Source organism: Canis aureus, chromosome 24, assembly GCF_053574225.1.
Source record: "Canis aureus isolate CA01 chromosome 24, VMU_Caureus_v.1.0, whole genome shotgun sequence".
In the NCBI taxonomy this organism is placed as follows: Eukaryota; Metazoa; Chordata; class Mammalia; order Carnivora; family Canidae; genus Canis; species Canis aureus.
In genome coordinates, this window is record NC_135634.1 from 38,013,131 (window position 1) to 38,266,838 (window position 253,708).

Consider the following 253,708-nt stretch of genomic DNA (forward strand, 5'->3'; position numbering starts at 1 on the left):
TGTGAAAAGATCACGCCAAGGGAATAAGGACCGAGAAAATAATGTATCCCTATAAACATCTCAAACAGTAAAGTTTGAACACTATAAGTCAAATTTTAAGTCTGCCTTGTAGATAATCTAAGATGTTTACTGAGAAATTAGTCCTTACTGTGTGCTAGGTACTGAGGTTTGCTCCCTCACTTGTAATGCTATTATTTTTATGACAATCTTGTGAGATAAATCAGGTGAATAATGAATATTTTATAGATGACAGAGGTAAGGTTCAGAAAGTGACTTGATGAGGGCCACAGAGTTGGTGGCCAAGCTAGGATTTCAACTCACCTTATCCACCAAAAGACCTTTCCTTTCCCCTAAATCTGTGATCTGCAGTCTTACTCTGGTACACAGTAGTCAGTAAGTCACTGTGAGCAATCAATGTCCCCAAGTATTCTCCTAAATGTTTGCTTCCTCTTGGAAGTGTCACCTGGTAGAGATGGTCTTCAGTTAGATCTACTTTCAGCTCTTTGCTGCTGCCTCACCCATTTCCCAGGGTTCAAGTGTCCCAAGGGTTTGGGAGCCCAGAGTGGTGGCTCAGTACACCCACATCCTCACTCCTTAAACAGATGTGTCCCTAGGCGCCAGAGTTCTGAACCCTGCTGTATTTGCATTTCTCATTTTTCTCTGTCAGTCTTAGAAGCAGGAAGTGGGGAAATCACTGACCTTCGACATACAAAGTCTAAAATGCCTATTAATAAGATGATCATGCCATTTTGTATCATCATCACAACTGGAAATGTAGTAATGGAGCATGTGGCCCAGTTTCTCTGTTGGAGTCCAGTTTTCTGTGTCTTTCCTGTGGGCTCCCCCATCCGAGTGGTAAAAGGCTGTCTTTTCCTGAGATGTTTAGAAATCAGATATGGAATTTTAAAACTGAAAGAGATCATCTTATATAATTCACTCAGGAGACCCAATGGAAGTCACCCAAATAGGGAAGTTTGGGTTAAAAATAGAACTAGGTTTCTTGTCTCTTTATTCAGTGCTTTTAAATAACAGTATGAAGGGCTTTTTTTTTTTTTTTTTTTTTTTAAGAAATGTTAAATTTCTATGTAGAAAGCAAAGTAAGATTTTCTAAATGATGGGTTCAAATACTTATCTCTTTTGTGAAGTTCCCAAAGCTAGGCCAAACTTTGAATTCATAATAATTTATTGTACTGGCACAAATAAAAAGGTTTCCAGAAAGATAATCTCTTTTATTTTCTCCCTAATTTCTATTAAGCTCTTAATATGTGCCGGGCACTGAGTACTTAAAATATGTTATCACATTTAATCATGTAAATTTTTATCAAGTCAGTTTTGACCACATGTTAAACATGTGGTTAATAACATGTTAAACATGTTATTGGAAAATAATAGTGTTGGCTGGAGCTTATGAACCAATGCTGAACCAAGCATTTTACACATTATCTAATTTAACCCAAACTTCTCTGAGCTCTAGACTCAAATCACCATCTCTTACCTCAGTATCTCCTCTTGAGGGTTTCAATAGCATCTCAAGTTTAACAAGTCCTAAAGCAAGCACATACTCACATCCCCTTCCCTGCCCCACCATTTAAGACCAGCATTTGCTCCTCACTTCAGTGAATAGCATATTGTATACTTCCTAGACCTAGGAGTTACCCTTGCCTCCCTCTCCTTGGCCTCCCATTTCTAACCCATTATCAATTTCTGTGGATTTTACCTCCTAAGCTTCTCTCAAATCTATTCATATTTGTCCATGTCTATCAGGCTACCCTATTCCAATACCATAATTTCTCACTTAGATTTTATCAAAAAATTCTTAATTTGCGTACCCTTAGCTGCCCTCACCCTTCTTAAATCTGCTTTACAAATTGCATACAGTGTAATCTTTTTAATAAGACAAATCTACACATGTTCTGTTTCTTAAAACATGTTAACAGCTTCCCATTGCTCTTAGGATAAATATAAACACCTTAGTATGGTTAACAGGGTAATGCATCTGGCTGCTGCCTCTCTCTCCTTATTTCTTCCACATTTTTCTCCCACTTCAACTATATTGTTCTTCTTTTAGTCTTGTTGAATATAATGTTCCCTCCAGCCACAGGACTTTGCACATAGTTCCATTTGCCTGAATTGCTTCTTTTCCTTATCTAGTTAAATCCCTCATCCTTCATATCTTGGCCTTCTCTAACTCTTCAGATTAATTAAAATCCCTCCCATTCTATCTTCCAGCACCATGGACCTCTCATTTATAAGATTTATCATAAGTGTATTTCTTATTTATTTGTGTAATTTGTATCTTTCTTCTTTACTAGACAAGAAGCTCCACTAAGGCAGGTGTATCAACATTTGCTGAAAATGGAATATCTAGTGCCAAGTATAGATTTTACCCTATAGATGACATTCATTTTTTAGGCATTATCTGATACATAATGAAATCAATAAATAGATTTTCCCAGCATGATAGAAATTTTATTGTGTCATTACTGCTATTTCAGCTCATCCTATACTATCTGCAGAGAGTCTTTTACATATAATGGAATCACAAACTCAAATACTCATAGGATTAGGCAAGTACTAATGGGTAGTCATCATCTAAAAGGAGCAGCGATGAGAAACATAGGCTCTGAGATTTCTCAAGAGAAACTGTATGTGCAGTTTTTTTAAATGTTTCTTATAGATGGAAAATGTACTGAGACAATTGGACAGAAAGATGAGGAGTGGGAAAGTTTGTTAAATGCTACTAGGTAGATGTAGTGATTGAATTGTGCGCCCAAAAAATTTACATCCACCTAGAACCTCAGAGTGTGACTTTATTTAGAAATAGGGTATATTTTTCAGTTATAATTAGTTAAGGATTGAGATAAGATCATATTGAATAAAGTAGACCTTAAATCCAATCATTGGTGTCCTCATGAGAAGAGAAGAGACAAAGAAACTCAGCGAAAGAGTCTATGTGAAGACTGAGGCAGAGATTAGACAGATGCCTCCACCAGCCAAAGAAAGCCAAGAATTGCCAGTAATTACTAGAAGCTGGAGATAAGCATGGAATAGATTCTCTTTCAGAGTCCCTGGTAGGAACCAACCCCACTAACATCTTGATTTTAGACTCATGAACCGTAGCAAATAAATTTCTGTTGTTTTTTACAGCATGAAGCTTCCTCGGAAAGTTAAAAATAGAACTACACTATAACCCAACAATTGTACTATGAGGTATCTACCCAAAGGGTGCAAAAATACTATTCAAAGAGGGGGTACATTGACCTTGATGTTTATAGCAGCATTTTCAACAATAGCCAAATTATGGAAAGAGCACAAATGTCCATTGACTGATGAATGGATAAAGAAGGTGTGGTACACACACACATACATACACACGATGGAATATTACTCAGCCATCAAAAAGAGTGGAATCTTGCCATTTGCAAGGATGCAGTTGGAGCTAAAATGTATTTTGCTAAGCGAAATAAGTCATCAGAGAAAGACAAATACCATGTAAATTCATTCATATGTGGTATTTAAGAAACAAAACATATAAATATATGGGGAAAAATACAAGCAAACCAGGAAACAGACTCTTAGCTATAGAGAACAATCTGAGAGTTGCTGAAGGGGAGGTGGGCAGTGGGATGGGTCAAATGGGTTATGGGTTAAGCAGGATACTGGCTGTGATGAATACCAGGTGCTGTATATAAATGATGAATCACTAGATCCTACATCAGAAACTGTTATGCTGTATGTTAACTAACTGGAATTTAAATAAATCTTGAAGAAAAAAAAAGAGTAGTGTTATTTCTATGAATGAAGATGTTTACCAGAAGGTGCTTCCTTTAAAATATTCTGTGATGGCACATGTATGAAAAAAAAATTTCCAAGAATGCTCATTGTATTTTTTTTTTTTTTTAGAGAGTTCAGTGTAATTTTATCCAATGTGTTAACCACACTGTGGTTCACAGGTCACAATATATACAATCATATTAATAAAAGCCTTCTAAAAGTGATAGAAAAAAGAAATTATGTTGTTTTAAGTCACTCAGTTTATGGCAGCCACAGGAAAATAAGCAAGGAAAGAAAAAAAAATCAGGACTGATAGCTAGGTGAATAAGATTTGGGCACATAATGGTCATTAGAGGCCTTAGCAAGGGGCATTTCAGAGGAGAGGTTTGAGAAGTGAAACAGAAGTGAAAAAATTCAGATCCTGTGTCTATGCCTGCCTCAAATCACCCACCCCCTCTACCAATCTATGCTGTGAACAGAAGCTTCCAGGGCAGACAGATGGCCTGGGGCACTTGCCTGCCTACAGTCTGCCTGCAGGTCTATCTGAATTACACAGAAAGAAGGGACTTCCAGTTCTTGGCTACCTCTTGGGGAACACATGAGACTGGCTGGGCACAGGACCAAGAGAGAGTTTGGCTCTGCTCAGGGCCAATAACATGATGAGTGAGAGAGGTGGAGGCGCCTGGGAGGAGGAGAACAGAGCCAGGTAGGAGCAGAGAGCAGCCGGGGAAACCCATACAACTGCAGAGGTCAGTCCTAGCACATGTAGTCAGAGAGTCCTGGCCTGGCCTTGTTCAGGCAGAGGTTAAATCAGGCATTGCTTACAAAAGCACATTAAGAGGTCAGTCCAGTCAGTGGGGAAGCTGACAAGGAATTCCAAGCAGTAGGTGATAAGAGAGTCATCATATGAAAGTACCTTGTTATTCTAAGAATTATGTTTACTCTCAGCCAATAGCTGGAGAAATGTGGACCAGGATGCAGTGCCCTGATAGAGGAGCATGGCAGAGAAGGGTCTGGATCTAAGGTGAGCCCCTGAGCCCTTCATTGCATGATACTGAACACTTTTAGCCTGGCTCTGAGCAGCTCATCTCCAGCTGCCTCTCTCAACTGTGCTTACTGTATCACTTAACATTCTCTTATGTTTTCATTTCTTTATTTAATTTGTCTATTGTTTACATAATTGTTTATACAGAATACACAGTTTTTCTTTCTCAATCTAGTACCTACGAACTCAGGTAAAAATGCAGTAAATCATTAATAATTAATTTCAATAGAATTGGCCATTATAGAGAACTCAAACTCAATTTGAGTTTGGTCAGAAATGGCCATTTCCCATATCCCTAGAAAGCAGGATTTGAAAGGAATTATCCTTATGGTTGCTTTTCCCTTGTCTATGTGTAAACAACGATGATATCGCTGCACATTTTCCTAAGCAATAAACTACATAATTCTCATGTCCTAGTTTCTTCAACATAAGCCCAGTTTCTACTGTTTAAAACATAAATTAAAAACAATAAAATTATACTTCAATAAAAATTTTTATTTTCAACGTTCTCATTGTTCCCTTGAATACAGGTAGTGCTTTTATGTGGACTTTGGTTCAGAAATGGGGCAGCCACTGGGTATAATTTGGCAAATGGTAAAATGACTCTAATTAGGAAAATCCTCAACAGAATGATTTGTTCATTCATTCATTCATCTGTTCATTCCTTCCAACAGAAAGCATTCTTTAAGCCTTCTGTGTGCCCTGCACTGTTTTAGGTACTATCCGGGAACAGAGAAGCTCTTGCCTTCTGGGAGCACAGACAGTGAACACATAGAATATTATACACCGCACAGTGCCAAGAAAAAGTTGCAAGATATAGAATTAAGTCAAGTAAGGTATTCAGTGGAGGCTTCTTTGAAAAGATGGGACCCAATTGAGTAGAAACCAGGATGAGGTACTAGAACAAGCCAGGGATACATACTGGAGAAGAGGAGTCCAGCTGGGGTGGGGGCCAAATGTGAAAGCCTTGGAGCTGCTTAGCTTGCTTGAGAGAATAGCAAGCAAGCTGGAGAATGGGGTCACAGGAAAAAAAGTTGTAGGAGATAAAAATTGAAGAGGAATCTAGAGGCCAAATTACAAAGGCAAGAATAAGGGCTTCACATTTTATTTTACATGAGAAGGAGGCCTATGCCAATGCAGTTTCTCAGCTGACTAGTGATATGATTTTGATTTGACTTGGATCTTAAAAGAATAATCTTGGCTGCATTTTAGAGAATACATAGTTAGGGGATGTAGGGGAAGAAAAACTTTTACATCTACCCTTCTAGATTCTCTAGTTGTTCTAACAATTAAAATGATATAAGACAGAATAACAAGAGAAAAATAAAATTATGTACATGTAGGGGATCCCCATAAAGATAGAAGACTCAAAAGGCAGCTAACAATTGAGTCTTCTATACCATCCTGAGCCAAGGAAAGGAGTAGGGAGCTGGGGCTACAGAGGAGGAAGTCAATTCATAGGAAGCTGAGAGGAGGAAATGTTCCACAAACAAAGGTTGCCTTGCCCTGTAGATTAGTTGTTTTTTAAAAAAATTATCTCTGGTAATAGCTTTCTTCCCGGTAATATGTAAATTTCTTCCTTTCCAGTGTAAATTTCCTTTATAATTCCAGGTTTTCCCACGTATGGGGAGATCTGTATTTCTTTTAGGCAGTTAAAAAGGTGGTAAAGAGCTTTTCCTGAGTCCGATGGGTTTAGATTTTCTTTAGTTCTAAATAAGCCTCCTGCCAAAGTGGCATATTTAGGGAGGGTGGAGGGGAAGATTGTTTTGAACTCCTTCAGGAGCAAGAATGAAAGTAGAGAGACCAGTAAAGAGCTTTTGCTCTTGTCTAGGGGGGAGATGATGATATCTGGGACCAAGGAGGTAGCAGTAGAGATGGTGAGATTTGGTCATATTTGTGATATAATTAAAAGGCAGTTATAGTGAGTTGAATGGAATCTCCCTCCTCCTCCCACAAAAGAAAAAAACAATCCCCCCCCCAAAAAAAAAAAAAGAAAAAGAAAAAAGAAAAAAACAATCCATGTCAAATCCCTGGAACCTGTATTACCTTGTTTAGAAAACTTATTGCAGATGTAATTAATTTTTTTAAGATTTATTTATTTATTTATTTATTTATTTATTTATTTGAGAGAGAGAGAGAGAGAGCAGACATAAGCAGATGGAGGGGCAGAAGGAGAGTTAGAGAATCCTCACACAGCCCTGCTGAGCACAGAGCCCAACTCAGGGCTTGATCCCAGGATTCTGAGATCAATGACCCGAGCCAAAATCAAGAGTGGGACACTTGGTTGACTGAGCCACCCAGGAGCCTTGCAGATGTAATTAATTTAAGGATTTTGAAATAAGGAGATCATCCTAGATTATCTGGGTGGGTCCTAAATCCAATGACAAATGTCCCTGTAAGAGATATATAGAAACTTGGCACACAATAAAGGCTCTTCCTCACACTTCCCCATCCCCACTGCCTTCTGACTGACCCTGTGCTTATTCATATGACCCTCCAATGTGTGGTGGGCCCCTCCCCTTAAGAACTGTGGGTACAACGAACTGTCTCTTCAATGGCTATCGTTTCCTGATCTGTCGGCCTTGTCACACCTAAATAATAATAAAACCTGTATTTAAAACAATTGATGCAGTGAGCAGGGAGGTTTGGCCTCAAACTGCAATGACATAGCACTAGACTGTTCTTGGCTTGCTAACTGGTTTCACTAGATGGCAGCGGCAGCCTGAGAAGGTATCCCTGCCTGCTGGTGTGCATTTGTGTTGTGGCTGAAAATATTTGCTGCATTCAAGTTAGGATGAGGGTTAGGGTTATATTAATATTTATATACTAAAATTTATGTATAATAAATGATATATAATAATTACATATACCAAAGCTTACTAATTTGAATAAAGGTGCTGATCAACTTTTTGTGTCTATAGCATAGTCTCTAAATAATTCTTGCATTTGCTAAAATGCACTCAAATGACACAGTTTCATAGACTTAATGCTGAGGCTCAAATTATAGTTATATCTGGGGATACTGCTAAGTTTGAACACTGTACGCCCTATAATTTTAAGAAAGTAACTAAGAATAGAATAGAGGAAAAGTAAGTATGACTCATTTTAATGATAACCTTGCCTAAATTTCTCATAGTCGTAGTAGCTATTGCTCTAAAATGTCCCATATTGGGCATGGACATTCTCAACACCATGAGTAATAAATTAAAATGAATCAAGTCTTTGGCACTTACAATTTGGCCTTGATAAAATGGAACTCCATGGACTCCCAGTTAAAACGGCCCAAATTAAGTTAAAATAGGGCCTTCAAGTATTAAAACATATAAAATCTCATTAATAAAGGGACAATTATCCCCATTGCCTCTCCAGTCAAAAGCCCAATTTTTCTGATTCTTAGCTGTGGAAAAAATAAATGGTGCTTCATGGTAGATTATTGAAACCCTAATGCAGGGGTCCCCATGCCCAATGCCCACTATTAAAATCACTGGCTTTGTCTAATCCACAACTGGTACCCATCTTACTAATATAGATCTGGCTAATATGCTCTGTTCAGTGCCCATTTCAGCAGATGGGTAGCCACAGTTTGTCTTCAGCTTCAAAAGCACACAATACATTTCAAGGCTACCCCTGAGGTACCTCAACTACTTTGCCATGGCACACCATCTTTGCAGACAAGATCTAACTGTACCCACCTCTCTCCAGAAGCACACGAATGTTGCTGCATTGACATTGTCCTCCAAGGAGATTCCTTTGACAGACTAATTAAGAACATAGATGTCCAACATTTTTCAGTCTTTTTTGGTTTCTGGTGGCAACATATTCCTCATTTACAAATTTTACTTAATCTTACTAGTGCTGCCACAAATCAGCCCACCTTAAGTTGGGCTCACTCCAACAAAAGACTTAAAAACTGTCCCAGTTGAAATCAACAGGCACTCCCATTAGTGCCTCAGTGACTCTTTCACTATAAAGACTTTGACAAACTTTTCCCACTTAAATCTTTGGATCACCTCTGATGTCCATGAATTGCCCAAGGACTTCTGATGCCAGAAACTGCCCTCCTCAGCCTCGTGCTATATACCATTAAAGACAAATAGCAACAAGCAAACAAAAAACAAAATGACTGGTTATTTACTGGATTTTGTGGGAACTAGAGGCTGTTAAAGATGCTAAACCTCTGTGATTTCCATTTCTAGTTGCCCATTTTTCTTTGAGTCATGGAAACAGTTTCCACAAGTTCAGGATGTCTATCAAGATCTCTGATATACATAATGGAGGCAAACCTGAGGTCTCTGGCATATTCCATCTATAGGACGGGATGGTCTCCTTTGACTTCAACCTTTTACCAGATTCCATAGTGCTAGAGGTGGTCACCCTTACCCTAGATCCCTTGGCTACTTGGGATTTACTAAGTAAACAGCAATGAGAATTGATAGAATATACCAATTGCACTGCCAACCATCAAAATAATGGAGTTCAGTGAAATGCTGCTACTCTCCATTCCTTGGCCAGGATGTCCCCAATAAGTAATAAGATCCAAAGATCAACACAATTAGCCAAACTTTATTCAGTCATTTTAGCATTGGGTATCCCTAAAAAGATCTCCACCTTGCCCCAGGCTTCAATCTCTTTTAATTGAAGATTCCTTGAATGACTTGCATTGAGTGCCAACTTAAAAAATTTTGTCCCCCAGATGCCTGGGTGGCTCAGTGGTTGAGCATCTGCCTTTGGCTCAGGCCATGATCCCCGGGTCCTGGGATCAAGTCCCCTAATGGGTTCCCCACAGGAAGCCTTCTTCTCCCTCTGCCTGTTTCTGCCTCTCTCTGTATCTCTCATGAATGAGTAAATAAAATCTTTTTAAAAAAATTTTCTCCTCATCTTTCCCTATATGTAAAGGAGGATATGTGTCACATCTGTGTATATAAAGACTCAATATATATGAGATCCTTTGTCTTCCTCTTTCTTTATACATGTTTGATCTTGCTTCTGTTCCATAAAGGCTAAAGACCAGTTGGAGAATGCCTAATATTAACCAAGGACTCATTGACCATAGATTGCCCCATGACCCAGGTACCTACTCATCTATGTGGAATCCATTTGATCATAAACTTCTGCCTTATAAAATCAAGGGAAAACAAAAACTGTCAAGTGCAGCTCAACACCCTTCTGTTGACTGTTGGTTTCATTACTATTGATCTGGTGGCTTTCATTGATTTGCAATCTAGAGGCCCAAATCTTCCAAGTAAGCCATTATTTTGACCAGACATGGCAAATACTGAGACTCGTGTGCTTTCTAGTTGTGTAAGACAAGCCCTATAACTCAAAGAATGTCACTGATGAAACCAACGACTGAGAAAAAGGGCCCACACACATATTGGCTAAATTGGAAAACAAAAACCTACCTAATGCTGGAGCTCCAACCTCAGCCACGGATATTTTCATTGCCAGGAAATCTGGTAGCCTATTAACAACATACTGCTCCTCCTAGTTCTAACAAAGATAGTAAACAATTCACACTGAAGGCCTTTCAAAAGCAAACTAGCCAATCCAGAGCCTACACTCATAACCACCTTTCCTATCCGGCTCTCACAATCTGAGCCACAATCTACAATGCTGAAATTATTCAAACCAGTGAATCTAAAGCCTGTTCATCTTTCTTTGTTTGCTCCTTCCCATGGAAACCACAATAAAAGCACTTGCTCTCATTTCCCCCCACTCCCTGTGTTTCTTGACCAACCCTGATACTTCCCTTGTGACCTTGTATAGCCTAACGTGGGCCCCTTTTTCTTGGGATCTGTGAGTTTAACAGATGATCTTTTCAATGACGCTGACCTGTTGGCCTTGCTGTACCTAAATAATAAAACCTGTATTTAAAATTACCTAAGACCTAACACCTAGTCACTCTACCTTTCAGACTCATCAAAGGGAGAGAGCCCCATGGCTATCTCTGCAAGATGGTAATGACGAAATTTGGAAGTTTTGGGGTTTGTGAGCTAATGGCTAAGAAAGAATTCTTGAGACATTTTTGGTGCAAAAACATGATTTTATTATAGCACAGAGACAGGACCTGTGGCCAGAAAGAACTGCACTGGGATTGTGAGGAGGAACTGATTATATTTTTTTAATTAGTGGGGGTTACGGATAGTGTAAGTCTCTAAGGAATTTGGAAGCGATGTTCTCAGGACCTTGAGGGGCTAGCTGTTATCACTATAAGGTTACTTTCAGTCTTTAATAAAACATAAACATTAAGGTGGAGCCTGATTTTTCTTCTACTGCTAATATCCCTTTATTTATTCCCTTGAGATACCTGATAGCAACATGAAGAAACTACCCTCACATGGGGAAATCATCTCTTAGAGACTTAAAATTATTTTTCTCATTACTATTAGAAGGTGACAATATGTCCATGTGTATTTTATTCACCCACTCTTGCCTATAGTCTGATGAGATAAGGAACTTTGTTTGTGGTTAAGGCAAAATAAGTTAGGTAAAGTATGGGTGGGAAAGTGGGTTGACTACTACATGCCTACCACAACCTGCTGACTATTACCATTACCATTACCAAGAGCTAATGACAGAGGCTAACTACACCATTAAGGATGTAGATCTAAAAGAGCAAAGTGCTGGTGGGAACTAGTTATTACCTTGGTCAGATTATTCTTGCCCTTGAGATTGGGCTGTACTCTTTGAAAGTGACTCGTTTATTATTTTTTAATTGTTTTATCTCTAATTATCTTATTATGGAACTCAAAGCTGAACTCTCAAAACTAGATTAATGCTAGGCCATTGGGATTTTAGTGTGGATTGTACCACACAATTCAGCACTGAATTATTTCTACCTTATACTAGTCACCATGGATCCCTCTATACTATAGTTAACTTCTCATCATTTTTGTTTCAAGCATCTTATGGATAGAGACTTCTATTTCTCCTTCACAGTATGAGTAAATACTAGGTGCTCACCAGATGCATAGATTACATATGTAGTCTTATATTTTATCAACTTACATAAATAGAATCAGTTATAATATCTGATGCATCTTTGGGTTCAAATCATATAGAATAATGTCAACAAGTCAAGGGTTTTCCAATTGAGTTAAGAAATTAAGTTCAAGTGCCAAAATTGTGGGCTTTGGCACATATTGTTGAAATAAAAAACACACAAACAGCCATCCATTGCTCTTTTCACACATTTGTAGCTTTATGAAATTTATCAGTGTGTTAGGGCTGAGTTCCAAGTTCTGAATGTCCTGTGGAAGAGTTGTCATAGGAAACATTTCTCAATTTATAACAGCTGCAAACTCTGTTAGTCAATTAAACTGGGAGACCAGCTACAGATGACCCAAAAGCAATCCATTAACTTTGAGATAAGTGTTTCCCAGGTTTTCTGATCTTTTTTGCTCATCTGTTTATCTAACACCTCTATCAGCTGGTCTCCCTAGGTTCAAGCTGCTCCAAGTGTGATATACAGACCAGTAGCCTTGACTTCCTCCAGGAGGCTGTTGGAAATGTAGGATACCATATTTCCTAAGCCCTAGATCTACAGAGTCAGGATCTGCATTTTAATAAGATCCCAAGATGAAATAGATGTACATCTAGTTTTCAAAGCACTGTTTTAAGATAACTAAAATAAAAAACCCATTTTCATCTTGCATAGTTTTTGCTGTTGAGGATTTTTGTTGTTGTTGTTCCATTTTTTGGAAAAGGTAGAATGGAGGTGGGTGATGGTGGGGAGAATGATGGAACTTCTAGTCATTTGAGTTGTCTCTTAGCTAAGTCAATAGTAGTTTCTGGTGTGCAGTTTGCTGTACAATAATTGAGATAAATAAAAAGGATTGAACCTGTATTTCAACCAATACTAATGATGTGAAACAAGCAAATGTAAAGTCGAGATGACCAAGGATCCCAATATTCAATAAATTAAAAAGTCTTTTGCCATAGTAAATCATAGAAGATCCTCTCCTTTTCTTTTAAGTCAGCAAACATTTACCGAGAATGTGTTAACTTCTAGGTCTATAAGAATGAATAAAATGTCTGCCAGTCTTGAAAGCTTCATGATCTAATTGAAATTCGAATAATTTTGATACAAATTGTGTATCAGCTATTTCAAAAATAGGAAGAACTTATTAATTCTTCTCCGGAAGGTCTCACATAGATGCTGACTTAGGACTATGTAGAATGTATCTCCCAGTTGGAGAGATGATTACAGGGGCGGCATGTGAGGCCCTATAAGATGGTTTCACTCATGAAGCCAGAGAACACCCCACTGTGGTAGCATTCTTCTTGCTAGAAGCAGTCAGGTAATAAAGGAGAAGGAAAGAAATAGGCTTGAGATAAATTGATGGTTTTTCTTGCTAGTGTGTAATGAGCACAACTCTGAGACTCAGAGTCCTCATTATTAATGAGGACTTCAGAACAGGATAAAACTGTTCAAACCAATTCCATCTGATTTGATAACAGACTATGGGTGTATAAGATGCTATCATTGGAGGAGGTTGAGGGGACGGTACATAATGACATTCTATACTATTTTTGAAATTTTTGGTGAGAAACTATTTCAAAATGAAAAATATGTGTAACAGAATCCCATAATATTTCACTGCTTTAGAGAACAAAAAGACTTTGCTTTGGGATGCCTGGGTGGCTCAGTGGTTGAGCATCTGCCTTTGGCTTGGGTCATGATCCCGGGATCCTGGGATCAAGTCTGGCATTGCGTTCCTCACAGAGAGCCTGCTTCTCCCTCTGCCTTTATATATCTCTGCCTCTCTCAATATGTCTCTCATGAATAAATAAATAAATAATCTTTTTAAAAAATTAAAAAATAAAAAGACTTTGCTTTCTAAGTCTTAATTTCCTTTATTTTCTATAAAATGGTTATAGTATTATAAAGCATAATAGTTATAGTGATATACTATATATACCATGATTATAATATACATATACATAAGACCATAGTCTAGTATATATTTGCTGGTTTTTTTGATCACTGGTTATACATTCCCCTATCCTTAAGAAATCACTCATTTGTGTTTAGTCCTAATTGAACTATTAGTTAATATTCTCTGCTTTCTCTTAAAGGGCATGAGGCAAGAGGGAGATATGACTCAAATTAGATCAATCTAACAACATCAGCTATCTATTCCTAAATTTAACAATTAAACAACAATATTTTGATATTTCTCACAATTCTGGATAGGCAATTTTTCTGCTGGTTTCACCTGAGTTCACTTATGTGGTTGAATTTAGCTGGTGAATTGGAAAAGAATTGGGCTTATTGGACAGTTTGGCTCAAGTGATGTAAAAAAAAAAAATGATGAGAAAGGGCTAACGTTAATTCATTTCTTCAGGGAAATTCCAACAGACCAGTATATTAATTAGTTCCTGTTCATCCAAATCCTACTTACTCTTCCCTGCCCTTTCCAAATCTGTTTCTTCAGCTATTCCTTGAATTCTGTGACCATCCTTTACTCATGTCATTATTATAAATTCTCCTTGGGCTTGACTTGGGTAGAGTTGGCTTCCGTTGTCTACATTTAAAAAACCTGATATGAAAAGCTCCTTCACAGAGCTGCTGTGAGGATCAAATGAGATAATGTAAATGAGGCACTTAGCAGGGTCTAGTCCCATAAGAACTCTCAATACATTTAGTTATTATTATTACAATGACTTGAACTTTGAAGGGGTAACTAGAGAGAAATGTAAAGAAAAATGGCATTAAATAGATTTTTGCTCTGTCTCCTAGGGACACTAGAAGCTTTAGAACTGAGGCTGAATCTGACTCCATTTGCTAGGTATCTTTTTATGACTTTTATGACCCTCAACAGACACAGGTAGTCTCAGTCCAGCCACAGTAGATTTTATATTTATTTTGATGTGATTCCATAATGAATATACTCTCTACAAATGTAGAACCAGTTCCTGCCCAGAAACTTCCACCTCCTGTAGCACAGTTCCTCCAGAGTATTAAAAAAGATTCTAAAGTAAATAGCAGGAATATAGGACACAGGGTCATATTGACGATAATGTTTCTGACAAAGTCCCATGCTCTTCTTGTTTGCCTTCCAACAATTTTACACTTTCTGGTGGATTCACTTGTTGGAAGTCACAGTTCTCAAAGACCTGACATACACTCCGTGCACATGGGAATTTTGTTTATGATAGAGATGGCATCTCAAAATCAGTGGGGAAAAGTACTACTTGATAAATGACAATTAGGGGACCATTTGGGGACAAAAGAATTAGATCTATACTCCGAACATAACTACTTAACTTAACATAAATTCCACATAAATCCAGTATTAAAATGTAAGAAACAAATTTATTAAAGACCTAGAGCAAAATATGGAAGATTTGTTATGTCTTTTGAGTGGAAAAGCTCTTACTATGACTCAAAATCAATAGCGATAAAAGGCTGATAAAGTGACAACATAAAAGTTTAGTGAGGGGGATCCCTGGGTGGTGCAGCGGTTTGGCGCCTGCCTTTGGCCCAGGGCGCGATCCTGGAGACCCGGGATCGAGTCCCACGTCGGGCTCCCGGTGCATGGAGCCTGCTTCTCCCTCTGCCTGTGTCTCTGCCTCTCTCTCTCTCTCTCTGTGTGACTATCATAAATAAATAAAAAATTTATAAAAAAAAAGTTTAGTGAGTTGTATATGATAAAACACATACATACATGCACATGCCATAGACAAATCCAAAAGACAGTGTCAAATTGAGAAGAAATACTTTTCAAATTATATCACAGATATAAAGTGACTCTCCCTAAAAAAAAAAAAAAGAAAGAAAGAATAGAAAAGCCTAATGAAAGAATGCAATTGAGAAAATGAAACAATTAAACAATTGAGAAAAAAGAAAATAATAAATGATTCCTATATATAGTCCATTTAGGAACAAACTTGTTGGCAAAAGCTTCAAGATTTTTTTTGGCAAGAATGTGGTGGGGAAATGGATTTCTGCTGGGAGAATAAGCTAGTGCAATCCTTATAAAGGCCAGTTTGTCAATAAATGTTAAAATTATAAGTGCTTAAACTTCTCCACCCAGAAATTACACTTTTAGAAATTTGTTCTATAAATATATTCACATATACATGAAATAATTTGTAATAGCAAAGATTAAAAACAAATTGAATTTCCATCAGTAGGAAACTTAAATTGTGGTACCTTCATACAATATAACTCATTTAGTGGTTAAAGAGAAAAAGGAAATGAGAAAGCTTTTTATGTACTGAAACAGAGGTTTCTCTCAGATTTAAGAAAAAAGCGAAGTAAAGGACAATGAGTATAGTGTGTCACCATTTGTGGTTAAAAAGGGGGTGGGCAGAGGGGAACATATTTGGAAATGTATAAATATCTTTGCCAGCATATGCATCCAAAAGTTGTGGGAGCTTACACACATACACCCACACACCAACTAATATAGTAACAGGAAGAGCGTGGGAATTAGGAGTGGGGAAGGAAGATCTTTCACTCTTATACTTTCTTATGGTTTTTTGCTTTGTTGGTTTTTTGGGGGTTTGTTTTTTGTTTTTACTTTTTGAACTACTTAAATATATTGCTTCGGCAAAAACAGTAATAATTAAAACAATAGCAGAGAAATAAGAAAAATAAAATAAAAGTCCTCTCTTTTAAGAAAAACTCACAAATTCAAGGCCCTCCATGTGCTGAAATTCTAATGAGAATAACTATATGACTACCATTTTTAGAGCCTATACATTTATAAAGTATTTCCCTCTACTCCTTGATCTCCTTAGACTGTTTTATTTCTTCTTTAATTCTTAGAACAATTTACAAAGTTGGTTTTGTTGTCCCCACTTAGTAGTAGTAGATGAGAAAATTGAGTCTCTAAAGTTTACAAATCCCCAAAACTGCTATCTGCTATGCACTAACACAAAGATTGGAACATAAATCTGGACCTCCTTGCTTCAGGTCGACTTCATTCTATCATGTCATGCTGCCTTGAGGCACTTGGCCTTGGCTCTTCTTGCTTGAGTGGTTACACTCTACATTGTAGAATGCAGCCCACCCTCATTCTCTTGAGTGATGATACATATTCATATGCTGATCCTGTTCAAATCAAAGCTCCTGATATGCCTGGGTTGCTCAGTGGTTGGGGGGTCTGCCTTCAGCCCAGGCCATGGTCCCGGAATCCTGGAATCAAGTCCCACATTGGGCTCCCCTCGTGGAGCCTGCTTCTCCCTCTGCCTGTGTCTCTGCCTCTCTCTCACTCTCTGTGTCTCTCATGAATAAATAAATAAAAATCTTAAAAAAAGAAAAACAAAAACAAATCAAGTCTCCTAAAGTCTCCTTCCTGCACAGGAACATAGACTATCATGTGACATGATAAACACCTGATCAAAAGAACCAAACGCCTAGCAAAGATCAGCTATATTATTTAATTAATTGAGCCAACTGTGGCACATTTGGACAGCTTCCTAATTCTTGACAAGGAGCAAAGTCATAACATGAAAGATGGATGGGGTGGAATAGATAAGAAAAGGGGGATAGAAAAGGTAGTGAGAAACCCAGTCACTGAGGGGAGAATCCTAGAAGACTCACAAACCATTGGTTCTAGTAGGAATTTAGAGATAGCACAACAATTCCTTATTTTACAGATTACAATAGGAAACTTTCATAAGCCTATGTACTAGGTACTATTTTAAGTGCTTCACATTAATGATTCACTTGATTCAAATATCAACTTAATGAAGTAGATACTATTACGCCTCCCTTTTCACATGTAGATAAACTAGGCAAAGAGAGTTAAGAAAGTTAAGAAAGTCACCTTAGTGCTAAGTGGTAGAGCAGACTATTGGAATCCAGACAGGCTGTCCTCGAATCCATGTTCTTAACCTTTATACTTTGAGGTAACATGATTTGTCCAACTCAACTAGTGAACCAAATGGGCTAGAGCTCAGGTTTTCTGCATTGAAGTCCAGAGAGCATCCAGTGTAGACACACCAGCACTGATTAAAGACGGTAACTATGATGAAGTTACAAAGATATATCAGAAAGAGAGGGAGAGGTAGAGAGAGAGGGAAGGATGGAGACAGGGAGAGAGAGAGAGAGAGAAGGAAAAAGGAAAACAGAAGGAAGGACGGGCAGGCCATTTTCCTTGTCTTCAGAGTGTATGTCCAGGTGCCTACTGGCTTCCTTCTGTTCATCTACAGACAAAAAGCTCTGATGGTCTGCTGTGGGGTGCCTTAAACAGTTCTCAGAAGAGTGATATCATTTTGTCATTGGGTCAAAATTTTACCAGGGGACGATATCACCTTTCTAGCTACATCCTTTTTCTGGCTCTGGTCCTCTCTCTCATTAATTAAGAGGAAGTTTATCTGGTTAACAAAACTATGCTTCTTAGTTTTTAGAAGAATAACTATTTGCAAGTACAATTTGTTGAACTTTCTACATACATTATCTCATTTGACCATTATTAAACCCACTTTAGAGATGAAAAATTGAAGTTTCAGGTAGGTTAAGTAACTGGCTCAGTCATGTAGCCAGTATGTAGAAAGACTAAGATTTATATCCAAGACTGATTCTTTCTTACTCTGTTCAGGCTGATAGAATAAAACTGAGAGATTTATAAATAGACTGCATATCTTATTAAAATAAAATAGAAATATATTTCTCAGTCTGGAAGCTGAGAGGTCAGAGAACAAGGCTCTAGCAGATTGGTTGGTGTCTTCTGAGAGCACACTTTCTGGTTTGTAGATATCCTGGTTTCTCAGTTCCTCACATGGCAGAAAGAGATGGGGGAGTGTCTCTAGGGTTTCTTTTATAAGGACACCAACCCAATTCGTGATGGATCTACTCATAACTTAATCACCTTCCCAAGGCCCCTCCCCCAAATATCACCACATTGGACATGGACATTAACATTTAACATATGAATTTTGGAAGGATGCACTCAGTCCAAAGCAGATTCTAAAGACTTCTGTTTAATATGTTGATACTATTGCTTCCCCACAGTATATTATAAAACCTATAGATGCTTTCATATGGTGTGAACATTTAAATCCTAATGTTGTATCCACCTATATAAGAAAATAAGCTATAAATATGTATTTTCAGGTTGGCAAAAGGGTGGTGTTTCTTTCCAGCTCTTCTTCTATCCCCATCCGGCCAGAAACTGACTTTGACAAGGTCACAGTGAGGTGATTCTGTCCTTGTGTACAAAACTGATCCAGTAGCAAGCTATTTAAGAATAATTTAGCACCATGTTCTAGGCCAGAAGAAAATAATTCAAAATTAGAACATAATCCCCAAAGGGAAATAGGTTTCTTGTTTGTAGAACTTCATATATGCTTCATAGTTCTATAGCACAGCAGATTTTTCTAAGGTACTGAGCTCTGACAATGTGTTTTTTTTTTTAATTTTTATTTATTTATGATAGTCACAGAAAGAGAGAGAGAGAGAGAGAGAGAGAGAGAGAGAGAGAGGCAGAGACATAGGCAGAGGGAGAAGCAGGCTCCATGCACCGGGAGCCCAACGTGGGATTCGATCCCTGGTCTCCAGGATCGCGCCCTGGGCCAAAGGCAGGCGCCAAACCGCTGCGCCACCCAGGGATCCCTGACAATGTGTTTTATAAGAAAAACCTAGAGCATGAGAGAGAAATCAATGGACATCATTTTTTGCTACCTGTTTTCTCTCCCTCATAAGGCTCTTACTGCTCATCTTATTTAACTCAAGGCTTCTCTGTAGAATATCTCATTTTATTAGTCAGCAAATGGGGTAAATTACTGGTTTACATTTCCTAATGCTCCTTCTTGGGCAAAAACCAAGGGGGATAAATTAAAATTTTAGTAAAATGTCCTGTAATGTCAAAAGGAGCCAGAGCTATACATAGAGCTAGGTATACAGCTAGCAAAGTGCATCTACACACATTATTTTGGATAGAGCCACTTCAACTGAAGTGCAAAAGGCATCCTGTTAAGAGAGAGAATTTGTGTTTTTTAATGGTTTTTCCCTTTCCATGTATCTCCCTAACAGTTTTCTAGGCTTTACTCTAAAAACAAATAAAAATCCCTGCCTTCAATAAGCTTATATCCTGTTGGAGGAAGACAGAATTTACACACAATAGCAAGTAAATTAAATTGCTATTGGAGAGTGATACATTTTGGGGAAAAAATTAAAATGTGCTAGAAGGTAGGCAATTTAAAATAGAGTGCCATCAGGGAAAACTCCACTGAGATGTTGGCATTTGAACAAACCCTAAAGGAGTTTGAGGGAGAAAGGCAAACTGATATCTTGGAGGAGAGCCTTCCAAGCAGAGGAAAGACTAACTGGTTAGGCTTTGGAGTGGCATGGGAGCACACAGTACTGAAAGGACTGGAGTGGCTAAAGCAGAGAGAAGGAAGTCAGGGTGGAAGGAGGTAAGGTGAGGTGTTAGGGGACAGGCAATGTGTGGGGCTGTGTAGACCATCAAAGCATCCTGCTTACACCAACTATAGTTTCATTTGTAATCCCTATCATTAGCAAAGCATTTAGTGCTTGTTTATGTTCTTGATCAAATTTAAACCTACTTTGGCGGGGTAGAAAAGTGTAGCAGATACCATTGAACTAGAGATGAAGAACCAGACTCAGACGATATTGAATAATTTATCAACTTCTCAGAAAGTTGTTTGATCTGGATATGACCCTATGTCTCCTCATTTCTAGATCTTTTCTCTTTCCACAACATCTTGACTTTATCTCAGGATATCTATGCTTTTAAAATGGGGAGCGATAAAAAATAAACAAACAAACAAATAAATAAATAAATAAAATGGGGAGCAAATAAAAATGCAAAACTCTGGGTCATTTATTTAAAAGATTTAATTATTTAGAAAGAGAGAGAGAATGAAAGACAGAGTGTGGGGAGGAAGAGGCACCAAGGGAGAGGGAGAGAAAAACTTAAGCAGATTCTGCTGAGCACAGAGTCAACTCGGAGCTGGTCAACATATGACCCTGAAATCACAACCTGAGCCAAAACCAAGAGTCAGCCACTTAACTAACTGCATCATCCGGGTGCCCCAACTCTAGGCCATTTTTAGATTTGATGCAGTCTCTCACCCATGTGCCATGGTCCATTTTACTATCCACAGCTACAAGAGAGTGTAGGTTACACAAAGCCCAGCCCTACTGGACACCATACATATTAGACTACAGCATGAATGGTGCTCCCTGGAGTTGAACCAAGGGCTGGCCCTGCCATCAACTATCAGCTTTCCTTATCTTGATGTTATCTCTTATTTCTAGCTCCACATTTGCACTCAGAACTCAATAGCAGAATTCCATCTTCCCAGTTTTGACTTCTAATATCCCCTAGATAAAACATGGTTTGCACTGGAATTTTGGCAAATAGTTGGCCCAAACCCAGCCCAGCATTGAACCTCATCTGGAATGACTTGCCTGGAAGGCAAATTAGCCATTACTATTCCTTCCTCACTCCTTCCTATTCCTCACTCCAATGCCCAACAAGACATGGGGTAGTTCCTTTCTACATCTATTCATCCAGCTCATAATCTTAAACAGTTAGGATTTATCTTCAATTCTTGTGTTTATTGCAAACCTCCCCAAGCCCTGGGGTGTGAGTTTTTTTCCTTATGCTGTCTTTGCAGGGTCTTTGACAGTCGTTTCCACAGATCGCTAAGCCTGAGCCAATTTGATGAATGGAGTTCAGAAATGGACATTCGTTAAACAAACAGATCTCCTAAGTTAATAAACTTTGTTTATAAGCTAAGTAAATTTCCTCTTATGAAATCTCTCACGGTATCAAGTTGTGCTGGGGAAGAAAGCAGCTGTTTTCTCAAGGGTCTTTGGGTCCCTAGTCACTGCTCCAATTTACAGAGGGGTGCCCATAGCCATGTACTTTCCCATGCCCCATCTCCTGACTTCTGGGTTTATAAGTGATGTGAGAATCCTTGAAGCAACAGAACTGAGACCTCTGGCAACAGATTGCTCCTATGTCTTAGTCACCATGAGAGCTGTTTTCTGACACAGCATCCTATTTCTCCACTGAGGATGCCTTGTTCTTTCTCAATTAAACCTCTTTTTCCTTCCTTTAACCCTCCAATCCTAGATCCCCTTTGATCATACTGTTTTCTTAACCTCAAGCCAAAAGGCCTCCACTGGAGAAAACAGAGGCATCTTTTATCTCTTAACAAATGAAATAAAGATAAAAGAATTGCATGCAATACCCTTATACCACAGCACAAGTACAAGTCATCAGAGGAAACTCCCACAATAAGGCAGTCCAAATGCTGTCCATGCATGCTTTCAGTTCTCTGATTTATCCTGAGGTACAGTTTTCCAGTTTTTCCAGTGAATTAAGTATGAGTGAAATATCTTTATTTTAATTCATAAGTGTTGTTTTCTTACTTTGAGATGAGCTTCAAATCGAGATTTGAAAATACTCCAAAAGAAAACACAAAGCAGATCAAGCTGACTCTTATGATATTGACACAAGAAAGAATTTCTGAAATGGTGGGAAACAGCTACTTTCCTCCTTCAGGGATGGAAATGTGTAAAATGTAAATTATTCAGAATAAGGCCCTGGGCTGAAGCTTTTATTTTATTGCTAAAAGATTATTAAGAGCTACAAGTGGCTCTTGTATTGTTAGGATATGAAATAGTATTAAGTACCATCTTAGAATATTAGCAATTAAGAATACTAAATATTAATAATATTATTACTATTAAGTATTAATGTATATATTTGTATGTTTACATATATATATTATATCTATCTACCATCAATCTGCCATCTATCTATACGCTGATGATTGGGAGGAAGAAGGTTGTGGAGGGAAGTTTATTTTTACACAAGGAATGTCACAGTATTTCACAATGAAATAAGTGTTTCCAGCTCCAAACGCAACTTGCAAAATAATCCTTTTTAACAATTCCCAGGACCCTGAAGAACCAAAGCCAACTGGTATTCTGAGCAGGAGTAGGCAAATTCTCTGTGTTAGTTTCCCAAGGTTGCCATAACAAACAATCACAAACAACAGGAATTTATTCTCTCAGATTTTTGGAGGCCAGAAGTCTGAAATCCTGCATGGACATATTTCTTCCATGGATGCAGGGGAGAATCTTCTTTGGCTTCCTCCAGCTTCTGGTGGCTACAAACATCCCTAGGCTTCTGGCCCCATCACTCCAATACTGCCTCTATTTTCACATCACTGTCTCCTCCGTGTACCTATTCTCTGTATGTCTCATAAAGACACTGTCATTGGATGTAAAACCCACCTAGATAATTCAGAATGATCTCAAGATTTTTAACTTAAACTTTGCAAAAGGTAAAGATTTTTTTAAAGATTTTAGTTTACATAAATTCTCGATTTAATTAACATACAGTATATTATTAGTTTCAGAGGTAGTTTAGTGATTCATCAGTTGCATATAACACCCAGTGCTCATTACATCAAGTGCCCTCCTTAATGACCATCATCCAGTTACCCCATCCCCCTACCCACCTCCCCACTCCAGCAACCCTCAGTTTGTTTCCTATAGTTAAGAGTCTCTTATGATTTGTCTCCCTTTCTGTTTCTCTTATTTTTTCCTTCTCTTCCCCTAGTTGACCACTTTTGTTTCTTAAATTCCATGTATGAGTGAAATCACATGATATTTGTCATTCTCTGACTGACTTATTTCACTTAGCATAATGCCCTCTAGGTCCATTCATGTCATTGCAAATGGCAAAATTTCATTCTTTCTGATAGCTGAATAATATTCCATTGTAAATAAATACCACATCTTCTTTATCCATCTGTCAATGGACTTCTGCGCTCTTTCCATAGTTTAACAATTGTGAACACTGATGACATAAACATTGGGGTGCATGTGCCCCTTCAAATCACTATGTTTGTATCCTTTGAATAAACACCTAACAGTGCAATTGCTGGGTCATAGGGTAGCTCTATTTTTAACTTTTTGAGGAACCTCTATACTGTTCTCTAGAGTGTACCAGCTTTCATTCCCACCAAGAGTGTAAGAAAGTTCCCCCTTCTCCACTTCCTTGCCAACATCTCTTGTTTCTGGAGTTGTTAATTTTAGCCTTTCTGGCTGGTGTGAGGTGAGATCTCATTGTGGTTTTGATTTGCATTTCCCTGATGCTGAGTGATGTTGAGCATCTTTTCATGTGTCTGAAAACTTGGATATCTTCTTAGGTGATATGTCTGTTCATGCCTTATGCCCATTTTTTGACTGGATTGTCTTTTGGGTATTGAGTTTGATCAGTTCTTTATAGATTTTGGATACTAGCCCTTTGTGTGATATCTCAATTGCAAATATCTCCTCTCATTCTGTAGGATGTCTTTTAGTTTTGTTGACTGTTTCCTTTGCTGTGCAAACACTTTTTATCTAGATGAGTTCCCATTGGTTAATTTTTGGTTTGTTTCCCTTGCCTTTGAAGACATGTCTAGTAAGGTCAAGGAGGTTGCTGCCTATGTTCTCCTCCAGGATTTTGATGGATTCTTGTCTCACATTTAGGTTTTTCATTCATTTTTAGTATATTTTATATGGTGTAAAAAAGTGGTCCAGTTTCATTCTTCTGCATGTGACTGACAAAAGATACCTTTCCAGTGCTCGCTTCGGCAGCACATATACTAAAATTGGAACGATACAGAGAAGATTAGCATGGCCCCTGCGCAAGGATGACACGCAAATTCGTGAAGCGTTCCATATTTTAAAAAAAAAAAAAAAAAAGATACCTTTCCACATTCATAGGCTCCAATGATTGATATAGACAAGATATCTTGTGTGCATGTGTGTATATGTGTGTGTGTGTGTGTGTGTGTGTGTGTAGAGGGCACTATTCAGCCCTCTATACTCTCTTTTCACACATTCTTATCATTTTTTTTACCTGGGCATTTAAGTAGTCCCCTGGCTTTAGAGTAAAATATAAAAACAAACAAACAAGCAAACAAAAACCCGCAACCTCTCTTAGTTTTAGTCCCAAAGACTTTATTTCCCAGGTCCCAGATAAATTCCATGATGGACTGAAGGATCCATCCCTGAGATTATATCTTATCACTCTCCCCATTCACCTTCTCTAGTACTCCTTCACACCTCTTCCACCCAAACTCTCATGGAGTTAGCTAAGAAATCAACTCTGGTGTTCCTCCAGTGTTGGCCTTATGCCTAGACATAACAGTTTTCCCAGAATGAACACAGTTGAAGCAAAGCCAGGACCTCCTCTTCAGCCCCTCCCATCCCTGACCATAGATGCATCCCTAAATCAAAATGTAGGTGACTGTTTCTGTCTAAAATTAAGCTACATCAAGAGGCTTTGACAAAATTGGTACTCAATAAATATTAATTGAAGAAATGAATGAACTATAAACTTTTACTTTTATAATCAAAAATTTTATAACCTCTCCTTACTAAACTACAGCCTACTGAAATTATCAGGCACATGAAATATTTGTGAATTTAATTGAACTAAATATGAAAACAAAAATGGAATAAACCTATTGTTGTGGTTAATTTTATGTGTCAACTTGGCCAGGCCTTGGTGTTCAGACATTTGGTTAAATATTATTCTGGATATTTCTGTAGGGTGTTTTTGGATGAGATTTGCAGTTAATAGACGTACTTTGAGTAAAGCAGATTGCTCTCTGTATTATGAGTGAATCTCTGAAGGCAGGAAGAAAACAAAAGGCTGACCTCCCCCCAAGCAAAGGGGAATTCTGGGAGCAGACTGCATTAAGATTCCATTTGCGGTATCTGTTCTTACTGGTTTGCCAGTAGACTGCCTTTTTACAAAAACTGCAGCTTTTTTGAGACTCTGGCCTGCTGATCTCAACCAGATTTTGGACTTGACAAGGCTCACAAATGCATGAGAGAGTTCCTTAAAATAAATCACACACACCCACCCCCTCAACCTACCCCCACACATCCTATTGGTTCTGTTTCTCTGAAGAACTCTGATTATTGCACTCATGCTGTACCAAAGGCCAAACACAAAGCCAATGGCAAAAACACTGATTTTTTTTTCAATTTAGATAAATTTGATATGGCTTTTCTTACTATTGAGTTAAAAGGTTTAGTAATACTAAGTGTTGGTGAAGATGTGGAGAAAAAGGAACCCTCATGTACTGTTGGTAGGAATGCAAACTGGTACAGCCATTGTGGAAAACAGTATGGTGGTTCCTCAAAAAATTAAAAACAGAACTACCCCATGATTCAGTAATCATGCTACTTGGTATTTATACCAATAATACAAAAACTCTAATTCAAAGGGATACATGCACTCTGATGTTTATAGCAGCCTTATTTATAATGACCAAACTATGGAAGCTGCCCAAGTATCCATTGACAGATGAATGGATAAAGAAGATATGATACATATGTGATGGAATATTATTCAGTCATAAAAAAGAATGAAATCCTTCATTTGGAATGGCATGGACAGAGAAATAAAGTATGTTAAGTGAAATAAGTCAGTTAGAGAAAGACTAATACCATATGATTTTACTTCCATGTAGAATTTAAGAAACAAAACAAATGAGCAAGGGAAAAAAGAGACAGAGATAGGCAAGCCAAGAAACACACTCTTAACTATTGAAACAATTTGATGGTTACCAGAGGGGAGGTGGCTGGGGGAATGGGTTAAATAGGTGATGGAAATTAAGAAGTATTCTTGTCATGATGAGCACTGGATGATGTGAGGAATTGTTTTTTTTTTTTTTTTTTTATGTGAGGAATTGTTGAATCACTATATTGTACATCTGAAATTAATATGACACTGTATGTTAACTTTACTGGAGTTAAATAAATAAAATAAATTTAATTTTTTTAAAGGACAAGATGCTAATAGGCTAGGGGGAAAAGTCTTAGTATTCTTAAAAGTCATGTTGTGAAGTTTATTTTTTCTCACAATCTCAAACAACAAACTCAGTTCATTTAACTGGATACTTTAGAGTTTGTTGATATGGAAGCTTCTGCCTGTCTGTGGTTGGCATCATTATGCAGTTTTATAAGCAGGAATAGAAGATCACACTTAGCTTTGCTCTCAATCTTGAAGGAGCACATAGCATCACCAGAAACGTGTGAAATGCATATTCTCAGATGCAACCAAGACCTACTGAATCAGAAACTGTCAAAGAGTGTCTTTTAACAAGCTCCCAGGTGGTTTTTTTTTAAAGATTTTATTTATTTATTCATGAGAGACAGAGAGAGAGAGGCAGAGACACAGGCAGAGGGAGAAGCAGGCTTCCTGCAGGGAGCCGGATGTGGGACTTGATCCCAGGACTCCAGGATCATGCCCTGGGCCAAAGGCAGGTGCTTAATCGCTAAGCCACCTGGGGATCCCCTCCCCAGGTGATTTTGATGGAAGCTAAAGTTTGAGAACCAATTTCCCACAATGAAGGTCAAAGTCCAGAGACTCCTAACTCTGGGAAATGACAAGGGGTAGTGGAAAGGGAGGTGGGTGGGGGGATGGGGTGACTGGGTGATGAGCTCTGAGGGAGGCACTTGACAGGGATGAGCACTGGGTGTTATGTTATACGTTGGCAAATCAAACTCCAATTAAAAAATATACAAAGAAGAAGAAGAAAGAAGAAGAAGAAGAAGAAGAAGAAGAAGAAGAAGAAGAAGAAGAAGAAGAAGGAGAAGGAGAAGGAGAAGGAGAAGGAGAAGGAGAAGGAGAAGGAAGAAGGAAGAAGGAAGAAGGAAGAAGGAAGAAGAAGAAGAAGAAGAAGAAGAAGAAGAAGAAGAAGAAGAAGGTCAAAGTCCTCCCCCAGTCACCTCTTTTGACTAGTAGGGCCCTGAATAGAATCCTTTTAGATTAGCTATTTTAAAAAATAATTTTATACAGCCAGAATTGCATATAGGTTTAGAAAACAGTTCCAACTTGACTTTTCTTGCACCTAAGAAGTTAGCAGATGTGGCAAAAACAAATATTTACTCAGTACTTAACCCTTACCCTTCATTTTATTAGGTTCAATTCCTCTTCAATCCTTTTTCTCTGCCTACACTCATGCTTTACCCTGTCACCTAAATTATCTTACCCTCTAATTCATTGATTAATCATTCAAGGCCCAACTGAGGTCTATCTTTCTCATGATGTCCTTTCAGTTACACTACTCTTGCTCTTTATCAAATATCTGATTTAATTATTGCATTTTCTCATATGTAACTCATTTCTAAGTGTAACTGAGTTATAATTGAGTTAGCATTGAATTGCATTCATATTTAGCTTTTCCCTACTCCCTGGGCCCTACAAAGTATTGAAAATCTCTGAAGGGAAGGTATACAACTTTAGGTAGTTGTACATGCCTAACTTGGTCAGCTCAGGCTGCTAAAATTAGACACTACAAAGTGGATGTCTTATCAACAACAGAAATTTATTTCTCCCTGGTTCTTTTAGGTCTGGTTTATAAAGCATGCAACTAATATCTAGTTTACTCTGCTTTAACTGCTATATTTCAGAATCAACCCTATTTATCCAGACTATAGGACCACGTCTCTAAATTATAATCAAAGGAATTTTCAAAATTTGTACCATCTCTTCATGGCTGGACTCACTAGAATTTGGAGAGGTTAGAACTATTGAAATCCAAGTTACCCAGACCTTGAAGTGTCCAAGGTCACCTGGCCCAGAATAGTTGGTATTTTTAGAAACTGGTATGGAGTTTCTATTGAGAAATGTGAGTGTGATAAAATTACTTCCAACAGTATTTCTTGGCTGAACTGAATAATCTTGAAGCTTGTTTTGTGTTGTGATGACTAGGTGAACAAGTGTGGGATACACAAAGAGTATGGGATCTAATGCACTCAGAGGTATTTTTTTCCATAAGTTTCTAAATGAAGCTGACCTCAACTACCAAAAGAGTGCACACTCTTTCTTAGGAGCTTTTTAGAATGCCTTTGGTAACTTGACGGTTGCAGCTTCAATGGTACAGAATTCTCAATTTAGGATCTCAGGAGGACTCTTTCTTAATGGACATAGTATAATGGTAGCAGAGGTGGCCATGTCGCTAGTGAGGAGGAAAGGAAGTCTTGCTGTTGCCAGAGCTAAAGAAAGGACTTAGAGATATGAGGCCATAAGAATCTAGCAAGCCATATTTAGATGTTCTTAAGTGAATATTCCACAAGTTCTCAAGGAAAATATCAGAAAACTTTAATGAGAATTTTGGTCAGTTTGTCGGAGTTATTTTTGTTGTTGCTCTTCTTCTCCATGTTAGACCATCTTTCAGAAAATCCAAACTTCCATTAATAATCATATCAATGACTATCACTTATTGAGGACCTATCGTAGTCTAGACCTGTGATTTCTAAAACAGTAGCAGCATGGAATTATTTACATTTAAATTAAATAAAATGAAAAATTCAATTCCTCAGGCAGACTAGCCGCATTGAAAATCCTCAGTAGCTACATCTGACTAAGAGCTACTATATAAGACAGGGAAGAATAGGGAATTTCTATTATTGTAGAAATTTCTATTAGATTGTGGTACAGGCACTCTCTAATGTCTTATGAGCATTATTCCTAATTCTCACACATCTCTATAGTGAATATTATTACCGCATTTTTGCTGCTAAGAAAATCAAACCTCAGAAGGGCTCGTGGTTTGTCCAAGTTCATGTACAAACTGGCACAGGTAGGTCACAATTTTAATTTGGTCTGGTTCCTAGCCTCTTTTTTCTCTCTTTGCCCCATGTTTCTTGACTATAACTTCTTATTGTGGAAACTTCTTTTTTTTTATTGTGGAAACTTCTTTTCAAAAAGTGTCTCAAAAGGACATTCACCAAAGAGTAGAATCATTACTGAACCACTGAGAATTTAAGTAGACAATATGATAAACTACCAAAGTGAAAGGTACTTTAAGTTGCTAAAAAAATGGCATAGGAGCTTAGGTGTGGTTATGTGTAAATTACTGTATCACATTTAGGCATAAATACTGTAAACCAGACTTGGAAGCTGTTAAGCTGTATCCAATAGTTAGTTCATCACTCAAGAAATGGTTATAGATATCCTTGAAGAAATGATTACAAAGCTCTCCTAAAGTCAAGAAGCATCAATCTTCTATTGGATACCATGTATAAGCAGTGAAAAATAAGCAGAAAATATGACTCTATCTTGTGGAAATTTATGTTTTGGCTAAAGTAGGAAAACTGTGTGTATAATTTTACAATGTACCTCAAGGAAGTCTTAATATAACTGTATAGGAAGATTTCAGACACGGGGAACTAAATTTACTAAAGAAATAGATAACCTCTAGGTAAAGGAGGAAAAAACGTGAGTTTTTGCCAAGGGGATAATAAAGATAAGATTATGACTAGAGTAACTGGTCATTGTGTTTCTCAAACACAGGAGCAGGTTTTGGTGTGTGGGGGTGGGGGGTGGGGGGGTGGGTGTTTAATTTCCTACAGCACATTGCATATTACTGGCATACAATTATTGCTCATGAGTTATTTCTTGAAATGAACCAAATGTAAGAATTTTCTGACTCCACAAATACTAATGAAATCATCAGAATAATAGAATAGGTAATACAATGTGAAATTTTGGTCAATTTTTGGATTACAGCAGCTTTGCTCTTCTCTGATATATACACTCTCTTCTACAACACATTTTTCTTTGATACTGCATTCATTTTATGTGGCTAACAGTTATTATGGTTTACCCTCACAAACTCTGTAAGAAGACAAGTTCATATCTCTCAGATTTGCAGACCCTTCAAAGTCAGCAGAGCTCAGTTCCAAGAGAACATGTGTGCCCCACCTCAGATGCCTATAAGATGGTCTGAGTACAAACTGTGAGTCCTTGAAGCTTGGGTGCCTGCCCTGGAAAGCAAGCTGGACAGAGATGACACCAGCTGACCTCAAACATGAGAGAACAATGTGTTAATGACACAGGGAACAGGAATTAAGTCAGATGGTAGTGGATGTAATGGAATCACTCTGTCTTGCCAACATTTTTCTACCTCTAGGCAAGCAATCGTCTTCAAAGCTACTTCTTATCAAGGTTACAGTGATAGGCAGATCCTGACTTACCTCTTCATGCAATGTATACTATTCTTTATATTAATAGAATATTATCAGCTCAGGTTTCAGGTTCTGTGATTCACAGGAGAAAAAACAATGGCACATGTTGGGTAGTTGTTAACTTCCCAAATGTACAAATCCCAGAGCTGAGAGTTCCTGCTCTGGGTGGGCAGGAAAGTTTCACTAAGCTTTTTTTTTTTTTTCAAAAAGGCCTGCCTTGAGTCATGAAAAAACTAACTACATTTCTCCAAGCCAGGGAATAAGGCTTGTGCCTAAATATTGGTCAAGGAGTGATTTAATGGTTCCTTCTATTTAGGTTAGACAGAACATAGATTTAAAAAGAGGAACAGTAGTAGCACAGAGAATGTTATAGGGATGGGAAAGAAGGAAATCACTCCTTAACAACTCTTAGTCTCTGTTAGTTTTTACAATTCTTCATAGAGCACTTTTGTGCCAGGTAAGTGCATTTAGAAAGCTGTCTAGTCATTTTGGGAATGGTACTTCAACTCATTAATTTAACAAATATTGAACCTTTATTCAATAGTGTTTGGTTATGACAGCCTCTGTGATCACATAGGAGGGCACCTGAACTAAAATGGGGGTGGGACATAGAGAAGGTCCCTTCCCCAAGGGAAATATTTCTGAGATATGAACATTCACAATGGTAGTAATTATAACAAAAAACCTAGGGAAAAATTGTTCTATATCATGGGTGTAGTATATGTAAAGGTCTATATGTGAATAAGAGCATGAATATTCAAGGAAAAGAGGTTCATGGTGACTAAAGAATAAAACATAAAGTGGAAGCGGTATGGATGATGATGGAGGGAGAAAGGGCCAGATCAAGTTCTGCAAACCTAGCAGCTCACATACATGAGCATTGGTATGAATCCAACACTTTGTTTTACATGTTGGATTGTATTTACTACTCACAATAGCCCTAGGAAGTAATTACAATTATTTCCCCTGATTTTAAAGATAAATAAAGAGGGGCTTAGTGAATTTATATGATTGATCTGTGATCATTGCTCCGTAGTTAGTGAGAGCATCAGAATTTGAACCCAGGCAGTCTGTCATAGAAATATTTTCAGTATTAAGTGACATAATTAAGTCAGAGTTCTAGAATTGTTGACCAAAACCAGATGTTAACCACACCTACTGACCCACAGTGCTTCATAATTTATTAAAAGGACTGCTAACTAATATTAGAATTTAATCATCACGTTTTCTTTTGGTAATTAATCACCATATATTTATAGAGTTTCCACTATATGCTAACATTGTTGTAGGAACTATAAATAAGTCAGTGAACAAAATATACAAAACTTTTGATTCCACAAAATCTACATTTCTAATGAGGAGTGTTAGGCAGTTAAAAATTAACAAAAATATAATAAATAGAATTGTTTCTTTCGGTAAACAGAACTCTAATTTAATATAGCTAAATATGCAAATATTTTCTTATATGATCCTTTTTTATATTTGTCATTTAAAATGTTTTTCTACCTTAAAATTTAAGAGATATCCAGGTGTATTTTCTACTATATTTTCTCCCCAACATTTTACTTTAAAAATTTCAAATCTACAGAAATATTTTAAGAACACTACAAAGAACATCAATATACTCTTCACCTAGATTCAGATAGATTCATGAATTGTTAATATTTTATCATACATAAAAATTACCACTACCACTTCCATACAACACTGGGTGCTCATCACAGGTGCACTTCTTAAACTCTGTCACCTATTTAATCCATCCCCTCCCCCCAGCTCCCCTTTGGTAACCATCAGTTTGTTTTATATAGTTAAAAGTCTGTTTCTTGGTTTGCCTCTCTTTTGTTCCCTTATGATCATTCTTTGTGTTTCTTAAATTCTACATGAGTGAACTCATATGGTATTTGTTTTTCTCTGACTGACTTATTTTGCTTAGCATAATACTCTCTAGCTCCATCCGTATCTTTGCAAGTGGCAAGATTTCATTCTTCTTTTTTTTTTTTTGTTTTTTTTTTTATTTCATTCTTCTTAACAGCTAAATAATATTCCACTGTATATGTATAGTATTCTTCTTTATCCATTCATCAGTTGATGGACATTTGGGCTCTTTCCATAATTTGACTATTGTAGATAATGCTGCTATAAACATCAAGGTGTGGGTATTCCTTTGAATTAATATTCTATATTCTTTGGGTAAATAACCAGCAGTGCAACTGCTGGATTGCAGGGTATTTTTTTAATTTTTTGAGGAAACTCCATATTGTTTTCCAGAGTGGCTGCACCAGTTTGCATTCCTACCAACAGTATAAGAGTGTTCCCCTGTCTCCACATCCTTGCCAACACCTGTTGTTTCTTGTGTTATTAATTTTAGCCTAAAATAAAACGTTTTTTTTAATTCAGTAGTTAATTAAATTGCTATTTGTTGTCAATTTGTGTTACTATTGTTTCTTGTACGTGGGTTCACTTTTTTTCTTGCTGATATTTTGTAGATCTTTTAGTAAGGATCCATTGCTGATAAATTTTCTTGTTTGTCATATTTACTGAGCTCAAAATCCTGTTGACAATTACATTACTTCAAAATATTACCCCATTGTCATCTATTGTAGCTGGTGAGAAGTATTTTATATGTCCGATTCTTCTGGGTGACATGCCCTTTGTTTCTAGCACATTGTTAAATTTTGCTTCAATTTCTTTCATTTCTCTAATTTTCCAATTCAAAAATTCTCTCTTTAGCAGTCCATTCAAGATTTATATCTTCATTTACTTTTGGCAAATTCTCAATGATTTCTCCAAATATGGTCTTTTAACTTAATTTCTTTTAGTCTGTTTTTCCAGAACTTTTAATAGACAAACATTGGGCCCTCTCTATTTATCCAGTATGTTTTATACCTGCTATTTGCTTGTTTATATCTTTGTGAATTTTGCACAGAATTTAGCATATAATTCTGTTTAGATTTATTTCATATCTTTAACCTTTCAATTTACAAATTCTCTTTTCAACAATCCACTCAAGATTTAAAATAGGCAAACGTAGGGAGTGTTTAAGTTCTAGAGCTCTGCTTCGAATCTGTCCAGGTTCAATTCCACTTCTACCATTCATTAGCTAATTCAGCTGAAACAAACTACTAGCTTCTCTGGAGTTCATTTTCCTTATCTGTAAAATGTAGATAATAGTATTTACTTTGTAGTAATTATGAATATTAGGAAAGCCAGTATCTGTAAAGTATTTAAAAGAGTTATTAGCACACATGGTAAGCCTCAATAAACACTAACTTTTATTGATACTGTTCTATTAATATCTAAATTTATTTCAAAAAATTTAGAGAACATGGGAAGAGTAGGAGGACCTAAGCTCACCCCATCTCACATTAACAACTAGGTATCAGTCATATCCAAGTCAATAAACCAGAGAGTGATCAGAAGACTGACAGAAAACACTCCACAATTAAATACAGAGAAGAAGCTGCATCTGAAATATTAGGAAGGTCAGAAAGAAGGTTGCCTGTAAGACAGAAGGAGCTGTGCACACAGAAAAACAGGTCTCAGGTAGCTCACATGGGGAAGACTAATCCCAAGGAAGTATGACTTTGAAAACCAGGGGGGCTGGGGATCCCAGGGTGGCTTAGCGATTTAGCTCAGGGCATAATCCTGGAGTCCTGGGATCGAATCCCACATCAGGCTCCTTGCATGGAGCCTGCTTCTCCCTCTGCCTGTGTCTCTGCCTGTCTCTCTCTCTCTGTGTGTATCTCATGAGTAAATAAAATCTTTAAAAAAATAAAAAGAAAACCAGAGGTTGTATAACCAGTGAGACTTGGAGCCTGAAGCTTTAAAAGTCTGACTCAACACTGGTCTAGAAGGGACGGTGAGTGATAGCAGGATTGTTATTCTTAAAGAGACAGTAGCCTCCACAGAGAGACAACATAAAAATGGCAGTTTTTACAATGCTGGAGGCAAATGGGAAACATCTATTCATACTGATTTCAGAGTATGCTCAGAGACTTCTCCAAAAATAGGGGAGCTCACAGGTACCATTTTCCATCCCTGCTCCCCAACATACACACAGGGCCATCTGCAGGAGGCAGGACTGCACAGTTGGGCATTTGCTACCTAATCTGTTAGCAGCATGCCACACCCACAAGTTTTCCTGAGGATTCACTCCACTCCAAGCCTGCTAGCCCCAGCTCTGGGCTCAGAGCAAATTTTAGTAAAGCTGTGCACACATCATGCCCAGCCACCAGGTGCACAGCTGCTTCCATGTGCCATACCCAGCCATGACATGCTGCACCCAGCTGTCACACTGCACTTGGCCTCTATGCAGAGCTCAGTGACCATTTTTCCCACGCAGGGCCCAACCGTTGCTGCACTTAGTTTTGTACCCCTGTGCACAGTCCAGAGCACTGTAGTGCTGCATAGGACTAGTGGCCTAGCATAATTTTTTAAAGATTTGATTTGATTTGACTTGATTTGATTTGATTTGATTTTAGAGAGCACAAGGAGGGGTAGCAGTAGAGGGAGAGAGGTAGGCTTTCCACTGAGCAAGGAGCCCATGTGGGGCTCAATCACAGGACTCTGGGATCATGATCTGAGTCAAAGGCAGATGTTCAATCAACTGAGCCACCCGGGTACCCTGGCCCAGCATAAATTTTGCTAACACCATTGCCTCACTCCTGAGTTACCCAGTGGGCACACCTCCTCAGAGCTGGCCTCCCTGGGGTCCACTAACAACACAAACACAGGTCACAACAGGCAACGAGTCAGTGTAGATGATCACGCTGAAAGAAAAAGTGACTCAGACACAAAAGCAGTGCATAAAAAATACATATAGGATAGTTTCCTGAAGTGCTAGGATCTGGTAACAGGGTTCACTACAGGCAGTACACTCCGGGAACTCCTCTTCATAAAGTCAATACTTTTAAAAGACAAAGACATATCTAATTTTCTTAACATATAGAAACAGACAGAGAGAGGAAGATAAAATGAGGAGACAAAAAAATTTATCCCAAATGAAGGAACAGGACAATGCCACATCTAGATATCTTAATAAAACAGATTAACATGCCTGATAGCAAATTTAAAGCAATAATAATGATACTCACTGGACTTGAGAAAAGAGTGGATAATATGAGTGAGATCCTTAATACAGAGATAAGAAATGGCAACAGAGATAAAATAGCTCAATAAACAAAATGAGAAACACACTTGATGGAAAAAAACAATAGAATGGAAAAATCACAGAAATGAATTAGTGACCTAGAAGATGGAGTAATGGAAAGTAATCAAGCCAAACAAAGACAGGAAAAAAATTACACAAAATGGCAATATATTTGGGAACCCAGTGACCCCAGTCAAAGGTAATAACATTAGTATTATAAGAGTCCCAGAAGAAAAAGAGAAAGAAAAAGGAGTAGAAAGTCTATTTGAAGATATAATAGCTGAAAACTTCCTTAATCTGGGGAAGGAAACACATGTCTAGATCCAGGAGGCACAGAAAACCCTCCACAAAATTGACAAAAGCAGATCCACACAAAGACAAATGGTAATTAAAGTGGCAAAATACAGTGGTAAAGAAAAAATCTTAAAAGCAGCATGACAAAAGAAGACAGTTACATACACATCCCTCAATAATTTGAAAGTATAATGAACTAATCACTCCAACTAAACCACATAGGGTGACTGGGTTAAAAAAAAAAAAAAGAACTATCTATATGCTCTTTATAAGACACATATTTTAGACCTAAAGACACCTACATATTGAAAGTGAGGGGATGAAGAAATATCAGAGAAATGGATGTCTTAAAAAAAAAAAGCAAAGTAGTAATACTTATATCAGACAAAATAGACTTTTTAAAAAAATTTTATTCATTTATTCATGAGATACAGAGAAAGAGAGAGATACAGAGAAAGAGAGAGAGACAGAGACAGAGACAGAGACACAGGCAGAAGGAGAAGCCGGCTCCATGCAGGGAGCCTGATGTGGGACTCGACCCCGGGCCCCCAGGATCACACCCCCGGCTGAAGGTGGCACTAAATCACTGGGCCACCGGGGCTGCCCCAAAATAGACTTTAAAACAAAGACTCTTATAAGGGATAAAGAAGAACACTATATAATAATAAAGGGGACAATCCAGCAAGAAGATACAACAATTGTAAATATTTATGCACACAACATGGGAGCACTCAAATATATAAATAAGTTAATAGCGAACATAAAGGAACGAATACAATATTAGTAGGGGACTTTAATACCCCACTTAACATCAGTAGATAGATCATCTAAACCAAATATTAACAAGGAAACAATGGGTTTGAAAGACACACTGAAATAGATGGATTTAACAAATATACTCAGAACATTCTATTCTAAAACAGCAGAATACACATTCTTTTCCTGTGACTTGGGACATCTCCAAAACAGATCACACATTAGACCACAAAACAGTCTCAACAAATTCAAAATGATTGAAGTCATACCTTGCATCTTTTCTGACCACAAAGCTATGAAATCAGAGGTCAACCAAAAGAAAAAATCTGGAAAGACCACAAATACACGGAGGTTAAATAACATGCCACTAAGCAATGTTATGGATCAAACAGAAATTTTAAAAAATAGAAAATTAAATGGAAACTAGTGAAAAAGAAAACACAATGGTCCCAAATCTTTGGGATGCTTCAAAAGCAGTTTTAAGAGGGAAGTATATAGCAATACAAGCCTACCTCAAAAAGCAAGAAAAATCTCAAACAACCTAACCTTATACCTAAAGGAGATAGAAAAAGAACAACAAACAAAACCTGAAATCAGCAGAAAGAAATAAAGTTTAGGGCAGAAATAAATGATATAGAAACTAAAAAACAAAACAAACCCACAAAAACTAATAAAACACATCAATGAAACCAGAGGCTGTTTCTTTGAAAAAATCTATAAAATTGACAAACTCTAGCCAGACTTATCAAGAAAAAAAGAGAAAGGACGCAAAGAAATAAAATGACAAATGAGAGAAGAGAAATAACAAGCAATGCCACAGAAATACAAACAATTATGAGAGACTATTATTAAGAACTATATACCAACAAATTGGACAGCGTCAAAGAAATGGATAAATTCCTAGAAATATAACCTAACAAAACTAAAGCAGGAAGAAATATAAAATTTGCAGAGACTGATAACCAATAAAGAGATTGAATCAGTTATCAAAAAACTCCCCAAAAAAAGAAGTCCAGGACCAAATGGCTTCACAGACGAATTCTACTAAATATTTAAAGAAGAGTTAATTCCTACTCTTCTCAAAAGATTCCAAAAACTAGAAAAGGAAAACTTCCAAATTCAGTATATGAGGCCAGCATTACCCTGATACTAAAGCCAGATAAAGATATCACAAGAAAAGAGAACTACAGGCCAATATCCTTGATGAACGTACATGCAAAAAATCTTCAACATAATACTAGCAAAATGAATTTAACAATAAATTTTTAAGAAACCATTGACCACAATCAAGTGGGATTTATTCCTGGTTTGCAAGAGTGGTTCAATATTCACAAATCAATCAATGTGATACATCACATTAATAAAAGAAATGATAAGAACCATATGATCTTTTCAATAGATGGAAAGAAAGCATTTGACAAAATACAACCTTTCATAATAATAATAAAAAAATAACTCAACAAAGTTGGTTTAGAGAGAACATAACTCAACATAAGAAAGGCTATAGATGAAAAACCCACAGTGAACATTATACTCAATGGGGGAAAACTGAGATTTTCCTCTAAGGTCAGGACAAAACAAGGATGTCCATTCTCACATTTCTATTTAAACTATTTAACGTAGTATTGGGAGTTCTATCTATTGGGAGTTCTATCTATATTTATTGGAGAAGAAAACAGATAAAATTCATCCAAATGGATAAGGAAGAAATACAACTTTCACTATTTGAAAATGACATGATATATCTAGAAAATCCAAAAGACGCCACCAAAGCATTGCTAGAACTGATAAATGAATTAGGTAAAGTTGCAACATACAAAATTGATGTGTAGAAATCTGTTGCATTTCTATACACTAATAATAAAACAGCAGAAAGAGAAATTAAGAAAATTCCATTTACAATTGCACCAAAAAATAATAAGATACCTAGGAATAAACTGAACCAAAGAGGAGAAAAAAGTGTACTCTAGAAACTATAAAACACTAATGAAAGAAACTGAAGAGGAAGAGGACACAAAGAAATGGAAAGACATTCCATGCTTAGGGGTTGGAAAAACAAATATTATTAAAATGTCTATACTAACCAAAGCAAACCACACATTTAATGCATTCTCTCAAAATACCAGCAGAATTTTTGACAGAACTAGAACAAACAATCCTAAAATTTGCATGGAACCACAAAATAACCCTGATAGGTTAAAAAAATAATAAATTGAAAAAGAAAAGCAAAGCTGGAGGCATCACAATTCCAGAGTGAATTCAAGTTATACTACAAAACCATAGTAATCAAAATAGTATGGTACTGGCACAAAAATAGACAAATAGGTCATTGGAACAGATTAGAAAACTCAAAAATGAGCCCATAACTAGATGGTCAATTAAGCTTCAACAACACAGGAAAGATTATCCAATGGGGAAATGACAGTCTTTTCAGAAGATGGTGTTGAGAACTCTGGACAGAAACATACAAAAGAATGAAACTGGAGCACTTTCCCACACCATACACAGAAATAAACTCAAAATGAAAGAAACTTCTAAATGTGAGACAGAAAGCCATCAAAATCCTAGAAGAGAAGAGAAGCAGTAACCTCTTTGACATCATCCATAGCAACTTTTTTCTAGATATATCTCCTGAGGCAAGGGAAACAGAAGCAAAAATAAACTAATGGGATTATATCAAAATAAAAAGCAAGAGAGGATATAATCCACCAAACAAACTAAAAGGCAACCCACTGAATCAGAGAAGATATCTGCAAAAGACATATTCAATAAATGATTAGTATTTTTAAATAAATAAATAAATAAATAAATAAATAAATAAATAAATAAATATATGGTTAGTATTGAAAACGTATAAAGAAATTATAAAACTCAACACCCAAAACCAGATAATCCAATTACTAAATGGACAGAGGATATAAACAGACATTTCTCCAAAAAAGACATCTAGATGGCTAACAAACACATGAACAGATGTTCATCATCACTTACCATCATGGAAATACAAATCAAAACTACAATGAGATATCACTTCACACCAGTCAGCATGGCTTAAATTAACAATATAGGAAACAACAGGTATTGGTGAGGATGTGAAGAAAGGGGATCCCTCTTACACTGTTGGTGGGAATGCAAACTGGCACAACCACTCTGGAAAACAATATGGAGTTTTCTCAATGTGTTAAAAACAGAACAAGCCTACAATCCATCAGTTGCTCTACTGAGTATTCACCCAAAGAATACAAAACACTAATTCAAAGGGATGCATTCACCCCTATGTTTATAGCAGCATTACTTACAGTAGCCAAGCTGTGGCAGCAGCCCTAGTATCCATCAATTGATGAGTAAATAAACTGTGGCATGTTCATGCAATGGAATACTATTCAGCCATAAAAATGGATGAAATCATTTGCAATGACATGGATGGATCTAGAGAGTATTATGCTAATCAAAGAAAGGCAAATACCATATGATTTTACTCCTATGTGTAATTTAAGAAACAAAACAAATGAGCAAATGGGGGGGGGGGGTAGGAAGGGAGAGAAAAATCAAGTAACAGAATCTTAATTTTAGAGAAAAAACTAATGGTTACTAGAGGGGAAAGGGTCCGGTAAAATGGATTAAATAGGAAATAGGGATTAAGGAGTGCGCTTATCCTGATGAATAGTGGGGTGATGTATGGAAGTGTGGCATCACTATATTGTATACCTGAAACTAATATAATACTGTATGTTAACTAACTCCATTAAAATAAAAAAAATTTAAAACTAAAATGGGAAACATTTATTGAAAAAAATTATTTTAATTGTTTTTGTTAAAAAAAAAAAAAAAATTGTTTTTGTTTTTATTTAAATTCCAGTAGTTAACATACAATGTAAAATCAGTTTCAGGCATACTGTTTAGTGATTCAACACTTCCATATAAAACCCAGTGTTCATCACAAGTGCATTCCTTAATCCCATCACCTATTTCACCAATCACTCTACCCACCTCCCATCTGGTAATCATCAACTTGTTCTGTATAGGTTAAGTCTGTTTCTTAGTTTGCTTCTCTCTCTCTTTTTGCCCTATGATTGTTTTATTTCTTAAATTCCACATTTGTTTTTATATCATTCTTTCTTTAGTTGCTGCCTTTAAACATAACTTTATTTTTAATGCCAATTGCATCTTCATTTATCTCCTTGAACATCATAAACATACTTACTTTTAAGTATTTTCCACATTGCTCTACCAATAATTTCATCTGGAGAGATTTTTTTTTTCTGATTTTGAGTCTTGTTGTCTATTTTATTAAATGTCATGGTTTTTGGGATGTTGAGAAACAGGCTTATTTTGAGTAGGAGATTTTTTTTTTCTTCTCTCTTTTGCTCCAGGTAAACTTGGGCTCACCTGTTTCTTTCTAACAAGTTTGTGGTTGTGCCCATCTAGCCTTCTATATCTCTAAGTAAGAAAATCTTTTCATGATAACTTGGAGCTCATTCGTGCCCTGAACTGAGACTGGGAATATCAAAGTGCTGTCACAGAACCGATCCCTAGTTGGTAACTTTGAATTAAATAAAAGCAATCTATCATATTCTATGAAATCCAGGATGTTACTGACTGGAGGCTATAATTTTATGGCATTCTATGTACCAATTAAAGAAAAGAAAATTGCCAATTAAATCTTGCTATACTGCTTTGTTATCACATATAATTGTTATTTTATACTTATCAAAAAATTTGGCTTCGATGTCAATATCCATCATATATTACTCTATACATGTATAAAAGTCAATGGCAGTGTAGAGGTTCTTCAAGAAGGTAAAAATAGAACTACCCTATGACCCAGTAATTGCACTACTGGGTATTTACCCCAAAGATATTGATGTAGTGAAATGCCGGGACACCTGCATCCCAATGTTCATAGAAGCAATGTCAACAATAGCCAAAAATGTGGAAGGAGCCATGATGTCTTTCAATAGATTAATAGATAAAAAAGATGTGAATATATATAAACATATATAAATATTGGAATATTACTCAGCCATCAGAGAGGATGAATACCCACCATTTGCTTCAACATGGGTAGAACTGAAGGGTATTATGCTGAGTGGAATAAGTCAATCAGAGAAGGACAATCATATGGTTTCACTCATATGTGGAATATAAGAAATAGTGAGAGGAATTAAAAGGGAAAGAAGGGGAACTGAGTGGGAAAAATTAGAGAGGGAGCAACCATGAGAGACTCCTAACTCTGGGAAACAAACAATGGGTTGTGGAAGGGAAGGTTGGGGGGGATGGGGTAACTGGGTGATGGGCACTAAGGAAGGCATTTGATGGGATGAGCACTGGGTGTTATCTATATGTTGGCAAATTGAATTTATATTTTTAAATTAACTTAAAAAAACACCAATGGCTAACATGTTCCTAGAATGTGTCTTTCAATTCAGAAACTGATATTCCATATTTTTTCACATCTTTTTGGTCCCTGTGCCAATTAAAGCATGGGTGATACAGCATTTCTTAACATATCTTCATGAAGCTCTTTGTACCTCTGACCCTCATTCTAGTTTTGATACTTATGATTAGTCAGGGACAACTTGCCTCACAAATGCCTGCTGTCCAAAAGAAATTCTGGAATGCTTTCAGCTTTTAGAGATATTGCAATGTGGAAATGCATTGCATAAAAATGGTTTTTAAAAACTGATAATTACCAGGTTGCCTGTGTGGCTCAGTTGGTTAAGCATCTGCCTTCAGCTCAGGTCCTGGGATCAAGCCCTGAATCAGGCTTCCTGCTCAGCAAGCACAGGGGCTCCAGCTTGTCCCTCTCCCTCTGCCTGCCCACCCCCATCCCAGCTTGTGCTCTTTCTCTTTCAAATAAATAAAATCTTTAAAAAATTTTTAAATGTGGTAATTACCAATTTGCCCTTCTATCCAGTATAAGATATTTGATAGAATCTGAGACATTTTAATTGAGAATGAAAGGGGAAGCATGCTAGAATTTCCACTACCTGCTTAAAGGAGAGTCTGTAATGCTTAAAAGCATTCAATATAAAATTTTTTGTTTTAAATAAAAAATAAAAAGACCAAAAAACAAAAATAAGCAAACAAAAACATCTACTATTTCTTAGAGATATAACCTTGGTCCAGCTAATAAAGCTCTCTGTACCTCAGTACTCTTCTAAGGTTATAACTTAATTATATAAATTAATGTGTAAAGCACCTAGAACAGTGCATGTTCATAATTATCCACTTTCCCATTCCTATACTTGTCTAACTGCCCAAATCAAAGTTCTGTTTTGTTTCTAACTTCCTTTTACTGGCAGAGAGGATCCTCACCACAGCCTTTGACTTCTAGCTACAAGTTTGGCTGAGAACAGTGCCCTTTCTCCTCTCACCCCAACCCTTTCTGCTCATACAGGGATTCTTTTCAGTCATCTTCTCCTGGCAAGATCTCATTTCTGGCCACAGTACCTTTTCCAGACAGAGAGCCTGTCCCTTGAGTCCTGTTAACTCCTCAACTTCTAGTTCATAGAAATGTTTGCCTGGTTTTTGAGTTCAGCTGGTTTTCTCTTTTTATATTTTACCACTGTTAAAAGATAAACTGAGACACATTAAATTTTTTACAATTTTATTCTTAAAAAATCAACTCCAATCAGGCAGCAACAAACCATAAGTGATTAGGAGCACTCCACTCACAGAAGCTAGAGGAAAGAGTTCTGTAGAGAAATTATGAAAGCAAAACCAGAAAATTATCTGATTAGCTTATGGAGTTGCATTATTTGAAAAAGACTAGTTGGTTATTTCTAACTGGTTGTCCTTAGATTTTGATTTCTTAACCTTGAGGCATTTATAGCTTAGGTTTGAGTTTCCTTACCTAGGCAGCTAAGGTGTTAGGGCTACCACCTAAGAGCCTAATGGCCTTGTTTAATTTAACATCAATAATTGCTGTATCTTTTGATCAGAAGGGGCAATTGAAGCATGAATTCTTTGTGTCACCTTGGCTGGAGTTTTTAATCATGTTTTTACATATCTGTATCCTTATTTAGGGTTCAGGACTTATTCACCTTGGTATTAGTCCAACACCTGACACAGTGCCTACTGCATGGTAGCACTAAACAAAAATGATTAAATGACTAAAATAAACTTTTTTTTTTATTTCAAAACTTATCTTAGTGTCATTTTATAATGTTTTATTTTACTTAGTTTCATTTGGGACTCTGATTTTCTATTTTTATTTTTTATTAATGAGACTTAAGAGTCATGAATTTTTGTTTGCTTTATTTATTTTTTATTGGAGTTCAATTTGCCAACATATAGCATCACACCCAGTGCTCATCCCACCAAGTGCCCCCCTTAGTGCCCATCACCCAGTCATCCCAACCCCCTCCCACCTCCCTTTCCACTACCCCTTGTTCGTTTCCCAGAGTTAGGTGTCTCTCATTTTTGTCACCCTCATTGATATTTTCACTCATTGCCTCTCCTTTCCCTTTTATTCCCTTTCACTAATTTTTATATTACCCAAATGAATGAGACCATATAATGTTTGTCCTTCTCCAATTGACTTACTTCACTCAGCACAATACCCTCCAGTTCTATCCATGTCGAAGCAAATGGTGGGTATTTGTCATTTCTAATGGCTGAGTAATATTCCATTATATACATAGACCACATCTTCTTTATCCATTCATCTTTTGATGGACACTGAGGCTCCTTCCACAGTTTGGCTATTGTGGCCATTGCTGCTATAAACATCGGGGTGCAGGTGTCCCGGCATTTCACTGCATCTGTATCTTTGGGATAAATCCCCAGCAGTGCAATTGCTGGGTCGTAGGGCAGATCTATTTTTAACTCTTTGAGGAACCTCCACATAGTTTTCCAGAATGGCTGTACCAGTTCACATTCCCACCAACAGTGCAAGAGGGTTCCCCTTTCTCCACATCCTCTCCAATATTTGTTGTTTCCTGTCATGTTAATTTTCACCAATCTCACTGGTGTGAGGTGGTATCTCATGTGGTTTTGATTTGTACTTCTCTGATGGCCAGTGATGCAGAGCATTTTCTCATGTGCTTGTTGACCATGTCTATGTCTTCCTCTGTGAGATTTCTGTTCATGTCTTTTTGCCCATTTCATGATTGGATTGTTTGTTTCTTTGCTGTTGATTTTGATAAGTTCTTTATAGACCTTGGATACTAGCCCTTAATCTGATAGGTCATTTGCAAATATCTTCTCCCATTCTGTAGGTTGTCTTTTAGTTTTGTTGACTGTTTCTTTTGCTGTGTTTACACAAAGATAAACTCAAAATAGATGAAATATCTAAATGTGAAACAAGAATCCATCAGAATCCTAGAGGAGAACACAGGCAACACCCTTTTTTAACTTGGCCACAGCAACTTCTTGCAAGGTACATCCATAAAGGTAAGGGAAACAAAAGCAAAAATGAATTATTGGGACTTAAGATAAAAAAACTTCTGTTTTTTAATTTTAAAGATTTATTTATTTATTTGATAGAGAGAGCAAGGAGAGGAGCGGAGAGAGAGAGAGTCTTAAGCAGACTCCAAGCTCAGCAGAGTCCAATGTGGGGCTCCATATCCCAACTCCAAGATCATTACCTGAGCTGAAATCAATAGTCGGATGCTTAACCAACTGTGCCACCAAGATGCCCCTCGTTTGCTTTATTTTAAGCAAGTTTTTTAAAATAGTTTTAAACCTATAGAAAAGTTGCTAGGGCAGTATAAAAAACTCTAGCTTTCCACTTAAAATTTCTATTTACTACATTATCTCCATCCACATCCTCCTCTCCCTTCTCTATGTCTATGTCCATGTGTACATACACACACACACACACACACACACACACACATATATAGAAGTGATGCCCTATTACCCCTAATTACTAGAGGGTATAACTCCTAAAAACAAATTGGTTGATATAATTGGCTGCTCCCAAATTAAGAGCAAAAATATTTATAATTGTTACATCTTCTTTTTGTGTAGCCCATTTAGGTATGACATAGTGTCCCTCTTCATCCCTTACTATAGTCTTTGGTTTAAAATCTAATTGGTTGGGCAGCCCTGCTGGCTCAGTGGTTTAGCGCTGCCTTCGGCCCAGGGCATGATCCTGGAAACCTGGGATCAAGTCCCACCTCAGGCTCCCTGCATGGAGCCTGCTTATCCCTCTGCCTGTGCCTCTGCCTCTCTCTCTCTCTCATGAGTAAATAAATTTTTTTAAAAAAAGATGAAGAAATAAAATCTAATTTGTCTAATATGAGGTTGCCACTCCAGCTTTCTTTTGGGGTCCATTGACATGATAAGTGGCTTTCCAGCCCTTCACATTCAGTCTGGTGGTGCCTTTAGCTCTATAATGAGTCCTTTGTAGAAAGTGTATGTATGGGTCTTGCTTTTTTATCCAATCTGATACTCTTGTGTTTTCTCATTGGAGCATTTAGTCTATTTACATTCAGAGTAACTATTGAAAGACATGAATTTAGTGCCTCTTTATTTCCTCTACAGTCACTGTAGATTGTCTGTTTCTTTCTTGTCTATGTTACTTTTGGGCTCTCCTTTTACTTACAGGATTCCCTCTTAATGTTTCTTGCAGGACAAGAAACTTGGTGGTCATATATTCTTTTAGTTTCTGTCTGTCCTGGAAGCTCTTTATCTCTACTTCTATTCTGAATGACAGCCTTGCTGGATAAAGTATTCTTGGCTGTATATTTTTCTCATTTAATACCCTAAATATATCATGCCAGCGCTTTCTGGCATGCCAGGTCTCGGTGGATAGGTTTAATGCCAGTCTTGTATTCCTACTCCTGTATGTAAGGAATCTCTTGTCTTGAGCTGCTTTCAGGATTTTCTCTTTGAAATTTGCAGGTGTTGATCTATGTTTAGTTGATTTTGGAAGGGGTCCTCTCTGTCTCTTGGACAGAATGCCTGTTTCCTTCCCCAGATTAGGGAAGTTCTCAGCTATGATTTGCTCAAATATACTTTCTGGTCTCTTTCTCTTTTTTGCCCTCAGCCACCCCCATAATTTTGATATTGCATTGTTTTATGGCATCACTGATTTCTCAAAGCCTCTCTTCATGGTCCATTAGTTTTTTTCCCTCTCTTTTCCTCAGCTTCCTTCCTTTCCATCAATTTGTCTTCAATGTCACTTATTCTCTCTTCTGCCTCTTTTACCCTACCTGTAGAGCATCTAATTTAGACTCCACCTCAGATCATTTTTAATTTTGGCCTGATTAGATTTCATTTCTGCAATGTGAAATTCTCTAATGTCTTTTATGTTTCTTCAAGCCCAGCTAGTAACTTTATAATTGTTATCCTGAATTCCATCTCCAACATTTTACTTACATTCATTTCTATTAAATCTATGGCTGAGAGTATTATCTCTGATTCTTTCTTTTCTTATAAATTCCTCCTTCTAGTCATTTTGCCCCAAGAAGAATGAAAAGGTGAGAACTATCAAAAATATCAACCATGACCCAAGAGAAATACACACTAGATGAATCTGAAGAGTTCAAAAACCAGAAAAGAAAAAGGCAGAGAAAAAGAGAAACAAAACCAAAATACCAAAGAAAAAAGAAAAAAAAAAGTGGGGAGAAAGGTGAGGGAGAGTGAATATAATTTCACAGAGTGGACAAAACAGTGACTCACTTGCTCTGAGGGCATTTTGGCTTGTGTGTTAGAAGACACTAAATTCCGAAATTATAAAGAAAGCAAAACTTACATATTACAAAAATAAAATTGATTACAGTGAATGGAAGCCAAAAATGACGAATATATCTATAAAATGTACATGTAAAAACTGAAAGTTAAAAAAGACTTAAAAACAAAGAGTTGATAAAATAAGAAACTAGTTGAAATGAAAATAAAGAAAAAAATTGGAAAAATTTAAGCTGAAAGATTAATGAGTCATAAGAAAAAAACTTGAGTTCTATATACTATTTTCACCTAGTACTGGAGTTTTGAAGTCTTGTTTGGCCCATAAACGTGCAGTTCATCTGTTCTTGCAGCTAGTCTTCTGGGAGAGAGGCCTGCTGTGCTGATTCTCCAGTGTCTGCTTGGGAGGAGTTGAACTGCCTCTTGTCAGGGGCCCAGGCTTAGTGTAAACTGGTTGCTCCGTGTGGCTTTTGTTCCAGGAAGGCTTTCCGTGCATATTTAGAGGGTGAAAATAAAAATGGCCAGCCCCATCTCCAGCCCTGGAGGTGAAAGATTGAAAGATCGTGGTGTGTGCCAAAATCTTCAGTCTTCTGTGGCATGCACCCACTCAGATCCTCCAGGGGGAAGGTGGAGGGAAACCGATTTGTGCACTTTTCAGGGCCCTGCATGGGAGAGTGTTCACCCTATGGGATCCTGTGCTCACCTGCTCTATCCTCCCAGATGAAGCATAGGGTCACCCCGTTTCTGTCCTTACAGGGCCCTGGCACAGAGGATATTCAGCTGGTCATTTGCACACCTGCCCCACCTCCCTTCAGGGAAGGCAGAGGGGTTGCCGAGTTCCAGCCCTTTTCAGGGACCCTACACAGAGAGTAGTCCCCCATCAGGTCTCCGTTCAGGGTTTAGGCTAAATGCAGCTGAGAACCCCCTCCTGGGCTAGCTGGTATCAGCCAGTTTCTCCACTCCCATGCTTCAGAACTCTGAAGTTCAGGAACACAAGTTCTTTCTGTGACTCCAGGGATCTTGAGACCCCACTGTCCTACCTGGCAGTCTACCCTGCTTCAACACTGAGCACCTTTCAGGGAGGGAAGTCTTTCACTGGAGTAGATTTCTAAAGGTCTCGAATTTGCTCTCCAGGGCTGTATCACTTTCCAGTAGGCACCTTACACTGGCTCCCTCCCCCTGCTGTTTATCTTCAGATATATCCCCCCTGTTTCTCTTCTCCACACTCCTACTTTGCAAAAAGTGGCCACTTTTCTATTTGTAGAATTCCAGCCATTCTTTTCTTATATCTCAGGTTGAATTCATGGATGCTCAGGATGATTTGATAGTTATCTAGCTAAATTTAGCAGACCAGATGAAATGAGGTCCCCTAGCCACAGGAATCTTGAGTGGCAAGCTCTCTGATAACCATCGATTTATTCTCTGTTGCTTGGTGTGCCTCTCTTTTTTTCCCTGTGACTGAAATCTCCATTTGTAAGGGTGTATTCCTCTCTCTATCTGGAAGAGAAGGAATGCTCTAAATCACAATGAGCTCTTATCAATGAAGAAGAACTTAATTAAATCTACATGACAGCTTACCAGTGGTTTACTGTGCTTTTCCTGATTCCCTCCCATAATGGCACTCCTTCCTTTCCTGACCCCAATATCTTTTGTTTTTAGCTGAAGATGGTATTTAAGATATTGTCTCAAGCCATCTGTGAGTGTTACTCAGTTTTCTTGGGTATCTCCCATGTATACAGAGGTTTACATTTTATTAAACATCAGTTTGTTTTTCTACTGTTAATCTGTCTTTTATTATAGAGTCTCAGTTAAGAATCTAGAAAGGTAGAGAGGAAATTAATTTCACTCCTCTCCACATCAACCTAAGCATCCATTGATGATTCCTGCATATATAAACTATCACTGTTATGGTTGACAAAAAATTATTCTCTATTTCCATTGATGAAATTCAGAGTAGGCCACCCCAAAATATGCCGCTTTGGCATATTGATCATTTTGAATCAAAATTACTTAAGCAGCAGTTGATATAAAGATATTTGACCCTCTTTTGTCCACCTGAAAAGAGGAAGTAAATCTTCCATGTAAAAGATACACTCCCTAGAGAGGGACATTCTTATCACAAGAGATAGAGAACTTAGGGCTGCAAAGGCTATATGAACTAACCTTGTTATTTCTTTACCAATTTATTACACAGGCTCAAATTTCTTTGTGAGTTTATTGTCCTTTTGTCCAAAATATCCTGCTTTGGTCATCCTTTGAATCTCATATTTTGATAAGCTCCCAGATTTTTGAGATTTACATTTGTTTTTTCTCCTGTTAATTTGTCTTGTGTCAAGTTATTAGACTAGAACCTAAAAGGGAAGAAAGGAAAAATTCCTTCCCTATGGGTTTTGTTGCCCCATATGAGGTCCTCCACTGACTGGACATTGCCCACTTCATGGCTACTGCAGATGAGAGATCCTGGGACCTCTGACAATTGCTGGCATGAGGTAGAAATTCTTACTACAAAAGCCTCTTGGATCTCTGCCTGCAAAGTCTGGTGGAAGCAAGAGTGGTGAAAGTCCTTTTCTTTGTCTAACTTTAGAATAGCAGGAAAAATACTTGTGTGAATTAGTTCCTTGCATATAGTGACTTTGATAAAGATTTGTTATAAGTAGTCTTCATTTCTTCTGATCCCATTCCTCCCTGAGATAGTCACTGTTTTCTTTTGTCCGTCTTTACTGTCTTTACTTTTTTTTTTTTTTAAGATTTTAGTTAATTTGAGAGAGAGAGAGACCAAGGAAGTGAGAGAGCATTGGGCGAAGGAGGGACAGAGAGAGAGGGAGAAGCAGACTACCCACTGAGCAGGGACCCCAACACAGGGCTTGCTCCCAGGATCCTAGAATCATAAACTGAGCCTAAGGCAGATACTTAACCACCCAAGCATTCCTCTTTGTCTGTCTTTTGTGTAGTTTTTCAGAAAGACGAAACTAGAGTTGATGAGAAAGAGAGAGAGAAAAATAAAACCTCTCTAATGGACTGATATATAAGAGAAGCCATTTTGGATTTCTTTCTAAGTTAGCATGACTGTACATAAACTTTGTTTACAGCAAAAGTGTGACTTATGGCCCACCAGGCATACATTGTACATCAGTTTTGTAAATGAGTAGCCTAAAGAAAAAATATCCTGTCCTTCAGATATCAATCAATGCTTCTACCCCCTGCATTTTTTGCCATTAAAACCCTTGATTCCTGACTACATGCTAATTTATAATTTTTGAGCTTTTACAAGATGTAAAAACAAAAAATATATATATAACCCTGTAAAAACTGTTTATTCTCTAGAAAATGTTCTAAAAGAGTATGTTTCCTGGGAAGCTCTCCTAATTTGGGCTCAAATAAAACTCTTTTTTAACTTTTAGAGATTTCTAAAAGGTTTATTCATTTTGTGTCAACAGAGTAGTACTGGGGCATAGTTCCTATAAGCCTGGTGAGCTAGCCTCACACATTAGTGAGCTCACAGTTCTCACTGCACCAATGTCTGTTTAGTGAAGCTTTGCTGTGTGTCCCCTATGTAAAAAATCAGGAACCGTTTTCCTTTTATCTTATTCTGTGTTGAGTGTTTGGTTTTGTGACCAGAATCTCTGGTCCCTGTCATCCAGATGGTGCACATAATGGTGTGAATCTGGTGGCCAGTTGAATACACTGGGATTCTGAGATACAAAGCCATAAATAGTATCTTCTTTATCCAGTCATGCCAGCTCTCAGAGGAATTTGTCATAAGAGGTCCCAGTCTGTTAGGGACCTTTGTCATCTCAACCTTTGTTATCTTGATTCTACTGGAAAAGTCTCACTCCAGTAGTGCCTGCCCAGTGTCACAGATTAGTGGGTCTGTGACTGGAGATGTCACATAATCCTGTGAGAAACCAGAGACACTGTTTTTACTACACTATTTTTACTATGACAATAAAGATCTTTGCTTTCTTGAGATAACTCTGAGAGTAAACTTTTGAGTCATGGATGCTGTATCTTCTACACTTACTTCAGGAATGCCTCTCACATTCATGATAAAGATTTATTCTAAACCTCAGAAGTTACCTCCAAGTCTTTCCGTAAAAACACACAAGGAATATCATGGCTAGCCTTAGAGATTCCTTTAACAAGATGGGGAGAAAAAAGAAACTGAATTTTAGAACAAAACTTAAAAACCACATCCAATGTAAATTTCTTCTTTCTACCCTCTCGTACATCTCATTATTCCCAACTCTCTGTCTCTGACTGTCCAGATTTTTTGGATGTTTGAGCCCCTGGTCTAAATTCCCCTTCCCAAAAACAAATTTCCTTATCTTCCTAAATTTCTCCAACATTCTCAGAAAATCCCTAAACACATACTTACTGTTTTATCATCTCCTTTCTTTTTTTTAAAGATTTCATTTATTTATTCATGAGATACAGAGAGAGAGAGAGAGAGAGGCAGAGACATAGGCAGAGGGAGAAGCAGACTCCCTGCAAGGAGCCTGATGTGCAACTCAATTTCGGACCCTGGGATCATGCCCTGAGCCAAAAGCAGACATTCAACCACTAAACCACCCAGGCATCCCTCTCATCTCCTTTCTTATGAGATTTACAGAAAACACTGTGGCATGGTCTCACCTCCACATCCAGAGTATACAGTTTATTTACATAAATGCTAAATGTCAGGAATGAATGTAGCAGAAACACCCGAGACAGATGGTGATGAGGTTTGTTTTATTGTGCCTTGCAGCTCTTCCTTCTTTCCAGAGATCTGTAATCAGGTCCTGCCAGTTTGGGGCCTTTCTATGCAATGTCCATTGTGTGTGTATCTTCACAGTAAAGAATTCATGTCCCTTTTACAACAACAGATCTTTTAAATTACAAAACCCTTTTACTTCTACTTTCAGATCCTACCACATTTAAAGGGAAATTAGAAAGATTAGTGACCATTCACAACTTCACTCATGGAGACTGCTAAGGAGTATTTTTCCCCTTCCATGATTATACTATAGTTAAACATGACAGATGGCCCCCTGGAGAAAACCACTCCTAACAAGGAAAAAACAGTCAGCCCGAAACTCTCCCAGGCCCTCCTAAAAGTGACTAGGAAATATCTCAGCTAGCGGATGATATTCAAAGCTTGATAGGTATAATTTTAGAGCCTTTCCACCCTAAAATGAATTAGTCTAAGGTTGAATTGTGTACTCAGAAAGAGGAGCATCTGAAGGTCTTTGTTGAATGGCTTATGCAAAGTTTTCAAAGGCATACTACATTAAACCCAGAAGCTCCAGAGCACAGGAATTTTTTTTTTTTTTTGTAAAGAAAGGAACCTTTTAATTTCCACTTTAGTAGGAAATTGCCTCTCTGGTATAAAGAGGCAACTATAAAATAATGTAGTTGGATGAGCTAGCAAGCCTATAAGTGTCATCATAGAAGCAGCTACTCAGTTATTTGAGAATAGCTTGAAGGAATATGGGGGTGGGAGGGGGCAGTTAAAATGAACAATTGTTGCTCTGCAACTTAAATCTTTAGAGAGATAAATGTATGACTCTAAAAGCAATTCAGAGCCCTTCCTATTTTCCTCTAGACATGTGCCGACATTGTGAAAGGAAAAAAAAAACCAAAAAAGGCCATTGGAAAAATAATTGTCCTGCACTGAAGAGAAAGGACCACTTTAAAAATAATCCCCAGGCCTCAGCTCCCCCAGAGAGTCAACTTTTTCCTCTCCTGTGAGGCAATTCACCATTGACTGATGAACTCAGCTGATCCTCACATCCCAGAGTTCAGCATTAATTTTTTTTTAAATGATCAAAAACTGGATTTTAAAATTGACACTGGTGGGAATTTGCCATCTGCTGAGAGGATTTATCTCTACCTATCACCTCTGACTGAGGCTGCCAGAGTCTCAGGGCAACCTATTTCATTACTCATAGCTCAGGCCGCCCCAATACCTTTAGGCTTTCTTAACAACACCATGCCTGTCTAATTTCCAACTTCTCACCACCAAAACTTTTTAGTAGAGATCTGTTATGTAAATTTAATGCCACTATGGATTGTAATGAGAAATGCATTTTTATTTCTCTACCTTCTCTACCTTTTCTAAATTTCCTATTTTTCTTGTTAGCAAGCCCTCTTGTTCAACTCCAACAGGTAAAGCCAGAAATAGATAAGATTGCTTAACTCACATTCTAACTGAAAACTATTGTATTAACTTCTTAACACACTTTCTTGTTTCATTGATGAAAGTGTACTGCAATAAATGGAACATCTCAGGGCCAGATCAGAAAAGCCCTGATAGCAATGGAATGCTTACAAGGTCACACCTTAATGGCCCCTTCTCTGTCCTTGATCATGAGCTGAACACATACTAACCCCTATTCATGATAACTCACTCTCTGCCTGCTCTCTTGTATGTACTCCCTTAAATTATCCTCAAATAACTTTGTCCATCTTGTAGGCAGAGAGGTGAGTTTTTAAGGTTGAACCTACCATCTTGCCTGGCTGCCAGCATCCAAAATAAATTTTTCCTTTACTCTTTTCCAAAGACTCTTTTGAGTTATTGGCTTCTCTTGCAATGAGCTTATCCAAGTTTGTTTGGCAACAGTGTTGTGAATGAAGCCAGGGGTTGTGCTCTCAATTTGCCCAATGCTCCTGGACAAATAAGCCCCCACCAGGGCTTATCTGTTCATTTCCTGAGTTAGCAGCTGTGATAAATGGGTCAGTAACATCCTTACTGTAAATTCATCTGGATTTAAATTCCTCTGAAGAGGATGAGTCTTTAAAAGATGTCTCAATTAGACTTTAACACCCCATTTACATCAATGGATAGGTCATTCAAACATAGAATCAACAAGGAAACAGTGGCTTTGAGTGACATATTGGACCAGATGGATGTAACAGATATATTCAGAACATTCCATCCTAAAATAGTATAATAAGTATTTTTTTTCAAGATCACATGGAAGATTATCCAGAACATATAACATATTAGGCCACAAAATAAGTCTCAATGAATTCAAAATAATTGAAGATATACCATGCAAATTTTCTAATCACAACACAATGAACCTAAAAATTGACCACAAGAGAAAATTTGGAAAAACCACAAATACATAGAGGATTAAAAAAACATGCTATTAACAATAAATGGGTTAACCAAAAAATCAAAGAAGAAATTTAAAAAAGACATAGAAACAAATGATACTGAAAACCCAGCAGTCCAAATCTTTGGGATATAGCAAAAGCCATTCTAAGAGGAAAGATTGTAGCAATTCAGGTCTACCTCAAGAAGCAAGAAATATCTCAAAATATCAAATAAATTATTTGACATTACACCTAAAGGAGCTAAAAGAAGAAGGAGGGGGAGAAGAAGGAGAAGAAGGAGAATAGGAAGAAGAAGAAGAAGAAGAAGAAGAAGAAGAAGAAGAAGAAGAAGAAGAAGCAATAACAACAACAAACAAATCTTAAAACCAGTAGAAGGAAGGAAATAATAAAGATTAGAGCAAAAATAAACAAAATAGAAAATAAAAATAACAACAAAAAAAAACAAAAAAAAATTAGAATAGATCAATTAAATCAGGAACTGTTTCTTTCTTTGAAAAGATGAAAAAATTGACAAACTTAGTGAGACTCATAATAAAGAGAGGGAGAGAGGGGACTCAAATAGAATCAGAACTGAGAGGGGAGAAATAAATATCAACACCACAGAAATACAAGGGATTATAAGACAATGTTATAGAAAACTATATGTCAACAAATTCGACAACCTAGAAGAAATGGATAAATTCTTAGAAACATATAACTTACTAAAACTGAAGCAGAAAAAAATAGAAAATTTGCACAGACTGATTACCAGCAAAAAAAATTGAATCAATAATCAAAAGACTCCCAACAAACAAAAGTCTAGGACCAGATGGCTTCACAGGTGAATTCTATTAAGCATTTAAATAAGAGGTAAATAGTTCTTCTCAAACTATTCCAAAAAATAAAAGAGGAAGGAAAGCTTTCAAATTCATTCTATGAGGCTGACATTATCATGATATGAAAACCAGATCAAGTCACTACAAAAAAGAAAGCTATAAGCCAATATCTCTAAAGGATACAGATGGAAACATCCTCATAAAAATGTTAACAAACTGAATCCAACAACACATTAAAAAAATCATTCACCATAATCAAGTGGAATTTATTCCTGGGTTGCAAGGGTGGTTAAATATTCACAAATCAATCATTATGATATATCACATCAAAAAGAGAAATGATAAAAAGCATATGATCATTTCAATGGATGTAGTAAAATCATTTGACAAAGTACAACATTCATTTGTGGTAAAAATCCTCAACAAAGTAGGTTTAGAGGGAGCATACTTCAACATAGTAAAGGCCATGTGAAAAACCCACAGCAAACATCATAATAAGTGGGGAAGAACCAAGTGATTTCCCCCTAAAATCAGGAACAACAGAAGAATGCCCACTCTCACCACTCTTACTCAACAAAGTAGAGTCTTAGCCACAGCAATCAGACAACAAAAAGAAATAAAAGGCTTTCACTGAAGTGTCTCAGTGTCATAGTTATGCATTCAACTCTTGGTTTCAGTTCAGGTCGTGATCTCAGGGTCATGAGATTAAGCCGGCATCAGGCTCCATGCTCAGTGCAGAGTCTGCTTGACACTCTCTCTGTCCCTTCCCCACTGCACACACACACTCTCTCTAAAATAATAAATAGATTTTTAAAAAATAAATAAACTCTTCCAAATCAGTAATGAAGAAGCAAATGTTTCACTATTTGTGGTTGACATGATACTATATAGAGAGTCCCTGAAAGACTCCACCAAAAAACTACTAAAACTAATAAATGAATTAGTAAAGTTGCATGATACAAAATATCAGAAATCCACTGCATTTCTATACACTGATAATGAAGAAGTAGAAAGAGAAATTAAAATAACTATCCCATTTACAGTTGCACCAAAAATAATAAAATACCTAGGAATAAACTAAACCAAAGATCTAAAAGACCTCTATTCTGAAAACTATTTTCAAGATTAAACTTTGGTGAAAGAAATTGAAGATGACACTAAAAAAAGAAAAGAAAAAAAAAAAGGAAAGATTCTATGCTCATGTATTGGAAAAACAAATATTGTTAAAAAAAAAAAACAACCTACACAGATTTAATGTAGGCCTTATCAAAATGCCAACAGCATTTTCCACAGAAGTAGAAGAATCCTAAAATGTGTATAGAACCACAAAGACCCCAAAAAAGCCAAAAAATCTCGGAAAAGAGCAAAACTGGAGGTATGACAGTCCCAGATTTCAAGTTACACTACAAAGCTGTAGTAATCAGAATAGTATGTACTGACATAAAAATAGACACATGGATCAATAGAACAGAGAGCCCAGAAATAAACCCACAATTAAATGGTCAATGAATGAATCTTTAACCAAGGAGGCAAGAATATGCAATGGGAGAAAGAAAGACAGTCTCTTCAAAAAATGGTATTGATGGACCACCTTTTTACCCCATACACAAAAATAAACTCAAAATGTCCAGTCAAGAAATGGGCAGAAGTCATTTCTCCAAAGAAGACATCCAAATGGCCAATAGACACATGAAAAAATGCTCAACATGACTCACCATCAGGGAAATACAAATCAAAACCACAATGAGATACCACCTCATACCTGTCAGAATGGCTAAAATTAACAACTCAGAAAACAACAGATGTTGGTGAAGATAAAGGGAAAGGGGAACCTTTTTACATTGCTGGTGGAAATGCAAACTGGTACAGTCACTCTGGTAAACATATGGAGATTCTTCAAAAACTTAAAATATGACTCAGCAATTGCTATACTAGTATTTATCCAAACAATACAACATAGTGATTCGAAGGGTCACCTGCACCCCAATGCTTATAGCAACACTGTCCACAATATCCAAAATATGAGAGAGCATAGATGTCCATCAACAGATGAATGGTAAAGAAATGATATATAGATTATAGATATAGATATAGATACAGATATAATGGAATATTATTCAGCCATCAAAAACAATGAAATTTAAAAAATAAAATAAATTTTAAAAAAAATTAAAAAAAAACAATGAAATCTTACCACTTGTAATGATGTGGACAGTGCTAGATTAAAATATGCTAAGTAAAATAAGTCAGTTGGAGAAAGATAAATATCGTATCATTTCACCCATATGTAGAGTTTAAGAAACAGATGAACATATGGGAAAGGAGAAAATAGAAGGAAACAAACCATAAGAGACCCTTAAAATGTGGTGTATATATTCAATGGAATATTTTTCTGCCATAAAAATGAGTGAAATCTTGTCATTAGCAACAACATGGAGGGATCTAGAGGGCATAATGCTAAGTGAAACAAGTCAGTCAGAGAAGACAAATAACTTATGATTTAATTATGTGGAATTTAAGAAACAAAACAAAGAAAGAAAAAAAAGAGAGAGAGACAGAGCTGCAAACTCTTAAATATAGAGAACAGACTAATGGTTACCAGAGGGGAGGATCTGTAGAGGATGGATGAAATATGCGAAAGGGATTAAGAGTACATTTATCATGATAGCACTGAGTAATATAGAATTGTTTAATATTGTGCACCAGAAAATAATATTACACTGTATGTTAATTATACTGGGATTAAAGTTTAAAAAACATAATTTTTTCCAAAAATTTTTTAAATGTCCCAATTAGTCTTTGGGCCACCTATGCAAATGAAGTTAGATTGTTACCAAGTGCAGGGCCTGTGTGCATGCATTACTTGGAAAAATAAATAAATAAACCATTTCCATCAGTAATTGAAAGCCTCTTTCAAGAGATGAATAATAAGGAACTGAATTTATATAATAAACTGTCTTTTGCAGCAGGTGTATTTGTCTTTACTTTCTCACCCTCTAGTATGCTAATCTTGCCAGTGAAGAAAGAAGGCAAATTGACTCAGAAATTAGTTTGTGCAAGAACTAAGAGCCATAAACTTGTAATTGCTTGCTACTCCTAGTCCCTAATCTAGCTAGTATTCTTCAATTCTTGCTGATGTAGCCTGGTTTACAGTAATTTATCTCTGTTCAACTTTCTTTTGAATCCTGTTGCATTTTTTGTTTGTTTGGTTTTGTTTTGTTTTTATTTAAATTCAATTAAACAACATCATTAGTTTCAGATGTAGTTTTCAATAATTCACCAGTTGCATATATTGTTCAGTGCTCATCACATCACATGCCCTCCTTAATGGCCCTACATCCTGACTTGCAAGTTCTTTTCCCATTTATATTTAGAGGGAGTCAGTTAACATGGATTTGCATATCTCAGGCATTTTGTGAGTCCTTTAATAATTTCTCAAGTCCTTAAAGCTCACTGGGTAGCCTTTTACCCTGTACAAACTAAGCAGGGTACGACTCCTTTATTCTCCTAAAGGCACTAGCTAAAGGGAACCATAAGGCCTCTTGCCTTAAACTTCAATGGGTACAAATAATGGTTACCTAATTAGAACATGAGATATCTCAGGGCATTCCAAAGCTCACCTCAAAATGCTTTGAGTCAATTTTGTCCATCCCCTCAAAAGGAATAAGCAATTACATACATCTCTAGAGGCAGCTGGCTACTGCTGCCAATGAATTTCTAATTTTGCTATTCTTGCTAAACCTCTATATTCTCCTTCCAGATGCCAGATGGGTGATAACTAACAAACTGAAAGACAATTGGTTCTGCCCTGACATGCACACAATTTCTGAACAAATTAGTTTCCGGTGCGCCAATTGTAAATACACCGAGTTTCTAGAAGAAATCAGTATACCCCAGCAAATCCTCCTAGGCTCACAGTTCCCTTTGCTGTACTTCAGATGGATTGTATAAACTTGCCTCCAGCTTTGGCTAGTCTTACTGGTTATTGTCTACATGTTTAGTGGATGGACCTGATGACAGTTGCATTTACATTTAGAGGGAGACAGTCAACATGGACTCACGTATCTCAGGGATATTTTAAATCTCTGATGCTGCAATAGTAGTAAAGAAATTAATATCCTGACAGTAGTAGTAAAGAGATTAGTAACAGACTAATTGGCAGCATTTTGTTATTTCTTTATGGATTGAGTCAGAGCAGGGAACTCATTTTAGAGCAGAAATAAACCACTCGTTTACAAAGACTCCAGAGTACTCCCTAAAATTTTGTATCCTGTACAATTCTCTATCATCAGGAAAAATAGAACCTAAAAATTTAGACATAAAAAGGGCTTTAGTAAAGATCTGTCAAGAAATTTGGGGCTAAATGGCCAGAAGCATTGCTCTTGACCCTTATAAAGATCCAGATTATTCCAATTAGAAGCCATCAATTGACTACTTTTGGAATAGTGTTTGGACGCTCAATGCCTCATGGAATCTCTAAACTTTCCATTTCTAGGTTAACTGAACATTGTGGGAACTTAAGTGAGCAATTTGATGCTATGACTAGCTGTATATAAAGACTAACAGGGGGCAGCCTGGATGACTCAGTGGTTTAGCACCGCCTTCAGCCCAGGGCGTGGCCCTGGAGACTGGGGATCGAGTCTGGGATGGGCTCCCAGCATGGAGCCTGCTTCTCCCTCTGCCTGTCTCTACCTCTCTCTCTCTGTGTGTGTCTTTCGTGAATGAATAAATAAAATCTTCTTTAAAAAAAAATATAGAATGCTCTGGTGTATTTAAAAAAAAAAAAACTAACTAGTATACTTGAAGTATATTGCCAACAGGTCAAAAAAGGCATGACCTCCATTGACTGACAACCTTTGCCCTCCCTTTCAACCAGAAGACCAGATACACATCAAGGTCTTAGAACAATACATGCTTTATCACCTCTCTGGGAAAAACTTTATGAGGTATGCTAACCACCATCAAAATAAAAGAAAAATCCTGAATTCATGGAAGTCATGCCAATTAATTAGATAATCTGAATTAATGATTCAGACCTGGAAGACAGTCCCTGCAAATGATTTCCAGAGTCAGTTCTCAGGTTATTGAAGCAGAAGACATTACAAAGTGGACAACTTTTCCCAAGATCAAGAAACTTTGCTTTTACCCATTTCCCATCCTTTATAAGACTCCTTACCACACACACACACACACACACACACACACACCACAGTTTATTAATGAATACTTTTTTCCTTCCATATTTATTATTTATTAGAAGATTGACTGGATATTGTTTCAATGTGCCCTGCTCCCCCTCTGAGTTTTACATAATGATTCTCTCAATCTGTGTCTTGCTCTTAGTTGAAAAAGCCTTACTTTTTCAACAAGTCAAGTACAAACCAAACACCCCTTTATGTCATTTTGACAAACCCTGGTGAATCCAACCATTGATTATGCCAACATTTGGATAATGCAGAAGAACCTGAAATTTTCCTGCCAGTGTGAATACCTGGTGGACTAAGTATCAAAGACGAATGAATGGCCAGGAATGGTATCCACAGCTAGAAAAGCATCACTTTGTTTTTTCTTCTGGTGAGTTATTTGAGCTGGGAAAACCTCTGTAGAAGCTCAAGGGCTGCCCTTTAACCAGACAAAAACGATAGGCAAAAATATTTCCTTTTGTATTGAAAACAGACATGCCCCTGGACCTTTCCTGGGTAACATACCAGCACAATATTTCAATTAAATCCTGTAGTTTGATTTCATAGACATTTCCAAACCTGTCAGGGATATTAAAATTGACTGTAGCACTACCTCCTATGATACAGATATCTGCCAAATCATAAAATGTCTTAGATGGTTCACAGGCCATCCTTGTATGAGTTTCACTTGGGGTATCACAGCTGCTTCCCTGATTAGACTGCCCAAATTATATGTGGATAGACCAAAATTCTGGACTAACTTGGCCAGGTGACAAAACCAAACTTTATAGCTGCCAAAACCAGACTGCAGGTCCCCTATATCAGGCATTTTGCAATGTGTTCAGCTCCCACAAACTGACAGAGGTATATGGTAAGTAGAGATGTATCAATGCTAACATTTCTTGTGGCAAAGGTCATGGAATGTCTCAGACCTGGAAAATTACTAATTCTGCTCTGACTTTATCTTCAAATCACAGTGATCTTCTTATCTTATGTGACAACAAGGTATATAATGTGTTCCATCTAAATGATCAAGATGATGTGGACTCCAACACCCGGCTCCTCTGTAACCAGATATTCCACTTTAAATGTCAGTCAAATTACAAACTTAGACTCCTTTTTTTTTCATAAAGCCATGCCATGTAATCATATTAGATGAGAAATTATGGAAAATCTGTTTGTGTATTCCTACTACTTTTCAATATCGAGGACCTTATTCCCAAGCTTTGAGACTTATGAATTCTTAAGAATTGAAACTTAGGGAAAGGCATTCTTAAATCTTTCTATGGTGATAGAACAAGAGTCCAACACCACTCTGTGGACTTTTGAGCTATTCCAGTCAGAGGGTAACAACTAAACCTCTGTTGTCCTCCAAAATCATGCTCTAGATACACTGACTACCCAACAAGGGGTAGTGAAAAATAATGTTTGCATATAAATCAAACAGGAAAAGTAGTGTCTAACTTATATTTGTTAAAAGAGTAGATTAACACTTTCCATTAGGTAAATGCAGCACAACCATTTTACTGGACTAATCTATTCCCAATATTGGGAGCTAGTTTATAATGAGTTGTGGGGAAATGTGCTTCAATTTTTTTTGTTTGTTCATTCTTCTTCTAATCAATGCTCTTCTCTTCCTTTGCAGATCTTTTACCAGTCACTAAACTGATTCTGCTCTCCATAGCCATCAGCTCAACTTTCGATCTGATGGATTTAGTGAAGGCCACCCTAAAATATGCCTCTGTAGCATTTGATCTTTTTGAATTAAAGTTACTTAAGAAGGAGCTGGTGCAAGAAAATTCTGCCCCTATGTTGTCCCCCTGAAAGCGAGAAATAAATCTCCCACGTGAAAGGTACCTTCCCTGTACCAGAAAGTAGAGAGACATCCTTATCACCAGAGATTTAGGACTGACACAAATCTTATTATGTCTTCACCAATTTACCCTGACTCAAACCTCCTTGTTTTGTCAATTCCCCACAAATGTATTTGTTCTTTGTCTACAAAGTATAAAAGCTGTTTACTTTGGTCACTTCTTTGAGTTTTATATTTTTATGAGCTCTGTACACAGGAAATTAAAATTTGTTTTTTCTCTTCTTAATCTGTCTTGTGTCAGTTTAATGATTAGACCAAGGAACCAAGAAGGGAAGAAAGGGAAAGTTTTCTTTTCCTATACCATCATTGTTTGTACATTTATTAAATGACAATCTAATCTAAGAAAAAGCCTTTATGTCTCCTCCATTTATTTAAGTACAGACTCATGATTTCTGTTTTATTCATTGGTTTGTAATATGACACTCAGTCATTATCTTGATACTCAAATTGTCTGAGATTTTGCTAGTAAGAGTTCTGTGTCTTTGTCCTTCTGGCATGTCTCCATCATTCTTTGAGCATTTCCTTGCTTTCTGATATAAGAAGATGTTTCAGACTCATCTTGGAATTTTCTTACTATAGCCTTAGAATCAGCCATATTTTAAGGATTCCTGGTTCCTTTTAGTGGAGGTTGGTATTTAGAAACCAAGATCTGAGTGGTGTGTGCTTTGCTTACTGCTATTAGTATGTCATTGCTTATTGGCCATATCAGCAAGAAGAAAAAAAGTAGGAAATATATTCATGTATATACATATACATGCATACAACATATTTATAATTTATATACATCTAAACTCTATAGCTATACCTACACATACAACTATTTCCACACTGATGTGTATGTATGTGTATGTGAGCATTGTACAAGCACTTTGGCCACTCCTCTGCTCATCATTTTATGTGTCCCTCCCCCCCTTACTATTCTAATTCTTCAGACACCAGGTAATCCCTCTACATCACACTTCCTTCCACTCACCACACCATTTCCTAGGACAGGAACATTCCCATACCTGGAGGGAAAAGAAAGACAAAGAAAGATGGAAAAGAGAGGAAGACAGGAAGGGAAGAAAGAGTTGATCTTTATTGTTGTTGTTCTGTTTTCTTGTCTACTTCTGTTGAAAGATATTGGAGAATCCCCGACTCCAGTTTTCCACAGAAAGTATAAAGTAGACAATAATCTCAAGATCCCATTTTTGTGAGAAGCCAATCTGTTTAAACAAGGAGCCTCACCCAGCAGCAGCTCTGAGTCTCCCACTCATTTGGGTGGCAGCACACTTCCTTCTTTGGTCTGCATCTCTCCCTTGCCTGAAGTTGTCTGAGTTCCAGTAGTAGGAAGGATGAGTAATGGCACTGAGAGAAATTGTTTCCATTTCGCTAGGAAAAAAAAAAAAAAAAAAGAATGATCTCTGTATTCACGGGAAGGAACAGAACTAAAAATATCACTGGCCTTTACAGAGCTGCTGCTGAGTGACATTCAGGATAGAAAGGGTAAAATGAGGCCCCAGAAGGCTGATGGTGGTTGGCAGAAGCTCTGCTAAAAGCCAACTCACACCTCAGTTTTCTATTCAGCTACTTGGACACTCTGGTTCTTAAACAATGGCTTCAGGAGAGCTTTCCACTATGGTAAATTAGTAGACTAGGACCAAAATCTATTGGTTTAGTTACAAGATCTTGAGTTTAGGGCATTTTCCCGGTCAGTCACAAGCTCTCTAGTCACATGTTCAATTTCTACACCCTGGTGGGCTGACATGATGAGGCTTCCAGGTCCCCTGCTGGGTCTCATAAAGGTTAAACCCCAAGTCAGTGGAGGCTCTAGAAATGTTCCCATACATGCCAGGGAAATGACAGCAGGGGCAGGGGTTAATGCAGAGGCCATCCTAGATCCAGCAAGAATCAGTTACAGAAATTCACAAAGCACTTTTCTGTTTTTGGTTTCTTCATTTGAAAAACAGAGATAACAACATTTGACTCCAGACTTTTGTGACCGTCACAGGATGTATTCGTTGCAAACATATTTTCAACAAATATCAGATACTATCATGAAGGCTCCAGTTTATTTAAACCTAATTGAATTGTATTTATGTGGTGCTTTTCAAACAAGAAAGAGCTTTCAACTTCTTACCAAATTTTTTTTTTTTTAATTTTTATTTATTTATGATAGGCACACAGTGAGAGAGAGAGAGGCAGAGACACAGGCAGAGGGAGAAGCAGGCTCCATGCACCGGGAGCCTGACGTGGGACTCGATCCTGGGTCTCCAGGATCACGCCCTGGGCCAAAGGCAGGCGCTAAACCGCTGCGCCACCCAGGGATCCCGACTTCTTACCAAATTTATCCTAATCAACAACTGCCTGATGCTTCAGAGAATAGTCTGAGAATGAAGGAAATTAGAAGCCTACCCTTGTTTAGAAACATCAATGCTCTTGGTTTGTATTATTAGCCTTGTCTTTTGGTATCCCACTAGCATGAGTGATTTTTCCAGCATATATTCTTTCTCTTTTTCCATTCAATTCTCTGTTCAGTGTTCCATTATTACAGAGGCCTTCCTTGATCATCCTATATAAAATGCCTCCACCTCTGACTCATAGTATTTTCCTATCATCTCCCCTGCTTAAATTTCCTTTTATAGTATATCTCACCACCTGAAAAAAAATGCCTATTTGTTTATTTGATTATCATGTTTGCTTTAACTAAAATTTGAACTCCCTACCAATAAGGACATTTTCCAGTTTTATTCACTGTTTCCTCCCCAGTACTCAGAGCAAGTTGGTACATGGTAGGTACCTAGTAAATATCTCCTGAATAATTATTTGAGTTCTTATTTTTATACCTTTACTTTTCAAAGCTTTCCAGAGCTTTACTTTTCAAAGAACTTTCATACACATTAATAATAACACCATGGGGTGGGAATGATAGCTATTTATATCCTCATTTTAGAGTAAAGACCAAAACACAGGGTCAGTTACTGGCCCAATATCACACACCCACTTAATAAGAAGATCCAGATCTCCAAAGCTCTTATTACATGACATCATTTGCTAGGTTACATACAAAAATGTCCTGAAGGATTATTTACCTATTAAAATACCCAAACCTGGGCAGCCCAGGTGGCTTAGCGGTTTAGCACCCCCAAGGCCTGATCCTGGAGACCCGGGATCGAGTCCCAAATCGGGCTCCCTGCGTGGAGCCTGCTTCTCCCTCTGCCTGTGTCTCTGCCTCTCTCTCTCTCTCTCTGGGTCTCTCAAAAATAAATAAAATCTTTAAAAAATAATAAAATAAAACTCAAACCTCAAAATCATTTGGCAAATAAAGTAAAGAGTTTTTGCTCTCAGAGAAGTTGTAGCTTAAACTCTTGACTAATGAATATAGTTTGCAATCAAAAAGAAATCAATTTGCCAAATAAACTTTATATTCTTAAATATTCTTTCTTCCTTTAAAGATTTTATTTATTCATTCATGAGAGACACAGAGAGAGAGAGAGGCAGAGACACAGGCAGAGGGAGAAGCAGGCTCCATGCAGGGAGCTCGACACGGGACTCGATCCCAGGTCTAGGATCATGCCCTAGGCTGAAGGTAGCAATAAATCACTGAGCCACCTGGGCTGCCCAAATATTCTTGATGATAGGGACCACAACAGAAAGTGAGGGACCACTACAAGAGAAAAAAAATGCTTCGATTCTTATATTCAGTTTTTAAGTCATTTACTTATTATCATTATTACCATCAACACTTATTTTTCCCATTTCCTACTCAATTTATGAATTTAAGGATGAACTAAAATATTCAAATAATTTCACAAACTCTTATACATACAAAAATGATGATAGTGCTAAAATATAACTTAGCTGGAAAGCAGGAACAGTGAGCAAAGTTCAACAATTTGTATTTTAGTGTATATCCATCATATAAATATGATGGATAAAAGTCAAAACTAAATAATTGAAGAGATATTTATATGTGATATTAGCCATTTTTTAAAGCAAAAAAAATGATAAATACAAAATTTTATACAGTTATGTCCAGGAAACAGAGAAGGGGATGGGATTAGGAAGAAACACACAGGTAAATCCAATGTTACCAGTAATTGTAGATCTTATTTTGGGTAGTACATTTTGGCTCATACATTTTTTTTCTAAATATATTTCATAATGTACACTGATGGTTTTTTAATTTTTATTTATGTATTTATTTATTTGAGAGAGAAAGAGAGTACAAGCAGGGAGGTGGGCCAGAGAGAGAGGGAGAAGGAGACTCCCCACTGAGCAGGGTGCCTGATGTGGGACTAGATTCCGGGACCCCGAGATCAAGACCTGAGCCAAAGGCAAGCGTTTATCTGACTGAGCCATGTAGGTGCCCCAGTATTGTTTATTTATGTTTTATATATAGGTAACACATATCATACATACAGTTTGATTTAGTGGTCACACAAATCAACCTTACTCTGTAATAGAATTATGAATCCCAACCCTGTTGTAGTCCTCTGTTATTGTAACATACACTCATGTATCCTGACTGGTATGGTGTGTGTGTGTGTGTGTGTGTGTGTGTGTGTGCATACCAACCATTACATAATCGAAAAATTTGAGTACTTGGAAGAATTAGGAAATAATGTACAAAAACATGTTATGAAAACTTTTATCTTATGAAAGATAAGGACCATCTGCAGTCCCCACAGTTAAATCAGTATAAGCAATGAACAAGACAAAAAGCCCTAGAAGCAGTGCAATCTGAAAACAGTAGGTTTGAATATATTCCATCTGTTCAAATTATCAGAAAGCTAAGAAGTCCCACATAAAAATATTCTGTTTTAGTCCAAAGCAGACACAGAATAATTTAATACTCTTTGAAGGTAATAAAGAGTAAAATGACACTACCACAAATGGAGTGATTTATTTAGATGAGAAAATTGAGAAATCTCTCTATAATGTAAAGAAAGGTTACCAGGATGAAACTCTGAAGGAGACATAGACAAGAAGCAAGATCCTACCTCAGAAATATGCATGATCTTTAGAGAAAAATCAAGACTCGAGGAACAAAAGCAAGGATGAAAGACTTACCTGCATAAACCTTTCCTAAATTAGAAATATCTGATTGCATGCATATCTGAATGAATATGCAGACTGAAAGTGTCACATTTCAAACAAAAATCACTAAAAGACATCCCTATATCTATTCTTGATTAGACTTTCAAATTATAAAGAGAAAACTTTAAGAACTCAGGAAGATTAAAAAGGGCAGCTACTTCTTTTCTTTTAATTTAAATTCAAGTTAGTTAACATACGGTGTATTATTAGTTTCAGACGTAAAGTTTAGTGATTCATCAGTTGCGTGTAATACCCAGTGCTAATTACATTGAGTGCCCTGATTAATGTCCTTCACTCAACTACCCCATCCTCCCATCCACTTCCCCTCTAGCAGTCCTTAGTTTGTTTCTTATAGTTAAAAGTATCTTATAGTTTGCCTCCCTCTCTTTTCATCCTATTTTGTTTTTCCTTCCTTTCCCCTATATTCATCTGTTTAGTTTCTTAAATTCTACATGAGTGAAATCATATGATATTTGTCTTTCTCTGACTGACTTATTTTGCTAATAATAACATCCACGTCATTGCAAATGGCAAGATTTCATTCTTTTGATGGCTGAGTAATATTTCATTTTTTATATATGTACACATATATATTTACACATTTTATACATACATAGTATATACATAAATATGTATATAGTATATATATAATGAAATATTCATATATATATACATACACACACACACACACATATATATATTCTAGTCTTTATTCATTCATCTGTCAATGGACATCTGAGCTCTTTCCATATTTTGGCTATTGTGGACATTACTGCTATAAATATTGGGGGGCATGTGCCCCTTTGAATCACTCTTTTTGCGTCCTTTGGGTAAATACCTCATAGTGCAGTTGCTGAATCATATGGTAGCTCTACTTTTAACCTTTTGAGGAACACCATACTGTTTTCCAGAGTGGCTATACCAGTTTACACCCACAGTGTAAAGGGTTCCCCTTTATCAGCATCCTTGCCAACATCTGTTGTTTCCTGACTTGTTAATTTTAGCCATTCTGACAGGTATGAGGTGGTATGTCATTGAGGTTTTGAACTGTACGTCCTTGATGGTGAATGATGTTGAAAACTGGACAGCAATATACAGAAGAATGAAACTGGACCACTTTCTTACACCATACACAAAAATAAATTCAAAATGGGTGAAAGACCTAAATGTGAGACAGGAATCCATCAAAATCCTAGAGAAAAATATAGGCAGCAACCTCTTTGAAGAGATGCTAGCTAGATGCGTCTCCAGAGACAAGGGAAACAAAAGCAAAAATGAACTATTGGGACTTCATCAGGATAAAAAGCTTTTTGCACATCAAAGAAAACAATCAACAAAGCTAAAAGGCAACCTACCAAATGGGAGAAGGTATTTGCAAATGACATATCAAATAAAAGGCTAGTATCCAAAAGCTACTTCTATCAAGGACTAAAAAGTTTAACAGCAACTGATAGTGAAACAACACTCATTAGGCTATTATGTGAAAAAGACCACTGGCTAGTTAGGTTGGGCCTGTGGGTATAAGCAACAAAAATAAATCTGCACTGTACTAGGACGTAGAAAGCATTTTTCAGATGCCATATATGCCTGGCCAGCTTGACCCCTTACGGCCCACAACAATTTACATCACCCCATCTGGAGTCACAAATATTGTGCTTCTGAATTAAACCATCCCTGGGGAATACATCTGAATTCCTAACCTATATATAAATTTTTGAAATATAAAAATAACAAGATTTTTTAGCCACTGTTTTAGGATAGTTTGTTATACAATAGATAACTGGAACACCTACAAAGTGATTGAGCCATTCAATGACCTGCTGAGGCGCTTCTTATGACTTAAACATCATAAAGCCCATCTCTTTCAATTCTATCATCCTACTTATTCCACTGTACTATTTATACTATTTCCTAAATCTTCACATCGATTTCAATCAATCAGCACCCAGTCTGAAAATTACAACAACTTCCCTCATGGCTTGGTTGGGTCTTACTTTTGTTTGTTAGTTAATTTATTTCCTTTTTGTCTGGACTAAAAGTTTCACAGAAATTAAATGACAAGCTGATTGGATTCTGCATCCCTTTCCTTGCCAGGCTCTAAGACCACGGCATGAAAGTCTGCTAATGAAAAGAAGATTTGTGCCTCTGATGGTGTGTAAAATCCCCTAAATCCACAGGTCGGGGCAGTACTTCCCTGAGGTAGATAGCATTTGCCTCAACCTTGACCCATTACTGTCATGAGACCAGGTAGCTGGAGGACTGCTCTGCTCTAAAGACACTAGAGCTATCATGCTTAGGGACTTGAAACTTGTTAAGATTTGAGACCTAAAGAACATATTACTGACTTCAATATATGCTGACAAAGGACAAAATCCAAACTGTTTAATTAAATGCCCACAAATACATGTTAACTTCATTAAACACTGAATTTAATACTTATAAAAAATTTCATTACATTTCAAGTTAGATTTTTTTAACTTTACAAGAATTCCTGAGAATGTACCATGAATGCCAAAACATTAGTCATTCATAAAGTAAATTACAAAAAAAAAAAATCAAATGTAAAAATACAAACATACTTAAAAGTTTTAAAAATCATATTAATGTGTATTAAGGGTACATTGCAATATTTTCATGATGAAAGCAGGACTCCCACAAATAGGAATTTGAAATATCTACTTGGTCCTAACTTGGTCTTGGGAAACTGGCCAGCTTGCTTTAAAAACAACCCAAGCACATTTTATACATGTTGTCATTCCCCTTTCTGTTTGCTCAATAATATTTGGTTCTACTCTATTCTTTCACTGAATCTCTTACAGAATTAGAACCTAAATGGTCCTGAGTGGCTCATCCTAATTCTTACTTTCAGATCAGGTTGTTATCTCATGGATCATGGGATCGAACCCCAGATAGGGATCCCTGCTGAGCTGGGAGTCTACTTGAGATTCTTTCACTTGCCCCTTCCCCCCACTAGCTTACTCTCTCATTCTCTCTCAAAATAAGTAAATAAATAAAGCTTAAAAAAATGGTCCTATAGAGATTCAATTCTATCTTTAGGTGATTAGTGTGTTGTTGCCAGCTTTAGAAATAAGTCACAGACAAATGAAATGCTTTGACTAAAGTTTCATGGCTAGTAAATAGGCCAAGACTGGAATCCATGTTTCCTGACTTTAAACATTTTTTATTCCCCTTATTTCTCCTTTCAAAGCACCTTATAACATTCAATTTATTCACATGCTGAAAAGCATTATTGGGGCAGGAAAGGTATACCATGCAAATGTCTCATTCTGCTGGGACATGATTCTACACCAGCTGACCAAAGAATCACTCTTAGAACTGTGATTTGAGAAAAATGGAGAATAAAAAACCCTACATAACAAAGGAAGAAAAGAGTTTGAGTGAAGAAGCACAAAGTTCAATAAAATCCCAAACCAAAACTGCTCTGCGTTGTCTTGAGCCAGTCCTCCTGCTAACATACATCCTAGATGGGGTTCAGGCTGAAGAAGTTGGAGTCTACAAGGCAGAGTAGTTTCTGAGAGGCAGGAAACAAGAGGGACAGAATGTTAGAGACAGACGTGATTGTCTTTGTTTTTTCTCCCTTCAAATCAAACCCAATTCCCAGAAAAACAAAATCTACTCTTGGCCACTTACACAATCCAAATACGTAAATAATCTCTCCAAGGAGTATTTGCATTTTAGCTGTCTTGTTTTTCTGTAAGAAATAGAACTAAATTTTGGCTAACTTTTATTAATCATGTGAGACTTCACGTTGTGCCTTTCTGTTTACTTATACTCCCCTGCTTTCACGTTGAGATTTGGCCTTAATTTTTCTTACCATTAAATTCTTTATTGTAAAAATATTTATATTTAAAAGCATATCTGGACATTTTTGTTGCTAGAGTATAATTTATTAAGTTGAGGAATAACTATGTCCCCTGCAACTGTTTACTTTCCCCTAAGGTGATTTCACCTCTTAAATCACATCATACAATCCTAGCCTATTCCACTGACAGAAGTCTTCATCATCCCCAAAGAGGCTGCAGAAGTCCCTGACCCACTGGACCTCTTTTTTTTTTTAATTCTAAGCAAAGGATAAAACACCCAGGTGGTCTATGTGCCTAGAAACTTAGAGAAAAGCAAGCCAAGAAGCAGAATAAGTAACCCTTTAAAGAATGCAAAAGTAAATGAAAGATCTTCTTTTCAATATTTTCTTAGGAAAAACTGAAATAATCCTAAATATCAAGAAATTAATTTACTTTGCCTTCATGTTAATTCTTTGATGGTTCTTCCAGCTTTTCCTTCATTACTTCCCCTCCTTTTGACAGTGTTCCCTTAGCTTCTCCACCCATCTAGGACTTCTGGCTCCATCTCTCAGACATTCCTATAGGATATCCTCTCTAGTCCACTGGAAGAGCATCCAGAGAGGCTTCCCAATCCTACTCTGTGATGCTCTGCGTTGACTGTGCTTTCCCTCTGGAGGTCATCATGACTGGATCAGAAGGGTGAGTCTTTCCCAGTCAGGAGAGCAGGCCTGACAATCCTGTTGCTCCACAGTAAGTAAGACTCCATCATATGTTCCAGTGCCCTGCAGTAACCGCATCCAGCTCTCTTGTGTCAGGGAATCAATTGTTGTGTATTTATTGAAGATGATACCCAGAGAGGTTAACAAAGAGACCATTAAGCAACTCCACCAGAGGAGCATGATCTACTGACCTGGTTTAGGAGCTTAGGAGCTGGGTTATTTTTTATAATTCCATCCCTTCTACCCTATTTCCTCCTTGCTGCAGGCTCAGCAGAAATAAAACACAGCTGGTTATCATTATTTTCTCCACGACTACTGTCCACAAAATTGAAAACAACTATTTCAGACTTTTCCTTCCTCAGATAAAATAGTGCCAAATCTATAAATATTTCCTCCATGTTCCATTTCCCACTCAAATAATTTTCAGTGTGAACATCTCATTTGGGTATTTGATTTAAAATCAGTGTATTTTTTCAGAGACAGATATTCAAATTAGATAATGTTAAATTATTTCATTTATTTTTAATAATTTATGCACATGTGCAAAAATTTAAAAGGTGCATGAGGGGATAGAGTGCAAAGGCAGTCTCTCTCCTACCTCTGTCCCTCAACAACTCAGCTCCTTGACCCAGGAGCAGTTACTGTTACTAGTTTCTGAGGGTCCTAGTAGAAATGGTCAATGCATTACATAACTTATATGATTCTGTATACTCCCTCCACACAAGTTGCAACAAACACATTGTTCCACAGTTATTTCACTTAGTATATTTTTAGTCTTCCCAAATCAGTACATGTGAAGCTACATCTTTGAAATGACAACATTTAGCAATATAATGATACAGCATAATTTATTTGACTTTTCCCTATATTAAATTCATTTTCAATATTTTGTTATTTCAAACAACAATGTAATTAGTATCTGTGTATATTTACCACTTAAAACCTGTAAGAATTTATATGTAAGATAAAAACTTAAAAGTATTGCTGGGTTAAAGCATATATCAATTTTTAATTCTGAAAGATACAGTGGATTGCTCCATTTCCCTTGAAGGCAGTTATTAACAGTATACCCTCCCGCCTGCAGTGTAAGAGTCGGTCCCCCTGCCCTCTCATTGGTACCATTTTTTATGAAATGTTTTCTTCTTTTTTTAAATCACTTCCTTGTAATTTTACTTTGCATTTCTATTATTATGAACTCAGTCTGAATATTTTTCATAAATTTTAAAACCATATTTCTTAACACGTGGCTGTCTGGTCATATCTTTGCCCACTTTTATGATAATTTACTAGACTTTTCAGTATTGACTTGTGGTGCAAATGAAATTAACTCTGTGATTTGTGTTTGCTTTTCTCCTATGGTTTTTTTTTTTATTTCATTTTATTTATTTATGATAGTCACACAGAGAGAGAGAGAGGCAGAGACACAGGCTGAGGGAGAAGCAGGCTCCATGCACCGGGAGTCCGACGTGGGATTCGATTCCTGGTCTCCAGGATCGCACCCTGGGCCAAAGGCAGGCGCCAAACCGCTGCGCCACCCAGAGATCCCTCCTATGTTTATATTTTTAAACCATATGAAATTTATTTTGATGTGACATATGAGAAGTAGTGATCCATTTATTCTCCTAGAAGGCTACTCAGTTGTTCCAATACCTTTGGTTAAAGAATCCAATTCTTTTTCGATGATGTAAAATGTTAATTTATAATATGTGTATATATACATATTAAATATATACACATATGCACTAAAATTCTGTGTATTGAGACTATTTTTCCCTGATTGATCTTTCTTTTCATGCACCAGACAACACTATTTTAATGACTTGCAGTTTTCTAATATATCTTAATATCTGGCACAGTTTGTCCTTAGACATTGTTTTTATTATTGTTCAGAATATGTCGTCTTATTCTTACCTCTTTATTTTCCATGTGATTTTTAGAAATGTGAATAATTGTTTGTTATTAAAAAGTTATATTGCAAATTGAACACCAATTAAAAAATAAATTTAAAAAAATAAAAATAAAAATAAAAAGTTATATTGGTATATTTATCAGTTTCAAATTTAAATCTATTGATAATGTAAGGTTAAAATATATTTTTATAATTCTTAATTCAACAATTAAATCAACAATTCTAATCAAGGTCATGGTATGTCATTTCATTTGTTTATCTTTTTTTGTGTTCAAAATAACAATTTTGCAATCTATTCTTATTCCTTTTTAAACTACTCCTACATATTCAATCTTTTTGGTTGCTGGTAAATAGTGGTTTCTTTCCTTTTCTATCCCAACTTTGTATATATGAAAGCTATATACATTTTGCATATTAATTTCACCCCCCAGCCACCATATTGAATTTTGTATCAAGTATAATAAAATTTCAATTGGTTATATTTGAGTTTTTAGATACATAATCTTATCATCTTTGTGTAATCACAATTTTCTCTTCCTTTCTAGTGTTTATATAATTTTTTTTGAATAAAATTGTTTTTCAATAAGGTTCTCAAATTTATTTATATGGAGTAATCTCTTGTAATTATTTATGATAACTTAATTTTCCTTTAGATCATCAATGGCTATCTCCCTAACATCCTTTCTTATCTTCAGAATTTATGGGTTTTCCTTTTTTATATGATTAAGTTAGCCAATCATATACTCATTTAATTTCATTTAATCTTTATAAAGACCTAACTTTTGAATTAATTTATTAGTTCTGTTAAATTTTTTCTGTTATCCTACTTGTTTTTTGTTTTTATTTCTATGTTTTCCTTGCTTCTATGTCCCTTAGGCTTACTTTGTTACTATTTTTCTAATCTCTTGAATAAATGTTTCATTTATTTTCATTTTTTCTTATTTATTAGGTGCCTAGAAGCATGAGCATTGTTTTGGCTGAAATCTGAAAGTACTGATATGTTAATGTTTCACATGACGAGAAGACGTATTCCCTATTTGTAGGAGAATGGAATATCACTCAGCTATCAGAAAAGATGAATATTTACCATTTCCATTAACATGGATGGAACTGGAGGTTATTATGCTGAGTGAAATAAATCAATCAAAGAAAGACAATTATTATATGGTTTCATTCATATGCAGAATATAAGAAACTGCACAGAGGATCATAGGGTAAGGGAGGGAAAACTGAATGGGAAGTCATTAGAGAGGGAGAAAAACTATGAAAGACTCTTAACTATAGGAAACACACTGAGGGTTCCTGGAGGGGAGGTGAGTATGGGTATAGGGTAACTGGGTGAGGAGCATTAAGGAAGGCACGTGATGTGATGAGCACTGGGTATTATATGCAACTGATAAATTATTGAACACTAGATCTGAAACAAATGATGTGCTATATATTGGCTAATTGAATTTAAATAAAATAAAAATAAGTAAATAAACAAATAAATAAATAGAATTAGAAAAGTAAATGATCAAAAACAGACTCCTGAAAACATTAGCACATAGTAAGTACCTGATAATTTTATTTTCAATACGTGCATTTCACCTACATGACTTGCTTGGCCAATTTAGAGTATAACCAGCCACGTTTCTTATATTTTTTTTCAACTATCTTGTGTTCTCATGAGCCTTTATTAGCAGCAAGTCTAATACCTACCCCAGAAGACTCCTCCAACATCTAAATTTGAGTATAAATTTTAATCAGCTTCCTCCCAGGAGACTCTTGGACCCCACTAGTACCAGTGTCTAACCAGCTGCCCAAGCCAAAAACAAAAATCTAGAGTCATTCTTAATTTCACTTTGTTCTTTATGCCCCACCACACATCCAATCCTGTAGCAAGGTCTATTAACTTTATCTCTAAATGTATCATAAATGTGTTCATTTACTTTTCCCCCTAGCCACCACTACCAAAAAATACTATCAGCTCTTGACTGGATAATTGCAACGGCTTACAAAGTTCCCACTTTTACTCTTGTTATATAAAATTCATTTTCATGTAACAGTCAAAATTATATTTTTAAAAGGTAAATCAGATCATGTTATTCTTCTGTTTAAATATCTAAATGCTTTCCACTGTATTTTGAATAAAATCTAACATTCTTACCATTTGCTACAAACCCTCATGATCATCCCTCTGTCCACTTCTTTCTCAGTCTCCTCTAGTACCACTAGACTGTAACTCTACTCCACTCTCCAGCTCCACACATTTGGAAAGCATCAATCTTGTTCCCTTATTAGGATGTTTGCATTAGCTGCTTCCACACCCTACCTAGAGGGTTCTTCCCCTTGCTTTGTCCATGGCTAGCTTTATCCTGTTATTTAGGTCTTAGTTTACAGGTCACCTCCTCACAGGACCTTCTTTGACCACCTGAGTTAGAATAGCACCATGTGTCCCATTCCATCATAGTGCCCAACACTTCCTACTATCCATAGCCAAAGACAAAAGATAGTAGGTAATGAAGGAGATAATTTTATTCAGCCTCTTATAATAGAAAGAACATTCATTAATGAGAAGTGTCTCAAAAGATAAGAAGGGAGCCTAGAGTTTTATAGGGGTAGGTAAACAAGAAAGTCCATGGCAAGACTTAGTGTGAGTAATGAAGAAGGAGGGAGGGAAATTTCTAAGAACAAGGTGGATCTTTGTGGCTGGCTGTTTCTCACAACACAGAAAAATTTGTCAACGTTGCTGCTTTCTGTAAGTACAGAGCTTAAAGTTCAACATTCTCTCTCTCTCTCCTCACTCCCTTTTTATTTATTTATCTGTTTAATAACAAACTTATAGATATTTGAAATAAAACTTCTTAAAGTTGCAGATTAGATGCTCAAAGGTCACTTTTTCTGGCTTAAAATCAAATTTTCAAATGCTGTATTGGGTATCTTATTATTTACATTGAATTAAGGCTTACCTGCATATTACAAATATTTGGATTAGTATGCCATCTTGAAATTTTTCTGTGATAGATACAGAGATTAATCTAAATCTGAATTTTGAAGGAAATAGTGGAAACACAAACCTAAAAGACTAATCTTCAAAGGACTCAAAATATGATAGAAACTCAGATTTCCAAGACAATACCCTGGGTAACTACATGAAATCACAGAATATTAGAACTGTTGGAGACCTCAAAAAGTCCAAACCCATAATTTTACAAATGAGGAAACTGAATCCCAGAGGAAATTATTTGTCCAAAGGCATATGGGATAGAGAGGAGTCTGGAACCAAGTCTCCTAATTTCTAGTTCAGTGTTCTTTCAATACATTATTTCTCCATGCATTTAAACACAGAAACAAAAGTCAAGAACATTGTTTTATAGGTTGTTTTCTCTTAAATAAAAATTAAATCAAATTGTAGTCATTTCAAGCTAAAAAAATAGGTAAATTCTGTCTTATTCTTCTTATCTTCAAAACTGATATGGACCTATGCCAGGTTATTGAAATAAAGTTTATTTAAAGTTTGAAGTTTCATTACTAATTTATAGACTCTGCCCATTGCAAATCTTTCCTTGGACAAATCATTCTGAGAGCCCATGCCCCTGATTAAGTCTTTGCCCTGGTGACACCTTTATTATAAGAGGCAAGAGTTCTGCTTTTGAAAGATGCTGAGGGTCTTAGATTAATGAATAAATAGGAATGCTTTTTTAATTAGCATCAGTTCATTTTTGGAAAATTGATCCAAAGAAGTTATAGGTATGGGACTAAGAAATAGATCTCTTAAAAAAGTACTTAATTGGTTTAAGAGACTTCCCAGAGATGTTATTTAAAATGCTAAAAAATATTTTCTTTTTATACTTACATGAGATACTTTAACCGATGCCATACCTTTTCATTGGCAGAAAAAAAAATCTTAAAACGAGGAGAGTTCAAATTAATGAGCTTTTAGAATCCTTGCAATTTTCATCTACATTATACCTTGCATTTTTAAGGAAGCAAAATTTAATATACCAAGTACTAGATGTGTTGTCAACATTTAATAAATATCAAAGAGAATAAGATTACTTCTCACTAATAGAATAATTTGGATTATAACCTCTTATAGGATTGCTTTCTTCCCAAATGAACTCATTAAAGTTCAAAATTCTTTAGGAGAGCTCATTTTTGAAACTGTAAAGAAGACAAGAAATTCAAATTTTAGTTTATACTCTTTTTATACTTAAAAACACTAGATCGGGGGAAATATCTCTTTTTAAAAAACATGACCTAAACAATTAGTATCTTTTGAGTATTGACTATAAAGTATTGTCTTAGGCTGGGCAGTGAGAGACATTGAGGCAGGTATGACTGAAACAGGGTTCCAAACTTTAAGAAGCTTGCAATCCACTTGAAGAGATAAGACATATGAAGAAACATCCTTAATGCAATATAATTGTGATGTGTCAAAAGACAGGCAAAAATACAAGGACACAACATTTCAGAAATAAGCAATAGGGATGCAGCAGCAAGCAAAACAAAATCCCTTTCTTCAAGATTTCATTCTATTGGGTAAGTCACATTGTATACAAATAAATAAGCTATACCCATGTCTATATTCATACTTATCTATATGTATAAATAATATTAGATACAGACTAAGGTGAAGAAGAGGGATACTTTTTTAGATAGGATGTTCTGAGAAGGCCTCTTCTGACACTGTGCTATTTGAGACTTGATAGAAAGAAAATGAGCCAAGAGGAATATCTGGGGAGAACATTCTAGGAACATGGGGAAAAAATTTCTTGAATATTTCAGTGTGGCTAAAGCTCAGTGTTGGGGAAGGTAGTCCTGAGAAGATTAGTTAAGAAATGTGGCTAGAAAGGTAACTGGACCAGAGAATCACTTCCCAATGCTAAGGGCTTTGAAGTTCTTGAAAGGACAGTGACTTTCACTCTGAATAAGATGGGAACCACTATAGAGCTTTGACTCAATCAGTGGCATAATCTGACTTGGGTTCCAAAAGGATTACTCTGATTGCTATGGGGACAAGTAGAGAGGAAGGAGGACCATTAGGGGGGATGTTATTAGTTTCCTAGGACTATATAACAAATTACTAGGCAAAAACACTAGGTGGTTTAAAACAGAGAAATATGTTCTCTCACAGTTTTGGAAGCTAGAAGGTGACCATAGAATAGACTCCTTCTGGAGGCTCTAAGGAACAATCTATTTCTTCCCTTTCTTTAGCTTCTAGTGGTAGCCAGCAATCCTTGGTGTTCCTTGAATTGCAGACATATCATTCTAATCTCTGTCACCCTTTTCATATGGGCTTCCTTTCTATGTCTATGTCCATTTCTACTTTTTTTTTTCTCTTATAAGAGTATTTGTCATTGGATTTAAGGCCCACTCCAAGCCAAGAAAATTTCAAGGTCCTTAACTGAATTACACTGACAAAGACCCTTCCTCCAAATAAGATCACATGCTGAGATTCTGGGTAGACATGTATTTTGGAGGAGTCACTATTCAACCCAATGAAGGGAGTGTGAATGATTCAGACCAAGGGCATTAGAGTGATGTGGGGAAAAGTCAGATTCTAAGATTCTTGAAGGCAAAGAGTGGGGTGTATCTATTTTGTTTACTTTGTGTCCTCAGGCAATAGAACAATGCCTGGCACATATGAGGTGCTCCATAATTGTTGAAATGATCTGCATTATACCCTCTGCTCATCAGAAAGTAAGGACACCAAAAATAGTCCAGGGTCAGGAAACCCCCTTGCTTCACTGAGGTATTCCAGCCTAGCTCAGGTCCTTCCCCATGAAGCCCTCAGTGACTTTTCCTATTCCTTCTTTAACCTCTTTAACCCTGTCACTTCTCAAGTGAGTGCTTGTGGTGTCAGGTTCCCTGCAGGAGCCTTTTATCTCTTGTATTTTTATTAGTTATCAACCCTGCAGAGGGTTCAAAGAACATTTCCTACCTTTGCATTCAGCAAAACAAAAACTGTTAGCATCCTGTGGCTATAACCCCTCCACACATGGATTGAATAACTGTTGATTGCTTATCTGAACAATCCAGAACAACCTAAGAAATTAGAGATCTTTGAGCTTTCAAATTGCCCCTGTAGATAGATGAGGAGGGAGGTTTTGTCTACAGCTCATAGATACCTGGGTCTAATAATATGATTGTATTCATTATCTCTGCTGAAAGTCTTGTCTTTCTCATTTGTGACCTCTCTGAATTGAGGGAGAAGCCCATTCTACTCCTTAATTCCCATGTTTCTAGTCAGTATCATCATTCCTAGAGGTCCCTGTTAGGACAATGGTTCTCAGACTTGACTACACATAATTACTTGGGGGAATTTTTTTTAATAAATTTATTTTTTATTGGTGTTCAGTTTACCAACATACAGAATAACACCCAGTGCTCATCCCGTCAAGTGCCCCCCTCAGTGCCTGTCACCCATTCACCCCCTGCCCTCCTCCCCTTCCACCACCCCTAGTTCGTTTCCCAGAGTTAGGAGTCTTTATGTTCTGTCTCCCTTTCTGATATTTCCCACACATTTCTTCTCCCTTCCCTTATATTCCCTTTCACTATTATTTATATTACTTGGGGGAATTTTTAAAAATAGAAATGCCTGTGTCCCATCCTTAGAGATTTTTATTTAGTTCGTGGGGGTGTGGCTGGACACACATTTGTCAAATCTCCCCAATTAATTATAATATATACAGTGCAGTTTGAGAACTATTGTCTTGGATTCCTAGGTGGCTCAGTAGGTTGAGTGTCTGCCTTTGGCTCAGGTCATGATCCTTGGGTCCTGAAGCCTGTCATCAGACTCCCTACTCAGTGGGGAGTCTGCTTCTCCCTCTGCCCCCCTCCCATCCTGTTCATGCTCTCTCTCTCACTCACTTTCTGTCTCTCAAAAAAATAATAATAATAAAATATTTTAAAGAGAGAGAACCATTGTCTTTGTGGAATGTGTAGAACAGGCTTCAGTTGATACCAATTAATTATTTTGGAAGGGCCTATTGCCTGACTCTTTGTACTTTTTGTATGAAGAAAACAGCAAGCTAGAAATAATTCTACAGGGAACTCCCCAATGCCAAACCCACACATTGCTTTAGAGCCAGCTGTAGTCACATGCAAATCACAGCCAGGAATTATGAGAAAGAATTTGCCCAAAAGTGACCTTCCTCTAGCCAGCTCCCCCCCACACCCACTTGGAATTTTACTGTTCAAACACTCTTCTTCATTGCCAGTCTACAATAAGTGACTTGATCAGTTTCTAAGAGAGATAGCCAATGCAAGTCGCATCATAATATTTTTCACTTCATAAACATTGAAAGGCTAAGGCAGTCATTTTTAATTAATGTTTGTTTCTTAGGCCAAGGAATAGCTGGCTCCTCTGACTGTGATTGTTTCTATTTTTCCACACGTACATTCTATTCCTCACATAAATGCAGTGGCTTCCAGTAGGACACTAGGGACTTTGTTGTTTTAGCACATTTGACTTTGTCAGAAAGAGAAAAAGAGGGAGGAGAAGGTTTGATCTGAACCTACCTAAGGTATACTGAGAACCAGAAGCAGTGTGTGGAGGCTAACATAGTGATTTCATGGTTTCAAGTTTCCCAGGGACTATAAAACTATGTTAGCTGCTGCTTTCTAGTAATAATTCTAATTAGATACAGTTACACACAGATTAACTAACAAAAGTATACTTTAGTACTTTGTAAATTGTTTTGGAAATTTTTAATTATTCCAGAAATCATCTAGCATTGATTCCCAGTCTCTGTCTCCCCCACACCCTGTGACTCCCAGCAGCTCTGGTAGATGTGTGAAAGCTTTACAAGTCTCAGATTAGGACAGAGTATGATTTTTTAAGTTTTTAAAGAATTACTTTAGGAAATGTCCATGTTCCTCACCAACTCTAAAGGATCTGCGATGCAGGAAAGGATAGAAATTTCTCACAAGAATTCACATATGCTTCAGGAAAAAGTATAAATCCCTTTGTAGCTGAACATGAATTTGCTCCTTAGTTAGTTACAGATAGAGACCACACCAGGTGGAGTTGTCACACAAAGGAAACTTTATTTGCAGCAAATAAGGAGATGGCAGGAAATAATTTCCAAAGCCATGACTCCTACAGCAGGGGTGAGTGGGCTCCTTTTATTTAGAGCCAGGATGAATATTCAAAAACTGGAGCATTGTCATGATATGTAGAGGTGGACCTAGAGTCATGCTTGTGTCTTAAGGAAACATGCTTATGTGCACATTGTATGTAATGTTATGAGATGTGTGCTCTTCCTTGGGTGGATTTTAACATTATATCAAGGTAGAGGCAATTGTCAGACACTCCATGGTCTATAGGTGTAGATGTGGGTCCAGCTCAAACTAGTTTAGGCCATTGGAGCCTTTCCTGTTGTTTGCCTCTAAAAGACAAAGTTAACATTCCTGTGAAGGAGGATCAATGGGAGTCTTGCTGGTGACAGTTTTAACCCCATTACTCTTAAGAGATTTGGTTTCAATCCTGCAAAAACAACTCAAGAACAGGTGTTAAATTAATCTTTGCTCTCGAAACCGTACTGAAGTTTTACCATTGATTTATTGTCACGGATATGGTTAAGCTATTATTTCCTGCCCTGGTAGAGACTGTTTTTGTATTCCCTTTGTTCTGTTAAAAATCCTTAACTCCTGAGGATGTTGCATTTGTTTGTTCTAACACCTGCTGGAAGTTCTATAAGAAAAGTGCTCAAGCAAAACAGCAGGTGAGGAAGGCCTAAATCATGGGAAATAGCTGGGCGCCTAAAAAGACTTCTCTTGTGTCATGAAAGCTCTTATCTTTCTTTTTCTGGGGACTCCTCTTTCTGCTTGCACATTTATTTTCTGTTGTTGCTTATTTGTTCTGAAGCTATCATTTTACCAATGACTGAAGAAACACAAATGTTATTTTTCCAGTTAGTAGCAATCTAATCTATGTAAATTTTTTTATTCTCTCTCTCTGTGTGTCGGTAATTCTCTTCTGCAAAGCTTCTTCTCACCCCTTCCCAGTATGAGTACTCATCCTCATGGAATTGGGGTGGGGCCCTGGATTGTATGCTGGCTTTTCCTGATGGCTGCCACTGACCTTTGTGGGGACTCCTCCAAAGTTGGTATAAAAATTATTATAAACTAAAAACATCTGACTTAAATTAGTTGAAGAAAGAAATCTTATTTGAATGTCACTTTTCAGACTAAAGCAGAGTCTCCAGAAAATATAGCTGCCATCAATGCCCCTCTAAAGGAGTTACCTGTGAATTCAGCTGCCCTAATGACGAACTATTTTCATGAGCATTAAAAGGCTCGACTGAACCTTCCACATCTTCCCATTGTAACCCTAAAGTACCCCTCCCCTTTGCAAATTTGGTCTATAAACCTTTTATCTTTGGCTATAGAAAGAGTTACTCATTACTGAGCACTGTGACTGCTACCTTTTTTTTTAAAGATATTTATGTATGTTTGTAATGTATGTATGTAAGAAAGGGAGAACACAGAGAGTAAGGGGGAGAAGCAGATTCCCTGCTGAGCAGAAAGTCCAACGCAGAGTTCAATCTGAGGACACTGAGATCATGACCTGATTTTTCTGCTGCTTTATTATTAGTGTGTAGAAATGCAACAGGTTTCTGTACATTGAATTTGTACTATGTGACTTTACTGAATCATGTTTCAGTTTTTTGGTGGAGTCTTTCGGATTTTCTATATAGAGTAGTATGTCAACTGGAAAGAGTGAAAGTTTTACTTCCTCCGTGCCTGTATGGATGCTTTGTATTTCTTTTTGCTGTCTGAGTCCTGAGGCTAGGATGTTCAGCACTATTTTAAATAATAGTGGCAACAGTGGACATCCTTGTATTGTTCCTGACCATAAAGGAAAAGATCTCAGTTGTTCCGCATTGAAGATGAAATTAGATGTGGGGTTTTTTTGTACACGGCTTCTTTATATTCAGGTAAATTCCCTCTATTCCAACTTCTTTGACGGTTTTTTTTTTTTATTTTTTTTTTTTTTTATTTTTAAAGATTTTATTTATTTATTCATGATAGTCACACAGAGAGAGAGAGAGAGGCAGAGACATAGGCAGAGGGAGAAGCAGGCTCCATGCAGGGAGCCCGATGTGGGATTCGATCCCGGGTCTCCAGGATCGCGCCCTGGGCCAAAGGCAGGCGCCAAACCGCTGCGCCACCCAGGGATCCCTCTTTGACGGTTTTTACCATGAATGAATGTTGTACTCTGTCAAATGCTTTTTCTGTATCTAGGGAGAGGAACTTATGGTTCTTATCTTTTTATTAATGTGATGTATCACATTGATTGATTAGCAAATATTGAACCAAATTTGCAGCCGAGCAATAAATTCCACTTCATGGTGATGATTCTTTTAATGTACTGTTGGATTTGATTTGCTTTTGGGTTTGTTGAGAATTTTTGCATCCATGTTCAGCAGGGATATTGGCCAGTAATTCCCTTTTTTAGTAGTGTCTTTGTCTGGCTTGGGGATCAGGGTAATGCTGGACTCATAGAATGAATCTGGAGGTTTTTCTTCCATTTATATTTTTTGGAACAGTTTGAGAAGAATAGGTATTAACTTTTCTTTGAATGTTTGGTAGAATTCCTCTGTGAAGCCCTCTGGTCCTAGACTTCTGTTTGTTGGAAGATTTTTGATTATTGATTCAATCTCTTTGCTGGTTATGGGTCTCTTTAAATTTTTTTTAATTTTTTAAAGATTTATTTATTTATTTATTTATTTATTTATTTATTTATTTATTTATTTATGAGAGACAGAGATTGAGACAGAGAGAAAGAGGCAGAGACACAGGCAGAGAGAGAAGCAGGCTCCATACAGGGAGCCTGACGTGGGACTTGATCCTGGCGGGTCTCCAGGATCACACCCTGGACTGAAGTCGGCGCTAAACCGCTAAGCCACCCGGGCTGCCCTTTCTTTTAAAGATTTTATTTATTTATTCATGAGAGACACAAAGAGAGAGAGAGAGAGAGAGAATCTCCTCAAATTTTCTATTTCTTCCTATTTCACTTTTGGTAGTGTATATGTTTCTAGGAATTTGTCCATTTCTTCCAGATTGCTAGTTTGTTAGTATATATTTTTTCATAATATTCTCTTATAATTGTTTATATTTCTGTGGTGTTGGTTATTTTTTCTCTCATTTTTAAATTTTATTTATTTGAATCCTTTCTCTTTTCTCTTTGATAACTCTGTCTAGGGGTTATTAATTTTATTTATTTTTTCAAAGAACCAGGGCCATTGGTTCACTGATCTGTTCTATTGTGGGGTTTTTTGGTTTTTTGATTGTTTTTAGTTTCTGTATCACTTATTTCGGCTCCCATCATTATTACTTCTTCCCTTCTGCTGGCTGTAAGCTTTGTTTATTGTTCTTTTTCTAGCTCCTTTACGTGTAAGGTTAGGTTGTGTATTTGAGATTTTACTTGCTTCTTGAGGTAGGCCTATATGGCTATATACTTTCCTCATAGGACCACTTTTCCTACATCCCAAAGTTTTGGATCTTTGTTTTCATGTATTTTTTTTTTATTTGTTCTTTGATTTCCTTGCTGAGCCATTCATTCTTAGAAGCATGTATTCAACTTCCATGTATTTGTGGTCTTTCCAAATTTTTTCTTGTGGTTGACTTCTAATTTCATTTGTTTGTGTGTGTGGTCAGGAAAGAAGCATGATATCATCTCAGTGTTCTTATATTTGTTGATGCCTGATTTGTGACCTAATACATGATCTATTCTGGAGAATGTCCCATGTGCATTTGAAAAGAATGTGTATTCTGCTGTTTTAGAATAGAATGTTCTGAATATATCTATTAAGTCCATCTGTTCCAGGGCGTCATTCACAGCCATTGTTTCCTTATTTATTTTCTGTTCAGATGATCTGCCCATTGATGTAAGTGGGGTCATTAAATTCTCCTACCACTATTTTATTATTACCAATTAGATCCTTTATGTGTATTACTATTTTTAAAAAATATCTGGGTGCTCCCATACTGGGTGCATAAATATTTACAGTTGTTAGATCTCCTTAATGGATTGTGTCCTTTATTATGATATTACATCCTTTTTATCTATTCTTATAGACTTCATTTTAAGTTTTAGTTTGTGGGATGCCTGGGTGGCTCAGCGGTTGAGCATCTGGCTTTGGCTCAGGGCATGATCCTGGAGTCCTGGGATCAAGTCCCACATCGGGCTCCCTGCATGGAGCCTGCTTCCCCCTCTACCTATGTCTCTGCCTCTCTGTGTGTGTCTCTCTCATGAATAAATAAATAAAATAAAATAAAATAAATAAGTAAATTTTAGTTTGTCTGTTTTAAGTATCAGTACTCTGGCTTTCTTTGATATTCACTTGCGTGATAAATATTTGTTCATCCCCTTAGTTTCAATCTGCAGGTGTCTTAGGTCTAAAATGTCAACATATAGATGGGTCTTGTTTTTGTATCCATTGACACATGTCTTTTGTTGGAATGTTTAGTCCAGATACATTCAGAGTAATTATCGATAGATATATATATATTAATTTCCATTTTATCACTTGTTTTCTTGTTTCTGGAGATTTTTTCAGAACCTTTCTTGTCCTTGTCACTTTTGGTCTCTGCTTTGCACTCAAACAGTCCTCTTTACTATTTCTTGCAGGGGTGGTAACATTCACACCCCTTAAGTTTTTGTTTGTTTGGGAAACTTGTCTATCTGCTTCTATTCTGAATAATAAGCTTGCTGGATAGAGTATTTATGGCTGCAGATTTTTCCCATTCAGCACATTGAGTATATCATACCACACCTTTCTGTGCCAAGATTCTGTTGAGAAGTCTCCAGCTAGCCTTATGGATCTTTCCTTGTAAGTTAACAATTTTTCGGTTTTGCTTTTAAGATTTTTTTCTTTATCACTATATTTTGCCAATTTATTTACAAAATTTGGGTGTTGGCCTGTTTTTGTTGATATTGATGGGAGGTCTCTGTGCCTATTGCATCTGGATATGTTTCCTTCCCCAGCTTAGGGAGGTTTTCAGTTATGATTTCCTCAAATAAATTTTCTGCCCTCTTCTCTCTATCTTCTTCTTTGGGCCTCCTATCATATGAGTTTTATTATGTTTGATGGAATCACTCAGTTCCCTAAGTCTGTTCTTCATTGTATAATCTTCTGTCTCTTTTCTGTTCAACTTCATTCTTTTTCTTTTTTTTTTTTAATTACAGTTTTATTTAGTTAATATAGTGCAATATTGGTTTCTGGAGTAGAATTCACTTATCACTTACATATACCACTCAGTACTCATCACAACAAGTGTCCTCAATACCTTTCACCCATCTAGCTCATCCCCCCCTCACCCGCACATCCCTCCCTCAACCATCAGTTTGTTCTCTATCATTATGAGTATCTTATTGGTTTATTTCCTTCTCTCCTTCCCCTCCCCCCCTTTTGCCATGTGTTCATCAGTTTTCTTTTCTTTCTTTTTCTTTTTTTTTTTTTTTTTTTTACCTCTGAACCTTTTATTGGCCTCCTGCTCCTCAAAGGATACCCTGTTTTGCTGCCTCAACGCCTCAGAATTTTGGTGTTGTTGGTCTCAGACACCACTTTGCCGTCCATGATCTTGCTGGTGGTGGTCTTCTGGATGGTCTGCAAGGAGTTTCTCTTGTCCAGGGCGTCAGTAAGATTGAAGTCCTCCCAGTCTTCCAACAGGTGACGGTAGGTGGCAATCTCAGCCTCCAGCTTGACCCTTACATTCAGCAAGGCCTCATACTCCTGGGCCTGGCACTGCCCCTCTGCCCGGGTCTGGGACAGTTCTGACTCCAGGTGCAGCAGGACCCCGTTGAGCTGCTGCATCTGATCGTCTAGTGAGTCTCAACCTCCCTCAGGCTGTTCTCCAAGCTGGACTTCAGGTTTCTCATTGAGTCCAGATTGATCTCCAAGGACTGGGCAGTATGTCTTAGCTCCATGAGGTTCATCTCAGCTTCTCCTAACTCAGAGGTCTGTGTGGTGCTCTCCTCGATCTGCTGGGACCAGTACTTGTCCAGCTCCTCCCAGTTCTTCTGAGCCTGCTCTTCATACTGAGCCCGGATATCTGCCTGATCTTGCTGAGGTCCTGAGATTTGGGGGCATCCAACTCCACCGTCAACCCAGAGGTGGCGATTTGGTTTTATAGACCCTTTACTTCCTCCTCATGATTCTTCTTCATGAAGAGCAGCTCCTCCTTGAGAGCCTCGATCTCTGTCTCTAGCTGCAGCCGAGTGACATTGGTGTCATCAATGACCTTGCAGAGCCCATGGATGTCACTCTCCACAGACTGGCTCATAGCCAGCTCCATCTCATACTTGACTCGGAAGTCGTCAGCAGCGGGTCGGGGATTGTCAATCTGCAGAACGATGCGGGCATTGTCCATAGCACTTGCAAAGATCTGAGCCCTCAGGTGCTCGATGGTCTTGAAGTAATTCCCCCTGTCTCTGACCTGGGGTCCCTTCTCCTCCAAGTGTTCCCGGATTTTCATCTCCAGTCTCTGTTTATCAGCCTCCAGGCTCCTCACCCTCTCCAGGTAGGAGCCCAGGCGGTCATTCAGGTCTTGCATGGTCTCCTTCTCACCCTGGATGCCCCCTATGCCCGCCAGACCCCCGGCCAGCCCCACGGCTGGGCTCCCGGACCCCCAGCCACCTCGGAAGCTGGTGGAGCGGGATACAGAGATCCGGGAGCCCAGCCCCCCATGCCTGCATAGACGCTGGCTGCGCTGCTGCTGATGGGTCGGACCCGGTGGCTGGGCAACTGCACGGAGCCCAGTGACCGGTAGTTGGAAGAGAAGGTGGAGCAGGTGGTTAAGCTCATGCTGTTCGGAGAGCAAGAGGGTGACTCAGGAGGCTAGGACTCAGGCTCGGGCCAGGAACCTATTCATCTGTCTTCTTTCTTAAATGTTACATGTGAGTGATATCCTATAGTATTTGTCTTTCTCTGTCTTATTTCACTTAGCACAATACACTGTAGCTCCATCTATGTTACTGCAAATGGCAGGATTTCATTCTTTTTGATGGCTGAGTGATATTCCATTCCATAAACCTACCACTTTTTTATTTATTCATCAGTCAATGGACATTTGGGCTCTTTCAATACTTTGGCTATTGATAAAGCTGCTATAAGCATCAGGGTACATGTACTTCTTCGAATCCATATTTTTGTTTCCTTTGGGTAAATAGCTAGTAGTGCAATTGATGGATCACATAATAGTTCTATTTTTAACATTTTTAGGAACCTACATACTGTTTTCCAGAGTGGTCGCACCACTTCATATTCCTCTTTCTCCACATTATCACCAACACCTGTGGTTTCTTATATTTTTTATTTTAGCTGTTCCAACAGGTGTGAGATACTATCTTATCATGGATTTGTATTTCCATGATGATGTGTGATGGTGAGACTCTTTTCACGTGCCTGTTAGCTATCTGGAAGTCTTCTTTGGAAAAGTGTGTATTCATGTCTTCTACCCATTTCTTAACTGGATCATTTGTTTTTTGGGTGTTGAGTTTGATAAGTTCTTTATAGATTTTGTATACTAACCCTTTAGCCAATATGTTGTTTGCAAATATCTTCTCCCATTCTGTAGGTTGCCTTTTAGTTTTGTGGATTATTTCCTTTGGTGTGCAAAAGTTTTTTATCTTGATGAAGTCCTAATAGTTCATTTTTGCTTTTGCTTCCCTTGCCTCAGGTGGTGTGTCTAGTAAGAAGTTTCTATGGCCAAGATCAAAGAGTTTGCTGCCTGTGTTCTCCTCTAGGATTTTGATGGATTCCTGTCTCACATTCAGGTCTTTCATCTATTTTTAATTTATTTTTGTATATGGTGCAACAGAGTGGTCCAGTTTCATTCTTTTGCATGTTGCTGTCCAGTTTTCCTCACACCATTTGTTGAAGAGATCGTTCTTTTCCCCCCATTGGATATTCTTTCCTGCTTTGTTGAACACTAGTTGGCCATATGGTTGTGGGTGGAATTCTTGGTTCTTTAATCTGTTCCATTGATCTATTTGTCTATTTTTGTGCTAGTACCATACTGTCTTGATGATTACAGCTTTGGAATATAGCTTGAAATCCAGAATTGTGATGCTTCCAGTTTTATTTTTATTTTTCAAGATTGCTTTGGCCATGCAGGGTCTTTTGTGGTTCCATATAAATTTTAGTATTGTTTGTTCTAGCTCTGTGACAAATGCTGTTAGTATTTTGATAGGGATTGAATTAGATGCGTAGATTGCTTTGGGTAGTACAGGTATTTTGACAATATTTGTTCTTTCAATCCATGAGGATGGAATGTTTTTCCATTTCTTTATGTCCTCTTCAATTTCTTCCAAAAGTCTTCTATAGTTTTCAGAGTACAGATATTTTACCTCTTTAATTAAGTTTATTCTTTTGTATCTTACTGTTTTTGGTGCAGTTGCAAATGGGATCACTTCCTTGATTTCTTTTTCTGTTCTTTGTTTTTGGTGTATAGAAATGCAACAAATTTCTGCACATTTATTTTATAACTTGCAACTTTGCTGAATTCATGTATTAGTTCCAGCAATTTTTAATAAAGTTTTATTTATTTGAAAGAGAGAAAAAAAGAGAGCATTTAAGGAGAGGAGGAGGAGAAGAAAAGAGAGAGAAAATCTCAACGACACTCCCCACTGAGTGCAGATCCCAATATGGGGCTTGATCTCACAATCTTGAGATCAAGAGTCAGACAATCAACTAAGTCACACAAGTGACCCAGTTCTAATAATTTTTTGGTGGAATCTTTCAGGTTTTCTACATAGAGTATCATGTCATATGCAAATAGTGAAAGTTTGACTTCTTCCTTGCCTATTTGGATTCATTTTATTTATTGTTGTGGTCTAATTGCTGATGCTAAGTCTTCCAGTACTATGTTGTAATAGTAGTGGTGAGAGTGGACATCCCTGTCTTGTTCCTGACCATAGGGAAAAGGCTCTCAGTTTTTCCCCATTGAGGAGGATATTAGCTGTGGGTCTTTCACATATGGCTTTTATGATGATGAGATACATCTCACCTATCCTTACTTTGTTGAGGGTTTTTATCCAGAAAGCAGACTGTAGTTTGTACAACGCTTTTTCTGAATCTATTGACAGGATCTGTATGATTCTTATCCTTTTGAAAAGTTAATGCAGTAAATCACATTGATTGATTTGTAAATATTGAACCACCCCTGCAGTCCAGGAATAAATCCCACTTGATCATGGTGAATAATTCTTTTGATGAATTTGAGCAAATTCTTTCAATTTGCTAGTAAAGAATTTGAGCAAATTCTTTCAATTTGCTAGTATTTTGATCAGAACTTTTACATCCATGTTTATCAGGGATATTGGGCTGTAACTCTCCTTTTTAGTGAGTCTTTGGTTTGAAATGTAATGCTGGACTCGTAGAAAGAGTTTGTAAGTTTTCCTCCCATTTCTGTCTTCCTTTCTTCCTTCCTTTCTTCTTCTTCTTCTTCTTCTTCTTCTTCTTCTTCTTCTTCTTCTTCTTCTTTCTTCTTCTTCTTCTTCTTCTTCTTCTTCTTCTTCTTCTTCTTCATCTTCTTCTTCGGAACAATTTGAGAACACATATTCTTCTTTAATGTCTGTTCTTAAAATGTCTGTTAGAATTCCCCTGGGAAGCCATCTGGTCCAGGACTTTTGTTTGTTGGAAGATTTTGAATCACTGATGCAATTTCTTTGCTGCTTATGGATCTTCAAGTTTTCTATTTCTTCCTGTTTCAGTTTTAGTAGTTTGTAAGTTTGTAGGAATTTGTTCATTTTTCAGATTACCTAGCTTGTTGGCATATAATTTTTCATAGTATTCTCTAATTATTGTTTGCATTTTCCATCTCAGTTATAACATTTTTAATTTCAGTCTGACTGGATTTTAATTCTTTTATCTCTGCAGTAATCGATTCTCTAGTGGCTTCTATGCTTTTCTCAAGCCCAACTAGTATCCTTCAATTGTTGCTTTAAATTCTAGTTCAGACATCTTACTTATATCTGCATTGATTAAATCCCTGGCTGTCATTTCTTTTTGTTCTTTCTTTTTGGGCGAATTCCTCTGTCTTGACATTTTGGAGGGAAAAAATAAAAATAAAAAAAATTGAACAATTGAAAAAAAATTAAAAATAAAATAAGATAAAATAAAATACATAAAGGAAGATAGATCTAGTTGTGTTTTGGTCTACTTGTTATAAGAAGTATTTGAAAAAACATAGACCAAAAGAAAAGGGGTAAAGATAAAAATTTTAAAAGAGAATAAAATAAAAAGAAATTTAAAAATTGCTTTCTGTATCTAACAAAAATTACTCTTTCTGTACCTAAACAAACAAAAATGACAGATAAAAACAAAGATAAAAGCAAAATACAAAAAAAAAAAAAAGGAAGAAACAACAAACAAACAAGAAACAAAGAATGCTAGATCCTGTTTCTCCTAGAGTTGACGTTTTGCAGCACTCTATGATTAGTGGACTTGGTGTGGGTGAAGGATTTGGTGCTGGTCTTCTTGGGGAGGGTTCGCTGCTCTGATTCTCAGGTGGAATCACCCTGGAGGAGATGTACCTGCAGGGCGCTGGGGGTGAGGAGGAGGTGATGACAGTGGAGCTTGGTGTTCTGTCTCTGTTCTCCACTTGGTGGCACTGTTCAGCTCACTGATGTGGCTCAAGCTTCTGCGTATGGGGAGAAAATGTCTACCTCCTATTCACATCTCTCTGGAGTGGGAAATGCTCACCATCCCTCTTTAGTGAGCCCTCAGATGCACAATGATGATCCCTCCTGTATCCCTGGTATCCATGCCCTTATCCTGTCTGTGTCAGAACTGTCCACCTGCTGAATGAGGCAGCACCTCTGTGTTTGATTGAAGGTGTGTCTGTGTTTCAAAACCCCACACTTCAGAGACTCCCAAGTCACAAATCTACTCTGATCCTCTGCGGGAGGCTTTCTCTGCATTGTGGCTGGTCTTGATGTAGCAGAAGACAGTACCATGACCATGTGCGGTCTATGGTAAATGGCAACACACAGTCCGCATGAGGGTTTGTAGACCTGGGATGTTGTCTTTGCTCCTATCCCAATGGGTAGGGAGGCTCGATAGTGCCTGCAGAGACTTTTGCTTACAGAGAGGCCATATCATTCTTCCAAATGAACTCCAAGCAACTGCTTTTTCCCCTGTGTCCCTGGGAATCTTCAGGCTGCCTGCTGCTGTGGCTCAGCTCTGCTCTCCCACTGGAGCATCATTCAGCTCCCCAGACCCCAGCCTGTCTATGTCACAAACCTCCCATCTCAGAATCTGGGCTCTGCTGTTTATAGAAAACTGGCAGGATTGTAGCCCTCTCCTTTTCCCCCCATCAGTGGTTTTGAGCAATAGTTTTCTTGTGCAGTCCCTGGCATGTGTTTTTGCTGGGTTTTTTTCCCCCATGTTTTTTTCTCTCTCCTCCTTCTATTTCACTATTCCCTGTTTAGTCAAGGCTCTCTCCCCTGAGAAGCACCCACTCTTCTTTCCCCCATGGATCAACTCTCCAAGGTTCCCACCTCCTGTGGGACATTTTTCAGGTTTTTAGATGTGCACTTTGTTCTCTAAGACTTCTGATTGATTTCTTGAGTGCTTGGAATGATTTGATATTTATCTGGCTGTGTTCCAGTGAGGTAGCAGGGTTAGGATTACCCTATTCCTCCACCATCTTACCTTACTCTCCCAGTATTTTTCATTGTTTTGTCTTCTTGTTTCTCTGCTTCTTCCAGCCTGCTGCCTCAAGCTTGTTTCTAATCTTGTTTATTGCATTTTTCATCTCTGATTCTTTCATCTCCATGGTAAGGGTCTCCCTGATGCCTTCTTTTCTCAAGTCCATTGTGTATCCTTATGATTGTTGCTTTAAATTCTCCATCAGACATGTTATTTATCATCATTTCACTTAGCTCTCTGTGGCCTTTTCTTGTTCTTTCATTTGGGATAAATTCCTCCATCTTGGCATTTTGTCTGAGTATCTGCCTTCTTCTCTGTGTTAGAAAAGCCTGTTATGGGGATCCCTGGGTGGCGCAGCGGTTTAGCGCCTGCTTTTGGCCCAGGGCGCGATCCTGGAGACCCGGGATCGAATCCCACGTCGGGCTCCCGGTGCATGGAGCCTGCTTCTCCCTCTGCCTGTGTCTCTGCCTCTCTCTCTCTCTCTCTCTCTCTGTGACTATCATAAAAAAATAAAATTCCACTTTAAAAAAAAAAAAAAAAAAAAAGAAAAGCCTGTTATGTCTCCTGCTCCTGGAAGTAATGGCCTTATGAAAAAAAGGTCAAGTAGTGCCCAGCACCCAGTGCTTTGGGGAGTTGTCTCTGGTGTGTGCAGCAAGCACTCTGCTGTTGTGTTTTGACTGCTCTGTCCTTCAGGCCAGTTGCCTGCAGAGGCCCTGGTTGCCTGCAGTGGGCAGTATCTGGTCTTTGGCCTGAATGAGGTGAGCTTTAATGAGCTGTGCTCTGGTCGGCTTGTGAAATGAGATCTCATATTACTTCTGTGAGAACTGAGGCTCTGCAGAACTGATTGGGAGACAGGGTGTAAGCAAGGGTTTGTGCTGGTCTTCTGGGGGAGGGGCCCACCACACGGGGATTGGGGCATGCTTAACTGAGGATAGTCCAGCCAGAGCATGAGGCATCAGGCCCGGTGTAAGCAAGTTAGGCAGCCAGTGTTGGTGCTGCACTGCTTCCTCCAGGCATCTCTGTGTTTACGTTGAGGGGCAAGGGAGTACAATGGCACCAGCCAGCTCTTTTATCCCAGGAGAGGCATCTTTGTGAATGCTGCCTCTCAGGGACACACTCGAAGAAGAGTGAAAAATCTCCCCATTGTGTGCACCAGGTATTCTTCAAATCACTGTTTCTGCCACTGGGTCGTTTGCCTGTCTTCTCTCCAGGAACACAATAGTGTCCTCAAGTCTCTAACCCAGCAAAACCCACTGACCTTTAAAACCCCAGGCTTTAAACTCCATACATTGCAAGAATTCATGAAATTTAGCCCCTCTTATTTTCTAAGCCAATGGCTTTGGGGAAACATTTCCCTTGTATGTTCCCCCGTGTGCTTCTCTCTCTCATCTCTCTCCATGACCACAGCTCCCTCCCCTGTGTAGCATCTGTGTTCTGTTTCTCCCCTAAACCATGGTCTCTGCATTTCCTACCTTCTTTGATGTGACTCCATTTTTCTCTTTAGTTGTGCAGTTTGTTCTGTCAGTCCTCAGGTCAATTTCTGGGATATTTAGGACCATTTGATAGTTTTCTAGTTCTGTTTGTCTATTGAGACATGCCAAGGATCCTCGTACTCCAACACCATCTTACTTCTCTTAGGTAAAACTATAAACTATGTTTTTTTATTTTTAAAAAGATTTTATTTATTTATTCATAAGAGACAGAGAGAGAAAGAGAGAGAGAGAGAGAGTAGGAGAGAGAGGCAGAGGGAAAAGCAGGCTCCCCACAGGGAGCTCAATGCAGGACTCGATCCCAGGACCCCGGGATCACAACCTGAGCCAAAGGCAGACACTCAACCATTGAGCCACCCAGGCTTCCCTATAAACTTATTTGTTTTAATTAATCAAAAGACACCAAGAAGATGATGAAAGACATGTAAAAAACTACATAGTAAAAATGGAAAAATCAACAATAATGTGACAGAGTTCAAGGAAAAAGTAAAAATACAATAAAATTATTAAAGTAAACTAGAAGGAACACAAACTCTGTTCATTGAAAGGGCTTGGGTTTACATTGGTACTATGGTGGCCTCCAGTACGGCATACCATCCTGCTTTGTGTAGTTCCCACCTGCACTGACTCTGGGCTCCTTACCATGACCAGTTAATGAGACATGAACAGGTAATGTGCAAGCAGAGGTTTGACAAGTACTTTTACACTGAGGTCTATCTTCTTGTAATGCTAGGACTTGGGATATTCTTTGTTAGAATGTAGCAGCCATTCTGTGAGCAGCTCTACTTAGCCAAGTGGAGAAGTCATGCAGGGGAAAACTGAGACCTGACTGACAGCCCAAGCTGAGCTGCCAGATTGCAACACCAACTTGCTATCCACGTGAGTAATCTTCTAGCCTGATAAAGATGTTCCAGCTGACATCATGTCCCAGCTTACACTAATAGTCCACAGCAAGCTGGGCTCAAATTTCAGAATTGTGAGAAAACAAAAGATTATTGTTGCTTTAAAGTACTAGATTTGGGGAGAGTTTATTATGCTGCAATTAATAATACAAGCCAAGACATGTTGAAAACTCAGTAACAGTAAGCATGTCCTGGCACCTATATTGCTGTCTTAAAATACCATTTGCAACTAAAAGAAACCAAGGCTTCTTGGAGAAATAGCTGGTTCCAGGTCCAGAACATGAAATGTAAATAATACATGTAGGATGTCTTGATATACCAAAGAGCAAGGAATCTTCAAAGATTAATAGGGTCAGGGACGCCTGGGTGGCTGAGTGGTAGATGCGTTTGCCTTTGGCTCAGGGCGTGATCCTGGAGTCCCAGGATCGAGTCCCACATTGGGCTCCCTGCGTAGAGCCTGCTTCTCCCTCTGCCATGTCTCTGTCTCTCTCTCTTTCTCTGTGTCTCTCATGAATAAATAAATAAAATCTTAAAAAAAAAAAAGACTAATAGGGTCATGTCAAAAAGATAAGAAGCAATTTGAAGAACTTCCCACTGACCAAAGATGAAATAATTTGAGATTAGAAAGTGTATCTTGAAATACAAAAAAAATTTTTAAGTTCAAATGATACATTTAAAAATATAATCGGGGGATCCCTGGGTGGCTCAGCAGTTTGGTGCCTGCCTTCAGTCCAGGGCCTGATCCTAGAGACCCAGGATCAAGTCCGAGTCGGGCTCCCTGCATGGAGCCTGCTTCTCCCTCCTCCTGTGTCTCTGCCAATCTCTCTCTCTCTCTCTCTCTCATGAATAAATAAGTAAATAAATAAATTTTAAAAATATATATAATCAGTATCATTCTAGAATGATACGGAATTAATTTGTTATTTTGAAAACTATAAGTAAAGGGAAAGAATTCAGCCTAATTCCTATCTTTCATTCTACTGAATTGGTGATTCTACTGAATCACCAAATAATATATGAGAGAAATATTTCATGAGAATGAAATGATGGGGATTACAGTATCACCATTTATTTTACAACCCCCAACAAATTAATGAATTTTGATGATAATCATCAAAGGTTGATAATGTCACAAAAGGAGACACGAAAAGTGCCTTTTTTTTTTATTTATTTTTTATTGGTGTTCAATTTACTAACATACAGAATAACCCCCAGTGCCCGTCACCCATTCACTCCCACCCCCCGCCCTCCTCCCCTTCTACCACCCCTAGTTCCTTTCCCAGAGTTAGCAGTCTTTACGTTCTGTCTCCCTTTCTGATATTTCCCGCACATTTCTTCTCCCTTCCCTTATATTCCCTTTCACTATTATTTATATTCCCCAAATGAATGAGAACATATAATGTTTGTCCTTCTCCTACTGACTTACTTCACTCAGCATAATACCCTCCAGTTCCATCCACGTTGAAGCAAATGGTGGGTATTTGTCGTTTCTAATAGCTGAGTAATATTCCATTGTATACATAAACCACATCTTCTTTACCCATTCATCTTTCGTTGGACACCGAGGCTCCTTCCACAGTTTGGCTATCGTGGCCATTGCTGCTATAAACATCGGGGTGCAGGTGTCCCGGCGTTTCATTGCATTTGTATCTTTGGGGTAAATCCCCAACAGTGCAATTGCTGGGTCGTAGGGCAGGTCTATTTTTAACTCTTTGAGGAACCTCCACACAGTTTTCCAGAGTGGCTGCACCAGTTCACATTCCCTCCAACAGTGCAAGAGGGTTCCCTTTTCTCCGCATCCTCTCCAACATTTGTGGTTTCCTGCCTTGTTAATTTGCCCCATTCTCACTGGTGTGAGGTGGTATCTCATTGTGGTTTTGATTTGTATTTCCCTGATGGCAAGTGATGCAGAGCATTTTCTCATGTGCATGTTGGCCATGTCTATGTCTTCCTCTGTGAGATTTCTGTTCATGTCTTTTGCCCATTTCATGATGGGATTGTTTGTTTCTTTGCTGTTGAGTTTAATAAGTTCTTTAAAGATCTTGGAAACTAGCCCTTTATCTGATATGTCATTTGCAAATATCTTCTCCCATTCTGTAGGTTGTCTTTTAGTTTTGTTGATTGTATCCTTTGCTGTGCAAAAGCTTCTTATCTTGATGAAGTCCCAATAGTTCATTTTTGCTTTTGTTTCTTTTGCCTTCGTGGATGTATCTTGCAAGAAGTTACTATGGCCAAGATCAAAAAGGGTGTTGCCTGTGTTCTCCTCTAGGATTTTGATGGAATCTTGTCTCACATTTAGATCTTTCATCCATTTTGAGTTTATCTTTGTGTATGGTGAAAGAGAGTGGTCTAGTTTCATTCTTCTGCATGTGGATGTCCAATTTTCCCAGCACCATTTATTGAAGAGACTGTCTTTCTTCCAATGGATAGTCTTTCCTCCTTTATCGAATATTAGTTGACCATAAAGTTCAGGGTCCACTTCTGGGGTCTCTATTCTGTTCCATTGATCTATGTGTCTGTTTTTGTGCCAGTACCACACAGTCTTGATGACCACAGCTTTGTAGTACAACCTGAAATCTGGCATTGTGATGCTCCCAGCTATGGTTTTCTTTTTTAAAATTCCCCTGGCTATTCGGGGTCTTTTCTGATTCCACACAAATCTTAAAATAATTTGTTCTAACTCTCTGAAGAAAGTCCATGGTATTTTGATAGGGATTGCATTAAACGTGTATATTGCCCTGGGTAACATTGACATTTTCACAATATTAATTCTGCCAATCCATGAGCATGGAATATTTTTCCATCTCTTTGTGTCTTCCTCAATTTCTTTCAGAAGTGTTCTATAGTTTTGAGGGTATAGATCCTTTACATCTTTGGTTAGGTTTATTCCTAAGTATCTTATGCTTTTGGGTGCAATTGTAAATGGGATTGACTCCTTAATTTCTCTTTCTTCAGTCTCATTGTTAGTGTATAGAAATGCCACTGATTTCTGGGCATTGATTTTGTATCTTGCCACGCTACTGAATTGCTGTCACGCTACCGAATAAAAAGTGCCTTTTGATGAAAAGACACTATGGTCTTGCTAACAGGATCAAACCTGATTCTGATCAAGCCTCTGGCTTCAGTTGCCAATGTGCGAAAAATATAGAGGACCGAGGAACATACTGAGGAGTACCATGATCAAAATCTTGACCAAGAAAAACTTAATAGGCCAAATTGGGCCTGCTTTTCCAGAAGATTAAATTCAACGTTATATAAAATCAATAATATATATCCTGACCCTATAGAGTTTATCCCAAGAATGCGAGATTGGTTTAACATTAGAAAATCAACGTAATTCACCATTTTTACCAACTTAGAAAAAAATCTCAGTATACACAAAAAAGAAATTTCAGAAATTACAACATCTATTCCTGATGAAATTGTACAGCAAATTAGAAATAGAAGCTTAATATTAATCCAATAGGGGATCCCTGGGTGGCTCAGCGGTTTGGCGCCTGCCTTTGGCCCAGGGCGCAATCCTGGAGACCTGGGATCGAGTCCCACGTCAGGCTCCCGGCATGGAGTCTGCTTCTCCCTCTTCCTGTGTCTCTGCCTCTCTCTCTCTCTCTCTCTCTCTCTCTCTCTCTCTTTTTCTCTGTGTCTATCATAAATAAATAAATAAATCTTTAAAAAAATATTAATCCATTAAAAGGCATCTAAGAGAAACCTACTACATATCTAACAAGAGAAGCCTGAATATTTCCCTCCTAAGATAAGGAGCATGGCCAGGAGATTCATTCTCACCATTTCTATTCAATATTTTTCTAGAAGTCCTCACTAGGCAACAAGACAAGATAAAGAAATAATATCTTGGTTGGAAAGAAAAAAGTGACACTATCTATATTCACAGTTGATGTGATCTTCTATGTAGAATCTATAAAAACCCAAAACAGAATTCTGTGGAGTTTAAAAAAAAAAAAAAAGAGTAGATCCAATAAACAAATTTAGCAAAATCATCGGATTCAAGACCAATATGTAGAAATCAATTGTATTTCCATGTTTACAATGAACAGAGAAATTGAAAATTTTTTAAATGATTTATAATACTATGAAAATATGAAATAGGATAAATCTGACCAAAAACTGTGCAATACTTGTATATTGAAAACTACAAGGGTGCCTGGGTGGCTTAGTCAGTTAAGTTTCTGCCTTCAGCTCAGGTCATTATCTCAGGGGCCTGGAATCGAGCCCAGTGTCATGCTCCTTGCTCAGCTGGGAGTCTGCTTCTCCCTCTCCCTCTGCCCCTCCCCACTGTTCTCTCACTCTCTCTCTCTCTCGCTTTCTCAAATAAATAAAATCTTTTTAAAAAACTATAAAACAATGACAGAAATTTAAAAATCATTAAATAAATTAATACATATGCTGTGCTCATAGATCAGAATAGTAAACGTCACACGAATGTTAGTTCTATCCATAATTATCCACAGGGTCAAGGCAATTCCAATCAACATCCCAGCAGGAATTTTTTTTTTTTTTTTTTTAGAAACTAACAACTAACATTATCTAAGATTATAATTAACTAAATGTCTATCTCTCCATTAGACCTTCAGTCTCTGGAGAGGCAGGGATCTGTTTTATTCACCATTAAATCCCCAGTACCTAGCATAGCATAGACCTTGGCTCATACTAGGCATTCAAATACCTGTTAAATTAATGACAGTATATATAATTGAATGAATAAAACTTGATATACATTTCAAGCAGAAATGCAAGTAGCTGCTTCATGTTAACTAAACCTCAAGAAGTTTTGACAAAACCATTGTTTTCCTAGCCATGCTATTAATTTTTTAGCACTTAATAGTGTCTTCTTGCATATGAAAAAAAAATTAATAGCAGTCAGAATAGTATATAGTACTGCTAAGTCAAATAAGCAATTAAATCCTGTATTTTGGATTCTAGCTCTTTCTATGGTAAATTAACCTATGAATTAGCCAGCCTCATATTTACAAGCAGCTATTATAAACAGTAAGCACTGGTTATGATTTGCCCTCACTCCAGCTTCCTATGGACGACAAATGGAGAATCTATGGTGCCGTCCTGCCTTCATGAAAAGTACAACTGGCTCAAATTACTGTTGGAATCCACGCTTCTCTCACTCCATATTTTCTGGAGCTGACAAAGGCTAAGGCAGCTTTTTTGACAAGTCTTATGAAGTAGAAGGAGAAGAAACCTTAATGTGGGAAGAGGGGGCATGGCTGTCCTGGACTTTGAGATCTTTCATTTCCGGAGTACAAGTAACTGCAACAGATTCAAAGAAGTATCATAACCAAAGACAGCTTTAGGAATGGAAATGCCTCAGTCTTACCATGTTGTTTTGTAACGTGATTTCTTCCCTTTATAAAAACTTTCTTCAAAGGTCATTGTAACCAATATAAGGATAAACCACATAAGGAGAAGCATATTGTTATCTACTACAAGAATCAGATTTTCTAATAATAGTCCTGGTCCCTCTAAGGACAATTGGTAAAGTTACACATTTCTCTTCCATTATTCTGCTCTTAAGACATGACATTTCCCACCAGCCTCTGACCTACCTGTTCCCCTCCTGTGAGAGTCAGGGACAATTATTTCTCTAGTTTTCAAAAGCAACAATAATCTGTGCACATGCACACATCCTCATGATCATCATGCATTTTTATACTTTCCTGGTCTCTTGGGAGAAGGCATATATTTGAGTATGCACTGCAATTTGATGAACTCATTTTATTTTTTAAAGATTTTATTTATTTATTTATTTATTTATTTATTTATTTATTTATTTATTTAAGAGAGAGTGTATGTGAGCAGGGAGAGAGTCAGAGGAAAAGAGAGAGGGAGAGAAGCAGACTCCCTGCTGAGAATGGAGCCCAATGCAGGGCTCAATCCCACAACTTTGAGATCATGACCGGAGTCAAAATCAAGTCAGACGCTTAAGCAACTGACCCACCCAGATGCTCTGCTGAGCTCATTTTAAACAGTGTCTGTGTGTGTGTGTGTGTGTGTGTGCGAGTGACGCAGTATTGAATTATTTTAAACAAACTGTCCATATATGATTTCATTTTGGACAGTTATCCTGAAGGAATAGTTTTCCAATATCCTAGCAAATAATTTGTATTATTATTATTATTATTACTATTACTATTACTATTATTATTCAGTGACTAGGTGTATGCTATTATAAAAAACTGTACCTTGTGCTTAACCAGAAAGAACAATTGATATATTCATGAATTAGGATACTATTTAACCTCCTGTTACGAAGAATGATCATTTATTTTACCCAAAATACTGTGTTTTGATGAAGGTATAGTGAGATAATGAAAATATGATTGAATATTTGTGTTTAGTTCTCTTTCTTTTTTTACTTTATGAATAGACAGTATAGTAAAATAGCTCAATATATTAGAAGAGCACTCTATCTCTGCCGAATCCAATTCTTTATGGATTGGATTATGGGTAACCACATTTGCTAGTTTATTCTGTATCCTTCCACAGTTTCTTTATGCTTACAATTTTGTTTATACATCATCCTATAGGGATGTCACAGAAGAAGTAATTCACCCTATGCTTTATAATCTATGCTCCTTAATCAAAGCCAAAGGCTTAAGTTAAAATAATAAAGGATTATCCTTCATAAGAGAAGTGCAGTAATACATGTTATATGATATGATTTATTCCTTCCCTTCCCTTGTTCTTTTTATTAAATTTCAATTCCCATTAGTTAACATATGGTGTCCTATTGATTTCAGGTGTACAATACTTCAATTTAACACTTCCATACATCACCCTATGCTCATCACAGTAAGTCACTCCTTAACCCCCATCACCTATTTAACCTATCCCCACACCCACCTCTCCTCTGGTAACCATCAGATTGTTCCCTATAGTTAAGAATCTGTTTCTTCCTTCTCTCTCTCTCTCTCTCTCTCTCTCATTTTTACCCCTTTGCTAGTTTGTTTTGTTTCTTAAATTCCGCATATGAGTAAAATCATATTGTATTTGTCTTTTTCTGACTGACTTAATTTGCTTGACATAATGCACTGTAGCTCCACCCATGTCATTACAAGTGGCAAGATTTCATTCTCTTTGTTGGCTAATATTCCATTATGTGTATATACCACATCTTCTTATTCCATTCATCATTTGGGGTCTTCCCATAATTTGGCTATTGTTGATAATGCTGCTATAAACATTAGGGTGCATATGTCCCTCTAAATCTATATTTTTGCATCCTCTAGGTAAATACCTCATAGTGCAACTGCTGAGTCATAGGATAGTTCTACTTTTAATTTTTTGAGGAAATGTCAAATTGTTTTGCAGAGTGACTGCACTAGTTTGCGTTCTCACCAACATTGTAAGAGGATTCTTTCTCTGCATCCTCACCAGCACCTGTTATTTCCTGTGCTGTTAATTTTAGCCAATCTGACAGGTGTGGGGTGATATCTCATTGTAATTTTTTATTTCCCTGGTGATGAGTGATGTTTGGCATCTTTTTGTGTCTCTTCTCGCCTTCTGTATGTTATCTTTGGAAAAATGTCTAGTCATGTCTTCTGCCCATTTTTTAACTGGATTATTTGGTTTTTAGGTGTTGAGTTTGGTAAGTTCTTTATATACCTTGGATATTAATCTCATCAGATATGTCATTTGCAAATATCTTCTTTCATTCTGTAAGATGCCTTTTAGTTTTGTGGATTGTTTCTTTCACTGTGCAGTTTTTATCCTGATGTTTTCCCAATATTTCATTTTTGCTTTTGCTTCCCTTGTCTCAGGTGAGTTCTAGTAAGAAGTTGCTATTGTTGATGTCTGAGGTTGCTGCCTGTGTTCTCCTGTAGGATTTTGACAGTTTCCTGTCTCACATTTAGTGAATTTATTTTCGTGGATGGTATAAAAAAAGTGGTCCAATTTCATTCTTCTGCATGTTGCTGTCCAGTTTTCCCAAAACCATTTGTTGAACATACTTTTTTCCATTGGATATTCTTTCCTGCTTTGTTGAAGATCTGTTGACCATATAGTTGTGGGTCCATTTCTAGGTTTTCTATTCTGTTCCATTGATGTGTCCGTTTTTGTGCCAGTATCATACTGTCTTGATGACTGCAGCTTTGTAATATAGCTTGAAGTTCAGAAATGGGATGCTGCCAGCTTTGCCCTGCCTTTTCAAGATTTCTTTGGCTACTCAGGTTCTTTGGGGGTACTATACAAATTTTAGGATTGTTTATTTGAGCTCTGTGAAAAATGCTGATGATTTTTTATAGAAATTTGATTAGATGTGTAGATTGCTTTGGGTAGTATAGATGTTTTAACGATATTTGTTTTTCCAATCTATGAGCATGGAATATGTTTTCATTTCTTTGAATCTTCTTCACTTTCTTCCATAAGTGTTTTACAGTTTTCAGAGTACAGGTCTTTCATCTTTTGGTATCTTGGAATCAAGGTAATGCTGGCCTCATAAATGGAATCATTTGAGAAGAATAGGTATTTATTCTTTTTTTTTTTTTTTTTTAGTTAAAAAATTTGGTATTAACTGTTCTTTAAAGGTTTGGTAGAGGGATCCCTGGGTGGCGCAGTGGTTTGGCGCCTGCCGTTGGCCCAGGGCACGATCCTGGAGACCAGGGATCGAATCCCACATCGGGCTCCTGGTGGGTGCATGGAGCCTGCCTGCTTCTCCCTCTGCCTATGTCTCTGCCTCTCTCTCTCTCTCTGTGTGTGACTATCATAAAATTTAAAATAAAATAAATGTTTGGTAGAATTCTCTTGGGAAGTCATCTGGGCTGGGAGATTTTTGATTACTGATTCAATTTCTTTGCTAGTTGTTGATCTGTTCAAGTTTTTTATTTCCTCCTGTTTTTTTTCCATAGTTTATATTTCTAAGAATTTGCCCATTTCTTCCAAGTTGTTCAATTTTTGGCATTTAGTTTTTCATAATATTCTCTTATGATCGTATATCTATAGTTTTGGTTGTATTTCTCCTCTCTCATTCATTTTTTCTTATTTATTTGGATTTTTCCTCTTTTCCTTTTGATAAGTCTGGTTAAAGTTTATAAATTTTATTAATTTTTTCAAATAATCAAGACCTGGATTAATGATCTGTTTTACTGACTTTTGTTTGTTTTTGTTCATTGTTGTTTTTAGTTTCTATATCACTTTTTTACTGCTAGAATCTTTATTATTGCCCTTTTTCTGCTGGCTTTACACCTGAGACTAATATTACACTGTATGTTAACTAGAATTTAAATAAAAACTTGAAAGAAATTAAATAAAATCTAGCCAAGAAAATAATTATATTTTTTAAAAACTATTAAAACAAATTATTATTTCATTAACATATTTATGATAGTTAAATATTTATACCACGCATAAGTAATGCATAATGTAGCATATTATTATAACACACTTATAATAATTAATAAAAATTTGAATTAAAAATTTAATAGAAAAATAGACGAAGAAAGCAGTAGTCATCACAATGGTGTGGATGTGAGCATATTAGAATACTTTGGGAGGTTCCAGTTGAATGTGTTTGTTCTGTTCATTCACCTCTGAAAAGGTTATAAAATTTTCCCTATGCATGGCTCCTTTTGATAAGGATTGGAGAGAGATGCAGTGTGACATGGGGAGTGATAGCAATTTGGTAGCTTTAGGTATACAAAGCTGGGACCTCTGATGGTCCTCTGAAGACCACTGTGGGAACAAGAGAAGAGAAAGATGAAGGAAGGGCTTTTTAAAAGTTTATAGAACTACAGACACCTGGGTGGCTCAGCGGTTGGGCGTCTGCCTTTGGCTCAGGGTGTGATCCTGTGGTGCTGGGATGGAGTACCACATTGGGCTCCCTGCGTGGAGCCTGCTCCTCCCTCTGCCTATGCCTCTCTGCCTCTCTCTGTGTCTCTCATGAATAAATAAATAAAATATTTTTAAAAAGAAGTTTATAGAACTGAATATTATAAGACATGTAGGATTCTCTTAGCCAAAGTACCATTTATCAAGTCTTCATCCTCAGTCTGTTTAGTTAGTTCCCACATCCCTATGTATTAAGTCCAAAATAATCTTACTCAGATGGAATTTTCTTGGCTTTACTGTACACCAAATTGTTTTTCTAGCATTCTGTTATTATACCATGTGACTTATTACTATTAACCTATTAATAATGATGTCAATAATAGGCAACACTTCTTCAGCAAATAAGCTAGGATTTGTGCAAGGTAATTTAAATACATTACTTCATGTCATTGTGATAATTGTATTAGGCAATTAGTATTATATCTCTAAAAATGCTGTAGCATTTCCAGATAACTGGCAGCCACAAAGTACTGTTCTTTCTACATTTTTGAACTTGGCTCGTTGACATTCTGCCAAGCTTCTCATGTTTACTGCAGCTGTAAAAAACATCAGAGTGAGGTTGATGTCATCCATTCTCAGCATGTGTCCTGTGTACAGAAGCTAAGCAGAGACAAAGTGGAACATTGCCCAGGTTGTCCAGATGCCAGATCAGTTTAATTCAGCAAACATTTATTGAGCTTCTAGTAAGTATCCAGTTCTGTGCTAGTTTCGGTGCTACAGGGGAACCCCAGAATAAATCAGGCAATAAATAAGGTCAGCCTGCTGACCTTCTGGAGACTCACAAGGTAGCAATTAAGAGACATATAGTTGCTATAATAATGACAAATACTAACAGAGACATAATTTAAATGCCTATAAGATATATTTTACATGCCTTCAAAGTCATCATTAGTAGTATATTAATAAAGAATTTGATTGCTGTTTGTTTTGCCTTTGAATATACACCTTTTGCAAATAAGGTCAATTCACAGTTAACTTTCAAGATTCATAAAAGCATAAATCATTAGTTCTTTCTAATAGTATTTGATAGGAAAACATTTTTAGCAGAATATTACCTGAAACAGAGACCAAAGGGAGAACCAAATTCTGTTTTTTGTTAACTTGCTGTCTGATAATGGCGTACTTGCCAAGGAATATAAAATGTAGATCTAGAAAGTCAGTGTTCTCCGAAGACTTGGAAAAAGAGAGTGGAATTAGTGTCATCAGACACAAAGTCAAGTAAAAATTATTGATCTGCATTTCGTCTACCTTCATGATTATTTCCATTCCTGGCTTGGGTCCTAACCTTAGTGCAGCTGAACACTAATATCCTACGAGGTCTTCACCACTAACCCGGACTCCTCTCCCCAATATGTACTAAATACAGAGGAAACAGACAGGCAAGCTGCACTTGCTCAAGAAGTTCAGAAATAGTCTTCTGTTGACCTATGTGAACAAGTCAAATCACCAAGAAGGCCAAGGACTTCCAGTGCCTTGACCTCTGATTCTCTTAGTTACTCTCCTCTGCAAGGATAGCTAGTTACTCTATCCTCTTTTAACTGAAATTCTTTGGAATGAGTGTAACTTTTTCCCCAAAATGTCTATAGTCTAGGCAGCCAACAGGAGCACCTTAATTTGCTGGATAGCCTTTTCCTAAAGCAGTAACCATCATATCACTTAAAACTAGAATTTCCATAACGTGAGAGCCACCACTAGCATTAATCTGGATGCTGAAATAATTTCTGAAGATTTCTACTTCTACTTCTCCTTCCTATGATTAGGGACACCACCAGTAACCCAAATGGGTGCTGTCTACATGTTGAGAATCCTGTCTGTTGTGGATTGCTAGCCTGCACAGTGATGCCCAAATAATTTCTTAATATACCATGTGGCCAGTGCCATCTAATATATCCTAACCTGAGTAGGAGTCAACACTTATCTTTGTGATTTCAATAAGCATCAACCTTGCATCTTTGTCATGAACAGCTGCATTATCATCATGTAGATAGCAAGTTTCTTGAAGTAAGGTACTGCCATGGACTGAATGCTTGTGTCCTACCAAAATTCATATGTTGAAACTTCATCTCCAATGTAGTATTTGAAGATAGGATTTGGGAGGTGACTAGGTTATGAAGGTGGAGCCCTCATGAGTGGCATTAGTGCCTTATAAAAAATACTCTAGAGAGTACTCTTGCCTCTTTTGCCACATGAGGATACAGTGAGAAGACTGCCCTCACTAGACACTGAATCTGCTGGCACCTTGACCTTAGACTTCTCTACCTGAGAAATATGAGAAATAAATGTTTGTTATTTAAGCCCCCCAACCTACGATAACTTCTTATAGCAGCCCAAATTAAGATAGGTACCATGTCTTAACTTCTATGGCATGTTACCCACAATTTAGCTCAGGAATGAACACACAGGGCAGACCTTTAGAAAGTACCAAGGAACTACTTTGTGTTACTAAAGAGGTCTTTTCAACTATGTGCTTAATAGTACAGGGGTTCTATAGGCTTCGTTTTCCATAGCAGCCCTTCCCTGCACAGCCCCTGGGCCTATCTAACCTAAATTCAGCCAAGCAACTGAGCCAATCCAGATCATGACAGGAACAATATTACTGACACATCCCACCAGCCTGGGAAACAGAATTAGAATTAGTGATGTTCCTGTACAGACAATGTGGACATTTAACCCAGCAAGTCTCTGTCTTCCCTTGTTCCCTATCATGTTGACTAAGTTCCCAGGACAGACTGTCTACCTCAGTGTCCCTATTCACTCCCTCAACTCCATCCTAGTCATCCTACATAGGCTTTGATAGTTTTTCCTCATATAGATGCAGGACGGATTCCCTCTATGTAAAGGTGAATACCCTGAAGCACATCACCACCTCCCACCCAACTTGAATTGCAGACCCATATGCCTTTCTCCACTAGACTGGCTCTTGTCTGCAGCTAACATCTGCCAAAATCTAACCTGAGCTTGTCATGCCCTTGGGGGTGTTGAAAGGATCAACCCTGTAAAACAAGCCTTGATCCCAAGGTGTTCATATCAGGACAGTCCTAGAACACAAATGTTCATCTTATTACCACAATCATCACTGCTTACTTTCATAATCACCAAACTTCCAGCAAAAGTATCACTCCCCCTGATATCAGTCTTTTAAGTGATTCATTTCAAAATAAAAATTTCTGTGTTGTTTGAAGATATACATGTTTTGGTGTGTGTGTGTGTGTGTGTGTGTGTGTGTGTATGATGTGAGATTATTATGTAAGACACTTAATCCTCCCTCTTCTCATCCTCCTACTACGGTGATGTGTTTGACCTGATTTCCAAGAGCTTCCATAGTTTTGGACTATATTCAGAGTAAATGTTGGAATATATACTTTGCCAAAGGGAAACACCTCCCATTAAAAAAAGAAACTTGAAATTGCTCAAGTAAAAAAAAAAAAAAAGAAATTGCTCAAGTACTTATGACAAGAATATATCTATTCTGCTCCTCTTTCAAGACAAGAAAGGAGAAGGTAGACCCTAATTAGGTGACAAGATTGGCTGGCTACTAGGCTTGAGACTGAGTAAGGAGTTCCCAGTATGTGGGATTTTCATTGCTAAAATACAGAGGCAAACTGGGACAGTTTGGTCACTCTAATTCTAATTCAGGCAAATTGGGACAGTTGGTCATGCTAATTCTAATTCAAGCAGTGAATGTGAGTGGCAGAGCTATGGAGATGTTTGGGACACAGTTTTAATCATGATCATGTGGTGGGATGGATAGGTTAAACACCAAAACAACTCAAGCTGGTCTTAGAAGCTTGAGTTGACCAATCAGAGGCATCCCACAACATCAGGGTAGAGGAGGATTAACTGCCTCTGATGAGGATCAATTTACCATGTTTTGCTCTTTTTTCCAGATCCTAGAGTTATGGAATGCAGGGGTCTGGAGATTTCTTCTACTCCTCCTTCCTCCCTCCCCTCCTTTTTCCTCCTTTTTTTTTTTTTTAAGTTTTATTTATTTATGATAGTCACAGAGAGAGAAAGAGAGGCAGAGACATAGGCAGAGGGAGAAGCAGGCTCCATGCACCAGGAGCCCGACGTGGGATTCGATCCCGAGTCTCCAGGATCGCGCCCTGGGCCAAAGGCAGGCGCCAAACCGCTGCGCCACCCAGGGATCCCTTTTTTTTTTTCTTTTTAATTTGGATATAGTTGGCACACAATGTTACTTTAGTTTCAGGGATACAATTTAGTGATTTAACAAATTTATACATTATGCTTATTTACAAGTGTAGCTATGATTTGTTCTTTACATAACTATTACAATATCATTGACTATATTCCTTATGGTCTACTTTTTTATTTTATTCATGATAGTCACACACAGAGAGAGAGAGAGAGGCAGAGACACAGGCAGAGGGAGAAGCAGGCTCCACGCACCGGGAGCCCGACGTGGGATTCGGTCCCGGGTCTCCAGGATCGCGCCCTGGGCCAAAGGCAGGCACCAAACCGCTGCGCCACCCAGGGATCCCTATGGTCTACTTTTTATCCTATAACTTATCTCATTCTATAACTGTTAGCATGTACCTCTCTCTCCCCTTCACACATCTTGCCCAACCCTCACTCTTCTCCCCTCTGGCAACCCTCAGTTTGAGCTCTGTATTTGCAGGTCTGATTCTGCTTCTTGTCTGTTTATTCTTTTTCTTTAAGATTCCATTTATGAGGAGAATAACATGGTATTTATCTTTCTTAGTCTTATTTATTTCACTTAGCATAATACCCTCTAAGTTCATCCATATTGTCTCAAATGGCATAATCTCATCCTTTTTATGGCTGTGTAATATTTCAGTGTGTGTGTGTGTGTGTGTGTGTGTGTGTATGTGTGTTCCTAATTGTCAAATATACCATTCTCTTTGACTCCATAACTACTTCTCATTAGGCCTCATTCGGAGACTAATGCCAGCCTAATGCCTAGAACAGACACTGTCTACACCCTCATCCAGCTAGACACAGAAACCAAAACTGGTTGTCTACATAAACATAACTTTGTGAAATTCTCTGTATTCATTAGCATGACTATATTCTTCCAGGAGTTTCCTGTCCATGGCAATTTGATTGCTCAATACAGAAACTTTCCAAAAGATTCATCAATTCTTCAATGGAAAACATCAATAAACAATATACACCTCAAATTCCTCCTGTTGCTCTTTTCAAGCCTTGGCTGTTAGATTGTGAATACAAGGGAAGAAAAAGGCTTTCTTGAACCTCTTAGCTTTTTTGGCTATGTCTGAAATTAAACTAACAAAGATAAACTAATAGAAAAAAAGTATACAATTTTATTTAATGTAAGTTTTATATGACATGTGAGCCATCATAAGGAAATGAAGACCCAAAGAAACAGACCTGAGTATCTTTACATTAGGTCTGATGAAGGGTGAGTAGTTGTGTAAAAATGATAGGTCAGAGAGTATGAGGTAAGTATAATAAATTGGAGGGAACTGAGCAAGGTCTTTTTGTTAGAATTTTTCTGTGCCCTTTTGTTTTCAGAGATAGGAATGCTCCTTTTCTCTATTTCTCAAATGAAGATTTTAAACCTGTTTCAGGGGAGGGGAGAGGTCAGAGTGATCTCAATCCTGGATTTTCTCAATCCTTCAGCTTAAAGTATTCAATATAGCAAGGGGTCATATTCTGAGGTAGTATGTGCTGAACCCCATCATGATCCTTACTCAACCCTCATCAAGCCTCTGTTTTTAAAGTTCCATTTTAAATCAATGTCCTCAGGTTTTGATTGTCAATAAATTCTGATTTTATTATCACTACTCTAAGATACTGCCAATGCTTTACCAGGTTGCATTCTTCCTTAATGAAGTAAGCAACAAACTCAGTTTTATTTTACTAGAAGATTGTGTTGATGTTTTGTGGGGAGCCATCTTTTAAATCTCACAGGAGGCACTTAAAGCCAAACTGACCTTGCTGCACCTGCCTCCTAAGATTACTCTCATCCATCTCCCCCTTTTTCAACTTTCCTTTCCTTCTGGAGACTGGAATACATTTTAAAAATTACTTCCTTATAGAAGAGAGCAGCAACTAAGATATTGGTTTATCAGGTTAGTTCAGAAAACATTTAGTATACATTAAATTTTGGGAAATGTAGGGGCCAAAGAGGCAAACCACGTTGTATATATATAATAAAGGGCTTCTCTTAGAAAAAAAAATTCAGGAAGTATTACCTAACTCAAATTTAACCCGCATTTTATTTTTTTTTAATTTTTTTTTTAGGTATTTATTTATTTATTTATTTATTTATTTATTTATTTATTTATGATAGTCACAGAGAGAGAGAGGCAGAGACACAGGCAGAGGGAGAAGCAGGCCCCATGCACCAGGAGCCCGACGTGGGATTCGATCCCGGGTCTCCAGGATCGCGCCCTGGGCCAAAGGCAGGCGCCAAACCGCTGCGCCATCCAGGGATCCCTAACCCGCATTTTATATAACACTTAAAAGATTGACCATCATGTCTCTATAAATTTAGATGATGATTTATAGAAAGTTTTTGGGTGCAACAGGAAAAACTTAGAGGTAGCTTGTCTAACATGCCAAGTATCCAGTGTACTCACAAACTATGTTTTTATTGATGGAATGGCCCACAGCAAAAATAAAATTTAAAAAAAAAACAATAAGTATCTATCAAAAATGCTACTTTTGGAGTGACTTGGTGGATTCAGACACCTCTTAAATCTAACTTTACCATGTGACTCAGAAGATTATGAGAAGCCTCATGGCATAGTCAGACTAAATTACATTCAGAGTTGCCAGTACTCATTTAATATTAGTCTCGGGAACCCAATATTTTTGGGTTCAAAACCTTTATCCTAATTGTACTAAGACTCTTAGTTTACAATGAAGCAACACATTTGGTGAAAAATCAACATTAGCCCCCAAAAAATCAATATGCAGAAATCTGTTGCTTTTTTATACACAAATAATAAGTCAGCAGAACGAGAAATCAAGGAATACATTTTATTTACAATTGTACCAAAAACAATGAGATACCTAGGGATACACCTAAGCAAAGAGGCGAAAGAACTGTACTTTGAAAACTATAAAACACTGGTAAAAGAAACTGAAGAGGAAAGAAAGAAATAGAAAGACAGTTCATACTCATGGACTGGAAGAACAAATATTGTTAAAATATCTATACTACCCAAAGCAATCTACACATTTAAAACAATTCCTATTAAAATACCAGCAGCATTTTCACAGAGCTATATCAAACAATCCTAAAATTCATATGGAACCACAAAAGTCCTTGAACAGCCAAAGCAATCTTGTAAAAGAAATACAAAGCTGGAGGTGTCACAGTTCCCGACTTCAGGTTATATTACAAAGCTGTAGTCATCAAAACAGTATGGTACTGGTACAAAACTAGGTAGGCCCATAGATCCATAGAACAGAATAAGAAACCCACAATTATGTAGTCAACTAATCTTCCACAAAGCAGGAAAGAATATTCACTGGAGAAACAACAATCTCTTCAACAAAGGGTGTTGGGAAAACTGGATAGCTATAGCAAAAGCATGAAAATGGACTACTTTCTAACATCATACACAAAAACAAATTCAAACTGGATTAAAAATCTTAATGTGAGATATGAAACCAACAAAGTTCTACAAGACAGCACAGCACAGATGTCTCTAACATCAGCCACGGCAACATTTATCTACATATGTCCCATAGTGCAAGGGAAGCAAAAGCAAAATAAAATATTGGGATTGCATCAAAATAAAAACCTTCTCCATAGTGAAGGAAATAATCAACAAAACTAAATGGCAACCTCTTGAATAGGAGAAAACATTTACAAATGATATCCAATAAGCCACTAGTATCTAAAACATATAAACAGCTTATACAATTAAATACCCCCCGAAAAAGAAACAATCCAATTAAAAATGAGCAGAGGACATGAACAGACATTTCTCCAAAGAAGATATCCAAATGGCCAACAGACACAGGAAAAGATTCACAGCATCACTCATGATCAGGGAAATACAAATCAAAACTACAGTGAGATACCAACTCATACCTATCAGAATGGTCTAAATGAAAAACAGAAGAAACAACAGGTATTGGTAAGAATGTGAGAAAAAGGATCCCTTGTGCTCTGTTGGTGGGAATGCAAACTGATGCAGCCACTCTGGAAACAATATGGAGGTCCCTCAAAAAGTTCAAAAGAGAACTATCCTAGGATCCAGCAATTGTACTACTAGGTATTTACCCAAAGGATACCAAAAATACAGATTCAAAGGAGTATATACACCCTGACATTTATAGCAGCACTATCATTAATGGCCAAACTATGGAGAGAGCCCAAATGTCCATTAACTGATGAATGGACAAAGAAGATATGGTATATATATATACATATGAATATTACTCAGCCTTCAAAGAGAATTCAATCTTGCCATTTGCAATAACATGGATGGAGCTAGAGTGCATTATGCTGAGTGGAATAAGTCAGTCAGAATAAGACAAATTCCATATAATTTCACTCACATGTGGAATTAAAAAAAAACAACAACAAATGAGCAAAGGGACAAAGAGAAAGAGAGAGAGAAACCAAGAAACAAACTTAACAAGAGAGCAAATGGACAGTGCCAGAGGCGACAGGAGTGGGGGATAGGTAAAATATGTGATGGGGATTAAGGAGTGCCCTTATTCTGCTGAGCACAGGGTGATTTATGGAATTGTTTAATCATTTTATTATATACCTGAAATTAATATAACGTTGTATATTAACTATACTGGAATTTAAAATAAAAAATAATGGCTAAAATAAAAGGATGTACAGGTAGTTGATAAAACATTATTTCTGGGTGTGTCTGTGAGAATGTGTCCAGAAAAGATTAGAATCAGTAGACTGAGTAAAGACACGCTGGTGAGCATCATGCAATCTGTTGGATGTTTCTTTTGTTGTTGTTGTTATTGGATGTTTCAATAGCACAAAAAGGCAGACCTATCTGCTTGACTTGAGATATCCATCTTCTGCCCCCAGACATTGGCACCTTTGGTTCTTGGGCTTTCAGATTCAGGCTGCGACTTACACCATTTCAGTGCTGCTTCTTTCACTGGTATGGATTAAAAGGTATCATCCTTATTCACTCCTTTAAGATGACAGAAACAATAAAGGTCGAGGAACAGAGTGATACTATATTATGTATATAGAGTTAAAATGTGTCCTTGGAGTCATGGTCACCTTGAAATAATAAGTGGCCTGGTTTCAAATAGAATGCTTTACACATCTGAGAGAAGTATACTTGTCATTGGCATTTTGGCCCGAATCACATACAGAAGAATCCTAGGGCCTCATTTTACAACCCAAACTCTCCAACTTGGGGAATTCTGAGAGACTATTTTTCTAGCCCTTACTTATATATCAAAATGCTGAGTTCACAATGATTAATTCAATCAGCTCTTTATTTAACCTGTACTGTCATTGCTTTTGTGTATGATACTATCTCACATGATGTTGGCACACCCAGTAGGAAATAGTTATTTTTTCTTTTAAAATTAACATTAACTATATAGTGTTAAGATATGAATATCTTCCTTCTTTTTAACTTCTGCTTTCTAATTTTTTTTTCTAACCCCAACTCAATTTACCCAATCTTTACTTAGCTTTTTTTAGGTCAGCATCTCAGTTCCGTTTAGTAGCCTTCTTAGGACATACAGGAAAATCTCTTCCTGGAGCTAATTATGTTCATGTTTGTTACTACAGTCTTGAGAAACCTATTTTAATAAGTCAAAGAATGTATTTTTAGAACATCCGAAATGTCTTGTTCCAAGCAAGAATGAGTAAATTGGTCAATTTCAATTATACCCATTGTTTGTAGAAACCTATAAAGGTAGAGATATGGAGAGTAAAGTGATGTTTCATTCATTTATGCTACTCATTAGAGTTTTAAAAGTCCTTATTCCTTTGCTCGTTTGTTTTGTTTCTTAAATGAAAGACAAGCCAAGAAACAGACTCTTAACTATAGAGAACAAACTAATCCTACCAGAGGGGAAGTAGGTGGGGGATGGGTGCAATAGGTGATGGAGATTAAGGAATGCACTTGTCATAATAAGCACTGGGTGATGTACAGAATTGTTGAACCACTATATTGTAAACCTGAAACTAATATAACTCTGCATGTCAACTATATCAGAATTAAAATTTTTGAAATAAAGAAAAAGTACTTATTCATGATTGTCACCATCCATTTATTTATGCATCTAATTAACAGAATTGTTAATATAAATGTAAGCATGTTTATTTTTATACACTTTTTTTCAGTAGATAGATGATATAATATTATTATTAAAGGAACCTGGTGTCCATCTGAGAAGGCAAGACAAATAATGATATAAATTCATTTCTGGGAGAATAGAATGATGGAGCCAACATAGAGCCAAGGCACAATATAACACAGCATTATTTTCTAGCTCCTACCTCCTATACAGATACCTCCAGCATCTTTAAATATTCCCTAATTTTAGTGAAGGATAGGAGAGTGAGTAAAGTCAGTGATAATATGTACAGAGTCTTTGAATGAATTACAAAAAAAAATGACCACTCTGGGTAGCTGAATTACAAAAAGATATTCACTTTTGAGCACATAAAGCACATGCAGATCCATGTCATTCATAGCTTTCCTATCTACTCCCATATGCCTGCTGAAACTTGCCAAGGTACCGTGACCCTAGCACCTTACAAGCTGCCTGCATGTAGTAGGTGCCTAATAAAATTTGTCAGCCTGAGTTAACTTTACACTTGCCTTCCTTTGTATCTCCAGCTATTAATATCACTTGCCACAGCTCACCATCAATGAATTGTTTAAATGGAAGAGATGTCAAAGTTTTCTGACTGAAACCCCACTGAAGCCAATGAAGCTTACAAAAAAACACCAGAGACTCCTGTGCATTAAAACTTGCTGGGAAAATGTTTGGCCAAAGCAGTTACCAGACCCTACACCATGGTGCTAAATCTAGCCATCCACAGATCAGTCCTTTCTCCCTAAATCTCAAACCTATCTCCATATGGGCTGGGCTGCTAAACAGTAGGACATTAGAAGGTTTATAATCAATAGTTATGTTTTTTATTAGATTTGAAATACCTATTAGAAAGCTAAGTGGAACTATTTATTTATTTATTAACTTTATTGAGGAATCACTGACAAATACAATTATATATATTTAAAGTCTACAATGTAATAATTTGGTATACATATACGTTATAGAATAGTTATAAAGATCAAGATAATTAACATAGAATCACCTCAAATAGTTAACACAGTTAACTAGTTAACGTGTGTGTGTGTGTGTGTGGTGAGAATGCTTAAGATTTGTTCTCAGTAACTTTCAAGTACACAATACCATATTCTTTTTTTTTTTAAGAGGGAGCAGGGGAGGGGCAAAGAGCAGGAAGAGGGAAAGAGAGAATCTTAAGGAGACTCCACACCCAGCACGGAGCCCAACTCAGGGCTCGACCTCACAACCCTTAAATCATGACCTGAGCTGAAATCAAGAGTTGGACCATAACTGACTGAGCCACCTCACCACCCCCATAATACCATATTCTTTACTATAGTCACTATGCTGCATATTAGATCTTGTTTTTAAGTAGAAACTATTATAACTCGCTTATATGCTGACAGAATGATTTAGTAGGGAAGCAAAACCTGAGAAGCAAAAAAGAATAGAGCAACTTTAGAGCAATGTCTGAGAGAAGATATTCCTTCTCTTGCACAATTGATATATAAGGAATTGGCTTTAGGTAAGACAGGTAAGACATCATATTAGAAAGGAAAGCAGAGTATATGGACATAGTAGCAGGGAGATTAGTAGATTGAGGAGTGGAATACACAGAAATTCTCCTTATGATTGCATCTATATCTTTAGTAAAATAAGAAGCCAAGTCATCAGCTGTGAGTGAAGAGAGGTAAGAAGTTATTGCAGATGTGAAATGAAATAATAATCTGGGAGAGTAAAACAATGTTTGGAAATGTAGTAGAATTACTGAAGGGACAATTTGAATGAGAGGGTAACAAAGATAGTTACAAGTGGTGTGTGTGTTCATGTGCTTATGTGTGTACATGCACATGGCCCTTAAAATCTAAGGAAGTAAGGATCAAAGTGAGGATGTGTAAGGAAGCAAGAGATTGATAAATCAATGAGTTGGAAGTTCCAAGGCATTTGTGGAATTGTTTCAGTGGAGACATTATATTGATTAAAAGAAAAATAGGAAGTAGTGGTCAGAGAGGGGAGAACTTGAAATGGAATTTATGAGTGATGGGATAATAGAATAATGGCATAATGTAGTATATGGCTCAGGATGTCTATGTAAAAATAGATTGGGAGACAAGACCATGGGAGGAGAGGAGGTAAAGCCATCATGAGGTCACAATATTAGGAGCATCATCTGTACACATTCCAGCTATCTATTATTGCATAGTGAATCTCCCAGAAACTTAGTTAAAACAATTAATCATTACCTCTCATTGTACTGTAGGTTGACTAGGCTTAGCTGGACAGCTCTTTATCAGGGTCTCTCATGTGGATGCATCCAAGTGCCAGCTGGAATTATAGTCTTCTGAACACTCAATGGCTGGAAATCCAAAATGCCTTATCCACATGGCTGACAATCAGTACTATCTGCTGGCTGGACACTCAGCTAGTTGTTTTTTGTTTGGTTTGGTTTTATTTTGTTTTGTTTTGTTTCTTTGTTTTTATCACTATGCCAATATATGGTCTCTCCATGTAGCTTGGATTTCCTTTTTTTTTTTTTTTTTTTTTTTTTGTTGTTGTTGTTGTTGTTATATTTGTCATAAAGAATTTTTTTTTCCGGTGACCTTTTTTATTATTTTTTTTATTTTTTTAAATTTATTTTTATTGGTGTTCAATTTACTAACATACAGAATAACCCCCAGTGCCCGTCACCCATTCACTCCCACCCCCTGCCCTCCTCCCCTTCTACCACCCCTAGTTCGTTTCCCAGAGTTAGCAGTCTTTACGTTCTGTCTCCCTTTCTGATATTTCCCACACATTTCTTCTCCCTTCCCTTATTCCCTTTCACTATTATTTATATTCCCCAAATGAATGAGAACATATAATGTTTGTCCTTCTCCTACTGACTTACTTCACTCAGCATAATACCCTCCAGTTCCATCCACGTTGAAGCAAATGGTGGGTATTTGTCATTTCTAATAGCTGAGGAATATTCCATTGTATACATAAACCACATCTTCTTTACCCATTCATCTTTCGTTGGACACCGAGGCTCCTTCCACAGTTTGGCTATCGTGGCCATTGCTGCTATAAACATCGGGGTGCAGGTGTCCCGGCGTTTCATTGCATCTGTATCTTTGGGGTAAATCCCCAACAGTGCAATTGCTGGGTCGTAGGGCAGGTCTATTTTTAACTCTTTGAGGAACCTCCACACAGTTTTCCAGAGTGGCTGCACCAGTTCACATTCCCTCCAACAGTGCAAGAGGGTTCCCTTTTCTCCGCATCCTCTCCAACATTTGTTGTTTCTTGCCTTGTTAAGTTGCCCCATTCTCACTGGTGTGAGGTGGTATCTCATTGTGGTTTTGATTTGTATTTCCCTGATGGCAAGTGATGCAGAACATTTTCTCATGTGCATGTTGGCCATGTCTATGTCTTCCTCTGTGAGATTTCTCTTCATGTCTTTTGCCCATTTCATGATGGGATTGTTTGTTTCTTTGGTGTTGAGTTTAATAAGTTCTTTATAGATCTTGGAAACTAGCCCTTTATCTGATATGTCATTTGCAAATATCTTCTCCCATTCTGTAGGTTGTCTTTGAGTTTTGTTGACTGTATCCTTTGCTGTGCAAAAGCTTCTTATCTTGATGAAGTCCCAATAGTTCATTTTTGCTTTTGTTTCTTTTGCCTTCGTGGATGTATCTTGCAAGAAGTTACTGTGGCCGAGTTCAAAAAGGGTGTTGCCTGTGTTCTGCTCTAGGATTTTGATGGAATCTTGTCTCACATTTAGATCTTTCATCCATTTTGAGTTTATCTTTGTGTATGGTGCAAGAGAGTGGTCTAGTTTCATTCTTCTGCATGTGGATGTCCAATTTTCCCAGCACCATTTATTGAAGAGACTGTCTTTCTTCCAATGGATAGTCTTTCCTCCTTTATCGAATATTAGTTGACCATAAAGTTCAGAGTCCACTTCTGGGTTCTCTATTCTGTTCCACTGATCTATGTGTCTGTTTTTGTGCCGGTACCACACTGTCTTGATGACCACAGCTTTGTAATATCTCAAGTGCTGGGTTCAAAAGATAAGTGTCTCAAGAGTGAGCCCTTCAAAAAGCAGAAATCAGAAGCTATAAATCCAGTAAAGGGTTATGTCCAAACTCGTGCAGTGTCATTTCTACCATATTCTATTAGTAGAAGCAATCTCAGAGCCCACACAAATTCAGAGAGGTGGGGAGAACAGATCTCAACTCTTGATGAGAACAGTACAACCTTGCAGAAAAACATACAGAATGGGAAATATTGTTGTGGCCATTTTTGGAAAACAAAATCTACCAAATGTGGATAACCAATCAATAAGAACAATGACAAGACTAGTGTTAGAAAGACAGAGTGCTAAAATAATGGTTAGGAAGACTAATTCAGAGGTCTATACAGATAACCAAAGGGGGAGATAGAAGATACTGAATTTGTTGACATGAGCAAACTTGGGGCTTGAGGGAAGAGGAAGGGGCAATGCTTTAAAAGTGGTAAGGAGAAGCAGGAGTATTTATATCCTCAGTGACAAAAAAGGGAAAGAAAATATCTACCATTACAGAAGGCTACAGGAAAGAGTTGCTCTCGAGGGACAGCCAAGTCTCAGAGAAAGAAGGTAAAGATTGTTCAGAAGAGAAGTTGAGAATGGATTTTACTGATGACAAATCAATAATCTCAGAGGAAAATATGGAAAAATGTGTGGAGTTGGAGGAGGGTAGGAGGCAGTCATATTAGGGAATATATGCAATAATGAAGGGAGGAGAGTTAGATGATGAGTGACAGAGGAATCTTGAGCTTCTTTGATGAACAGTAAAAATGGATTTACTAAGCATGATGGAATTAAAGCATGATGGTCTCCAAGACAGGTTATTACGTTAAAGCTGCATATATTAGGGAAGGTATTCCCAAGATTTTGCTGGAGGAGATAGAACTTTGTGAGACTTTTCTTCAATTATTTGGCCCCAGGAATGGGTATTTCTGTAAGAGAAAAAAATTATTTTTAATATATCCATGGGTAAATATTATGTAACTCTTTTCCCTATTTTGTTTTGTTTTGGGCAGCTTATTAAAGTATAATTCGAGGAAGACATAGACACGGCCAACAAGCACATGAGGAAATGCTCCGCATCACTTGCCATCAGGGAAATACAAATCAAAACCACAATGAGATACCACCTCACACCAGTGAGAATGGGGAAAATTAACAAAGCAGGAAACCACAAATGTTGGAGAAGATGTGGAGAAAGGGGAACCGAACCCTCTTGCACTGTTGGAGGGAATGTGAACTGGTGCAGCCACTCTGGAAAACTGTGTGCAGGTTCCTCAAAGAGTTAAAAATAGATCTGCCCTACGACCCAGCAATTGCACTGCTGGGGATTTACCTCAAAGATACAGATGCAGTGAAACGCTGGGACACCTGCACCCCGATGTTTCTAGCAGCAATGTCCACAATAGCCAAACTGTGGAAGGAGCCTCGGTGTCCATCGAAGGATGAATTGATAAAGAAGATGTGGTCTATGTATACAATGGAATATTCCTCAGCCATTAGAAATGACAAATACCCACTATTTGCTTCGACATGGATGGAACTGGAGGGTATTATGCTGAGTGAAATAAGTCAATCGGAGAAGGACAAACATTATATGTTCTCATTCATTTGGGGAATATAAAAAATAGTGAAAGGGAATAAAGGGGAAAGGAGAAAAAATGAGTGGGAAATATCAGAAAGGGAGACAGAATATAAAGACTGCTAACTCTGGGAAACGAACTAGGGGTGGTGGAAGGGGAGGGGGGGGTGACTGGGTGACGGGCACTGAGGGGGGCACTTGATGGGATGAGCACTGGGTGTTATTCTATATGTAAGCAAATTGAACACCAATAAAAAATAAATTTATGAATAAAAAAAGAAAAGAAAAAAATAAAGTATAATTCGAATGCAATAAACTGCATTTCTAAAGTGTACAATTTAGTTAAGTGTTGTGATAGCGTAACCATCACCACAATCAAGATAATGAACATATCCACAACCCCAAATACTCATCTTGCTTTACAACCCTTCTCTCCTGTCTTCCCTCCCTTCAGTCTTCAGGCAATCACTAATAAGCATTCTGTCATTATAGATTAATTTAAAGTTAGTAGAATTTAGATAAAGGAAATAATATAGTACGCACACTTCTTTTGTCTGGCTTCTTCACAAAGCCATAATTATTTTGAGATCCATTCATGTCGTTGAGTATATCAATAGTCACAATTTGTTCACACATTCATATGTTGATAGTCACGTGGGTTGTTTCCAGTTTATAGCTATTACAAACAGAGATCTGCTATGAACATCCCTGTACCAGTCTGTATGAACATATGCTCTCATTTCTCTTTGGTAAATTCCTAAGAGTAGATAGGCTGAATTATATGGTAGGTGTTTGTTTAGCTTTTTAAGAACTTGCCAAACTGTTTTCCAAAGTGAGTATACATTTATATTCCCACTAGTCACGTATGAGAGTTTTAGTTTCTCATTATGATTATCTCTGATGATCTCTTCATATATATATATATAATCTCTTTTTTTCTTTTTTTTAAGTAGGTTCCATGCCCAGAATGGAGCCCAATAAAGGACTTGAACTCACAACCCCAAGATCAAGATATGAGCTGAAATCAAGAGTCGGATGCCTAACCAACTGAGCAACTCAGGCCCTCTAAAGTCTCTTTTTATTTGGGAGTGTGTATAACATTTATGATTAATGTTATTGTTGATATGGTTAGAAATAAGGATATTATCTTCCTAATTGTTTTCTATTTGTCCTCCCTGTTCTTTGTTTCTCCTTCTTTTTTTCTCTTTTTCTGTATTATTTTGGATTAAATAATTTTATTACTTCATTGTATCTCCCTTTTCTTGGCTTATTAGCTCAAACCTTTTGTTATTTTATTTATTGTTTTACCATTTATGACATAAATCTTTAATTTATCACAGTCTTTATTCTAATGATATTATATAATACAACTTCACTTATAGCATAAGAGCCTTACTTTCATTTCTTTCTTCCCAGCCACTGGTCCACTTTTATCTTTTTCCTTCTATATAAGTTATAAACCCCACAATTCTTTGTTGTTACTTTTGCTTTAAACAGGTGATTGTTTAAACACATTTAAAAAGTAAGAAAAAAACTATATGCAGAATTAATTGTCATTTCCAATGGTCTTCATTGTTTTGTGTGGATTCATATGTTCACCTGGAACTATTTTCTTTCCACTTTGAAAAAACACTTAACATTTCTTTAACATTTCTGATACTGGGCATCTGCTGATAATGAATTATTTAAGCTTCCATACGTCTGAAAAAGTCTTATTCATCTTCCATACATCTGAAAAAGTCTTATTTATCTTTGTTTTGAAAGATACTTTTTATTGGTTGTAGAATTTTAGCTATAGTCTTTTTTTTTTTTTAGTAAAATCTTTACCTTAAAGATATTGCTCATTTGCATTCTTATGAATTTTTTCAACAAAAAGTACTCTGTTATCTTTTATTTTTCTTCTTCTGTACATATATATATCTTTTTTCTCTAGTTGCTTAAGATTTTTCTTTCTCAAGTTTTTTAAAAGAACTTGACTACAATATGCTTTGGTGTAATTGTCTTGTTCCTGGATTTGGGTTATCCCAGAAGCAGCTGATGTGTATAACCATTGGATGTTTTCCAGCATCCATCTGTTTCCTTCTGTTTTCCAAAAGTCTTTCCCTAATGAGCAAAAGAGAGACTATGTCTGAAACATTTATAACTAACTGTCTCTAAATTCCTTAGATCATTGTAGATTTTATAAAACCATGCCTTTTTTGGTTTAAGGTAACTGGGAAAACAAAATATATGACCCTCAACACTAAATTTTTTAATTTAATTTTTTCAGTGAACGATCAATACAATTGACAAATCTCTAGAAAAACTGACAAAGAAAAAAAGAAGACACGAGGTAGAAATGTCAGAAATGAAACAGAGAATATCACCATGAATACAACAGAGATCAAAAGAATAATAAATATGAGTAACTCTAAACACAATTTTATTGAAGTATAGTTGACACACACTGTTACATTACTTTCAGGTGTACAACACTCATTGGACAAGTCTATATATTATGCTGTGGTCATCACAGTAGTTACTATCAATCACCATGTGACCTTATTATAATAAGGATGACTATATTCTATAATTAGAAGTCTGTACCTCCAACTTTTCTGCACCTATTTTGTTTATCCCTCCACCCCATTCCCAAACTGCTATCAGTTTGTTCTCTATGTTTATGGATCAGTTTGGCTTTTGTTTGTTTATTCATTTGTTTTTTAGATTCTGGATATATGTAAAATCGTATGATATTTGTCTGTCTTTGTCTAACTTATTTCACTTAACACAATACACTTTCTTTTTTTTTTTTTTTTTTTTGGAGTGAGAGATATAATTCCTTTAATCTTGTCATAGTTGTACCACAGAAAGTTTAGGCTGTAAACACAAAACTATTCAATCATTTAAATTAATTATTTTTACCAGTAAAAACTAATTCATCATGCAGGCAACTTTTCTCTTGCTTGAGGCGAACGATCTCTTCTCGTTGTTCATTATTTTCTGTTGTCTTTTCATTTAGATCCTCTTTCAGTTTATTGACTTCAATCTTAAGTGTCTTCAATTTCTGCTTATAATCTTGCTTTTCTTTCACAATACAAGTCTTCACCATCTTCGCCTCACACAAGGCATGCTCTAATAGTTTAAATTTTCCTGAGCAGTCTGCAATGTGATTGACAGCCTCAATAATATCTTTGTCCTCAAGGTCTTCAGAGAGAAGAGAGGAATGGGTTGCTTTTTGAGCCATTTCTTGGAGCTGGAGCTGAGTCTTCTGAAGAGCCGCTTGGCATTCAATTTGATTAGATTCAAGGGTTTTTACCTTCTCGGTGAGTGACCTGATTATTTCAGTTCTTTTATGTAGTTCACCCTCTAATTTGCTGCAACGTTCTTCCAAAGTCAACACTTTCTGCGGATCCTCTTCCCAAGAAAAAAGTTGTTTCTGATGTACTGCAACCATATTATTGAGCTCTTTATCATGATCTTCTAATTCTCCAATGAGCAGCTGCAGCTTTTTCCATTGTTTCATAGTGGAACATTCAACTTCTGACCCGATGTTCTGGTGCACGGTGAGGAAGGCATGGCAAGATCTCATCTTTTTTATGGTTTCTACTATGTATATATACTTCTTTATCAATTTATCTATTGGTATACACTTGGGCTACTTCCATATCTTGGCTATTGTAAATAATGTTGCGATAACATAGAGGTGCCTGTATCTTTCCAAATTATATTAAGATGCTATCATTTTATTTGGGTAAATACCCAGTTGGGGAAGTACTCTATCATATGGCATTTCTATTTTTAATTTTTTGAGGACCCTCTATACTGTTTTCCACAGTGGCTGCACCAACATTTATTCTCACAATAGTGCATAAGGGTTCCTTTTCCTCCATATCCTCACCAGGACTTGTTGTTTCTTGTCTTTTTGATTCTAGCCATTCTGACGAGTGTACAGTGATATCTCATTGTTATTTTGATTTGCATTTCCCTGATGATTAATCATGTGCATTTTTTTCATGTGTCTGTTGGCCATCTGTATGTCTTCTTTGGAAAAATGTCTTGAATAGGCCCTCTGTCCATTTTTTAAATAGGATTACTTGTTTTGGGGTATTGAATTGTAAAAATTCTTTATGTATCTTGGATATTGATTTCTTATAGAATGTATCATTTGCAAATATCTTCTCCTATTCAGTAGGTTGCCTTTCATTGCATTGATGGTTTCCTTCACTGTACAAAAGCATTTTTAAAATTTTGGTGTAGTCCCAATAATTTATTTTTTTGGTTTTGGCTCTCTTGCCTAAGGAGGCATATCTAGACAAATGTTTAATGGATGATGTAAAGGAAATTACTCCTATCTTTTCTTCTAAGGTTTTTATGATTTCATGTCTCATATTTTGGTCTTTAATCCATTTTGAATTTATTTGTGTGTATAGTGAAAGTTTATTCTTTTGTGTGTATAGCCCAGCTTTATTCTTTTATATATAGCTATACAGTTTCCCAGCATCATTTATTGAAGAGATTAGTACTCTTTGTTTCAGTAAAAATTGCTACTGATAATTTAATAGGGATTTCATTGAATCTATATATTGCTTTGACAAGTATGGACATTTTAACAATATGATATTTTCCAATCCATAAGCATGGAATATCTTTTTATTTGTTTGTGACATCTTCAATTTCTTTCATTGCCTTTTTACAGTTTGCAGAGTAGAAGTATTTCACCTCCTTTGTTAAGTTTATTCCCAGCTATTTTATTCTTTTAGGCACAATTGTAAATAGAATTGTTTTCTTAATTTCTTCTTCTGCTACTTTGCTGACTTTTGTTTTTTGTAGTTTTCTGTTTACCAATTCAATTATTTACTCATTTTTGGTCTTTTCAGTTTTGGAAGATTGTATGTTTCTAGGAATTTATCAGTTTCTCCTAGGTTGCCCAATATGCTGGCATACAATTTTTCATAGTATTGTATTATAGTCCTTTGTATTTCTGTGTTTTTTTTTTTCTTGATGAATCTGGCTCACAGTTTATTGATTTTGTTTACTTTTTTCAAAGAATTAGTTCTTGATTTCATTGAATTTTTTCTTTCTTTCTTTCCTTCTTTCTTTCTTCTTTGTTCTTTTGTCTCTATTTCATTTATTTATGTTCCAATATTTGTTGTTCCCTTCTTTCTACTAACCCTGGGTTTTGTTTGCCCTTTTTTTTCCCCTAGTTCCTTAAGATGTAAGATTAGAATGTTTGAGATTTTTCTTGTTTCTTGGAGTAGGCCTGTAACACTAGAAATTTCCCTCTTAGAACTTCCTTCAGTATATGCCACAGATTTTGGACTGCCGTGTTTTCATTTTTATTTGTCTCTATGTATTTTTAAATTTTCTCTTTGATTTTTTTGTTAACACATTAGCTGTTTAGTAACATGTTGTTTAACCTCCATGTGTTTGTGGGGGTCTTTTTCTAGTTTTTGTCTTGTAATTGATTTCTAGTTTTAAACCAGTGTGGTCAAAAAAGATGTATAATATATCTTCTTAAATTTATTGAGACTTGTTCTGAGGCCTGGCACATGATCTATTCTGGAGAATGTTCCATGTGCACTTGAAAAGAATGTATATTTTGTTGCTTTTGAGTGCAATGTTCCATATATATTTTTAGGTTTATCTGGTATAATGTGTCATTCAAAGAAACTGTTTCCTTGTCTTTTTTATATTTTTTTAAGATTTTTAAAATTTATTTATTCATTCATGAGAGACATAGAAAGAGAGAGGCAGAGACATAGGCAGAGGGAGAAGCAGGCTCCATGCAGGGGACTCCAGGATCACTCCCTGAGCCAAAGGCAGACGCGCTTAACCTCTGAGCCACCCAGGCATCCCAAAAAACTGTTTCCTTCTTAATTTTCTGCCTAGATGATATATCCATTGATGGGGGGGTGGGGGGGATTAAAGTACTATTACTGTATTACTATCAATTTCTCCCTTTATGTCTCTTAATATTTGTTTTATGTATTTAGGTGCTCCAAAGTTGGATACATAAATATTTACATTTGTTATATCATGACCCATTACACTCTAAATTAAGATGTGGATTGGTAAATCAATCCAATAGTAAGTTATGCTGAGTCCCAGGATGGAAGTCTCCGGCCTAGAAATCAGTACAGAAGTTAGCAATCTCTCTCATGCTTGGCAACAGAACACGTGCTGTGATTTGTTTAGCAGCAAGACAATCAAACCTATGAAGGATTATGTGCAAGCATGTTAGTGGACACAGGGAAACCCACCCTTCCAGTGCACCTAATTTTAAATTAATCTCTTTTCACTCCTTCCTTTTACATACTAAATCTTCTAGGATTCTGGATATCTAAGAGTCTGAGGCCCAGCTCAGCTTTTCTTTGGAGCAACCAGACTACATGTAAATATGGAAAACAGAAAATATTCAATAAGCATGATCAGCAACTCTGAGGCAAATGCTGACTGAATTTTTGGCCCTCAGTTGATTAACTTGTAGAAATCTCAAAACATACTTGGCATGTGTCTTCTGGAAATTTCCAGTCCCCAAATTGAAGAGTAGAGTGACACAACTGTCTATAAACTCATAACAATCGAAGGAAGACAACCTACTAACCTGAAACAGTGCTAATGGGTAAAGACTGATATTGCCAGGGAAAGATCACTAAATCAAACATAAAGAATTTATAAATGACAGAAATCTCATGAGATTTTCTGTGTGAAATCAATTTTCTGGATGACAATGCTATGGGAAGGAAGGAATTTAGTTCTAAAGCTATTTGATTATTCTTAGCTTCAAGTTTCATTAGATATGAGTCTATACATAATCCTGTTAAATGGAAGAAGTATATAATTTTATAAAAACAAAAATGAAACACCAAAAATAGAAACCAAGTAGCTGATTATCCATTATCCTTTGCCTTACTAAAGGCAAGAAGGGGAGAAGGAAATTTCCTTCAAAATGTAACCTGGTTCTTTTGAAATATGATTTTCGAAATATTTATTTAAAAAACCAAAAAACTAAAATCTTGTCCATAGGTAAAGTATATGTATTAGTTACCTATTACTGCATAACAAATTATCACAAAATTTAGCAGCTTAAAACAATAAACATTTATTATTTCACAGTTTCTGTGGTTCAAGGATTTGGAATTTATTGCTAAGTCTCTCATGACATTGCATTCAAGCTATTGGCCAGGGTTGCTGTCTTTGAGGCTTGACTGGGTCTGATGGATCTACTTCCAAGCTCATCCTTGTAGCTGTTGAGAGGAGGTGTTAGTTCTTCACCACATAGGCCTCTTCATAGGGACACTCACAGCATGGTTTCCTCCAGAGTAACTCAAGAAGAGATACATTATGAGAGAACAACTTAAATAGAAGTCAGTGCTTTTAAAACCTGATTTTGGAAGTAACATACCATCACCTTTCCATATGCTACTGGTCACATAGGTCAGTGTAGGAGGTGGCTATCCAAGGATGTGAATAAAAAGAGGTGAGAGTCTTTGGGGCCGATTTAATGACTGATTGGTACACTACATACACACTGTGTCAGTAGTCACAAAGGGTTTGATGGGATTAATGCAAATCCATTTTCTCCTGTTAAAAGTCCCAGCATGTATCTTTTAATAGAAAATTCATTGTGGCTGAGTGAAGTAAGCCAGTCGGAGAAGGACAACCATTATATGTTCTCATTCATTTGGGGAATATAAATAATAGTGAAAGGGAATATAAGGGAAGGGGGAAGAAATGTGTGGGAAATATCAGAAAGGGAGACAGAACGTAAAGACTGCTAACTCTGGGAAACGAACTAGGGGTGTTGGAAGGGGAGGAGGGCGGGGGGTGGGAGTGAATGGGTGACGGGCACTGGGGGTTATTCTGTATGTTAGTAAATTGAACACCAATAAAAAAAATAAATATATAAAAAAAAAAAAGATGCTCAACCACTGAGCCCCCCAGGTGCCCCGGTATTTTTCTATATGGAAAGGCATGCTTTTCAAATTCAATCACTCGTTTTTGTTATTGCTGTTTGCTGGATTCTACTTTCTCCTTGGATTTTGGTATCTAACAAAGCCTCACCTTCAAGGATTCATACTCCAAGGTGTGTAATACTGTCACAGGAGGTCATCAGTGCCCCCCCTCCCAGAAGGAGAGGGGGCAAAGAGCTGGGGTACACAGTGGAGGAAGCAAGCACTGCTCTGGCTAAGAGATGGGATTTCTGTGTTTGAGGACAGGAGGTGAGCTCACTCTTTTTGCACTGGTCGGGTTTTACTTTACAGTGTTTCTGACTTTACCTTATACATTAATTCCTACAAAAAAAAATTCATTGTGCTTTGTATATGAAGTGAATTTATACTTAAGCACATATTTTTAATGTCTTTGGGGGGCAGAATGATATAAATGTGGGAGGATATACTGAGCTGTTAATCGGTAAGAATCAGTTCTAGTTTCATGCATGTTACTCAACTCTCTGAACTTATATCAAAAAATGAGAGTGCTAAGTGATTTCTAAAATTCTGCTACTTCTAAAAATGGTTATTTGATGATAGTCTAAATATAGAAAATCCCCAATAAGATTCATTTAGAAGATAATTATCTTTATAATAATATGTCTACAGTATGATAAAGGCATCAAAAATGGGCCTGCCGTCTTGAATCAGGCTAAAATAAGACATTATTTAATTTTTTTATTAGTTTCAGAGGTAGAATTTAGTGATTCATCCATTGCACATAAAAAATAAGACACTTTTAACAGAACAAGGTTATGGCAGCATTCACTTATGACAAACTGCCATATATTGGGCCCTGGGATAGACAAGGCTGATGTTAGTGAATAGTAGATAAACACTGCACATTCCTCCTTGTAGGGGCAAGATGGGAGTGTCTCCAAATTATAGTTTTCATAGGTTATATATGTAATGTGATTGTGTCTATCACCACAGATCTATGCATATACATTTTAAAGAGTTTTATTGAAGCATGCCATAAGTCATCTTTCTTATTAAGTGTACAATATAATTTTTTAGTAAACTGCAGAGTTGTGCAATCATCACCACAATTTAATTTTCATCATCCCCAAAAGACCTCTTATATTCATCTGTAGTTAATTTTTCTTCCAACTCTCATCCCCAGGCAACAACTAAATCTACTTTTTTCCCTATAAATTTGCCTTCTGAAAATTTCATACAGATGGAATTATAAAATATGCAGTCTTTTGCATCTGGTCCCTTCATATAGCAAAAGTGTTTGAGGTACATCCATGTTGTAGAATATATCAGCAGTTCATTCTTTTAATTTTCAATAATATTCCTTTGTATGAACATATCACATTTTCTTTATGTCTTCACCACTTGATGGACATTTGGGCTGCTTCCACTTTGGAGCTCTTATGAATAATGCTGCTATGAAAATTTTGTCAAATCTTTGTGGAAACGTTTCACTCCCCTTAGGTATATACCTAGTGGTGTAATCACTGGGTCAAATGGATTAAACTCTGTAATTAATTTTTGAAGACACTGCCAAACTGTTTTCTAGAGTGGCCACACCATTTTACATTCCCATCAGCAATATATGCAGGTTCACCTTTCTCTATGGCCTTGCCAACTCTTGTTATTGTCTTTTTGGTTATATCAACAGGCATGGATGGACAGTGAGCAAAGTCTATAAACTTTATAGAGTCCATCAACTGGTGAAATCTCAATTACAGAGTTATGCAATCATCACCACAATTTAATTTTCATCATCCCCAAAAGATCTCTTATATTATTTGTAGTTAATTTTTCTTCCAACTCTCATCCCCAGGCAACAACTAAATCTACTTTTTTTTCTCTATAACTTTGCCTTTTCTGAAAATTTCATACAGATGGAATCCTAAAACACTCTATATCTAACTAACAATGAAGTTTTGGGTCAGTGGCCACTGAAACAATTATTTTCTGTATTAAATTCTTTCTGATTTTACTAAGAAGCAATCTCTATTTAGTGCATGTATGGCTGTATGTTGTTCTTTTCCCAAAGAAAAGTTCTAAAAAATGCACCTTCCCACACCAAATAGTTAATTTTATTGAACAAACTTACTTCATAGGTAACAATTAGACTGCAGAAATAAAGATAATGTATTCTAGAAAATGGTCAAAATTCTTACATTAATCTAGCATTTTACTAGTGAAAAAGTAGGTGCAGGCAAAGAAAGTTCTGTGTATTTTATTTAGAAAAAAAAACTGTATTATTTTCCTTTATAGTTAGTTTAAAGGATCTCTAAAGCTTTTTACAAATGTAAATATAAAAATAAAATATAGTGTGCCTGTAATTTTTAGAAGCTATATTTTTTACCAAGTACAGTAATTTTACTCAGTAAATCAGTAAAAATTTGCGGAATGAACTTGCCCTAAGAAAAAATATCTTTTTAGGGGATTAAAACAATACAAAATGACTTAGTGTTTTAGTAAAATTTTGTCAATTTTATTAAAAGCAGGTTCTATTTCTTAAAATAATTTTAAGTTTCCTTTTTTTAAAAAAAGTCTATTTTGTGGTATTATTTCATCAGAGTAAGTTGGCCCAGTGAGACTGTCACTGACAAAGACATGTACAAAGTTAGCACCACATGTCTATAAATGTAGTTACCCAAAACCTTTCCAATAAAGCAATCTCCCTTTACTCATACACACATATATTTACAGCTAATAAATAACATTTAAAGCCAAAGCATTGTTATTATATATATATGTATATATACATATACATATACATATATGTATAATGAAGTCTGCAGAAGCCAGAGTTCCTAGGGCCTTTACTGACTGGATTTATATTTTCTCAAGGTTATGCACCCTTGTTCAAAACCCAAATCCAGAAAATTAATGAATTAGCAATAAAGGGGGATGACAACAATAAATCTCACAATATTTTATTTTTAGAGAAAATTCATTCCAAGTTGACTGACATCAATCACAGCATTCATCCTACTTTGTATAGGCATAATCATATTTCTCAAATGAAGGGCTGAAGTTCTAGCACCTCTGGGATAATTTTTACTCCAATACATCCTAATACTATATCCCTTGATTATTTGCTTTCCAAGGTATGCTGAATAATAAATGTACATGTGGGATTTCATGTATGAGTAATATGTTCAGATACCCACACATGTTCACAATTTGGATTCCCAGCAATAGCCTTTGAGACATTTTACTTCTTTATCAATTTATATTAAGATATAGATCATTCTGAAGATATGATAGCTAGTTTATAAATAACTGTTCACTCACTCTTGACTAGTTGTTAAAAACAACATCTCCCATGGCATTTCATGTGGCAGTGGCAATTGAGAATTCTTTTAATTGCCCACGATGGTTTTTAGCACTGTTTATGGGTAAATACTTTCACCTTTAAACTTAGTAAAAATGGTCGTTGTCTAAAATTTATAAGACTTTACATGATGCATGACCTTGAATACATATTTTCTTTAAAACCAAGGAAGAAAAAGACATTCTCAAAGTATGACTGAAGCATGACTGAGATAAATCTAAAATGGAATAGTGCCTATAGGATATTAAATGACCTCAAATTGATGAATATAATTTCTGAAGTCTGATAATGAAATTGTGGTATCATCTCCTTCCCCCATAGTTAAAATTATGTGTTTGTTGAAAATAACAAGCTCATGTAAAACACCAACCTAGAAAACACTGTTAAAATATAATCTTGAGACAAGAGGGGGCAGAGATTAAACAATAAACTGTAAAGCCTACTGAGACTGAAATGGTCTGAATTTTATATCTCTTTTAATTTGTAACTTAGCAATGATGCAACCAGCTGCAGGGAAGTTTTAAAGTTTCAGTGATTTATCATCTTCATTTTCTATTCCTCTCCTCAAGTCTCTAGTCCCTGGTTAACTCCTGGGCAACACAGAACCCAATGGTAAGAGAAGAATCATTCCAAAAAAAGTCAGATGTTTTGACTGGTAAGTAAACGGGTCCAACTCATGCCACCAAAAAAAAAAAAAAAAAAAATCACTTTCTTTTTTCAGACTTGAAGAAAACTTTGAGAAGATATCAATCCAGAAAATGCAGACTTCCAATTAAAATATGAGATTCTACTCAATTTTAGGCTATGGCTAAACTCACTAGATAAAGAAGGCATCTTCTTTCCCATGGGCCAAAACAGTCTTATCTCTTTCTCAAAAGACAAAACAGTGATTTTCAAATCTATAATCTTTTAAAGTTAGATGTGCTATTTGGCCACTATACTCCTCAAATTGAATTAGCCACTTTTTTGAGTGTTTGAGACTGTATCCTAAAACAACTAACAAAGACAGAGCTGGGATTAATACTCAGTAAAATTCTCTTTGAAACACCCAAAGCACTGGGCATCCTTTGTAAAAGTTACTTCATTCTTCATAGAATTTATGTGCTGTTCTTCCTTCTGTAGATTTGCTCAGGTTCTGAGAAAAAGCAGAGGAGGAAGGGCAATTTATTATTTGCTTAGTGTTTTACAACCATCCTCCCTCCCACCTTCATGATGAAAAAGTATTCAACTGGAAGTTCAGAACAAAGGTTATGGGATCAGATGTGGAAAATGGCAGGAAAGACTCTCTAAGATCTATAGAGGTGTCCCAATAAAGACTATCATTTTTAGAAGACTGAACCAAATGATTTCAAAGAAGGTATCATTTAAGATTTCTTAATCCTAAAACCTGTCAAATGAAATGCCTGATTCTTTTCTTTTCTTGTAATGAGTCTTCTAAAGAGTTATATCAGAAGATAAGAGACAGAGAACTTTTGTTTTAATTTAGTCACAGAAGAGGGAAACTGCAGAAGGTTATTAGTCTGATTCATAATTACTTCCTAGATAAAGTTCAGATGTATAAAACAAAAGCCACCTAAATATCTGTGGTCTCAGTAATCCTATAAACAGATAAGGAATGTATCATTAATCTTTCTCAGATAAATGATTGTGACTTATATAAAAAATATGACCAGAAATATTCTTAAAACAGCCGGATATATTTCCTAATTTTTCAGGTTTTGCTTTTACATTCACATATAGATTTAAAGTTATGGATGATTTGGGGAGAATATGTGTGTACAAGTGTGTTTGTGTACATTTATATGTAACATAAATGCATGTATAAAACTTCACATGGGAGCCCCTTTCTAAAAATTAAATAAAATATAAAATTTTCTCAGATTTTTGATGAGGGAAAACAAAGCAATGAACCTCTGAGTAGAACAGTCTCCACTCAGATAAAAATTTATTTATACTGCCTGGCTTAATACCATTAACTATTTTTTATTTCAAGTTTATCTTGAGTGCTCTTATATTAATGTGTTTTTTTTACATTAATGTTTTTAATCAAGTGGTTTCACCTTATCGTTCAATGAAATGAAAAAATGAAAAAAAATAAATGTTATATATGCATAGAGAAAGTCTGAAAGAATATAAATTTAAATGTTAATTGGGAGTTGTCCCTGGGGTATAGTCACAGTGATTTTATTTTAGCCTATTTCTCCTAATTTATCCATAATCCATAATCTATAATTATCATGGATAAATTATAACATGAAATAGAAATTTAAAATAATAGAGATATTCTACATAGGGTCTTTAATATACTTTTCTTATTAGGCACTTCTTACTCTCTACTTTTGTCTATAAATGTAACAGAGAAGACATACCAGAAGCAATTGTTTTTTCTATTTCTAGATAATGTTGTGACCAGCCTTTCCCATTGTTTCTTGTGTCCCTGGATTGTATGACATGATCTAAGCTTCTCCCCCTTATGCTTCTAACCCATTAGTACTTGGTATCTGGCAAGGGAATTAGTAGAGAAATGAAAGTAAGATAATGTGAGAATTCAGGAGGGGATGGGGATGGTCACATACTTAATCTCCATTTAGTCTTTATACTCTGGAAAGATTCAGCTGCCATATGATTAGTCTTAAAGGTCAAGTAGGAAAAAGCCAGGGGATTGTTTTGAGATGGAAAAGAAAACTATCTCCTAAATTCTAACTCCATTAGCTCCCCATCGTTGGGGATTTTGAGATGGGTGCTTGGTGACTGCCCCTTCGGCTCTCTGTCCTAGAGTCTGCTGCCACTTGGAACACCAAGTGTGCTATAGTTGATGTTTTCCTCCCCTGAAGGAAGTCTGCCCACAGCCACAATGATGACTACCGTGCTGTATGCTCTGCACACAGGATCCATAAAGGTAGCAGGGATACAGTACTGAAAAAAGCAGCAGTAAAGATTTTGTAGTAGTATAAGAACTAAAATAAAAGAACAGAAAGAGAAAGAAAAAAGAGGAAATACTGCCCAAAAAATGTGGGCCAGTCTGATGTATATACAGAAAAGCTAAGAAAGACCCCTTGAAGATTCTAGCCACAAGAATCAGTGCAAGTCTTTAAGTTATGGGATGAAGAGCAATGTATAAAGCCGTGTCCCCTAACTGCAAGCTCAGGATACCCAAGGAACTTTAGCCCATGATGCTCACCAGCCAGACTTCTTATTCAGAGACTTGTCATGGCATTTCACAAATACCACAGACGACTTTCCTTTCTGCAGATGAGACACTTTCTCCCTGGAACAGAAGATTACCCTGTAGAAGAAAATGAATGTGAACATGTCATATGGGAAAAGAGAAACAGTTGTTCAAAAAATATATGATTTGGTTAGGGCTATTTAAATCCCACCTGATCATTTTTATTAATTATTTTGATATTTCCAATAAGCTGTTTAAAATCAGGCCATTCTGGTCAGCGACACATCTGATTCAGAATTTGAGGGCCTCACCCACTGTTCAACAATAATCAGTCCAGACAGGCATATAGACAGCTTGGTGCAGCCTTAAAATCACAAGGCTTTCACCACAAGGTGATAGATACAAGATCATTATCTTGTATCCTTGTATCTGCCTTCAGGAATTCACAAACCATCCCTCAACTATTCTGTTAGAGAAGCAAATGCTCTGCATAGCCTCTCAATCCACCTCCTTTTTTGTTTTTATGTGTTTTATTTGCTATAAAAGAAAATGACCAAAGATAAAAAATTTATCAATCCTAATTTAAAGAGTCATTGTTATTAACAATAACATTTTTATTAACACTATAATTTGCAAAATCCCTATATATTTAGTATAAAAGTTTTAAATCCTACAGGGCTCTTGATGCAATTAATTTATAGATATATATGAGGTGCAGGTGGGGAGACAGGATGAGACTACAGAATCTCATTCTTCTTGAAAAGAAGATTAATCTTATTAATTAATCTTATTATTTATTATTATCTAATTATTAATGATTAATCTCATTAATCTTTGAATGTCAAAGTAACATCTCTGAAATTCTTTCCATAAGTGTTTTGTGCTTGCAAGAGACCGTGTTAAATGAGAAGCTGAGATCCTCAACTTAAAATCTTAGCTCTCACTCAATAATTGTGACCAATTCGGGGATTATATTTTCTTTCCATGAAATTCAGAAATATTATACCTCCATAGCATGACAATAAAAAAACACCCCTCCTCAAAATTATAGGTGTAATTACCTAGGTGATAGAGTTTTAAAGAAAAATCTTGCTAAAATTCCACCTGAGTGTTGAAGGCTCCATTATCCCTAGGTAAGGATGCAGTGAGTCTAAAGTGAATGGAGAAAAATAAATTTAATTACTTTTTCTGAGTCTCTCCGGCTTTTACTCTGATCTTCTCAATAGCAAAGCCAGGGCTGCTCCACCAGTCTGACCAGCTGAAGTATGAATCACTCTTCCATTTGAGTTTCAACATTAGCAGTTCTCCAATATCCACCTCCGTGTAAATTAGAAAAGAGTATGTCTTATTAGCAGAAACTTCAGGCCTGAAGAAAAAAATCAGCATATTTGGTTAGTTAAGAAACAAGTTTTTTTGTTTTGGGTTTGTGTGTGTGTGTGTGTGTGTGTGTTTTCATTTTTCTTCCTCCCAAGACATAAATAGCTTTATTGTTTGGGAAATATTTTAAAAACGCAAAAAATGTCCAACAAAATACTCAAGATGAGGATCAATGGCATATAGGGTATTTTAAAAGATATCTACACCCTTTTAATCTATTCTAACTTTTACACTAACAGTATGAATGATTTAATACAATTCTTAAGAAAAAAATCCATAAATCAATCATTCAGAGATATTTATATTTTAATATATCCCCTTCCAATCTATATTGCTATGTGAACATGTTTACCTTGTTAAAATCATAGGATATATATAATTCTCTATTCTTTCTTTGTTTATTTCATATTTTACCTTCCATTTTTTGCCATATTTTACCTGGTTTTCTATAATTATAGTTTTTAGAAAATAGATTGATTTTATTGACTTTAAACCACAATTCATTTAACTATTGCCTCAATGTTGGATATTTATTTTGTTTCTAATCCATGCTATTATAGGTACCAATCTAATGGATATCTTTTGCCATAAAGCTTTAAAAAAAAACTCTGTTGAATTATTTCTTTTCCAAGTGTCCTACTCTTCTTCTGTTCTAAAGACCAATGATTATAGCAGGTAGCAGTGCCATTTAAGCCCACATGCTGGAGGTAAAACCATGTGGCTACTCACAGGGTAAAAGGGATGTTCTCACTCTCAGCCACAGTGCCATACAGAGAGATCTCGAAGGCCTGGTTGGTCTGTGCATCACTCTCAGTCCCAGAAAAATGTATCTTTACTTGGTAATGGAAGACTGTAGGGAGAAAATGTAGGGAACAAGTGCTAATCAGTTTTTATGCAAACACCACAGCCCCAGATAAGCAGGCAATTCAGAACCACAGAATTCTGAATCATTAAATAGGAAGTGCTCACGCATGACTGTCTGTGTGGTTTGGAAAGATTTCTTCATGTCTACACAGTGTTTGTTACTAGAAAATACAGACCTTGAATTCCACTCCCTTTCAGTAAAGTGTGGTTGTAGTCAATAGGAAGAATACAGGTGTGTATGAATTGCTAAGCAGTCCTAGAAAGTAGTCACCTTTGATGGGGCACAACGGAGATCACATCAAGTATCCAAAATACCCATGACTCTCTCCATGAACTCTTCCCTTTCTTGGACATCTTATCCCCAAATATCTGTATGGAGCATATTTGGCATTTGTTAATGGGACGTGGGCATTTGTATGTGACTGTATTTCTTCATGTTTTATGGGTATGTCCGACTCCCTACCCTATGTGTAAATTCCCTCAGGCCAGAAGATCACATTTATATTCTTTATCCCCCTCACCATCTAGCACAAAGTAGATATTATAGCAGGTTCACAATCAAATTTAGTCATTGAATCACAGTGAGGCCATAAAGACTGCTGGTTCCTGATGTGTTCTGTATTAGGGAGAGCTTCTGGAAGCAGATACTTGGACTTCTACATTTCCTCTCTCCTCTCTGTATCGCTACAAAAACCCTGAGTAGATAGGATGAGGGAGGTTAAGGAGATAGGAAACTCCGCAGGCTTAACACACAGCTACTAAAGGGTGAAGAGAAACCGAGTTTGGGGTTGAATGGAGCCCTTGCAGGCATCACCACAGGTCAGAGCAGGGGAAGCTGAGACTGCCGAAGTTCCCCCAAGAATAGTGAATAGTGATGGAGCCCTGTGTGGCACTGAGCAGAATGCCTGGGTGATAAGCGAAATCTCCCAAGTCTTTGGAAGATTCCAGTCTCCTCTATACCTCACACACAGTTTCTCATTCTAAAGAGTCAAGGAAACAAAGGTTTCCTCATTGCTTAAAGGCTTCCTTGAATTCCTGCTGCTCCAGGCCTTTGGGCCACCAAATGAATGCTGTAGAGGTTCTAACAAACCACTTTACTAATGGTTGCCTCCACCAGATATATTTTACCTTGGAAAATTGTATTTCAATGCCATCGCTTTCCTCGGATTTCTACCTGGGCTCCACATAAGTTAGCTTTTCGGGTCGTAGTTCCTCTTGCCAGATTTCCCTGGTATCTCTTCTCCTGTTTCCCTTCAATCCCTATAAATCTTTCTCTAAACAAACTGCCAAGTTTGAAGTTCAGCTGGTACAAATTCATGACAAAATGGAAATATCTTAGAGGCTTGATATATTCTTCCCTCTCAGGAATAGATGAATTTAAAATACAGGTAGCTTTTGCCTTCATTGAAAGCAAACTTTAGGAGGGGAGCCTGGGTGCTCAGCAGTTGAGCATCTCCCTTTGGCTCAGGTCAGGATCCCAGAATCCTGGGATCCAGTCCCACATCAGGGTCCCTGCAGGGAGCCTGCTTCTCCCTCTGCCTATGTCTCTGCCTCTCTGTGTGTCTCTCATGAATACATAAAATCTTTAAAAAAAATAATAAAGCAAACTTTAGGAGTTGGCAAATGTTTTTCTGTGAAGGGCCAGATACTAAAAAATTTAGGCTTTGTGGGCAATACAGTCTCTATAATTACTTAACTCTGCTGTAGTAGAGAAAGCACCCTGAGCCAATACAAAAATGAATGTGTGTGGCTGTATTCTAATAAAACTTTATTTACAAAAGCAGATGGGGGGCTGGATTTGACCCATGGGCCACAGTCTGCTTGCTGACCTGGATAGATGAATGGTTTCAAATGAACTCTGAGCCAGGTACTAATGGGCTGGCCCATGCTAATGGTCACAACCAAAGAGGAGGGTGGCAAGCAAGGCTGCTGCATAGAGTAGTGCAGGTTGTGCATTGGGCCTTACTGGCAATGGGAATTGGGAGCTTCAGTAAAATGGACCAGGGTAACTCCATCTCTATCAATAGAAATACAAGTAAGGGTTCAGAGTCTAGTAACATCATCTTGCCACCTCCGTTGCAATGGACAGACTCAGTACATGGGAGGCAATGAGCATGACAAAAAAATAGGATCAAATTGATCTTCCCTACTCACAACATTCTCCAGCCTACCTTTGTAAGGCATCTGAGAGCGAGTCTTCAGGTACATTTTGCTGCCTCTTTTGGCTCTGACCTTATTGATCTCATAGCCCATGTTGTTGCAACGGTTCTTTCTGCAACTCAGGCAAAGCCCTTTCTCAAAGGCTTCCTTTGAGTTGCACCGGTAGGCCTTACTTGGATTTTCTTCATTCAACAGAGAGTCAATAAAGAGGTGAATGGACCGCTCATGGGAGCATTTCACTAGCTGGTCCACATCTGGGAAGAAAGAAGCACAAAGAAAATTCAATTCCATGAAAGTCCATAATAAGTGTTTCATCTTGCATGTCTAAACAAGCTTAGGTGTGTAGTCAGAATAAAATTACCCATAATCTAGTCTTATGACCTTTTGAGTGTAAGTCCTACTTAAGGAGGTATTCTTGGTGGCAGTTTCTCAGCTCTGAGTGTCAAAATTGCAAATATGCCGAGAACTTTTGCCTTTTCTGCTGTCTTACATTTGTATGTTTATGGAAATGTAATAAGAGACTTCAAGGTAGAAGCTGACTTCCCCAGTTTGTTACATCCTTCTCTTATATTGAAAACATAAAACACTTCTACATGCTTCTAGAAACAACATCATGAAAGGCAGAAATATTAAGTGAAAAGTATTTTATCATAGATACTATGTATAATTGGAGATTGTATCACTGCTAATGGTTTTTACGTTAAATGAATCACAGAAATAATTAGCAATGTAATAAAAGTGTATCGCTTACCATAAACTTTTATAACTATTGAAAATAGTAACTTAAGCTGTAATTTCTAAAACCTATGTACAAAAGACCTGAGCTTACTGACTATAGGTTGGTTGCATTGCCCACAAAGGATGAAAAAAAAGCCCTTAAAACAAATTATAAATTTAACACAAACATAATTATTGAAGTAAATATTAAGATAATATTAAATTGCATTTTTTCCTTAAATTTTGAGATATTTATTGTTAGAGAATAGTGATTTGGTGGGATTTTTAAAATTCTTTTAAAGATTTATTTATTTATTTTAGAGAGAAAGAGAGAGAACATGTGTACATGAGTAAGGGGAGGCCCAGAGGGAGAGAATCTTCAAGCAGACTCCCCACTGAGGGTGGAGCCCCATGCACGGTTGGATCCCATGACCCATGAAATCACGACCTGGGCTGAAACCAAGAGTTAGATGCTTAACAGATTGAGCCACCCAGGTGTGCCTGATTTGTTTCTTATTTGTATGTCCTTTAAATGGCTGTCAAAGGGAATTTGGACTAATTAACATGTATTTTACTTTCAGTAAAATTCAAAATAACTCTAAAGGTTTCACAACCACATTCATTCAAAGTGCAATAACATGTGACCAGATATCATTTTATCCTGCTATTATCCAAGGCAGTGGAGTTTTCTTGTGTAGATCTCACCTTTCCTTTCTTTTATTTCTGGAAGTGCAGTACTCAGTGTAGTCTACAACATAATACATAAAATAAAAAGTGTCTGTCTGACCAAAGGAAGTAGTAAGGCTGTAAAGGTAATCATGCTGAATATGATAGCTTCTTCAGAAACATTTCTTGGCTAAATGTATATATTAAAACTACTTACTTGTGGGGAATGGGTAGGAGACTAGATCAGTAAGAATTAAGAACGAAACAGTTTAATTAACTTCTAAATCATAGTTACCTCCAAGGCCTCTCTCTGCAATCACACGGATGGCTTCCCCAATGTTACATCCTGGTTGAAAAGTGCCTCCATTAGGATAAATATCAACATGTCCTACTGGTTTCTGGATTCCAATACTTCGGCCAGGTGACCCTCTTGTGAATGTGTGTAAGACATCTACAAAATCTGCATCATCAGGAGAAAGACGACTTGGAGCTTCTGCATACTCAAAGTTAGGTCCAGCTGGATCTAGACCTTAATGGGGGGGAAAAAAAGTCCTCACAGATATTTAAATTCCCATTCATTTTGTCCTCCATTAGTTTCACCTTAGCATTGGATTGTTCATCATTTGAATTGTAACTGGCAGCCACATATGTTCTTATTAGCTCCTTATTCTGTAGTGATTGGATCCTTAGATTACAGAGAATATTAAAACTAGGCTTAGCGCCTTTAAAAGGAATTTGAGTTTCTAGAACTAGCTATTAAATAGCAATTTTCATTCAGGACAAGAAGAGCCTCTTTTATAAATTATTTTTGAACCTGGTGAGAAGGCCTTCAAACAGTGGTGGGTTCTTTCTTTTTCTCTAGTCATGCCAAATCATCCATTGCCTTTGCCCTGGTTGAGCGTCTTCCTTTTTCCGAGCAGCCTCTTGGATTAGTCCTTTTCCATTTTTCCCAGCACTGATATGAGAGGTGACATACATGCAATATACCACCACAGGAAAGAGCAGAGGGAGGAGGGAAATGAGCTTCCCAGGGACTCCATTGGGCTCTCTGTGCTTAACTCTGTCCTATTTCGCTTCTGACAGTAGGTGGTAAGCCCAGGAGAGCAAAGGCCCATATTCTATCCTACTCCAGAAAAAGAGCCCTCCCACAAGATAATCAAATGTCAGGGCAAACAAAGAGGAACATCACATACATATGGGAATTTGACAAGCATCCTATTCTCTTTCAGAATGACAGGCATCTCAACTTTTCTATGATAAATCTACTGGCATTGCCTTCTTACCAGTAATTCTATTGACCTTCTTATTGGTCAGACTTCCTGCAATGCCAGCAGCATGCGCTCCAAGGCTGTATCCCAAAAGATGGACATTGTCCAGAGGATACTGAAATTCCTCCTTTGGAAGAGAAAAAGAAAAAGGGGTTCTTATGGCTCTGTACAAAAAGATCAAAGCTAAAATGAAAAAATGAATATAAATACTGTTTTTGAAATACAGGCAATGCTGAAAATTAACTCTACTTATTTTAATTCTGTGTTATAGATCAAAGAAATATTCTAGTGTTGACATTTTCTCTTTCTTTAAAAACATATATGTAAGTTAGAAAGTTGTCCCATACATTTGAAATTGAAACATATGGAAATCTGAATTTCCATATATCTGAAAATATATGTATGCATGTATAGCTATATATTTATATGTAGATATGTGAATGTATATATGTGTGTATGTATCTGTATGTAGATAAACTATCTGTAAATACATACACATATATTAAACAGATATTTAGCTTTAACCCATTATTCCCTACTCTAAATACCCAAATCATTTTATTCTTTAAGGTTAGTCAGAAAATGACTTAAAACCAGAAAATATTACAGGGAGAAGGAATCATAGACACACACGGTCCAGCCTCTTTATTCAACAGATGGGAAGCCTGAGGCCCATGCAGATGATCTGATTTGTCCAGGTTCACTTTTCTGACAAGCAAAAGAGTCAAGAAAAGAACTTTTCTCTTTAAATGGTCCGTCCAATAAACAGAGCTTATTTTTTACCTCCAAGTATCTGGCTTAAATAATTGGGCCCCATCAGAGTATTAGGTTTGTTTTTTTTTTTTTCAGCCAACCCCAAGATACTTTTCAAAGGTAATTTTCAGAGGATGGCATCAGAGAATAAAGTGGATAAGGTGGCAGCTAAATCAGAACTCCTCACCCTTAGCCACTTCATATGCTACAGACCTTCCCTGACATTTTCTTCCTAGCTCAAATCAATCCGTCCCCTAACCCTCAACAAAAATCTGGATCTTTAATCTACACTAAGGAATGGGTATTGTTAATCTTTTCGTGAAAAAGATTGCTATTCTAATGGGTCAAAGCCAGGGTAACATTTCCATGTGCCAGTCAACTGGTAGAGAAAGATTTGGCTAAATATGACATCTTCTCTCTGCCCTGAAATAACAAGCTTTTGTCTGGTCTGCCCACTTAGTTCTTGGTCTCCCCAGATCTATTCACTATGAAAATATCAGAGGATAGGGCGGGGCTGGACTATGGCTTGACTTTACAGTTTTATCATTCTTATCATAATGCTGCTTTCTGGCTAAAAAAAATGCCCATGCTTATTCTGAAGATTTGAAATGCTCCAGAAAATATTTATATTTAAGTGAAAAGTAATAAAAACCAGTTTTTTGTTTAGTACTAGTGAAGAGATATGTTTTGGACACATGTCTTCTTCCCCCAGTCCTTACCGCCAACCAGTTGATGAACTTGGCCACATCTTTTCCCACCAGCTTGGTGTACCCTGCAGACACTGGATAATGCTGCTGGGCTCGTGACAGCCAGTCCACCACAATGACATTGGAGTCCGGTTCCCTCTTGTACAGGGCAGCCACAAGTTTTGGCACCCAACTCTCATACATTCCTGTCACCTGGAAAGGATGATACAAGCTTTCCTAAAATAACCACTTACAACTTGTCATAGATATCTCGGCCTAATACACTTCTATGAAATGGAAAGAAAACAAACATACAAACTTGAAAGGAAGCCCACCGCCTCAGAAAGAAAATTCAAATCATGCAAAAGAGTGTTCAGAGTGTGCCTGACAAGTTTGAGCATGCCAAAGAAGGGATGTGTTGAGCTGAGGAACAGCAGATTAGGGTTTACACCATCGGTTTTTAAAAACTTGTTTTATAAATTCTGTAAAACCAATAATTTATATGAAAGATCCATCTGAATAAGTTAAAATTCTGCAGAATTATAGACTATTTTAAAATAAATTTAATTACGTTCAATTAGGCTAATAAATCTTTCACAACTGCATTGTTTTGGAGGATGCAAATACACTTTTTTCCTATAAACAATCATTTACATACAACATTGGATGTGCTAATGAAAAAAATAGTTTTAAATGTACTATCCTAACAGAAGGTAAATTCTATTGGCAATCTCTTTGTTAATATATAAGAAAATGATCAGCTTTGGTTTAGATTTTTTTTTATAATTCTCTCAAATTCTTAATTATCAAAGTAGAAATTAATAAGGTTTAATAGTCACACTTCCCAAATTATTAGATTGGTCCTGTTTGGAGATAAGGAAACTGGCAACTATAAATCTTTGCTTCTTGTTTTAAAAAGGCTCCCAAATTTAAAATCGAAAGAACTATAAGAGTTCTCAAGTTAACTCTATTTATGTAAAATTTTAAGTTTTCAAGGAGGGCATCGGACACCTCTGCAAAGATGCATACTTTTAAAAAAAATTGAAACACACTTAAAAACTGCAGATTGGAATACTGTGCACTATCTTGCCCTGAGCTCAAACATCCAGTAACCTGATTCAAATCCCCAAGTCTCCCTGCCCTTACCATAACCTGAGAGAAAATCATGTTGTAACCACTGTAAAGGTTACTTAAATATGTACTCAATGAAGAAGGTTCTGAAATACATGTTTAAAGTAACTTTTCAAGGGAGACCTATAAAACCTATATTTTTCTTAGAATAATTCCAATAGCAAAAAATAGGACTCATGAGTTCTCAAACCAAGAGACTTCATTTGGAATTTTGATCTTATATAGTGGATTCTTTCAGATATGCTTACATTTTATTTAGTTTATTTTCTAGACTAAAACTATCAAAACATGAGCTCCTGATACTAACAACTGCACAATTTTTCACCTCATTGCTGTGCCCTGTGGTAGGAAAAAGCAAGCCTGAAACCCAGGAGATCTTGGTTTCAGTCCCAGCTCTTCCAATAATTACTTCTATGAATGGAGGCACTATTTTAACCTTTTAGGCCACCTATAAAACAAAGGGGTTGGGTTCAGATGATTCTGGAGTTACTTGCCACCTCATAAATGTCTTCTTGTATCCATTCTGACTCCCAATCTATTTGCAGTGATATAATACCAGCTCTAAAGCTATTGCCATTTCAAGCATGAAGAGGAAAAAAAAAAGTTTTAAAGCCCATTAGAAACTCATTTAAACCTTCTTTGAAGGCAGCCCGGGTGGCTCAGCGGTTTAGCGCCGCCTTCAGCCCAGGGCCTGATCCTGGAGACCAGGGATCAAGCCCCACGTCGGGCTCCCTGCATGGAGCCTGCTTCTCCCTCTGCCTGTGTCTCTGCCTCTCTCTGTGCCTCTCATGAATAAATAAATCTTTAAAAAAATAAAAAACCTTCTTTGAACCTGTCTCAGTGAGAGGCTGCTTTAAAATGTCTTAAGTGTGAAAGAGGGTACTTGATGGGATGAACAATGGTGTTATGCTATATGTTGGTAAATTGAATTTAAATAAAAAATAAATAAAAATTAAAAGTCTTAAGTGCAGCCTGGGTCTTTGAGGGAACAAGTTAGAATACCACCTAGCCCAAAACTCTGATAAATTGGTCCTGTCTCTCCTTCTCCTCTCTTAGCTGTTGGGAATTTGCTACCCTCTGCATCTTTTCAAGAAAGGATGATGTCAGGTGTTCAGAATGCAATGTTAACTACTGATCCTTTCAGCCAGGCTTGAGGACCTCCTACTACAATGAGAACTCTGGTCTATGAGACCTAAGCAGGGGCAAAGCTGCAGGACAGCTGTGTCCAACTTGTAATCTGGGATGTGTGCTCTAATGCACACTAAGCATTCTTCTGGATTTTCCATGAAAAGCTGCAGAATTTCCTTATTTCCCTTTGTCTTAGGATCTTGAGCTGCTAAACAGTTTACCTCACATAAGGCAGAAAAATCTCGTTTGCTCTAAGCCCCTATTGTAAGTTTTTCTGTACTATCAATATTTTCAAGTTAGGCAATCTGTCAAAGATTAGGTAACCCAACTTACTCCTACAGTGACTGATACTTTTATTAACTGCCTAAAAATTAGTCCTTTCTTTTTTTTTAACTCAACATAAAATACTGCTGTAAGTGACCTGGAACAGCAAAGGAGTGGAAAACCCAAGCAATCACCTTTTAACTCTAAAAAGGTATTATTTACTAGGGTTTTTCTCTGAGATTCCTTAAATCAGCACAAATTTTTGAAATCTTTGATTTCAAAGACACACAGCTGAACTGAAGTCCTCCTGTCCACTCATTCCAGGTGGTCCAACTGAAGCAGCCAGGCAGTCCACCGAAATAAGCTGAGATCAGTTACCCAGTGTATCTGGATTAGTTATTGCATAGACCAACCAGCTCTTTATGATGAGACTCCATACCACAGCCGGTGGCCTTGGCACCTGAGCTCAGAGACTTAAAATGTCAGGACACACAAGGTAAAGAATATGGTGGGCTTAGTGGACCAATGATAGAAATTGGCACTGTCTACCAATACTGAATTAGCCATTTCATCTTTGCATGAGAAGGAACTATGCTTTTCAAAAATTCCTAAAGTATCAAGTTCTCACAGGGATAAGATTGAAATACTCAATTTATTCTGTCATATAAAATGTTTATTAAGCTTACTATACTTTTTCAAAAGGTATTTAAAGTTCTATATAAAATCAAAACATCTCTAAAACTACCAATGATTACCACTTATTTAAATATCTTATAAAAGACCTATGTTAAGAATTTTAATATGTATTTTTATCATAACATATGACATTTACAATGTAAAACTAGTAAACTGATTTTTTTAAAATACACGTCCATGTAATTCTGTTAGTAGTTGCCTTCATCTCCATAAAAGTCTAGCAATTGTTCTAGATTGTTAATAAGAAAGGCACTTAAGTTACACAGGAAAAGAATGGAGATGGAAGTCAATCAAAAAAAATCAATCAAAAAAAAAAAGAAATCTGTCAATCATTCTCTAATTCATCTCATTAGAATTTATTTAGTATCTATTACTATATTCACAAGCTCTGACATAATGGCAGGATTATTTCTCTTTAACCTCCCATTTTATTTAAGTCCTTTTTATATAAAAAATGAAATCTGCTCACTTTGGTTTGAAAATATTAACCACCAACTGAAGTAGTTACATAAGAACTGTACCATGGAAAGTACATGTCTGGCACATTTAGAAGGCAGTACTTTAATCATAGTCTTTATTTTTTTAAGTTTTGTTTTTCTTTTTAAGAAGTTTTTATTTAAATTCCAGTTAGCTAACATGCAGTTTCACATGTAAAATTTAGTGATTCAACACTTCCTTACAACGTCTGGTGCTTATCACAACAAATGCACTCCTTAATCCCTATCACTTATTCATATTCTTTAAAAGTAAAAGTAAATGAGCACTGGCTGTTATACACAACTGGTAAATTATTGAACACTGCATCTGAAACTAATGATGTTCTATATGTTGGCTAATTGAATTTTAAATTTTTAAAAAATATTAGTTGAAAAAAAGTAAAAGTAACTGTAACCAAATGTAACCAAATATAACCATAGCTTTCACTTTTTCTAATCATTCTGTATGACACCTTGTCTCGCTAGCCTTCTTTCATTGCTAAAAAAGTTCCCGAAAGTTTACAATTGAAGAATTTTGGAAGTAGAGTCTAACCTCTTTGTCTTACACATCAGTCGACTGAGGCCTAGAGACGAGAAGTAGCATCAGTCACATCACAGAGCTGGAAAATGGCAAAGCCAGAACCAGAATCAATACTTCCTCACTCTACTCCAACCCTCTCCTCTTTCTGACAAGTTCTCCCTTAGGAGAAGACCTTTGATAATGTGCTGCATGAATCCGGATCACACCAGGTGTCCAAGGGCATCCTAAAGCGATAACCTACATTCTGCTCTGTAGTTGAGCAAAGCCTTGTTTTCTCACCTCATAAGAGTGGCTGGTTCGAGGGCACCAACTAAGTACCATAGTAAAATGAAGGATGGCCCTACGTGGGGGAAATACTTATGAACCTGTAATTTTAGATTCCACAGTCCTCACCCCAGCCAGAATTGCCTGCACTCAAGTTCAGAACAAAGCCATGAGAAAACAAGCAGAAATACGGGATATGGAGACTCATCATGGTGTTCCCAACAACTGGAGCAAGCAAGTCAGATGCCTGGTCTACCCCAATCTGCTCCTTCCCTAAGAAACTGTCTTACCGTCCAGCCATGGATCACCACAAAGGTCTTGCTGGTGTGATTGAAGTGGCAGTTAGCCACAGATTCTATCACTCCGGGAATGAGGTGGCAGGTATCCTCAGCTGTGTCTTCAGGGGTCCTTAGAGCAAATTTACTTTCGATATCTACAAAATCGTTTCCTCCTGGAATTCCTGAAAAAGGAAAAGTTGGAGAGGTGGCTAATTGGAGGGTTGTCTGTTTTATTTGCTAGAATGGTATGTTTTAGGTTTATAAGCAACTACCACCGATGCTATTTTTGTTTCTATTTTGTCTAAATATATGTAGACTGAATGGAGAATGACTAATCCTCCATTCAGGTGAAAAAAATTGACAGAGACCAGAATCCAAATCTTTTGGTTACGATTCAAAACTCATTCTCCTAAAGAACATTGGCTATTGGCTCTTACATGGTAAAGTTCCACTTATCTCATGTATTACTTACCTCTTTCAATCTCTGGTTACATCTAAGGCATAATTTCAAAATATTATATAATAGGCTTGAGGAAATGTTGTTTCCTTTTCACTAGCATAATTTTTAAAAATATAAGCTATAAGAAAAGTTGGAAGCCTAGGGAAACTTTTGTATAAAATTGATCCCACACCCACAGCAAGGTAAATCAGTTAAAAATGCTTAGAAAATAATTCAGCGGGTTGTTCAGAAATACCTGTGCTATGTGAGAACTGGTTAATTCTTTTCCAATATTTCTTGTATCTGAAGTCTTTCACACAAAGTCAAAGCTTTAAAAACTATAGCAAAGCAAATTTGGGAAAGAATCTACTTTAACTCTTCAGAGTTAATCCCAAAGTGAATAAGAAGAGAAATAAAACTTCAGCCTACCTTTTGACTCTCTTAACAATAAATCTAAATTTTTATAAATTTCCATTTAATACTATAGTGAACACTTGAAGTAAATCTCATTTCAAATAAAATCAAACTCTTCTACAAGGTGGACAAGTCAAAGGGAAGTCATATTAGTGGAAATTATTTAATTTCTTGACAAGTAAAAAAAATTAAAACTACTATAAGAAGGTAGATTTTTGGGACACCTGGGTGGCTCATTGGTTGAGCATCTGCCTTTGGCTCAGGGCATGATCCCGAGGTCCTGGGATCGAGTCCCACATAGGGCTTCCTGCATGGAGCCTGCTTCTCCCTCTGCCTGTGTCTCTGCCTCTCTCTGTGTGTGTCTCTCATGAATAAATAAATAAAACCTTAAAAAAAAGAAGGTAGATTTTTGTAGATTTTAGATTTCTCTATTTTTTAAAAATTGTATTATTTATTCATGAGAGACACACAGAGGCAGAGACATAGGCAAAGGGAAAAGCAGACTCTCTACAGGGAGCCTGCTGTGGGACTTGATCCCAGGACCCTGGGATCAAGACCTAAAAGGCAGACGCACAACCACTGAGCCACTCAGGTGCCCCTAGAGTTCTCTATTTAAAACTCAGAAGATAAATAACCGGTACTTCTAATTTCTTAATCTAAACTCACTCTTTTCACAATTCAAACATTGAAAATCTGAAATTTTAAATAACATTGCAAAGCCAGGCCAAAAAATGAAAAAAAAAAAAAAAAAAAAAGAATGATATAGGCATTCAAACCAGGATTATCCTGTAATTAGCTGAATGCTGGCCAACATTTCCTTTTTAATTATTTTCTAAAATTCCTTAAGCAATATTGTGGCTACTTGCTAAGTAATTCTTTTTTTAATATTTTATTTATTTATTTGAGACAGAGAGAGAGAAAGAGAGTGAGAATAAGCAGGGGGAGCTTTAGAGGGGGAGGGAGAAGTAGACTCTGCTGAGCAAGGAGCCCAGGATTCCAGGATGACCTGAGCCGAAGGCAGACACCCAACTGACTGAGCCACCCAAGCGTCTTGCTAAGCAATTCTTTATAGATGACAAGTTGATCACATACACACATTCACACACACACACACACATACACACACAAATTTCTAGCACCTGAACATTCTAAAATAAGTTATTCAAATAAGAGCCTGTGGTAAACTATTGATATTTAAGGCTTTTTTCATTTCCATATTGCACTTGAAAGCCACTGACCCATCAAAAATACACTCTGCCTTCCATCTTATTTGAAGGTGTAGGTTTTCCTTTTCCTTCCTGACCAGGAAGTATTCTGGTGGCCTTATTATTTGCCTAACAGTAGAAAAAAATATTGTAAATTTTTAATCTACTCTGCTTTCAATGCCCAAGAGAGTTTTTTTTATTGTTAGAAAGTACTTTAGAAAATGTAAAACTAAATTAGTTTCACCTGTCCCATATCTCTCCACATCAAATAACTCATCCCTCCTCAATAATCATATTTTAACATTTGATCACCAATTTTTTTGAGGTAGAAATCACCCAAATGACATGACAGACAGATCTCACCCACCACCTATCTGTCAAACTGATATTTAAGACTATTGCCTTGGCACAATTCCAGAGGATGGCACTCACTTTGGTCTATTCTTCCCTCGAATTATGGATTACGGTAGCCCTCATGTTGCTGGTGGTTTTAAAATGACTAAAAATATTGTCGGACACTATTAAGTCTAGCTTTGCATATTTCCATGAAAAAAAAAAAGGTCTATTAAACTCATTGATTTTGGGGCGCCTGGATGGCTCAGTCTGTTGAGCACCAATTCTTGATTTCGGCTAAGGTCATGATCTCAGGATCATGAGATCAAGGCCCATGTCAGCTACGTGCTGAAGGCGGAGCCTGCTTAAGGTTCTCTCTCTCCCTCTGCCCCTCCCTTCTTGGGCTCATGGGCTCACTCTCTCTGTCTCTCTCTCTCGCTCTCAAAAAAAAAAAAAAAAATCGTAGCTCCTGTAGAGATTACCTGCATAGCCTTGAGAGGTCCAATTTTCACAACTAACATTTCCTGTGGGTACATAACTTCTGAATCAAAAAAATAGGAAATTCCTACATTCTCAAACAAATTTGTATTTGGAGATTTTTATTTCACTTCTCAAGGAAACTATTTTCCATTTTAAGTTACAGAAAGCATACTGAAGCATTTGACAAGAAGATAGCACCATTCTATATGCTACGTGATATTTTTAATTCTATGTCAGTTCTATACATGAAATCATAAATGTTATTAGCGATTACAGTCAATCTTCCCTTCTCTTTGGTATTCTGATAGAAATTTTCACATTACTAGTGTTTGTAAGAGTGTCTCAGCATCCTAAAGATGAATGTACTTTCCAAGTCTCACCTTCTCACACAACTGATGTGGGTCAGTCAATATGTTTAGCTGTCCCAGTATACACTGGGATTGCTCTTGGCTGGCAGATGAACTGATTTGACTCAACTGTTACTAAGTGAATTATTGTTTTACATACATAAAAATGGTATTAATGACTCTGCACTTACCTTTTTTAAGGGGGTAAGGATCTTTTTTATCAGGTGCCCTTAGAAAGTAAGGCCTTAAAATAGTGGAAGGGCAATTGCCTAAGGTATATTCCTTCATAAGAGCTTCCATTCTGAATTCAACTTATCACATCAGCATCACCACACCAACCTGTTCCCATCAGACATGTCCTTATTCAGCAGTAAGGTAAGATTTGGGGTAAGTTACAAGTTAATTCACTCCTTGACTATGTAATCTTCATTTCTAAATTCTTAAATAGCTAAAATTCTAAGTGTATAAACAAAGACAAGGACGTTTACTTAATGTGGATAATAACTTATGGAGATGAAATTATGTTAAGAGATCAAATTATTTCAAAGGTAAATTTATAGAAGGTACAGTATTGTTCCTAGAAAAGAAGGAACATTGAGCATCCCATAAAAGATAGTCTAAAGTCAATTCACAATTATCCGATGGATACAATTAGTGTGCATATGAAGACATGAAGCACAAGACCTCAATTTTAATGAAATTCTCTTTGAATTTTCTACCCGACTATACACATACCTAAAGGACTTCATCAATAATTTACCTTCTCTCTGAAACTGATGGTCATACTTAACTGACTCAGGCAGCTTCTACAGAATGCCAAAAACCAAATGGAATGGGTGAGAACAAAATAAGATATGGTGAGGGGGGAAAGAAAATCAATATCCTCTGACTGAATTGATTGGTCTTTTCAGATATTCCAACATAGACAATTGCTCTTGACTTATTTAACAGGTTTGCTTTTCATTTCTTTAGAAAAAAAAATGTTCATAAAACAGGAGCAGTAAACTATAGAGCCCAATTTCTCCTCCTGGAATAAAGCAAAGAAGGAAGGCGAAGCTAAAAACACATTGGTGGAAGAAAGTGAAATTTTTCCATTGTAACTCTACCTCTGTGTCTGACTTGCACTTTTCAATACTATCAATCAATCATTCCAGTGGTGAGCTCTGCTCCATTTGCAAATGGTATCAGCTATTTTGCTGTCATCACCCATCATATTTAACTTAGATGTTAGCCTGGAAATTCACTATGGCAGGTCAAATAGACTTATAGCTACTGAGTACTGATCCATATGCTCCTTGTCTAGCTCCAAGTTCCCTAATGAGGCCCTGCAGAAACTGAGGTGGCTTCAAGAATAAAGAACCTGAGGGCAGTGCCTCATAGCCTCACATTCTTCCTAGAAAAAAAAAAAAAAATCCAGAATAAATTAAGTCAGAGCCCAGAGAGGTGCTGTTTGCCATTTTCTCACACTCCTATCTTTTGGCTCTGAAATTGTTACATTCCTAGATTAATTCATTTGGAGGAGAAAAGGAGGGGAAATTTGCTGTGATGGGAGAAGCATAATATAAAGGGAGGAAGTGGTGGAGTGAGAGTGGGAGGGAAGAATAGGAAGGATTAATTTCAAGTCTACTTAAAAATGATTCCTCCCTTGGACCCCTTGGGTGGCTATGTCAGTTGTGCATCTGACTTTTCATTTTGGCTCAGGTCCTGGTCTCAGAATCCTGAGTTGGAGCCCAGCATCTGCTGGCTAGTGGGTGCTGAACCTGCTTAGGATTCTCTCTCTCCTTCTCCCTCTGCCCCCACAACACTCCCCTCCCGGCACACTCCTGCTCTCAAAAAAACAAAAACAAAAAGTGCAAAATCGTTTAAAAAAAATCCTCCCTTAATTTACAGCCAGCTAAAGCATGCATTGGTTAAAATCCAATTTAATTCATCAATCACAAAGTGTCCACTTAAATCGAAGAGTATGAATTAGAGTAGCTTAAGAGAATTTTGAGTGTGGTCTGAACTCCTCATTTTAGAATTGAGGAATTTAAATCCAGGGAGGTGACACTAATTAGACCAGGAATGTAGGGTCCTGAACTTCTAAGAAGCCTGCAAGAACAAGGGGCTCCTGCATGGCTCATTGGGTTAAGTGTCTGCCTTCCCTCGGGTCAGGATCCCAGAGTCCATAGGCTTCTCCCTCTCCGTATGCCCCTCCCCCGCCCCTTATATTTTCTCTCCCTCTCCCTCTCTCTTAAAATGAATAAATAAAATGGTTTGTTTTTTTTTTTTAAATGCCAACCAAACAAACTGTGGACAACACATATTTGTGTGTTCTTCTATGGTAAAAGTAACTTTACACCATGGTGTATTTTCTGAAATAAGAATATGGAATTTGTTCTTACCATCTTTTGGGGCAGAGTTCAACACTATGGAAGGAAACTTGCCACTATATAAGATACTTAAGACTTTCTGATCGAACCTTTAGTGTTCTTAAACACGGAGAAAATACTTGTCTTTTTACCCACTCAGACTTGGTGAAATCTACATTTTTTTTAAAGATTTTATTTATTTATTCACGAGAGCACAGGGAGAGAGAGAGAGGCAGGGCACAGGCAGAGGGAGAGGCAGAGGGAGAGGCAGGTCCATGCAAGGAGCCCGACGTGGGACTCGATCCCAGGTCTCCGGGGTCACGCCCTGGGCCAAAGGCAGGTGCTAAACCGCTGAGCCACCCGGGCTTCCCTGAAATCTGCATTTTTAAAAATAAATCTAACAGAAAGGGTCTTCTACAGCCCCTTGCTGAAATGCACTTTGAGCTGCTCTCAGAGTCAGGACAAAGGACCAGAACTCGAACCAGGCCGCCTGAGGGCACGTCCAGGCAACGCTGCCCTGAGTGCAATTTCACCGGAAAGGGAGAAGGAAACGTCGCCTGGCTTTAGGACTTGCTTCGGTCGCCTCCGGGTGGCCGTGGCCCGTTCCGTGCGCCACGCAAGGTGCAAGGGCCCGGGGCTGCCTGCACAGCGGCCAGGTGCGGCGCGGGGCCTTTGTCTTCCGAGGCAGAAAGCCCTTCGCATCCCTGGGGCACCCGGCGGGCCGCGGCGGTGACCGGGGCTGTGGGAGCACGCAGACCGCCGCCGGCCGCGCCGCGTGCAGGGGGCTCCGCGCAGGGCTGGGTCCCCCGGGCGCCGCGGCGAGGGGCGCGCGCGGGGAGCGCCCCGGGCCCCCGAGGGTGCGCGCCCCCCACCCCGCGCCCGCGCCCGCGCCCGCGCCCGCGCCGGGAGCGAGCGCCCCGGGGCTCCCGCGAGGCGAGCGCGCCGCCTCCCCCGCCTCCGCCCCCCGGCTCGGCCCCCCGCGCCCCCGCGGCCGCGCGCCGGGGTCACCTTGGCCCGCGCGCCTCTCCCGCCAGGGCCGCGTCCCGCCCCGGGCCGCCCCCGACTCCCGGAAGCGCGGCCTCCGCCAGGGGGCGAGGGACTGCGCGGGACGAGGGCGGCGCGAGCGGCCGGAGCGTTCCCGCGCGGCGCCCCCGGCTCCCAGCCCCGCGGCTCGCTCGGGGAGCGTCCCGGGCCCCTGCAGCGCCGCCGCCGCTCCTGCCAGCTCCCCGCGCCCGGGGCGGCCGAGACCCAGCCGGCAGGTGCGGCGGGGCCCGCGCGCGGGACTTACGGGCGGCGGCGGCCAGACTCTGCAGCCACATGCCCAGGGCCACCAGGAGTAGGGCTCTGCTCTCCATCTCGGGGTGCGTCCGCGGCGGAGCAGGCGGGGGGCAAGTCGCCCTGTACAGGGGAGCGCAGGGCAGCCCGAAGTGGCTGGTTCCCTCCGAGAAGGAGGAAGACTCGAGTCTGACACTGTTCCCACTCCACGGCTGCTTAAGTGACTGGAAATATGCAAATAAACCTCATCACCTATTGGCTATAAAATCATAAGTTGGGGGGAGGGCCCTAAATTCGCTTCCAAGTATTTGAGCAAACTGTAAAGAGGATCAGCCCTGCCCTCGAGAAGAGGGGAAAAGGGCAGAAGGGAAAATTAGCTTTCTCTGTAAGGTTTCTACTTGCTGTTCCTAAGGGCTCGGTCTCCCAAGGGCCCCCCTGCACCAGCACCAAGCACAGATTTATATGCTTTTATGTTCAATATTGTTTGTTTGTTTGTTTGTTTGTTTTTATTTTTTTTTAAATTTATTTATGATAGTCACACAGAGAGAGAGAGAGAGGCAGAGACATAGGCAGAGGGAGAAGCAGGCTCCATGCACCGGGAGCCCGACATGGGACTCGATCCCGGGTCTCCAGGATCACGCCCTGGGCCAAAGGCAGGCACCAAACCACTGCGCCACCCAGGGATCCCTATGTTCAATATTGTTAAGGATCACCAGTTTTCCAAGAAGGGGAAGTTAAGCTGTTAAAGTACATTTGATCAATACTTAAACTGCGCTTCTCTTTTGCTGGCTTCTGTTTGTAACCTGCAATGCTTTTGTTGTTGGTTGGTTATTTGTTTTTCCCAAAATTCTCCTGGAAAATGTCAATTTAGGGACCCATGGACACACATTGTTCTGCAGCTTAGGTTTGCACAATCTGGTGTGTTAACATTGGCAAAATGGATTAGCCTATGTGGTGGAGAAAAAAAGCTTGCTCTAACTAGTTTCTAAATTTTCTCTGGCGAAAATTATGTGCGATCCTCAAGCTCATAAAGGAATCCAAGGATAGCGTTTTATCCTTAGAGACAGATTATTGAGGTCAAATAATATGAAACTAGATTGTTACTCTATGTGAAAGGACCCAGTCACCAAAAAAACACATATTGTATGATTCTATTTATATAAAAATCCACAAATAGGCACATCTTAGAGACAGAAAGTAGATTAGTGGTTGCTCGGAGCTGGGGAACAATGGAGATGTTTTTGGGGGAATGGTGATAAAAAAGTGTTCTAAAATTACATTATGGTTTTGGTTGTACAACTGGGTAAATATACTAAATAACATTGACTTGTACTTTAAATAGGTGAAATTTATGGTATGTGAATTATATCTTAATAATAGACCTATTAAAATGTATTGAGGTATGCAAGTAAAATAAGAATAATGAAATCACATTAGATATTGTATTTTTTGCCAAAATGTTCAGAATATTTTCAAATATCTTTCTAAATGTAAATAATCTGCATTAGCCAAGAAAAACAATTATCTTTATACTCCACACTTTACATCTGAGAAACAGGGTCATAAATCAAAACCTCCAATCCACTGTCTATATTGAATTATTTCTCTGAATATCTTTATTTTTTCTACTCATTCCATCTCCATCTACATTTGTATGTGAGAAGGATGAAAGGTCACAGAAATTAAACTGGGCTCACATTTTAAGTTTTCCTTATAAATGAAATACCCCTGATAATACCCCAATAATTCTAAATTTATTATTCTGTAAAATAGAGTTCTGTTGTTAATTTGATGCATTAAATGCCACAATACAAAATATTGTCTTGCACTTCAATTATTCAACAATATATTGTGCACATTCATTCTATACTACAAAGCATGTAGAGGAATTCTGAAACTTGTCAAGAATTAAACCACTCAGAAGAACTTTAGAACAGAATGTGCAGGACGTGAATAAATATGATATGGTAGTCCCCCAAAAATTATATAGTAAATTCTAATTGAAATAACACAAAATGAATAGAATTGCACAGTATGTGCTCAAGATAAAAATGACAAATAAACATATAAATGACATATAAACAAAAGTGCAAAAATGCCTACTATCTCATATAGAATATATGTCTAATTTCTTTTTTTTTTTAAGATTTTATTTATTTATTCATGAGAGAGAGGTAGAGACACAGGCAGAGGGGGAAGCAGACTCCATGTAGGGAGCCCGATGCGGGACTGGATCCCGGGTCTCCAGGACCAGGCCCTGGGCTGAAGGCGGTGCTAAACCGCTGAGCCACCCGGGCTGCCCATGAAGTTGATTTTCACACATAAATATTGTTTGCTGAAATACTCCACTTCTGCACTCAGAGAACTACAAGATTTTATGTAATTGCTAAAGGGAAGTCTGATTCCTATAATCTATGTTTAAAACGACTTCCCAGGTTAACGGATAACAAAATCAAAGAAATTAAGGGTTAGAGGGTTTTTGGTTTTTTGGTTTTTTGGTTTTGTTTTGTTTTATTTTTAACACAAAACCAGTTTTGGTTTTGCAAAACAAAACCAGTTATGGTTATGCTGCATGTCCATCAGAGTGGAAGAGATTTCCAGGAAGAATTAACTCCTAGCAACTCAGCCTGGTTTTAAAAGAGAGAGAGAGAGAGAGAGAAAGAGAGAGAGAGAGAAAGAGAGAGAGAGAGAGAGAGAGAGAATTTGGCTCCAATAGCTGGGACAGAGAGTGAACAAGTGGGTGTGGTGGCAACGCGCTCTCCTGATTGGCTGTTCTTAGAGATGCCTGCGTTGTTCTGAGAAGGCTTAGTTGATCTGCAAGTCCGGATTCCCTGTGCCTCCCTGAAATGCCTCATCCAAACTTCAGCAAAGTTATTTCATTATTGATAGTATGATGCTTGACTTTTTTTCATAATTGACATTTCTTTTGAAACAGGCTTAAAAATCTTCAGATTAGAAGAAGCTAAACTGTTTTAGAAACGTTTAACAAACCAGCACTTTTACCGCAGGATACTTGCTCCTGGTAGAAGTTTAAAATGATGTAAATAAAAAATTAAATGGGTACACTTAAATAGGTTCTATTACCTATCATTTATTATTTACATTGAGGGACTGCTATTTGCATACACTGAGCACTTTTCATCTCCTGCATTTAATCATTATCAAAAAAAAAAAAAAAAACCCACCCTGGACTTAATAATAATATCCCCATTGTACAGTTGAAGGAAGATGAAACTCAAAGCAGAATAAATAACAGAAACCACAAATCACAAAAATTTTTTTCTTTGGTGATCCCAAGAAAAAAAAATTGTTATATTTTAATCTTGCTGCAATTACAAACTGGAAAAGGCTGAGAAGCAGATGTTTGTCGGGCATGTATAATTTAGGGCATATATGTTTTGCGGCTTTTTTCTTCTAAATTAAAATAACGAAATGTCTAAGTGGGCTCTAAAAGAACACCAATACTAAAGTAGATCTGGTTTTTATCACAAAAATTATATTTAATGTAGGAAAGAACCATAGCTAACGAAAATAAAATTTACAGATATAAACTCATAAAAAGTACTTAAAAATCTATTGACTTTTAATAAGAAAAAACAAAATCAAAATGTTAACCAAAAATTGCTGTGAAAGACTTTTCCAGTGCCACTTACCATGCACATATGCACAAGCTGCATCTGTCGGGGATGGTGATGTGACAGTGAGGGTGAGGATGAGTTTGAAATCATAGCTCTGGGATCTGGTGCCTGAGGCTGAAGCTGTCCTAAAGGACAGTTGATAAGTAGAGATGCTGGTCTTGCAGACTTCTTTTATTCATTACCTAGCAAAGCTATGTTGAAGAAATTCCACTTAGCAGTTCAAAAAAAGGTTAAATTCAAAGAGAATTTAATTCTCCATTGGTAAAGTTGGATATTGTATTTTGAAAAAGAGGAGTACAGATAAATATTATTCTTAGCCGATTTGCTACTATCTCCTTCCCCCACCAGTTTTAAATAAAAGAACCAGTGTTATTTTCTTTGTTTTGGGGATAAAGGAATTTTGAAGTATGAAAGGAATTGTTTCAAATGATAAAAGTATGGTGTTAGAAGATCTAGACACATTTTAAGTATTTTAGTTTTTTGAGTTGGGGATATCCATCCACTCCTCTCTTCCAAAAACAAAAGAAAGCAAACAACAACAGCAACAAAAAGCTCAAGAAAAATAAATAAATCATGTTTTAATATCAGCATTAAAATATTAGTCTAAATAAAGTTCAGAAGAGAAAAAAAGATAATTTTTAAAAAGAGAGTGAAGAATAATTTAAAAAGCCAATGCAGGGATCCCTGGGTGGCGCAGCAGTTTGGCGCCTGCCTTTGGCCCAGGGCGCGATCCTGGAGACCCGGAATCGAATCCCACGTCGGGCTCCCGGTGCATGGAGCCTGCTTCTCCCTCTGCCTGTGTCTCTGCCTCTCTCTCTCTCTCTCTCTCTCTCTCTCTCTGTGTGTGTGTGACTATCATAAATAAATAAAAATTTTAAAAAATTAAAAAAAAAAAAAAGCCAATGCATTGCAATGGCATGGCCTGAAACAAGGCCATAAGGTAATGGCGACACATCAAAACGTAGCAGAGACAGATTCTATCACAGCAAAAATGTGATTGGTTTAGGGGGAGAAGGGTGTAGGCCTTTTCTAGAAGACAGCTTATAAAACACAAAATGAATGTCCCACAAATAACCTATTGGATTTATGACCCATGTTCATGTTTCATTAGTTTTATCTAAAAAAAAAAAAAAAAAAAAAAACTAAAAACCGAAATCCATGTAGGAAATAAAAGGAGACTTTCTTTGAAACCCTGTTCATGACTTGAATATGTGACCACCAGTGTTTTTGCTGAGGACTACACATTCTGAGGTAACTTCAGACAAAACATTAAAGACCTGAAAATGAGCTAAGCTGACAGAGGCTCAGATATGTTTGAAGTGCCCCCTGCTGACTTCTGGTGACACAGTAAGGTTTCAAAAAAAAGAAAAAAAAAAGCTATATTAAGAGCTTCCAACAGAATTCACTTGAATAATCATTATGCTCTTATTACTTGAATTTTTCTCATTTATTTTGTTAAATTATATGTAACATGAAGGAAGATATTGTTCTTGCCATTTCTGTGGTCCTTCCCACATCCCTTTTTTGTATATGTTTGTAGAAAGCTTACACATTTACAAGCATAAATGTGTTTGTAAATGTGTGCTGTGAGTTCATAATCTTTTTTTTTAAGCTTTATTTATTTCTTTATTCATGAGAGACACACAGCGAGAGAGGCAAAAACATAAGCACAGGGAGAAGCAGGCTTCCTGCAAGAAGCCCCATGTAGGACTCGATCCTGGACCCCAGGATCATGCCCTGAGCTGAAGGCAGGCACTCAACCACTGAGCCACCCAGGCGTCCCTGTGTATGTTCATATTCATCTACAAATTCACAACTTACTTTTTACGGTAATGTCGGCATACTATAAGAAGTGCTCTGCAATTTATTTTTTCACATAATATGTGATTTAGAGATGAGTTTATGAAGAAGACTTCCCTTTATAAATTTTAGTGGCCATGTGAGTTTCCCTTATGTGGTGGTACCATCATTTATTAAACCAGACATGATTAATAGTTATTTAGATCTTTCGATAATATAAACTGGACTAGGGGCACCCAGTATATATATATATATATATAGTATATACTATATATATACATATACTGGGCTAAAATGAAAAAGACAGACTCTTTAAAATTATTGACTCAAAAAGTATAAATATTTATCATCTTAATAAGTAAAGCCTCCTGTCTGCTAACGAAACTGCACAAATTTAGATTCCTATCTACAGTGTAGGAGAGTTGAGTGATTGTAGTAGATATTCTGGCCATTACGGTGTATTACTGAACTATTTAATCTCTACCAACTGGAAAGCGAAAAATGGTTGGTTTGGTTGGTTGGTTCGTTTATTTTAGATAATAATAGCTAGCTCTCATACACCACTTGCTATATGTGCCAGGTATCATTCTAAGAGCTTTACATATATGACTAATGTAATATAAAATAACTTTAAGTCATATATCATACAATACACCCATTTAATACAATTAAATTGTTTTTAATATGTTCAGCTATGTGTGAACATGACCAATTTTAGAAAATTTTAATCATGCCCAAAGGTCTGTATCCATTAGCTGCCACTTCCCTTCCTTCCTTCCCCAGCCACATCCCTAGGCTACTATCTGTGACTATCACACAGAGAGAGAGAGAGAGGCAGAGACATAGGCAGAGGGAGAAGCAGGCTCATGCACCGGGAGCCTGACGTGGGATTCGATCCTGGGTCTCCAGGATCGCGCCCTGGGCCAAAGGCAGGCGCCAAACTGCTGCGCCACCCAGGGATCCCAAATTCATTCCTCTTAAAACATGAGTATTTTGTTCCTTTTCATTGACAAATAATATTTCATTATATGCATATAACATATTTTATTTATCCATTTATCAGTTAATGAATATTTGAGTTGTTTCCATTTTTTGGCCACCATGAATGATGCTGCTAATAAATATTCATGTACAAGTTTTTGTGTGAGCAGTGTGTTTTTAATTCTCTTGGGTAAATATGAAGGAGTAGAATTGCTGGGTCATATGGTAAGTAACTCTAAGTCTTTTAAGGACTGCTAGTTTATTAAGTACCTCTTTCTTCATAGAGTTTCCCAGATTTCCTTCTGAGAGTTTGTTACAATCTCCTTGTAATAGTATAAGAAAAATAGTGTTAATTTGTTGATTACTAGACATATAATATATTATTTACTATCTATTTGTTGCCTGAGATGGTAGCCTTACAACAATGGGGATGAAATCTCAGTCATAGCCTTGTTTCCCTACCACCAAAAATAGATTTGGGCACCACTGTAAGTACTCAGACATTTATATGAACAAATGATTGAATAAAGGAAGAAAAGAAGGAAAAGTTTAAAAGGTGAAAATCAGTATTACTACAAGGTATTTACATTTATCTTAAAATTTATTTTTCTCATTTCCGTGGCAAAAATAGTTGAGTAAAAAAATCCAGAATTAAAAGGATAAACTGAAACCTTTTTAAAAAAGATTTTACTTATTTATTTGAGAGCGAGAGATAGAGAGAACAAGTGAGGAGGAGAGGGAGAAGCAGGCTCCCCGTAAGCAGGAAGCCTGATGCAAGGTTCGATCCCAGGACCCTGGGAGCACGGCCTGAGCTGAAGGCAGATGCTTAATCAACGGAGCCACCCAGATGCCCGGAAACCTCTGAAGTCTTAAAGAAGCTTACATATGACTGAACATGGCAATGTAATGCCATTCACCAATGAAGTAAAGGTAAATGCAAATCAGAACCAAATCAAGAAGATCCAGATCTGAGCTCGCATTGTCATAAATATTTGTGATGATATGGTAATGCTTTTTAATTTTCTTGAATGATTTGAAATGTTATAGCAACCAAATATTTTATAAGCGATATTTTTCTCCCACTTATATTGATATTTTAGTATAAAACTAACCTTGCCATCAGTGTCTGGGCAGCTCAGTGGTTGAGCATCTGCCTTTGGATCAGGCTGTAATCCTGGGATCCTGGGTTTGAGTCCCATGTTGGGCTCTCTGCAGAGAGCCTGCTTCTCTCTCTGTCTATGTCTCTGCCTCTCTCTGTGTATTTCACGAATAAATAAATTTTAAAAATCTTTTTTTAAAAAAATAACCTTGCCAATTTAATGACTTTTTGTCATTACTAATAGAGTTAGAGTACTATTTATTATTTTATCAAAAATTATGTATATGTTGTCCAATACCAATTCCAATATCTTTCATTCAAAATATGTAAGCAGTCTAATAATAATACATTGTGTCACATGTGAGCAGTCTTCACCATTATAAAGGCTACTATAACTATAAGGCATCATATTCAGAATTGAGAATTTGCCTGGACTTGGACAATTCTCAGAAAACCACCTGGAAAAATTAGCATGCAAATTGATCTTTAGAATTATTTATAAAACCTTTATTTATGGGATGCCTGGGTGGCTCAGCAATTGAGCGTCTGCCTTTGGTTCAGGGCATGATCCCGGAGTCCCAGGATCAAGTCCCACATCAGGCTTCCTGCATGGAGCCTGCTTCTCTCTCTCCCTCTCTCTCTCTCTGTCTCTCAGGAATAAATAAATAAAATATTTAAAAAATAATAAAACCTTTATTCTTTGACTTCACACATCAATTACCATATGTCTTCTCATTACACAGAGGTTTGATTGACCCTTGTCCAAAATTCTACACAGCTCATATCCTACCCTAGATGCACTCTTTGGACTATTTCAAGCTACGAGTCAACCCAGTTGACTTATTACCTAAGAGCAATGAAAGAGAGGAATAAATCTGCCAGGACCTTGAGCCCATATTATTAAGGGCCTTCTCTAGAGGCCTTGAACTCAATTTGTCTGCTTAACTGGCCAGAAGAAAATAGGGAGTCTCTCATCATCCCAGTCCAGCTTGAATGCCAAAGACTTTTCCATATTGGACTTCAGCTGTAGCAGCTTCACTGAATATTTCCAAGGAAAGCAAGTCATGAGATCTTGACAGAGAACATTGAGAATAGGTGTCAAAGTCCATAGTGAGAGGAGAGGAGACCACGAAAGTTGGAGCTCTGGGCCTCTTCCTGGTTGCTAGAACCCTGGTCCAGGAATCACTTCGACAGCAATAGTCTCAGCTGGAATGCTCTATTCAGTCAAGCACTATGAATCCTTACCTGTAATTTGCTGAAGCTAGCTGACAAAATCTCGCTGAAGATGACTGCTAACCCTTTAAGGAATTGTGCAAGCTGGTTAATGGCATTTGAGCTTGAAACAAGCCATTACCGGAGTATGGAAATTGGCAAATAGTACAATTCTAAACTAAGTCTGTGTAAGTCTGTGTGTGTGTGTGTGTGTGTGTGTGTGTTTTCCGCAAGACAGTAGGCTGAATATTTACCATTATAGCACCTATTCCTACCCCAGAAAGCCTGCATATAAAACATAGGTTCTCAACCAAGAGGGATTTGGGCTTCAGGTACATTTTTGGTTGTCATGAAAGGTAAGGGCGGTAGGTGTTACTGCCATCTAGTGGATAGAAGCCAGAAATGGGGCTGAACTTTTTTTTTTAATTTTTATTTAAATTCTTGTTAGTTAACATACACTGCAACATTGGCTTCAGGAGGAGACCCTGGGTGGCTCTTAAGCATCTGCCTTCAGGTCAGGTCATGATCCCAGGGTCTTGGGATTGAGCACCAAGTCAGGATCCCTGCCCATCAGGGAGTCAGCTTCTCCCTTTCCCCCTGCCCATGCGTGCTCTCTCTCTTTCTCTCAAATAAATAAATTTTTTAAAATATTGGTTTCAGGAGTAGAATTCAGTCATTCATCACTTAGATACAACACTCAGTGTTTATCACAAGTGCCCTCCTAAATACCCATCACCCATCTATCCCACCCCTCACCACACCTCTCTATGTCAACAAGCAATTTGTTCTCTATCCTTAAGAGTCTCTTATGGTTTGTTTTTCTATCTTTTTCCCCCTTCCCTCATGCTTATCTGTTTTGTTTCTTAAATTCCACATATGAGTGAAATCATATGGTATTTGTCTTTCACTGACTGACTTATTTCACTTAGCATAATACATCTAGCTCCATGCACACTGTTGCAAATGGCAAGATTTCATTATTTGTGTTGGCTGAGTAATACTCCATTGTATATATGCACCACATCTTCTTTATCCATTCATCAGCTGATGGACAATGGGGCTCTTTCCATAGCTTGGCTATCATTCATAATACTGCTATAAATATCAAGATGCATGTGCCCTTTCAAATCTGTATTTTTGTGTCTTTTGGGTAAATACTTAGTACTACAATTACTGCATCATAGGGTAGCTTTATTTTTAACTTTCCTCCACAGTATTTAAAGTATTGGTGCTACACCAATTTGCATTACCACCAAAAGTGCAAGGGAGTTCCCTTTTATCCACATCCTTGACAAAACCTGTTGTTTTTTGTTACGTTAGCCATTGTGACAGGTGTGGGGTGATACCTCATCATGGTTTGGATTTGTATTTCCCTGTTGATGAGTGATATTCAGTATCTTTTGATGTGTCTGTTAGCAATCTGGATACCTTCTTTATAAAAGTGTGTATTCATGCCTTCTGCCCATTTCTTGACTGAGATATTTGGGTTTGAGGTATTCAATTTGATAAGTTCTTTGTATATGTTGGATACTAACCCTTTATCCAATGTTATTTGTAAATATATTCTCCCAATCTGCAGACTGCCATTCTGTTTTGTTGACTGTTTCCTTTTGTGCAGAAGCTTTTTACCTTGATGAGATCTCTATAGTTCGTTTTTGCTTTTGTTTCCTTTGCCATCAGTGACATGTCTAGTAAGAAGTTTATATGGCCAAAGTGAAAGAGGTTGATACGTGTATTCTCCTCTAGGATTTTGATGGATTCCTGTCTCGCATTTAGGTCCTTCATCCATTTTGTATTTATTTTAATATATGGTATAAGATAATGGAGTCCACCTCAAGAATTCTTTCTTGGCACCTTGAGCAAGAAGGCGGAAGAATAGGGGTCCTCGTTTCACCTGCTCCCCTGAATTTAGCTAGACAACTATTAAATCATCCCGAACACCTATGAAATGAACCTAAGATATAAGAAAAGAATGGCTGGAATTCTACAAATAGAAAAGCAACCATTTTTCCAAGGTAGGAGTGTGGAGAAGAGAAACAGAGGAGATTTATCAGAAGATACACAGAGCAGGGAAGGAGCCTGTGTAAGTGGACTACTGGAAAGTGATACAGCCCTGGACTATAAAATCAGGACCTTTAGAAATCTGCTCCAGTGAGAGACTTCCCTGTCTGAAAGGTGAAAGGAAGTGGTGAAGTGGAGCAGAATCCCAGGTGGGACAGTAGGGTCTCAATATCCCGAGAGTCACAGAAAGAATCATTCACCATAAACTGCAGACTGAGGCCCGATTTAGTGACCAGTCTCCATTGGGTCCCTGCAAAGAACTGGAATTCGGCAACCCTCCGCCTTCCCCCAGGAGAGGTACAGCAGGTATGCCCATAACCGGGCCAGTGCTTCTCTATGCCAGGACCCTGTAAAGGACAGGAACAGAGGGACCCTCCACTTCTTCCAAGAGGGGCAGAGCAGGTGCATGCACCATCCAATCAGGCAAACATACTGGGCCCTGCAAAATGCACAAATGAACATCCCATCAACTTCTCCTGGGAGGATGGGAGTGATTACACATCATAGGAGTGTTCAGAACTTGGCACACAAACACTTCAGCTCGGGGGCTAGAGATCAAGCAATGGCCTTTTTTATTTTTACCCTCTAAAGAGCATAGAAAGCCTTCAGGGAACAAAAGCCACACAGAGCAACCAGTTTACACCGAGCTCAGCCCACTGGTAAGGGGCAGTGCAACTCAGCCAATACACAGACACCTGAGAATCAGTGTAGCAGGCCCCTCCCCTGGAATGCCAGCTGGAAGAACAGGAGAACCACAAGTTTACTGACCAAACAGGACTGGAAATCTCCAGCACTAGGGGAAAATAGTATATAGAACTCAAGGTTTTTTTCCTTATGATTAATTTATCTTTCAGGTTAAATTTTTCCAATTTTCATCTTTTTTCCCATTTTAACAGTTTTATTTTATCAACTCTGATTTGGTTTTTTTTAAGATTTTATTTATTTATTCATGAGAGACACAGAGAGAGGCAGAGACACAGGAAGAGGGAGAAGCAGGCTCCCTGCAGGGAGCCCAATGCAGGATTCCATCCCAGGATCCTGGGATAATGACCTGAGCCAAAGGCAGAAGCTCAATCCCTGAGCCACCCAGACATCTATCAACTCTTTGTTTTTAATTTAACTCATTTTTTAACTTTTATTTTTTACATTTACATATAATAGATATATTCTTCATTTTTGGCTTACTTTCACTATATTCAATTTGGTTTTTGCTTTCTTTTAGTTTTGCTTTCTTTATCCTCTTTTAAGTTAGTATCTTCTAACACAAAGACCAAAATACACTCAGAACCAAGTGGATCACCCTGTTTTGTCCATCTGTGAGATTTTATTGACTCTCTCCTTCTCTTATTTTCCACCTTTTTTCTTCTTCTTCTTTTCTTTTCTTTCTTTTTTTTGGGGGGGTACTGTTTTTTTTTTCTTTGTCTTTGTCTTTTTCTTTTCTTTTCTGGTTTCTGAAATCTTCAGATTTGTCTAGTGTATTTTGCTTGAGCCATGGTTGATATTTTTTATTTTATTCTGTAGTTTATCCATTCTTCTCAAAACAAAATTACTAGAACAAGGAATTAACAAGAAAAGAAAGAACCAGAGGCAATGCTCTCTGACACAGATCTAATCAATATAGATATAAGTAAGATGTCAGAGATGGAATTCAGGATAACAATTATAAAGTTACGGGTTGGGCTTGTAAAAAGCATAAAAGATAACTAGGCAATCTCTTAGTGCAGAAATGAGATCTAATAAGGTCGAAATTAAAGATTCTCTAACTGAGAAGCAGTATAAATTGGATAATCTATAGCTAGGGTAAATGAGGCAGAAGAGAGAGTAAGTGTGACATACAATACAGGTTGATGGAAAGGAAGGAAGCTGAGAGAAAGAGAGAAAAACACTAATGGACCCTGAAGAGAGGCTTTGAGAAATCAGCGATGTCATAAACAAAGCAATATCAGAATCTTTGGGGTGCCTGAGGGCAACGAAAGAGAAAGAGGGCCAGAAGGAATATTTGAGCAAATCATAGCTGAGAATTTCCCTAATCTGGGAAAGAAAACAGACATTCCTGTCCAAGAAGTAGAGAGGAATCTCTTCCCAAATTAATAAAAATAGATCAACACCCCCAACATATAATAGCAAAGCTTGCAAAGTTCAGAGATAAAGAGAATACCCTGAAACCAGGTTTCTAACCTACAGAGGTAAGAACATTAGACTGATCAAACCTATCCACAGAGACCTGGCATGCCAGAAAGGGCTGGCATGATATATTCTGGGTACTAAATGAGAAAGATATGCAGACAAGAACATTTTATCCTTCAAGGTTGTCATTCAGAATGGAAGGAGAGATAGCTTCCAGGACAAACAGAACTGAAAGAATATATGACCACAAAGCTTGCCCTGCAAGAAATATTAAGCTGGATTCTGTAAGTGAAAGGAGATCCCAGGAGTAACATAGACCAGAAAGAAACAGAGACAATCTACAGAAACAGTGACATTATGGGTAATATAATGGCACTAAATTCAGATTCTTTCAATAATTACTCTGCATGTAAATTGGGCAAATACTTCAATCAAAAGACACAGGGTATCAGATTGGATAAAAAAGCAAGACCCATCCATATGCTGTCTACAAAGTACTCATTTTAGAGCTAAAGACACCTCAAGACTGAAAGTGAGGTAATGGAGAACCATTTACCATGCAAATGGACATCAGAAGAAAGCTGAGGCAACAATCCTCATATCAGACAAATTAGATTTTAAACCAGAGTATAGTAAGGGATTAATAGGGACACTACATCATACATAAAGGGTCTACTCAATAAGAAGGTCTAACAATTATAAATATTTATGCTCCTAATTTGGGAGAAGCCAATTATATCAACCAATTAATAACCAAATTAGATAAATACATTGATAATGATAAATTAATAGTAGGGGACTTCAACATCCCACCCACAACAATGCACAGATCAACTAAGCGGAAGACCACAAGGAAACAAGGGTTTTGAATGACACACTGGACCAGATGGGCTTCACAGATACATACAGAGCATTCCATCCTAAAGCTACAGGATACACATTCTTCTCAAGCACACAAAGAACATTCTCCAGACTAGATCACATACTTGGTCACGAATCAACTGATACCAAAAGACTTGGATTATTCCCTGTTCAGACCACAATGCTTTGTAACTTTAACTCAATCATGAGAGGAAACTTGGAAGGAACTCAAACACTTGGAGGTTAAAGAGCATCCTACTAAAGAATGAATTGGTTGACCAGGAAATTAAAGAAGAATTTATAGAATTCATGGAAAAGATTGAAAATGAAAATACAACTGTTGAAAATAGTTGGGGTTCAGCAAAGGCAGTCCTAAGAGGGAAGTATGCTGCAATACAAGTCTCTCTCAAAAAAACTAGAAAAGTCTCAAATATACAATCTAACCTTAGATCTAAAGGAGCTGGAGAAAAAAAAAAAAAAAAGCAAATAAAGCCTAAACCAAGCAGGAGAAGAGAAATAGTAAAGATTAGAGTATAAATCAATGAATTGAAAGAATTAATAAGATCAATAAACCCCTAGCCAGACTTTTCAAAGAGAAAAGAGAAAGGCCCCAAACTAATAAAATCATGAATGAAAGAGGAGATATCACAAACAATACCAAAGAAATACAAACAATTATCAGAACATATTATGAGTAACTATATGCCAACAAAGTAGGCCATTTGGAAGAAATACATGCATTCCTGGAAAACTTATAAACTATCAAAACTGAAAGAGGAAGAAATTTTTAAAAGCCTGAACAGGCCAACAACTAGCAAGGAAATTGAAGCTGTTATCAAAAACCTTCCAAAAAACAAGAGTCCAAGGCCAGATGGCTTGCCAGGGCTATTCTACCAGACATATAAAGAAGAAATAATACCTATTCTACTGAAGCTGTTTCAAAAAAATAGAAATGGAAGGAAATCTTCCAAACTCATTCTTTGAGGCCAGCATTACCTTGATCCTAAAACCAGACAAGACCCCATCAAAAGGAGAATTACACACCAATATCCTTTATAAACATGGATGTCAAAACTTTCACTAAGATACAAGCCAAAAGGATCCAACAGTACATTAAAAGGATTATTCACCACAACCAAGTGGGATTTATTCCTGGGCTATAAGAGTGGTTCAAATCTGCAAATCAATCAATGTGATACATCACATTAATAAAAGAAAAGTCAAGAACTATATGATCCTCTCAATTGATGCAAAAAAGGCATTGACAAAATACAGCATCCTTTCTTGATTAAAACTCTCCACTATATACAGATAGAGGAAACATACCTCAATATCATAAAAGCCAAATATTAAAGGCCCATCATGAATATCATTCCCAATGGGAAAAAACTGAAAGACTTACCCCTAAGGTCAGGAACATGACAGAGATGCCCACACTCACCGCTGTTGTTCACCATAGTACTAGAATTCCTAGCCTTAGAAATCAGACAACAAAAAGAAATAAAAGACACTCAAGTTGGCAAAGAAAAAGTCAAACTCTCACTCTTTGCAGATAACATGATCCTTTATGTGGAAAATTCAAAATACTCCTCCCCAAAATTACTAGAACTCATACAGCAATTCAGCAACGTGGCAGGATATAAAATCAATACATAGAAACCATTCGTATGCTTATACACTAACAATGAGTCAAAAGAAAGAAATTAAGGAATCAATCCCATTTATAACTGCACCAAAAACCATAAGATACCCAGGAATAAACCTAACTAAAAAGGTAAGGATCTGTACTCTAAAAACAACAGAACATTTATGAAAGAAATGGAGGAGGACACAAAAAGATGGAAAAACATTCCATGCTCATGAATTGGGAGAATAAATATCATTAAAATGTCTATCTATGCTTCTCAGAGAAATCTGCACATTCAATGCAATCCCTCTCAAAATGCCATGACATTTTTCAGAAATGTCTATTTTACAGAAATAACCACATTTAAGATTATTTCATATAATTCTAAAATTTTTATGGAACCAGGAAAAAAATAGCCATTGTAATGTTGAAAAAGGAAACCAAAGCTGATAGCATGACATAGCCTGACTTCAAATTCATTTACAAAGCTGTTATCATCAAGACAGTATGGTATGGCACAAAAACAGACACATATGTCAACAGAACAGAATACAGAACCCAGAAATGGACCCTCAACTCTAAGCTCAACTAATCTTAAACAAATTAGGAAAGAATATCCAATGGAAAAAAGACAGGCTCTTCAATATATAGTGTTGGGAAAATTGGACAGCCACATGCAGAAGAATGAAATTGGACCATTTTCTTACACCATACACAAAGATAACCTGAAAATGATGAAAAACCTAAATGTGAGACAGGAATCCATCAAAGAGCAATACTCTTCAACCTCAGCCACAGCAATTTCTTGGTAGACACATCTCCAAAGGTAAGGGAATCAAAATAAAAAAGAACTATTAGGACTTCATCAAGATTAAAAACTTCTGCACAGCAAAGGAAACAGTCAACAAAATTGAAAGGCAACCTACAGAATGGGAGAGGATATTTGCAAATGATATATTGGCTAGTATCCAAGATCTATAAAGAATTTATTAAACTCAACACCCAAAAACCAAATAATCCAGTCAAGAAACAGAAGACATGAACAGGCACCTCACCAAGGAAGACATACAAATGTCCAAGAGACACATGAAAAAACTCCCCATCACTTGGCATCAGGGAAATACAAATTTAAACCACAATGTGATACCACCTTACACCAGTCAGAATGGCTAAAATCAACAAGACAGGAAACAACAAATGTGGAGAGGATGTGGAGAAAGGGGAACCCTCTTACACTGTTGGTGGGAATGCGAACTGGTAAAACACTCTGGAAAACAGTATGGAGGTTCCTTAAGAAGTTAAAAATAGAGTTATACTATGACTCCGCAATTGCACTACTAGGTATTTACCCCAAAGATGCAAATGTAGTCATCCAAAGATACACTTGAGCCCCAATATTTATAATAGCAATGTTCACAATAGCCCAACTGTGAAAAGAGCTCAGGCGTCCATCGATAGATGAATAGATAAAAGAAGATGTGATACAGATAGATGATAGATAGATAGATAGATAGATAGATAGATAGATAGATAGACAGATAATGGAATATTACTCAGTCATCAGAAAGGATGAATACTTACCATTTACATGTAAGTAGATGTAACTGGAAGGTATTATAAGTCAATCAGAGAAAGACAATTATTATTTGGTTTCACTCAAATGTGGAATATAAGAGACAGAACAGAGGATCACAGGGGAAGAAAGAGAAAAGTGAATGGGAAGTCACCAGAGAGGGGGAAAAAACCAATGAGAGACTCTTAACTATGGGAAACAAACTGAGGTTTGCTGGAGGGGAGAGGAGAAGGTATGGGGTAATTTGGTGATAGGCATTAAGGAGGGCACATGATGTGGTGAACACTGGGTGTTATATGCAACTGATAAGTCATTGCACATTACAACTAAAACGAAGTATATACTTCGTATTGGCTAAATGAACTTAAATTTAAAAAAAAAGAAAGGTCCAGTTTCATTTTTCTGCATATTACTCTCCAGTTTCCCCAAATCCATTTGTTGAAGACACTGTCTTTTCTACACTGGATATTCTATCCTGCTTTGTTGTAGATTGGCTGACGATGAACTTAGGGGTCCATTTCTGTCTTTCCTTTTAAGAAAAAATAATGTTAATTTTTAAATTTATTTGAGAGAGAGAGAGAGAAAGTGAATGGGAGAGGGAAGAAGGAAAGAAACTCAAGCAGACTCCCACCAAGCATGGACCCCAACTGGGGCTCCATCCCACAACCCACAAAATCATAGCCAAAGTCAAAATCAGGAGTTGGAGGCTAAACCGACTGAACTACCCAGGAGTCACCTTTTCTTGGTTTTATATTCTGTTCCATTGGTGCCCATACCATACTGTCTTGATGACTACATCTTTGTAATATAGCTTGAAGTCCAGAATTGTGATGCCTTCCGCTTTTCTTTTCTTTTTCAGGATTGCTTTGGCTATTTGGGGTCTTTTGTGGTTCCATACACATTTTAGAATTGTTTGTTTGAGCTCTGTGAAAAATGTTGCTGATTTTTTATAGAAATTGCATTATATATGTAGAATACTTTCGGTAGTACAGACATTTTAACAATGTTCTTCAAATCCATTAGCATAGAATTTTTTTTCATTTTGTTGTGTCCTCTTCCATTTCTTTCATGAATGTTCCTATAGTTTTCAGAGTACACGTCTTTTACCTCTTTGGTGACGTTTATTCTTAGGTATCTTATGGTTTTTGGTGCACTTGTAAATGGTATTCTTTGATTTCTTTTTCTGTGGCTTCATTGTTGGTGTATAGAAATGCAACAGATTTCTGTAAGTTTATTTTATACCCTACCACGTTGCTGAATTGCTGTATGGATTCTAGCAATCTTGGGATGGAGTCTTCTAGGTTTTTCACATAAAGTATCATGTCATCTACAAATAGTGAAATTTGACTACTTCTTTGCTTATTTGGATGCCTTTTATTTCTTTTTATTATCTGATTACTGAAGCCGAGACTTCCAGTACTATGTTAAATAGTAATGGTGAGAGTGGACATCCTTATCTTATTCCTGACCGTAGGGGAAAAGCTCTCAGTTTTTCACCAATAAGGAGGATATTAGCTGTAGGCTTTTATGATCTTTATGATGTTGAGGTATGTTCCATCTATCCCTACCTTGTTGAGGTTTTTATCGATAATGGATGATGTATTTTGTCAAATGCTTCTTTCTGCATATATTGAGAGGGTCATAGGGGTTTTATCCTTTATTTTATTAATGCGGTGTATCACATTGATTGATTTACAAATATCACACCACTTCTGCAGCCAAGGAATAAATCCCACTCAATTGTGGTGAATAATTCTTTAATGTATTGTTGAATTCAATTTGCTAGTATTTTGTTGAGAATTTTTGCATCCATGTTCATCAAAAATATTAGCCTGTATTTCTCCTTTTTAGTGGGGTCTTTGTCTTGGTTGGATTCAAGGTAATGCTGGCCTCATAGGAGGAGTTTGAAAGTTTTCCTTCCATTTTATTTTTTGGAATACTTTGAGAATAGGTATTAACTCTTTTTTAAATGTCTGGTAGAACTTCCCAGAGAAGCCATCTGGCCCTGGACTTCTGTTTGTTAGAAGATTTTTGATAACTGATTTATTTTCTTTTTTTTTTAAGATTTTATTTATTTATTTATTCATGGAGACACACAGAGAGGGGGAGAGGCAGAGACACAGGCAGAGGAAGAAGCAGGCTCCACGCAGGGAGCCTGACACGGGACTCCATCCCGGGTCTCCAGGATCACACCCCAGGCTGAAGGCGGCACTAAACCACTAAGCCACTGGAGCTGCCCCTGATTCAATTTCTTCGCTGGTAGTGGGTCTGTTCAAATTTTGTATTTCTTCCTGTTTCAGTTCCGGTAGTATATATGTTTCTAGATATTTGACCATTTCTTCCAGTTTGCCAGTTTGTTGTCATATTATTCTTCATAATATTCTTTTATAATTGTTTATATTTCTGTGATATTGCTTGTGATCTCTCCTCTTTCATCCATGATTTTATTTACTTGAGTTCTTTCTCTTTTGTTTTTTGAGAAGTCTGGCAAGGGGGTTTTCAATTATATGAATTCTTTGAGAGAACCAACTTTTAGTTTCATTGATCTGTTCTACCGTGGGGTTTTTTTGTTTGTTTGTTTGTTTATTTGTTTTTATACCATTCATTTCTGCTCTAATCTTTACTATTTTCTTCTTCTACTAGATATAGGTTCTAGCTCCTTTAGGCATAAGGTTAGACTGTATACTTGAGACATTTTTGCCTCTGAAGATAAGCCTGTATTGCAATATATTTTCTTCTTAGAACTGCTTTTGCTGCATTCCAGAGATTTTTGGGCTGTCATGTTTTCATTTTCATTTGCTTCCATGTACTTCTTTAAATTTCCTCTTTAGTGTTTTGGTTAACCAAAAGATTGAAAAAGAATGAATATTCTTTTGCAGGATGTTCTTTAACCTCCATGTATTTGAGATCTTTCCAAAATTTTTCTTGTGGTTGACTTCAAGTTTCATAGTATTGTGGTATTTAAATATGTATGGTTGACCTAAGTCCCTTTTTTGTACTTGGTAGAGGCCTAATTCATGACCCAGCATATGATCTTTCTGGAGAATGTTCCATGTGCACTCACAAAGAATGTGTATTCTACTGCTTTCGGGTGAAATGTTCTGTTAAATTCATCACATCCAATTGGTCATTCAAAGCCATTGTTTCCTTAGATGATCTGCTCATTGCTGTTAATGGGGTATTAATGTCCCCTGTAATTATCGTTTTATTATCAATGGGTTTCTTTATATTTGTTATGAACTGATTTACATATTTTGTTTGCTCCCAAGTTAGGGGCATAAATATTTATAATTATTAGATCTTCTTAATTGATAGACCCCTTAATTATGATATAATTACCTTCTTTATATCTTGTTGCAGTCTTTGGTTTAAAATCTAGGTTGTCTGACATAAGTATAGCTACTCCATACTCAAAAGCTTTCTTTTGACGTTCATTAGATAGATAGTTCTCTGACCCCTCACTTGCAGTCTGCAGATATTTTTAGGTTTGAAATGGCTCTCTAGGAGGCAGCATATAGGTGGGTATTGTTTCTTTTATCCATTCTGATACCCTGTATCTTTTGATTGGAGTATTTAGTCCATTTCCATTCAGAGTGATTATCGAAAGATATCAATTTAGTGTCATTGTGTTTCCTGCAAAGATGATGTTTCTGGTGATGTTCTCTATTCCTTCCTTATCTTTGTTGCTTTTGGTATTCCACACACACACACACACACACACACACTCAAAGAGTCCCTTTATTCTCCCTCTGCCTGTGTCTCTGCCTCTCTCTCTCTCTCTGTGTGTGACTATCATAAATAAATAAAAATTTAAAAAAAAGAGTCCCTTTAATATCTGTAGGAGTCCTTGTTTAATGGTCACAAACTCCTTTAGTTTCTGCTTGTCTGGGAAACTCTTTATTTTTCCTTCTATTCTGAATGACAGTCCTGCTGGGTAAAGTATTCTTGGCTGCATTTTTTTCCTATTCAGCATGTTGAATATATCATGCCACTCTCTTCTGGCCTGCCTAGTTTCTGTGGACAGATCTGATGTTACCTTATCTGTCTCTCCTTGTAGGCTAAGGACTTTTTTTCCCTCACTGCTTTCAGGACTTTTTTCCTTGTGTATTTGTGAATTTGACTAACATATGTCTTGGTGACAGCTGGCTTATGTTGAATATAGAGGGAGTTCTCTGTGTTTCTTGGATTTTGATGTTATGTCCTTTCCCAGATTAGGGAAATTTTCAGGAACAATTTGTGAAAATACACATTTTGTCCCTTTTCTCTCTCTTCATCTTCTGGGACTCCTATAATATGAATGTCATTGTGCTTTAAGGAGTCACTGAGTTTCCTAAGTCTACATTCATGATCCAATACCATTCTTTCCCTCTTCTTTTCAGCTTCATTATTTCCTATAATTTTATCTTCTATATCACAGATTCAAGATTCATTCTCTGCTTCACCCATCTTCATTGTTATGGCATCCATTTGGGTTTCCATAACAATTATAGCATTTTTAATTTCAGCCTGACTAGATATTAATTCTTTTATCTCTGCATTAAGGGATTCTCTACTGTTTTCTATGCTTTTTCAAGCCCAGCTAGCATTGTTATAATTGCTTTTTTTTAAATTCTAAGTCAGACATTTACTTATATCTGTATTTATTAAATTCCTGGCCATCCCTTCTTCCTGTTCCTTCTTTTGAGGTGAATTTCTCCCTCTTTTCACTTTGGAGGTCAAAAAAGTACAAATAAAAGTAAAGGAAGTTACAGGATGCCTGGGTAGTTCATTCAGTTAAGAGTCTGCCTTCAACTCAGGTGATGATCACAGAGTCTCAGAATCAAGCCCCGTGTAGGGCTTCTTGCTCAACGGGGAGTCTGCTTCTCCCTCTTTCTCTCTTTTTCTCTCTCTCCCTCTCTCTGGTCCTCCTCCCTCTTATGCATGCTCTCTCTTTCTCTCACTCACTCACTCACTCTCTCAAATAAATAAATAAATAAATAATCTTCAAAAAAATAAAGGAAACTAGATCCTAAGTATGTTTTGGTCTGCTTGTTGAGAGTTGCTTGATCCTAAAAATAAAATAAAATTTAATTTAATTTAAATTTAAAATAAAATAAAATAATTTTTAAAACTTCTTTCTGTAACCAAAAACAAAACAAAATGAAGGAAGCCAGAGCCTCTTTCCCCAGTGTTGAAACTTTGCAACTTTGCAGTACTGTTAGTAGAATTGATGCATGCAAGGGGTTTGTGCTGGTCTTCTGGGTGAGGAGTCCACTCCTCAAATTCTCAGGTGGACTTGCTCCAGTAGAGATGCACATGCATGGCACAAGGGAGTGGAGCTTAGTTGGTGCAAGTGGCTCCAGCCTCCACTTGGTGGTGCTGTTTTTTTTTCTGAGGTAAGTTAGTGTTGATGGGTTGAGGATGAAAATGGCTTTGCCCTACTCTCTCATCTTTGGAGCGGGAAGATCTACTTACCACTCTTCAGAAAGCCCTCACAGACAGGCAAACTATCATCCCTTTGGTGTCCCTGGCTTCCATCTGATCCCTGCCTTCACCCTGTCTGTGTCCAAGCTGTCTGCTTGCCAGGCTGCATAATATTCCGGCACCTGCAGAGTCTTTTGCCCCCTGAGAGGCTGTTTCACTTCTACTAACTGCACTCCAAGGAGGGGAATTCGTTCTCTGCATATGACCCAGGGGATCCTTAGACCATGCTGTCCACTCCTAGGTCTCCACCATCCTTCCCCACTGGAGCACCACTAAGACCACCAAGAATTGATCCTGGTGATGCTGCAGCTCTCTGAAACTTTGGAATCTGTGCTCTGGTATTTATACAAAACTTGCAGTATTTAAACCTCTCCTTTTCCCAGTGAGTGGATAACAGGAAGAGTTTTTCTTGTGCAATTCCCTGCATGTATATATAAGCAGGAAAAATGATCACTGTGTGGAAAGCAGTTGCTGCAGACAGTTGATTTAGGGAAGTAAAGAGCCTCAGATGCTGTGGAAGGGAGGGAGCTCTGACTGTAGAGAGAGGAGTGAGAGAGAAAGAGTGAAAGAGTGAAAAAAGAGTGGAAATACATGCAGGGAATTGCATTCATATGAAATGCCAGTGGTTTGTCATTATGTTAAGTCATATGTCAGTACTTCATTTATTTACATGACACACAATATTCCATTATATGAATATACCACATTTTATTTACCCACTTATCAGTTGATGGACCTTTAGATTGTTCCAACTTTTTGGCTATTTTGAATAATGCTGCTACAAATATACATGGATACAAGTTTTTGTGTGAACTTGTGTTTTCACAAAGGAGTAGAATTGCTGAGTAACCCTGTGTTTAATCATTTGAGGAATTTCCAGACTGCTTCCCAAAGTAACTGCACCATTTTGCACTTCTAACACCCATGTATAAGGGTTCTGATTTCTCTCCATCCTCACCAACACTTCTTATTATCTGTCTTCTTGATTATAGACATTTTAGTGTGAAGTGTTACCTCATTGTGGTTTTGATCTACGTTTACCTAATAGCTAATGATATTGAGGATCTTTTTGTGTGTGTACTAACTATTTGTATATCTTCTCAGAGGAAATGTGGATTCAGATCTATTGTCAATTCTTCAGTTGGATTATTTGTCTTTTATTATTGAAGCATAGAGTTTTCCATGTATTCTATACATAACCACTTATCAGACATATAAACTTCGTGATTTTTTTCCAGGTCTGTGGATTGTCTCCTCGCATTCTTGATGGTGTTCCCTGAAGCATATAGGCCTTGTTGTTGTTGTTTGAAATTTTGATGGAATCCAATTTATGGATTTTTTTCTTCCATAATGAATGATCATATCTAAGAAACCACTGCCTAATTCAAGGTCATGAAGACTTACCCTAGTTTTCTTCTAAGAGCTTTATAATTTTATCTCTTATGTTTACATCTGTAATCCATTTTTAATTTGAATTAAATTAGTCAACATATAGTTCATTAACAGTTTCAGATGTAGAGATCAGTAATTCATCGATTCCATATAACACCCAGTGTTCATCACATCATATGCTCTTCTTAATGTCTGTCACCTAATTGCCCCAACCCCCCACCACTCCCTTTCAGCAACTCTCAGTTTGTTTTCCCTGGTTAAGAGCTTCCTGTGGATTGTCTCCCTCACTGATTTCTTGCCACTAAGTTTTCCTTCCCTTCCCCTAAGATCCTCTGTGCTGTTTCTTATATTCCACATATGATTGTCTTTCTCTGATTGACTTATGTCACTCAGCATAGTACCCTCTAGTTCCATTGACATAAATGTAAATGGTAAAATTTCATCCTTTCTGATGGCTGAAGAATATTCCATTGTATACTTATACCACTTATCCATTCATCTGTCAATGGACATCTCTGCTCTTTCCATAGTTTGCTATTGTGCACCTTGCTGATATAAACATTGGGGTGCAAGTGCCCCTTCATTTCACTAATTTGTATATTTAGGGTAAATGCCTACTAGTACAATTGCTGAGTTGTAGAGTAGTTCTGTTTTTAACTTCTCGAGGAACTTTCATATTTTTTTTTTCAACAATAAGTGGTTATTTATTTTTCAGGTTTAAAAGATTTCAAAATACGTATGTACAAGCTAAATAAAACAAACTACCCTCCAGAGAATCAATGTAGAACAGAATACATAAGTACACAAGGTCTGTTTCATAGGATATGAAAAGTGATAATGTCATCAAATACAAAGAAAAATATTCAAGAAAGATAGGCAACTTAGACCATCTTAACAAAGAATATATTAACTATGACCAGGACAAGCCCCTAAGCATCAGGGCAAAATTTCTTTTCTATGCTTCCCAGGGGCCTGGCTTTCCTTTTCTGTGCTGTGTTGCATACTCCCGAGTCACCAGCCTCCGGTAGATCATCAGGCATCTCTTCCTCATCAGCCTCCTGTTTCTGTCTTGCATGCTTCTCTGTCCACTGCCTGGCATTCTTGAGGAAGACTGGCTTATTGTATTTAAATTCGGAGGATATGTCTGCCATGAGCGGGTCATCAGGGTTGGGTTCCGACATGAGCAGCTGAATAGAAGTCAACACAGTTGCAATGTTGAGAGATGGTCTCCAGGCACCCTTTGGTGGCAATTTGAGAACATCCAGACAAATCCTCCCGGCAGAATCAATGTTTGGATGATAGATGGGAGTCAGAAATCGGATCTGAGGAGGTTCAAAGGGGTACCTCTCAGGAATGGTAACTTCCAGCTTGAAAACACCTTTTTCGTAAGGTGTGTCAGCCGCACCTAATATTTGAGCTCGCAGATCGTCCATTTGGTCGTTATCTTGCCAGCAAGTGATGCCTGGGGGTGGCTCTGTGGCTAACAAGTTCAGCTCTCTCTTTAGACGTGAAGCTCTCTGCATGGTCCCCAAGTAGAAGGAACACACGCTGTTCACTGTACCGCACTAGAAGCTGGTTGGGATTCACTGCGCGCCTCGCCTCCCGCCTCCCCTCGAGGAACTTTCATATTGTTTTCCAGAGTGGCTAAACCAGCTTGCATTCCCACCAACAGGGTAAGCGGGGTTTCCCTTTCTCCACATACTCATCAACATTTGCTGTTTCCTCACTTGTTAATTTTAGCAATTTTGACTGGTTTGAGGTGGTATCTCATTGTGGTTCTGACTTATATTTCCCTGATGCCAGGTGATGGGGAGTATTTTTTTCATGTGTCTGTTGAACATTTGTATGTCTTTTTTGGAGAAATGTATGTTCATGTCTTCTGCCCATTTCTTAGCTAGATGATTTATTTCTGGGGTGTTGAGTTTGCTACATTCTTTACACATCTTGGATACTAGTCCTTTATCTGATATGTCATTTGTAAATATCTTCTCCCATTCTGTAGTTTACCTTCCAGTTTTGTTGACTATTTCCTTTGCTGTGCAGAAGCTTTTAATCTTGATGCAGTCCCAATAGTTCTTTTTTACTTTTGATTCCCTTGATTTTAGTTCTTTTTTGCTTTTGATTCCCTTGCTTTTAGAGATGAAGCCAGTAAGAAGTTGCTGTAGCTAAGGTCAGACAGGTTGCTACCCGTGTTGTCCTCTAAGATTTTGATGGATTCCTGTCTCACATTGAGGTTATTCTTCATTTTGAGTTTATGTATAAACTCATTTTGAGTTTGTGTATAGTATAAGGAAATGGTCCAGTTTCATTCTTCTGCATGTGGCTGTCCAATTTTCCCAGCACCATTTATTGAAGAGTCTGTATTTTTTCTATTGGATATTTTTTCCTGCTTTGTTGAAGATTAGTTGACCATAGAGTTGAGGGTCCACTTCTGGGTCTCTATTCTGTTCCATTAACCTATGTGTCTGTTTTTCTGCCAATAGTGTGCTGTCTTGATGATCACAGCTTTGTAATATAGTTTGTTGTCAGGTACTGTGATGCCCCCAGATCTGGTTTCCTTTTTCAACAGTATTCTGGATATTTGGGGTATTTTCTGGTTCCATACAAATTTTAGGATTATTTATTCCAGCTCTGTGAAAACTATTGATAGTATTTTGATAGGGATTGTATTGAATATGTGAATCGCTCTGGATAGTATAGACATTTTAATAATTTTTGTTCTTCCAATCCATGAAGCATGGAATGTTTTCCATCTCTATGTCTTCTTTAATTTCTTTCATAAGAGTTCTTTAATTTTACAGTATAGTTCCTTTATCTTTTTGGTTAAGTTTATGCCTAGGTATAGTTTTGGGTGCAATTGCAAGTGGTATCAATTCCTTACTTTCTCTTTCTTCAGTCTCATTGTTACTATACTGAAATGCAACTGATCTGTGTGCATTGACTTTGTATCCTGCCATGTTGCTGAATTGCTGTATGAGTTCCAGCAATTTGGGGGAAGAGTCTCTTGGGTTTTCCACATAAAATATCATGTCATCTGTGAGGAGTGAGAATTTGACTTTCTCTTTGCCAAATTGAGTGTCTTTTATTTCTTTTTGTTGTCTGATTGCTGAGGCTAGAACTTCTAGTACTATATTGAAAAACAATGGTGAGAGTAGGCGTCTCTGTCATGTTCCTTAAGGGGGGAAAGCTCTCAGTTTTTCCTCATTAAGAACGATAGCCTCTGTGGGCTTCTTGTAGATGGCTTTTATGATGTTAAGGTATGTTCCCTCTATCCTTATACGGTGGAGAGTTTTAATCAAGAATGGATGCTGTATTTTGTCAATCTTTTTTCTGCATCAATTGAGAGGATATGTTTCTTGTCTTTTGTCTTATTAATGTGATCTATCATGATGATTGATCTGTGAATGTTGGACCACTCTTGCAACCCAGGAATAAATCCCACTCGGTCGTGGTGAATAATCCTTTTATTTTTTTTTAAGATTTTATTTATTCATTCATGTCAGACAGACAGAGAGGGAGGCAGAGACACAGGCAGAGAGAGAAGCAGGCTCCATGCAGGGAACCTGATGTGGGACTCTATCCCAGGACTCCAGGATCACGCCTTGGGCCGAAGGCAGGCACTAAACTGCTGAACCACCCAGGGATCCCCTGAATAATCCTTTTAATGTACTGTTTGATCCTATTGATTTGTATCTTGGTGAGTATTTTGACATCCATGTTCATCAGAGATATTGGTCTGTAATTCTTTTTATGGGATCCTTGTTTGGTTTGGGGATCAAGTTATGCTGACTACTTTCAAGTTAGAAACATAAATATAATTGTTAGATCTTCTTGTGTAGACCCCTTAGGTTTGATATAGTGTTCCTCTTCATCTCTTACTATACCAATTTGTCTGATATGGAGATTACTACCACTGTTTTCTTTTAGGTCCATAAACATGGTAATTGATTCTCCACCCTCTCACTTTCAGTCTGGAAGCCACTTTAAGTCTAAAATTAGTCTCTTGTATGCAGCATATGAATGGGTCTCATTTTTATCCAATCTGATACCCTGTGTCTTTGGATTGGAGCATTTGGCCCATTTACATTCAGAGTAACTATTGAAAGAATATGAATTTAGTGACAACGTATTACCTGTAAAGTCCCTGTTTCTGTAGATCATCTCTATTTCTTTCAGGTCTATGTTACTCTTGGACTCTCCTTTCACTTACAGGATCCTGATTAATATTTCTTGCAGGGCTGGCTTGGTGGCCACATATTCCTACAGTTTCTGTCTGTCCTAGAAGCTATTTATCTCTCCTTCCATTCTTTTTTTTTTTTTTTTTGTCTCCTTCCATTCTGAATGACAACCTTGAAGGATAATATTCTTGTCTGCATATTTTTCTCATTTAGTACCCAGAATATATCATGCCAGGCCTTTCTGGCATGTCAAGTCTCTGTGGATAGATCTGAAATCAGTCTAATGTTCCTATCTCTGCATGTTAGGAATCTTTTCTCTCAAGCTGGTTTCAGGATATTCTCTTTGTCTCTGAAATTTGCAAGCTTCACTATTATATGTTGGGGTGTTGACCTACTTTTATTGACTTGGGGAGGGATCCTCTCTATGTCTTAGACATGTTTCCTTCCCCAGATTAAGGAAGTTCTCAGCTATGATTTGCTCAAATATCATTTCTAGCTCACTCTCTCTCTCTCTTCACCCTCAGGCACCCCAATAATTCTGAAGTTTGTTTGTTTTATGGCATCATTGATTTCTTGAAACCTCTTTTCATGGGCTATTAGTTGTTTTTCTCACTTTCCCTCAGCTTCCTTCCTTTCCATCAACCTGTCTTCTATGTCACTTACTCTCTTTTCTGCCTCATTTACCCTAGCCATAGAGTATCCAATTTAGACTGCATCTCAGTTAGAGAATTTTTAATTTTGGCCTGATTAGAGCTCATTTCTGCACTAAGAGATTCCCTAGTGTCTTTTATGCTTTTTTCAAGCCCCACTAGTAACTATAATTGTTACTCTGAATTCCATTACTGACATTTTATTTATATCCATAATGATTAGATCTGTGGCAGAGAATATCACATCTGTTTCTTACCTTTATTGTGAATTTCTTGTTCTAGTAATTTTTCCCAGAATAGAATGGATGAACAAGTGAACAGTACCAAGACTATCAACCATGACACAAGTAAATACACACTAGATAAAACTAAAGGGTTCAGAAACCAAAGCAGAAAAGAGAAAGTAAAATCAAAAGGAAAAAAAAAGGAATGGGAGAGAATACATTCTCACAGAGTGAACAAAACAGGGTGATCCACTTGTTCCTGAGTGTATTTTGGTCTGTGTGTTAAAAGACACTAAATTCCAAGATTGTAAAGAAAATAACATATATATGTTGAATATATAATTGAATAGAGTGAAAGGAAGCCAAAATTAAAGAACATATCTATAAAATGTAAATGTAAAAAATGAAAGTTTTAAAAGACTTTAAAAAAAGGGTTGATAAAATAAGAATAAGAAGTTGATAAAATAAGAAGAATAGTTGAAAAGAGAAAAAAGAAAAAAAGAAATTGAAATTTTTAAACTGAAAGATGAAGGAATAAGGAGGAAAAAAACCTCAAATTTTATATACTATTTTCCCCTAACACTGGAGTTATATAGTCCTGTGGGATTCATAAACTTGCTGTGCACCTGTTCTTCCAGTTGGTCTTCTGGAAAAGGGTATGCTGTGAGGCTTCTCTCTTTTTCCCTGGATGGAGCTGCACCACTCCTTGCCAGGGGTTGGGCTCAGTGTAAGCTAGTCCTTGGTGTGACTTTTGCTCCCTGAAGGTTCTCTGTGCCTCATTAGAGGGTCAAAATAAAAATGACCATGCCCTGATCTTCAGCCCCTGAGCTGCAAGATCACAGCTCCTTCTCTTCAGCAAATGCTCAGGGATAAGCATCTTCACTTGTGTGTGTTCCAAACTCGCAGACTCCTGCCTTGTGTGCCCACATGGATCCTCCTAGGAGAAGTTGGAGGGTCTCTCTTTACTGAACATTGTAGGGCCCTGGCACTGAGAGAGGTTGCTGGATCGTGCTCACATTTGCTCTACCCCTCCCGGGTGAAGGCGAAGGGGCATCTAGTACTGTCCTTTATAGGACCCCTGTCCTGAAAGCTGTTACCTGCTCCTGCCTACACCCACTGTGCCCCACCCAGGGGAAGGCAGAGGGTCATTCAATACTGTCCTTTACAATGTCCCACCCTGAGAGCTGTTGCTGGGCCATGCATGCACCCCCACCCCTCCCAGGGGAGGCAGAGAGTACCCTAATTCCAGTCCTCTGCAGGGTCCCCAGGTGGAAGGTTGTCACTCAATCAGGCCCTGGCTCTTGGTTTGTGGCAAACTGAGTTGAGAGCCCCCACCTGGGCTCACGAACTAACCAGTTTCCCTGCTCCAATTCTTACTAGCACAGGTACCACCATTATTCTGCGACTCCAAGGATCCTGAGACCACATTATCCCACCTAGATTTCTGCCCTTTTCACCACCTGAGCACCTTTCAAAAAGAGATGTCTCTCACTGGAGCAGATTTCTAAGAGTTCCAATTCTGCCCTCCAGGGCAATATCATTTTCTGAAAGTCAGCTCTTGGGCACTCTCTCCCCTCACCATTTATCTTCTGATATCTCCCCTCAGATTCACTTATCCACACCTCCTACCTTGCAAAAAGTCATTGCTTTTTTACTTGTAGAGTTCCAGATATTCTTTTCTTACATCTCAGGTTGAATATATGGGTGTTCAGAATGATTCCATAGTTACCTAGCTAAATTCAAGGAACCAGTTGAAAAGAAGTCCCCCACTCTTCTGCCATCTTGCCTTGATATGTTCTTTACAGATCTAAGATATCACCTCTTTGGGTGATATGTCATTTGCAAGTATCTTCGCCCATTCCATAGGTTGCCTTTTAGTTTTGTTGACTGTTTCCTTTGCTGTGCAGAAGCTTTTTATCTTGATGAAGTCCCAGTGGTTCATTTTTGTTTTTGTTTCCCTTGCCTTAGGAGTTGTGTCTAGCCAGAAGGTGCTGTGAGTGAGGTCAAAGAGGTTGCTGCCTATGTTCTCCTCTAGGATTTTCATGGATTTAGGTCGTTCATCTATTTTTGAGTCTATCTTGGTTTATGGTCCAGTTTCATTCTTCTAAATGAGACTTTACAATTTTCCCAGCAGCAATCGTTGAAGAGAGTGTTTTTGCCATTGGATATTCTAAGGCTATTGGCTAGTATGTTGGTGAGGATTTTGGCATCCATGTCCATCAGAGATATTGGTCTGTAATTCTCCTTTTTGGTGGAATATTTGTCTGATTTGGGGATCAAGTAATGCTGCCCTCATAGAATGAGTTTGGAAGTTTTCTTTCAATTTCTATTTTTTTAGAACAGCTTCAGAAGAATAAGTATTAATTCTTCTTTAAATGCTTGATAGAATTCCCCTAAGAAGCCACCTGGCCTGGACTCTCGTTTGTTGAGAGACTTTTACTAAAGCTTCAATTTAAACAAACAAAAAAAGCTTCAATTTCCTTGCCGGTTATGGGTCTTCTCAGGTATTCTATTTCTTCCTGTTTCTGTTTTGGTAGTTTATATGCTTCTAGGATTGCCTAATTTGTAGGCATGTAGTTGCTCATAATATATTCTTAAAATTGTTTGTATTTTCTTGATGTTGGTCATGATCTTTCCTCTTTCATTCATGATTTTTATTAATTTTATTTTTTATAATTATTATAATTATATTATTTTTATAATTTTCTTTTTCTTTTTGATGTCTGTCTAGGGGTTTATTGATCATGTTAATTCTTTCTAAGAGGCAGCTTCTCATTTTGTTGATCTGTCCCACTAATCTTCTGGTTTCTATTTCATTGATTTCTGCTCTAATCTGTATTATTTTCCTTCTCCTTTTTGGTTTAGGCTTTATTTGCTGTTCTTTCTCCAGCTCCTTTAAGTATAGGGTTAGCTTGTGTATTTGAGATTTTTCTAGTTCCTTGAGAAAGGCTTGTACTGCAATGTATTTCCCTCTTAGGACTGCCTTTGCTGCATCCCAAAGGTTTTCAACAGTTGTATTTTCACTTTAATTTGTTTCCATGATTTTTTAAAATTCTATTTTAATTTCCTGGTCAACCCATTCATTCTTTGGTAGGATGCTCTTTAACTTCCAAGTATTTGAGTTCCTTCCAAATTTCCTCTTGTGATTGAGTTCAAATTTCAAAACATTGTGGTCTGAACATATGCAGAGAATAATCCTAATCTTTTGGTACAGGTTAATACCTGGTTTGTGACTCAGAATGCGATCTGTTCTGGAGAATGTTCCATGTGCACCTAAGAAAAATGTGTATTCTGTGCTTTAGGATAGAATACTCTGTATGTATCTATGACGTCCATCTGTGGAGTGTGTCATTCAAAGCCTTTGTTTCCTTGTTGATCTCCTGCTTAAATGATCTGTGCATTGCTGCAAGTGGGGTGTTGAAGTTCCCTAGTATTACTGTATTAATGTATTAATGTATTTTTTATTAATTCATTTATGTAATTGGCTGCTCCCTAGTAAGGAGTATAAATATTTAGAATTCTTAGATCTTCTTGTTGGATAGACCATTTACATATGATATAGTGTTCCTCTTCATCCCTACTACAGTCTTTGGTTTAAAATCTAATTAGTCTGATATGAGGATTGTTATCCCAACTTTCTTTTGAAATCCATTAGCATGATAAATGGTTCTCCACTCCCACTCTCTCACTTTCAATCTGGAGATGTCTTTGGGTCAAAAATGAGTCTCTTGTAGACAGCATATGGATGGGTCTTGCTTTTTTATCCAATCTGATACCCTATGTCTTTTGATTGGAGCACTTAGCCCATTTACATTCAGAATTACTGTTAAAATATATGAATTAGTGTCATTGTATTCCCTGTGAAGTCTGTTTCTGTTGACTGTCTCTGGGCCTTTCTGGTCTGTGTCTTTTGGCATCTCTCTTCACTTACAGGATCCCCTTTAATATTTCTTGCATGTCTGGCTTACTGATCACAAATTCCTTAAGTTTCTGTTTGTCCTGGAAGCTTTTTATCTCTCCTTCCATTCTGACAGTCTTGCTTGATAAGGTATTCTTGTCTGCATGTTTTTTCTCATTTTGTGCCCTGAATATATCATGTCAGTCCTTTCTTGCCTGCTAGGTCTCTGTGGATACGTGTGCTGCCAGTCTAATGTTTCTACTTTTGTTAGTTAAAACAGACTTCTTGTCTCGAGCTGGTTTCAGGATTTTGTCTTTGTCTCTGAAATTTGTAAGCTTCACTAGTATATGTTGGGATGTTGATCTATTTTTATTGATTTTGAGAGGGGTTTTATGTGCCTCCTGGACTTGAATGCATGTTTCCTTCCACAGATTAAGGAAGACCTCAGCTATGATTTGCTCAAATATACCCTCTATCCCTCTCTTTCTTTCTTCTTCCTCCAGGACCCCAATCAATCTAATATTGTTTTGCTGTAGTATCACTGATTTTTCAAAGCTTCCTCTCATGATCCTTTAATCATTTTTATCTCTTTTCCTCAGCTTCCCTACTTTCCAAAATTTGTCTTCCATGTCACTGACTCTCTTCTGCTTCATCTACCCTAGCTGTTAGAATGTCCATTTTAGACTGCAACTCAGTTAAAGCATTTTTTATTTTGGCCTGATTAGATTTTAGTTCTTTTTATTTCTGTACCAAGAATTCCTCTAGTGTCTTTTATGCTTTTTTTTAACCCAGTTATTACCTTTATAATCAATATTCTGAATTCTAGGTCTGACATTTTATTATATCCATATTGATTAAACCTATGGCACAGAATATTACTTCTGGTTCTTTATTTTGTGGTTGAATTCCTCTTTCTAGCCATTTTGTCCAGAGAAGAATAGATAAACAAGACAACAAAAAAGAAATAAAAGGTAAAAATAAAAATATCAAATGAAATATACACTAGACAAATCAGAAGAGATCAGAAACCAAAAAAAAATTTTAAAAGGGGGGAAAAGAAAGAATATAATCCAACTGATAACAGAATAAGGTGATACACTAGGTCCTGGATGTATTTTCTCTGTTTGTTAGAAGTGCTTGATCTCACATTTGTAAAGAAAGAAAAACATATGTATATACAAAAATGAAATTGAATACAGTGAAAGGAAGCTAAAAATGGAAAATACATCTATAAAATGTAAATATAAAAATGAAAGTTAAAAAAAAGACTTAAAAACAGAGTTGATAAAACAAAAAACAAGTTGAAAAGGAAAATTTTAAAGTAAAAGATGAAAGTATCATAAGAAATAAACCTTGAATTCTATAAACTATATCCCCCTAGTGCCGAAGTTTTGCAGTTGTGTGTGTTCTATAAACTTGATATTCATCTGATGTTCCACCTGGGACCTGCTGTGCTGATTCTCTGGTGTCTTTTCCTGGGTGGAGTTGTACCTCCCTTTGGCATGGGGCCAGGCTCTGTGTAAGCTGCTTGGTGTTGCCCTATGTGGCCTGTATTTCCTGAAGGCTCTCCACACTGCTTTAGAGGATGAAAATTAAAATGACAGTGCCCCAATCTCCAGCCCCAGAGCTGAAAGATCCAGGCTCCCTCTTTTCAGTAAACACTCAGACAAAAGCAGTTTTTACTTATGTGTGTACCAAACTCTACAGACTCCTGTGGTGTGTACCCAGCCAGATCCTCCTGGGGGAGGGAGGAAGGTGGCCTGGGGCCTGCCACTTATAGGGCCCCTGCACAGAAAGGGGTCATCCAATAGTGCTGTGGTTCCACTTTATGGCAAACCTAGCTGAGAGCCCATTCCCTAGCTTTCTGACAGTAGCCGGTTTCCCCACTTCAATTCTTGAGAACTCTGTTAGTTCAGGCACCCCTTTCTTTCTGTGAGTCTAGGAATCTTGAGACCACACTGTCTCATGTAGGATTATGCCCCAATTCTCCACCTGAGCACCTTTCAGGCAGGGACTTCTCTCACTAGAGCACATTTTGAAAGGTTCTGATTTAGTGTTCCAGTGCTGTATCACTTTCCTGTGGCTGCCTTCAGAGGCCCCCTCCCCCTACCATTTTATCTTCTGATATAACCCCTCAGATTCCCTTCACACATCCTACCTTGCAAAAAGTGGTCAGTTTTCTATTTGTAGAATTCCATCAATTCTTTTCTTACATCTCAGGTTAAATTCACAGGGGCTCAGAATGATTTGATAGCTATCAAGCTAAATTCAAAAGACCAGATGGAATGAGGTTCCCTTCTCTTCCACCATCTTGCTTCCCTCCTGCCTATAATCCAAGCTGAGTTCATTTTTATGAATGCTGTGATATAGGGATCTGAGTTTCTTTTGACCATGGATATCCAGTTCTCCAGCAGCATTTGTTGAAAAGACTATTCTTTCCACAAACTTATTCTTTCCACTTACCACAAATGTGAAGATTTATTTCTGGACTCTTGATTCTATTTATTTGACTATATTTCTATCTTTTAGTCTGTACTATACTGTCTTGATTGTTATTAGGAAGTTATTGATTTTTTAGTAAGTTTGAAAGCAAATGTAAAACCTCTAACTTTACTCTCTTTTAACATTTGTTTGGTTATTCTGGGTTCTTTGAATTTCTATATGTTACTAGTCTCTAATTTCATCCCACTGTGTTCATAGGACATTTTTTATATAATTTAAATTATTTTAAATATACCGAGGCTTGTCTTTTACAGCATAGCATATGTTCTATTCTATAGAATATTCTATGTTCACTTAAGGAGAATTAATATTCTGCTAGTGTTGGGTGAAACGTTCAATAGATGTTTTATCATATGTATTTTTAATTTTCTGTATGTTATGATGTTTGGATATCTTAATATTTCTGGCTGGAGGGAGCCTGCCTCTCACTGGGATATTCAATTTTTAAAAATAGTAAAAGACCTGGGACTGCCTAGGTGGCTCAGTGGTTGAGCATCTGCCTTCAGCTCAGGTAGTAATCCTGAAGACCTGGGATCAAGTCCCACATTGGGCTCCCCGGGAGGGAGCCTGCTTCTCCCTCTGCCTATGTCTCTGCCTCTCTCTGTGTGTCTCTCATGAATAAATAAATAAAATCATTTTAAAAAATAGTAAAAGACCTAATTGGGAATATGACTTTGATAATGCAAACTAAACAATCCAGAGCCATATTTCTCCATCCAGCTTTTTACCTCAGGAGGCAATATTTCTGTCTTAATTATTCCCAGGCTATACATTAAGCAACTAGAGATCACCCTTATATAGCTCAAAACCCACTAAAATTACTCAATGAGGTTTTTTTTTTTTTTAAATTGTGGTGAAATACATATAACATGAAATTTACAGCTATAAGAATTTTAAAGAGTATAATCCAAGTGGTATTAGATACAGTCACATTGTTATGAGATTCTCACCACTATAAATCTCCAGAGCTTTCATCATCCCAAATCAAAACTCTGTACTCATTAAATTAAAACTTTCCAGTTATTCTCCTTCCCCTGGTAACCACTACTATAACTTCTTTCTCTATGATTTTGACTATTCTAGGTCCTTCGTATAGGTGAAATCATATAATATTTATATTTTATGGCTTATTTCATTTAGCACAATGTGTTCAAGATTCATCCATATTACAGCATATGTCAGAATTTCTGTCCTTTTTAAGGCTAGATAATATTCCATTGAATGCATGTATCACATTTTGTTCATTCACATTTGCATCAATGAACATTTAGGTTATTTCCACTTGTTGGCTATTGTGAGTAATAAAATTGGTACATACTGTAGGGAGCCTGCTTCTCCCCTCTGTCTATGTCTCTGCTTCTCTCTGTCTCTCATGAATAAATAAATAAAATATTTTTAAATAAATAAATAAAATTTGTGCATAAATATCTATTTGAGACCCTGCTTTCAATTCTTTTGAAAATTTACCCTTAAGTACAATTGCTAAATACAGTAGTTCTACATTTATTTCTTTGAAGAACTTTCATGCTGTTTTCCACAGAAGCTGGATCATTTTACATTCCCACCAGTAATGCACAGGGTACCAATTTCTCAACATCCTCACCAACTTTTGTTATTTTCTGTTTTGGGGTTCACTTAGTTTATAGTAGCCACTGTAATAGATGTGAAGCCTTTCTCCAGATTCTCTTCTTGGATATTCTATTGTTGCATATTCACCCATAATCTCTTCCCCCCAGGTGTCTATATAAGACTTAGTCTCCCTAAAACATTGCTGAGCACCATCTGGTCCTTGTCTCTACCTGAGGTCTGAGTTAGGAGAAACTGAAACCAGTCTTTCATGAAGCCCTCAGATAAGCTAGAATATAAAAAATAAGATCTTCTCTGCTTCCTTTGGTTCAAAAGAGGGATTGGGAACTGGGCTGCTGCAGTCAATGGTCTACATGTGTTTTCACCTGTAATTTCTTGCCTTAGGCATCTGTGGATTTTAGTCTCCCTCTAGCTTTTCTGACCTCTCTGCCTAGATAGGAATGAAAAAAAGAGACCAGTTCTTCAGGCTGCCCCCAAATTAGTTTGCAAATAAGGTCAGCTTTATTCCTTTGGTTCAAGGGAGGAAACTGGGAATTGGGCTGCTTTCTCTTCTAAACCAAGCCTGTCCACAGGGATGTGTAGAGGATGGGATAGGGAAAAGGCAAGCAAAAACATCACAAAGTTTCCTATTTAAATATCAGAAAGGGAGACAGAACATGAGAAACTCGTAACTCTGGGAAACGATCTAAGGGTGGTGGAAGGGGAGGTGGGCGGGGAGTGGGGGTGACTGGGTGATGGGCACTGAGGGGGGCACTTGATGGGATGAGCACTGGGTGTTATTCTATATGTTGGCAAATTGAACACCAATAAAAAATAAATTTACATAAAAAATTTTTTTAAATGCATCTTTTTCTTGACGGGGTGTTCATTAGTTACCATTGACTTTGCTATAGACTTGTAACTATTTTTCAGAGCTTCCTATTAGTTTGTTTTAGCAAGATTTTGAATGTATATTGATGTCTCCATGGAAGAACAAAGACTGAGAGCTTCCTAATGTGTCATTTTGCTGATGTCATCCCTTTCCAATAAGTTTTGGCCACCATAATCAAGATACAGAAAATTTTCATAATGCCAGAAAGCCCTTTCATTCTACTTGTAGAAATTTCATATAAAGGAAATTAAAAAGTATATATATCTATCTCTTTCTGTCCATTTTTGAGATTCTTGCATATTGTTCTGTATATCAAGGGTTTGTTCTTTGATATTGCTGAGTTATATTTCACTGTAAATATGAATCCATGTTTATCTAATTTATCTAATCATTTGTTAGTAAACATTTGGATTATTTCCATTTTTTTGCTATTACACAAAGATTTTGTGAATATTCTTGTTTGTGTGTGTGTATAGTTTGTGTGTGTGTGTATATATATTCTCTGTGTGTGTATATATATATGTTCTATATATATTCTCTGATAATGACTGATTTTGAACATGTTTTTCATGTGCTTATTGACAATTGGTTATGTTTTGTTCATGTATTTTACCTAATTTAAAACTGCTTTGTGAGAAGGGAGGAATTAAGATGGTGGGGTAGTAGGGGGACCCTGAACTTGCCTCATCCTTCAAATACAGCTAGATCAACATTTGAACAACTGGGAAGATGATCTGAGGATTAAGGAAACAACCTGCACAAGTTGGAGTAAGAGAATGTGGCAGATGCAAAGTTCAGAACTATGACTTGGGGGAGAGGGAGGCTGTGTGGCTGCAAAGGGGAGGAAACCCTTTTCCCAGAGCAAAGTCAGGAAGAGGGAGAAAGTAGAAAGAGCCCAGTGGGTAGGGATGACACAATAAGCTGCGGTAAGGAGATCCCCTGGGTAGCACAGGAAGAGATGGCTCTCCTCCCTGGAAGGCATTTGGAAGAGCAGATTTTGCCTCTCCAAAGACAAAAGGCTAGCCAGGGAGCCATTGAGTAGGGCTCAACACCAGGGTCAGAGATGTATGCAGAGGACAGAAAACCTCTTACAACAACTTTCACTGTGAGTCTCAATAGGCTTAAACTTCTGTGTGCATGCTGAGTAGCTGCTTTTTGGCAGCTAAACTGAGCACAAAGCAGAGACTGGAGCAGATTGCAGATAACCTGTTTGCCACTTTTTGCTGTCTGCCACAATAGATTCAAGCCCCTGTGTGACTGCTTTTCTGGGACAGAAGGGAGTAGAGGACTGAGTAGAATGGAGATGACTGACAACTTGATTCCAGCTTTTCACAGAATATTACAATAAACTTTAGCCTCTGAGCACACACTGTATGATGGCTTTTCAGGGACTGGATAGTACTGGGAATGCCCTGAGCCTCTCCTCCAGGGGACAGGAGTGGGCCCACACCTTACCAGACTCTTTAGAACTTAGAGTTTTTAATCCCAGCCACCAGACAAAGATAAAATGCAGATCTCTGGCTCTAGGTGTGCCAGTTGGCCCAATGCAGACAGGTTAAGGGCAGAGAGCTGACAAAAGCATGGGACACAGGAAATTGTTTGCTTTTTCAGAGGGCCTCCTGAACAGCGGTGGCCAGGAGTTTCACTCCCCAGGGACAAGAGGGCGGTGGTGCCATATTCCATCTCTACCACCATCTCTCCCTTTTCCTGCACACAGCACAGTCCTACTTCAGAAACACACCACCTCCACTGGAGTTTGGAGTCCCCTACACTCAACCCCACCCCCCTGTTCTTGGCAGAAGCATCTTTACAAGGGCAAATCAGTTTGTGAGTCAGCCCAGCAAGCCTCTCCCTCAGAAGACCAACACAGGCCTCCATATCTACCAAGTCTACTAATTAAAGAAAGTTTCAAAACATCAGCTTCTGGTAGAAATAAGACCAAGTGTGCTTTTCTTTTTTTCTTTCTCTTCTTAATTAAAAAAAAATTTAAATATTTTATTTGTCTGTTTCTTATTTTTTATTCTTTATCCTTTATCATATATTATTCTTTTTTTCTTTCTTTTTGTTTTTTAAAGATTTTATTTATCCATTCATAAGAGACACAGAGAGAGGCAGAGACACAGGCAAAGGGAGAGGGAGAAGCAGGCTCCCTCCAGGGAGCCTGATGTGGCTTTCAATCCCAAAACTCCAGGATCACGCCCTGAGCCCAAGGCAGAGCCCAACCACTAAGCCATCCAAGCGTCCCTATTTTTTTCTTCTTCTTTCTTTAATCTTTCTTTTTCTGTATCAGGCTCATAATCCTTTCTTCATTTGTTGGTTCATTTGTTTCTATCTCTTATTTTTTGAATCAGCTTATTTTCTCTCTCTTTTCTTCTTCCCCTACTTGTTCTTTTTTTACTTTCTTTTTTCTTATTTTTTACAATCAGGCTTATACTTTATTATTTATCTCTTTCTATCTTTGTTCCCCTTCCTCTTCTTTTATCTTGGATTAGGCTTTTGTTATTGTTTTTCATTTTTCCTTTTCATTTTTCTTGTTTTACAAGCTTATCTTGACAAACAAATCAAAGTAGGTGTCCTACTTAAAGGTCCAAGCACTCCCCAACACAAGCAAGGAGGAACTCTGTAGAGGAAGAGTCAGTGGAAAAGAGGATCCAAAACACAGCAAAGTATACACAGCATACACCAGGAATATTTCCTGAAGTTGTTGTTGTTGTTGTTACTATTCTTTGGTTGGGGGGGGTCTCTTTTATTTTTTTCTTTCCTCCTTTATTTTCTGGACACAATGACTATATGGAGAAATTTACCCCCAAAAGATCAGGAGGTGATACTCACCACCAGGGATTTAATCAATATGTATATAAGTAAAATATCTGAACTAGATTTTAAAATAACAATTATAAAGATACTAGCCAGACTTGAGGAAAGCATAGAAGAGACTAGAGAATCCCTCACTATAGAAATAAAATAACTGGGCAGCCTGGGTAGCTCAGCAGTTTAGCGCCACTTTTCAGCCCAGGGCCTGATCCTGGGGACCCAGGATCAAGTCCCACGTCGGGCTCCCTGCATGGAGCCTGCTTCTCTCTCTGCCTGTGTCTCTGCCTCTCTCTCTCTCTCTGTCTCTCTATGTCTCACGAATAAATAAATAAAATCTTAAAAAAAAGAAATAAAATAACTAAAATCTAATCAGACTGAAATTTAAAATGCTATTACTAAGGGGAAAATGCTATTACTGTCATGCAGTCACAAATGGAGGTTTTAACAGCGAGGATAAAAGACAGAAAAAAATAGTCAGATAGAAGACAAAATGGTGAATAAGAAAGCTGAAAAGAAGAGAGGCAGACAACCACTGGATCAGAAAGAGAAACCTCCATAAAGCATGACTCCGTAAAGTGAAATAATATCCAGAGTAGGGGTCCCAGAAAATGAAGGAGGGGGTGGCAGATGATTTATTTGAACAAATTATAGCTGGGAACTTCCCTCATCTGGGGAAGGAAATAGGCATTCAAGTTCAGGAGACACAGAGAAGTCCCTTCAAAATCAATAAAAACAGGTCAACACCTCAATGTATAATAGTGGAACTTGCAAATTTCAAAGATAAAGAGAAAATCCTGAAAGCAACTCAGGACAAGAAGTCTTTAACTTAAGAGGGTAGAAACATAATGCTGGCAGGAGACTGTCCACAGAAATCTGGCAGGCCATGTTGATATATTCAACCTGCTAAATGGGAAAAAAAATATGCAGTCAATAATTCTTTATCCAGCAAGACTGTCATTCAGCAGAGAAGAAGAGATAGTTTCCAGGACCAACAAATACTAAAGGAATTTGTGAACATTAAACTAGCTCTGCAAGAAATATTAAAAGGAATCCTTTGTGTGAAGAGAGAGCCTGAAAGTAACAAAGACCAAAAAGGAACAGAGACAATCTACAGGAATAGTGACTTTACAGGTAATACAATGGTACTGACTTCATATCTTTTAACAATTACTCTGAATACAAATGGACTAAATTTTCCAATCAAAACACATAGAGTAACAGAAGGGATTAAAAAACCAAGACCCATTAATGTTCTGTGTACAGAGGACTCATTTAAGACCCAAAGACACCCCCAAATTGAAAATGAGGGGATGGATAATCATTTATTATGCCAATGGATATCAAAAGGAAGCTGAGGTATCTATTCTTACATGAGACAAACTAGATTTTAGACCAAAGACTGTAATATGAAATGAGGAAGGACACTATATCATAAGAAGATCTAACAATTGTAAATATCTATGACCCTACCATGGGAGCAGCCAAATATATAAACCAGTTAACAATAAAATTAAATAATACAGTAATAGTAAAGGAATTTAACACCTTATTCATGGGAATGGAGAGATCACATAAGCAGAACAACAAGGAAGCAAGGGCTTTGAATGAAACACTGGAACAGATGGGCTTAACATGTATATTCAGAGCATTTTATCCTAAAGCAGCAGAATATATTTTCTTCTTGAGTGCACATGGAACATTCTCCAGAATAGACCACATTCTGGGTCACAAATCCGATCCCAACTGTATAAAAAGACTGAGATTATTGCATGCATATTTTCAGACCACAATGCTTTAAAACTTGAAGTCAACCACAAGAAAAAATTTGGAAAAACCATCCTACTAACCATTACAGAGCATCCTACTAAAGAATGAATGGGTCAACCAAGAAATTAAATCAGAATTTGTAAAAAAAAAAAAAAAAAAAAGACATAGAAGCAAATGAAAATGAACAGTTCAGAACCGTTGGATGCAGCAAAGATGATCCAAAGAGGGAAGTATATAGCAATACAGACCTTTCTTTAAAAAAGAAAGAGAAAGATGGCAGCCCCAGTGGCACAGCGGTTTAGCACCACCTGCAGCGCAGGGTGTGATTCTGGAAACCTGGGATTGAGTCCCACCCCAGGGTTCTGGGTCGAGTCTTGCATTGGGCTCCCCACAGGGAGCCTGCTTCTCCCTCTGCCTTTGTCTCTGCCTCTCTCCCTGTGTCTCTCATGAATGAATAAATAAATAAAATCCTTCAAAAAAGAAGACCCAAATTAATAAAATCATGAATGAAACAGGAGACCACAAACAGCACCACAGCAATACAAACAATTCTAAGAGTATATTATAAGCAATTAGAAGCCAAAAGATTAGTCCATCTGGAAGAAATGGATGCATTCCTAGAAACTTATACACTACCAAAACTGAAACAGGAAGAAATAGAAAACCTGAACAGTCCCATAACCAACAAGGAAATTGAAGCTTCATTAAAAATCTCTCAACAAACCAGAGTCCAGGGCTAGATGGCTTCCTAGGGAAATTCTACCAAACATTTAAAGAAGAATTAATACCTATTTTTCTGAAACTATTTCAAAAATAGAAATGGAAGGAAAACTTCCAATCTCATTCTATGAGGCCAACATTACTTGGTCTCATAAAAAAAAAAAAAAGACAAAGACCCCATAATAAAAGAGAATTACATACCAATATTCCTGATGAACATGGATGCCAAAATTCTTACCAAGATACTAGCCAATAGGATCCAACAGTACATTAAAAGGATTATTCATCACAACCAAGCAGGATTTATTCCTGGGCTGCAAAAGTGCTTCAAAATCCACAAGTCAGGGGATCCCTGGGTGGCGCAGCAGTTTGGCGCCTGCCTTTGGCCCAGGGTGCTATCCTGGAGACCTGGGATCGAATCCCACATCGGGTTCCCGGTGCATGGAGCCTGCTTCTCCCTCTGCCTGTGTCTCTGCCTCTCTCTCTCTCTCTCTCTCTCTGACTATCATAAATAAAAAATTTAAAAAAAAATCCACAAATCAATCCCAAGTGATTTGTCACATTAGAAAGGACAAGAAACATATGATCCTCTCAATTGATGTAAAAAAGTATTTGACAAAATACTTTTGCATTCTTTCTTAATAAAAACTCCACCACGTAGGGATAGAGGGAACATACCTCAACACCATAAAAGTCATCTGTGAAAAATCCGCAGTGAATATCATCCTCAATGGGGAAAATTGAGAGCTTTCCCCTAAAATCAAGAACACAGCAGGGATGTCCACTCTCACCACTGTTGTTCAACATAGTACTAGAAGTCCTAGGCTCAGCAATCAGACAATAAAAAGAAATACATACATCCAAATTGGCAAAGAAGAAGCCAAGCTCTCACTATTTGCAGAAGACATGATTCTTTATGTAGAAAACCCAAAAGACTGTACCAAAAAATTGCGAAAATTGATAGAAGAATTCAGCAACATGGCAGGATATAAAACCAATGCACAGAAGTCAGTGGCATTTCTAAGCATTAACAATAAGCCTGAAGAAAGAGAAATTAAAGAATAGATCCCATTTTACAATTACACCAAAAACCATAAGATAGCTAAGAATAAACCTAACTAAAGAGGTACAGGATCTGTATTCTAAAAACTATAGAACACTTACGAAAGAAATTAAGGAAGACACAAAGAAATGGAAAATGTTCATGGGCTGGAAGAATAAATATCATTAAAATGTCTATGCTACCCAGATAAATCTACACATTCAGTGCAATCCCTATCAACATTTTTCACAGAGCTGGAACAAAAAAATCCTAAAATTTGTATGGATCCAGAAAAGCCCCCAACTAGCCAGAGGAATGTTGAAAAAGAAAACCAAAGCTGGTAGCATCGCAATGCCAGACTTCATGCTATATTACAAAGTTGTAATCATCGAGATAGTATGGTACTGGCTTAAAAACGGACATATAAATCAATGAAACAGAGTAGAGAAACCAGAAATGGACTCTCAACTATATGATTAATCTTTGACTAAGCAGGAAAGAATATCCAAGAGAAAAAACAGTCTCTTCAACAAATGATGCTGGGAAGTTTGGACAACCACATGTAAAAAGAATGAAACTGGCCCATTTTCATATACTATACACAAAGATAAACTCAAAATGGATAAAAAACCTAAATGTGAGAAAGAAATCCATCAAAATTCTAGAGGAAAATGCAGGCAGCAACCTCTTTGACCTCACCTGCGGCAACTTCCTGCTAGACAAATCTCCAAGGGCAAGAGAAACAAAAGCAAAAATGAACTATTGGGACCTCACTAAGATAAAAAGCTTCTACATGCAAAGGAAATAGTCAACAAAACCAAAGGACAACCTATAGAATGGGAGACAATATTTGCAAATGACATACCAGATAAAGGGCTAGTACCCAAAATCTATAAAGAACTCATCAAACTCAACACCCCAAAAAGCAAAAAATGTGGTCAAAAAATTTGCAGAAGACATGAATACACATTTCTCCAAAGAAGGCATACAAATGACCAATAGACACATGAAAAAACGCTCAACATCACTCATCATCAGGGAAATACAAATCAAAACCACAATGAGATACCACCTCACACTGGTCAGAATGGCTAAAAGTAATAACTCAGGAAAAAACAGATGTTGCTTAGGATGAAGAGAAATGAGAACCCTCTTACATTGTTGGTAGGAATGCAGATTTGTGCAGCCACTCTAGAAGACAGTATGGAGGTTCCTCAAAAAGTCAAAAATAGAGCTGCCCTACAACCCAGCAAGTGTACTACTGGGTATTTATATGGAGGATAGAAACACAGTGATTTGAAGTGGAACATACACCCCAATTTTCATAGCTGCCAGAGGTGGGAGATTGGGAGCGGGCAAAAGTACAAACTTCCAATTATATAAAATAAATATCAAGTGTATTAGGGAACAGAGAAACTGATGAAGAAAAAATATATCTGGAAAAATTGGGGCTTAGATATAAAAAACTGAGAAATATAAGTTTATATTAAAAATTAAATATACCATGTCATAAAAGGAGTAAAGGAGACTTTCTGCATCTTTGGATCCCCCATTCCCCCACTCCACCTCACATTTGATCTTTAATCCCTTTGGTTCCATATCTCTCTCTCTCTCTCTTTCTCTCTCAATCTCTCTCTCTCTCTCTCTCTTTTTCCTGCCTCAGCATTTTCTTATGTCTCATTTCTATTTTTCTCTTTATTCTTTTTAAAATAATCTTCATAACCTCTACCTCTTTATCTTCCTTTTCATCTTGTCACTGTCTATATTTTTTCCTTCTTTAATTGTTTCTATCAGACCATTTTTAGCCTTTTTAAATATTTTTTAACTTGAAATATAATTGACATATATTAGCGTCGGGTGTACAACATAAGGATTTGATATTTGTATATATTGTGAGATGATCACCACAGTAAGTCTAGTTAACATCCACCACTACACAGAGTTATTAATATTTTTTCTTGTGATGTGAATTTTAAAATTTACTCTTCTAGCAACTTTCAAATAGACGATACAGTATCATTAACTATAGTCACCATGCTGTACTTTATGTCCCCAGGACTTATTTATTTTTTATAATTGGAAGTTTGTACTTTTGCCCACTTTTCACCTCCCACCTCTGACAGCCACCAATCTGTTCTTTGTATTTATGAGTTGATTTTTTTATATAAAATCATATATTTGCCTCTCTTTGTTTGACTTATTTCACCTAGCATGATGCCCTTAAGTCCCATCTATTTTGTTGCAAATGACAAGATTTCCTTCATTTTATAGCTAAATAATATTCTGTGTGAATGTGTGTGATGATATCTCATTGTGGTTTTTATTTACATTTCCCTAATGATTAGGGATATTGAACACATTTTCATGCACCTGTTGGTCACTTTATATCTTCTTTGGGAAACTGCTTATTCAGATACTCTGCTCATCTTTTTAAAAGATTTTACTTATTTATTTGAAAGAGAGAGAGAGAGAACACAAGCAGGGGGAGAGGCAGGCAGAGGGAGACGGAGAAGCAGGCTCAATTCCAGAACCCAGAGATTATGACCTGAGCCAAAGGCAGACGTTTAGCCAATTGAGCGACCCAGGCTCCCCCCTCTGCTTATTTTTAATTGGATTGCTTGCTTTTTTTTTTTTTTTTTTGTATTGAATTGTATGAGTTCTCTATATATTTGGGGTATTAATCACTTAATGGATATGTGATTTATAAATGCTTTCTTCATTTTATAGGTTGCATTTTCATTTTTGAAATGTCTCTTTTGCTGTGCAGAAGCTTTTTAGTTTGATGTAGTCTCATTTATTTATTTTTACTTTTGTTGCCTTTTGTTTTTCTTTAATTTTTTTCTTTTCTTCCTTTTATATTTTAAAGTGTAGAATTTTATGATCATCACTTACACTCAATGCTCATCACAAGTGCCTGCTTTAATACCCATCACCTATTTAACCCACTAGCCCCTTCCAACCTCCCCTCCAGTAATCCTCAGTTTGTTCTCTGTAGTTGGGTCAGTTTCTTGGTTTGCCTCTCTTTTTTTCCTCCTAAGTTCATTTGTTTTGTTTCTTAAATTTCACATATAAATGAAATCATAGGGTATTTGTCTTTCTCTGGCTGACCTATTTCACTTAGCATAGTATTTTTTAGCTCCACCCACATCGTAGCAAATAGCAAGATTTCATTCTTTTTTTTTTTTTTGTCTTTTGTTTTTCTTTCTTTTTTTTTTTTGTTTTTCTTTTATGAAATTGTTTTGGCTAATCTAGTTCTTTTACATTTCCTTATAAATTATTGGATTATCTTGTCAATTTTTACAAAAACCATATTGTAATTTTTGCTTATATGGCATTGAATCTATTCATCAATTTGAAAAAAAAAAAACCTGAAATCTTAACAATAATGAATCTGCTGATTCATTGAGCATGGTATATCTCTGTACTCATTTAGGTGGTATATGTATGCAATGGAATATTCCTCAGCCATTAGAAACGACAAATACCCACCATTTGCTTCAACGTGGATGGAACTGGAGGGTATTATGCTGAGTGAAATAAGTCAGTCAGAAAAGGACAAACATTATACGGTCTCCTTCATTTAGGGAATATAAAAATTAGTGAAAGGGAATAAAGGGAAAGGAGAGAAATGAGTGAAAATAGTGAGGATGACAAAACATGATAGACACCTAACTCCGGGAAATAAACAAGGGGTAGTGGAAGGGGAGGTGGGGGGGGAGTTGGGGTGACCGGGTGATGGGCACTGAGAGGGACACTTGGTAGAATGAGCATTGGGTCTTATGCTATATGTTGGCAAATTGGACTCCAATAAAAAAAATTTTAAGAAAAAAAGATGATGTCAGTAGATAAGGAATTTTCGATGTTTATTATAAACATGTTCTTATATATGTACAACTCCGTGAGTTAAAGATGTTTTTGCATTTTTAAGGAGCTGTAAGAAAACAACTGAGAATGTGAAATCAAGACTATGTGGTTTGCAAAGCATAAAATATTATTGTCTGGGTCTTTTGAAATGGGTTTATTGGAGTACCTGCGTGGCTCAGTGGTTGAGCATCTGCCTTCAGCTCAATCAACAAAACTAAAAGGTAGCCTACAGAATGAGACAGATATTTGCAAATGACATATCTGATAAAGGATTAATATCTAAAATCTATAAATAAGTTAGCAAACTCAACACCAAAAAAACAATCCAGTTAAAAAAGGACAGAAGAGGGGTGTCTGGGTGGCTCAATCAGTTAAGTATTTGCCTTTGCTCAGTTTGTGATCCCAGGGTCCTGAGATCAATCCCCAAGGCTCTCAGCTCAGCAGGGAGTCTGCTTCTCCCTCTCCCTCTCCTTCTCCCTCTCCCTCTGCCCCTGCTCTCTCTCTCTCTCTCTTTCTCTCTCTCTCTCTCACTCTCTCTAATAAATAAATAAAATCTTTTTTTAAAAAAAAGGACAGAGGATATGAATACACACTTTCACAAAGAAGACATCTAGATGGCTAACAGACACATGAAAAATTGCACAATATCACTCATCATCAGGGAAATACAAGTCAAAACCAGGATGAGGTGATACAAGATGATGGAAGAGTAGGGGACCTTGTTTTATCTGGTCCCCTGAATTTAGCTAGATAACTATCAAATCATTCTTAACACCTATGAATTCAACCTGAGATGTAAGAAAATAATTGCTGGAATTCTACAAATTTCAAAGTGGTCACTTTTTGCAAGGTAGGAGATGTGGAGAAATAAATCTGAGAGGATATATTGGAAGATAAATGGTGGGGGAGAGGGAGCCTCTGGAAGCCAGCTACCAGAAAGTGATATAGCCCAGAGCCCAAAATTGGAACCTTTAGAAATCTGCTCCAAAGAGAGATGTCTGTGTCTGAAAGGTGCTCAGGTGGTGAAGCGGGATTAGAATCCTAGGTGAGACAGTGTGGTCTCAAGATCCCCAGGGTCACAGAAAGAATGAGGGTGCCTGAGCCAACAGAGTTCCCGAGCATTGGAGTGGGGAAACTGGTTACAGTCAGTGAGCCCAGGAGGGGGCTCTCAGATTGGTTCACCATAAACTGCAAACTGTGGCAGGATTGGGTGACAGCTCTCCGTGTGGAGGTCCTGCAAAGGGCAGAAAGCCAGAGAACCTCCACCTTCCCTCCGGAGGGGCATTGCCAGTGCACCAACAAATGGGCTTCCATTCTCCATGTGGGGACCAAGAAAAGGACAGAAACCCAGCAGCCCTTGCTCTTCCCCTGGGAGGATTGGTGCAAGCATGCACACAAAAGTGAAGACTGCTTATCCCTGAGGGTTTACTGAAGAGAGGGGACCACAATCTTTCAGCTTCAGAGCTGGAGATCCAGACACAGCCATTTTTACTTACCATAAACTTCTAGCCCCAAGTGGTCATGCTACTAATTCTCTGGGATACACTGACATCAACCACAATGTGGCGAGACCTTTCCCCAGAGGATCAGTATGAGTTTTTGTGTGCCAGCTCCATAAAATTTAGAGCTTTGAAATCCAGCTCTAGGGATCCCTGGGTGGCTCAGTGGTTGAGCATCTGCCTTTGGCCCAGGGCGTGGTCCTGGAGGCCTGGGATCGAGTCCCACATCGATCCATGCAGGGATCCATGCAGGGAGCCTGCTTCTCCCTCTGCCTGTGTCTCTGCCTCTCTCTCTCTCTCTCTCTCTCTCTCTCTCTCTCTGTGTATGTCTCTCATGAATAAATAAATAAAATCTTAAAAAAAAAAAAAAAGAAAGAAATCCAGCTGCAGACCCGAGATAAAACACAGGATTGATGTGCTACTAGGCAGACTGATGGCTCAGACACAGACAGAGCGAAGGCAGGGTTCTGACAGAAGTCTGAGACCCAAAACGGGAGATTGTTCACTCTTCCATGAGGGCTTCCTGAGCAGTGGCAGGCATGAACTTCCCTCTCCAGGGATGACAGAGTAGAGTGACACCATTTTCCCCTGCCCATAAATGTGGACAGACTTCAGTGGAGGCTGGAGTGGCTTGTGCCCTGTAGGTACATATTTATCTTTACAAGGGCAGGTTGAACCAATGCAGCAGTTCCCTAGCCCGCAAGACCAACACAAACCCCCAAGCACACACCAACTCTACTGATCACAGAAGGCTGCAAAGCTTCAGTTCTAGGGGAAATAGGATCTAGCCTTTTCTAACAAGCAGACCAAATACACTTAATTAAAACTCACCTCACACTGGACCAGGTCCTAATACTCCATAGTGCAGGCAAGGAGAAACTCTACAGAGGACTGACCTGGGGGAAAGAGCAGCCAAAGCACAACAGATTGCCCACTCTAAAATACTTCCTGAAGTACTAGACCCTGGATAGTATAGGACCTTTTCTTAATATAGCCATTACAATCGGCATCAGGAAATATAATGAGTTTCCCTAAAACATGCTAGACAGAGATCTAGGCAAAATGCCAAGATGAAGGAATTCATGCCAAAAGAAAGAACTAGAAGTCACAACCAGGGATTTAATCAGAACAAATATAAGCAATATGTCTGAACTAGAATTTAAAACAATAATCATAAGGATTCTAGGTAGGCTTGAGAAAAGTATAGAAGACAGTAGCAAATTCCATTCTGTAGAGATAAAAGAACTAAAAGCTATCAGGCCAAAAGAAAACATTGTATAACTGGGATGCAAAACTGACTGGATGTAATGTCAATGAGGATGGAAGAAACAGAAGAATAAATCAGTGAGATAGAAGATAAAATTATGGAAAATCATGAAGCTGAAAAGATGAGGGAAAAGAATTGGACCACGAATGTAGACCTAGGGAACTCAATGACTTAATAAAGTCCAATGTTCATATTGATGTGGGAAACAAAGACAAAAGAAATGTAGCTTAAATTAAAATCTCCTTACAAAAAAATAAATAAATAAATAAACCTATTTAAAGCCAAAAAAAAATAAAAAATAAAAATAAAATAAAATAAAATAAAATAAAATCTCCTTACAGCTTGCAGCCCACTAATGGAGACCTGAAATATGCAGTGTGACCTTCCCCAAAGAACTAATTGGCTACTTTAGTGCCTTATTGTTTAAAAGTAACCTTATCTTGGCAGCAGCTGGCTCCTCAAGGTCCTGAAAGCCTTGCTTACAGATTCCTTGGGCAGCAGCTGGCTCCTCAAGGTCCTGAAAGCCTTGCTTACAGATTCCTTGTGCTATCCCTAACCCCCACTAATTAAAAAGTACATAGTCACTCGTTACAATCCCAGTGTAGCTCTTTCTGCCCAGAGATCCTGTCCCATGAGAAAGAAAGGAGTTAAGGTATAGGCAGGAGAAATAGGAGGTCCCTGAATCCCCACCACCACCACCACAAGTCTCCAAAACTATTCCTGGCAGGTAGAGATACTGTGATAGAGCAGAAAAAGAGATAAAGGAATAAACCAAGATGGCACAAGAATCTCAAGGCCACAAGTTTCCCACTCAGTTCTCAATTAAAGCCTGCCACCAAAAACCCTCAGTGGCAACCCATTTGGGACCCTTCTCACCCTAGAGAGCTTTTTTTTTTTTTTAATTTATTTATGATAGTCACACAGAGAGAGAGAGAGGCAGAGACACAGGCAGAGGGAGAAGCAGGCTCCATGCACCGGGAGCCTGACGTGGGATTCGATCCCGGGTCTCCAGGATCGTGCCCTGGGCCAAAGGCAGGCGCTAAACCGTTACACCACCCAGGGTTCCCCCTAGAGAACTTTTTTCTTTCCTTTCTGTTCTCACTTAAACTTTCACTTCACGTCACCCTTTTGTATCCATGAGATTCATTCTTCCAACTCTGTTAGACAAGAACCCTGCAATCCTGTAACAATATCACAGAAGTCCCAGAAGAAGAAAAGAGGGGAAAAGAGGCAGAAGGTTTATTGAGCAAATTATAGCTAAAAGCTTCCCTAATCTGGGGAAGGAAACAGTCTTCCAAATCCAGGAGGCACAAAGAACTCCCATCAAAATCAACAAAAGCTGGCCAACATCAAGACATATTGCAGTAAAATTTGCAAAATACAGAGATAAGGAAGGAATCCTGAAAGCAGCAAGGGAAAAGAAACCCCTAACCTACAAGGGAAGTTAGATCAGGCTAGCAGCAGATCTTTCCAGAGTACTCCTGTGTTTTGTCTCAGGCACATGGCTAGGTTTCAAAACTCCAAATTTTCAGGAACCAGGGCAGCATAGATGCACGCTGATCCTCAGTGGGAGGGTCTTGCCATGCTGTGGCTGGTGCTGGTTTGTCCCAGAAAAGCAGTTTGCAGGAATCCCAGGGGATCAGAGTTTATGATAAAGTATGGCAAAAAAAAAAGCCTGCTCTAAGGTTTGCTGTCCTCAGCAGACGTGTCTGTTCCTATGCTAATGAACAGCACAGCATTTTGTCCCCGTAGAGGCCATACCACTTCTCCCAAGTGCACTCGAAGAAGGGGACTTCTCTCTCCCAGTGTGACCCAGGGGATCCTCAGTCCATCCTGTCTGCTCCTGGGCCTCTGGCTCCCTCCCCACAGGAGAACCACTATGCCCACTAGGCTCCACCCAGCAGTGGCGGGGACTTCCACAACTTCAGATTCTGAGCTCTGCTGATTGTAATAACTTGCGATAACCAGCCCTTCCAGTTTCTTCCATCATGGTCTTGAGGGAGTGTTTTTTTTGTGCAATCACGTGTGCACTGCTTTCTCTCTGTTACTCCCTCTAACTCTCTCTCCTCTCTCTGAGATCAAGGCTCCCTCCCCTCCACAGAACCAGAGATTTTTTTTCTCCCCAGAATCATGCCTCTGCAGCTCTTACTTTCCATGAGGTGGCAACTTTTCTCCCCTGTGCTCTGCAGTTTGTTCTCTCAACATTCAGGTCAATTTTCCCGGTGTTTGGAATGATTTAATATTTATCTAGCTGTGTTTGAGGATGAGGCAAGCATCCTACTGCCCCTACTGCTCTGCCATTGTAACTTCTAGCTCACCATTATTTCTTAAAATGTGATTTCTGACCCTTTCTCTCCCTTCTCCTGAAATTCCAATAATTCACAAATCGGTTCTTTCCTTGGTATACGATAGATCATTTGTTTTTACTATTTTTCATTCTTTTATATTTTCCTCTAGTTGGAAATGTTCAATTGATCTGTCTTCGTGCTCATTGGTTCTTCGGTTTGTTCAAACCTGATTTGGAAGCTGTCTATTGAATTCTTCAGTTCAGTCATTGTATTCCGCAGTGCTGGAATTTCTGGTTCTTTATTATGTTTTATGTCTCCTTGTTCAACTTCTTATAATTGTTCTTGTATTGCTTTCCTAATATTGGTTTTGCTTTGGTTTGTTTGTCTTTCTTGGTATTGTTCATTGTTTACCTCTATTCTCTTATAGCTTTCTGGTCATCTTGAGAACAATTACTTTGAATTATTTGTTAGGTAATTCCCTTATCTTCATTTCTTTGGGTTCGATTACTGGAGGTTCACAGTATTCCTTTGGTGGAATCATGTTTCCCTGATTCCCCGTGATCCCTGTGGGCTTGTGTGGGAGTTTGTGCATTTGAAGAAGCAATTACCTCTTCTAAACTTTTTTGGAATGATTTTGGTTACAAAAAAAAAAAAAAAAAAGACTTCCACTTGCAAGTGGGGGGTCACACTGGAGTATATTGTTTCCCTGGGCCTAGTGGTAGGTGTCAAATTGGAGATGTGTGATGGCATGGGGGCATAAGGTCTCTTCAACTCAAGCCACTGGGTCCAGAGACTTGCAAATGTGTGATTCTTGGTGAAAGCTACCACATGTCCACAGTGGCTGCTATTGGATTCCTCAGCTGCACCTCCAGATCCAGTAGGTAGGGATCACTGCAGGTAGTGGTGGTATCCAGAGCTGGTGGTGTGCACACATGAGGCTGTGGGAGCCAGCTACAGGTGTCTATGTAATGTCAAGGGTGAGGTGCAGACACACATGCAATTATTCAGCCCAAGATAGACAGCTGCTATCACACTGCTATTTCAGAGGTCCTAGCTGTTGGCACCTACTACCCTGACTGCTGGGTCTTGATCCCTGCACATTACAGTGCAGTAGGATGAGGGGGCTGGGCAGATAGAATTCAGGTGCTCAGCTGGAGAGGCTAGCTTTGCAGGTGATCACAGCGGTGCAGGCCAGTGACAGAAAACAAGGAGAGAGAAGATCTCAACCCAGAAGCAGCTGTGGTGGCCATGGCTGCCAGATGGTCTCTCCTGTGGCTGCTGTCTTTCCTGGGTGTGCACACACAGTGAAAGCTGGTGATGAATGTCAGGCTGGCAGTCTGCAGGGACAAACTAGAGGGGCTAGACTGAAGCACACACACAGCGGTGAGAGGGGACACCTAGACTGGTGTCTTGCACTTATATAACTGCAGAAGTATGGCTGGCTGCTGTTGTGATTCCCGGGCTGGGAGAGAGAGGTGGAGGTGGGGACTCTAGTGGCTGGAGTCAGCAAACCTGAATACTGGGGAAAGCTGGCAAAACCTACAGAGTGTTTGCAGTAAGTGCAGGCTGTTGATTTTTTTTTCTTACTGTCAGAAGCTGCTGGGTTTGTCTGTTACTGTGAACCTCAATCACTTACCTGCATGGACGCTATCAGTAGGGTAGTCCCTGCTCGTCTCAGTGCTCCTACCCATCTCTACATATCTCAGTGTTGCTGGTCTGGGTAGAATGAAATGGAAGCAGAACCTTCATGCAGTACCCTGAAAGGCTGAGGAAGCTAGCAGATCGCTCAATTCTCTTTTTTTATTGAGGAAAACAGGAACTCATTCTGGTTGGGGCGTTCCCTCTTAGCAATGAGCAATGCCAGTTTGGGGATGGGATGAAGTAGGAAAGATAAAGCGGTTTTCCTTCTCATCTTGTGTGTGTATAGTCATGTTTTTTTATTTTGCCAAAGTTTCTTAAATGGACTCCAGAGCTCTCCCATAGATGTTTTTGTTCATGGATAGCTGTCTAATTGTTGATCTTTGTGAGGCGACAGAGGGAGGAGTCTCCTATGATGCTATATTGATGGTGTCACTCTGGCCTCAACTGTTGACTAAATAAATAGATGCAGTTCTTACTACAACCCTGGTGGTGGTTTTATCATTGACAATATTTTACATAAGAGCAAACAGCCTCTAAATGGTCAGGATTTGCCATGTGCCATTGTTAGAAGTAAAGCTTTCTGATAATGAAAAGATTCAGTTTTTCCATTTACCTCTAGCTATCTGCAAGTGACACAGCTTTTTTTTTTTTAATATTTTATTTTTAAATAATCTCTACACCTAACATGGGGCTTAAACTCACAACCCCAAGATCAAGAGTCACATGCCCTATTGACTGAGCCAATCAGGTACCCCATGACACAGCTCTTAATTTGTTTGGTTTTTTCTTTTTGTTTTTTGTTTTGGTTTGGTTTTTGGTTTTGGGTTTTTTTTACAGCTTTTAATTTGGAGATTCTGTGTCATTTCTTTTGGGTCCAGGAATGGAAATGAAAATGGAAAAGGTGGCCATCAGTGGCTTCAAAATGCATAAGGTTACATAAGTTTTAGGAATTGCTTACTGATTAATGTGGGTCATTCTTATTTTCACCTAGACTGAAAGGGAGGGACAGGTATCTATATATGATTAAAGATACTCTACTTATCTCAGAGTTTTACTGAGTCTCAAATGATATAATGTGTGTGAGCACTCTTCTAAAATTGTAAAATACTATACTAAACACCCATATTGTTAATAATGTCAAATAAATTGTTTAGGTAAACTTATTTTTATGATCCTATGCTGCCACTTCTCATAATGTAAATTAAGTATATGCACTATCAAATCTTGTTACACACTGGGCAAGGCAATTTTCTGATTTTCTTGTCTCCTATAGAATTTAATTTGTATATTTTCATGTTTTGTGACATTTTAGTCCAGTAGATATTTATCTATTTAATTTTTTATTTTAGGACTTCCTGGCTTTATAGAGTAGTGACTGCTAATTTTATATTTTGGAGGAGAAGTACAAATTAAGCAACTTTCCCCTTTTATTTAACCTTTCTACCACTATTGAGCAACAATAAGAAACTGTTCTCTGATAGTTCAGTTTTCATGGTGACACAAGTTCTATGGGGCAAGATTTTTTCTATTTTAAAATGTCTTTATCTTGCTCAATCCGCATGGATTACTGTTGGTTGTGATTGGCCAGACATTGAAAAGCTGCAAAAGACATTTTCACAGTGGCTTGGTGTTTCAAGATTCATGAAAATATTAAAAACTAGGAATTTCCAAGGCACTCCTAATGTCAGATCAAAATTGCATTTAAATTTTTTAACACATTACCTATTGATATTATATCAGATTTGTCCTAAAATCTATTCAAGTAATTGTGTACCTTTCATGTTGCAGGTGAGAAAGAAAAAAAAAATCCCAAAATATAGTGACCTAAGAGCATGCAGTTAGGTGAAAGGAGAGCTCTGGAGCTTCTGTATGACTTTCCCTTTGTTAAGCTGCCTGCCTTGAAGTAATCTGGACCCCTTTTACTGCAGAGTGCTGACAGCCTCAATTCCTACAGTACTCTGTCCTTGAGTATATATTTAATCATGTTCTCTCTTTGTGGATTTGGTACTGTGAGGATTTCAACACCTTGCATTCATAGTCATGTTTAGTTTATTGTTGTCTGTAAAAGGCTCAGAAAGTAGTATAATGTGAGCAAATCTGACCTGGGCGTCTAAAATATGTGTGAAGAAAACCGAAATTATATTATTTGCTTTTCTAAAAAGCTCCCAACTTCAATTTATTTAACCTCCTACTCATTTTTTTCTTATCACTGCTAATAAAATAGCATTCACCACTTTAGATTATTTGACTTGTAACAATTTTCTGTTGCAATGCAACAAATGATCTGAAAAATATCCTTAGACATGATGATTATAAAATATCATTTTTTAATAAAATTGATTATTCTTAGTGACTTCAGTTTCCTTTAAATCTTGCCCTTGAGTTGCTCCCTGTAGGAATCTCCATGATCATAACAGTAGGCACAGAAGAAAAGTTAAATGAAAGTAGAAGCAAAGCAAAACTCTGTCATCTCTCATAATGTTCTATATTTATAAATCTATTAAAGCAAGTTTCTCCATGCCTTTAGAGAAATCATTGAGCTTTTTCTTTAATTTTGGAACTTAGATAAATTCAGTAAAAGTCGGTTAGGAATACTTCGTTCTCTGATATAAGCCACCCTTGTTCTAGTGGGCACCTGGTCCATTTCTGAGCAGCAGTTACTATCTGAAATATTTTCTAATGCTGAATTCAAATCTCAATTTTCCTAATGCCACTTATTGAGGAAAAGACTCATTTTACCTAAAATGGGTACCGTGAAAGAAACTAGAATTATAGAGATAATTTTAATTATAGAGATAAAGAAAATAACTCATTTTTCAAGCTAATCAGAGTGTGGCAAGTTTGGAAACCATGAATAAAAATGTGAATTACAGAGATGAATAGAGTGACATACAGTACAATATTATAACATAGGCATCCCTGTAGGAGAGTATCCACAAAGACCTAGGCCCAGACCAGGCAACATAGCTGCAAGTATGGCACCTGATTCAAAATATAGGTCTCAGGCAAGAATCAAATAACCTTAAAATACAAGGACACCTGGGTGGCTCAGCGGTTGAGCATCTGCCTTCAGCTCAGGGTATGATCCCGGGATCTTGGAGCGAGGCTCACATTGGGCTCCCTGCGAGGAGCCTGCTTCTCCCTCTGCCTATGTCTCTGCCTCTCTTTGTGTGTCTCTCATGAATAAATAAATAAATCTTAAAAAAAAAAAAACCTTAAAATACAAACTTATAAATATCTCAGCTCACAAAAAAGTATTAACTATTTGTATGATCACTGGCAAAATTTTTAAAATCAGGCTTATTAGGAAATACTATACTTTGTATAATTTACCCTTTTTAACGAATAGTTCTATGAGTTTTGATAAATGCATTCAACCGTGTAACCACCATGGTAATACATAACAATTCCATCACTCCCAAAATTTCTTTTGTACCCTTCTGTAATTACCTCTTCTCCCCACTGCTAGTCCCCTGACAACCACTGATTTCTTCTTAATCCTGGTAGTTTAAAAGCAGGATTCTCAACCTTTGTAAGCTTGGTTTTCTCATTTATCAATGGAAATATTAAATATATTGCTTATTATTACTTATTTCCTGGGATTATTAAAAAGTTAAATACATATATATACACACGTACATATTTGGCACAATGTCTGATTTATTATGAGCATATGACAAATGTTAGTGAAAACGATGACAACAATGATAACAATAGTGATGATGATGGTGGTGGTAGTGAAAATATTGAGCAATGAATTGTAACCCTAAAATTATAACAGTATAGTAAGTAAAACTAAATTAGAGTTTGTAAAACATAATCTCTTATGTAATATAGAAGCATCTTCTATAGTATCCTAACACTTGATCATCAAATTCAATTAGAATGTGTCTATTAATGAGAAACTCAGGATTTCTCAAGGGACTTTATTGCATTAGTGGACAATAATGATTGCTTAATTTTTTTGCCTTTCTACAACTTCTACTCATAGATCACAATGACCTTAGTACACAAGCCCAATTTTTCGTTCACAAAATGGGTCCTTAAAGAACTAGGACCGTTTTTCCTCTGAGCTCATTTGTTACTGATTTTTCCTTTATCTTAGGAGGAATATTTGGCTCTTTGTTGCTCATAAAAGACAGTCCTGAATTTTGTACAGTGGCACCAAAAACCTATCACACACACACACACACAAACTGGCTTCCTTGAATCTGCTGGACATCATCCATCATGTGACCCAGACAGGACTTATTTCTTCACACTGCCAGGAACTGTACTCACAAGATTTGAACTCATATGCCCAAGTGTATTTTATTTTATTTTATAGTTTTTAATTTTATTTATTTGAAAGAGAGAGAAATACAGTGCACGAGTAGGGGGAGAGGCAGAGGGAAAGAAGACTCTCCACTGAGCATGGAGCCCAATAGGGGGTCAATCACATAATCCTGAGATCATGACCCAAGCAGAAACCAAAAGTGAGACACTTAACTGACTGAGCCACCCAGGTCCCCCCCAAGTGTATTTTAGATAAGTCCTTCTAAACTTCAATATGAATATAAATCATTTGGAAACCTTACTGAAATACAGATGCTGATTCAACAGGTCTGGGACTTGAGATTTTGAACATGTTTCTTGGTGATGCCCATGTTGATTGGCCATGGGTTGTTCTTTTTTTTTATTATTTAGCTGACATATAGTATATCATTAGTTTCAGTTCAATAATTCATCAGTTGTGTATAACACCCAGTGCTCATCACATCACATGATGGGTCATTCTTTAAGTAGCAATATTTTAGATTGTTTCAAGTTTGGTTGAATTAGCTAGTAATTTTGAGGAGAAAGGGGAATAGTTATAAAATACACCAAATGCTACACTCCATAATGTCAATGTAAAAAACACGTATAAACACTTTCAATATAGAGTCCTACAGAATTGTCTATTCCCAAGGTGAGTGATGGCAGTGCTGAGAATGAGAATCCCAAGGGTCCTGCTTTCCTGTTCATGACTTTTAAAGTCATCATGGTATTCCTCATGAGAGATATGTTTGGAAAACACTGAAAGAGAAGAGATACTGGAATTGAGGAGGGAGGTGGGACATGAAATGTTTACAAGTAGAATAAAATTATGAAGTGGAGTCAACAGAGTGGGGAAGAAAGTAACCAGGTAGAAAGCGGACAAGTGATGGGAGTAAAAGAATCTTGCTGCATGGGTCAGGTGCTGTGGGAAGTGCTCAAGTGATCAAAATTAAAGGTACTGGAAAGATCATGTCCCCAAATTTTCTTCCATCTCATATCAACAGGTTGTAACCATTTAAAAACGGGCTCCCTTGAATCTAATAAAGACTCTACCTTCTATTCATGCGTAGCTTCTCATTACTTGTCTACTTTTTCTCATTATGAGTGGCTCTCTTATTGTAGGCCTCTTTTCTATCAAACATTTCTATCTTAGTCCCTTCAGGCCGCTGCAACAAGATAGCATAGACTGGGGAGCTTAAAGAACAAATAATTATTTCTCATATTTCTGGAGGCTGGGAAGGTCAAGACCAAGGTACTGGCAGATTTGGTATCTAGTGAAGGCTCACTTCGTGTATGGATGGCTACCTTCCCACTGTGTGGTCAGATGGCAGAAAGAGGGTGAGAGATGTCTTTGGAGGTACTTGTATTAGGACATTAATACAAGTCATGAGAGTACCACCCTTACAACCTAATTACCTCCCAAAGGCTCTGTTTTCTAGTATTACCATATTGTGGGGGATGATTTCAACACATAAACTAGGTGGGGACACAAATATGGAGTCCATTGCAACTCCTGAGAATTGTAATGTGTAAGTCTTTATTATCTTGGCAAGTACATTTAAAACAAGTTTATTTGAGAAAGATAGAGGCAGCGTAAGCATACTTGCAGGGGTAGAGATTAGGAAGAAAAGCCACAGAGCTAGTGCAAAAGAGAGGGAAACAGAGGAAAGAGAGCCGGTGGAGGCAAGAAGGTACTAAGGAGTGTCTGAATTTTAGAGAAAAACCCGCCCCTCTCAAGGACAACCTTGATCTTTGATAGGACTATAAGCCTCATAAGGAAGATATAAGTTTATTAATCATAAACAAATTCCAAAGCAATAGTAATTAGTTTTTAAATTGAATCTATTTTTTTGCTTTTTAGAAAAGTGTTTTGGTGGGACACCCGGGTGGCTCAGTGGTTGAGCGCCTGCCTTCATCCCAGGGTGTGAGCCTGGAGTCTGGGATCGAGTCCCACATCAGGCTCCCTGCAGGGACCCTGCTTCTCCCTCTGCCTGTCTCTGCCTCTCTCTGTGTCTCTCATGAATAAATAAATAAAGTCTTGAAAAAAAAAAAGAAAAGATTTTTTTGTAAGTGTGCTGCTAGCTAAGGTTCTCATGCCCTTATTTCAAATCAGTAAAATTCCAAGCATTTTGCTTTGCCTTTTGTGTAGCTAATCCTTTGTAAATTTTCTTCAACAGGACCAGAATTTAAAATTTTCTAGAAAGAGATAGATGAGAGAATATATTTATTCATACGATGCTGATGTTATTTTTATTCTAAAGATAATGAATTGCTGTTTAATAAACAGTTTTGTTGAAATGCAACTGTGGAAACTCTTATAGGGCTATGTTTGAATTTTTTTTTTTAATTTTTATTTATGATAGTCATAGAGAGAGAGAGAGAATGAGACAGAGACACAGGCAGAGGGAGAAGCAGGCTCCATGCACCGGGAGCCCGATGTGGGATTCGATCCCGGGTTTCCAGGATCGCGCCCTGGGCCAAAGGCAGGCGCCAAACCGCTGCGCCACCCAGGGATCCCTATGTTTGAATTTTTTGAGGCTTGTTATATATTCTAAAAGGAGGAGAGGCCTATAGGACAAAATCAGAACTATAATATGGGATCAATACTATGCACTGTAAGTTCTAGAAAGTCAGTCTGTGTTGCATGTAACTATCTTCTCCAACTCCACCACTTAAACCACTTAAAGTATCTCTATCTAGAGCCAGGCAAAATCTTCTCTTTTTTTTATATTTCCTGCTAATTTACTTGATTATGGAGATTAGCAAGGCAAAACCGAAGGAGTACGCATTTGGTAGCAGACAGTCCTATCGACTTCCCCATCAATTTTTCCTACCTTTCTCACCTTCATGGGCTTGTTCCAGGTACAGAGTCCTGCCTGGGTTCCAGGCTTGATTGTGTCTTAAAGCATATATACCCTCTGCTCAATAATCCTGCAATGCAGTTTCCTCCGTTCTCATTATGATTATCATTCTCTCTTTCAGATCTCAGCCTAAAATGTCTACTTAATCACCTATACTAAAGTAGCTAAAGATATCTGTACTCATTCACTAGTATCTGAACTTTTTCTTATTTGTGAGCTTATTTATTGGTTAATTGCTCATCTCCCCTCACTAGACTATAAGCTCCTTTTTTTTTATTTTTTATTTTAAATTTGATTATTTACATCTGTGTTATTGGTTTCAGAGGTAGAGGTCAGTGATTCACTCAATGCTCATTATATCACATGCCCATGACCCAGTTGCCCCATCCCCCAACCTCTACCCTCCAGCAACCCTCAGTTTGTTTCCTCTGATTAAGAGTCTTTTATGGTTTCTCTCCCTCTCTGATTTTGTCTTTTATTTTTTTCCTCTCTTCCCCTCTGATCCTCTTTTTTGTTTCTTTAATTCCACATATGAGTGAAATCATATGATAATTGTCTCTCTCTGATGTTTAGCATAATACCCTCTAGTTCCACCCACGTCATTGCAAATAACAAGATCTCATTTTTTGATGCTGAGTAGTATTCCATTTTATGTCTATATTTATGTATGTCTATATATGTGTGTATGTGTATATATATATATATATCACATCTTCTTTATCTATTCATCTGTTAAATTCTCTTGTTAAATATTTTTGTTGAGCAAAAGGAATTCAAGAAAAGTAAATACTAATTGAGCAGATCTAGTTGGTGAGACAACCATGAGCTCAATTAGATGTTAATGGTAGAAACCTTGGGCTATTCCCATATCCCTATTTCCAGTTATTAAGGTTCTTAGTCTCAATTTTTAAAACCTCTCTCTGGGGCAGCCCAGGTGGCTCAGTGGTTTAATCCTGCCTTCAGCCCCACGTTGGGCTCCCTGCATGGAGCCTGCTTCTCCCTCTGCCTGTGTCTCTGCCTCTGTGTGTGTGTGTGTGTGTCTCTCATGAACAAATAAATAAAATAAAATAAAATAAAACAAAATAAAACCTAGTATCTTTAAAAAATAAAAATTAAAAAAATAAAACCTCTCTCTGTTGTCCCTATTCCTATGGAAAAGAAATCCATACTGTCTCCTTTTTCACGTCTCAAGAAATTATCAGAAGTGAGCAAAGTATCTTGAAAATAGTATGACTACAAATAATTTTCTTAATAAATGAGTGAATATATTGTTAAACAGTGATTTAGTAATCCCCTCAATGACTATGGAAGAAGTTGAATTATTCTATCGGCAAGACCCACTTTTTGAAGCAGGTAAATTTTATGAGCAGATCCGAGTCAATGACAGGATTATTGTCTTGGAAAGTACAAAGTTCTATTTCTTATCATCATGTCATGAAGCTAAATTCCCCTAATTTTCTCTATGGTACAGGATGCCTTTATATTTTCAAACAATAATCCCTGAATCACTAGATAAAAATTTTACCAAGTCCCTTTCTTTCCAGAAGCTCTTTACTGTGCGCCAATGTAAAGGAATTGTGAGAGCTATATGATAAAATTACAAATCTTTAAAATGGACAGGGATTCAAGGTTGCTACTTTCCCAGGGACTCTGGCTTCAAATATGCATATTACCATACCCTTCTTTACAGATAAAGGAACTGGGCCCTGAGAAACACAGAGTAAAGAGCCTTGTTTAAGATTACTCATTTGTAAAAAAAAAAAAAAAAAAAAAAAGATTACTCATTTGTGAAGAGTGGACGTAGTGTGATTGCCTGTTCCACATTTCACTGTTCTTTGTTATTTTAATCCCAGTTTATTCATTTTCACTCTGCAATTCATTTTCTCATCATTTGCAATATTTCATTCTAAAACGGAGGCAAAAATAACTCCATCACTGGCAAATATGGAGTTATTCAGTATCAGAAAAAAAATTCAACCTGTTTGTTTCTATACTCAACAAATGCTTGTAAACACTGTGGTTACTCTCCTTTATATAACCCTTTACTATTTCCATAATACTCCATACATGTTATTTAATGGATGAGGTGAGATGTTGTTACTGAATCCATGAAAAAAGAGAGTGCACAATTTGTTCAGAAAGATAACAAAAGGAAAGAAAGATAAGAAAAGGAAAGAAAACTAATCCTAGCCTTAACCTTTGCCCATAGAAAGACCAAGCAATGCTATTACCGATAGAAGGAAAAGGGACAAAAATAGAACAAACAAAAATAATCAGAAAAGTCCCAGAAAAAAATACAAAATGTTAAAAAAAAAGTTCTAAATGAAGTAAAGAGTGGGAAAGACAGTAACGTGAATGGGTGCAAAGGAGACACTATGAGAAAGCTGTCAGATAGTGGGTGAATAGACAGATTGACAGAGATTGAGATTGACAGGTTAAAACGAGGCAAGATGAACGCCAAGATTGGAGAGAAAGTGTGAGGAGAGGTCAGGGTGAAACAGTGAGCAAGTTTTAGGTACCAGACAGGACAAAATATTGATAGGCAATTATAGATGAGCAGCATTCAGGAACCACTGCTTAATAAATTAATATATTCTGTTGCTTCAAGATTTGCTTTCTAGTGTCATGTAGAGATGGTGGAGCTGGACCTACGTATAATCAGTTGAACCTCTAATCTTATCTTACCCTTTGGAATCAGTATCTAGTTTAGATTTCAAATTATATCATCATAACTGACCACATTGGTATTTTCAAAATTTGATACTTATTAATGAATTATCAGGTTAAGTAGGTGAATACATAGCTGGCTCTGTGAAGGTTTTCTTTGAAGGCAGGTATTTATGAGAAATAGAAGAGATTAGTGGGTTTGTCTCTGCTTTACAAAAAAACATCAGGATAAATTTACATTATTAGATAATTTGATGATTCCAGTTTAGTGTTATCACTATACAAAGGTTTGTAATTGTCTAAAATCTATAGAAACAGTCCATTTTCTCTATGCGAATCAGTTTGCTTCTTTTTCCTGTGTGTGGGGGGGGAACTGTACAATTTCATGTGATCGAACAAGGCAGGAAAAAGTAAAAAGCAGGCCTCAGGAAGTAAAATCTCACACTGAGAAATAGAAAATAGTGCCACCTGCAAAGAAGAAGTCAAACTCTCCCTCTTCGCCGATGACATGATACTCTACATAGAAAACCCAAAAGTCTCCACCCCAAGATTGCTAGAACTCATACAGCAATTCGGTAGCGTGGCAGGATACAAAATCAATGCCCAGAAGTCAGTGGCATTTCTATACACTAACAATGAGACTGAAGAAAGAGAAATTAAGGAGTCAATCCCATTTACAATTGCACCCAAAAGCATAAGATACCTAGGAATAAACCTAACCAAAGAGGTAAAGGATCTATACCCTCAAAACTATAGAACACTTCTGAAAGAAATTGAGGAAGACACAAAGAGATGGAAAAATATTCCATGCTCATGGATTGGCAGAATTAATATTGTGAAAATGTCAATGTTACCCAGGGCAATATACACGTTTAATGCAATCCCTATCAAAATACCATGGACTTTCTTCAGAGAGTTAGAACAAATTATTTTAAGATTTGTGTGGAATCAGAAAAGACCCCGAATAGCCAGGGGAATTTTAAAAAAGAAAACCATATCTGGGGGCATCACAATGCCAGATTTCAGGTTGTACTACAAAGCTGTGGTCATCAAGACAGTGTGGTACTGGCACAAAGACACATAGATCAGTGGAACAGAATAGAGAATCCAGAAGTGGACCCTGAACTTTATGGGCAACTAATATTCGATAAAGGAGGAAAGACTATCCATTGGAAGAAAGACAGTCTCTTCAATAAATGGTGCTGGGAAAATTGGACATCCACATGCAGAAGAATGAAACTAGACCACTCTCTTGCACCATACACAACGATAAACTCAAAATGGATGAAAGATCTAAATGTGAGACAAGATTCCATCAAAATCCTAGAGGAGAACACAGGCAACACCCTTTTTGAACTCGGCCATAGTAACTTCTTGCAAGATACATCCACGAAGGCAAAAGAAACAAAAGCAAAAATGAACTATTGGGACTTCATCAAGATAAGAAGCTTTTGCACAGCAAAGGATACAGTCAACAAAACTCAAAGACAACCTACAGAATGGGAGAAGATATTTGCAAATGACATATCAGATAAAGGGCTAGTTTCCAAGATCTATAAAGAACTTATTAAACTCAACACCAAAGAAACAAACAATCCAATCATGAAATGGGCAAAAGACATGAAGAGAAATCTCACAGAGGAAGACATAGACATGGCCAACATGCATATGAGAAAATGTTCTGCATCACTTGCCATCAGGGAAATACAAATCAAAACTACAATGAGATACCACCTCACACCAGTGAGAATGGGGCAAATTAACAAGGCAGGAAACAACAAATGTTGGAGAGGATGCGGAGAAAAGGGAACCCTCTTGCACTGTTGGTGGGAATGTGAACTGGTGCAGCCACTCTGGAAAACTGTGTGGAGGTTCCTCAAACAGTTAAAAATATACCTGCCCTACGACCCAGCAATTGCACTGTTGGGGATTTACCCCAAAGATACAGATGCAATGAAACGCCGGGACACCTGCACCCCGATGTTTATAGCAGCAATGGCCACAATAGCCAAACTGTGGAAGGAGCCTCGGTGTCCAACGAAAGATGAATGGATAAAGAAGATGTGGTTTATGTATACAATGGAATATTACTCAGCTATTAGAAATGACAAATACCCACCATTTGCTTCAACGTGGATGGAACTGGAGGGTATTATGCTGAGTGAAGTAAGTCAGTCGGAGAAGGACAAACATTATATGTTCTCACTCATTTGGGGAATATAAATAATAGTGAAAGGGAATATAAGGGAAGGGGGAAGAAATGTGTGGGAAATATCAGAAAGGGAGACAGAACGTAAAGACTGCTAACTCTGGGAAACGAACTAGGGGTGGTAGAAGGGGAGGAGGGCGGGGGGTGGGAGTGAATGGGTGACGGGCACTGGGTGTTATTCTGTATGTTAGTAAATTGAACACCAATAAAAAATAAATTAAAAAAAAAAAACCATAAAAAAAAAAAGAAAATAGTGCCACCTGCTGGTAACCATGTAGCACTTTTTAAAAAGATAACTCTTTTAGATTTTTATTTAAATTCAAGTTAACATATAGTGTATTATTCATTTCAAGAGTAGAACTTAGTGATTCATCAGTTGCACCCAGTGCTCATCACCTCAGATGTTCTCCTTAATGCCCATCACTCTTACCCATCCCCGCACCTATTGCCCCTCCAGCAACCCTCAGTTTGTTTTCTATAGTTAAGAGTCTCTTATGGTTTGCCTCCCTCTCTGTTTTTATCTTTTATTTTTCCTTCCCTTCCCCTGTGTTCATCTGTTTTATTTCTTAAATTCCATATATGAGTGAAACCATATGATATTTGTCTTTCTCTGGCTGACTTATCTCCCTTAGCATGATACATTCTAGGTCCATCCACATCACTGCAAATGGCAAGATTTCATTTTGATCACTGAGTAATATTCCATTGTGTGTGTGTATGTGTGTGTGCATATGATGAATATATATGAATATATATGAAAAGATATAACTATATTCATCTGTCAATGGACATCTGAGCTCTTTCCATATTTTGGCTATTGTGGACATTGCTGCTATAAACATTGCACTTGACCTTTCAAATCAGTACTTTTGCATCATTTGGGTAAATACCTAGTAGTGAAACTGCTGTGTCAAATAATAGTTCAATTTTTTACTTTTAGAGGAATCTCCATACTGTTTTCCAGCCCAGGGCTTTTTGTTGTTGGAAATTTTTTATTATTGATCCCATTTCTTTGCTGGTTACGGGTCTGTTCAAATTTTCTATTTCTTCTTACACCAGTTTTGGTAATTTGTAGGTTTCTGGGAATTTGTCCATTTCTCCCAGATTGCCCAGTTTGTTGGCATATAATTTTTCAAAGTATTCTCTTATAATTGTAATTCTGTGGTATCATTTGTAATCTTTCCTCCTTCGTTACTGATTTTATCTATTTGGATCCTATCTTTTATTCTTTTTAATAAATCTGGCTAGGAGTTTATCAATTTTATTGATTCTTTCATAAAACCAGCTCTTACTTCTGTTAATTGGTTCTACTGTTATTTTGTTGTTGTTCTATGTCACTTATTTCTGCTCTACTCTTTATTATTCCTCTTCTGCTGGATTTAGAGTTTATTTGCTGTTTGTTTTCTAACTCCATTACATGTAAGGCTAAGTTGCATATTTGAGACTTTTCTTGCTCGTACAGAAGGCCTGTATTACTATATACATCCCTTTCAGGACTACCTTTGCGTAACCCAAAGGTTTTGGGCTGTCATGTTTTCATTTTCATTTTCTTCTATGTACTTTTTAATTTCTTCTTTACTATCCTGGTTGACCCATTCGTCCTTTAACCTCCATGTATCTGTGTATTTCTAAATTTTTTCCTGTGGTTGACATCAAGTTTCATAATATTGAGTTCTAAAAATATGCATGGTCTGATCTCAATATTTTTGTAGAAATTGAGGCCCAATTTGTGACCCAGTATGTGGTTTATTCTAGATAATATTCCACATGCACTTGAGAAGAATGTGTATTCTGTTGTTTTAGGATGCAATGCTCTGAATATATCTGTTAAGACCATCTGGTCCAGTGTGTCATTCAAAGCCATTGTTTCCCTGTTGATCTTATGCTTAGATGATCTGCCCATTGCTGTAAGTGGGGTGTTAAAGTCCCCTACTATTATTGTATTATTATCAATGAGTTTCTTTATGTCATTATTAATTGATTTATATATTTGGGAGCTCCCAAGTTGGGGCATATTTATACTTGTTAGATCTTCTTGATGGATAGACCCTTTAATTATGATATAATGTCCACCTTCATCACTTGTTATAGTCTTTGTTTAAAACTCTAGTTTGTCTGATATAAGTATTGCTACTCTGACTTCCATTTTTCTTCCTTTAGCATGTTAGATGGTTCTTCATCCCCTCACTTTTGATCTGCAGATGTCTTTAGGTGTAAAATGAGTCTCTTATAAGCAGCATATAGATGGATCTTGTGGGGGTTTTTTTCCAAGATTTTATTTATTTATTCATGAGAGACACAGAGAGAAAGCAAGAGAGGCAGAGACACAGGCAGAGGAAGAAGCAGGCTCCATGCAGGGAGCCTGGCATGGGATTTGATCCTGGTTCTCCAGGATCAAGCCCCAGGCTGAAGGCAGGAGCTAAACCACTGAGCCACTCAGGGATCCCAGATCTTGTTTATAATCCATTCAGTTACCTATGCTTTTTGATTGGAGCATTTAGTCTATTTACATTCAGTATGATTATTGAAAGATATGTCATTGTGTTAGCTGAAGAGTTGGTGTTTCTGATCATGTTCTCTGGTCCTTTCTAGTCTTGGTTGATTTCAATCTTGCTTTTCTCCACTCAGAGTCCCCCATAAAATTTCTTGTAGGACTAATTTACTGGTCACAAATTCCTTTAGTTTCTGTTTATCTGGGAATCTATCATGAGCCTTTTTGTATAAAGACTTCCTGGTTGCATATTTTTCCCATTCAGCATGTTGACTATTTCCTTTCACTCCTTTCTGGTCTGCCAAGCTTCAGTGGACAGATCTGCTGCCAATCTGATGTCTTTCCTTGTATGTTTAGAACTTTTTTCCCTTGCTCCTTTCGGTATGATTTCCTTGTCTTTGTATTTTGTGAGTTTGACTATGATATGACTTGGTAATAGTCAACTTTTGTTGAATTTAATGAGAGTTCTCTGTGTTTCTTGGATTTTGAGGTCTGTGCCCTTCCCCAAATCAGGGAAGTTTTTCATCTGTAATTTGTTTGAATAAAACTTCTGCCCCTTTATCTCTCTCTTCATCTTCTGGGACTCCTAGGTAGAAATGTTATTACATTTTAATGAGTTGCTTAATTCCCCAAGTCTATCTTCATGGTCCATTATCTTTCCTTCTCTCTTCTTTTGAGATTCATTATTCTCCATAATTTTATCTTCTATATCACTGATTCACTCTTTTGCTTTGTCCATCCTCATTTTTATGGCCTCCACTTGGGACCACACCTCAGTTATAGCATCTTTAATTTTGGTCTGACTAGATTTTAGTTTTTTATCAGCAGTAGGGATTCTCTAGTGTCTTCTATGCTTTTTGTAAGCCTTGCTGGTATCCTTAGAATCATTGTTTAAATTCCAGTTCAGACATCTGTCTGTATTGATTAAATCCCTGGCTGTGAGTATAACCTCCTGTTCTATCTTTTGGGGTGAACTTCTGTATCTTGTCATTTTTGTCCAGAAAAGAAAAGAAGAAAGAATAAGAAATAAAAACAACAACAAAAGCACTAGATCCTGGGTGTGTTTTGGTCTACTTGTTAAAAGAAACTAAAGCCTAAAATAAGAAAGAAGTATAGTAAAAGGAAACAAAAAAATTTCTAAATATATATGTATATAAAGTATACATATGTAAATAAGATTTTTTTCATTTTTAAAAAGAATTTAAAAAATAAGAAAATAAATGAAAAATAAGGAATAAAATTACAAAGGAGGCTGGATATTATTTTATCCTAGAGTTGAAGCTTTCCTATCCTCTCTAGTCAGTAAATTTTGTGCAGGTGATTTGTTTGTGTTGGTCTTCTGGGCGAGGGGCCGGTTGCACTGATTTTCAGGTTGACTTGTCCTAGTAGAAATGTACCTTCAGGGTGCAGAGAAGCAGAGATTGGTGAAAACAGATCTAGATTCCACTAGATGGCACTGTTTTGCTTCCTGAGGTCTTTGAGCACTCATGGGTGGGAGAACACGGCAATGCCCCCCACCCCCCTATCCCTAGAGCTGAAAATTCCTATCACCCATTCCTCAGTGAGTCCTCACAGAAGAGCAATCACTCTTGTCTCCCTGGCTTCTGTAGAACCCTGTGTTCAACTTGTGTGTGTCTGTGCTTGGTTTTTTTGTTTGTTTGTTTGTTTGTTTGTTTGTTTTAATCTTAGGTATGGGACTGACTTTCCAAACTCCCAAATTTTAGGGAATCCCACAGCATGGACCTAAGCTGTTCCTCCTGGGGAGGATCTCACCACACTTCTGTCCTTGCAGGATCAGTCCCAGGAAAGCAATGAAAGCAGTCATATGGTCACCCAGTTGTTGGCAGTTTATGGCATTACAGAGCAGAAAGCCAGCACCTAGACTTCTTGTTCTCAGGGGGCTTCCAAGCTTCTGAGCCTGAGAATAGTACAGTATTTAGGTGCCACCCACTCTTTGACCCAGGGGATCCTCAGATCACAGTGTAACACCCAGGATTCCATAGGACAGTTCTATTTTTAGCATTGAGGAACATCTGTACTGTTTTCCAGAGTGGCTGTACCAATTTGCATTCCCACCAACAGCGCAAAAAGGTGCTCCTTTCTCCACATCCTTGCTAACATCTGTTGTTTTCTAAGTTGTTAATGTCAGCTATTCTGAGAGGTGGGAGGTGGTATCTCATTGTGGTTCTGATTCGTATTTCCTGATAATGAATAATGTTGAGTATTTTTTCACGGTTGGTCATTAGTATGTCTTCTTTGGAGAAATGTCTGTTCATGTTTCTGCTCATTTCTTAACTGGATTATTTATGCTTTGGGTGTTGATTTTGATGAGTTCACTATAGATTCTGGATACTAGCCCTTTATGTGATATGTCATTTGCGAGTATCTTCTCCCAAACCTAGGTTTTATTGATTGTCACTTTCACTGTGTGCAGAAGAAACTTTTTTTTTAATAAAATAATTTTTATTGGTGTTCAATTTACCAACATACAGAATAACACCCAGTGCTCATCCTGTCAAGTGTCCCCCTCAGTGCCCGTCACCCACTCACCCCCACCCCCCGCCCTCCTCCCCTTCCACCACACCTAGTTCGTTTCCCAGAGTTAGGAGTCTTTATGTTCTGTCTCCCTTTCTGATATTTCCACACATTTCTTCTCCCTTCCCCTATATTCCCTTTCACTATTATTTATATTCCCCAAATGAATGAGAACATACACTGTTTGTCCTTCTCCGATTGACTTACTTCACTCAGCATAATACCCTCCAGTTCCATCCACGTTGAAGCAAATGGTGGGTATTTGTCATTTCTAATGGCTGAGGAATATTCCATTGTATACATAGACCACATCTTCTTTATCCATTCATCTTTTGATGGACACTGAGGCTCCTTCCACAGTTTGGCTATTGTGGACATTGCTGCATCGGGGTGCAGGTGTCCCGGTGTTTCATTGCATCTGTATCTTTGGGGTAAATCCCCAACAGTGCAATTGCTGGGTCGTAGGGCAGGTCTATTTTTAACTCTTTGAGGAACCTCCACACAGTTTTCCAGAGTGGCTGCACAAGTTCGCATTCCCACCAACAGTGTAAGAGGGTTCCCTTTTCAGAAGAAACTTTTTATCTTGATGAAGTCCTAATAGTACATATTTGCTTTTGTTTCCCTGTCTCAGATGACATGTCTAGTAAGAACTTGCTATGGCTGACATGAAACAGGTTGCTACCTGTGTTCCTCTCTAGGATTTTGGTGGTTTCCTGTCTCACATTTAGAGCTTTCATCCATTTTTAATTTATTTGTGTGTATTGTGCAAGAAAGTGGTCCAGTTTTATTCTTCTGCATGTGGCTGCCTACTTTTCCCAGCATGAATTGTTCAAGAGACTTTTTTTTTCACTGAATATTCCTTCCTGCTTTGTCAAAGATTAATTGACCATAGAGTTGAGGGGCCATTTCTGTTCTCTATTCTGTTCCATTGATCTAAGTGTCTGCTTTAGTGCCAATACCATACTGTCTTGATGACCATAGCTTTGTAATAGAGCTTGAAGTCTGTAATTGTGATGCCTCCAGCTTTGGTTTTCTTTTTCAATATTACTTTGGCTATTTGGGGCCTTTTCTGTACAAACTTTAGGAACTTAGGATTATTAGTTATTAGTTTCTGTACAACCTTTAGAAGATTATTTCTTCTAGCCCTGTGAAAAGTGTTTGTATTATTTTGATCAAGATTGCATTGAATGTGTAGAGCTTTGGGGAGCATAGACATTTTAACAATGTTTGGTCTTGGGATGCCTGGGTGGCTTAGCAGTTGAGCACATCTGCCTTCAGCTCCAGGAGTGATCCCTAGAGTCCTGGGATTGAGTCCCACATCAGGCTCCCTGCATGGAGCCTGCTTCTCCCTCTGCCTGTGTCTCTGCCTCTCTCTGTGTCTCTCATGAATAAATAAATAAAATCTTTAAAAAAAAACAAAACAAAACAATGTTTGCTCTTCCAATCCATGACCATGTAATATTCTCCATTTCTTTGTGTCTTCCTCAATTTCTTTCATAAGTGTTCTATAGTTTTCGGAGTACAGATCTTTTACTACTTTGATTAGGTTTATTCCTAGGTATCTTATGGGTTTTGGTGCAATTGTAAATGGGATAGATTACCTGATATCTTCTGCTACTGCTTCATTATTGGCATATAGAAATGCAACAGACTTCTGTGCATTGATTTTATATCCTGCAACTTTGCTGAATTACTGTATTAGTTCTAGCAATTTTGGGTGGAATCTTTCGGGTTTTCTACATACAGTGTCATGTCATCTGGGAAGAGTGAAAATTTGACTTCTTCCTTTCTGGTTTGGATGCCTTTTATTTCTTTTTGTAGTCTGATTGCTGAGGTATGACTTCCAGTACTACGTTGAACAACGGTAGTGAGAATGGACATCCCTGTTGTGTTCCTGGGGAAACAGGGGAAAAGCTCTCAATTTCTCCCCATTGAGGATGATATTAGCTGTGTGTCTTCCATATATAATCTTCGTGGTGTGGTATATTCCCTCTATGCCAACTTTGTTAGGAGCTTTTAACAAGCAGGAGGCTATATTTTGTCAAATGCTTTTTTTTTCCCATCTATTGAGAGGATCCTATGGTTCTTATCCTTACTTTTATTAATGTAATGTATCACAATGATTGTTTCATGTATATTGAACCACCTCTGAAACCCAGGAATAAATCCCACTTGATCATAGTAAATAATCCACTTAATTAATCCACTGTTAGAATCGATTAACTAGTATCTTGGTGAGAATTTTTGCATCCACGTTCATGGGCTATTGGTTTGTGGTCCTCCTTTTTAGTGGAATCTTTGGTTTTGGAATGAAGATAATGCAGACCTTGTAGAATGAGTTTGGAAGTTTTCCTTTCATTTCTAATTTTTGGAACAGCCTTAGAAGAATAGATATTAACTGTCTTTAAATTTTGGTAGAATTCCCCTGGGAAGGCATCTGGCCCTGATGAGAGAAAAAAAATCTTTGTTGAGAGATTTTTAATTACTGATTCAATTTCTTTCCTGATTATGGATCTGTTCAAGTTTTCTATTTCTTCCTATTTCAGTTTTGGTAGTTTATATGTTTCCAGGAATTTTTCCATTTTTTCCAGATTGCCAAATTCATTGGCATGTAATTGCTCATAATATTCTCTTATAATTGTAATTCTGTGCTGTTGGTTGTGATCGCTCCTCTCTCATTCGTGATTTTATTTGAATCCTTTCTCTTTTCTTTTGATAAGTTTGACAAAATATCTATCAATTTTGTTATTTCTTTCAAAGAATCAGCTCCTGGTTTCCTTGATCTGTTCTACTGCTGTTTGTGTTTGTTTGTGTGTCTCTGTACCATTTATTTCTGCTCTGATCCTAATTATTCTCCTTCCTCTGCTGGATTCAGGCTTTATATGCTGTTCTTTTTCCTGCTCCTTTAGGTATAAAGTCACATTGTGTATTTGAGACTTTTCTTGTTTCTCATGGAAAGTCTGTATTTCTATATACTTCCCTTTTAGGATCACCTTTGCTGCACCCCAAAGGTTTTGGACAGTTGTGTTTTCATTTTCATTTGCTTCCATGTATTTTTTAAAATTCTTCTTTAATTTCCTGGTTGATTCATTCACTCCTTAGCAGGATGTTCTATTAACCTTCATGTATTTGTGGTCTTTTCAGGTTTTTGTCTTGTGGCTGACTTCAAGTTTCATAGCATTGTGATGTGAAAATCTGCATCATATGATCTCAATATTTTTATAGTAGTTGAGGCCTGATTTGTGAACTCACGTGTGATCTATTCTGGATAGTGTTCCTGTGCACTCAAGAGGAAGGTGTATTCTACTGCTGTTCTGAATATACCTATTAAGTCCATGTACTCCAGTGTATCATTCAAAGTCTTTGTTTCCTTATCGATCTTCTGCTTAGATGCTCTGTCCATTGTTGTGAGTGGGCTATTAAAATCTCCCACTATTATTGTATTATTATCAAATGAATTTCTTTATGTTTGTTATTAATTTATATATTTGGGTTCTCTCAAGTTGGGGGTATACATATTTACAATTGTTAGATCTTCTTGTTGGCTCGGTCCCTTTATTACAATACAGTGCCTTTCTTCCTCTCTTATTACAATCTTTGGTTTAAAATCTAGTTTGTCTGATATAAGTATGGCTGCCCAACTTTCTTTTGATGTCCATTAGCATAATAAATGGTTCTCCACCCCTCACTTTCAATCTGGAGATGTCTTTAGGTCTCAGTGAGTCTCATGTAAGCAGCATATTGATAGGTCTTGTTTTTAATCCATTCTTTTGCCCTATGTCTTTTGATGGAGCAGTTAGTCCATTTAAATTTATAGCAATTATTGAAACATGTGAATTTAGTGCCATTATATGACCTGTATAGTCATTGTTCCTGTAGATTGTCTTTGTTTCTTCCTTTTCTTAAATAAATTTATTTTTTATTGGTGTTCAATTTGCCAACATGTAGAATAACACCCAGTGCTCATCCCGTCAAGTGCCCACCTCAGTGCCCTCACCCAGTCACCCCCACCCCCCGCCCACCTCCCTTTCCACCACCCCTAGTTTGTTTCCCAGAGTTAGGAGTCTTTCATGTTCTGTCTCTTTCTGATATTTCCCACTCATTTTTTCTTTCCCCTTTATTCCCTTTCACTATTTTTTATATTCCCCAAATGAATGAGACCATATAATGTTTGTCCTTCTCCGACTGACTTATTTCACTCAGCATAATACCCTCCACTTCCATCTTTGTTTCTTTCTAATCTTTGTTGCTTTTGGTCTTTCTTTCCCATGCAAGGTGTACCCTTTAATGTGTCTTGAAGGGCTAGTTTGGTGTTTGCAAATTCTCTTATATTTTGTTGTCTTGGAAACTTTTATCTCTCCTATTCTGAATGACAGCCTTCCTGGATATAGTATTCTTTGCTGCATTTTTTCCTATTCAGCACATCAAATATTTCTTTCCACTCTCTTGGCCTGTCAAGTTTCAGTGGACAAGTCTGCTGCTGATCTTATGTGTCTACCCTTGTAGAGTAAGGACCTTTTGTCCCTAGTTGCTTTCAGAATTTTATCTTTATCTTTGTATTTTGTAAGTTTCACTATGATATGTCCTGATATTGACCTGTTTTTGTTGACTTTGAGGGGAGTTCTCCAAGTCTCTTATCTTAAATGTCTGTTTCCTTCCCCAGATTAGGAAGTTCTCAGCTATAATTTGTTCAAAAAAAAAAATCTGCTCCTCCCTTTTCCTACTCTTATTCTTTTTCTGGGACCCCTATGATATGGATATTATTGTAATTTGTGAAATTACTGAGTTCTCTAAGTCACTCCTCATGATCTAATAGTTCTCTTTCCCTCTTTTCAGCTTCATTATTTTCCATAATTTTATCTTGTATATCACCTATTAATTCCTGTGCTTCTTCCATCATCATTGTGATTACATCAGACAGTTTTGTATCTCAGCTATAGCATTTTTTATTTTGGACTGACTAGTTTTTAGGTCTTTTACCTCTGCAACCAGGGTTTCTCTATTATCTTCTATGCTTCTTTCAAGCCCAGCTAGTTATTATTATGTTGTTCTAAATTCTCAGATATATTGATTATATCTTTTTTGAGCAAATCCCTGGCTGTGGTTTCTTCTTTTATCTTTTCTTTGGGAAGAATTCCTCTGTCTTGTAATTTTGTCTATGTTTCTGTCTTTTGTGTGTTGTGGAAGCTTATTTTTCCTGCTCCTAATAACAATACTATATTAAGAAGGGATCTTACACTGTCCAGGGTCTGGTGCTTCAGGAAATGTTCCTGTTGTATACTATGTGCACTCTAATGTTGTATTTTGGCTGCCCTTTCCCATAGGCCAGTCCTCCTCAGAGTTTCTCCTTGCTTTCAATGGGGAGTTTTTGGATCTTTAACTAGGTATACTTTTGTTTGTTTGTTTGTTTGTTTGTTTGTTAAGATAAGCCTGATATGGGGGAAAAAAAAAAAAAGCCTGATCCAAGAAAAGAAAAAAGGGAAATAAATAAGAAAGCAAACAGATAAACAACATATATATATATATTTCCTGAACTCTTTATATATATATATATAAACTGATTCCAAAGAAAAAGAAAGAAGGAAAAAAAAAACTCCTCCAAAAAATGAGAAAAGGAAACAAGCCAAAAATGAACAAAAAACCATAACTTGATGCCAAAGGGGGGGTGACAAAATAAAAGAAGAAGAAAAAGGAAAAGAAAAAAGAAAAAAATAAATAAATAATCCAAGTCCTATATAATAATCCAATAATCCCACCTACTGAAGCTGGTGCTTTGGAGTACTTTTTGATCAGTAGCCCTGATGCATGTAGAAGGACTATGTTGGTCTTCTGAGGGAGATATCTGTTTCACTGGCTCATAGACTTGCCCTTGTAAAGATTCTGCTGCCAAGCATGGGGAGTAGGGTTTCATATAAGTGACTCCAGCCTCTGCAGGAGGCATTGTGTTTCTCACTGAAGTCTGAATGTACTGGTGAGCATAGGTGTAGAAAATAGAGTCACCCACCCACTCCTCCCCAGGGAAGGGAATTCACAGCTGCCACTGTTAAGGAGGCCCTCAGAGAAAAGTGAATAATCTCCTCTTCTGTGTGCCAGGTTTCATCAGAACCCTGCCTTCAACCTCTCTGTGCCTGGTCATCCGCATACCTGGTCACACAGTACTTCTGTGTTTTATCTTAGGCCATTGCCTGTGAATCTAAAGACAAGAAGTCTTAAAGTATCCAGCAGTATGTGGACCTGTTACCTTTCCCCAGAGGAAAGCCTTGCAGCACTACCCTAGCAACTTTCTGTCCCAGAAAAGCAGTACCATACCTGTATCAGTGTCCAGAGTTTATTTTGAAACACAGCAAACAACTATGAGCAGGTCAGCTGCTGTCTGCATGTGCCTCTGTTCCCTGCTGTTGAATGGTCACTCAATACCTCCCAGAAGGTCTTTTGTTCTTGGAAAGGGCAAATACGCTCTTCCAAATGCACTCTAGGAAGTTGAATACTCTGTCCCTGTGGAACTCAGAGGATTCCCACACCACTGAGCCTTCTTTGAACCCAAAACACTGCTCTCTTTTCCACTCTGGCACTGACTTCACTCAGTGAAAAGGATTCCAACCCCTCTGCAGCGCTGCAGCTTTTCTTTTTCCCAGTTCTCATCTCTGAAATTCGCATCTGCCATATTTCCCCCCTCAAAATGGGCAGATTGTTTTCTTAATCCTCAGATCAATTCCTTAGTAGGTCAAAATGATTTGATGATCATCTAGCTGTGTTCATGGGATGAAGCAAACCCAAGGTCCCCCTACACTCTCATCTTAACTCCCCTCAAGATCCATTATTTTATCTTCTATTTCACTTATTTTTTCCCCTACCTCTTCTATCCTTGTGTTTATTACATCGAGCTAGTTTTGAATCTCAGCTATTGGGTTTTTCATTTCTGAGTGATTTTTTTTAATGCTTTTAGTATCTGTGGTAGGGGGAAACTGAAGTCTTCCATTCTTCTCTCAAGCTCAGAGAGCATCCTTATGATTGTTGCTTTAAATTCTCCATCAGGCATATTCCTTATATTATTAATTTACACTGCCTGTGAACTTTTCTTGTTTCATTTAGTATGTGTCAAAGCATAAGGAAAGTGACATTAATTTAACTCTGAGAAAAAAATCTGTGTAGAAATCACCTTTCAAATAACATCTTTTTAATGAAGATAGAAGTATTTTCAAATGTATATATGGGGGACGCTTGGGTGGCTTAGCGGTTTAGTGCCTGCCTTCAGCCTAAGGCATGATCCTGGATCCCTGAATCCAGTGCCATATCGGGCTCCCTGCATGGAACCTGCTTCTGCCTCTGCCTATGTCTCTGCCTCTCTTTATCTCTGTGTCTCTCATGAATAAATACATAAAATCTTTTTTTTAATGTATATATGGAAACTCAAGGAAAGTTCCGTGTACTAAACTCAGAGAAAGAACACTTTTTAGAAATTGACATTCAACTAACATCATCTTTCATGATGACTGAAGAGTTTTCAAACCTATGAGTGAAAGCATAAGGAAAGTACATATAGTTAAACCTGAGAAACAATTCTATGAAGAAATCGTCCTTAAACAAAATCTTTCGTGAAGACAAAAGCATTTTCAAATGTATGTGTGGAAGCAAAAGGAACCTGCCACATACCTTACTCTGAGAAACAAGTCTGCTTTCATCATATTTCAACTAATAACTTCATTCATTCATGAAGATGCAATTTCAAATGTATATTTGAAAGCATAAATATACTGTCACATACCTACTTCTGACAGTAAGTCTGTGTAGATAGCATCTTTCAGCTATCATATTCTTTAATGAAGATAGAAGATGTTTCTCAGATATGTATATAGCTCTTTGCATATGGTTTGAAACATATATTTGAAAATGATTCCATCTTCACAAAAGAACATGTTAGTTGAAAGATGCTTTCTATGCTTTTCTTTCTCAGAGTTAACTGTATGGAACTTTATGCCTTCAATCATACATTTGAAAAAGTTTCTATCTTCATAAAAGAAAATATTAGTTGAAAAATAGTTTCTATACATTGTTCTTTCTAAGAGTTAAGTATAAGACACTGTCTTTATGGTTCCACACATACATTTTAAAACGTTTCTATCTTTATGAAAGAAGATAGTTAAAAGATAGTTTGCATACGTGTTATTTTTTAAATACATGGCATTTTCCTTATTCTTCCTCACAATCACTTGAAAATGCTTCTGTATTCATGAAGGAAGATGTTAGTTGTAGATACTTTCTAAACAGACTCATTTCTCAAAGTTAAGTATGTGGTACCTTCCCGTATGCTTCCAGATACAATTGAAAACCATTCTAATTTCATGAAGGAAGATCTTAGTTAAAATATGCTTTCTGGGCAGCCCGGGTGGCTTAGCGGTTTAGTGCCGCCTGCAGCCCATGGCGTGCTCCTGGAGACCCAGGATGGAGTCCCACATCGGGCTCCCTGCATGGAGCCTGCTCCTCCCTTTGCCTGTGTGTGTGTGTGTGTGTGTGTGTCTCATGAATAAATAAAATCTTCAAAAAATATATGCTTTCTGGGGGTGCCTCGGTGGCTCAGCGGTTGAGAGTCTGCCTTTGGTGCAGGTCATGATCCCGGGGTCCTGGAATCAAATTCTGCATCAGACTCTCTGCAGGAAACCTGCTTCTCCCTCTGCCTATGTCTCTGCCTCTCTCTGTGTGTCTCTCATGAATAAATAAATAAAATATTTTTTTAAATTATGCTTTCTGCACAGACTTGTTTCTCAGAAATGTATATGGCACTTCCCTTATGGTTCCAAACATATATTTGAAAAAGATTCTATCTTCAAGAAAGATGTTAGTTGGAAGATGATTTCTACACAGATTTGTTTCACAGAGCAAAGTATATGGCAGTTTATTCATGCTTTCAGATGTATATTTGAAAAGATTCTATCTTCATGAAAGAAGATATTGGTGGAAAGATGCTTTCTACACAGACTTTTTTCACACAGTTAAGTATATGGCACTTTTTATGCTCTCAAGTATACATTTGAAAAAGCTTCTATTCATCGGTGTGTGTTCATTGAAAGATGGTTTCTATCAGTGTTCTTTCATAGATGTAGTGTATGTCGCTATCGTCATGGTACCACTCACACATTTGAAAATGCTTCTACCTTCGTGAAGGATGATGTTAATTGAAAGATCATTTCTATACATTCTATACATTCTATATACAGTTCGTTTTTAAACATATGCGGCATTTGCCTTATGTTCCAGCACATATACTTGAGAAAGCTTCTGTCTTAACAAAAGAAAATATTAGTTGAAAGATGATTTCTACAGAGCCTTGTTTCTCAGAATTAAGTATATGGCACATTCCATGGGCTTTCACACAAACGTTTGAAAAAACTACTACCTACATAAAAGAAGATGTTAGTTGAAAGATGCTTTCTACACAGACTTACTTCTCAGAGTTAAGTATTTGGCTTTTTCCTTAAAAGCCTACACATACATTACAGGATGCTTCTATCTTCATGAACAAGATGCTAATTGAAAGATGTTATCTACATGGACCTGTTTCTTAGAGTTCGGTATATGACACTTTCCTTATGTTTCCAAACATACATTTGATAAGGCTTCCATCTTTCATGAAACAAAATGCTAGTTGAAAGATGCTTTCAACCCAGAATTGTTTCTCAGGGTTAGGTATATGGCATTTTACTTAGGCTTTCACACATACATTTGAAAATGCTTCTATCTGGATAAAGAAGATGTGGTCTATGTATACAATGGAATATTCCTCAGCCATTAGAAACGACAAATACCCACCATTTGCTTCAACGTGGATGGAACTGGAGGGTATTATGCTGAATGAAGTAAGTCAATCGGAGAAGGACAAACATTGTATGTTCTCATTCATTTGGGGAATATAAATAATAGTGAAAGGGAATATAAGGGAAGGGAGAAGAAATGGGTAGGAAATATCAGAAAGGGAGACAGAACATGAAGACTGGGAAACGAACTAGGGGTGGTGGAAGGGGAGGAGGGCGGGGGGTGGGGGTGAATGGGTGATGGGCACTGAGGGGGGCACTTGACGGGATGAGCACTGGGTGTTATTCTGTATTTTGGCAAATTGAACACCAATAAAAAATAAATTTATTATTTAAAAAAATGCTTCTATCTTCATGAAACAAGATTCTAGTTGAAAGATACTTTCTACACAGACTTGTTTCTCGGAGTTAAGTATAGGGCACTTTCCTTGCATTTCCATACTTTAAAAACGCTTCCAACACCATGACGTAAGATGTTAGTTGAAAGATGTTTTGTATGGACTTGATTGTCATTGTTAAGTATATGACATTTTTCTTATGTTTTAACACAGATATTTTAATATCTTTCTATCCATATGAAACAAGATGCTTATTGGAAAGTGTTTTATATACACACTTGTTTCACATAGTTAAGTATAGTACCCTCCTTATAATTCCACACATACATTAAAAACATTTCTAACTTTAGGAACAAGCTGCTATTTGAAAGATGCTTTCTACATAGAGTTGTTTCTCAGAGGAGACTATATGGCAGTCTCCTTATATTTCCACACATACATTTGAAAATGCTAACTTCATGTAACAAGATGCTAGTTGAAAGATGTTTTCTACACAGACTTGATTGTCAGTGTTAAGTATATGACACTTTCCTTATGCTTCTACATACACATTTGAAAAGGTATCTATCTTCATGAAACAAGGTGCTAGTTGAAAGATACTTTCAACACAGACTTGTTTTTCAGAGTTAAGAATATGACACTTTCCTTATGTTTGCATTTATACTTTTGTAAACACTTTTATCTGCATGAATCAAGATGCTAGTTGAAAGATGCTTTCTAAACAGACTTTTTTCTCAGACATGAGTATATGGCACTTTTCTTATTTTCCCACACATAGATTTAGAAAAACTTTTATCTTCGTGAAATAATGTGATCATTGAGGATGGTTTCTACAAAGACTTCTTTCTCGGTGTTAAGTGTTTGACACTTTCCTTAGACTTGCACACGTACATCTGAAAATGCTCTTATCTTCTTGAAACAGGATGGCTTTTGTGAGAAGCTTTCTGATTGGACTTGTTTCTCAAAGAGAAGTATACAGCGCTTCACTTAGGTTTCAACACAAACATTTGAAAACGTTTCTACTTTCTTGAAAGAGTATACCTGTTGTAAGAAGCTTTCTGAACAGACTTGTTTCTCAGAGTTAAGTTTGTGACATCTTCCTTATGTTTCCAACATAAATTTGAAAATGCTTCAATTTACATGAAACAAGATGCTAGTTGAGAGCTGCTTTCTACACAGACTTGTTTCTCAGTTAAGTATATGGCACTTTCCTTACATTTCCACATCAGCTAGGTGAGATAATTCCATTGTGCCTTTAAGACTTAGGATTTTGGCCAGTAAGCACCACAGCCAGTGCTAGGGTTGGTTAGGCTTTTGGTTCTTGAGGAAGTAGGATCCTGTATGATGCCAGGGCAGAGAACTCCCCAGGATGCTGAATTGAGGACTCATTTTGGAGTGAGTCTCTGGATTCCTCTTTGGGCTCACAGAGATGCTGACAGTGTTGAAAATGTTTAGGTTTTTCACAAGAAACATGCTATCCTGCTTCATTCAGGGGGTTGCACGTGGCAGGGTTTCCATCTATATTCCTGCCTAAATAGTCTGGTAGTGGCCACCACTCCCAAATAAATTGTTCCCTCAGACTTAGTGTTCAGGTAAGGTGAGTGCTATAGGCAGACCTAGGGTTAAGGTTCCAGTGTAGGAGATGGTAGAGTCCTAACCAATGGCAGTGCAGAAACCTTCCCTGTGGGCTGAGCTGAGGAAATGCCTTAGAGGGATTCTATAGCTTTCCCTTTGGCCTCAGGGGAATACTGCTGTGTTGGAGATGTTTAGGTATTCCACTAGAATCATGCTCTCCTGATAAAATCTGGGAAATGCTCGTGGCACAAGTTCTTAATGTGCTCCTGAGGGAGTACTATGTCATCAGCCAGGTGGCCCAAATCCATTGTGCCTTCAGACTTGGGCTTCAGGCCAAAGGAGGGCCACACCAAGGACTAGGGTCTGTGTTCCAGTTGAGGAGACATTAAGGTCTTATTCAATGGCAGAGAAGGGACATGATCTGGTGGCTGAGTTGAGAACTAGCTTAAGGGTGAGTCTCTAGGTTTCCCTTTGGCCTCGGAGAGATGCTGATTATTCATAAAGTTTAGGTTTTTTGCTAGAATCGTCTTCTTCCCCTCCATTCTTGGGGTCATTGTGGCATGGGTTCCTTCTGTGCTCTTGCCTGAGTCATCTGACACAGGCCAGGTATGATAATCCCATTGTGCCATCAGGCTTAGGGTTTAGGCCAGGTCAGTGCCAGAGCCAGGGCAAGGGTTAGGGGTCTGCTGTGGGACACAGTAGGGTCCTATTCAATGGCAGTGAGGTAACCTGCCCTGAGGACTAATTTGAGGAGTAGCTTTAAGGTGAGAGTCCATCTTCCAGTTTTGCCTCAGTGGGATGGTGATTTTGGTGGTGAACATTCAGTTTTCACTAGAATTCTTCTCTCCTGCTACATTCCAGATCTGAAATGTGGCATGGTTTCCTCTGAATTCCTGCCAAGATAGTGTGGCATTGGCCTTGTGTCCCAAGTCCATTGCTCCCTCAGACCGAATGTACCGGCCAGGTCAATGCCAAAGCCAGGGTTAAAGTTAGGGTTCCTGTCCTGGGAATGGTAGGGTCTTAGCTGTTGGCAATGCAAAGACCTCTCCTGGGGACTGATAGGAGGACTTGCTTCAGAGGAAGTCTCTGGCTTCCCTTTTCTCCTCAGGGCAATGCTCACAGTGTTGTAAATGGTTAGGTTTCTCATTAGAATCTTGCTCTCCCACTCCATTCAGGGGGTTGCATGTGGCAAGGTTTCCTCCTGTCTTCCTGCCTGAGTAGTCTTCATTGGGCAGGTGTCCCAAATCCATTGCTCCCTCAGATATTGTGTTCAGTCCAGGTCAGTGCCTCAGCCAGAGCTTGGTTTAAGGTCCCAGTCCAGGAAATTTAGGGGCCTACCTGATGGTACTGGAAAGACTTCCCCTGGAGTTGAGTTAAGGCCTCACTGTGGAGTTAGTCTCAGGCTTTCCCTTTAGCCTCAGGGAAATGCTGATGTGTTGGGAATGGTTAGATTTTTCCATAGATTCATGCTCTCATACTCAATTCTAGGAGATGTTTCTCTCATACTTTCCTTCTCTATTTCTATTTGTGTAGTCTGACATCACCCAAATGGCACAAATCCATTGTCCCCATAGACTTGGTGTTCGGGATAAGTGAGTGCTATGGTCAGGGTTAGGGTTTGATTTCTAGTTGAGGAGACTTTAGGGTCCTGTTCAATAGCAGTACAGAGACCTAACCTGGGGGCTCACTGGAGGACTAGGTTAAGGGTGAGTCTTCAGCTTCCCTTATGGATTCAGGAAGATGCTGATACTACTGTTAAAAATCAGGGGGTTTGGGATCCCTGGGTGGCGCAGCGGTTTGGTGCCTGCCTTTGGCCCAGGGCGCGATCCTGGAGACCCAGGATCGAATCCCACATCAGGCTCCCGGTGCATGGAGCCTGCTTCTCCCTCTGCCTATGTCTCTGCCTCTCTCTCTCTCTGTGACTATCATAAATAAATAAAAAAATTTAAAAAAAATTTAAAAAAATTAAAAAAAAAAATCAGGGGGTTTTGCTACAATCATGCTCTCTGTCTCGACTCTGTGGTTGCATGTAACATGATTTCCTAATGTGTGAATCATCTGACGTGCTCCAGGTGTGACAAATCCATTGTACCATCAGATTTAGTGTTTAGGCCAAGTCAATACCATTACCAGGTCTGGGGTTAGAGTTCTGGTCTGGGAAGTAGTAGAGTCCTATCCGATGACATTGGAATAAACTTCCCTGTGGGTTGAGTTGAGGAGTAACTTTAGGGTGGAGCTTTGTCTCTAACTTTGCCTTAGTGGGATGATGAGGTTCACAGTGAAGGTTAGTTTTTGCTAGAACCCTGCTCTCTTGATCCATTCTGTGGCTTTTATGTGTCAATGTTTCCTTCTATATTCTTGTCTGGGTAGTGTGGCTTTGATGGTGTCTCACATCTATTGTTTCCTCAGATTTAGTGTTCAGGCCAGGTCAGTGTCACTCTTCATGAATGTAGACTTTCACACATACATCTGAAAATACTTCTATCTTCATCAGAGAAGATGTTTCTTTAAAGATACATCTATGCTGGGACGCCTGGGTGGTGCAGTAGTTGAGCATCTCTGCCTTTGGCTCAGGGCGTGATCCCAGTCCAGGGATCAAGTTTCGCATTGGGGTCCCCGCAGGGGACCTGCCTGCCTCTGCCTCTGCCTATGTCTCTGCCTCTCTCTCTCTATGTCTTTCATGAATAAATAAATAAAATCTTTATTTAAAAAAAGATACATCTATGCTGACTCCTTCTCAAAGTTAAATATATGGCACTTTGCTTAGGCTTTCACACATGCATTTATAAACACTTCTATTTTCATGATAGAAGATATTAGATGAAAGATATTTTCTACACATTTTTTCCTCAGAATTAAGCATATGGCAGTTTCCTTAGGCTTTAACACAGACATTTGAAAACAGTTAAATCTCCCTGAAAGAAGATGTTAGTTGAAAGATGCTTTCTACACAGACATGTTTCACACAGATAAATATAAGGCACTTTCTTTAGGCTTTCATACATATATTTGAAAACATTTCTATCTTCATGAGAGAAGTTGTTAGTTGAAAGATATTTTCTACACACAGTTATCAGAGTTAAGTATTTGGCATTTTCTTTAGGCTTTAAGTCATACTTTTGAAAACACTGATAACTTCCTGAAAGAAGATATTAGTTGAAAGAAGCTTTCCACATAGTCTTGTTTCTCAGAATTAAGTATATGGCACTTTCTTTAGGATTTCACACACACATACTTTAGAAAATACTTCTATCTTCATTAAATAAAATTTTTATTGTAAGATAGATATGTCCTACCAACACTTGTTTCTCAGAGTTAAGTATATGGCACTTTCCTTAGGCTTTCACGCATAAAAACGCTTGTATCTTCCTGAAAGAAGATGTTATTTGAAAGATGCTTTGTACACACACTTGTTTCTCACAGTTAAGCATATGCCACTTTCCTTAGGCTTTCACACATAGATTTGAGAATGCTCTATTTCTGTGATAGAACATGTTAGATGAAAGATGCTTTCTACATAGATTTGATTCTCAGAGTTAAATACATCAGGGCTTCCCACATACATTTGAAAATGCTGCTATCTCCCTGATAGAAGAGGTTAGATGAAAGATGCTTTCTCCACAGACTTATATCTGAGTTAAGTGTGTGGCACTCTCTTTAGGCTTTCACACATACATTTAAAAATGCGTGTATCTTCCTGAAAGAAGGTATTAGTTGAAGATTATTTCTACACAGATATTTCTGAGTTAAGTATATCACCCTTTCCTTAGTCTTATCAGACTAAATGTTTTAGTTTTCCTCACAGACTTATTTTTCAGAATTATGTATATAGTAGTTTCCTCTGGCTCTCACACATACATTTGAAATCACTTGTATCTTCATGAAAGTATATGTAAGTTGAAAAATGGTTTTCTCCACAGACTTGTTTTTCAGAATTAAGTATATGGGACTTTCCTTATGCTTTCACACAGACATTTAAAAATGTGTGTATCAGAGGAGAGGCAAGATGGAGGAAGAATATTATTTCTTGTTTCATCTGGTCCACCAAATTTAGCTAGATAACTATCAAAGTGTTTTGAACACCTATGAATTCAACCTGAGATGTAAGGAAATAATGGCTGAAACTCTACAAATAGAAAAATGGCCACTTCTTGCAAAAGAAGTGTGGCCTCTTGGAACAAAGACCTCACACCACAAACTGCTTACACTGAGCCCTGCCACCTGGCAAGGGGAGATGCAACTCCACCCAGGCACAGACACCTGAGAATCAGCACAGCAGGCCCCTTCCCCAGAAGACCAACTGGAAGAACAGGGGAAAAGCAAGTTTACTAACCAAACAGGACTGGAAAAGTCCAAGACTAGGGGAAAATAGTATATAGAACTTGAGATTTTTTCTTATGATTCATTTATCTTTCAGGTTAAAATTTTCCGATATTCTTTTTGATCCCATCCTAACTATAATATTTTATCAACTCTTCATTTTTAAGTTTTTTCTTTTATAACTTCCATATTTTACAATTATGTGTTATAGATATATTCTCCATTTTTGGCTTCCTTTCACCATATTCAATTTTAGTTTTGTATGTATTTGGTATGAAGTTTTGCTTTTTTCTATAATTCTAGAATTTAGTACCTTTTAACATATAGACCAAAATACACTCAGAACCAAGTGGATCACTGTTTTGGTCCTGTCTGTGATACTACATTCTCTCTACGCCTCCATTCCCCCCTTTTTCTTTTTCTTTTTTGTTGTTGTATCTCTATATAAGTTTTGCTTTTTTCTATAATTTTGGAATTTAGTACCTTCTAGTATACAAACCAAAATATACTCAGAACCAAGTGGATCACCATCTTAGTCTACTTTATGAGATTATATTCTCTCTATCCCTCCATTCCCCCCTTTTTCTTTTTTGTTGTTATTGTTCCTCTATATAAGTTTTCCTTTTTATATAATTTTGGAATTTAGTACCTTCTAACATACAAACCAAAATGCACTCAGCATCAAGTGGATCATCGTTTTGGTCCACTCTGTGAAATTATATTGTCTGTCCCCCACCATCTCGCCCCCCCCCTTTTTTTCTTTTTTTTTCCTTTCTCTTTTTTCTTTTATTTTTTGTTCCCTGACCTCCTTAGAATTGTCTAGTGTGTATTTTTGGGTCGTGGTTGATATTTTTTACTCTGCTCACTCATACAGCCATTCTGCACTGGACAAAATGACTAGAAGGAAGAACTCACCACAAAAGGAAAACTAGGGGTATAACTCTCTGCCACAGAGCTAATTTAAGTAAATTTAAGTAAAATGGATTTAAGTAAAATGTTGAAGATAGAATTCAGGATTACACTTACAAAGTTACTATTTGAACTTGAAAAAAGCTTAAAAGACTCTACAGAATCTCTTAGTGCAGAAGTGAACTAATTTAGGTCAAAAATTAAAAATACTCTGTGCAAAAATTAAAAACTAATTTAGATCAAAAATTAAAAATAGGGCAGCCCCAGTGGCGCAGCAGTTTAGCGCCGCCTGCAGCCTGGGGTGTGATCCTGGAGACCCGGAATCGAGTCCCACATCAGGCTCCCTGCATGGAGCCTGCTTCTCTCTCTGCCTGTGTCTCTGCCTCTCTCTTCGCTCTCTCTGAATGAATGAATAAATAAATCTTAAAAAAAAAATTAAAAATACTCTACTGAGGAGCAATCTAAACTGGATACCCTAGCACCTAAGGTAAATGAGGCAAAATAGAGAATAAGTGACATAGAAGACAAATTGATGAAAAGTAAGGAAGCTGAGGAAAAGAGAGAAAAACAACTAAGAGCCCACGAGAGGCTCCAAAGCTCCACGAGAGGAAACCAAAGCTCGTAGTATCACAATGCCTGACTTCAAGCTATATTACAAAACTATGATCATCAAAAGAGTATGGTACTGGCACAAAAACAGACACATAAATCAATGGAACAGAATAGAGAACCTAGAAATGGACCTCAACTCTATGGCCAACTAATCTTTGACAAAGCCGGAAAGACTATCCAATGGTAAAAAGAAAAAAAGTCTCTTCAAGCTCCAAGAATTAAGTGACAGTTTGAAAAAAAATAACAGTCTTATTATTGGAATTTCAGAGGGCGTGGAGAGGATCAGAAGGTATCACACTTAAAGCATCTATCCAACAAGAAGACCTAACAATTATGAATATTTATGCCCCTAAGGTGGGATCCACCAATTATATCAACCAACTAATAACCAAAGTAAGGAAACATATAGATAATAATATATTAAGAGTAGGAGACTTCAACACTCCACTCTCAGCAAAGGACAGATAATCTAAGCAGAAAATCAACAAAGAAACAAGGGCTTTGAATGACATACTTTGAATGACCAGATGGACTTCATGGATTTATACAGAACATTCTATACTAATGCAACAGAATACACATTCTTCTCAACTGTACTTGGAACTTTCTCCAGAATAGACCACATACGGGGTCACAAATCAGGTCTCAATGGATATCAAAAAAAATGGGAATGTTCTCCACGTATTTTCAGACCACAATGCTTTGAAACTAGAACTCAGTCACAAGAAGAAATTTGGAAGGAACTCAAACACTTGGAGGTTAAAGAGCATCCTACTAAAAAGCAAATAGATCAACCATGAAATTAGAGAATTAAAAAGATTCATGTAAACTAACAAAAATGAAAGCACAACTGTTCAAAATCTTTGCGATACAGCAAAAGTGGTCCTAAGAGAGAAGTACCTTGCCATACAAGCCTCTTTCAAAAAATCGGAAAAATCTCAAACACACAAGCTAATCCCACACCTAAGGTAACTGAAGAAAGAACAGCAAATAAAGCCTAAACCAAGCAAGAGAATAGAATTAATAAAGATTACAGCAAAATTCAATGAAATAGAGACCAGAAGAACAGTAGAAGAGATCAATGAAACTATGAGCTGATTCTCTGAAAGATTTAATAAGTTAGATAAAACCCTAACCAGACTTATCTAAAACAAAAGACTCAAATTAACAAAATCATGATGAAAGTGGAGAGATCACAACCAACACTAAGGAAATATAAATGATTTTAGGAACCTATTATTAGCAACTGTCTGCCAAAAAATTAGGCAATCTGGAAGAAATGGATGCATTCCTGGAAACCAATAAATTACCAAAATTGAAACAGGAAGATATAGGATACCTGAACAGATCAATAACCAGCAAGGAAATTGAAGCAGTTATTAAAAGCTTCCCAAGAAACAGAAGTCCAGCACCAGAAGCCTTCCAGGGGAATTCTACGAAACATTTAAGGAAGAAATAATACTTATTATACTGAAGCTGTTTCAAAGGATAGAAATGGAAAGAAAACTTCCAAACCCATTCTATGAGGCCAGCATTACCTTGATCCCAAAACCAAAGACTCCATCAATCAAAACCACAATGAGATACCATCTCACACCAGTGAGAATGGTGAAAATTAACAAGACAGGAAACAACAAATGTTGGAGAAGATGTGGAGAAAGGGGAACCCTCTTGCACTGGTGGGAATGTGAACTGGTGCAGCCACTCTGGAAAACTGTGTGGAGGTTCCTCAAAGAGTTAAAAATAGATCTGCCCTACGACCCAGCAATTGCACTGCTGGGGATTTACCCCAAAGATACAGACTCAGTGAAAAACTGAGACACCTGCACCCCAATGTTTATAGCAGCAATGTGCACAATAGCCAAACTGTGGAAGGAGCCTCGGTGTCCATCGAAAGATGAGTGGATAAAGAAGATGTGGTCTGTTTATACAACGGAATAAATATTCCTCAGCCATTAGAAAGGACAAATACCCACCATTTGCTTCAACGTGGATGGGACTGGAGGGTGTTATGCTGAGTGAAGTAAGTCAATTGGAGAAGGACAAACATTATATGGTCTCATTCATTTGAGGAATATAAAAAATAGTGAAAGGGATTATAGGGGAAAGGAGAGAAGTGAGTGGGAAATATCAAAGAGGGTGACAGAGCATGAGAGACTCCTAACTCTGGGAAACGACACATTCAATTGAACCCTTATCAAAATACCATGGACTATCTTCACAGAGTTGGAACAAATAATCCTAAGATTTGTATGGAACCAGCAAAGACCCCCAAATAGCCATAGGAACGCTGAGAAAGGAAACCAAAGCTCGTAGTATCACAATGCCTGACTTCAAGCTATATTACAAAACTATGATCATCAAAAGAGTATGGTACTGGCACAAAAACAGACACATAAATCAATGGAACAGAATAGAGAACCTAGAAATGGACCTCAACTCTATGGCCAACTAATCTTTGACAAAGCCGGAAAGACTATCCAATGGTAAAAAGAAAAAAAGTCTCTTCAATGAATGGTTTTGAAAAAATTGGACAGCCACAGTCAGAAGAATGAAACTACACCACTTTCATACACCATACACAAAGATAAACTGAAAATGGATGAAAGATCTAAATGTGAGACAGTAATCCATCAAAATTCTCGAGGAGAAAACAGGCAGCAACCTCTGTGACCTTGGCTAAAGCAACTTCTTGCTACACACATTGTTGGAAACATGAGGTCCCCCCATGGAGGCAGATATGATCCTCAAGCTCCTGGGCCCTTACCTAACCATGAAACCCGAGGGAGTGACGACATATGAGGGACACCAGAAAGCTTGGCCATCCACCCAGGAGGATAGGGTACCATTTTTATGAAGGGCGGGTAAGAGGAGTCCGAGAAATCCGAAGGACTCCCTGAACCACTTAAAACGTTCAGGGCGCCTGTGTACATCAGCCAGGAGCCTGAGGCTCACACTAATATTCACCCTCAACCCAGTCCTTCGGAAAGGTCTCCCCCATGCCAACAGATAAGACCCTCTACACTCCTGGGCCTTAAACCTAACCCAAGATTGGGTTCTGACCCAACCCAGCCCCTGAGCCTGGACCCAAAACCTGAGAAACTGATGACACATACAAAACCAGAAAGCTCAGTCGCCCACCCAGGAGGAAATGGTACTATTTGGAAGACTGGAAGATAGCTAGAGCCCAAGAAATAGGAAGAGTCTCCTGAGCCTAGTCTCACATTCAGCCTCAACCTATACACCAGCTGTGCACCTAAGCCTCATGCTAAGATTTGGCTTCAACTCAGGCTTCTGGGGAGGCCTCTCCAATGGTGGCAGATACAACCCTCCAAGTTCCTGGGTGCTAACCAAAACTCTAGATTGGGCTATGACCTGACCCAGCCCCAGAGCCTGGCCCTGAACCCCAAGGGATTGATGACACATGAGCGACACCAGAAAGCTCTGCCACCCACCCAGAAGGAAATGGTGCCATTTTTATGAAGGGCTGATACCAGGAGCCAGAGAAATCCAAAAGGCTCCCTGACCCCCAGACAATGTTCAGGTACCCCACACCACTCAAAAGCTTGAGTCTCACGCTAAGCTTCATCTTCAACTCAACCCACCAAGGAGGTCTCCCCTAAGGTGCCAGTTAGGACCCTCCAAGCTCCTGGGCCCTAATCCCAACCCTAGATTGGGTTCTGACCCAATCCAGCCCCAGAGCCTGGCCCTGAAACCCGAGGGACTGACGACACATGAACAACACCAGAAAGCTCGCCCACCCACCCAGGATGAAATGGTCTCATTTGGAAGACCAACAGATAGCTAGAGCCTCAACAATCCAAAGGGCTACCTGATCCCAGAGCCCCGTTTGCTGCCACCCTGTCCTGCAGCCATGCACCTGAGCCTCACAATTAGCCTTGTCCTCACCTCAGCCCTCTGGAGATGAGGCAGCAGATAGGACCCTCCAAGCTCCTGGGCCCTAACCCTAACTTTATATTGGGTCCTCACCCAAACCAGCCCCAAAGCCTGGCCCAGAAACCCAAGGAACTAACAACAGGTGAGCAACACAAGAATTCTCGGCCACCTACCCAAAAGGAAATGGTGCCATTTGGAATTCCAGCAGATGCTTTCAGCCTGAAATATCCAAAGGGCCTCCTGATCCAACCCACATTTGTTACTCCCTTCCACATAAGCAAGCCCAAGGATCACACTGAGCCTTGGCCTCTCTTCAGACCTCCTACATGGTCTCCACCATGTGGACAGATAGGACCCTCCAAGTTCCTTGAGTTCTCACCTGACCCAGCCCCAGAGCCTGGTTCTTAAACCAAATGTTTCAGGACATGTGAATGGCACCAGAATGTTTGGCCATCCACCCAGGAAGTAATGGTGACCATTTGTAAGGGCAGATCCCTGGAGCCCATGAATATTGAAGGGCTTACTCAGCCTATCCAATCGTTCATTACACCCTTGAACAGTGCTGTGAACCTGAGCCTCAAGGTAAGCCTGACCCTCACATCCACCCTCTAAGAGTTCTCCACAGTGTCAGCAGATAGGACTCTCTAAGCTCAGCCAACCACCCAGTAGAAAATGGTACCTTTGGAAGGGTGGCCAGTAAGTAGAGCTGGAGAAATCCAAAAGGCCCCCTGAGCCCAACTGTATGTTCAGCATCCCACCACCAAACCCCTTCCCTGACCCTAAGCCTCAACTAAACCTGGCCCTCAACTTAGCCCTGAGGGCAATTCTCCACCTCCCGGCAGATAGGACCCTCCTAGCTTCTGGACCCTAACCCCAATTGTACCCATGTATCTGGAATTACCCATTCCCAAACCCAAGGTCTGAAAAACAAGGAATTTGGCACAACTGAGTGATGCCAGATTATTCAGTATGGAACATAGAAGGAAAGTGTGGTGTTTGCACCATCAGTAATAGACCTAGGTACTCTGGTTCTGAGATTAAAGCTAACCATAGCCTACAGCCTCAGCCTCTCTCTGATACCTAACCCTATGTCTGACCCTCATCTTAATTTTTTCCCTCAACTCAGTCCTTGGAATAGATCTCTGCACACCCTGTGGTTCCGCCCCTATCAGCATCTAAGCCTTCAAAGTATCCATAGCTATAGCTGCAGCCAAAGCCAGGCCAAGGGCCTAGTTGTGAGATCAGTGTGGATCTGGACACTTGACCAACACAAGATGACCTAGCAAGCAACACTGAAGGAAGCGTGGCTTTATAAGACTGAATTGCAGCTGGAAGAGATGATTCTAAATAAAAACCTGACACTAACCCACACTAACATCTTCCCCACTGAACCCAAATCCTAAGGCTGAATTTCTCCCTAACCCTCACCCTCAACTCAGGATATCGGGTTGCTTGCTACCCTACCAGTAGTTAGGCCCTTAAAAGCTCCCAAATCCTAACCCTAACCCTAGCCATGGCTGTAACCTTACATGGTCCCCATCACAACTTCTGTGGGAACAATGGATGCGGAACACCTGAGCATGTCAGACTACTCAGCCATGAGGACAGAAGGAAATAATGTCATTAGCAAGGATCCAGATGGAGATAGACACAAAGCTTCTGAGTGAAAACCAAGCCTTAAACAGAGCATTAGCCTCCTCATGAGCCTTTAATCTAAGCCCAACACTGACCAATCCCCTAGTAATATTATTTAGGGGAAGATAATTATGAGATAATACTTGTTTTAAGGTTTTATAGTTTGAGATATGAAGTTTGCAGAGATAAGAAGATTTTAATGAAAAACTTGAGAGAATTTTGGAAGAGTTTAGAAAATGAATGATATATGTGAGTGCTTGCTTCAGCAGCACATATTACTAAAAAAAGATATATGTAAGTGATGGCAATGGAAATAAAGAAGGAATTAATCAAAATTTCAGAAAAAGGGGCAGCCCCAGTGGTGCAGCGGTTTGGTGCCGCCTGCAGGCTGGGGTGTGATCATAGAGACTCAGGATCGAGTCCCATATCGGGCTCTCTGCATGGAGTCTGCTTCTCCCTCTGTCTGCGTCTCTGCCTCTCTCTCTCTCTGTGTCAATAAATAAATAAAATCTTTAAAAATAAATAAAAAATAAATAAAAAAATTTTTAAAAACCACATACATACAGCCCTCCAGGGTGGTCCCCACACTGCTAGCAGATAGATCCGAAAGATCTCCCGGTCCTTGACCCTAACCCTAACCCTAATCCTACCCTGGCCCGAAACCTAGGTTTCAAGAACATTGAACATGTCATACCTGACCAACACTCGATGATGCATCCAGGAGCACAGAGGCAACCACGACATTTGAAAGGATCAAGTTGGAGCCAGAGAGGATCATTTCCAGCAAAAACCCAACACTAACCCTAATCATCGGCCACCCCCAGAATCTGAACCCTAAGCCTGACCCAATGCCCTAACCAATGCTCTCAAATCAACCCACCTCAAAGATCTCTAAATGACAAGAAACAAACCCCTACCTGATCTCAGGCCCTAATCCTAACCGTAACCATGGCTCTGGCCCACCCAGGCCCCAACCCTAAGTATGAGGAGCACAGAAGAGAACTGTGATGTTAGTAACAACCAGGATGGAGATAGACACAAAGTTTCAGAGTGAAAACCTAAACACATCATGAGCCTCACCCTGAAACTGCCCCCTAAGCCAGACACTCACCAAAATCCTGGCCCTCATCTCAGCCCTCTGGGGAAATCTCTGCACTGCAGGTGGATATGCTCCCCCTCCTTCTCTGGCCCTAACCCCAATCCTAGTCATGGCTCTGGCTCTACCAGGGCCCAAAACCTAGGTTGAAGGAAACAAGTATTTGGGAGACCTGAACAACTGCCAGGAACACAGAAAGAATCTATGCCATTTCAACCACCAAATAGCAGCTACAGAATATGTTCCTGAATGAAATACTGTGACCCACACAATTAGGACCCCCCCTTCACCAGAACCCTAAGCCTGACCCTCACTGAACCACTCACCCTCAACTCTGCCCTCCAGAGTGGTCTCCACACTGCTGGCAAATAGGCCCCCTACCACCTCCCAAGTCCCAACCTCAGCCCCAGGCATGGCTCTGGCCCAACCTGGGACAGAATCCGAAGTCTGAGAATACAAAGGATTTGGACCACGTGACTGTTGCAGGGTTACTCAGCCAGGAACCCAGGAAACTGTGCCAATGGCAAGGATGGGATGGAGAGCAGGATTCTGAGCAATAAACTAACCCTAATCCACACATCAGCCTTATTTCAATCTTAAATTTATAGAGAATTGTTTTGTGCCACAACAGGTTATCATTCTTGGAAAAAGTTTCCTATGTATTTGAAAAGAGTGTGTATTTTGGTGGTTCGCAGTGAAGTATTCTGTAGAGATCTGTTAGGCCCATCTGTTCTAATGTGTCCTTCGAAGGCATCGTTTCCCCATGGAAATGATAGACTTCCTGTCTGGATGACAGATCCATTGATGTAAGCTGGGTGTTAAAAAGTCTCCTACTATTATTGTATTTCTGTCAATTTCTCCCTTTGTGTCTTTTACTATTTGCTTCATATGTTTAGGTGCCACTCCTGTGGATTCACAGAAGCTTACAATGGCTGTAGAATTTTGCTAAATGGATCCCTTGGTCTTGATGTAATGCCCTTATTTGTCTCTCATTGCAGTCTTCGTTTTAAAGTTTACCCCAAAGATAGAGATGCAGTGAAATGCCGGGACACCAGCACCCCAATGTTTTGTGGGTTTTTTGTTTATTTGTTTTTTTTTCAGCACCCCGATGTTTCTAGCAGCCAATGTCCACAATAGCCAAACTGTGGAAGGAGCCTCGGCGTCCATCGAAAGATGAATGGATAAAGAAGCTGTGGTCTATGTATACAATGGAATATTCCTCAGCCATTAGAAACGACAAATACCCACCATTTGCTTCGACGTGGATGGAACTGGAGGGTATTATGCTGAGTGAAGTAAGTCAATCAGAGAAGGACAAACATTATATGGTCTCATTCATTTGGGGAATATAAAAAATAGTGAAAAGGAATAGAGGGGA

The 253,708-nt window shown here is 37.8% G+C and overlaps 2 protein-coding genes, 2 long non-coding RNA genes, 1 other non-coding gene and 1 pseudogene across 5 annotated transcripts; 3 read left to right on the forward strand and 3 right to left on the reverse strand.

The window, feature by feature from the left end:
- Positions 1–4,496: 4,496 nt before the first annotated feature.
- LOC144296095 (uncharacterized) lies at positions 4,497–223,225 on the forward strand. Its single transcript, XR_013363220.1, has 3 exons — positions 4,497–4,798; positions 47,391–49,960; positions 222,672–223,225. It is a non-coding gene; the product is annotated as an uncharacterized LOC144296095 (long non-coding RNA).
- Positions 24,380–24,486, forward strand: LOC144296649 (U6 spliceosomal RNA). Its single transcript, XR_013363664.1, has one exon. It is a non-coding gene; the product is annotated as a U6 spliceosomal RNA (small nuclear RNA).
- On the forward strand, positions 86,858–122,005 carry LOC144296526 (uncharacterized). Its single transcript, XR_013363624.1, has 3 exons — positions 86,858–86,928; positions 89,777–89,873; positions 121,313–122,005. It is a non-coding gene; the product is annotated as an uncharacterized LOC144296526 (long non-coding RNA).
- LOC144296525 (keratin, type I cytoskeletal 18 pseudogene) lies at positions 87,554–88,902 on the reverse strand (annotated as a pseudogene).
- Positions 132,736–156,642, reverse strand: LPL (lipoprotein lipase). Its single transcript, XM_077868952.1, has 10 exons — positions 156,448–156,642; positions 149,603–149,772; positions 144,846–145,025; positions 143,389–143,500; positions 142,401–142,634; positions 140,734–140,976; positions 138,428–138,548; positions 137,505–137,687; positions 136,334–136,438; positions 132,736–134,287 (listed from the first exon to the last, which is right to left on the reverse strand). Coding segments are annotated over exons 1-10 (1,416 nt in total). The 5' UTR covers positions 156,515–156,642; the 3' UTR covers positions 132,736–134,286.
- Positions 181,150–181,873, reverse strand: LOC144296527 (ubiquitin-conjugating enzyme E2 T). Its single transcript, XM_077869665.1, has one exon. It carries the CDS (start codon positions 181,789–181,791, stop codon positions 181,198–181,200), a length of 594 nt encoding a protein of 197 aa, XP_077725791.1. The 5' UTR covers positions 181,792–181,873; the 3' UTR covers positions 181,150–181,197.
- Positions 223,226–253,708: the final 30,483 nt, after the last annotated feature.

What these genes read in the sequence shown, in the direction of transcription:
- LPL (XM_077868952.1), bottom strand. Translation starts at nt 156,514, where the DNA reads ATGGAGAGCAGAGCCCTACTCCTGGTGGCCCTGGGCATGTGGCTGCAG. An exon ending in TGCAGAGAGAGGCCTTGGAG is followed by an intron (nt 140,977 to 142,400) that starts GTAACTATGATT and finishes CTTTCTTCCCAG; the next exon opens with ATGTGGACCAGCTAGTGAAA. An exon ending in GAGAACATCCCTTTTACCCT is followed by an intron (nt 137,688 to 138,427) that starts GTGAGTAGCCAC and finishes TTTTTTCTTCAG; the next exon opens with GCCTGAAGTTTCTGCTAATA.
- LOC144296527 (XM_077869665.1), bottom strand. Translation starts at nt 181,791, where the DNA reads ATGCAGAGAGCTTCACGTCTAAAGAGAGAGCTGAACTTGTTAGCCACA.